This window comes from Notolepis coatsorum, assembly GCF_963971535.1.
Source record: "Notolepis coatsorum genome assembly, chromosome: 6".
In the NCBI taxonomy this organism is placed as follows: domain Eukaryota; kingdom Metazoa; phylum Chordata; class Actinopteri; order Aulopiformes; family Paralepididae; genus Notolepis; species Notolepis coatsorum.
Window position 1 is genome coordinate 95,299,420 of NC_140170.1, and position 277,654 is coordinate 95,577,073.

The 277,654-nt window shown below is 43.1% G+C and overlaps 4 protein-coding genes across 8 annotated transcripts; 3 read left to right on the forward strand and 1 right to left on the reverse strand.

Moving 5' to 3' along the window:
- Positions 1-35,096: 35,096 nt before the first annotated feature.
- On the forward strand, positions 35,097-44,618 carry miip (migration and invasion inhibitory protein; the record flags this gene model as incomplete). Its single annotated transcript, XM_084316319.1, has 9 exons — positions 35,097-35,331; positions 36,323-36,501; positions 39,581-39,692; positions 39,867-39,978; positions 40,105-40,184; positions 41,781-41,907; positions 42,156-42,252; positions 44,106-44,240; positions 44,379-44,618. 9 exons carry the CDS (start codon positions 35,097-35,099, stop codon positions 44,511-44,513), a joined length of 1,212 nt encoding a protein of 403 aa, XP_084172445.1. The 3' UTR covers positions 44,514-44,618.
- Positions 44,619-50,162: 5,544 nt separating this feature from the next.
- Positions 50,163-60,321, forward strand: tnfrsf1b (tumor necrosis factor receptor superfamily, member 1B). Of its 4 annotated transcripts, none has more exons than XM_084317653.1 (9): positions 50,163-50,344; positions 53,975-54,086; positions 56,620-56,745; positions 57,190-57,348; positions 58,421-58,514; positions 58,652-58,884; positions 59,275-59,361; positions 59,545-59,600; positions 59,704-60,321. In XM_084317653.1, the coding sequence occupies exons 1-9, from the start codon at positions 50,285-50,287 to the stop codon at positions 60,238-60,240; spliced, it is 1,464 nt and encodes a 487-aa protein (XP_084173779.1). In that variant the 5' UTR covers positions 50,163-50,284; the 3' UTR covers positions 60,241-60,321. The 4 variants fall into 4 exon arrangements, with proteins under 4 accessions (XP_084173779.1, XP_084173781.1, XP_084173780.1 ...); XM_084317655.1 differs by having other exon boundaries at positions 58,652-58,854; XM_084317654.1 differs by having other exon boundaries at positions 53,978-54,086.
- Positions 60,322-61,022: 701 nt separating this feature from the next.
- Positions 61,023-211,753, forward strand: trim62.1 (tripartite motif containing 62, tandem duplicate 1). The gene is made up of 6 exons (XM_084316803.1): positions 61,023-61,114; positions 62,117-62,693; positions 144,770-144,865; positions 185,364-185,620; positions 203,547-203,662; positions 209,525-211,753. Exons 2-6 carry the CDS (start codon positions 62,286-62,288, stop codon positions 210,073-210,075), a joined length of 1,428 nt encoding a protein of 475 aa, XP_084172929.1. The 5' UTR covers positions 61,023-61,114; positions 62,117-62,285; the 3' UTR covers positions 210,076-211,753.
- Positions 211,754-247,949: 36,196 nt separating this feature from the next.
- On the reverse strand, positions 247,950-252,032 carry LOC311229977 (uncharacterized protein). Of its 2 annotated transcripts, none has more exons than XM_084316090.1 (3): positions 251,909-252,032; positions 250,228-250,377; positions 247,950-249,777 (listed from the first exon to the last, which is right to left on the reverse strand). In XM_084316090.1, exons 2-3 carry the CDS (start codon positions 250,373-250,375, stop codon positions 248,297-248,299), a joined length of 1,629 nt encoding a protein of 542 aa, XP_084172216.1. In that variant the 5' UTR covers positions 250,376-250,377; positions 251,909-252,032; the 3' UTR covers positions 247,950-248,296. The 2 variants fall into 2 exon arrangements, with proteins under 2 accessions (XP_084172216.1, XP_084172215.1); XM_084316089.1 differs by having other exon boundaries at positions 250,228-250,398; positions 251,909-251,942.
- Positions 252,033-277,654: the final 25,622 nt, after the last annotated feature.

Consider the following 277,654-nt stretch of genomic DNA (forward strand, 5'->3'; position numbering starts at 1 on the left):
GGAGGAAGAGATTGGGAGGGAGGATAATGGGAACGATAGCATCCATGCTGCTGATAGTGACTATAAGATATGATAGTGATTTCTTCTGATTGTGATTATAAGATATGATAGTGATTATTAAGATATGATTATGATTATAAGATGTGATTGTGATTATACGATTATGATAGGGATCTTGGGGGTGGGGGGATAAGGGAGGGGGTTGAGAGTTAAGAGGGTATTATGGGATGTGTTGCTGTAAGCATCAGTTTCCTTCTCTCACTATTGAGGATTCCCAGCTGCAGAGTAAATGAGTGAAAGGTACGGCTGCAGGAAATCTGGGAGAAGGAGCGCTTGGAAATTAGATGAAACAAACGGAAAATCATGTGTTTAGAAGGACTATGTATGACTGTGCAGGACTATGCAGGACTATGTAGAGGGAGTGCATAGGCCTATGCTAGAGCAGCATTTCTTAATCTTTTTGGTCTCGGTTGACAGACAAATTGTTGTCTTTTTGTCTCTGGGAACAGGAAGATATAGCATTGCTATACCCTTAAAGGAATGATGGGAAATGCACACAAATGAATGGAAGTGGATACGGAGCTAGCTGATCCATATCCGCTTCCATTCATTTGTGCTAAGCTACGCTATGTTCTACTGAACACACAGAGAGCAAAATTAGATGCACCCGTTTACATCAAACCCAATACCAGAAAAGAGTTTTCCTGTCTCTGTCAGCTAACTAGCCCCCTGGGGGACCAGTCAGAAACTCCCCAGCAGGTCAAAGGTGTCAGTCCCCCAGCCCAGATTTAGAGAAATGCTGTGTCATGGGGCTATCCCATGCCCTGTAAGTAGGGATGCACATGGGCCTTAATTGGTTTGACCTGTTCCCACATGTGGTCATGCAGCCAAACATTTAGTTTAGGCCTTTGGCCTAGTTTGTTTTGTTAGGTTGTTTTGTAATAAAGACACATTTGTTTAAAGCATAACATGTTATGTAGAATTAAAGTACATACATTTGTTTATAAATACCGTTTGTCTGGGGCGGCTACGTGGCGTAGTGGGCAAGGCGCTCGCCACGAAATGCAGGAGACGCTGGGCTCGTCAGTTCGAGCCCAGCGCTCCACATTTGCTTTCAGTTTAGCTGGTCGTCCGTACTAATACACATTGGCCGTATTAGGGGGTGGGAAACTGATGGGTGGGGATCGGGCGTTGTGGACAGCGACTCCTACAGGTCGGTTGGTGTGCCTGCGCAGTAGAATCAGGAAGTGTCGGGGGCAGCGTGAGCCTCCCACGCGTTACTCCTCGCCACTGAGAGATTGAGCTGCGCAGGTGAAAAGATGCGACTGCTGTTACCTCAAGTACCGGAGGGGACTTGTGCTATGTATGACTTAGTCCACATTGCAGCCGGCTTGTGGGAGGCAAGAAACAGCGTCCGTGACAGGGGAGGGTTGAATTGGATGATACGAAATTGGGATGGGAGAAAATATAGAAAAAAATGGGAGAAAAAGTGGATAAAAAAAAAAAAAAAAAAAAAAAAAACGTTTGTCTGTGCTCCCACTTGGTTCCTTGTAGGATCTCTGGCTGCCCAACCAGAACTGGGAGAGGCCAGGGCCTTTTCTGGAGGGGAGATTTGGAAGGAACCAAGTGTGGTAGAGGGGGGGGGGTTCATAATGAGAAGGGAATAGGCTTATGAAGCGCCCTAAATACTGTTTAGTGTTTTGTGATGATAGATCATGATGGAGTGATGTATCCATGTTGTCCAGAGTTATTGGATGTGTAAATTGATGTCTGTATTGATTGTTTTGTTTTTGGTTTGTCCCTGTAGGAGGAGCTTCCAGCATAAAGCCAGGGATGGAGGCTCCTCTCGGGGAGAAGTAATGACAGGCTTGGAAGCGAGACACAGCCGTACTAGAACTAGTTCCCTTAGCCAAGGGCCTAGTTGTTTATATTTGTTAAAAGAAAGTTTAATCATTTTATATTATTTTTGTATTTATGTTAAAATATGGTTTTTCCCACTGGAGAGCAAAAGAACAAATAGAATAAAAAAACAACCACCAGGTGATGGCAACCTGACTCTGACTGCATTTTTCCATCGCTTGGCCACATCCTCACAATTGGTGTCAGAAGTAAAGAGGACTACAAGCTTCACGGATGCCTCCCAAAAAGCAACAGCAACAACCAGAACCTGCAGAAGAGGGTGCCACAGGGGGAGCCCTCAAGGAGGCCAGCTTCGCCAGGTTGGCGCAGATGTTTGAAATGCATATGCAGTACCAGATGGAACGGGATAAAAGGCAGGAGAAAGAAGCAGAAATAAAAGAACGGGAGTTCAGTGCTATCAGCAACAAGGTCACCGAGCTTCAGTTGGACCTGGAGGCAACCAGGTCTGGCCCGCCAACGGGACGAGCCAGTGGGGTCCCAGGCGGAGAACCCAGGATGGTGAGGTTAGAGAAATCCGATGACGTGGATTTTTTTTTTACCACTTTCGAAAAGACTGGCAGCAGTGTATGGGCTGGCCACGACAAGAGTGGGCTGTCCGCCTCATTCCTTTGCTGACTGGTAAGGCCAGGAGTGCCTTTGTAGCTATGGACCCAGCTCATACCAAAGACTATGACATTTTGAAAGCAGCAGTATTGAGGAAGTATGAGATCAACAGAGACACTTATTACCAATGGTTCCGCTCCAGCGACACACCACCAGATGAGGCCCCCCATGAGCTCTACACCCGCCTCAAGGACTTGTTCTGTAGATGGGTGGGTTATGGCACCTCCACCAAAGAGGAGATCATGGAGAAGCTGGTCCTCGAGCAGTACATCAAGGTGTTGTATCCAGGGTGTTGGGATGTGTGGTTCAGGAAGTTACTCTCCTAGGCAGCCCGGTTACAACCAGCCCAGTTCGAGCCAGACTAGGCCAAAGCCATTTGTAAGAGGATATGCCAGGAATAGGTCAGAGGTTGTATGTTACAACTGTGGTGAGGCAGGCCATATCAGTCCAGTTTGTCCCGTTAGAAAGCCGGAGATAGCAAGTCTGTGCTATGTACCTAGGCCAGCTCTAGGCGCCTCCCCTAAGGACAGTTCTGAGTCACCAGTCATGTCTGTCATGTTGAATGGCAGGCCCCTCTCAGCCTTATTAGACACGGGTTGCACACAGTCTCTGGTACAGGCCAAGTATGTCCCCAGGGAGATGTGGAGTGAGGAAAGAGTTACAATTGTCTGTGTCCATGGGCATGAGTCAGATGTCCCCATCGCGGAGGTATATGTTGAGGTAAACAACCAGGCATATCTGGTGAAGGTTTGAGTGGCCCCACAACTGCCCTACCCTATTTTGCTGGGTGCAGATCTGCCTATTTTGCTAGACCTCATTCATGAGAGTAAAGGGAGGTTATGTGGGGTAGTTACTAGGTCCAAGGCGAGAGAGCACACTAATACACCAGTCTCTGTGACACAACCACTGATTCAACCAGACACAGCAGACACAGAAATACCCACCAGAAATACCCATCAGGCCAGACTCCGATACACCAGCTACCAATGCGGACACAGTGCAGCTGATGCCATTTTTCCGGGTAGACGTAGGTGGAGTACCAGGAGTCACACAAGAGGAGAGATGTGAGAGACACAGGGAGCAAGTCAGAGGAATTGTGTTGCAGTCAGCTGACCAGCCAGATCAGGATATGGAGTTTCCAGGGCTGTCAGTAAAAGAGGTTTTTTCTGGGGATCTTGCCAGACAACAGAGAGGGGACCCCACTCTAATAGACTGCTTCAAAGAGGCGGAGAAGGAATCTGGTTCTAGTCCCCTTAGCAAGCGGTTTCTGCTGGACAATGGGTTGCTTTATAAACAGAGTGAATATGGGCGGCTACGCTACGTGGTGCAGTGGGCAAGGCGCTCACCACGAATACTGGAGACTGGGCTCGAACAGGTACGCCTCCCTGTTCGAGCCCAGCGCTCCACATTGCTTTCAGTTTAGCTGGTCGTCCGCACTAATACACATTGGCAGTATTAGGAGGAGAGAAACTGATGGGTGGGGATCGGGCATTGTGGACAGCGACTCCTACAGGTCGGTTGGTGCGCCTGCGCAGTAGAATCAGGAAGTGACGGGGCGGGGCCCCTCCAAAGCCCAGACCCCTGACGCTGAAAGATCGAGCCGTGCAGGTGGAAAGATGGGACTGCTGTTACCTCGAGTATCGGAGGGGACTCGTGCTATGTATGACTTAGTCCACATTGCAGCCGGCTTGTGGGAGGCATGAAACAACGTTCAAAAGACAGGGGTGGGTTGAATTGGATGATACGAAAATTGGGATGGGAGAAAAATAGAAAATGGGAGAAAAAGTGGATAAAAAAATAAATAAACAGAGTGAATATGACAGGCAGCTCATACTGCCAAAGGCATGCAGGGAGGAAGTGCTGAGGCTAGGCCATACTATTCCTTGGGCAGGTCACCTAGCTTTTGGGAAAACCTTCCAGAGGATTTCAAAAAGGTTTTTCTGGCCAGGAATGTATAGCCAGGTCAAATATTACTGCAAGACATGTCCAGAGTGCCAGCTTACAGCAGGGAAAGCTACAGCCCCTGTACCCCTTATGCCACTCCCTGTAATAGGCACCCCTTTTGAGCGGATAGGGGTGGATATTGTTGGTCCAATAGAGAGGAGCCAGGCAGGCAACCGGTTTATCCTTGTCATTTGTCACTATGCCACCTGATATCCAGAGGCCTTTCCATTGAGAGAAGTGACAGCCAAGCAAGTAGCTACAGCTATGCTGCAGTTTTTTTCTAGGGTTGGGATCCTGAGGGAGGTACTTACAGATCAAGGGACCAATTTCATGAGTCGCACACTCACACAGGTCTATCAGCTGTTAGGTATCAAGAGAGTAAGGACCACTCCCTACCACCCTCAGACTGATGGCCTTATTGAGCGTTTCAATCAGACCCTGAAATGTATGCTGAAATTATTTTTCTGAGTCGGGGAAGGACTGGGATAAATGGCTGCCGTTTCTGTTGTTTGCCTACCGTGGGGTTCCCCAGGCCTCAACTGGGTTTTCACCTTTCGAGCTGCTTTATGCCCACCAGGTCAGAGGTCCATTGGATGTGCTGCGGAAACCTGGGAGGAGTTGGACAAGCCACAGAACATGAACATCTCTTTTGTCCTGAAAATGCGAGAGACGCTCATGAGGACCACCACAATGGCACGTGAAAACCTCCTGAAGTCCCAAGCCAAGCAGAAGGAGTGGTATGACCGGTCGGCAAGACAGCAGAGCTTGGAACCTGGGGAGGAAGTCTTGTTGCTTTTGCCAACATCAGAGCACAAACTGTTGGCAAGGTGGCAAGGCCCATACCGGGTCAAGCAGAAGATGGGGCCGGTAACGTATAAGATCCACATGCCAGAGAGGAAGCAGCCACTTCAGATTTTCCATATAAACATGCTCAAGAAATGGCACCCCCGCCCAGTCTCTGTAACACCTGTACAGCACTCTCTTCATCCGGGCACTGGAGGAAGAGGAGGAACCCATGGAGCAGTACCTACCCAGTCAGGAGGAGGGGAAGAAGGTGGACATGGACCACCTTTCAGCAGGAAGGAGAGAAGAGCTCCTTCGGATCTTGCCCCTCCATCTCTTCATGGAGACTCCAGGGCGCACAGAAATGGTGCACCACCACATCACTTTGAAGGAGACTAAGCCCCTTCGTCAGCCAGTCTATAGGGTGCCAGAACGTCTGTTACCGGTGCTGAAGAAGGAGTTGGAAATGATGAGGGAACTGGGTAGTGATTGAGCCCTCCTCCAGTGAGTGGAGCAGCCCAGTCATCTTGGTCCCAAAGAAGGATGGCACCCTGAGGTTTTGTTTGGACTTTCGGAAGATCAATGGGGTGAGTAAATTTGATTTATACCCCATGCCCAGGATCGATGATCTGGTGGAGAGGCTAGGAGGCGCCAGCTTCATTAGCACTCTTGATCTCTGCAAAGGGTACTGGCAGGTTCCCCTTACAGCGGGAAGCAGAGAGATCACGGCTTTCCGAACCCCCTTTGGTCATTTCCAGTTCACGGTCCTTCCTTTCGGCCTCCATGGAGCGCCGGCGACATTCCAGAGAATGATGGACAAGGTCTTGTCGGGCACAGAGGCCTTTGCCGCTGCTTACCTGGATGATATAGTGATCTACAGCAACAGCTGGGAGGAGCACCTGTGTCATCTCAAGGAGGTCTTGCAGAGAATCAGGAAAGCAGGCCTCACCATCCGCCCTGACAAGTGCTCACTGGCCAAGCAGGAGACCAGGTACCTGGGTTTTGTGTTGGGGAAGGGACTGATCCGACCACAGGTGGGGAAGGTTGATGCTATCAAGTCCGCTCAGAGGCCCACGACCAAGACTCGGGTCAAGTCCTTCCTGGGTTTGGTTGGCTGGTACAGGCGTTTTATACCTGACTTCTCAACTGTTGCTGTGCCTCTCACGAACCTCACAAGGAAGAACGAGCCCAACAAAGTGCAGTGGACGGACGGATGTGAGGAAGCCTTCCAGGGTTTGAAGACCTCGTTGTGCGGTGAGCCCCTGCTTAAGAGTCCTGACTTTAAGCAGCCATTCACGGTCCAAACGGATGCATCGGATCTGGGTATTGGAGCCGCCTTGTTGCAAGGGAAACCAGGTAATCTCCAGCCCATTGCTTACATCAGCAGGAAGCTCAACTCTCACGAAGTCAGGTATTCCATCGTGGAAAAGGAGTGCCTTGCCATCAAGTGGGCACTGGACTCTCTCCGATACTACCTGTTGGGAAGGAGATTCAGCCTGGAGACTGACCATCGGGCACTGTCTTGGCTGGGGAACATGAGAGACACCAACTCCAGAATCACGAGATGGTTCCTTGCCATGCAGCCTTTCGACTTCAAGGTACTGTATAGGAAAGGGAAAGAGAACTGTACAGCAGACTACCTCTCCAGAACGCCACAGGTGTCTACTCCAGAAGGGGGGGGGGTAATGTCATGGGGCTATCCCATGCCCTATAAGTAGGGATGCACATGGGCCTTAATTGGTTTGACCTGTTCCCACATGTGGTCATGCGGCCAAACATTTAGTTTAGGCCTTTGGCCTAGTTTGTTTTGTTAGGTTGTTTTGTAATAGGCTAGTGACGTCACTGGCGCGCCGGCTGTTGTGGAGGGGGGGGGGGGCAACCGCGGGGGGGCGGGGGCGCTCTCTCGTTGTCGGAACACAGTGTGAGAAGAGCATTTATGCAGGTGAACACCAGAAAAGCGGCTGGCCCAGATGGTATAACAGGACGCATACTTAAGTCCTGTGCCAACCAGCTAGCCCCTGTGTTCACCGCCATATTTAATCAATCCCTGGCGTTGTCAGTGGTCCCTGCCTGCTTCAAGATGTCTACCATCATCCCTGTACCGAAGAAACCCTCCCCAACATGTCTCAATGACTACAGACCGGTGGCACTCACCTCTGTGGCCATGAAATGTTTCGAGAGGCTGGTCAAGGAGCACATTTGTGCCTCCCTCCCCAGTGATATGGACCCTATGCAATTTGCATACAGGACAAACAGGTCCACTGACGACGCGGTCTCCCAGGTACTGCACAACACCCTCTCTCACCTTGACCGCCAGAAGGGGGGCTATGTGAGACTGTTGTTCATTGACTACAGCTCAGCGTTCAACACCATAGTCCCCACCAGACTGGTGGACAAGCTGATCGAGCTGGGTCTGAGCTCCGCCCTGAGCGCCTGGGTACTGGACTTTCTGAGTGAAAGACCCCAGGCGGTCAGGGTGGGGGGTCAGACCTCCAACACCATCACCCTGAGCATCGGGTCCCCCCAGGGCTGTGTTCTGAGCCCCTTGCTGTACTCACTCTACACACACGATTGTGTGGCCAAGTTCAGCTCCAACTCCATAGTGAAGTTTGCAGACGACACGGTGGTGGTGGGACTGATCTCGGACAACGACGAGAAGGCCTACCGGGAGGAGGTTGAGGTACTGGAACGCTGGTGCCAGGACAACAGCCTGCTCCTGAACATTGGTAAAACCAAGGAGCTGATCATGGATTATAGGAGAGGACAGCAGGAGACACACACACCACTGAGGATAAACGGGGCTACCGTGGACAGGGTGAGCAGCTTTAAGTACCTGGGGGTCCACATCTCAGAGGATCTGACATGGACAACACACATAGACTCAGTCGTAAAAAAGGCGAAGCAGCGCCTCTACCACCTGAGACAGTTAAGGAAGTTCAGAGTATCTGGGAAGATACTCCAGTCCTTCTACTCCGGAGCTGTAGAGAGCATCTTGACTGGAAACATCACTGCCTGGTATGGAAACAGCACGGCACAGGACAAGAAGGCCCTACAGAGAGTGGTGCACTCAGCCGAGCGTACCACGGGTATTACACTACCTCCTCTGCAGGTTCTATACAACAAGAGGTGCAAATCCAGAGCCTGCAGAATAATGAAAGACCCTCAACACCCCAACAACAGCCTGTTCCAGCTGCTGAGGTCAGGCAGACGCCTGCGAACCCCAGCTACTAGGACAGAGAGACTTCGGCTCAGCTTCTTCCCCCAGGCCATCAGAGCCTTGAACACTGAACTCTCCACACACAAGCACACATGAGCACACACACGACATGCACGCTGTACACGCTCGCACACTAGCAGCCACTTTAACATGAGCAAGCACACACTCATGCTGCACACGCCCACACTTATGGCCACTAAGGAAAGGTCACTTTAAAAATAGTATAGTAACAGTAACAGTGTATTGCACTACCAAAGGACCTAGCATGTCCTCCATGCTCTGTAAATAACTTATGTACAAATACCGATATGCCCTACTATGTTACCTGTTTATTGCACAATGTTGTTTTATTGGATTCTATTATATGTTGTTACTACTGTATTGCACATCGTTGCGGGCAAGACCACCCGCATTTCATTGTATACTTGTATGCCGTGACAAATAAAACTCTTGACTTGACTTGACTTGACTAATAAAGACACATTTGTTTAAAGCATAACATGTTATGTAGAATTAAAGTACATACATTTGTTTATAAATACCGTTTGTCTGTGCTCCCACTTGGTTCCTTGTAGGATCTCTGGCTGCCCAACCAGAACTGGGAGAGGCCAGGGCCTTTTCTGGAGGGGAGATTTGGAAGGAACCAAGTGTGGTAGAGTACAGGGGGGGGGGATTTTCATAATGAGAAGGGAATAGGCTTATGAAGCGCCCTACACACTGTTTAGTGTTTTGTGATGATAGATCATGATGGAGTGATGTATCCATGTTGTCCAGAGTTATTGGATGTGTAAATTGATGTCTGTATTGATTAATTGATTGTTTTGTTTTTGGTTTGTCCCTGTAGGAGGAGCTTCCAGCATAAAGCCAGGGATGGAGGCTCCTCTCGGGGAGAAGTAATGACAGGCTTGGAAGCGAGACACAGCCGTACTAGAACTAGTTCCCTTAGCCAAGGGCCTAGTTGTTTATATTTGTTAAAAGAAAGTTTAATCATTTTGTATTATTTTTGTATTTATGTTAAAATATGTTTTTTTCCCGTTTTTCCCACTGGGGAGCAAAAGAACAAATAGAATAAAAAAACAACCACCGGGTGTTTGCAACCTGACTCTGACTGCATTTTTCCATCGCTGCAAAATAGCATTTTTCAGTCGCAAGAGCAAACACTTAGCACCACTCCCATACCTCTCTCTTCTGGGCTCCTGGAGGACCCTTCTTTTTGAGTTTGATGCTCACGGCACCACTGGTGGAAATATGACCCCTTGCCCTGGTGTCGGATTGAAATGGCATGATGCCCAGGCTTATTATCAGCCTGATTAACCACACTAATTAGCTGATGTTATTAAAGACCATATTGTTGGCTATTCTCAGATGCCACTGTTAACTGAAGTTATGATGATGCGCGATCGTCTCCAAAATAGGTAAACAATTTTAGAAAGGAGCACTCAAACAAGCCAAAAATTTTATATTTATTGAAGGCTCATCTACATGTAAATGGCCCTTTTTAGACCCATGCATTTTTCACATGCCCGTCGCCCGATCTCATTTCAATGGAACCTCATAGCATTTCATTTTCTCCCTGAATGTTTAAAAAACCCAACAGATGCATCACTTGGCCTGGGAAATTACGGTTAGCATATTCCGCTTTCCAATCACTCCTCCCAAGTATTTTTAATTTTTTTGTATCCACTTTTTCTCCTTTTTCAATTTTTTCTCCCATCCCAATTTCGTATTTCCAATTCTTCCCTCCCCTGTCTTGAACGTTGCTAGAATATGCCTCCCACTCAGGGGCGGAGCTTCCTACAGGCGATATAGGCGGTTGCCTAGGGCGCCACCCAGAGGGGGGTGCCAAAAAAAAATTTGTTTTTGCTCTGCGCAGTTTTGGCGCCCCCCTCTATATCTGCAACCATTATTTGTACATAAAAAAAAATTCTAACATAAGGGGAAATTAGCTAAAAATCTAAAACGGTTGGTCGGTCTGAGCCTCAGCTTTAGGTGTTCACAGTCAGAACATGCTAGAGCGCTGTGCATTGATGGGTATCGGTCAAGTGTTTATAGAATTGAGCGTTGAGGAAAGAAAGACTAACGTTAGAGAACTATGAAGAGGCAAAAGCCATCCGGCCATCCAGTATAAAAAGAGAAGATAAGAAGAAGACGAGAAACGTGCCAAGGTGAAAGGTATGCAATTTTGTACAACTTCCAAGACCTGCCACACCAAGAGCTGATGAAGCAAGCAGAGGCACTTGTACACACCTTAAAACCATGGAGGGCAATCTGATTTGGATGGGAAGGAGCTGGCTCAGGAGTTGGAAAATTTGATGTGATTGATGACTTTGCAGCGAGGAAGGCCAGAAGGATTGCACTGTAAATGGAAACCAGTAGGAGCTACAGGCTAACCTTGAAGTGTGATGATAGGGAGTGGAATGTAAATAGTTCTTTAGACAAAGTGAATTTGTAATTTTTATTTATTTGTTTGTTTATTTAGCATATTATATTTTGATTATATATGTGTAACATATTTTACAATACATAATTTTCTTTTAAAGCAAATTTGCACGTTATTTTATTGTTTTTTATTGTTATTATTATTATTGATTGTTAGCTAAGTTGTTTGTTTTAATTCTTTAGTGTGCACTTTACATTTCTTCTTAATTTTCTTTGAAAGCAAATTTGCACATTCTTTTATTGTTTGTTATTGTTATTATTATTATTATTATTGTGTGTTACCTAAGTTGTTTATTTGTTTTAATTCTTTAGTGTGCACTTTACATTTATTCTTAGCTCTTGTTCTTGCTTGTAAAAAATAAAGGTGCAGTACTTTACTGTATAACTGTTAACCCTTTCACTGCCACACGACGGAGGGTTAACCCTTTACTATCACACAACCGATGGTCGTCAAAGGGTTAACCTTCTGTGTATTGTCGCAGTGAAAAGGGTTAACCGGTTGGTAGCGCGGCGATGTTTTGATTTTTGTGGGGGGGGCGCAGTGGTGAACCTCACCTAGGGCACCAAATGTGCTAGGTCCGCCCCTGCTCCCACTGGTCGGCTGTAGTGAGGATAGAAGCCTTGCATCACGTGTCCCCTCCGGTACACGAGGAGGCAGCTGTCGCATCTTTTCACCAGACAGCTGGAACTCTCAGTGGCGAGGAGTAATGCGTGGGAGGCTCACGCTGCCCCTGATACTTCCTGTTTCCGCCATACCGGCGTCACCCAACCGACCTGTAGGAGTCGCTGTCCACAACGTCCAATCCCCACCCACCGGCTTTCCCACCCTCTAACACTGCCAATTGTGTTAGTATGACGGCCGGCCAAGCCGGTAGCAACGCAGAGAGCTGGGCTCGATACCAGCATCTCCTGCGTTAGTGGAGAGCGCCTTGCCCACTGCGCCACTCAGCCGCCACCCAAGTATTTCTGTTTCTGTTGGATGATGGTGGTTTGATTTCACAAGAAATATAAACCGTCAAGTTTATGAGGAAAGCGAAAGGGTGGGAGAGGATTTCCCAGTAAGAAATAAAGAATGGGTCTGCTATTCTGCCAAAAATTCTGGATGATTTGTAGTGACTGTTTGTGTGCAATATGGGCGAGCTCAAACTGAGCATCGGGTCATTTCGATTATGCTGGTAAAATTATGTAACTGTGGTAATCCTTGAGGCCGGGAGACATTCTATATGTAAATGAGATGCATAGATGAAGCAGTCTCAGAGGGTTTAGAGAGACTTGTGATATCATCATGTTAAGGGTAACGGAGGAACCTCGAGGAATGCCAAAGGCCTGAGCTTTCTCATGTTACTATGTTTTTAGGTCGAAGAGAATTTGGGGCCAACCAAAACGTTGGTCTCTAACGCCAGGTCATTTTTATTCAAGGCTGCTTCTGAATTGTGAAGTTAAAGCTGTAAGGTCCCCCAATTGGCGGACCCTGCTGTTTTTATCATAAATCGATCAATACAGACCGTATTAATTAATGTTGTGTATCTTTTTCAAATGTAGCCAAGAGTAAAGACCATAACCCTATCAAAACAGCAGTCAACATGTATATTTTCAGCACTACGTTTGTTTAGCGATGTTTTTTAAGATTTTCCGAAAATAAGAATTTATCGGAAAAATGCTAATTCTATCTCTCTTTTATCGTAAAACCGTGAGGAAATTACCAAATCCAGATTTAACACTGCCATTGGAAAGAGGAACCTTTTCTCTATCCATAGATGGCCATAATAAGGTCATTTATAGTTCATAATTCAAATGGATTATAATTTATTACTGTATATACAAATCCTTCTGTTTAATCATCTTCCCTTTATTCATTTGCTTAGATTCTTTGTACACTTGATCTCAAGAATGTGCTGAATGAGCTCAGTGAGCGAGGTCGGATGCGGCACAATTATAACATGGTGTTATTCACCGGCAAAGCTGCAAAAAAAATCAAAATGTATATTCTCCTTTGTTTCATCACAATTTACTCAAGCCTAGTAACAGACACTGGGAATACATACCCCCAGGTCCCTAGATGTTATGGTTTGTAACCGACCTCAAATGCAACGGCACAGACAGGAAGTTCAGAGTTAGCCAAAAGCTAGGGCGTATTTATTTACAGAGTCAGAAGAAGGATATGTACAATAATCAAACAAATAGGGAGACTGCCTTCGGCAGAGTCATCTGCCGCTCTGCAGAATCCTCCTGGTGATAGTGGTGGGGAATTGGCATGTGACGTTGTAGCGGCTCTGCAGATACTCCCAGCAGATAGTGGTGGGGAATTGGCATGTGACGTTGTAGCGGCTCTGCAGATACTCCCAGCTTTCGCTCAAGGTGGAAAACGGAGAGAGAGAGAGAGAGATATCAGAAACAGTCCAACGAAACACAGAGGCAGTGTGGTTCCCTCCTCCCTAGCTGGGTCCAGAACCAATTGACAGTGACGGTCTTCAGTGTTCCCCACAACACACAATTTAGAATAATCCAGAACCAATTGATAGTGACAGTCTTCAGTGTTTCTTCAATACACACAATCAGAATAATCCAGAACCAAATGATAGTGACAGTCTTCAGTGTTTCTTCGATACACACAATCAGAATAATCCAGAGGGGTTTGGTTCCACTCACCCAAGCGCAACGCGTAAAGTGGGCAAAACGAGGCGCAGCTCCAAACGGGGAACAAGGTTCTCAACAGCGGTTCTCCACAGAAAGGTCCTGGAGAGAAAGTAGACCAGGAACAGCAACGGGGAAAAAACAGGCAAATGCAGTTGTATTCCAGAACGACCCGACAACGATAGAAGGAAGGTCCCGGTATATAAAGCCCTCTGGGGCGCTAATCACAAACTATGACAGCTGCGTGATGAAAGTGGCAATCGTTCAAAAAGCGTGCGGCGGGGAATGCACCAATCAGCACCATACCTCAGGAGAGCGTGTGGCGGGGAACCAACCAAACCTCACAATGTTCCTAGATACCAAGAACATGCTAATTGACCTTGTAGAAGTGGAGCAATCTTCCATTTCTGAAAATAGGGCTACAGCTTAACAGGTTAAAGGTGGGTGACCTGAAAAGACAAAACGATGAATTAATCTGTCCTGTTGATGTAAATTCAGCTGTTCTTCATCTAGCCTTAGGTTTCATTTGAGATCTCATAATGTGTATAAAGAACAATGCTTTTTAACCTAAGCTCAGGCTTGAACCTGCTACAATCCTATTTTCCACACCAAAGTGTGCCGTCTTTAGGCATAGAATCATTGTCTTTGTATACTCTCTACTGTGGCTGTTGTATACAGTCACTGTTATTCCACGTATTGTATCTTGGTCATTATGACTTGACTGAGCTCAACCTGTTTATTGACATTCTAACAGATTGTCTGAAAAATCGTTTATGCTTGTCTCGTCCGGGGCAGAAACCCGTGCGTCTGGATGGCAAAAGCAAGTGTAGCCAATTGTGCTCAAGCACGGTATCTCAAATTCTTCGCCGGGGATTTATTCGCTATACGGGCAGAGTACATTTGTGCTCGAACAGGCCATAAATACTTCACTGTCTTAGCAATTAGAGGCTTTGAAAAACAACCTTGAAAGCTTTTTAATCAGGCTATTGTGGATTGATTATTTGATGAAGAACCCTGCACAACTTTGCTAAAAGCCTGTGCATGTGTCTGTGCTGAGAAACACAGGTCTCTGGGAATGAAAAATGTCATGAAAAATGTGTAATGGGTAATGATGAATTAAATTCATTCATTCCAACCATTTGAATTAAATATAACATGTATTTCCCATTGTTGTTATTGTAGATAAGCAAAATTTCTTATTTGTTGCCAAATGAATTAATCACTTAATAATCATTTGCTACTTTTCAAATTTTTTTGTTGTTGGAATCAGCATAGTAATCTGGTACTTAATCTGATACTTAATGCAAATAAAACAAAATCCATCCCAAACACAATTGGGTCTCATTCACCAAGGATTTACGACAAAAAGGGTTTTCTCTTAGGGCCATTTGAGACGTTTTCGGGCCGATTTTGGGATTCACCAACCGTCCCAATAAAACATATATAATTAATATTATATTATAATATATTGTCTATATTCATGTCTTGCCGGAAAAGGTCTCAAATGGCCCTAAGAGAAAGCCTTTTTTGTCGTAAGTCCATTGGAGAATGACCACTGTAATCTGCATATCTCTGCTGTTAACAGATAAAACATTGAAAAGGGTTACTGAATACAAGTATCTTGGCATCTGGCTCGATGACAAATTTACATTTAAAATACCACATCAGGAACCTTGTTGGCAAATTACAGAAGACTGGCTTTTTATAGAAATAAAACCAGCTTTGTTTTGTAAGATGATTGTTGAATCAATGTTCCTATCAATTCTGCATTATGGGGATGTCATTTACAGACATGCTGCTGCCTCCACTCTTAGGCCCATAGATACTGTTTACCATACCACTGTATTCTCTATGATATGGTTGGTTGGTCTTCTCTGACTGAGAGACGCAATGATCACTGGTATTTGTATATCTATAAAGCCCTGGTCAGAAAGATGTTGTCATATGTTACTTATATGTTACATTGGAACATTGGTCCACTTTTAACTCACTCTGGTGACTGGCTGGTTCTTCAAGTACCCACGTCCGCTCCATCGTAAAAATATCCTACTTTCACCTCCGTAACATCGCAAAAATCCGTCACTGCCTCTCCCCCCCCCGCTGCTGAATCCCTCATTCACGCCTTCATCTCCTCCCGCCTGGACTACTGCAACTCCCTCCTCACTGGTATCACCTCCCGCTCCCTCCATAAACTGCAAATGGTCCAAAATTCAGCCGCCCGCCTCCTCACTAACATCCGGTCCCGCGAACACATCACTCCTGTCCTCCACTCCCTCCACTGGCTCCCGATCAAACACCGCATAAACTTTAAAACACTACTCCTCACCTTCAAAGCCCTCCACAGCCTGGCCCCCCCCTACCTGACTGATCTCCTTCTTCCCTACCGCCCCACCCGTTCCCTCCGGTCCTCCTCCACTGCCTCCCTCACTGTCCCAACATCCAAGCTTAAAGGGGAACTATCTTATAAATGGCCTTTTTGAGTGTTTAGCATTGTTTCCTAGCTATGTGAACTTATATTAATATGATCTATGTCTCAAAATTCTCATATTGGCGCATTCTTCCAATTCTCCTCTCACAATATTCACCCTCACTGAACTGAGTCGTTTGAAAATGTGCATATATGTGATGTCATATAGTCGCTGCTGCATGTTAATGTTCAGGCGAACACGACGGTGCACAGTGGTTTAGGTGGCACCTGCAGCTGCGGCTGCAAAACAGCTCGAAATCTTGAGGTAGAAAAATGCTGTTTTTGAGGACTTGATTAGAAATACAAAACAATGAATAAAAAAAATATATATATTACAGAGGTGTTCCATAGACTCACAGGAATTGTGTAAAAGTGCCCAAATAGTGAAAGAAATAGTAAAATAGTTCCCCTTTAAAAACTTCGGAGATCGGGCCTTCTCTCGTACTGCACCCCGACTCTGGAACTCCCTCCCCCAGTCCATCAGAGACTCCCCTACACTCTCCACCTTCAAAGCTCGCCTCAAACCCCACCTGTTCTCCCTTGCCTTCAACCCCCCCCCCCCCACCCTTAAACCCCCCCCTCCCCTCCAACCTGATTGATGTCTGTCTCCAGTCTTTACATGTGCTATCATGCTGTCTCCCCTGTTCCCCCCATGGTCTCATGTTCCTTTTGTTTTTGTTTCTTTGTTGTTTCTTTGTTTTTGTTTCTTTGCTTTCGTTTCTTTGTTTGTACTCTTGCTCCCGACTACTGTCAGCGACTTCAGGTTATTGAGAAGCGCTATATAAATTTAATTAATTATTATTATTATTATTATTACCTCCAAGGACTGATTCAGGACATTTTGTTTTAAATTTAGTGCAGACTCATGGAATCTCTTGCAAAGTGACCTAAAACTTAAACCTAAACTTAAGTTTATTTTATACCACTTGGACGCTTTAGGTTTGTACTTAATAACCATCCATTACCTGCCTGTAACAGTTTTAACTGATTTTGCTTGTTGATTTGTATGTTTGTATTTTTCCTGTGTAATCTCTGCATCATTGTAATTGAGGGCCACCCTCAATTGGTTCTTGATCATTTTAAATAAAGGTTGTTGATGATGATGATGATGATGATGATGATGATGATGATGATGATGATGATGATGATGATATCATCAGCTTGCAGTTTGACAATAGTAATCAAGCCTCCTAGATTTCCTGCTCTCTGATTCAAGATTCAAGATTGTTTATTGTCATGTGCACAGTTAAACAGACAGTTTGCCATACAATGAAAATCTTACTTTGCTAGTCCGCCCTTCACACAAAATCACACAATACTTAACTTAAACATATTTAAATACAAGCGAGTGCTCGAAAATAAGGTAAAAAATAGATAAATATAATATATACAAGGCACAGTGAGTAACATTGCACAATCCGATCAGTATTTACATATAAATGGAGGTGACAGTAGGTCACAGTGGGTCACAGCAGCAGTTTTAAAAAAGTGTTAATTATGTCTGCTGTAAAATATTGTCAAATTAGGCACCACTTCAAATGTGCTGCTGTAGACCTGCAGACCTCAGTCCCTGATTGCATAAGTTGAGTTTGCATCATTTTGCGTGCAAATCCTTTTTAATGTTGTTCAGTGATAAATGGACCATCTTACATCAAAGGAAACATTCAGTTCAAATACGATTTTCTAAGATTTTCTGAATAAGTGAGGCGAGGGCCGAGGCCCTAAGGTTATATAACACAGAAGTGCTGAGAATGGTTAAAGACCATTGAAATAGAGGCATTGATTATTCTTAGACACCCCTGGATTGCTGAGGCAGTCTGTCTGTCAGCCGTGACAGGGTTTAGTTGTCCCTGCAGACTGCCTGTCAGGACGTTGGCACTCTGCAGATTCACAGGCCGCCCTTAGCCTGACGTCGAGACTGTGATTAACTGATATGTTCCCCGCCTCTGTTGACTTACTGCATGTGTTTGATAGGCCACATGGAAGCGAATGGGCCATTAGGCACACCAGCGGAAAGAAAACAACAAAGAAAACAGGGCAAGTTCTTCGTTCTGGCTAACTCAAATCTAACAAATAACTCTTTAAACAAACATTACAATCTTTGCCCTTGTCTCCTCTGCTGTATATATACCATATATATATTCTCACCGCGTATATATACCTATCCTCACCTGTCTGTACTTACCTGCCCATAGTCCTTTACTATATCTATATTTGTCCATATACTACTCTTACTAGTTATGCTGATGGCCAGTAGTAGTCATACTGTCTTTATTTATTATACAATAACTCTGTACGTACATCTGATTAGCACTACACTCAGTAGTACTAATTTGTATATTTTGTACCCAGTCAACTGTATATTATATATTGCTGTTGCACTTTACTGCTACATTTGCACTCTGGTTGGATGTCAAACTTCTTTCCGTTGTACTGTACTTGTGCTGTATACAACACATTTGAATCTAATCGAATCGAATCTCGTGTCTGCTTATTGTAGCTTGAAATATGGTGAGCTTGTGTGTGTTACTGTGGGCTTCCTTGACACATTCATCTGTGTCTCCGCTCCTCACTCTCACTCAAGCAAAACTCTCATGAATAATTGCTTTGATGATACATACATTTTTTTTAATAATAACAATAAAAAAATAAAAATAAAAAAAATAAATTTGACAGAAGGTATAGGCTACAGCCCTACAAAGAAAGTGTTAATTTACTGTAAGTGTGTATTCGTGCATCTCTCTCAACTCTCACTCTGTATATAGTGTGTGTGTGTGTGTGTGTGTGTGTGTGTGTGTGTGTGTGTGTGTGTGTGTGTGTGTGTGTGTGTGTGTGTGTGTGTGTGTGTGTGTGTGTGTGTGTGTGTGTGTGTGTGTGTGTGTGTGTGTGTGTGTGTGTGTGTGTGTGTGTGTGTGTGTACAATTCACCTATATAAAAAACAGATAAACTGATATGATAAACTCAAAGGCTTAAATTATGCTTTAAGTCCTTGAAGTATATCGTTTGATCCAACATACCCCCACCATGAAACATATAAGCTTTTAAAAATATTATTCCTTTGACAGTTCAGTCTCTATTGCTAACCATTCTGTAGATTAGACTATTATATATAATATATACCGTATACAATATATACTGTGTATATCACCTCCTTTTCCATTTGTTGCTCTGATCATTAACACATTCAAAACCAATCTCTTCAAACTGTCCTTCCCACAGGATGGCATGAGACCTGAGAAGCACTTTCAGTTGGCTTAGCACCCTCTTTTTAATCCTTAGTCTTATGAGTCTGATTTTACATTTTATGTACAATGTCCTTGAGTCTGAGAAAGGCGTTTAAAAAACATTATTATTATTATTATTATTATCATCATCATTATTATTATTACTACATGTTATGTATAGTTAAAGTATAGAGGAGTTTGTTCAACTCTTTAATCCGTGAAAATGTGGGAAATGTGACCATGAATGGTGGCGGTGGAGGATGATTTTCCCAGGGATGCAAGTATGTTTACAATGCTATTAGTTTGGACCCTGAGACTAAAGCACACTACTATAGTGAAGTCAATGTCCCATCCACCGTTTGTTACTGTACAGATGTACTGGAGCCTACTGTACATCTGTACGCCATTACATTATCTGAGTCTAGATTATCTGCTTTCTCGCTTCGGGAGAGACTCGTTCATGCTGTTTGCACTGGTGTGAGCCATAATATACACATTGCGTTATTTGAATTCCAACCTCGAGTGGCGTCACATTTTGAACTTTGTTCTTCAAGGAATCTTTGGCTGTTTGAACTGCAGCGCGACAGCGGGCCAGTGGGTTTTTGCCTCCCTTGAGTGCCATCTCATCACCTGTCCCTCAGGTTGTGGCAGCCGGGACAGTGCTTTGGCTGTACCAGGCCTAATCCCCCCCTTATCTTAATGGCATCCGTTGCTATCACCAGAGAGGTGGGGAAATCGACCCGCTCTGTCTCTTTATCGGCCCTGCCGCCTCCCTGCTCAATACCGTCCTGCCAGCCACGCTGTCAGACCCCCCCCTGATCCCCCGGCTGCGCGTTCACTTTCAATCATTATCTCATTCCATGGCTGTACTTTGAATCTTATGAAATCAGAATTTATATTTGTGGGAGTGGGATTTGGTGAAAGACAAACACCAGGCCAGGTTCCCTGGAAAATGAAAACAACTTCCCTTTACGCAGTGATGGAGTACATCCTGATGGAAGCCTAGACTTGTATTTTCTATGAGGGGAAAGCATATTATAAATACAAGCATAGACACACATATGCATGCACATACATTACACACATACCACACATATGCAAACATGTGAGTGTGCGCGTGCACACACACACATACACACACACACATGTACAGTACACAGGCTAGATGTGTATTTACTTTGGCTTTGGTTTATTCTTCTGTGAATGTTCTGTGACTTGGTTATAAGTTCCCCTGTTCCCAGTGTGATAACTATAGGAGGCTATAAGAAAGGAGGGATGGATGGGGATTTACAGACCATGTGGTTCCCTCTCCACAAGGCCTCTAATCATGTCTTTTGTGTATTACCACAATCTCCTTGTCCCGTCTGTAGCAGAGTAGCCCTGCCTGAAGCCTTAAAGGGGAACTCCAACATTTTGGGAAATTAGCTTATTTAACATCTTCCCTGGAGTTAGACAAGAAGATACATTCCTTTTTTGTCTCTGTGCGTGCATTTTAGCTTTGGGAATAGACGCTCCATTAGCATAGCTTAGCTTCATCACTGGAAGTGAGGCAGGACAGTAGCCTTACAGTGCCTTACAGTGTATTGCAAGGTCTGACATTGACCAAACTTGATATGCATGACCTTGGTGGGCTCTAGGTCAACTCCTGAAAAGGGGGTCAATGTCAGACTTTGCAATCAAAAGTTAGGGGGCTAATAACCCTTGCCATAATTTCAGTGCGCCCCCTAACTTTTGATTGCAAGGTCTGACATTGACCCCCTTTTCAGGAGTTGACCTAGAGCCCACCAAGGTCATGCATATCAAATTTGGTCAATGTCAGACCTTGCAATACACTGTAAGGCACTGTAAGGCTACTGTCCTGCCTCACTTCCAGTGATGAAGCTAAGCTATGCTAACGGAGCGTCTATTCCCAAAGCTAAAATGCACGCACAGAGACAAAAAAGGTATGTATCTTCTTGTCTAACTCCAGGGAAGATGTTAAATAAGCTAATTTCCCAAAATGTTGGAGTTCCCCTTTAAAGCCTAGGCTGGTAAAGCTATGCCTCCTAAAGTGTTAATCGGAAATACAGAAATACCGGCTATACAGGCTTTCCGGTTTCCGGGCACCCCCTGGTCTGTTTATAGTCCCCAGGGAAACAAACAACAAGCAGACACTCGAACTGTCGAGGGAGGCGATAACGAGGTTGTTTCTGGGGGGAGTGCATTTTCACGAGCACCTGTCGTGATTTCAGGGGCGGGACTTCCTACCCGATTCCCACTTTCGGCCATAGTGCTTTACCAGGCTTTATCTCTCGAGATAAAGCTGGGAACGAGGTTACTTAAAGCCTAACATCTCCCTTGGCCAAGGTGAGGTTCCCCTTTGGCTGAGCGGTAGATGTTTGGCATCCCCTGCGGGACATCCAGGTTTGAATCCAGGTATGTCGCAGTGGTGCCCTGTTTCTCCAACCGGGGGCGGGGGAGGTCAAAGTGAGGTGAGTGTAGCAAAGTAGCCCTGCTTGAATCCTTGTAGGCCTAACATCTCCTTTGGCCAGGGGTGTGGTAGCGGGGCTGGGGAGGGCTTGCTGGTAGGTGATTGGCTTCCCATGTTGGAGACTCTTTGTTAAATCCCAGATGTGTAACACAGTTACTCTGCATGAGCCAGTTTACATGGTAACAGGAACACATGGGGGAAATTATGTTATTAGCTCAGCAGTTCCACTACTTTTTACTTGACCGATTGTTGTGAGTCATTTCCGTGGAGTTTTCTCTCCCTCTCTTTCTTCCCTCCATCTATCTTCTCTTCTACTCTCTCCCTGCCACTCTCTTCTCTCTCTCTCAATCTCTCTCTCTCTCTCTCTCTCTCTCTCTCTTTCTCTCTCTCTCTCTCACACTCACTTTCTTTACGTAGACGAGGGAGGCCATTTGAGGCTGGTGTTTAGCACAGCCTTGTTTTGTTTTTGTTTTTTTTATCATGGGGCGACAGTGGCTCAGGAGGTGGAGCAGTCGTTTGGTAATCCGGAGGTTCCCGGTTCGATTAGTTGCGCAAGACACTTAACCTCTAATTTCTCCCGATGAGCAGGTTGGCACTTTGGATGGTTGCCTCCCCCATCAGTGTGTGAATGTGTGAGTGAATGTGTAAAATTGAGGAACAAATAAATTGTAAAGCGCTTTGGATAAAAGCTATATATATATATATTTTTATCATGATTTCTACTTATTCCTTCACATTGCCTGCTCTTGTGATTTAAAGCATGGGGACATTTTGTAAAGTCACCTGTCGCCCTCTACAGGCTGTGAAATGATTTTTATTTTGGACAAGCATGCAGATTATGCACTAATATGGGTATGTTGTGCTCTCTGGGTCTGGCTGCTTCCCAAGCTAGCTATCATGTCTGTGTTGTTCCATGCTAGATGACACTATCACCCCTCCCTAAAATACACATTGTGTCCCTATGAACATGACAGCCAATGCTTTTTTTCCAGGTCCATTTTCTGATAAACTGCTAATAATGACTTGATTTGTAAATCAGGTGTAATTCCCCTTTTTGTTATTGTTGTTGTGGTGTCCCTTATCTGTGCTTAATGAACGATGAAGCATTCTGGCAGCAAGCGGTAATTGCCTGGAGCCCACCAGTGGGAGAGTAATTACAAGGACGGAGAGGGGTATATGACTTCATGACTGGCACCGTTTAATGATGATAGGGTGCAACTCCACACCACTGTGGTCAGCTAATCACACCGGGCTGGCTCGGACGCCTCTCGACGCAAACGAGCCGTGACCAGAATGCTGAACGCCGGCTCGCCCACACAGTTCTGCACCGCTCGCTCCACAGAGTGCCGTGCATATCATTATGGGTCTGACCCTCTGCCACCTGCAGTTCTATGATTAGTGCCACCACGGATGGACAGGTTTAATTGTGGACACACTAATCTCATCTAGCCACACCGCAGAGGATGAATAAACACAAATATATCCACTTTTACAAGCACGGATTGTCCTTTTAGAATGGCATAATGGAAAAACAACATGTTGACCTTGCTACAACCACCAACAAAGACAACAGCGTTGAGCATTCACTAAAAACAATTAGCTCCTTCACATACTGTACATTTTGAGTGGTAATGCATTTGGTTATTCAATCATTCATATGAGGTTAACCAAATGCAAACCTACACCGCCCTGTGACAGATGGCCTAGTATGCAGCACTATGACTGTGACAGATTTTGTCCATAATATATGTTGTGTTGTGTTGTGTGATCTGACATTCAGATTTGACAGCCCTCACATTATAGGAGATCTTAGGGCTGACCTCAGCTATAAGCGACAGTATACAATCGCATTTCTCAACAGGCTTATTGCTTTGCTTATATTAATCTAATTAATCTAATCTCATTTAAATTCATCAACATTTCAAATGGTGGATCTTAGTTATAGGTCTACTATTAAATTAAAAAGTATAGCCTACGGTCAGCTGTATTTGCATAATGTATTACACTTCACATTTTTTTAAAGGCTCAGTGATTAATGGTTCTGCTGCCCCTGTAACAATATGCAGTGAAAGGAACAGTAATCTTTGTGGGAAAGGTTTAGTGGTTTTAGTGAACTTCTGTATTTGTATTTGTTCCTGAATTTCCCAGAGGGGATCAATAAAGGAATATCTTATCTTATATGATGTGTGTGTTTGTATAAGTGATGATAATAATAATAACAACAATAATAATGGTGATAATGGTAGTAGTAATAATAATAATACTTATTGTCATTATTATTATTATTATTATTATTATTATTATTATTATTATTATTATTATTATTATTATTATTATTATTATTATTATTATTATTATTATTATTATTATTATTATTATTATTATTATTATTATTATTATTATTATTATCACTTATACAAACACACACATCATATAAGATAAGATATTCCTTTATTGATCCCCTCTGGAAAATTAAGATGCTTGAGGTCCGACAACGGAACCGAGTTCACAAATAGAGAGTTCCAATCACTGTTGAGAAGGAACAAGATAAGACACGAGACGTCATGTCCGTACTCCCCACACCAGAACGGGGTGGCAGAGAGGGAAGGACGTCGAAATGGCTATGTGTAGCTACATGTTTAAATACAGAAGGAGGGTACTCCATGTTTAAATACAGAAGGAGTGGATTCCATGTTTAAATACAGGAGTGGATTCTATGTTTAAATACAGAAGTGGATGATTTAAAGCATTTTCTAGGCATGGACTTCGAACAGTCTGCCAGTTGTGTAAAAATATGCCAGAAGATGTGGAAAAGATCCTGAAACGTTTTGACATGCAAGAATGTAGAACAAGGGAAACACCATGTGATCAAAAGCTAGACTACCAAGAGGATGCTCAAAAATTGACAGATGTAAAAATGTACAGAGAAGCTGTAGGTAGCCTCATTTATTTGACAACATGTACTCGCCCTGACCTATGTTTTGTAGTGAGTAAATTGTCACAGCATTTTGCTGACCCCACAGAGGACCACTGGATTACAGCAAAACATGTTTTTCGTTATCTCAAAGGTACAGCAGATAAACAGCTTTGTTTCAGAAAGAGCAGCGAGGGCTTAGGGCTTAAAGCCTACAGTGATGCAGATTGGGCGGCAGACACCACAGACAGAAGAAGTACCACAGGGTATTGTGTGAGTTTGAACACAAACAGCTCACTGGTTTCGTGGAAAACAAAGAAGCAGCCCACAGTGGCACTATCAACTTGTGAAGCCGAATACATGGCTCTAGCTATGACAATACAGGAATGTATTTATCTAGAACAACTGCTCGAAGGAATGGATACCTATGTATATAAGAAAACTGTTGTTTATGAAGACAACCAGGGAACCATTGCAATTGCTAGAAACCCTGTGTGCCGACAGAGGTGTAAACATGTGGATATAAAATATCATTTCATCAGATCTGTCATCAGGGAAGAAAGGATGACACTTGTTTATTGTCCGACAGACGACATGGTAGCAGACGCTATGATGAAGCCTGTTTCCAAACTGAAATTGAGAAGATTTGCAGAGGTCATGTTTGGTGTGTAAATATTGCCTGTTATGTAGTATTGACTGCCATATTCTTTTTGATGCTCTGAACTGTACTATTTTCTTTGAAGATTGTTTTTGAAAAAGTTGTACAGTATACAAGACAGCCGTAAGTGGGAGTGTTAAAGTTATGTGATGTGTACGATTGCATGTAACTGTCTAACTGTTTCCACAAGAGGGCGCTATAGGCGGAGCTATTAATGCTGGCGCCAGGTAAGAGGTATAAAAGGAGATGTTAACTCCCCCCCTGTCTCTTCCTCCGTCGCCTCTCATAAGGAGAAGGTCTTGTGTACTGTTGGGTGCAATGATAATAAACCACGCCAAAGGCTAAAGAGAGAAACCTTGTCGTCATGACCAAGTTATTGTTGCCCCATAAGTGACTCTGTCAACAGTGTCAATTACCTTGTGCGCTATTATAAGCATTTAGCATGTTTTGGCGACTTGCTGTCTCTCCTTTATTTTGATCTTCAAGTACTCGAATTAAAGGAGCAGTGCTCAAATTGGAGAACCAACATCTGTCTCTCGTCGTGTCTGTTCTGCACTGTACCTGGGTCCAACACACCTATCCAAATTGTAACAGTTAATGGTATAACTGTTTCAGTCAAACTCTGCAATTGGCACTTCTAGAAATCCTGGCCATTGCATTTTGTACAAGCTGTGCTCTCAACAAGGTGGACAGCTCTCTTAACTTAAGCTTAGATCAGGATCAAAGAAAACTTTATTGATGTCACTGGGACTGAGCTAGATTGACTCAGATCTTCATACTCTAGAGGTAATTCATCATCTTTTGCTAATATCACATGTGAGGTGCCCCAGGGTTCAATTTTAGGTTCATTCTTTTATAGCCCGCTAGTGAGAGCACCGGCTTCTAAGGATGGCGATGGCTGTTGCTCAGTCCAAACCACTATGGTCCTATAACCTTTTATGTTTATCTTTGCCTGTTAAAGGAACACGCCAACTTTTGGGGGAATTCACTTATTTGCCATCTACCCTGTAGTTAGACAAGCAGAATCAAAAATCAACAGGGCTTTTGAGGTGATGAAATCACTGCACCCAGGCAGCATTGGTTTGGCAAAAAATTGTTCTGAGTATATATCTGCTTTGAAAACAAAAAGTCAAAAAAATATTTCACGTGGTAAATACACAGGTCACAACATGTTTACAGGAAGTTGTATTATTTTGGAGTTGTATTTAGAGTGTATTTTGTGACTGTACAACAACGGTAATCCCCTAGCATTCAGGCTGCACATTACACTCAACAGTCACTTGTTTGATTTTTTTTTTTTTTTTGAACAACAGAGTTCTATGACTTCTGGATAATGATCTATAATCTGCTGTTGGCTGGATTGATCATACTTCTAAGTAGCAGAAATGCATTTTAGAATTTGGTATTTTCATATAGGCTATGTTGACGCACTTTTTACTCTAGTGTGAATTGCTCATAATCAAAACATCTTTCAATAGTCATTCCTACATTAAATTGAAGCTTAAGATGTTGGCTTGAAATGTGTATCCCTCTCATTTTCCAACGTATTGTAACAAATAGTTAATCACCTATCAAAGACACTCTGACACATTGTGACAACCAACCCCATCATGGGGATGGTTGTCACACACTATGGGGTTGGTTGTCACCATGTGTTTTAAAACTTTTAATGGGAAAATCTTAAAAAGAAGACAAGATTTAGATTTCAGATAATGATTGAAGAAGTGCATCTTTAGTCGACGGCGAAAGACTGGATGGGTTTCGGCTGTCCTAACTGGGGTGGGTAGTTCATTCCAACATTGTGGGGCAAGGACTGAGAATAGACAAGAAGGCAGAACTAAATTTGAAAGTTTAATTGCATTGACAAGTTGACAAATACATAACTTAATGCATCTTAATGAACATAAACAGGAAACACATCTTTAGGCCATCCTATATAACAAAATAAGAACACAATAAATCGGCCTAACAATAATAGCCTACACAACATGTGACAACCAACCCCAAATAAAATGTGACGACCAACCCCAACTGGAATGTCTTGATAGCATCAAGGCTATAGCCATCTAACAACTAGTTAGCTAGCTAACAACAATCTAAACTATAGCTATCCCTTCACACTTTTTAAGGGTAATAATTGTTTCATTATAAACCAATTGTGTAAAAGCCTAGAAGAAAAATACTGAGGAGCGGAATATTTACAAATGGACATGAAAAACACAAAAAGTCCTCTCACCTCAAATTCAGCTGTTTCACTCCAAATATGACAATGTAGGTGAACTCTGACCCCAATTCTGGACATTTAAATACCAAAGTATGAGAGACAGGATCCTCTGGTGGTGAAATGTGACAACCTACCTGTGTGACAACGTCCCCCGTTCTCCCCTACAGCCCTTGGCCTATTTTATTTTATAATTCTATTCTATTCTATTGTACTTTTATTTTAACTGAGTTTATATTCCATTTTATTTTATTCTACCCTTTATTTTATTCTACCTTAATTGTCTGTCTTTTAATGTTGCACTAAAACGACCAAATCATATTCCTTGTAAGTGCAAACTACTTGCCAATAAAGACCTTTCTGATTCTGGTTCTGATTCTGATACAATAAGATTTATTTGTTTACTCTGGCCTTATGATATTTGATATTGTGGGCACATAATAATAATAATAATAATAATAATAATAATAATAATAATAATAATAATAATAATAATAATAATAATAATAATAATAATAATATAATAATAATAATAATAATAATAATAATAATAATAATAATAATAATAATAATAATAATAATAATAATAATAATGGGGCGGCTACGTGGCGTAGTGGGCAAGGCGCTCGCCACAAATGACGGAGACGCTGGGCTTGCCTGTTCGAGCCCAGCGCTCCACATTGCTTTCAGTTTAGCTGGTCGTTCATACTAATACACATTGGCCGTATTAGGGGGTGGGAAACTGATGGGTGGGGATCGGGCGTTGTGGACAGCGACTCCTACAGGTCGGTTGGTGCGCCTGCGCAGTAGAATCAGGAAGTGTCGGGGGCAGCGTGAGCCTCCCACGCGTTACTCCTCGCCACTGAGAGATCGAGCTGCGCAGGTGAAAAGATGCGACTGCTGTTACCTCAAGTACCGGAGGGGACTTGTGCTATGTATGACTTAGTCCACATTGCAGCCGGCTTGTGGGAGGCAAGAAACAGCGTTCGTGACAGGGGAGGGTTGAATTGGATGATACGAAATTGGGATGGGAGAAAATATAGAAAATGGGAGAAAAAGTGGATAAAAAAAAAATATAATAATAATAATAATAATAATAATAATAATAATAATAATAATAATAATAATAATAATAATAATAATAATAATAATAATAATAATAATAATAATAATAATAATAATAATAATAATAATAATAATAATAATAATGGTGCGGCTACGTGGCGTAGTGGGCAAGGCGCTCGCCACGAATGACGGAGACGCTGGGCTTGCCTGTTCGAGCCCAGCGCTCCACATTGCTTTCAGTTTAGCTGGTCGTTCATACTAATACACATTGGCCGTATTAGGGGGTGGGAAACTGATGGGTGGGGATCGGGCGTTGTGGACAGCGACTTCTACAGGTCGGTTGGTGCGCCTGCGCAGTAGAATCAGGAAGTGTCGGGGGCAGCATGAGCCTCCTCCCACGCGTTACTCCTCGCCACTGAGAGATCGAGCTGCGCAGGTGAAAAGATGCGACTGCTGTTACCTCAAGTACCGGAGGGGACTTGTGCTATGTATGACTTAGTCCACATTGCAGCCGGCTTGTGGGAGGCAAGAAACAGCGTTCGTGACAGGGGAGGGTTGAATTGGATGATACGAAATTGGGATGGGAGAAAATATAGAAAATGGGAGAAAAAGTGGATAAAAAAAATAATAATAATAATAATAATAATAATAATAATAATAATAATAATAATAATAATAATAATAATAATAATAATAATAATAATAATAATGGTGCGGCTACGTGGCGTAGTGGGCAAGGCGCTCGCCACGAATGACGGAGACGCTGGGCTTGCCTGTTCGAGCCCAGCGCTCCACATTGCTTTCAGTTTAGCTGGTCGTTCATACTAATACACATTGGCCGTATTAGGGGGTGGGAAACTGATGGGTGGGGATCGGGCGTTGTGGACAGCGACTCCTACAGGTCGGTTGGTGCGCCTGCGCAGTAGAATCAGGAAGTGTCGGGGGCAGCATGAGCCTCCCACGCGTTACTCCTCGCCACTGAGAGATCGAGCTGCGCAGGTGAAAAGATGCGACTGCTGTTACCTCAAGTACCGGAGGGGACTTGTGCTATGTATGACTTAGTCCACATTGCAGCCGGCTTGTGGGAGGCAAGAAACAGCGTTCATGACAGGGGAGGGTTGAATTGGATGATACGAAATTGGGATGGGAGAAAATATAGAAAATGGGAGAAAAAGTGGATCAAAAAAAAAAAAAAAAAAAAAAAAAAAAAAAAAAAAAAAAAAAAAAAAAAAAAAAAATAATAATAATAATAATAATAATAATAATAATAATAATAATAATAATAATAATAATAATAATAATAATAATAATAATAATAATAATAATAATAATAATAATAATAATAATAATAATAATAATAATAATAATAATAATAATAATAATAATAATAATTAATAATAATAATAATAATAATAATAATGGGGCGGCTACGTGGCGTAGTGGGCAAGGCGCTCGCCACAAATGACGGAGACGCTGGGCTTGCCTGTTCGAGCCCAGCGCTCCACATTGCTTTCAGTTTAGCTGGTCGTTCATACTAATACACATTGGCCGTATTAGGGGGTGGGAAACTGATGGGTGGGGATCGGGCGTTGTGGACAGCGACTCCTACAGGTCGGTTGGTGCGCCTGCGCAGTAGAATCAGGAAGTGTCGGGGGCAGCGTGAGCCTCCCACGCGTTACTCCTCGCCACTGAGAGATCGAGCTGCGCAGGTGAAAAGATGCGACTGCTGTTACCTCAAGTACCGGAGGGGACTTGTGCTATGTATGACTTAGTCCACATTGCAGCCGGCTTGTGGGAGGCAAGAAACAGCGTTCGTGACAGGGGAGGGTTGAATTGGATGATACGAAATTGGGATGGGAGAAAATATAGAAAATGGGAGAAAAAGTGGATAAAAAAAAAAAATAATAATAATAATAATAATAATAATAATAATAATAATAATAATAATAATAATAATAATAATAATAATAATAATAATAATAATAATAATAATAATAATAATGGTGCGGCTACGTGGCGTAGTGGGCAAGGCGCTCGCCACGAATGACGGAGACGCTGGGCTTGCCTGTTCGAGCCCAGCACTCCACATTGCTTTCAGTTTAGCTGGTCGTTCATACTAATACACATTGGCCGTATTAGGGGGTGGGAAACTGATGGGTGGGGATCGGGCGTTGTGGACAGCGACTCCTACAGGTCGGTTGGTGCGCCTGCGCAGTAGAATCAGGAAGTGTCGGGGGCAGCATGAGCCTCCCACGCGTTACTCCTCGCCACTGAGAGATCGAGCTGCGCAGGTGAAAAGATGCGACTGCTGTTACCTCAAGTACCGGAGGGGACTTGTGCTATGTATGACTTAGTCCACATTGCAGCCGGCTTGTGGGAGGCAAGAAACAGCGTTCGTGACAGGGGAGGGTTGAATTGGATGATACGAAATTGGGATGGGAGAAAATATAGAAAATGGGAGAAAAAGTGGATCAAAAAAAATAAAAAAAAAAAAAAAAAAAATAATAATAATAATAATAATAATAATAATAATAATAATAATAATAATAATAATAATAATAATAATAATAATAATAATAATAATAATAATAATAATAATAATAATAATAATAATAATAATAATAATAATAATAATAATAATAATAATAATAATAATAATAATAATAATAATAATAATAATAATAATAATAATAATAATAATAATAATAATATAATAATAATAATAATAATAATAATAATAATAATAATAATAATAATAATAATAATACATTTTATTTGGTGGCGCCTTTCATGAAACAGTAATTAAAGGGGAAATAAGGTTTTATGAAGAGTGGAATTGCGTTGCTACTAGGGAACAGCTTGGACCCAAGTTTATTTCCTGTTGCTGTGTTTGCTCATATCAATAGCTGACAATAAATTAAATGTAGTCCATTCATAATGTTTACATTTGTATTTGTTGTCAAGTTGAAACCATCTATTGACAATATGAAATAATTTGTCTCTGTTTTGCTGCACACTGATAACTGAAAACACTCTGAGAACCTTGTTGTATAGTCAGTGTATGTGTACTGTATGTTGTATGTGTCACAGGCATTACCACTTAATAGGGTCAGTGTTGACTTAATTACTTTTTGAGGTCAAGGATGTGTGTAAAGGTAATTTTACACCATTATTGCTATTTATAGTAATTTCATGACCTTTACACATGATCTCGACATCAAATCTAAAATATTATAATGATGATGTCAAAATAATAATGTCAGTAGTATATCACCACTGGAATCCCTGACCCCAAAAAGCCATATCAAGTGATATTGCAAGATGGTCTATGTCAATTCTTTATCATCTTTTTTGGGCACCTGTTGGGAGTTTTGAGGCCCAAAATAATATCCTTAGAGGTGAAGGCTGTAATCAAAGGCTCAATATCTAAACTATATAACATCATATCCCTATCCCTACCCTCCTCAGTATTGGCTATAAGACAAAACTGGGAGTCCGATCTAAATCATCAATTTACAGACAAAGAATGGGAAAACGCTCTTGCCCGAATACACTCTTCTTCAATATGTGCCCGCCATTCACTGATACAGTTCAAGCTCCTCCACCGTCTATATTGGTCAAAGACTAGACTGGCGAAGATAAATCCAGGCATGGATCCCACATGCGACCGGTGCCACCAAGCCCCTGGCTCACTTATTCATATGTTTTGGCATTGTCCAGTACTGGCCCCTTTCTGGACTTCCATTTTTAAATCTTACTCAGATATATTTTTTATGAATATTGACCCATGCCCTCTTATTGCACTATTTGGTTTAACACCGGAAAACGCTGCAATATCTATTGGGCAATCAAATGCCATGGCCTTTGCCTCACTCATTGCCAGACGCCTCATCCTATTCAACTGGAAGGCAGCCACTCCCCCTTCACACTTACACTGGATGAGGGATGTCATGTCTCTTATACATATAGAGAAAATCAGATTTACAACACAAGGCCACACAGATATCTTCCACAAAACATGGCAGCCCTTCCTATCTCATTTCAAAACCCAAATGACTCCACCCAAACTTGGGACCCCATGACCCCCCTCCTCCCCCTACACTGCTAGCCCACGCATGGCTGGGGAGATGGCATTGTGGTGGTCTGCTAAGGGTGTTAAATTTACTTTCCATTTTATTTGTTTCACCATCTGGAAATCACGCTACCAAAATGGAGAGTATCATTTATATTATATATTATTTTTTTCCCCCTTTTGCTTTCTTTTAATTTTCCTTTTTTTTTTTTTTTTTTGCGTAGCTTGGTCTGCCACATCTGTACTTTTGTTTAATTATTTAAATTTCTATATTTTTTATTTTTTTTTTATTTCTTAATTTTTTTTTTACATGTATGTTTGTCGTCGCCCTCACTGGGTGGGATGGGTGGGATTAGGGGATAGGAATGGGGAAGGAAATGGAAGTTGTATAATTTGGATAACTGAAATGTATAAATGTACTAATTCTTCCAATAAAAAAAGATAAACCTAAAAAAAAAAAAAAAGAAAAAAAAAAAAGGGATCATAGAATGTGAAGAGCACATACGGGTGGCTGCGAAACTGGCCCGGGTAAATGTCCAAATCCACCCCCCACCCACCCAACCCCCTCCAATGTACAGTTTCTTCCTCTTCGGATTTATATTTTTCTTATGACCTTTTTTATTTTTTTTATTTTTTATTTTTTACACAGTAGGCTACTGTATGTCATGTATGTCATAAATGTCCTGATTAATTTAAAATGGAGGACCCTGATGTAAACAAGACAAAAGTATTTTTCTGGTCTGCATCCTTGTAGCAGTTGTTTGTATTGAGCTGTACTGTATTGTACCCATTCTGCAATATGTTAATAAAGTTTTCAATCAATCAAATCAAATCAATCGGAACTAGGCAAAATCTGCATATGGCTCGCCGACAACACACTATCATTACACATGGGCAAAACAGAGTCCATTCTCTTCGGTTCAAATAACAAACTCAGCAAAACAGACGGCTTCTCAGTTACAGTGGGTGACAATATTGTCACAAGGAAAGATGAAATTACCTACCTGGGTTCCATCCTAGAGGCTAATCTTTCCTGTGACAAAATGGCATCCAATGTAATAAAAAAAGTCAATCAACGAACTCGATTCGTACCGGATCTCCTCCCTGGTAAACAAGAATACCCTGAAGACTCTGGCAGGAGCACTCATTCAAGGGTACTACGACTATGCTTGCACCTCATGGTACCAAAGCACCTCAAAGGCACTAAAAACCAAATTACAAACATCTCAAAACAAACTAGTCAGACTACTGCTTGACCTGACTCCTAGAACCCACCTCACCCCTGCACACTTTGCCAACCTAGGATGGCTTAGAGTAGACGACAGAGTACAGCAACTTGCAATGGGCCTGGTCTACAAGATACACTACACGACCAAGGTACCCATGTACATGTCAAAATACTTCCCAAAGGTCAGTGAATACCACGATCACAACACCAGAGGGAGCTCCACAAATCATGTAAAACCCAGATTCGGCTCAAACAAGGGACTAAACACGTTTCGCAATTATGCCACAACAATGTGGAACGCCCTACCCAAAGCTGTAAAGGAATGTAAATCACTACCCACCTTCAAAAACACTCTCAAAGAACACCTACGGGAGACTGCAATTCAAAACTGGCCCCTACAAATGTCCTAACCCAGTTGTACAATAAAGACCAAGCATGGCTTTGTCAGTATTCCAATGTACAGCCCCACCCAACCCCACCCCACCTACCCAACCTCCTCCAATGTACAGTTTCTATGTCAAATGTATGTCAGTATTCCAATGTACAGTGTCCCCCCCCCTACCCAACCCCCCCCCCCCCCCCCCCCCACCTCCAATGTACAGCCCCACCCCACCTACCCAACCTCCCCCAATGCACAGTTTCTATGTCAAATGTATATACACTCTTCTTCTGGATTTTTTTAGTATCACAAACAGTACTGTATTTGAAAATCTGGTATGTCATAAATGTATAGATGTAGCAGTACTGTCTATCTGTATGTCATGTTTGTGTGTCATATGATGAATTGAAAATGGGGGACCCTGATGGAAACAAGACGAAAGTCTTTCTCAGGTCTGCATCCTCTTAACAATTGTATGTATTGAGCTGTACTATACTGTACCCATTCTGCAATCTGTTAATAAACTTTTCAATCAATCAATCAATCAAACCATGCGCGTGATTTTATTTTCGTAGCCGCAGTTTGCGAAGACGCTCTCTGATTGGCTAGCCCGCGTACAGCGAAGACCCTCTCTGATTGGTTTAGTTCCGAAGGACGCGCAACTTCTTTTTAATCCATTGTGGCAACAAGGCATTGTGGGTAAGTAAGACGTCTTAGCCAATGAAAATACGTGTTGACAACGCGTTGTTATGGTGGCGCACAACTCAAGTGGGGCATGAGACGCGAGGCAGGAATGTAGCTTTTTTATATGATTTGAAGCGTGCTTTTAGTCTCTCTATTGTAAACAAATAATCTATGATGTCCTCGACCGATCGTTTGAGTGTGTTGCGAGAGCGTAACAAAGAGCTATTGAGGCAGCTGAGGGAGCGAGGTGAGAGACTGCAGCAGCTCACCACCACCCAGAAGGAGACTGGAACACATCACGTTACAGAGATGACGACCCTGATCGATGGAAACCGAGCTCCAGCCAGAGCGGCCCTCGCCAAACCCACCGTGTCCTTCAAGGACTATAACGGTTCTGCTGTTCAAACAGGTGAGGCAACAATGCTTGTAACTTTGACGTACAATTTGAGTTGTTCTCGTAATTGAATATTTCTATTTTAACCATAGCCCCTTTCGTGACTGATGCACCGAGTGAATACACAGTCCCTTGTCCAACCATGTAAAATTCCTACAATTAAAGTCTGTCTCGCTTTTCTCTATCAAAACGCTTCTCGTAGAAGTATCGCAGAGAAATGTCAAAGGTACTCACAGTTGATGGCTCTTTTTGTATCACAAACAGTACTGTATTTGTAAATCTGGTATGCCATCATAAATGTATAGATGTAGCAGTACTGTCTATCTGTATGTCATGTATGTCATGATGAATTGAAAATGGGGGACCCTGATGTAAACAAGACTAAAGTCTTTCTCTGGTCTGCATCCCCTTAATAATTGTGTGTATTGAGCTGTACTGTACTGTACCCATTCTGCAATCAATCAATCAATCAATGTCATAAATGGTATGTCATGGTATGTCATAAATGTATAGATGTCGCAGTACTGACTATCTGTATGTCATGTATGTCATATATGTCCTGATGAATTGAAAATGGGGGACCCTGATGTAAACAAGACGAAAGTCTTTCTCTGGTCTGCATCCCCTTAACAATTGTGTGTATTGAGCTGTACTGTATTGTACCCATTCTGCAATCTGTTAATAAAGTTTTCAATCAATCAATCAATCAAGCACTAGGCCACTAGGGTTTGAAAGCTCGCTGTTACTAATAAACATTTAAAATAATTTTTATAAACTGATCAACACTGCTCAAAACCCTCATGCAACTGTGAGTACCTTTGACATTTTTCTGCGATACTTGTACGAGAAGCGTTTTGATTGAGAAAAGCGAGACAGACTTAATTGTAGGAATTGTACATCTTTGGACAAGGGACTGTGTATTCACTCAGTGCATCACAGTCACGAAAGGGGCTATTTTAACCATAGCCTATCTTTTAAGGAGAAACATGTCTCTCTGTCCCACCAGGTACATGTAACACAACGTCAGTCATCCAGTGTGAAACTTCCACACCACACATTACCCCGGTCTCTAAACACAAAAAAGGAACTGTGTCCTCGGAGCTTTTCAAGGAGGGCAACAGGCGTCCTGCAGCCCATTACAGACCGGTCACTAGCTCCATTCTTCTGGACCGGGCCAGGGAACGGGTGAGCATAGGAACACTATTATCTCTCTCTCTCTCTCACACTCTCTCACTCTCTCTCTCTCAAAGTACAATATAGCACACAGGGGACAGAGAGGAGCACAAGAAGAGATACAAGGGGGAGGGGGCAGGATAAAATTGCATGGGAGTGTGTGAGTTAGGGTGTGGGAAAATCAGGGTTTATTGAATGGCTGCCTGACTAATGCCGGTGTAGAGGGCATTGCAGTAGTCAAGGCGTGATGTGATGAATGCGTTTACTACTCTTTCCAGGTCAACGGGTGAAAGGATTGTTTTTATTTGAGTGATGTTACAGAGTTGGAAAAAGCATGATTTTACTACGGCATTTACCTGCCGGTCGAATTTGAGCTCTGGGTCAAAGATTACGCCCAGGCTCTTGACGTGGGGTTTGAGGTGGGTGGAGAGTTGTCCTAGGCTGTAAGTTGGAGAGTGTTTTGGTGGAGGGGGGGGGCCAAACTAAATTATCTCTTTTGTTTTCATTTAGCTGAAGGAAGTTGAGGGCCATCCAGCTTTTTATGTCCCTGAGACAGTTTTTAAGGGAGTCTAGCGTGTCAGAGGGGTTGAGGGGAAGGTAGATTTGGGAGTCATCGGCATAAAAGTGGTATGAAATATTGTGTTTCTGGATGATTTCGGCCAGGGGGAGCATGTAGATAGAGAAGAGTATGGGACCTTGGGGGACCCCATACGGTAGACTAGCTGTGGGGGAGGAGTGTCCACCCAAACTGACCGAAAAGGAGCGGTCGCTCAAGTAGGATGAGAACCAGTTTAGGGCAGACCCCCCAATACCGAGCCTGTGTTCGAGACGATCGACCACGGTGGAATGATCGACCGTGTCGAACACGGCGGAGAGGTCCAGGAGGAGGAGCATCATGGCACAGCTACCTGAGTCGATGGTGAGAAGCAGGTCATTGTATATTTTGACTAGCACTGTCTCAGTGCTGTGTCCTGCCCTGAAACCTGACTGGAATTTGTCTAGGAGGTTGTTTTGATGTAGGAAGGGGAGGAGTTATGCCAGGACAGCCTTTTCTAAAATCTTAGATCAAGTCAAGTCAAGAGTTTTATTTGTCACAGGGCATACAGTGAAATGCGGGTGGTCATAGGAAGGGTAGTTTGGATATGGGCCTGTAATTATTGAAGAGAGCAGGGTCCAGTTTTTTTTTAAGGAAGGGCTCAACCATGGCATGCTTAACTCATTCAGCGCCAGTCACGATGATAGTCGGGTTAACTCGCCATCGCTTGAGCGCCAATCACGAGCATAGTCGGGTTTAATCGTTATTTCTTTTATTAGTGATATCCATTCATTTTCATCCATCCAGCCTGATGTTATTGTTGGGAATGGGTCTGAACTCGCAAAAGGGCAAATACCGCCGCCTACGCCTTCCAGCTGGTATTGCACTCCATTGGGAATGGTGTCGTTTCTTTTCCGGGACGATCTGAGCTGTGCGGGCGGGGTTTAAATACTCAGGCGAGGTAGGCCTCAACAACGATGGCATGGAACAGTAACCCCGCCTGCCCGTCAGTGTGTAACGGTCGATAATGTGGTACGGACCTCCACGAGCAGTGTTTGGAATGGCGATCAGATAATTGGATTATTTCTTTTGCATTACATCAGATACAAGGTAAGAAGAACACTATATATACATTTGATCGTTGATCTGATATTTATTTCTACCCCGATCGACGCTGTCTCTGTGTGGCTGTGTGCCGTTGAGTGCAGGAGGGGACTGGGGGAGCCTCGCGCTACAAGGCTCTTTTCATTCTTGCACGAGGAAGGATAATAATGATGATCTAGCGTTGATTTCAGGAAGATTCGATAATCAGGCGAAAAATTACGATGTGTTTAGTGTATTCCACTAAAGGGCTATTATCGCGTCTTTTCCTGGGATTACTAAGAATCACCAAAACTATATTCATATTCAAAACGGTATAAAACGGAAATGTACAGATGAAAAAACAATCCGTTTTGTACATGTTGACTGGAAGCAACTCACTGATAAAATCGACGGGTGTATTAGTCTAGAGTAGACCATAGCTAATTTAAGATATATTTTAAGCACTCGCAAATCTCGCAGTCCCCCCATTGATTAAAGCTGTGGCGTTCTAGACCTATATCGGGCATATCGCTCCGGCGCTGAATGAGTTAAGGGAGGAGAGAACAGAGCCTGAGTCCAGAGAGCGGTTTATAATAGACAGAATACTGGGGCCTACTATGTCCATGGACTCTTTTAGAAGATGGGTAGGGAGGGCATCAAGTGGGGATGAGACAGTCCTCATGCCGGCCACCAGCTCTCTGAGAGTGGTTAGAGAGATGGGTTGGACATTGGTCAAAAGAGCCGGGCAGGAGGGCTGGGAGGGGGGGGGGGGGGGCTGGGTAGGACGGTGAGATGGCTACTCTGATGGTTTCCACCTTCCTGATGAAGAAGTTTAGGAATTCTTCACATTTAGAGGGGGAGGCATCAGGGCAGGGGGCGGGTGGAGGGGAGGTGAAAGAGTTAATGGTAGAAAAAAGGACTCTGGGATTGTCACCATTTTTGGCAATTAATCTGCAGTCCAAACATAAACAAATAAGCCCAACCATAAAAAAGGACTATTGGAAGACAACAGATAAATGTGAGATGCTTTGTATTATTTGCTGTATGTTGTGGCTTAAAACTTAAGCTTTGTTTATGTTGGTAATGCTTGTAAACACTGAAACAAACTCATATTCTGATTCACTTTTATTTTATTTTTATTTTTTTTAAGAAATTCACAATGGGTTGATAATAATTATTCCAAAAATCTTATTTTACATCTACAAATCAAACTATTTAGAAATGTGTGTAAATATACCCCTCATGCATTATGGTAAAAAGTAAGGTGGGTGTGACAAAAAATAGCAATGGGGCCATTTCCTTTCAGTAAATAGTTCTGTATGTTGCTTCAGTTATTCGGTTTGTTCTGATGTTTGCCACTAGATGGCGCTTTAGACATGAGCCCAAATGTGGCCTTTGCTGTGGAACGTGGAATTGGTCTATAATCCGCACTAGTTCTCATATTCATCATCATCATTGATTCTGTGTTTGTAGAGGAATGTGGGGAGTACAGTCACGTTTCGTTCTCCTGAATGGGAACAGACTTCTGCCTCCGAGTCAGACAGACGTCGTGTACAGCCCTTACTTGGATATGACTGGATAGCAGGTGCATAAAATTATTACTCTCACACTCGCACTCACTCGCTCATGTATGCATGCATTCAATCGCACACACACACACTCACTCACGTACGCATGCATTCAAACACAACACACACACAGAAGATATACAAGCAAGAGGAATACTAACTCTGAAACGTGTGTCTCTCCTCCCTCTAAGGCGTGCTGGATGCTGAGAGCTCCTTGACGGAGCGCTCTGAGGAGTTCTTCAATGACCTGCGTACATTTCGGGCCGTTAATAGAGACGAATGTGTCCACAGCCAGCAAGTAGCGTGAGTGGATCACCCTCGGATTGCAACTTGTGTTGTGACTGATTATATGTATCATTGGGTGTGACTGGTAGTGATTAATAATGGCTAGTGATTAATAATGGCTATTAATTGCCCCTCTCCACACAGATGTTCTGAGGAGGACCATCCAGTCCTACCACCACTAATGGATGAGGAAGCCAGTCAGCTGAACGTGGACACCCATCAGTGTATGAATAGTAGCAGTTTTAACGGCATACCTTATTTTTGTAATTTCTTTGTGAAAAAAAACCTGGATCTTGCTTACAAAAACAAGTATCATGGTAGACTAGTCAGATGGCCATTTCATAATGGTCATTACCGTCCATTGTATAAATAATTTACCACAGTAGTTCTGTATCACCATGGTACCACTTTTGCACTTGAATAATAATAACACGGTATAATCCAATTTAAACCATAATAATACATATGATAATATCATGGTATTTAAATAATTTTCTGGTCACTACCATCATATTAGTTACCCCAAAATTATGGAAATGCCATTATATACAGTATGTGTGTTTATAGAAACTCGATATTGCTTAAACTTAAAGGACCATACCAGTCTAATTCTGACATCTTTACCACAGATTGCCTGTCTTAACTCGTGTGGTGTCAGTATGAGTATACGGTGTGTGTTTTATAGCTGATCTCGGCTCACTTTACTAAACACCATTCACACCGCCATCCATGTTGAAAAGGGGTGGGAAATACTCCTGTGAGACTTGAGCTGTTTTTTTTTTTTTTTTTAAGTCGCTATAGCCATGGGCAATCCACCCTTGTCAAAACCACCAAGTCGTACATTTTTGCTAACATTACTGTATTCTCTGCTACGAGCCGCTCCAATCCCCCATGTCAAACTTTCTGTGTCAAGTTTCAGTTCAGCTCGTTATTAACTCGCAGGTTCTCCAGGTTGAGTAATACAATAACGTTAGTGAAAATACACAACCTAGTGGTTTTCACAAGGGTGAATTACCCGTGGCTAGCGGAATTTCAAACTACTTTCAAGTCTCGGAGAGTATTTTCCACCCCCTTTCAACATCAACGGCGGCGTGAATCCTTATTTACAGTATAAGGCTATCCTTGGACTGCTGCCAACTTACCCACAGATGTACATTCTCCAAAAAAGTATGGGCAGTTATGGTCTTCATTCCCAGGGCTTATTTTTACTAACTGTCCCTCGGGTCCGTACTGAACTGGGAAAAAGGGCGTTCAGATATGCAGCTCCCTCCACCTGGAATCAGCTACAAAACCACCTGAACTTGCATGAGCTGGTCTCACTGGTTGCTTTTAAAACCCTTCGAAGCGATATGGAATCCAGCACATCTGGCTGCAGATGTTTTGACTAACTATAAATGGTTCTGTGAATTGTCCTTGTTTTTTGTTTTAATTGCTATGTTTGTTTTTAAAATGGTTTTCGTCTGTAAATATGAAATTGTAACTGTGCTGCTGCCTATCTTGGCCAGGACGCTCTTGTAAAAGGGATTTTTAATCTCAATGAGACTTTTTCCTGGTTAAATAAAGGTTAAATAAAAAATGGCATTTAGTAAGGCGAGCTGAGGTCAGCTAAAAGGCACGCCATGTACACCTACGAACACAACATTTGTTAAAGACGGGGGCACTCTTGGTATGATCCTTTAACGGAGCAGATGACTCATGCAATAAGGAACTTCCGCGACCCGTGATCTCAGATTTGCGAAACTATTCTGAGGACTTCTGTAGCAGCGTGGGTGGGTGGATGAACTTTAACTCTACTCTCTGCCCGCTCTGCTCTTGTCCAGGTACGTTCTGTTACAGGATTAACAGCAGACTGTTCGCAACCTCGCTGGATGCTCAGGAGTGCTGTTCTGTGTGCAGAAAGCCCAAATCCGTTCACCCTCACACTGCGGCAGAGCCAGCGTTCATCAGGTGATACTGATGTTCAGATGTTCCCAGACTCCCTCCAAACAAGGAGTGTCTAATTTATTAATTTATTAAGGAGTACTTAATTTATTAATGTATTCATTTGTGCAGTGTCTGTCGCTCCACCTCCATTGGTCTGTGATGGTGTTCAAATGTGATCCTTTCAAATCTTAAGTCGCATAATTATTAATCATTGCGGTAATTGCTGTCCAACATATTATATAATATTGGAAGTTCTTTTTTTTCTGTCACAGGGTCAGCATTCCTCGTTCCACCCTCTTACCATCTTATAAGTACAAAGCACACCGGCGGTGTAGTTTTGACCTCTCTGATAGTCTGGCGTTACCATCGGTGAGTGTGTTCCAACGACCACAAATATCTTTTATTTACGACTTTGTAATTTCTATTTAGTCATAGTCATAGTCTATCATAGTCAATTAGCCATCAGTTTAGTCCCAGTTCAGTCCTTCAAGATATCTTTAGTTAGGCGGCTGGGTGGCGCAGCGGACTAAGCGCTTGTCACCAACGCGAGAGACACTGGTATCGAATCCGTCTGTCAGCGTTGCCTCCGGCTTGGCCGGCCGTCATACTGGCTCAATTGGCAGAGTCAGCGGGAGGGAAGCCGGTGGGTGGTAATCTGGTCGTTGTAAACAGCGACTCCTACAGGTCGGTCAGGGCGCCTGCACAGCGAGGAAGGGAGAGGGTGAGGGTAGTGTGAGCCTCCCACACGTTACACCTCACCAATGAGAGTCCGCGCTGGCAGGTGAAAAGAAGTGGCTGGCTGACTCCGCATGTACCGGAGGGGACATGTGATAGTATCTATCAACCCTCCCTAGACCGACCAGTGGGGGGCACATGCGAGCAACGACCAGGAAGGCGATGGGGGAATTGGCATGACTAAATTGGGATGGGAGAAAAACACAGAAAAACAGGAGGAGAAAAAGTGGATAAAAAAAAATATCTTTAGTTGACACGTTGTATTCAGTGATCTACTCTACTTAGGTCGCTTTCACATATAGTTTTGGAGGACTCGGTGCGGTTCTGGTGGTGAAGTTGCAACATTGTTGCATTCTTCATTTGGTTCGCCTGCGTTCACATAGAGAAATCTGTCAGCGCACCGAGACCTTCTGAACAATGTCACGCGGTCGAAAAGGGCGCTTGTTTATTGGACAGTGGAAATGTGTGTGTGGCTGCAAGCCGTGTGTGCGCGCGCGCGCGTGTGTGGACTGTCTGCGAGCTCTCAAGATCAGCGGAGCGAGTTTTGACATGGCATTGATCCATTGTTCTATTGAAGCACATTACCACCATCCTCTCGCTAAACAACTTGTAGACCAATAATAATAATATAATAATAATAATAGTATTGACGTGGCATTGATCCATTATTAATGCCGTGCGCCTCGGTAATAATAATAAGCCGCGTTTTTCTTCCTTCTTCCCAAGATGCACAGTTAGATAGATAGATAGATAGATAGATAGATAGATGGATAGATAGAGAGATAGATAGATAGAGAGATTAGATGCAGTGTGCTTGTTTTGCAGTGAGTGCTGCAAGCAGTGGTAATAATAATCACTTCCTATATTTGGTCCGCTGAAGCCGAACCGAGACCTACGTTTTCAGGCGGACTAGAGTTCGCCTGCTTGGTCCGCGGACCGAGTTCGACGCGCATTCACACAGACCCGAAAAACCGGACTATCGAATTCTGGTCCGAAAGTCCGGACCAAACAGCCCCTGTGTGAAAGCGACCTTAATGTTCATCTTCACTATAAGTGCTTATCCACTACTGTAGGCTTCATTCATTTTCATGGATCTCACCATTATTGGTTATTGTCTTAGTTGTATTAGGGTACCTTATGTATACTGTACCTGTGTATACTCTATACTTTACTTACTCATGGTATACTGTATATTCAGATTATAAGTGTTTATTGCCCATATTTATTGTAACGTATAATATAACTGATAGGGCATACAGGCCACATTACACTGCTTACTTGCGCATATTCTTATATTCAATTATATTAATGATATTGTTTACACTGCTTATTTCTATCTTTACTATAGTTTTATTGCCTATATTTACGTCTTATACTATTACCATGCCCGTACCTGTACCCCCCACCCCCCTCCCCCATGCTGCTATGACGCACACATTTCCCCAAGGGGATCAATAAAGGAATATCTTATCTTTTCTTATGTTTAGCACTGTCTGTTAGGCTGGTCCAACACAGGCCAGAGCACTGTGGTGCAGTCCAGCAGCCTGGATCTACGGAGCTGCCTGAATGTGGAGACGCCCAGCGGTCTTCCCCGGGCACAGTCCAACAACAAGCAACATTTGGTAAGAAACATGTGTCCCTGGTGAGAATAGGACTGCATATGACTGGAAAATAAAAACGGAACAAAAAAATTAAACAATCAAATTATGAGCGTTGAGTCACATTCTTCATGATGATTATTTTATAAATATTTTTTCCAGGACCTCTCTGTGTCCAGGGTGTCGGGTAGCCAGCGCTCGGACCAGATCTTAGACGTCTCTCGCTTGGCTCGCTACCGCTTCCAGCACCTTTCTCCTAAAAGTAAACTATACAGCACATCCTACCCTGTGTACTGACAGTCCAGTTTTTTGTTAAGGTGAACTCCAAGGAACTTGTAGTACTCCACCATCTCTACCTCCTCCCCTCCGAGGATTATGGGAGAAGGGGGACCCTTCCTGCCTCTCCGATAGTCCACCACCAGCTCCTTTGTCTTGCTGACGTTGAGTTGGAGCTGGTTACTGTCCGACCACCTTACGAAGCTCTCCACCAGAGCCCTGTATTCAGCCTCATCGTCATCCACAATGTAGCTGACGATGGAGGAGTCATCGGAGAACTTCTGCAGGTGGCACGTTCTTGTGTTGTAGCAGAAGTCGGAGGTGTAGAGGGTAAACAAAAAGGGTGACAGCACGGTACCCTGGGGAGCGCCGGTGTTGCTCACCAGCACCTCTGACATATTTAAATGTCAGAGAGAACCATGTTATAATGCCACAAAATAATATTATTTGTTTTTATTATATTCATGTTTTAGGTGTCGTTGATTTGAATTCTCCAGTAAATACTATTTTCATGTGAGCAAACTTGAAGGACAATGTTGATGACTTTTCTAATATTAAATGCATTCATTTTAAATATGAATCTACATGTCTTGATCATTTATTGTCAGTTAGAGAATGATAGCTGACATATGGAGTCGTCTATGGTTGAGCCTTTGATAACTTCATCTCATGTCAATTTCGTTAGAATTGTATGTGTATTCAACTTGTGAATTGTCATCCATTTTAAACCTGCAGTTATTTACGCAGCTCCACATATTGAAGGCCAACATCATCTGGTATGTGGGTGGAGATCAGATTTCAGAATGAGGAGATACATTTTTGCAGCAGAGTTTGTTATATCCACTGGTTTATGAAGTGTTATATCCACTAGTAAGTTATATTGATTATATTCACTTTTAATTATGGAAAATCACAGGCTGTTTCATCCCTAATGGGGGGTTCACATGCATGCATTTCGTGTTGTGAAACTTCAGGAAGTGACATTGAGTAATCTGTGTCTCTCACATTTCCCTTTCCTTTGGTTCTTTTAGCTCCCAAGCTAACAAACAGGAAGTTAAAAACAGAAGTAAAGTTGCACCTCACAGGAAATCACAGCCTTATTGTATACTCTGCTTCCGTAGCTGTCCCACACATCACACCTAAACCGAAGCCAAGCAACAACCAGAGACCAGCTATTCCACTTCCTTCCCACCTAGGCGCTCTTACAGTACATCTGGTTACTTATCTAATTTCTAGGTTTATAGGTGGTTATTGTGGTATATTGTGTGCAAGGTAGCAACTTCTGCGCCCAATATACACCATGTCTATGTTTCCCCTCTGTGTTGTGTTACAGCAACACCAGGCCAGACCTTGAGTAGAAAAGAAAAGGAGTTTGTTTAGTCACTGGGTTACGTGACATTTTATATTGTTTACATTGTTCTTGATACATTTCTGCCTCTTTTATTTAATTGTATAAAATAAAATATATTTGAACACATATTTGATCATGACTTGTGAAGCACCTTGTTACAACCTGTACTGAAATGGAGCTATTCAAATAAAATTTATTATTATTATTATACAAAACATCCTTATCAATTCTTGAATGCCTGTGTGATCTTGTTCTGACACTTTGATCACAGTACTGCCTTGTTCCATCTGTTTTGGATTACGGAGATGTGATTTATTAGACATGCAGCGGCTTCCACTCTTAAGCCCTTACTCTATTTACCATTCAGCCATTAGATTTATCACCAGTGATAGTTATGGTACTCACCATTGTATCCTATATAATAAGGTCGGTGGGCCTCTGTGGCAGAGAGACGTAAGTTGCATTGGAATCTTTATTTATAAAGCCATAATTACAGATTGTCCAAATTATATTAGTTCTTTATTGGAATGGACCACTGGACCCTGTCGTACACTATCCCGTTTTTAGCTTACACTTAGAGTGCCTAGAGTTTGTACTGAACTGCTTTTGGCTTTTCTGCCCCTACATCATGGAATACCCTGCAGGAAACACTGAAACTAGACACTCTAGTGTCTATGGTTCAGTTTAGAACCTTAATGACCAATCAGGTTACCACAATATGTAATTGTTTTTTATTATTACCTCCGTTTTAATTTTTAGCTATTTTATTCTTTTAAATATATATATATATTTTAAATGTATTTTAAAATATGCTCTTAATTATTCTGATGTCATCTCGACGGCACTGTAAATGAGTTTAATTACTTGAGTATAAATAAAGATTGAATGAATGTTAAGCTAACCATCAATAATGCATTTTTTCTGATTCTGCACCTACTGATGGGCATCTTTAGAAGTTGATGGGGTTGCCATGACAGTCGGTTATGCCATGTGTTGGCATCTTGTGATGCTGTGTTGGACTCACCATGACACAAGCAGTTGCCACATACTCCTGAAATCAGCTGTGCGCCTCACATAGATGGAGAGCACGCAGATCGAACAATATCTCCGGAGCGGAAAGAGCTTATGTTCTTCCCATCGATGGCCAGGCATTCTGGGAGGACAGATGAAGCACACAGCTCACTGACACGTTTGGCTGAAGTGATGGCCAGGAGCAAAGCTGCCTTAAAAGACAACTGACTCAAGGGAGCCTGTTCCAGAGGCTCAACGTGTTCCTCCATCAAACTATGCAGTACCAATAAGAGGTCCCATTGAGGAGATAGTCTGCTCTTGAGGGGATTAAGGTGCCTAGCACCTTGCAAAATCACTTAACCCGAGGATGGCTGAAAAGAGGCTTGTCGCCCAAACCCTGTGAAGAAAGACAGGAATGTACTGTAATGACCAATTCCAGAGGAAAGGAAATGGGGTCCAGAAACCTGGCCTCACACCAAGATTGGAAGAAGAGCCACTTCCCTGCGTAAACAGTGGTAGTGGGTGGGGCACGAGCCTTCTGAATGGCTTTACAGAAGGGCTGATGCCTCAGCTCTCAAGGGTCATTCTTTTAGAAAGCAAGCTATGAACCATTGTCTGAGGATGGGTGGATGAGAAATCCTGCTGTGCGCCTGGGACAGAGCTTCCTGGGGCCATGGAATCATGGGAGGAGATACCAGAAGCTGCATCGGATCGGGGAACCGGTGTGCTGATCCCCAATCCAGCGCTATCAAGATGATAGTCCAGCACTCTATCCTGTGTTAACTGTTTCTATCCTTACATCCATCTCGAAAGTCATGGAAAAAATAGTATACGAACGGTCGAAAAGTACCTCGCGGAAAAAAATCTAATCTACGAGTCGAATTCCAATCTGGCTTCAGAACATCCCACTCCACTGACACATGCCTTCTCTATTTGAACAACCACATCAAACAAGAGGGACGCGGGCAAATACTGCAGCATGGTCATGCTGGACCTACAAAAGGCCTTCGACACTGTCAATCACACCATTCTGATTGACAAGCTAAAAGCAATTGGTTTTGATAGTCTATCAGTGAGCTGGATACAACCCACCCACCCACCCAACCCCACCCCACCTACCCAACCTCCTCCAATGTACAGTTTCTACGTCAAATGTATATACACTCTTTTCTGGACACTTTTTGTATCACAAACAGTACTGTATTTGCAAATCTGGTATGTCATAAATGTATAGATGTAGCAGTACTGTCTATCTGATTGTCGTGTATGTCATATATGTTATGATGAATTGAAAATGGGGGACCCTGATGTAAACAAGACGAAAGTCTTTCTCTGGTCTGCATCCCCTTAACAATTGTATGTATTGAGCTGTACTGTACTGTACCCATTCTGCAATCTGTTAATAAAGTTTTCAATCAATCAATCAATCAATCCTCATCCTTGATCTATCTATCCTTGAGAGGAGAAGACCTTGCAGCCATGGCGACAGGGAGGACACAGCCACTCTGAGTGGAGGGTTGTCCCTCTGCCTGATGGAGAACCACAGTGAATGTTCTCTTTGGAAGCAAAAAGGTCCACTGCTGTTTCCCGAGTGGTGCTTACATCTGACAATGTCCAGATGTAAGCACCTTGGCTCTGCAAGTACTCCGCATCTGCTATGTGACGCCAGTAGGGAGTTGTGTGTTCTGTCCAATAATGAATGGAACAGTGGATTAAAAACCATGGTCGTGATGCGTTTAATTTTTCACTGATGTGATTTCGGCATGGACTTGTGTTTGGTGTGACAGTGTAGTGTGAATGTAAGTACTGTAAGAGGCCACACCGATGAGAGGCGGAAGCGTGGCGTGAAATTACCACTAAGTGTGCTGTGTCCACGCCCCTGACCTCGACTATCGTTTGCCCCGGGGAGTCGTGATGGTGCCACAAGCCCAGACCCCCAGGGGAGGGTCTCGTCAGCGGGGGCAAGTTCTAACCCTCATTATTTCATGTTCAGTTTATGTGAAGTCTGTATTCCTTCCTACCCTTGTCTAGTTTGTTAGTCAGTGTTTGATTAAAAAAGAATCCCGGGTGGGTTAACATGGGTAGAGTGACAAGCCCATGTTTGGGGTGTCTCTTGGGCCCATTTTTTAAGTGTTTCACAAGGGTGACTAGCCCTTAGTGTGAGGTTCTGGGGTGAATGCTGAGTGCTGTATGTTGCATCTTATCTATGAGTGCTGTGTCAAGCATTATTCCTGAGTGCTGTGCTGTGTTCTGGCACCTGTTTGTAGTGGTTCACTGAAGGGCAGTCATTAGAGACCCTGGTATTGGATCCTGTAGGGAGACTCTGTGCGCCTCATCCTTTATATCTCCTTATGAATTTGTAAAAGATTTAATAAAGCTGGTATGTTTTTTTTTTTTTTTATTGTCTGTGTCTGTTGTGTTGGTTGTGTTTAAAGCGTACAAAGCCCTTTCTGAGCTGGTTTGTTACAATATGGGGCGACAGTGGCTCTGGAGGTAGAGCGGTCGTCTGGTAATCAGAAAGCGCTATATAAATGTAAATCTACCATTTACAATGTGCACCACTGCGCCTCACCATACATGAAAATGCACAGCACTTTGTCCAGTCCCATGCAGAACCCACTGGTCCTGATGGTGGCACTGTAGGAGCGGCCTGAAGTAAAAATGTGTGATTTTTTTTTTTTTTTTTTTTAATCACTGGTGCAACATACAGGTATTGAATCTTCTGATGTTGTTTGTCTGAATGATAGGAAACCTTCATACGTACTTATTGTCAGTTATTAACATAATATATCAGGCATGACATTAGAAAGTTCTCTGAGTGGTGCTTAAGAAATTAAGACTAATGCAAGTTCAACTTCTTATCTTTATCATGTGAAACCTATATGACACATACATAGTCAAGATTAATGCTTTCATTTTCATAATAAGTTCGAAAATATATTAATACATGGTCCAAGATACAGAGGGGGTGCAAGGCTGAGGAGTATAGGACTACCAATCTATATAGAGTAACATGATGGACACTGAATGTAAACTAGAGCTTGTTCTTCATCTTTGCCAGACCCATGGCTGTGAAGCAGATACTATAATTTTATTTGAGTTCGTTTTGTAAGTACACAATATCGTTTTATAGTTTCTAAAGTCTATTTTTTATTTTAGTTAACTACATGTTTTTATTAGTTTTATTCTAGGTTATTACTAGTTTTAGTTTTTAGTTTAGTTTGAGTTAAGTCTAATTATAGCTTGCATCAGACAAGTTTCGTCACAACAACGCAGAGTGAATGCCAGAGCCCGGAGTGTAGCTTGTTTCCTGCTAGTCTCAGTTCAAGGAAATCACTCGCCCCTTCAGTAATACAAGCGCACTTATGTCATTAATGTAGCCTAAACGACTTATAGTTATATCGCGTAATTAAAGGCTGTAAAAGAAGCAATGAAGGACGCAGTTATGTGCGTTCTGTTCGCGGTCCTGCTGAATGCCCTTATTATCAAGGTAAGGAATTCTTCTGTCAGATGCCTCTAACTTTCTACAGGTAGGTTTGGGTCCGTGTGTAATTCGATGATGCTTAGGAATTCCATTCCCATGCCTGAGAGCGCACAGTAGTAGCCTAACGGAGTTGTGCAGGGCTGGGACGATTAGGTAAAGTAATTACTGATCACCTGTTTAAAATGTACTGTCGCCTATAGTCCACTGGATCTACGTGATTTAATTATTGATTGATTGATTGAACATTTAACAGATTGCAGAATGGGTACAATACAGTACAGCTCAATACACACAATTGTTAAGGGGATGCAGACCAGAGAAAGGCGTTCGTCTTGTTTACATCAGGGTCCCCCATTTTCAATTCATAATGAGATTTATGACACACAATATACAGATATAAAAATCTAATCTAATCTAAACTAATCATGACATTTATGACATACATGACATACAGATATGCGGTACTGTTATACATTTGTGACTTACAAGATATGCAAATATAATGGGCGGCTAAGTGGCGCAGTGGGCAAGGCGCTTGCCACTAACGCAGGAGACGCTGGGTTCGAGCCCAGCTCTCTGCGTTGCTACCAGCTTGGCTGGTCATTCATACTAACACAATTGGCAGTGTTAGGGGTGGGAAAGCTGGTGGGTGGGGATTGGACGTTGTGGACAGCGACTCCTACAGGTCGGTTGGTGCGCCTGTACAGCAGAATCAGGAAGTAACGGGGGCAGCGTGAGCCTCCCATGCGTTACTCCTCGCCACTGAGAGATTGCGCTGTACAGGTGAAAAAGATGCGACGGCTGCCTCCTCGTGTACCGGAGGGGACACGTGATGCAAGGCTTCGTCCACATTGCAGCCGACCAGTGGGAGGCATAGTCTAGCAATGTTCGAGACAGGGGAGGGGAGAATTGAAGGGAGAATTGGCAAGGTGAAATTGGGATGGAAGAAAAAATTGAAAAATACGGAGAAAAAGTGGATAAAAAAAAGATATGCAAATATACAGTACTGTTAAACAGATTGTAACCAGCAGGGCTGAGTCGTCCGCGAACAGGAACAAGTTGCAGTCACAAGCTGATGACATGTCATTTGCATAAATTAGGAACAGTAACGGTCCTACATTTTGTATTTTATTTTTTTATTATTTTTTAAACAAACATAATAAACAAACATGACAACACTCGATAAGATATACAAGCATTATTAACAGTGCACATCCAATAAAATCACCATATAGTTAAATGTCTTATACAGGATATACCCCCAATACCTGCTATCTAATACCCTACACACTCTAGCTCGTACCCCCCCCTCCCGGACCCCCCATTGGATAATCCATCCATTATCCCTCGCTACCAGATCCTAACGGTCCTACATTTACATTTAGTCATTTAGCTAAACTAAACTACCCTCCCACTCAGGGAATGTTGGGGTAGAACACATCCTAGCCTACTAGTACTACAATAACCTAGGGGTCCGCAAAGACGATTTCAAACTAGAAATGGTAACAGCTGAGGTGCACAAAAAAACTGAGCGCCCTCCAACCTAACAAGGCCACTCGCCATGGCAATATGCCACCATCACCCCAGTCATCACACATAATAAACCTCTCCATAAAACAGGGACACGTACCCAAAGACTTCAAAATTGCGAGAGTAACCCCCCTGCACAAAAAGGGCAGCAAATTGGACCCAGGCAACTACCGCCCTGTTTCTATTCTTACCTCCATCTCGAAAGTCATGGAAAAAATTGTTTACGAATAGGTCGAAAAGTACCTAGAGGAAAAAAATCAAATCTACGAATTCCAATCTGGCTTCAGAACATCCCACTCCACTGACACCTGCCTTCTCTATTTGAACGATCACATCAAACAAGAGGTGGACGCGGGCAAATACTGCGGCATGGTCATGCTGGACCTACAAAAGGCCTTCGACACTGTCAATCACTCGATTCTGATTGACAAGCTAAAAGCAATTGGTTTTGATAGTCTATCAGTGAGCTGGATGCAATCCTACCTGGAGGGGAGAGAACAGATGGTGGAGTTAACGGTACTCTAGATGTGAATCCCTACCTACATTCAAAACCGCTTTTAAAGAGCACCTACGGGAGGCTGCAATACGAAACTGGCCACCGTAAATGTCCAACCCCCCCCATCCCCACCCCCTCCTAATAGACAGTCTCCTCCCCACTTTATGTATATATTTTCTCCCCACCGTATGTATATTTTCTCTCCCACCCACCCACCCCCTGCTAATGTACAGTCTCCTCCCCATCATATGTATATATTCTCTGTTAGGATCTATGGGTAACATTACTGTATATTTGCACATCATATGTCACAAATGTAACAGTACTATATACCTGTATGTCATGTATGTCCCTATGCCATAAATGTCATGATGTCATGTATGTTGTGTATGTCATAAATGTCACTATGAATTGAAAATGGGGGACCCTGATGTAAACAAGACAAACGTCTTTCTCTGGTCTGCATCCCCCTAACAATTGTGTGTATTGAGCCGTAGTACTGTATTGTACCCATTCTGCAATCTGTTAAATAAAGTTTTCATTAATTCATTCATTCATTCAGGTAGGTCATGTGAGCATAGGGGGCCTTAGCTATGTTTCACCAATTTCAACTGAAACGGGCCCCACTCCCAAGCAGGGCCACGGATTGATAAAGCAAATGCATGCACTGTGACAATGTGGATAACTGATGTACGCAGTGGAAACGCTTGAAAGCGCACATCACCAACACAGAAAGATGTTTACTGGCAAAGTCTTTGACCTTGTAGAAGAAACCTTGTTCCTGACATAAACCAAGTAATGTAACTCCCCAGCGTCTAGTTGAGCTGCATTGTGGTGAGTTTGGCACAGTGGCTACAGTTTGCACACATAAGGCTTTCTGTTTGCCTAAAACATATTTTTTATTGGTTTCCTATTGGGATTCGGGGTGAGGTAGAATTTATGCATCATATCTTCAGAAACCTGTTGGCTGTTTCATTCGGTATATGGCATCTCACTGTAGCATTATGCTGTAAGATTTTAGGGTTGAAAAGTATGCGAATGTCTTGTGTGTGTGCAGGCTCTCCCCATTTGCTTTATATTATATAGCACATATACTGCACAGTGTACATTTCCATAGGCATAGTGTCTCACCCCCCTGAGGCATCTGAGGAAGTGTAGAACAATACAGAGGCACTTTTACTGTGAATTTCTTCTGTATCTCAATGAAAGAGCAGTGGTGTTTGTTCAGGCACATGGCTATGGGAAGAGGACGTAACATGTCTTTGGAAATGATAATCTCAGGCTTGGCAGAGCCATGTGTTTTTATTATCAATTCCTGTAACATCGGAAGTCAGACCCACGACTTATATGTCAGACCACATGAAAAACAAGTCAGCCAAGGCGGCTCTCGGAGCGTATTCTTCTCAGGCTGCCTCCTCCACTTCCTGTAATACAAGAAATGTGCTGCTGTTGTCAGCAATTGTTGATTTAGCATGTCATGGAAGGGCAGCGCTGCAGGCCACCCCGCCAGGGAGCTTATGCAGCAGACATGTGCTGTATGTGCATACCTATTTTTGCATACCTATTTTTGCACTGTACAGTGTTGTTCATGTTGGTGTCTTTTTCCCCAGCAGGTGAACTCACAGCCATACCAGGCTGACTCTAATGGCGTTTGTAAAAACCCCAGAAGAGAATATCGGCTTGATGATGGTTCTAACTTGTGCTGCAGCAAGTGCCTTCCTGGTAAGAGACACAGATAACCATAGACTGTTGTTTCACTTGGATGACAGTATGAGACAATCATTAAAAAAAAAAGAGATGGGGAAGACATACATCACATGTCCTGGGCCGGGTTCGAACCAGGATGCTGCGGTTTACGCTGAGCATACAGTATGTACGTGGTGGGCCACTGGGGCGCCCGAGACAATAACTTTCATCTTATAATTCTAGACGTGATATTTTTTTTTTTTTTTTATTGTTTTTCAAGACAGTTTTACAAAACAAAACAAACATAATAAGACAAACAAGGATAATGACAGAACATCAAAACGATGAGCAACCTATCTACCCACAAACCACACACACACACACACACACACACACACACACACACACACACACACACACACACACACACACACACACACACACACACACACACACACACACACACACACACACACACACACACACACACACACACACACACACACACACACAGCAATGGGAGGCCATCTGTTCCTCCATCTCCTTCAGTCAGGACTGAAAGCAGAGGAACAGAAGGGAAGATCACTACACAGTAGATGCTTAAGATTTACTTAAAGGGGAACTATTTTACTATTTCTTTCACTATTTGGGCACTTTTACACAATTCCTGTGAGTCTATGGAACACCTCTGTAATATATATATATTTTTTTATTCGTTGTTTTGTATTTCTAATCAAGTCCTCAAAAACAGCATTTTTCTACCTCAAGATCTCGAGCTGTTTTGAGCCTGGGCTCCTAAACCACTGCGGAGCGTCGTCTTCGCCTGAACATTAACATGCAGCAGTGACTATATGACATCACATATAGGCACATTTTCAAACGACTCAGTTCAGTGAGGGTGAATATTGTGAGAGGAGAATTGGAAGAATGCGCCAATATGAGAATTTTGAGACATAGATCATATTAATATAAGTTCACATAGCTAGGAAACAATGCTAAACACTCAAAAAGGCCATTTATAAGATAGTTCCCCTTTAAGTTAAATATTTTGATACATAGTTATATATGTTCGTTAATATTTAAAAGAGCTGCAAGAAATTTTTAATACCTACAGTAAGGACCAGCCAAACACAAAAAGCGAGTCCACTGAGAGACCACCATCAATGGCTGAGTATAAATTGCCATCGACTTGGTCTTCCATTGGCCAACCCAACCCCCATGCGGTTCAGACAAAGTGTGGTATCGTTTCAAAGGTACCGAAAAAATACTTGAAAAAAACCGGAAGGGTCGAAACGTTGTATCTGCTATTTTTTGTCACAATTAAAACACCTTGGAGCATCAAAAGTGAGTTGCGAGCCCCGCTTTGTTTCATCGTTTCAAAGGTCAACATCAAGTTGTCAAGTTGCTATATACAGTGGCTCAGGAGGTAGAGCGGTCGTCTGGTAATCAGAAGGTTCCCGGTTCGATTCTGACTCCTCCCGGCAGCGTGTCGAAGTGTCCTTGAGCAAGACACTTAACCCCTACAGTAACTGCTCACGATGAGCAGGTTTGCACCTTGCATGGTGTGTGAATGTGTGAGTGAATGGGTGAATGTGAGGCATAAATTGTAAAGCACTTTGGATAATAGTGCTATATAAATGCAGTCCTTATACAGTATGTACGGGTGGAAATATTGGAGTGGTTCTTTCTGTTGAAATTGATTGAACCCCCTCCTCGGATAATGGAAATGTCAATATTATCTCTTAATCTCTGTTACAATACGGCAAGAATTGTGCTTTACTGCACCTGTGTCACATTATTTTATCTCCAATTATTGTAAACAGATTGGAGCTGGATTGTCTTCTGCATATAGACAGCCCACGGGACCAAGTCAAAACATTGAAAATCCATCCATGCATTGGCATCAACAATGGGGGGGGGGGGGAATCATAGGACCTTATTTCTGAGAAAGTATGCATAGTAGTCAACGGGAGAGAGACGAATGATCTTTTGATGCCATTTGAATTCTGCCATGACATAATTAGTTTGTCCATTTAGAAGTGTAATTGTCAGCCAGCGAACGATATGTTATAGCGTCAAAAGCTATCGATCGTGTTAACTGATGACTGCAAAATTATATTTTTTAAATGACAAACATCATTATGTGTAATTTATGGCACAATTCAAACGGGATCAAAGGACACGGTTTGCCTCTTGTCGTTGACCACCATACATACACATGTCTTCTATGTGGGGGACAGCGGGAGGGGAGGGACTGAGGTTATGTACATTTGTTTATGTTTTTGTTGTTTATTTTGTACTGCATGATTGTGTACATTGTTTATTTTCTTTATTGTTCATTGTCTTTGTATTGCATGTTCTTTGCATGTTTTGTGTTCACATCAACCTGCAAAGGGACTCCAGATGGAAATGAGCTCATAGCTACAATCTGGCATGTTTAATAAATGTTCATTAATGTGTATTGTCCCCATTGCTTATTTAATAAATTGAAATTGAATTGAATACAACATTTCTACAGAACACTGATGCATTTTAAGTTGTGCACTTACAGCATGTATATTTGAAACAGGAACGCGGCTGAAGACACAATGCAGTAACACCGTTGACAGTGTGTGTGAGAGTTGTCCCAGCGGCCGGTACATTGAGAGCTCAAACTACTCCCCAAACTGCTTTTCCTGTCCCCGATGTAAAAACAGTGAGTGGTTAATGTTGCATCTGCTTATTTCAATGAATACGGCTTTATTTATTTTTCACATAACTTCCTGTGTACATTATACAAAACAGTGCCATATTTATTTTTACCCACAGGCAGTACGCCTGATGAACAGTTAATCCGCCCATTACTGGACTCAAATGCTGCTACAATGCTCAGCCACTTTACTGCACCCTCGTGGATCAATATAATGTGCAATTATTTTAGCTTGTCTGTGTACTTATTTTTATTTTATTTACTTATACTTAGTTGTACTTATTTGTATGCACATACCACAGACAGTTGATTGTTTATTGTATATAAAAACCTGCTTTTTATTCTGTAAATTGTTGCTTTTTATTGCTTGATGCTGTGGAGTAAACGGAGAGTAAGAATTCCATTGTACTTGTTGCATTATGGCAAATCTGAATCTGAATTTATGATCAGGCAAAGGTCTGCAGTATGGCCAGAACTGCAACAGCAGCACCATGTCCAAGTGTGTGTGCCAGCCTGGAATGTATTGCATAATGGAAGGTCAAGACCCATACTGTTCAGAATGTGCAAAATACAAGACCTGCAGACCTGGCTATTGGGTCTCCAAACAAGGTACAGTGCTGATGCTAAGAGGAAGTCTTTATTTGTCATGCAGATACACACACACACACACACACACACGCATGCATACATTGGGTCGCCGATGAAATGCCTCTCTGCGCTTGACCCATCCCGTCGTCCCTCCCCCCCAAGGGCAGCCGGCAGCAGACATGGGCTGTGGCGTGGGCCATGTCCCGGGGACCAATCCCAGTGCTCCTGTCTGTCTTCGCAAGGGATGCGACAGCGTTAGCGATCTGTTCTGAATGTTTTTCCATTGGGGTTATCTCTTTTTCTGGAGGGGAAACCCTTGCGAGCACCGGGAGAACATTCAAACTCCACATAGACAGGCCCGGGAGATACCCAACCTGGGTACCTGGCAACCCGGCAACCTGGTCCCCAAGCGGGAATCGAACCCATGACCTTGCTGTGAGGCGACAGTGTTAACCACTAGGCCATTGGCCATTGTATCTATGTACAGTATCATAGTTTCGTTAATCTTATTTACAGCAGTGGCCTGTGGGAGTTGTAAGGGGAGGGAGCCGGGAGGCATACACACACTCACACCTTCTACTGTGCTGAGCAGCTGGGGGTTAAGTGCCTTGCCCAATGGTAGCTGTTGAGGGGACAGGCGTGTGGCACACATTCAATTCCCCCACCCAGATTTTCCCAGCTGGTCTGAGAATTCAAACCGGCAACCTTTCAGTCGCAAGTCCGTTTCTCAAGACCACCGCCCCTGATTGTTACAGTTAAACACATCTAAGAAGTAGTAGTAGTAGTAGTAGTAGTTGATGAATAGTTTATTTTCTGTCTTTGTTTACAGATCAATCAAAAACACACTTGTGTGGACTTTCAAAAAAAATAAAAAAAAATAAAAAATCACAAATGTACAAAGTAAGCTTGCACACAAAATCCAAACTCAATGACCGAAAAAAGGAATAGGCTGAAGCACATGCTTATTTTTGCCTATCCTTTACAATTCTTAAAAACTAAATATACAAAGTCAAATGTTATTTATGTGTCATTGTGTTATATATGAGATTAAAATGTGATATTTCTAGTGAATGTATGTGGGTGTGTGTTTCAGGGACATTTGACTCCAACGTGCAGTGTGCAGCATGCCCTGCTGGGACTTTCTCTGATAGGGACTCCTACACCGACAGCTGTCAGGCTCACACAGAGTGAGTGGAGCACAGCACACTAACAATGTATTGTATAGAGGACAGATATATGGTTGCATAGTCTTAGATATTTGATTCTCTCTCTCTCTCTCTCTCTCTCTCTCTCTCTCTCTCTCTCTCTCTCTCTCTCTCTCTAGTTGTCAGGGCAGGAGTGTTGTGAAAATGGGTAATTCTACATCAGACACCGTGTGTGAGCCTGTGGATGCCTCACTGTCTAGTATCGTTTTTACAAGTCCACAGAGAACCACAGGCGTGTCCACCTTGGGATCTAGGTTGAGTTCTACTGACTCAAAGCTTCAACCATCTAACCATTCAATCATCGACCCTCTGGTTCTGCCAGGTAGTCGCATCACTACTACAGATACGACGGGTAACTCTAACCCGTCCCTAACTAACCTTACTGTCATGCACTTTTCCTAATATACTAACCTACACTGTAGCACTCAACACTTTGATGAACATTGTTACTCAGCTGATAAGAGTTGTACCCTTCCTGCTGTCTTGTTGTACAAAACTTGTAAGTCGCTTTGGATAAAAGCATCAGCTAAGTGACAAAATGTAAATGTAATATTGTATTCTCAATGTTTATTAGTCATAATGGCGACGGTGGAAGACTTGATGACCTTTTTACCATTTCCTCTTGAGTGTGCTTTTTGTTTGAAACATGTTTTTGTGTGTGTGTGTGTGTGTGTGTGTGTGTGTGTGTGTGTGTGTGTGTGCGCGTGCGCGTGTGTGTATGTATCTACCTATCTATCTGCAGTCATTGCCAGTATCATCGGATCTGTTGTGCTGTTTGTTATTATCGTGGTCTTGTTGACCATCGGATGTAAAGTCATCCAGAAGAAAGGTGAGGTCATCCAGTCGTTTCATTATTTTGTACACAAAGTGGTCCTCTTGACTTATTTTCTAATTTGAGATAATGAACAATAACCACATTTTTTCCTCAACCATTTGCTGTTTGCTAATATTTAACATTTTAAAAATCGCACTCACTGCCGGCACTCGTCAATTGTTTCTTTCTCGCTCATAGGCACCAGAATCTTTCAACCTAAAACGGATGCAAATGGAAACTGTGAGGCTGTCGAGGTGAGTTTCTCTCAGCTTTATGTTCATCACATTTAAATACGGTACTATATCATACAGTATAACACTTCCTATCCCCAACCCCTCCCACCTTTTCGCATTGCAGATCAGTAAGGATTTTCCAGTGGCTACTCGTGTCACTTCATTCACTGAAACCCCTCCGGAACAGCATTGTCTGTTGAGGTCAGCGGAGCCATGCAGTGTCCTCTGTCAATCTAATGACAACACCGAGACCTTCACCGGGATGGAATATTTCAGCAGCCAGGACAGCCAATCTATAGGCCCTCTCCAGTCAGTCGCACCCCTACACGACCCACAGTCAATTCTCTCAGAGCCAATGACCTTGCTCACCAACACGGAGCCCACCGCCAGCTCCCAGTCCAACGTCTCTTCTCAGCCCACCAGTCCCCTGCTCTCGAGCCCCCAGGTGAATGTCAACATCACTTTCCACATGGGCAACAGGTCCTGTGCAGCACCGTCCATCACCCCTACAGACTTGGCACGGACAGACCCTGGCCTACCCCATAGGAAGGAGGTGGAGTGCTTCAGCGAACCACAGCAAGAGGCAGGCAAACAGGCACTGGTGCCAGTGCAGGAGAGTGCCAGCTACGATAAAGACTGCAGATGTATGACGACCAGTTAATCACTGTGATGTTTTACTTTAACAAGTCAAAAGTAGCCTGCTGTATTGGGGTGGGACCGTGGGAGGGTATGCTTTTAAATAGACTGCACGCTGCATAACCCAACAAACGAATGAATTAATATGTTAAATATGTATATGTACTGTAAATAAAGCTGTGTGCTGTATTATGTTGTACCTCCGTTTAAGCCATTCATTGGTCATCTCCGGTTTGGAAAGAAGTATTGTTCTTTGTGTGGACACTATTGCCACCTACTGGTTAAACATTGACTGCAACAATTAATTTAATTGTAGCTCGACTGTTGACTGTCTTTTTTGCAGCATGTTTCGTTCACCCCGAATAAGATAAATGCTTTATTTTTATTTTTTATTATTCAGATCCGGCAACCGGTGTAATTTGATGAGTTTGTTATGCCATGCCTTGTTATATTACGGTAGCGCTCAGTGCGCTCACGTACACAGACAGAAAGGAGCTCGCACGAGTCATCAGCTGTGCGCGCGAGCGCCACGAGAGAGGAGGTGGAGACGCGGTGGAGACAGTCTGCGCCATTCCATATTACATGGGGGAACAACATATCCCATACATTCGGGTTTGACGGGTTTCTGCTGCGCAATTACTAATTTAATCACACGGGCCGTTTCGAAAGACACAGTATATTATTATATGTGTATTATATATCAGCGAGCTCGCACAGCCTTAGGACTATTGGAAAATGTGTTTCAGTGAAACACCCATATAGCTCGCACAGGTGGTTTCTTCTATCGCTGTTGTGTGTGTGCGTGTATGTGTATGTGTGTGTGTGCGCGCGCGTGTTCTCCTTCCTGAACAGACCGACTGGAGCTGATGCTTGGTGGTGTCGCGGTGTCGGGAGAGCTGGTGAGAGTTTCCCTTTTGACTTATTCAACAGAATTGGAGTTGTCCTACTATTGGCCAACACGGAAACATTGTTTGTGCCGGTCCATTTGTACCTCTATATTATTCAGGTTTTCGATAGGTTAGAACTAGAAGAATAATCACTAGTGTTGTCTGTCTTTTCTTGCGCTGCCTCGCATCTCCCTGCAGCCGGTGGCGGCGGCGTGGTCCTGGATGTGTTTATAATAAAGCCAGCTGGCTACAGCGGGACTAGGGCTAGGCAATTAAATGGCAAGGAGTCGCTAAGCTGGACTGTAGATATGATGATAGCTCGACAATCTGCCATTGACGAGAAGCAAGCTTGATTGCTAATGAATACTTCTTCTAACAGAGTATCAAACCTGTTAGCTATAGTGCCGAGAGTAAAGCAGCCGTGACGGTAGTGTTGTTTGTTGCAGGTGCCTAACGTTACCTGGAGCTGTTGTTGTTTTATGTATGCAGACCCCATCATCACAAGCCAGTCAAGAATTAGTGGTGAAAGTGTAATACTGTCTGTGTGATATTATGTTGGTTAATTATGTTGCCTGAGAGTAAAGTTACGAAGCTGCAACTGGTTACAATTGGGTTGTTTGTAGCTGTTCGTTTGCAACATTTAGGTTAGCCTGTGTTCAATAATTTAAACGGCTAAATTGATTGAATCAAATAGACACCCGGGCCTGTTTCATATTACATGTATTTTTATTGTGTTATTTATTTCATAAGGCAAGTCATTTAAGAATGAATTATTATTTACAATGGTGGCCTGTGCTATTTACGGTTACTTGACTGGAAAACAAACAGACATGGCATTAAATGCCCCTTTTAGGTAAAAATAGTTATCACATTGGACTCTGGTTTGCTAATGGGTAACTTCAACATCTAAAAATCAATAGTTTGGATGATTTATCCTTGTTATAAAAGTATATACAAATTCTGCTTCTGTCTAATGGATGGACATGTTTATGCTATTTACTGCATCACCAACAGATTAAAGAGGTGAAGCCCCAAGATTTTGAAGCACTTGTTCATCTGTCAATCACGTTCAAAAGACCCCAAGCCCGTGCCAGACTTGGAACTGAATAGAAGAATCAAACCCAAGTGTTTTCTGCACCAGAACACTGTCCTCTTAGATGCAGCTCATCTCCCGTGTTTGCAAATGGCTTGCTGTCTGAAGGACGAGCTCCTCTGTTCCATTTGCCTGAGCATCTACCAAGACCCTGTCAGTTTCGGTTGCGAGCACTACTTCTGCCGAAAGTGCATCACTGAACACTGGAGCAGGAAGGAGCTTCACGGAGTACGGGACTGTCCCGAGTGCCGGAGGACCTTCGCCGACCCCCTGCTCTCCCCGAGCCTGAAGTTGGCCAACATCGTGGAGCGCTACTCGGCCTTCCCGCTGGACGCCATCCTGAATGCACAAAGGAGCCCCTATCCCTGCAAGGACCACGAGAAGGTCAAGCTCTTCTGTCTCAGCGACAAAAGCCTGGTGTGCTTCTTCTGTGACGAGCCGGCTCTGCACGAGCAGCACCAGGTGACCACCATCGACGAGGCTTACGAGGAGATACAGGTCAGTTCCCCTATAGAAACGTCTGTTGAGAGGGGTTTGGCAGGGATGGACCTGTTGGTGATGAGCCTGTTGGTGATGAGCCTGTTGATGATGAGCCTGTTGGTGATGAGCCTGTTGATGATGAGCCTGTTGTTGATGAGCCTGTTGATGATGAGCCTGTTGATGATGAGCCTGTTGATGATGAGCCTGTTGTTGATGAGCCTGTTGGTGATGAGCCCGTTCCCCTGATGACATAAATGTGTTTGCTTCAGCTTAATCGGGTTGTTAAGTCAAAGCTCGGACCAGATGGATTTTAAGGTGCGGATGACAGCTTCAGAATTCACGTTGAGTTTGGAGCAACAGATTTGAATGAGAGACAGTGTGGTAAGTCAAGGATCGTGCTGGTATTTTACCGTTGTTTCCATCGCTGCATAAACCCATTCCAGTCCATTTTACAAGTCAGTATTTTGCTTTAACTTAGTATCAGGTTGTGCTCGCTTTATGGCATCCATTAATTCCCAGTCCTTCCGGAGGGCATGTAAAACACCCTCTGGAGTCTCCAGTTTGTCTGCATGTGTATATTCAGTCGTTACACCTACTTTTGTTGTGGGCGGAAGAAGTTGGCAACCTGCAACCTGTTTGGCTACAGGAAACCACCCATCCGTCCCTCATGTGAAGCTCTCTGTCCATAATGCTCCTGAGCACAAATGTGTTCACAATTGTGTGTTTTGTCGATTCAAAATATAAAAAAAGCATTTGCAGATGTATGTATTATATGTTTTAAATTAAATTAGACTGATGGGCATGGAAGTTGGCGCCGCCAGTTAGGCATTTGCTGCCATATTTCTTAAGCTTTATTACAATAATTTGACCAACATACATTGAGTTGTGTCTTTTGCTATGCCATACTCTTTCTTAAACGCATTGGTTAATTGCAGTCATAGTCGGGGCCACTTATATTCCATCGGTGTATCTAGGTCTACATTGGGTTTGTAGTAAATCTTGAGGGGTCAGAAATGGACCTCTGTTGACCCCATTACTTAACATGACGGACATCACACTGGCTGCGGTTACATGGTGACTTTTAATTCCGAATTATAACTTCGGAATCAAATCATTCGGATGTAAAAAAAAATCATGCGAGTTTACATGTCAAATCTTAATTCCGACAAGGTGTTTACATGAAAGTCACTGTCTAATCGGGAGTTTTCGAGTCATCGTAAGGTTTGGGGCTGGGAAGGCTTCTGATTGGGTAAACGTAAACAGGATGTTAACGTCATTACGTTTACCAGAAGTAAACAAACAGCTGCGACCGGTATTCTCAGCTACTGTGCTAGCGTACCAAACAACATTAACCAGACTCTCGGTGTGTCTATTCTGCTAATGTTAAAGGCCTCTAAATGCTACAGCAACTTCAAAGCAACTGCACCACAACATCGACAAAGCAAAGGTGTTGCAGGCCTTTATGCTTCTGCAACATCGACGCACAGCCTATGTAACATTGTACCCCGTATGTAGCAACCCATTGATAACAAGCAGACAAATAAGCATAATTTTTACTTCCGGGCGGGGGGTTTCAAAATAAAAGAGCGACGTCTAAAAGCACCGTAAATACGTTTATTCTTTACAATATCTAATATATATATCTATACACGAACCTAAACTAATCTAAAGTTAGTTTAGGTTCGTGTTAACGTTAGATAATGTACAAAATAAACCTATTTACGGTGCTTTTAGACGTCGCTCTTTTATTTTGAAATCCCCCGACTGAAGTATTATAGTGTCTGTTGCTAGCAGCTTCACTTTTGCCGGCCGGTTCTGTGCTTTTTCTAGCTAACGTATCATCATTCGTTTCCAAAGGAGAGGAGAGAAAGACCGCGGCTCACATGCAGCTCAAACTACCTGTTGGAATAAATTAATTGATTGATGTTTAACTTGTCCCTGTGTGTGTCCAGTCATTTCGACTGCAAACGTTGTATCTAACGTTACCTCAGGATACCATTGTATTTAGTTGGTTAGCTATGTAGCTATTTTGTGGATAGCATTTTGTATAGCATCAATACTAGCTGGCTGGCTACAGCTTTATTTACTAAATTATGGAGGCTTTTTAATCGTCAAGGTAAGAGAGGATTTGTCATGATCAACTGAAGGCGTATGCTATGGAACAATATGTGCCCCTGTTCGTGATCATCTATGTGTACTGTAGCCTATGCGCGATCATGTGCAGAAAGACCGGGGGGAACTAATTCCGAAAAAGCGTTTACATGGACAGAAAAAGCTTTAATTCGGAATGATAAACGGAATAAACCGGCCACTTACATCGGAATGGATTTTATTTCGGAATGGCCATTTTCATTCGGAATTAAGTATTTTCAGATGTTTACATGATAACTTTAAATAGGATTTAACGTTAATTCCGAATGAAAAGGGGAATAAACTGTCCATGTAAACGCAGCCAATGTATACGTTTTCCAAGCGAGTATCCAATTGAAGCCGAGAGGGTGTTTCACCGGCATTTGGAGCAATGAAATGAGCCAGTTTCAATTCAGTTTCTGATGGGTAAACACGTGAAATCTACCCCCCAGAGGCTGGTTTACACCATGTCACTAATATGAACCTGTTTATGAAGGCTTTGTTAGCCCGTATTATGTCGGCATTGTTTGCTTTTAGTCATATTTTGCACATCCATCGCTGCAGTAATTCAATGTCACTGTTGTTTGCCTTCTCATCAGCAGAACAGTTCCCTCCGAGGCCAACTCCTATAACTCCACAGCAAGGCTGTTAATCCCGCTGTTGTTTCTTTTGTTTGTTTTAGTCGATGTGCACAGCGGTGAAGTCCAGTGCCATCTGTGTTTTCTGTTCTTCCCTCTGCCCCGTTGTGTCTGCTGCTAACCAGTGTAGACGTGGTCCAGATCTGTGCTGCTGACCCACTGGACAACAACTCACCCCCGGCTTGTTATGCAGACAGCAGGGGGGGGGGGAGTCTGATGAGGACCAGGCCAAAGTGTTGATGGTTAACACTTACCTGTGCGCCTGACTGCACTGAGGCCATGTCCAGACAAAACCGATTTCGGCCGTATCAGTCAAAGTATTTGATCGTATGCACCTTTCAGCCACACGGAACTGTGTTCTGGGAGCCTGAAAACGCTATTTTCTGAGACCGGGTCCCAGAGTGGGAAAATCTGAAGACGCCCCCCTTGTGTCGCCGTCTTTACAAGCCTATACTCGCATTTTCCTGAACCGATGACGCGATAGCCCACCTCTCCCTTAACACTTTCCGTGCCACGGGTCCAGTGCCCCGGAACCCCGTTGCGTGCCAACGCCCACTTCAATGATGGAGCTCTCATATTTGCGAACTCATGAACTATATCTTAAATTATGGCTATGTGTATAATATGGCCTTTGCTTATCAATGACTTGTTTACAGTCAACATTGTCGAAACGGATTGTTTTTTAATCGGTTCATTTGCTTTTTATACCATTTTGAAAAACTCGTTTTTTGAAAGTTTCAGGAAAATATAAAGATTCTGTGATAATCGCCCTTTACTGGAATATACTGGAATACACAAACTGTCATTTTTCTGCCTATTTGTGAATCGTTTTCAAATAAACGCTAGATTATCGATAGTATGTGTACTTATGCACGCTATATAAGCGGGCTGAAAAATCGATGATCCATTTCCTGATCAGCACACACACGCACACACACATAGGGCCCACGTTGATATCTCTGTGAAAAAAGCTCTGATTATCCTAAGACTGGTAAAATAGATTTCTTACCTCAGATCAGATATTCTCCAAAAAGATTATTCCAATTCCTGATCGTCATTCCAAATATCGATTGCGTTTATTGATCCAACGCTGGGTGGTCGAAACACAGATTCCACGCTGTTCTGATGGTCCACAATGAATCCAATCGGCTCGAGTTGCATGCCTGAGAAGTAAAATGTGGAAGCAGGATTTCCCCCCCCATGCGTTTCATTCAATCCAATCCAAAGGGGTGCAGTACCACAGGGAGAGACGATAGGGGGCGGTATTTTCCCAATGGAGCTCAGAGAGAGTTTGCAGTGGTAACGTGAGGCTAGATTGATGAAATATGAATGGAAATCGCTAATAAATAAAAAAACGAGATCTCTCGTCGTTGGCACTCAGCGGTCTGCATGAACTAACGAGAAATCTCGCCGCTGGCACTCAAGTGTTAACCCGCGTGTGCAAACTCAGCCAACATCACAACAACAATGGCATTGTACAGAGTAGTTGCGTTCATGTTACAGAAGCTATTGAGCTTGATCTGGCTTTTACAGCTAAATGTACTGCGCCTGTACTACCACTGTCGACAACAGAGATGTCAAACACATTGAGCGCCAGATGGCCGTTTGTGCCAGCGCTGTAATGCAATGGGGGTAGATGCCGGTGTTTGTAGTGCTAAAACTATATTAAATATTATAGCTATGGATCTAATAACAACGTCGATTGTCAGTGAGTTTCTTCCGGTCAACATGCAAAAAACAGATTATTCTTTCATCCATACATTTCCATTTTATACCGTGGTGAATATGAGTATAGTTTTAGAGTGATCCTGTGTAATCCCAGGAAACTCCGCCAAACAGCGCTTTACTGCATTTCATTATAAATCGTGCCATTTCTCGCTTGATTATTGAGTCAATCTGAAATCAATACTAGATTATCGGTATTATGTTTCATCATGTATGCATGGAAAGGGGGGGGGGGGAGCCGGCCCTCCGTGCTTTGATCGCAGCCAACGGAAAATTGTGAACGAAATGAAAACGAAAAAGTTCAAAATCTTTTTCGTCTGGACATTGCCTGAGTGATGTGAAGTGCTTACACTGACCGTGTCTTTCACACTTCACATTAGGGCTGGGCGATATATCGGTATTGTTTATCATGTATTTATATATATAAGATAATATGATCCTTTATTAATATATGTCAATATCTATCAAATATAAATTCCTTTTGATTATCATGATTGGTTGATTTTATTTATGGATCCAAAGACACCATGACAAAAGTGCAAAAGTGACAACACTTGTTTCCAGAATGGTCCCCGATGTTATGACCAAAGGACATACACAAATAACATATAAAACAACACATAGAAAAAGTCCAATACAACAAATCCATATTCTACATATCTAAAAACAAGACAATAACCTGACCAAATACCATAAAATAGCCATAATACCATCATTAAAACAATCCAAGTATGACCTGACAGCTATCTGGCCACTTTACCCCAGAGATATGAGCGAACCTGACCTTTAAACTTTCCTCTAGATCCTGACAGTTTTATACTAAGTGGAAGGCTGTTCCACGTTGAGATCCCTGTGTGTAGAAAAATGAGCTCTGAGCCATTGACTTTGACACCTTACAGGAGCGAACACTGGCCCTGCCATTGTGTCCATGCTGCATATATGGACCATATGGATGTGAGACTTCAGATTAGAGATGTTCCGATAGGGCTGTACGTTAACTTTTTTTGCACATGGCACTGGTGCTACAGAGGTTGATATTTTGTAGCACAGGCCAAAATCTTGTAGCACAAGTATAAAACATGTTATATTTGTAACAGTCACAAATGTGCCTATTGTATTTGTGTTATTTAGTTGCAGTGCCATGTTTGGCTGTCATTTTCATGCTGACAAGTTGACGTCACACAGCCAGACACGTTACGTGTAAGGAATTATGGGATTTGGTGTTTGGTGTATGGACTCTACTAGCGGTGGGAATCACAAGTTCCATCACGATACGATATCGATTCTTTGGACAACGATACGATATTTGCCGATATCTGCCATGATGATACGATACGATGCAGCTGCAATCGATATGAGACTATATCATAAGCCCATTTAACACAATCGGTAACATTTAGATCAACTCAAAAAAGGTAACAAATATAATTTGAGAAATTAATTGAGCTCTTCCAGACATTTAAATGAAAAACAATCTATTGATACAAATATACCTCCTGTTCACTATAAAGTGCCACGTTTTGATATATTGAGCTTTAAACTTTAAGTAACGGAATTTTTTTTGGAACTTACAACACGCAACCTAAAACCCCTTCCTCTCCCAAACCGTTCCTGCAATTGTTTTATGTTGCATGATGATCATGAATACATTTATTATGTATTGTATTTTTTATGTTTAAATATCAACATTATCTGTCCACCCTCAGTACATTTACTATCAATATAATATACTCGTCTGACTTCATCTGATCTTTTCACTCACACACACACACACACACACCACACACCACACACCACACACACACCACACCCCCCGAAGGGAGAATGCCTTCCCAGTCCCCACTCTGTTGTTCTCTCTGGCTCTGATCAAGGTTAGCTTGTTGTTAGCTTACGCTAACGTAACGTTAATTTCGGACTTTAACACGACGTGGTCATAAAGGAATGGTGAGGATTGCAAAGCATGTTAGATGCATTTGACCCGTTGCGGAATAAAACGGCAGGGATTTGTTTTGGGTCGTGAAATAGGCACACTAGCCTTGCTATGTTGCAATGTCCGTGTTCCAGACTCTACTGCACGCTGTGCTGTTGAGCCGAGCGGATACGAGTCGACTCCACGGGATTTTCAAAATAAGAGTATCGATATGAACCGAACGTTGCTAGCTGCCGGAGCCATAGATATTATGGCTGGAGCTGCGCTTCTGCGGAGATTAGACCTGCCACAGGATTTTCAAAATAAGAGTATCGATATGAACCGAATGCCTATCGCACCAGTGCTACTGAAGTAAATCCATTCATCGCACAGACCGATGTTGCTGTAGCACATGCGACATAATATATCTCGCACTGTACAGCCCTGGATACCATTTTTTCCTTCCAGATCCGATTCCGATACCTAAGCTTTGGGTATCGGCCGATACCGAGTACTGATCCGATACCAGTGCATACATTAAAAAAATTAAAAAAAAATTATATACATTTAATTTCTTTTTACAGATACTGTTTTATATATACTGTTTTTTAGTAATAACTAGAAAGTAATGGTATTTATTCAACAACAGGTGATTGTATATATTAGTAGTATCATTAATTGACAACTAAGCTTAGAGCCATATAAAATCCGTTTTTATTATTTTCCAAATTCCATTTTATTTTTTCCCAAATTCCATTTTTTTCCGTTTTAATATTTCGGAATTCTGTATTTAGCTTTTTATGCTCATTTTACCATCAGAAATAGTGTCTAATAAGTGGGAATGAATAAATGTCCACAATTGAATAAGATATAACGGTCCATTTAATGTTTTTAAGTGCTGCAACTCAGAAATACAGTTCAATTTTACACAATATTTTTCAATTAATATTGTGACAAAATAAAAATACATATTTCAAGTGTAAACGATAGATACAGCTAGCTACTACTGACATTATCACAATGACAATGTCAGTAACCTAGCTATATCTATTATATTGTGATGAAATATAGTAATGCATAATTTAGGGACCTTTAGTTTAGTTTATTTCGATTATAAAGGACAATGTATAATGACAATCGTTTGCATTAAACAAATGGATGAGTGCACCAGATTTAGCAAGAAGCTATCATTTCCATCTATAGTCCTATGTACTGTAACGTTTCATAGCTATTTAAGTTTATTTAGATTATAAAGGGCAGTGTATAATGACAATCGTTTGCATTAAACAAATGGATGGGTGCACCAGATTTAGCTAGAACTTCTAGAAGCTATCATTTCCATCTATAGTCCTATAACGTTACATAGCTATTTAAGTGTATTTAGTTTATAAAGGACAGTGTGTAATGACAATCGTTTGCATTAAACAAATGGATGGGTGCACTAGATTTAGCTAGAAGCTATCATGTCCTAACGTTATAGCTATTTAATCACAATAGTGTCGCAAGTGTTTTTGCGGGTCCAGTCCACGGAACGTTGACAGAATTAGCAAAACACCTTATCACCGGAGGCATAAAAGTCATTAGGATACTGTTCTGCTCTGAATTGAGGGCTTATTGTGGATTTTTTTTTTAGCTTCTTGACGATGTTAACACTGAAGCAGCCAGACGCTTGAGCACCGCTGTGTTGTGTGTAACACGCTGTAGCGTCCCCGCCTCCCCGGTCGCGTGTGCACCAAACATTCCACCCAAAAACGAAATTTCAGTCCCGATTAGGCCAAATTCTGCAATATTCCACGTTTTGCAGTTGATTCCATTTTTATTGGTTAATTCCGCGATTCAGTCCGCGATTCCGTGAACGCGGATTTCATATGGCTCTAACTATGCTCAATGAGTTCACCCAAGGAACTGTTGTTGGTGTTGGGACATTGGTACCGCACGGACGCTATACGTTGTTGCACTTGCTACCCAGTCGGCTCCGGTTCAGTTAGCTAGTAGTAGTAGCGTGTATGTTGTGATTTTCGATGCAAAATAAATATTCAACATTCTCTTTTGAGACTCCGCCTCAGACTCTTAACCTTTGGCACTAAAAGCTAAACATTGTCACCGGTATGGCTGTCCTCAACATGTCATTAATTGTGTGCGAGAGGTCGATCAGTGACGACACTTAGGTTAGCCAGTTAACGTCAGCTAGGTTAGTGAGCTAGATGGAAAGACAATGTAACGTTACTGGTGAAAAAGTGATTTACCTTGGAATACTCCTTTGCCAACTTGCTGTACTTTGCTTGCAGGTCTGCAGCCATTATTGCTGGATTATGAATAGCCCCAACTTTAGACAAGGTAACGTTAAAGATAAAACTAGCTCTTCAGCTAATGCTAACACCAGCAAGAGAACACATCAGAGCTCCCCGTCACACCGCTCTGTCGGGACGATGGCATTTAAGAAAGTATCTGCTGTTAAAATGAAACAGCATTGACACTTTAATTCACGGTCGATTAAAAACACGTTTGTTTTATAATGCTCGCTCTCAGCAGGAGGATACCGCACGTGGTGTTGATAAATTACGTCATATGCGATTGGAGCATAGATTTGACGTGTACTCGCTGATACCAGCATTTTAGGCTGTATCGGAGGCATTTCCGATACTGGTATCGGTATCGGAACAACTCTACTTCAGATAGCTTGGGGCTGTACCATTGACTATGTTGAACATGTGGTTCATGATATACATTGTTTTCCCCATGTTGCCCAGCCCTACCTCCCATAGTAAGGCACTGACTGCAGTTGTAGACTAAAGCCAGCAGAACGTCTTGGCTGTTTGTATGCCATTCTCCTCCTAAGCCCTTCCTGTCCCAGAGCTATTATTGGTGAGATGGCCTCAGCCTTTGACTATTCATTATTCTGTCCACTTGCACCACTCTGAAAGTATGTCTTTGAGACATCGTCCGCATTAAACGACTGTACTAATATGTAGGAGGTGACTAAGACGATATGCACCCAACCTGAATGAAAAGATTGTTTCAAAACGACTGTTAATGAAAAAAATTTGGTTTCCATCACATTGGAGCCAGTTAGTTTACAGTAATCCTATTGGTGTGCTTATATGAGGTCATTTGGTTTGGAATAAGAGTGAATCACACCTTTAAACAGATTATAAGGATGTAATGTAAAATAGCTGGTGACATGTTATTGAGTACAGAGCCATGGCTATGTCCTTCCCTTTATGGATATGCAGCATACAATACAATGTTATATAATGATGAATTAAGCATCAAAGTATTTCTCAATACCAAACAAGGCATTGTGCTGGCAGCAAAGGTCATAGCTGTGTCATCTCCATGCAGAAGTAATTAGGCCCAGTACAAGATGCGGTTCTTCCTTGGACAGTGTCTCGTCTCTCTCCTCTTGGAGCTCGTTTGAAGGCAGAGTTCTGTCCGGTGGGAGGCTTGGAGGCTGCCCAGATCTCCTCCACTAAACAGAAAAGAGACTGGCACACAAGAGCCCTCATCTGAAACAAACATAACGAGCTTGGAAGTTGGCACATTAAAGCCCCCTACGGTGACCTCATCAACAGTTTGAACATTTTCAAAACCGGCCTCACAAAGCAAATCATTGGTTTACAAGAGCGAATGATTCCTGCTAATTGTCACGAGCACAGTCTGTGTCCCGGCCCTTATTTCCCCGCTGCACTCTGAGATCGGGACCTGCTGGAGACGGTCATAAATCACCTTTTGAGTTGAAGTGTTTTCAGAGAAGTGTGGTCTATGCTGTTACTTTGATTATAATGTTTCAACATTGTCATTGACAACACAACAGAAAGCTATGTCCGGTTTAGCTATGCATGCATTTCAACGCATAAGTAGGAACAGTCCAACATATGCGACAGCTGAATTTCAATTATTGTTACTTATCCCGTCTTCCTTCAGGATAGACTCTGCATTGTGTTGTTGGATGTTGAAGTAGAGTCACTCTAATGAAATCTCCCCTCGCTATAATATAATATACATATTGTCGTAATGGTTTTATCTTCTAAGAAAACGCTACTCAAATCCTGCAATTGCAACGCAATGCGATGATGCATCGGTAACGGACTCTCATTCAAAATGAATCAACTTCTGTCAGAGCAACATGTGACCGCTCTGTTAACACATTCAGAGCCACGCCCCTTATGACCATATTAGGGCTAGTGTGCCAACACATTGAAGTCAATGGGAGGATGGGGAAATTTGTGAACGCTTAAACTATATCTCGTGTCTAATACACGTAGGCCTGCCACGATAACACATTTTGCTGGGCGATTAATTGCCCCCGAAAATATCGCGATAAGCGATATTATTGCGACCGGTTAGAGAATTTTTTTTTTGGAGAAATTTATTTCCCAAAACTTTTATTTTGAAGCCCACCGCTCCGTCTTTTCCGGTGTTTAAGACTTTTATTTTGAAGCCCACCGACCGGACCGGAAGTATTGTTGTGATTATTTCAGGTACTTTTTGGGTACCAGAAAAGTCACGTGAAACACTGCAGACCACTGAATAGAGACGCGTCTCTAGGATTTCATAATCATTATGTTTGCAGCAGGCACAAGTGCAATAAACAAAGGATACAGTCACTGTGTATTCTGCCTCATTTATTGATTAAACAAAACCGACAACACAATTTGCCACCGAGCGGAGAGTTTAGTCTCGCAAAAAGATCGCTGACTTGTTAAGGCTTGTTGTTAGGTTAGGTGCTAATGTTGTGCTAGCGTTTTAGCATGGCTATCGTACATAGCGTGATCAATATAACTCGCTATTGATTGTTTGTATGAGTAACGTTAATGCTAGTAGAATAGACACAACGTGAGGTAATCACCATCCATTTTAAACCGGTTATTACCTAATGCTAACGTTAGCAAATAGACGCGACTGGTAACGTTACAGCTTGTTAGCCTAATGCTCGTTAACGTTAGCATAGACAGCCTAGCTAACGTTAACGCTTGTAGAATAGACACAATGAGAGGTAACGTTAGCGTTAGCAGAATAGACACAACGAGGGTCTCGTTAATGTTGTTGTTGATTGATTGATTGAAAACTGTGTTTACTCTGTTTGTATGAGTAACGTTAATGCTAGTAGAATAGACACAATGTGCTGTGCTCTGTAGTAAAGCCAGCGGCCCGCCTCCCAACACGGACAGTGACTGACAAGGGGCACTGGGTCCGCCTCATTAAAACAAACGCGCAAATAGCAATTAATCGCGCCCGTCAAAATCATTGCATTCATTTTAATTATCGCGGCAATTAATCGATTTATTGCTTATCGCGGCAGGCCTAAATACACGCGTCGCTTATCAATGACTTGCTTGCAGTCAACATGTACGAAACGGATTGTTTTTTCATTGGTACATTTCCGTTTTATACCGTTTTGAATACAAGTATAGTTTTGGAGATGTCTAGTAATTCCAGAGAAATTCTGCGATAATAGCTCTTTAGTGGAATACACAAAACACGTTGTCATTTTTCGGCTGATTTATGAATAGTTTTCAAATAAACGCTAGATTATCGATAGTATGTGTGTACTTATGCACGCTAGAGAAGCGGGCTGAACAATCGATTATCCATGCCGTGGTCAGTGCTAACGTTACGCGCGCACACACACACACACACACACACACACTGCGATGGCGGAGAAAAAAATATCTGATTAACCCAAGACTGGTAACATAGAGTCCTTACCTCACATCAGATGTTCTGCAAAAAGATTAATCCAATTCCTGATCGCCATTACAAATATTTATCGCGTTTATTGATCCAACGTTATAGTCCAAAACACATAATCGAAAGCTGCTCCCTCCCAGCCTCCCCAGTGAATGTGGTAACAGCTACTGCTTGCCCGAGAAGGGAAACCCCGGGACCGGAGTTCTTTTCTGATGCACAGTCCCACCCAATCCAATCCAATGATGTGCAATACCATCCAGGAGACGATAGGCGGCGGTATTTGCCCTTTTCGAGCTCAGACCCATTTCCAATGATGACGTCAGGCTGGATGAATGATAAATGAATGGATATTGCTAATAAAAGTTTTCTTGGGTCTTGGCACTCGATGCATGGCGAGTTAACCCGACTAATCTCGTGGTTGGTACTGAATGGGTTAACATTTGAATTGGGTGTTCAGGTCCCTTGAGAAGGGCTGTAAGTGGGTAGTGTTGTGAAGGATCAGATTAAACCGAATATATATATTTATTTATGGATATATATTTAATAGTATTTGTATATCGTTTGATATCCCTTGTATATTCCTTGTACATATACACTGAATATCCCTTTATTCTACTACAGCCCATAATAGTTCATTCTCTTATTGGACAAAAGGACCAGGCGCCAGGGACAAGCCCCTGGCGTTCAAGTTCAAAGGTACCGACGAGACATGCCTTTACTAGCCTCAGCTCCGCGCAGGAATACGGCTACCGAAAGCAGAGCGGCACTACTTGTCCACTGTGCATATAAATATGGCGCAAGAAATGTAGAATTCCTCTTAGTCCTTTACCCTTCTACCCAACTAAGTAACAAGACGTGAAGCCTCACCCCACGATACCGCGTGCGGTGTAGTACGGCCTGTTTGGCCTTAGAATAGCAGTGAGACCTCGTGCGAATTAATAGCTGAATTGCCAGAGTTTGGCACCGTATTTCTATTAAGTAATAATAGTCTATTATGTATGATGCATCGTTCGGTTAGAGTTCTAAAGTGAGCAGCACCCCCATCGTTTCCTCGCGTTATCTAGAGTCTTAACCAGGCTGGGCAGACCACGCGTGGTGCTTTCATCCGAGGAGTTCTGGGCGAGGACGAGTGGACCTGCACATTGGATTACCTACCCCGACGACTGCTGAGCCCTATACGGCATGGAATATCTATTTGCTTTGGTGCTTTGATTTGTGGAGCGGATAATCGCCAACACCGGTGAGTGTTGGATTTACCCCGAGAGGAGCCAAGGTGAGACGGCGCTCAGACCAGACTGAGGTCGCCTCGCTTCTTCTTCGTTGTGGACCGACAGCGACAGCTACAGCTATCGTCTACAAGAGAGCCCAAGTGTATTCATCTGTGGATCAAGGTTCCACGGGCACTGTTTTCTGTACCTGAATTCTCCCTGGAAATCGTTGACCAGACGGGATACAGCCGACGGCTCTCCTACCCCCCCTACTGGCTTACAACCGGCGGGACCCCTTCAGTATATTATCCAGCTATAATCATTAAGTGACCATCGCTATAATCCCCTAAGAGCCAGGTTGTATACTTGCTTCCTGTGTAACCAGAGATTGGACATTCAGTGTTGATTTGCATACGAGTACTCATTTGCCTTACAAGAGCATTCAATTCAAATCATAAATGTAATAAGTAATTATTATATGTACCTTTTGCTATATATTAAATATTTGACTATTACCTTTGTGTGGACCTGATTTCATATGTGGGAAAGTGTTCATCATACTTAGATATCGTGTACTGTATGGCCAGTAATTAAAGTACATAAAGCGGTAGTGGTTTAATGATACCATACTTATCAATACAGTCAGGGAATTGTACCCCTCAGTTACAGGTAGTGTAGCTGGTTGTGTTTCCCTGCACAAAGTATTCCAGTTAATAGTTTATATCCCAGTCAAGTTCTTATTTAGGCTAATGTGCTTATATGCATCTTCATATACTTCATCTTCAGCAACCAAAAATATCCCTATATATGAGTTGTAATTAAAAATACACAAAAGGGGAAATGGATGTGGTCAGAATTATTTTTATTGTGTGTTGGTTATTTGAGATTGAAAATAATTGAATACAAATGCCTGTACTGTAACTATATACAGTTCACTGCTGGTAACACTGCATCCATCAGAAAGCAATGCCCCCTCTGTTAATATGATGATTCGTCATTTTGGTCCAGTTTCACTCTTTAAAAAAAACGTCTCCTCTCCGCAGTGAGCAGACAACCACTGTTTGTTGGAAGGAAATACATTTGCGACGTTGTTCCCGCAGGCGCAAAGGTCACCAGCCTTGATAATACTTAACCCACGGTGCCGAGACGACACGACCAGGACGCGTTGAAGTGCAGCAGGGTCAGGTGTGATGTTGTGACTGGTGGTGAGGCCAGCGGGGGCTCTCTAAAAGAAGAGACCTGGTGAGGCCAGCGGGGGATCTCTAAAAGAAGAGACCTGAGTTTTTCCTTCTTAAAGGGGAACTATCTTACTATTACTTTCACTATTTGGGCAATTTTACACAATTCCTGTGAGTCTATGGAACACATCTGTATGTTTTTTTTTTTTTATTCATTGTTTTGTATTTCTAATCAAGTACTCTAGAGCAGCATTTTCTGCACTTCCAGATTCCAAGCTGTTTTTGAGTCACCCACCCCGTGAATATTATTGCACGGATCGGAATACGCATGGGAGTGTGCGCTATATTTTGCAACAGGTTGACGTGACGTGAGTGCTGATGGAGAGCGAGAGAGAGAACGAGCGAGAGGGAGAGTCAGATAGAGAGAGAGGAGAGATGCTCCGAGAGAGAGTGTGTTTCCCCCGGCCCCCCACACACGCACGCAGTCGGGAGTGTGTGTAAATGCTCCGAGACGAGTTGCACTGTATGAGAGCCTCTCTCTCCCTCTCTCTCTATATCTGTCTGTCTCTCCCTCTCGCTCGCTCTCTCTCTCTCTCTCTCTCTATCAGCACTCGCGTCACGTCGTCAACCTGTTTGAGGAAGTGTCAGTGACAGGGAAACCGCTTTCGCATTATTTCCACTCGCTCCGTTGTTGAGCGAATTGTTGATTGTGGGCGGTGGCTACAAGCACAGAGGGGGCTGAGATATGCAGATCAGCGCCTTGCTACGTAGTCAATTCTGAATGGCTTGGTTCAGTGGGGGAGGTTCTTGTCTGAGCTGAACTGAAGAAACGGGAGTAGCTAGAGATTTCACATCTAGTCAGTGTTGGTACAACCCCACATTGCTAGAAAACAATGCAAACCACAGGAAAAGGCCATTTATAAGATAGTTCCCCTTTAATTTTTTTTTTTTTTTATAAAATACGAGATTTCAGATGAAAGAACGGCATTCAGTACAGAACTAACAGTTTGACAGTTACTTCCATAGTCTACATATTTAGATGTAGGGGGGTATATTGATTGATTGAAAACTTTATTAACAGATTGTAGAATGGGTACAATACAGTACGGCTCAATACACACAATTGTTAAGGGGATGCAGACCAGAGAGACTTTCGTCTTGTTTACATCAGGGTCCCCCATTTTCAATTCATAATGACATTTATGACATACACAACATACAGATATACAGATATATTATGACATACAGATATACAGTACTGTTACATTTGTGACATACACAATATGCAAATATACAGTACTGTTAAACAGAGATCCTAACAGAAAATATATACATATTTATACATATACATTGGGTGGGTGGGGGGGGTACAGGATCAGCCTATTATCTGCCTGCCTGTTGCTGTCAGACTGAAATTACTCTCGACTCTCTGAAGATTTCAGACTCCTCTGTAGAACTGGGTCATGCGGAAGACGAGCAGAGGAGCTGCGTGGGTTCTTCTGTCACGGCGGTTCCAAAATGACCTAATATCCCGCGAAGAGACATGACTTTGTAAATGGTTTATCTTTTGGAGACAAAAAAAAACTAAGTAGCTCCGACATCTAAAGTGGCCTCTTGTCAGTTTGCTCAGCAGAGCTTTCCTCTTTCTAGACACGATAGAGGAGCAGGACGGCCCTGGTTGTTGTTGTTGTTGCTGCTGCTGTTATCTCCGTGGATAGAGTACATGTGCACTGAGTGCATTTCTATAATCATCTCCAAGATGGCATAAACCTTTGGTTCTCCGCAGCTCAGACTTTTGATCCAAACGGTCTACCCGGCAGGCGTAATTAGAGGAAGATCTTTGGATGTGTCCCGTCCCGTGTGGTGATGCTAAATATACACTTGTTTTCATTGCATCGGCCTAATTGTTGATATTCTATACATGCAACACATACAAGGATTAAATCCGCAAAGAAAGATTGTACACATTATTTATTTATTTTACCATAGCTGTTCGTGGAAGGTTCATTTACATTTTGAACACTTTGGTCCAGTGTTTCAATAATACCATTTCAGTGTTGGAACATTTGATCGCCCGGCACGTCCTCCGTACCCGAGTGGTTTAGAATCAGATAAACGGGGATCTACTGTAGTCGTTCCAGTTCACATTACGCCTCAGTTGACCAAATCATGTGTTGACTGTGTTTGGCCACTGGTGAATGCAGGCTTTGGTTTGGTCTGTGACAGGCGCTGAGTGTGTAATCTCCTTAGCTTGGCATGTCACACTCCTGACCTCAGGCCCGGAGTCTTGCTGCCATTGAAGTGGGCTTTAACTCCAGCTGATTTGCATCCAGCCCACCCCAACCCCCCTCCCTGCGGATGCTGCTGCAGTCAAATCTATAATGCGCCACCATGTCCGGTAGCACCTCTGCTTGGTGACACTGTGACACGTACATCTGGCAGACACACTGCTGGCTTGCATTTATTTCTCAGAGTAAAGGATATTGAGGTGGGATGGAGGAGGATTTGTCTGCAGCTCTGCCATTTGCTCCAGGGAGCAGAGATTTCAGAGGGAACTAATGCAGCACTCAGAATAGGAGGGGCTTTATTCCTCTGATCACATAGGAATGGCATCAAATGCCGCTCACGTACAACTACAAGGGCAAACAAACCTCTTTGTAAGAAATATATTGTATGTGCCAATCTTTGAGTATTGAGTGCTGAGCTGAGATCACTTCAGCCTCCCTTGAGCCTCTCTGTGAATAGGATCTGGAAGACTGAGCTGAGCTCATATCAGATCAGTGATATTGTTTTCACACCTGCCTTGTTTAGTGCAGTGGAACCTTGGAACGTTTACCTCCGTTGGCTGGATTTGGTTAGGGAGGTGAGAAATGGACTGGCCTGGCTGGACAAGTGAACCCTGGAGTAGTTCATCTGAGGTTAGAACGCAATCTGACCAAAGAAAGGAAAATAGACCAGTTGAGTATTTAATGAAGCTGATGGGCCACTTTAGTTTTTTTGTAATTCTCAAAACGTTTCCATATGCGCATCAAGATCTTCATTGATGCGGGTTAGTGTGTTAAAATTGACCAAATAACAGCAAACAGCATCCTGAACAAATACCACATTGCATGCCCAATTAATCGCAGAAAGTGAGTTGGACAATCTATGTAAATAGCATTGTAGATGGAAGTGGAACTGACCAGATTTGTTTGTTTTCATTTAGTTTGTTAGGATAAAAAAAAATAAACGGAAAAGAAAAAATCACATTTGTATTGATATTTTTTAAAACAAGGATTCAAAATTGTGTCCAATAAATAGCTTACCTGCTTGATCATAATCTAGATTTGTAGTGTGGTGTGTTTGTCAATGGCAATGTGAGACGACTCAAAACCCAAAAAAAAAAGAACTGCAATAAATGTGACAATTTCACTCTGATTTGGACCATTTCTTTCCATGTTAAATAGTTTTTCTTGTCGATTTCACTTGGAATTCACTCGTCTCGCTCATCTAGAGGTTACCCTGCAAACTCTGTGAACCCTGGAGTAGTTAATCTGAGGTTAGAACGCAATCTGACCAAAGACAGGAAAATAGAGCAGTTGAGTATTTAATGAAGCTGACGGGCCACTTTTGGTTGCCAATTTTTTGTAATTCTCAAAACATTTCCATATGTGCATCAAGATCTTCATTGATGCGGGTTAGTGTGTTCAAATTGACCAAATAACGGCATCCTCCTGAACAAATTGCATGCCCAATTAATCACAGGGTCAGGTGTGATGTTGTGACTGGTGGTGAGGCCAGCGGGGGCTCTCTAAAAGAAGAGACCTGAGTTTTTCCTTCTTAACACTTTGACTGCCTAAAAACGATTTACAACGTCTTTGCTGGCGATGCTAAAGTTGCCGGGGGACGCTGTACAGCGTCCTTATATCAATATTTCAAAAATCTGGAATCGGATTCATATTCCCCCTCCGCTGGCCTGAGATTCACCAGCAGGACCCACTGAGCTCTCTGGCGGTTCAGGAGCGCCATCTGGTGGCCGATCGGCGCAACTGCTTAACAGGAAGCGCAGTAGAGGTTTTGCTGGTCGGCCCTATTGCTTCCGGCCACTCGGGATAGGTTCCGGCACTCTAGCTCGTCACTCTACATAGCGATCGATTGCCAATAACTCGATAAACAACATGATTTGGACGTATATACCATTATACAAGCTGGAGATGGACCGGGTAATAATATATCCCATAATGATAAAATTTCTACTCGACGATGATCGCCCAACGGCGCGCGGAGACTGGGGTGAGTTTCAGCGTGTAACGTTACCATCTTCGATACTAACTGCTTTTATCAACATTTGACCCACATTAGATGATTGGTATAACGCTGCCCACGGAATTATAAACGCCCCCTCGCCCATCCGGTCAACATCAGATGACGTGTAGTAACTTCTAGAAGTACGTCTAGTTGGAATTTTTTATATCGCGCTGATTGCCATCAAACTGTATTTCATCATCAATATAATGCATTTGGGGCTATATATCACGTTCTGGAGAAAGTTGCAGAAAGAGATGAAAACATACTTATACATTAGACCATACTTTACTATGAATATGTGAATGAAAAAGTTTAACGTTGCTACACAATGAACAATACATATAGGACTTTGAATGGGCCCTAATAATGGCAATGTAGCAATAGAATTTAAAAAGTTATAGCCCTGCAAAGAAGGGGACGTTCTCCATAGACAAATAGCGCTGGCAATCTATGGTATATCATTAATTTAACCCATGGCAGCCAAAGTGTTATTTTTTTTTTATAAAATACGAGATTTCAGATGAAAGAACGGCATTCAGTACAGAACTAACTGTTTGACAGTTACTTCCATAGTCTACATATTTAGATATAGGGGGGTATATTGATTGATTGAAAACTTTATTAACAGATTGTAGAATGGGTACAATACAGTACGGCTCAATACACACAATTGTTAAGGGGATGCAGACCAGAGAGACTTTCGTCTTGTTTACATCAGGGTCCCCCATTTTCAATTCATAATGACATTTATGACATACACAACATACAGATATACAGATATATTATGACATACAGATATACAGTACTGTTACATTTGTGACATACACAATATGCAAATATACAGTACTGTTAAACAGAGATCCTAACAGAAAATATATACATATTTATACATATACATTGGGTGGGTGGGGGGGGTACAGGATCAGCCTATTATCTGCCTGCCTGTTGCTGTCAGACTGAAATTACTCTCGACTCTCTGAAGATTTCAGACTCCTCTCTGTAGAACTGGGTCATGCGGAAGACGAGCAGAGGAGCTGCGTGGGTTCTTCTGTCACGGCGGTTCCAAAATGACCTAATATCCCGCGAAGAGACATGACTTTGTAAATGGTTTATCTTTTGGAGACAAAAAAAAACTAAGTAGCTCCGACATCTAAAGTGGCCTCTTGTCAGTTTGCTCAGCAGAGGGGATGCAGACCAGAGAAAGACTTTCGTCTTACATCAGGGTCCCCCATTTTCAATTCATAATGACATTTATGACATACACAACATACAGATATACAGATACTGTATATACTATGTATACATACAAGATCTTCATTGATGCGGGATAGTGTGTTAAAATTTACCAAATAACGGCATCCTCCTGAACAAATTGCATGCCCAATTAATCACAGAAAGTGAGTTGGACAATCCATGTAAATAGCATTGTAGATGGAAGTGGAACTGACAAGATTTGTTCACATTTTTGTTTGTTAGGATTTAAAAGAAAAGGTCACAATATTTCTATTGATCATTTTCTTTTTCTCCCATCCCAATTTTGTCGTATGCCAATTCCCCTCTCCCACTTGCCGGTCTAGGGAGGGTTGATAGAAACTATCACATGTCCCCTCCGATACATGCGAGTCAGCCAGCCGCTTCTTTTCACCTGACAGCGAGGACTCTCACTGGGGGAGCGTAACATGTGGGAGGCTCACACTACTTCCCCCAGTTCCCTCCCCCGACCGACCTGTAGGAGTCGCTGTTTACAACGACCAGGATACACACCCCGCCGGCTTCCCACCCGCTAACACTGCCAATTGGTTAGTATGGACCACCGACCAAGCCGGAGGCACCACTGACAGCTGGATTCGATACCAGTGTCTCTGCGGTGGTAGGCAGACACTTAGTCCGCTGCGCTACCCAGCCGCCATTCTATTGATCATTTTCATAATTCTTTTAAAACGAGCATTAAATAGCTTACCTGCTTATGTTTCATCGGTCTGAGCGCTTCCGCTCCAGCCCTATTGGGATATTCGTCATTCGTGCACCTATTGTGCGTGCGTTGAAAAAACTCATCCACCTACAATCGCCTGCGCGTTCCGCTCCCCCTTTTTGTTCCCAATAAGGCTGGAGCGGAAGCGCTCAGACAGATGAAACATAACGAAGGTTATCCTATAACCCTAGTTATGTGAATACTGGCTGAGTGCTTCCGCTCTTCACACCCTGAGGACCCTTGGCTGTTTTCACACGTGAAATTCAGACTCGGAAGGGCGTGGAAGTGGCCACAGGCTAATGTAGGTGCATGGACGTTTTTTCAACACGCGCACAATAGGTGCACGAATGACTAATATCCCAATAGGGCTGGAGCGGAAGCGCTCAGCCAGTATTCGCATAACTAGGGTTATAGGATAACCTTTGTTATGTTTCATAGGATAGGATAACTAGGGCTGCAACGATTAGTCGACATAATCAACGACGTCGATCATAAAAACTCGTAGACGCAGAATGTTTGCGTCGATTAGTCATATATATATATATATATTTTTTTTTTTTTTTTTTTTTTGTGCACTACCTATCTTTGTGAAAGTGGCTTCTCAGCTCTGGTCCAGCTGAAGACAAAGCAGAGGAACAGATTGGACATTGAGCATGACCTCAGAGTTGCTTTGTCTACCATCACCCCAGACTTTGAGACTCTTGTCCAGAGCAAACAACATCCCCAGTTATCCCATTAGTTCCCTGGGATGTTAAGCTAAGAAGTCTGCTATATATTTTTTTTAGTTATTTAAACACTTCCACTTTAATTTGTATTATTTAATTTATTTATCTTGTTATGAGTGATTGTTGTATTGTTCAAATACATTTTGATTTAAAGTTGCTTAAGATCCAAATTCAAATGTGGACAACAGGGTGACATTCACAGGTGTGCAGACATACATTCACAGGTGTGCAGACATGCATTGGAGAAGGAGCCATGCCCACAGGAAGCAGAGATTGAGGGTGTGACAAAAATAATTGTTAGATTAGTCGACTAATCGAATGACAAAAATAATCGTTAGATTAGTCGACTAATCGAAAAAATAATCGACAGATTAGTCGATTACCAAAATAATCGTTAGTTGCAGCCCTAAGGATAACCTTCGTTTTTACTACCTGTACCTCCCCTCCCCCATGCTGCTATGATGCCTGAATTTCCCCAAGGGGATCAATAAAGGAATATCTTATCGTATCTTATCATATCTGTATTTTTAGTGTTGTCAGTGGCAATGTGAGACATCACAAAACCATTAAAAAAAATTCAATAAATGTGACCATTTCACTCTGATTTGGATAATTTCAATTTAGGTATGAAAGCTCCACCAAAACCCATGAACCATTCTTCCCATGTTTAATTGTTTTTCTTGTCGATTTTCACTTGGAATTCACTCATGTCCCGCTCATCCAGAGGTTACCCTGCAAAGCCTGTATGTAATTGATAACTTTGCTCTTGGTGGCATAGTTACGGATGGCGAGATCTCAATTTTTGTTCCCCCAGTCCCCGCAGCCATTCCACACTCAGTGCTGGCGCCATCCCTTATGTAAAAACATTGCCTGTGCCCAACATCTTGGAGTAGGAGTGCCGGTGCCTGGCGCCATCTAAAATAGAGGTTTGGCTGATTTGATCTGTGAGCCATATGGGTCACCCCCGCGGTCCGGCACGCATGTGAACCGCGGATTAATGGCTACCGTCTGTGAGAATTGCGCACCGTGAGACATATGCAACTGTCAATTATTTAACGTTAAATCTGGATAACGGTCCATTACTACTAGAGCCACGAGCCACACCATTGAGATTTCCTTTCATAGTCACTTCAGTAACAATGTAATTTCCAAAGATGAACAGACAAGAAGCTGAATTGCCAAAGAAGTATCCAACACGTTCACTATAGGCTACACTATATTACTAGATACTAGGGCTCACCTCGATTTTTTTTTATTCAAAGCTTCGGGGCCGAGATTCGATTTTATAAATTTTTAATTTTAATTTTTTTATGTTGTGGGACTTGTACAGCACTTTGTTCAACTTTGTCAGTGCTGTAAAGTTTAAACCTTTTTAAATCTTAGACAAACAAAACACTTTGCTTTCATGAAATATTGTAAGCCGTCATTTGAGGCTTTATAAAAGCAGCACAATGAACACAAATCTGTCAGTGCCGAGTCCGACCTCATCTTAAATAACAAACAGCATTGCTTGTTGTAGTTAACAAAGAGAGGCAGAGTTGATTTTGCACAAAAAAAAATCCCATGCCCATCGAACGAAGCTTTGAAGTATTTAAGACAGCCCTACTAGATACACAGAGGCTACACTACTAGATATACACAGAGGCTAGTCTAGGGCTGACCTTCGAAGCTTTTTTTGGCAATCGAAGCTTCGGGGCCGAGCTTCGATTTTAATTCGAAGCTTCGAAAAAAAATAAAAAAAAATATTTTTTTTTAATATTTTTTTTATTTATTTTTTTTATCTTATGTTGTGGGACTTGTACAGCACTTTCGTAAACGTTGTTGTTTTTAAATGTGCTCTATAAATAAAGTGGGTTGGATTAATTAATTAAGTAGCCCCTTTCGTGACTGACGCATCCAACAAGGTTTCACTCGGCTGTGTGATTTAATTCAAGGTGGATCGCTGTTGTCTTTTGAACAACTTCAGATTTCATGGGAACTACCAATCCCCCAAATCAAGAATGTTTAAGATGAATGAAGTAAGATTTTGATTATTTGAAATATGGCCTGTGTAGACTAAACTATGCACAGAATTATGTCAGTCTACAAGGTCCGGATTCTACATGGTCCGGCAATGTAGACCTTGTAGACTCCACTACAGACCAATTATCAGTGAATGTTCATGCATTTTTAAGAAGGGCAACTTCCACAAAAAAACAAAGAACTCACCAAAACATCTCAGTAGCACCTTATCTAAATGTTATATTTCATATATGGAGATTCATATTTATTTATGTATTGCATGCATTTCTACATTTTATTTCCTATTTTGTTTATTCATCCCAGTATCTTTCTTTCTTATGTGTGGAATTCTACAAGGTGCGCGCACACACACACACACACACCTACACACACACCTACACACACACACACACACACACACACACACACACACACACACACACACTTACATTTAGTCATTTAGCTGACGCTTTTATCCAAAGCGACTTACAAGTTCTGTACGACAAGACTGCAAGAAGGGTACAACTCTATCAGCTGAGTAACAATGTTCATCAAAGTGTTGCGTGTTACAGTGTAGGTTAGTTTATTAGGACAAGTGCATGACAGTAAGGTTAGTCACGGTTAGATTTTTTTTTTTTTTTTTTTATCATTTCAGATAATGGTTGAAGAAGTGAGTCTTTAGTCGACGGCGAAAGATTGGACGGGATTCGGCTGTCCTAACTGGGATGGGTAGTTCACACACACACACACACACACACACACACACACACACACACACACACACACACACACACACACACACACACACACACACACACACACACACACACACACACACACACACACACACCTACACAAATCGAAGTAAAAAAAAAAAAAAGTTGATTTTTTTTTTTTTTTTTTTTTTTTTTTTAAACTTCGATTTTTTTTTTAATGTTCAAAGCTTGTGCCATCGAATCGAACGTTCGAAGCTTCGAAGCATTTAAGACAGCCCTAGAGGCTACACTACTAGATATTAGGGGTGGGACGATACATCGATCCAGATCGATACATCGATGTAATTATCAATGATCGAATCGGATCGATGCGATGTAATAAGATCGATTCATATCGATACTCTTATTTTGAAAATCCTGTGGCGAGTCTCATATCCGCCCAAGAACAACAGCAGTAGCTCCGTGTGTGTAGATGTTACAGCATAGCATTCTCCCTTTCTGTGTGTGTGTGTGCGTGCGTCTTTGGAAAGACCAGATGAGGTCAGAGGAGTTTGATGTTTAAATGTTATTTAAACATAAACAATATAATACATAATAAATGTAGGCCTATACATGATCATGCAACATCAACAAATTGTTGTAGGAACGGTTTGGGAGAGGGAGGTAGGGAGGGGTTTTAGGTTGTGAGTTTTGAGTTCCAAAAAATTTTGCTTAAAGTTTAAAGCTCAATATATCAAAACGTGGCACTTTACAGTGAACGGGAGGTCTATTTGTATTAAAAACAATATTGATTTTCTTTTAAATGTCCTGAAGAGCTCAAAAATACAAATGTCAAATGATATTTTCATTACCTTTTTTTGGTTGATCTAAATGTTACTGATTGTGTTAAATGGGCATATGATATCATCTCATATCGATTGCAGGCACCTGAATCTAATCGTATCGTATTGTATCGTGAGAGACTTTGTGATATCGGCAAATATCGTATCGTTGTCCAAAGAATCGATATCGTATCGTATCATGATGAAACTGGTGATTCCCACCCCTACTAGATATACACAGAGGCTACACTACTAGATATACACAGAGGCTACACTACTAGATATACACAGAGGCTACACTACTAGATATACACAGAGGCTACACTACAAGATATACACAGAGGCTACACTACAAGATATTCACAGAGGCTACACTACTAGATATACACAGAGGCTACACTACTAGATATACACAGAGGCTACACTACAAGATATTCACAGAGGCTACACTACTAGATATACACAGAGGCTACACTACTATGTCAACACGGAGGCTACACTACTAGATATACACAGAGGCTACACTACTAGATATACACAGAGGCTACACTACAAGATATTCACAGAGGCTACACTACAAGATATACACAGAGGCTACACTACTAGATATACACAGAGGCTACACTACTAGATATACACAGAGGCTACACTACTAGATATACACAGAGGCTACACTACTATGTCAACACGGAGGCTACACTACCTCCATAGCAAAGTTACCAGACTGCCCACAACTCTTTCATTACACTGGAGTGAGAAATGATGAGAGATACTTAGAATTAACAGATTTAATTAAATCTGAGAAGAAAACTGAGAAGAAAACAAGTGTTCCTCATTCTTTGAGCTAATACTTTTGCTGATCTGAAAAATTATCCGATCTGTGACTCAACCGTGATATGAAGTTTTGTGAGCCATTGCACCCCTAGCTAAGAGCATGTTCTGCACATATCCGTAGCTTAAAAGCTGGAGATATGGTCCCACGGTAGACGACCGAGAGACCACAGTGGCCACTGTGCCTCAGTTGCAGACAGTGATAGAAACTGTCAAAAGGGCTGCAGTGTTGGTGGCTGGAGAGAGCAAGTCTCTTCCTGCTTCCCAGTTGCCCCAGGGATCTCTTCATGCTCTGCTTGTCATTAGAGAGCAGCGCAGAACCAGATACGAGGGGGGAAATGGGCGCTGCAGCCCCCTGGTTATCCATGCATACGGGCCGGGGGTTGTGTTATCTTTAGTCTCTGGAGTACAGTTAGATGGGTTGGGACAGTGGGCGAATGCAGCAGCTGGCTGTGTTGTTGTTGTTGTTGTTGTTGTTGTTGTTGTTACTCAGAGTTGGAGTCTACTTTACTTTTTAGTGTGGCACTGCTGTGTCACTCAGTGGTCAGTCAAAGTGAGTAGCTCCACTTCTATGGTATCTCCCAGTAACACCTTCCATACACCACCTTATTCCCTCCTTATCAGGCTCTGAACATGGAGGTTCAGCATGAAAGTGTAGCAGCGGTTCCCTCGTCGGTATATGAAAGGGGGGGGGGGGGGGGGGTGGGGCATGCAGGCCTTTGTATTGTCCCTCTGGGTGGTTAAAACGGGGCTGTCCCTCTTAATTGTCAGCGCTCAGCCCAGAGTTCTCTCTGAGCCTGCCATCAGTACGTATTGGCCCTTGCTGCAGCGGTAATGAGTCAGGCGATTTCAAGGGCACCCACTGGCTACCACCGTCTCCCCTGTGGCTCTCTCTTTCTCTCTCTCTCTCCTGCTCCATCTCTCTCTCTCCTCCTGCTCCATTTCTCTGTCGTTTACTCTGCTGCTCTCTTTCTCTCTCTCTCTCTCTCTCTCTCTCGCTCTCTCTCTCTCTCCTCCTGCTCCATTTCTCTGTTGTTTACTCTGCTGCTCTCTTTCTCTCTCTCCTCTCTCCTCCTGCTCCATCTATGTCGTTTACTCTGCTGCCCTCTCTAGCCCTCTCTCTCTCTCTAGCCCTCTCTCTCTCTCTCCCTCCCCCTCTCCTTAATCTCCCCCTCATTCCCAAGGTATGTGCTTTATTAAATGCCAGGGATCTACCTCGTTAACTAATTCTTCGGAGGGAGGGTGGTTCCCAGACCTCTCTCTCTCTCTCTCCCCCCCCCTAACAAATGAGCTTGTCCGGCTTGGCGGTCAGTCAGGGTGGTGTTGCAGAGGGGTTGTGTTTATGCGGAAATGGAGCCATGGGGAAAGGCAGAGCAGTCATGTTCTATTAGAGTGCAGACATAATATCCTGATCCAGGGGGGATGCAGCGTATTGTTAATGCTACCAAAGCCCAGTCTGCTTGTTAAAGCTACCACAGCTACCACAGCTCAGGCTGGTTGTTAATGCCACCACAGCTTGTTAATGCTACCACAGCCACCATAGCCCAGGCAGCTTGTTAATGCTACCACAGCCACCATAGCCCAGGCAGCTTGTTAATGCTACCACAGCCACCATAGCCCAGGCAGCTTGTTAATACTACCACAGCCACCATAGCCCAGGCAGCTTGTTAATGCTACCACAGCCACCATAGCCCAGGCAGCTTGTTAATGCTACCACAGCCACCATAGCCCAGGCAGCTTGTTAATGCTACCACAGCCACCATAGCCCAGGCAGCTTGTTAATACTACCACAGCTTGTTAATGCTACCACGCCTACCACAACCCAGACTGTTTTTCTAATGCTACCACAGCCCAGACTGTTTTTCTAATGCTACCACAGCCCAGACTGTTTTTCTAATGCTACCACAGCCCAGACTGCTTGTTAATGCTACCAAAGCTACCACATCTTGTTAATGTTACCAAAGCTACCACAGCCCAGGCTACTTGTTAATGCTACCACAACTTGTTAATGCTACCACAACTTGTTAATGCTACCACAGCATATTACTACTTGAGGCAAAACTAAGCTGGATGCTGGTTGAGCCCTGCACCGCTGTGGAGCCATAGATTAGCCCCACACCGTCCTGTCACTCTTGCATAAAGCACAGAGCAACCTCTCCTTTTTTTTAAGGAAGTAAAAGGGATAGTATATTCATCATACTGGGTGCTCTTGAGTTGAATAGATAGAGGATCCGATGATGTATTTGGCTTTCCTTCATGTTAGGAGAGTCACATGTTCACAGATCTGTTGAGTGGTTTAAGTCGATGGGAGTTGCGTACATGGTTACTGTTGCTCTTCTACCTCCTGGCCATCTGGACAAAGGACTCTGTTCTACATTTTACAATACATTTGTCAAGTTGTAAAGTGGCTCATTATGATGCCCAGTGGCTAAATTGCAGACTCAAGCAGGTGAATGAACCATCTGCGTGGTTGTGTTTTCTGAGGTTTTTTAATAGTAATTCTCTTGAGGTCTTTTCTGCCCTCTAGTTTGCTCTCTGTCTCTCGGTCTCTGTGGTCTCCCTGTCTCTTGGTGGTCTCCCTGTCTCTGGTCTCTTGGTGGTCTCTCTGTGGTCTCCTGGTCTCTGTGGTCTCCCTGTCTCTCGTGGTCTCTCTGTGGTCTCTTGGTCTCTCTGTGGTCTCTATGTCTCTCGTGGTCTCTTGGTGGTCTCTCTGTCTCTTGGTCTCTCAGTGGTCTCCCTGTCTCTCGGTGGTTTCTCTGTCTCTCGGTGGTTTCTCTGTCTCTCGGTGGTCTCTGTCTCTCGGTGGTCTCTGTCTCTCGGTGGTCTCTGTCTCTCGGTGGTCTCTGTCTCTCGGTGGTCTCTGTCTCTGTGGTCTCCCTGTCTTTCGGTGGTCTCTCTGTCTTTCGGTGGTCTCTGTCTCTCGGTGGTCTCTGTCTCTGTGGTCTCTCGGTGGTCTCCCTGTCTCAGTGGTCTCCCTGTCTCTTGGTGGTCTCCCTGTCTCTTGGTGGTCTCCCTGTCTCTCGGTGGTCTCCCTGTCTCTCTGTGGTCTCCCTGTCTCTCGGTGGTCTCCCTGTCTCTCGGTGGTCTCTCTGTCTCTCGGTGGTCTCCCTGTCTCAGTGGTCTCCCTGTCTCTCGGTGGTCTCCCTGTCTCTCGGTGGTCTCCCTGTCTCTGTGGTCTCCCTGTCTTTCGGTGGTATCTGTCTTTCAGTGGTCTCTGTCTTTCGGTGGTCTGTCTTTCAGTGGTCTCTGTCTTTCGGTGGTCTGTCTTTCGGTGGTCTCCCTGTCTCTCGGTGGTCTCCCTGTCTCTCGTGGTCTCTGTCTCTGTTGTCTCTCTGTGGTCTCCCTGTCTCTCGGTGGTCTCCCTGTCTCGGTGGTCTCGCTGTCTTTCGGTGGTCTCCCTGTCTTTCGGTGGTCTCCCTGTCTTTTGGTGGTCTCTCTGTCTCTCGGTGGTCTCTGTCTCTCTGTGGTCTCTGTCTCTCGGTGGTCTCTGTCTCTCGGTGGTCTCTGTCTCTCGGTGGTCTCTGTCTCTCGGTGGTCTCTGTCTCTCTGTGGTCTCTGTCTCTCTGTGGTCTCTGTCTCTCGGTGGTCTCTGTCTCTCTGTGGTCTCTGTCTCTTGGTGGTCTCTGTCTCTTGGTGGTCTCTCTGTCTCTCGGTGGTCTCTCTGTCTCTCAGTGGTCTCTGTCTCTCGGTGGTCTCTGTCTCTCGGTGGTCTCTGTCTCTCGATCTCTTGGTCTTGGCTCAGGTGGTGCTCATTGGTTCCACCAACTCTGCATAGTTGTTTATTGCTCACAGCTCTGCCTACTCTCTCAACACCATTCCTGGCTTTTTTCTTCATAACAAGATCATCTCTACACAGTACACACACACACACACACACTCACACACAGGGAGTTTATATGCCTGACACCCAGGTCTACATATTTTAGTCATCCATTCTGCATCAATAGATGTACACCAGTAAATGCATCGTGTCTTACCGGTGACTCATCCGTATGGTTTCGAATGTCTGATGTCAGTGATGATGTGGCTCCCAGCCTGTTCCACCTGCTGGCCAGGGGAGTACTGGTGTGTGTGCATGTGCGTGCACACAGAGAACTGGTCTGGCAGGCCTGAGAGGAAGAGAGAGGATCACTGGAGGAGGGATTTGCAGGTCATCCTCACTAAATGAAAGAGGAAGTGCAATGTTGAAAGTTCTGGCGGCTTAGCGCTGAGCCCCGGCCACTCCAGCGTCGGACCAATCACAGCAGGTAGTCACCTCAGATACCCGTGACATCGCTGTAAAGATTAGACAAAGAGAAGCTTGTCGTGTGGGTACTAGGTGATTTTATTCCCATGCCCTCATAATCCGAGTAGCCCGTAAATGGTTCAGGGACGTGGGTTTTATGCAGAGAGAGACTATCGCAGACCTCTGTGAATGTCAATTTGTAAATTGCCCGAGTGTTGAATGACCACAGTGTAATTAGCGCTGAGAGCCACGTCTCCCCTGCCTTGTAGTTTAGTGTGTGCGCCGTCTATTCCTCCATGGCTGCCGTGCGTTGAGATGTGTGCCCTGTATGGACCGCTGCAGACCCCCTGCCCTAGCTGCAGACCCCCTGCCCTCGCTGCGAGACTTGAGCCTATGCGTTCCTGATTAGCTGGGGAGTTAAGGCAGATTTACAGGGCCATTGTTCAGGGAGCCTGTGCCGACCGGGCCATAATCTCCTGTAATTCCTTGTGTTGGTGATTAGTTGCAGATGATTTAATTAGACGTGCTGTTGATAGGGTGGGTCCTCGTTTTTATAGCATCCCATCAGCCCGACTCCAAACCCCTCCAATCACATCAGTCTGTAGGAGTGAGAGGAGAGCGGGACGTTTATTCTTTGAATGGGTCTCGTCTGCTTGCGTGGCCACAGGCCAGCTATACTGTACATTTGTCTACTAGGGGGGGGGGTCAATACAGCAAAATGATTGGAGTGAGATGAACATACTGAAAAGGTTTTTCTTATTATATAAAACAGATGTATATATATATTAGGGCTGCACGATTAATCGAAAAAAAATCGCGATCTCGATTCATAGACATATGCGATCTCATTTCGAAATTATGAAGATAAAAAGAAAATTGTACTTTAAAATAAATGCATTTTTTTTTTTACTTTACTTTTTTAAATGATGACAAAAATAAGAATCATGTAAGAGAATTGTGATCTCAATTCTTAGAGAGAAAAATCGTGATTCACATTTTTAGCCAGAATCGTGCAGGTGCAGCCCTAATATATATTCTTATTGCTGATTCATTGGGGACATAATTTGCAGTTGGAAAAAAGGTAATACTTTGCAATATATCGCAATATCGCAATATTATAGTATTGTGATTATTTCCAGCCCTATTGTTTATCCCCTGACTGGTTGTCTTCCCACACAGTGCAGGTCGAGGGGAATAGGAGATGACTTGATATGCTTGAAGGTGCAGGGAAGTCCCCTCTCATCTAGGTCAAGTCCTGGGCTTACGGCTAGGGTGTCAAATTAATCAACATTATTATTGATTATTATATATATATATATATATATTATATATATATATTATATATATATATATATTATTATATATATTATATATTATATATTATGCTAAACCTGAGGGTGATTATAATGTGACTATGAGTGGACAATAAGGAATTTAACGTTCTAATCAAGATGTCGGCCTATGGAAAGCAGACGGACTCTCCGTCAGGGCTGGGCAGTTAATCACATTTTATGTTCAATAATGATTTTGGCTTCCAACGATTATGAAAACCAGATAATTGACTTTTAGCCAGGTCATGTTTTTATACCAGGTCATGTTTTTGTTTTTCAGTTGAATTATATTTAACTCATTCGCCGCCAACAACGTTTATATACGTTATTGGGCGCCATCCTTTGAACGCCAACCACGTATACGTTATTTGATCGTTTTTCGATTTTAATATTCTATTCAATGTCAGGGACGCGTGAATATTAAAGGCAACCTACTTGTGTTCAGCTTTTCGTTTAGCGTTTCCCTGATTGGCCACACGGCCACGTGACCGCCCTAGCACACGCCCTTATCCGCGCCGCTCTGTGTTGTTACGCGGCAGAGAGGACGCGGCAGAGAGACGCGGCAGAGAGTGACCGCGGCCGCGCATGCGCATGAGGCTCCCCCAGGTGCTCTGAGAGGTGCTCGTTGGTTAATGCCTCAATGCCTCGTTGTGCCTCGTTGTTGGTTAATGTTGTTGGTTAATGCCGCATCGCCGCATCACTTAACGCCGCCATATAACTAACTAATATACTAATACTAGACCATTGTACAATAATCCACAATTATGTCTGTATTTGATTATGGTGAAATTATCTACATGCATGCGCCTCCCTCCACCTGAAAGCCCATCCACGCTGTGTATCATAGAGCACTGGGTTTTATCACTGGAGATACATTTCTCACTCACCATTGTATTTTATATGAAAATAATTGTAAGTAGGTGAATTCTACACATCTGACAACGCCATCTGACAATATCATAATGATGTGTTTTCTATATTATATCCACAATCATTCATCTAAAAAAATGTATGGGCGTAAATACATGTTAAGATATTCAAAATCGTCACAGCAGTATAGTTTGTTTATACTTCAGAAGTATGATATTTGAACATCGTCCCCAAAATGAATGGAAGCGAAATAAAGAGAGCTTATTATTAATCAGTCGGCAGCCTCCAGCGATGTTATGACGTTAAAAACGCGAAATAACATTATACATTATGCTCCGCGAAATAAAGAGAGCTTATTATTAATCAGTCAGCAGCCTCCAACGGGTGAAATAACATTATACGCGAAATAACATAACGTTACAATTCAAAATCGTCACAGCAGTATAGTTTGTTTATACTTTAGAAGTATGATATTTGAACATCGTCCCCAAAATGAATGGAAGCGAAATAAAGAGCTTATTATTAATCAGTCAGCAGCCTCCAGCGATGTTATGACGTTGCAAACGCGAAATAACATTATACATTATGCTCCGCGAAATAAAGAGAGCTTATTATTAATCAGTCAGCAGCCTTCAACGGGCGAAATAACATTATACGCGAAATAACATATAACGTTACAATTGTACAGTTTCGAGTTAATCAGTCAGCAGCCTCCACTGATGTTATGACGTTACAAACGGGCGAAATAACATTATACATTATGCTCCGCGAAATAACATTATTCACTCTGCTGCCGCGTTCGCTGCGCGCTTCATTAATTTAATTTGGGACCTTGCAGGGACCTCTGCTGCCGCGTTCGTGGCAAAAGGGGGCGGGGGGTCGTGGCCAATCAGAGAAAAGCTGAACACAAGTAGGTTGCCTTTAATATTCACGCGTCAGGGACCTGTATGTTGCCGTTAAAAGGCATACTGTGACCCCGAGGGTGCAGTACCGGCCAAATCCTCTCAGGTGGCAGTATCGAGAGTGCAGTAAACCCTGTTCCAGACCCTGTGTTACACTCAAATGTCTCTGGCGCAGTTTTCTGGGTCGGGTGAGTCGAGCGGTTCTCCTGATTGCATTGAAGCGCATCAAATGCCCCCGATCCATATGTTGTGGTGGGTTATGTCGTGGACCAGATGGACATCAGATGGACCAGATGGCGATCAAACAATTGGAATATTATTTTTGGAATACTCCCGATCACAAGTAAGGACAATCCGACGTCAATTCTAGCTTGATCGTGCAATGTTTTTATACCGATCCAGCTGATCAGCGCTTTTGTGTTCAATACGAATGCCGTTACTGGCAATCAAATAATCAGAAACGACCCCCCCCCCCCCTTTCATGCATTCATGATGAAACATACATTTGATTTGGGAATAGTAGCGTGTCCAGGCAAGAAACGCTAACGTTTATAGTAGAATTCATGTATAAGGCTATAACTCAGCCTTTCGGGAATTACCCCAGACCACTCTGAAATTATACTTATATTCACCACGGGATAACGCGCAAACGTATGCATGGAAAATCTCTTTTTGCATCTTGGATAGAAGAAAGTCACTGTCAAATGACCATAGTATTGTCCCCATAGCTATAGAATATAGATATAGCTCTACAAACAAGGTGACGCACTCCTATCTTTAAAGCCTGGCATTAGCTACAACGGGACCAGTCTAATCCCAGGCGGTCAATGAGTTAACGTTCCAGGAAATCCACTGCTAGTTCTTTTAAAAATAATGTTTCCAAAGTCAATGAGTAATTGTGTTAAATAATCCTGATCTCATTATTGACAAAAATAATCATGATTCTGATTTTTGCCATAATCGAGCAGCCCTAGTTGAGGTTTTGGCAAGTTTGACCACTTCAATCACTTTTGGGGTGAGTGTTTGACAAATAAGTGGCCTGGAATTGTATGTTTAGGTAATACACAGCCAAGACTGGCAAAAGCTAACCATATTAGGCCTGGAAAATAATGTGTTTGTCTCCAGTGCGGTAAATCGCCAAAGAAAGCTTGCGTTTTGGTTGATGTCAAGGGATTGAAAGAATCACATAGTTTTATAGGTCAGATAGTGATGCTGGGAAAGTGTGCAAACACAACTGCTATACATGATGCTGGGAAAGTGTGCAAAACACAACCGCTTCATATAACGTTAAATGATGCTGGGAAAGTGTATAAACACAACTGCTTCATATACAAGTGAATATCAGGAAGGCAGCAGGTCCGGACGGCATCCCCGGCCGCGTCCTAAAAGTCTGTGCCGACCAACTGGCCCCAGTATTCACTGACATATTTAACCTGTCCTTAGAACAGGCTGTCATCCCCACCTGCCTGAAGAAGTCCACTATTATCCCTGTACCCAAAAAATCCAAGCCTGCTTGCCTCAACGACTACCGCCCTGTAGCTCTCACCTCCATAGCCATGAAGTGCTTTGAGAAGCTAGTAAAGGGCTACATCTGCTCCTCCCTCCCCATCAACATGGACCCTCTGCAATTTGCATACCGCCCCAACAGGTCCACGGAGGACGCCATAGCCCATGTGCTGCACACAGCAGCATCACACCTGGACAAGAGGCAGGGGAACTATGTGAGAATGCTATTCATCGACTACAGCTCGGCATTCAATACCATAGTCCCCTCCATACTCATAGCCAAGCTCAGGGACCTGGGCTTGAAGTATGACCTCTGCCAGTGGGTCTTGGACTTCCTGACTGGCAGACCCCAGGTGGTGAGAGCAGGCAACTGCACCTCCTCATCCATCACCCTCAACATAGGGGCCCCCCAGGGCTGTGTTCTGAGTCCCCTCCTCTACTCCCTGTACACACACGACTGTGTGGCTCAGCGGAGTAGCAATACAATCATCAAATTTGCTGACGACACAGTGGTGGTGGGCCTGATCTCTGCCAACGACGAGAGGGCCTACCTGGAAGAGGTCAAGGTCCTGGCGGGATGGTGCCAGGAAAACAGCCTCTCCCTGAACGTCAGCAAAACAAAGGAGATGATTGTGGACTTCAGGAGGTCGGGGGTCAAGGACTACAGCCCCCTCAGCATCGACGGGGCACCGGTTGAGAGAGTCAACAGCTTTAAGTACCTCGGAGCCTACATATCCGAGGACTTGACATGGACCACACACATTGACAGTGTTGTGAAGAAGGCACGACAACGCCTCTACTTCCTCAGGCGCCTAAGGAAGTTCCAAGTCAGTCAGAAGATCCTTAAGAACTTCTACTCATGTACAATAGAGAGCATCTTGACCGGCAACATCACCTCCTGGTTTGGGAATAGCACTGCACAAGACCGAAGCAGACTACAAAGAGTGTTGTGTGCCGAACGCACAATTGGAGGGGGGCTCCCCACCCTCCAGAACATTTACAACAAGCGTTGCAAGGGCAAGGCTAAGAGAATCATTAAAGACTCCAGTCACCCGAACAACTGCCTCTTTGAACTGCTGCGGTCAGGCAAGCGATACCGGAGTCTCAAGGCGAGCACAGAAAGACTCAGAAGAAGCCCAGGCCATCAGGCTGCTAAACGAACAATGAACACTACACAACAACAACCACCAAACGCACATAGCACACACATCCACACGCACACACTCACTTTAAACAAACACACTGTAGCACCCACTCCACACACTTTATAGCACACACCCACTTTAAACAAACACACTGTAGCACCCACTCCCCACACTTTATATTTATTGATGAAGGATTGCACTACAACTCGTACACCTTACTGTAAATTGTACCTAAATTGTACCTCATCCCATTTCTGCTTTGCACTATATAGTACTGTACATTAGTACACTGCATAGTATTGTATATTATATGGTAACTCAGAACATTGTACATATGTCTATACCGAACACTGTGACCTCATTTTCTTCTTCTAAATTACATGCTATACTATGTTATTTGATACTATCTTGTCTAGCACAGTCTCTGGAGTGTAACAGTAAGAAGCATTTTGTATGAAAGTATTCTGTACTTCTGTATGACAACTATTAAAGAAACTTGAAACATGATGCTGGAAAAGTGTGCAAACACAACTGCTTCATATACCCCCCTTATGGGAACCACCTATAATGTATCATAAACAAGTATGTGTTCCTTATGCTTTCAGCTAATGCTTTGAAGGTAACACATTATTATTATTATTCTTTTTTACCAAATACTATTTGAATTAGCAATTCGCGTTTGTTTGATTGAATTTGTTCTTGCTTTTGGAAGAAAAAAAAGTTTCCTCCTTAGAGCACATCTGGTAGAGTAGTCATGTCTATCTAAACTGAATGATGAATTCTTACACAAAATAAACTGTCTTTGTAATAGAGACAGCTTTGTAATAACAGTGCTGCATCCATCATGTCAAGATGGAGGACGGGTAAACAAATATGTTATGTCACTTACATATCCTGATCCAGCATAGTTTTAAATAAACAACATGCTGACTATCAGTAATCCTAAGGAGCTTTTATTTTTTTTTAAGATGACATGGCCATATATTTGACGATAATCCCCTGGTAGTCAAGGAGGGTCATTCTCAGGGTGTAATCACTCTGTGTAAAGTCACTGATAAACCTGTAGGGGGGGGGGGGGGGGGAGTTATACTTTTATGTGTTTGGAACAAAGAGTGGGAGTCATTGGTTACGGGTGGTTAAAGGAACATGCCAACATTATGGGAAATGCGCTCACAGTCTACTCCAGAGTCAAGTGGATATATACCAGCTAGCCCAGAGTTTTTAGCTAGGCTAGTGGTCCATATCCGCTTCCATTCATTTGTGCTAAGCTAGGCTAGCTTGCTGCCGGATAGCGTTCTACTGAACGCACAGAGAGGAAATTGGTATCCATCTTCTTGTCCGACCCTGGACGAGAGAAGACACGCATTTCCCATAATGTCGGTGTGTTGCTTTAAGAGGAGAATCCAGGTATAGTGCCACGAGTCGGTGTTACTAATGTCTCTTTCTACTGAAATAATTAGAAAACTGATATGAGAGCAATTTGTGGGGTTATGTAACCCCAGAAGCACAAAGCACATTTTAGTATGTACTGTTGTTTTTCTTCCTCTCTCCCTTCATCAGCTGTCCGCTGAGATGATGTATGGCCCACTCCCAGATTAGCGCCTATAGCTCCCGGTCAAGGCTGATTGATGGCACCTCAGAGGTGGCTCACGAGTGCATGTTATTGGTGGGATTGTGATAAGATGGGCCTCGTCGTACTATAGACCGGAGTCTTGTCAGTAGCGAAACTGATGTATCGCTCTCTCTACCAAATAAAGTCCTAACTTGGAATTGAGCAGCGCCCGGGAGGAAAGTATTTCTGTACGGCAGTCAGACAGAGAGAGGGCCAGCTGTGGCGGTGGCAGGGCGGCGGTGAGCAGCTTCTTCTCCGGCAGGCAGCTCTCTGTGCCGAGCGACGGGCTCGGCTCTTATGGTTTGCCAAAACCCCCCAGATTCCCACTCCTTTGGCAGCAATGCAAGTCCTCTTCTCCCGGCTTGTCCTGTGTTATAATTATTACCAAACCTTACCGCTGAAGCCTGTGATCGCCCGGGTCGGCTAGGCGTGTTTTTTCTAATCACCCTCTTTAAACTCTCTGACACACGCCCCGCTCCGCTGCCCACGCCTCGCTTCTCCTTACCTAATGAGCTCTTCTGTGCGGTCCTCGCTGGATGAACCCGCAGACCCTCGTTAGCCACTTAAAGCCAATGTGTGTTTCTAAGGATCTAAAAAATCTGGTTTGAAACACCCTGTAGGTTTTATTTTTTTCTTTCCTTAATTACCCATATTTGGGGGGGAATGAGAAAGAAGTAGATTTACATACTGTGTCCTTCCTCCTTCTAGGAAGTGGAGCAGTGGGATCTGAATATATTCATCATTATCGTGACGTGTCCTACATTCTAACTACTGGATGGGACCAGCAACAGCACCGCCTCCACACAGCTCTGCTCTGTTTGAACTGCTCTCCCTCGCTGGTCCACATAGACATGTCTGTGTGCTGTAGCCCTTCATTGTGTGGTGGTCGCTAGGAGGGCTGGGCAATTCATCCCATTTCATTTTCAATTACGATTTTGGCTTCCAACGATTATGAAGAGAAGATAATGGACTTTTAGCCAGGTTTGTCGTACAGAACTTGTAAGTCGCTTTGGATAAGAGCGTAAGCTAAATGACAAATGTAGTTGTCAGTTGACTTATATTTAAGGAAATCCATTGTTAAAAAAGTATGATGTTTACAAAGTAATCGTGGTAAATAATCGCAATCTCAATATTGATCAAAATAATTGTGATTATGATTTTTGCCATAATTGAGCAGCCCTAGTGGGAAGCATGAGCATGTGCACATACAGTAGACTTGTGTTGTGTGACTTGTGTTTGTGTGTATATGCAGTATCGATGGAACTCAATGGGTAGGGCCTTACGTTGTCCATTTTACAGAAAACAATAGGAGGAGCAAGGGATCTTGGTTTTAAAAAGGAAGTTCAGACATAAAGAGAACAAGGTTTTGGGGAAGTGGTAAAATAATTCGAGTGATTTGTAGAACATTAACTTGTTTTGTAAACGACACTAATGTGCAAGTAGAGCAGGGCTGTGTGTATGTCTGCATCAGTGTGTTGGTGCCTTGAGGGGTTTATCTGATTCTCCTATAAGGTTTTGTGTGTATGTGTGAGTTGGCCTACAGTGTGAGCTCTTGAGTATTTGGAAAGCGGGAAATGGCAATTATCACTCATGAATCAAGCACAGCCTTATATCACATAGTGAGGTAGTGAGAGCTACAGCCCCTTTTTGTAACATGGTCCTCCATTTCGGAGACAAATTATGATTGTATTAAATAAAGTAGTCATTTTGAGTACATAACCAAAAATTCTTCTTGCAACCCACAGGTCACCCCTCACCAGAATCTCCTTCTCCTTCACTGCTTCTCCTTCCAGACATATTGCAATTCATGCCAAGTCACAAAGGCGCTATCTCTAAATAACTTTTTACATGATTGGCTAAATGATTACAATGAAAATAGGTTCTGAGCGATCAGACAAGCTTCAAATCAATCTCTGTATACGATGCTTAAGGGTGCTTTTACATATAGTTTTGGTGGACTCGGTGCGGGTCTGGTGGTGAAGTTGCAACATTGTTGCATTCATCATTTGGTTTGTCTGCATTCACACAGAAATTTGTCAGGCGCACCAAACTTTATGAACAATGTCACACGGTCGAAAAGGGCGCTCGTCTATTGGACACAATGGAGAGTGGAAATCCCTCCCCTTCAGGAAGTGAAATGCGCGAAAACACAAACTGCGTGAAGCGTGATAGTAGCAGAGGCGTGGCATTGATCCATCGTTCGATTATAACCCATTACCGCCATCCTCTCGCTAAACAACTTGTACACCTTGTTGTTTTTGTGAGTGCCCACAAGCAGCTGTTGGTCTTCTGCCCATATGTCGATCAGGGCTTTCACTTCGCCCAAGTCTGTCCACGAGACATTTTTACACAGTGTGCTTGTTTTGCAGTGAATGCCCGCGCTGCGGTAATAATAATAATAATAAGCTGCAGTGTTTTTTTTCTTCCTTCTACCCAAGATGCACAGTTAGATATATAGATAGATAGATAGATGGATAGATAGATGCAGTGTGCCGCGCGCCGCGGTAATAATAATAATAAGCTGCAGCGTTTTTTTCTTCCTTCTCTTGTTCAGCCCAGCCCTGTGATTTAGCTCAAATGTTTTCATGAAACGGTTATAGTGCAGGTTTAACAGCTGTCTCTCCCTATTAATTCCCCATAAAGTTCAATAGGAAATGTAGTTATATTATACTGCTAGTTATTCATCTCTTAAAGCTCGATAGCAGGAACATTATGACTTATTTGAGACTCATTTGATATCATAGACTACTGTCGCCCAGCCTACAAGCATGTACTCTATACGGCCTCAGTTATGTAGAGCTAAGTGCAGCTACCAGCGCTGAATTCTCAAACGGACAAATGCAGAAAGACAGGGAAGAGCTATTGGCAACAAGATATCCAGAGCCTAGTGATGTTTATGGATTGCAGACGGCCAGAGGTCATAGCGCAGTAAGAATGTTTGACTGCGTACTATAAATGGTAAATGACTGCATTTATATAGCCCTTTTTTCCCCCCCAGAGCACTTTAAAATGTATGTCTCACATTCACTCAATTCAGCTAAACGCAGACGGCGGGGGCGACCATGCGAGGCACCAACCTGCCTGCTGAGAGAGGTTAGGGGTCCGTGTAGAGGTCGACTGATAGTGGAGTGCCCCATATATATACAAGTGGGGTTTTTAAAGGTCAATATAATAATCATAGATTGGAGCTGGGAAGAAGCCGATGGTTGATTAATCGGTCGATTTATATATCTTTTAAAAATAAGAATATATATATACTATTAATTATTATTATTATCTTTTTGTAAGAAACGAGAAGAAAAGAAAGTATTCAATATAGCTGTATTTCTTTATTTTAACTTATGTATTCAATATCTATTAATTCTACATGAATGATTTAAATTGCACTTTAAAGTGGTAATCCGCAAGATCTGTATTTTGTTTGTTTTGGCGACATCTATTGGTGATAAGTGATCATTGCTGTTGCGGTGTTGATACATTGTGTTTAGAAGGGCAAATGTAAAAACATTCATGAAGTGGGTATTGATAGAATTACTATTGTATTACATCAACTGGCGAAAGTGGCAAAATAGACCTTTTAATTATAAGACAATTTTTGAGATTATTATATGGGGGAATGATACTGCAATTGTTTAAACGTTTCTCTGCCTCCCTCTCTCAGCCTCTTTCCTTCCTCTCCCTTGTCCCTCTCTCCCTCTCAAGCCGGTGGTGGTAAGTGACAATGGGAAACTCAGGCTTTGTAACGTTAGTAAAATAGGGTAACTTAAATGTGCAGGACACAGTCTTTAATTTGAGTTGAAAAGCTAGCAGTAGCTGAAGATCTGGATACGTGTGATTCAGTGGATCACATCATTGGAATATGTTCTATTAACAATGGGCAGTGCGACACTTTGCTGAACTGGCCAGGATTACTACTTCTGTTTTTGCATGACCCGTTGTTAATTGTTCAATTCCATTCTTACAAACCATTAATGTTCGTGCATATTCCCGGGGGGAAAGAAGATCCTAAAGTCGGTCGCTCATTTACGGTGGCTGCATATCTGTAACATTAACATACAGCAAGGTTACCAAAGTCTATGTCTTTGGCCCAATGTTAACAGTCGTTTAGATATTTTCAGCAAAAGTGGCCCTCAAATGATGGCCATTGGCCCATAGGTGTGCTAGGCTTGCAAAATGGAGACAGCATGCTTTCAGCAGAGCAGCAGTCTAATGCATTAATAACGCCATACTATAACCAACAACCCTATCGTGCTCATAATACATTTATGAATACTGCTGTCTTATCTAAAGTTAACTTTCATCTAATAGAATGATATCAGGTACACAGTGACATTACCTTAACTAGGCGGTGATGCACTTCCCAGTGTGACCAGTAGAGGCTGCACAGCCATCGGCCACTATCGGAGCCAAGTTCAGCCCATAACAATAGCTTGTCAAATGTCCCATCGGCGCAGATTAATCGGTCGACCTCTGGTTCAGTGTCTTGCTCAAGGACACTTCGACACAAAGCCAGGAGGAGCAGGGATCGGGAGCTAAATGACTACTTAACTGAACGTAATCCTAATCCGTCCACATGTACTGTATTCGGCAGTTTACCCTGAGATGTGGGGGTGTCGGTGTGGTACAAAAAGGGATGTCTTGACCTGTTCATCTGAACACCCTGAGATGAAAGCTTGCACTTTGTGCTTTGATCGTTGTGTCGTTTCACACCCAAAATCGTAAGAGCAGGAAGCCAAAACATCAAGCAATGAGTCACTGTCTGAATACTTAGAAAGAACATTATGTACAGTATATTTATTATTATTAATATAATTTTTTTTCCTTTTTTGTGAAAACAACGTTTTGAATAAAAACCTGAATCCAGGAAAGATATATAGAAATATGTATGAAAAGTAGGATGGTATTTTGAGCAGTGGTTCGGTTTCATACGGCCGTAAGTGAGCTCCCTGTTGATGAGCTCCATTGTTTGGTGGTAATCTGGTTAGAGAGTAGATAATCCGATGTGCTGCTGGGCACGGGGCACTGAGCCAGTCCGTTCCTCGGCCTCTGGCACTGTAATCTCTCTAATATCCCAGTTAGATGATGGCAGCCTCCAGAGAACTAGACCTCCGCCTCCTGCCCTGCACTGCGAGGGGAGCGTCGGGGTGGGAGGAGATAAGCTAGCTCTGTTTGCACTGCAGATTGACCTATGCGGCGCACACACACACACACACACACACACACACACACCAGACCATCTATGGCTGCCAGTGCACAGAGGTGGATGCTGGCTGCATCCTCCAGCAGGCTCGGTCAGTCCTGCTCACTCAGCTCAGCTGGCTGCTGCTCTGCCCAGCTCCTGTTGGCTGATCCCAGGCTGCAGGCACGGCGTCCTCCCCCGGAGAGACCGGAGGCTCTGCTGATGCTAGAGGAAACTCACAGGCCGCGGCGCAGGGCACAGCTTGAGCACAATGTGATGTCTCGGAATAAACACACTGGGGTCTTAGAGCCTGACACAGCATTTCTGTTGCTATGTTGTTGTTATGAAGTATTTCCTTTTGTCTTGGCTCCAGGTGCAGTGGGAGGGAGAGAGAGATACTTTTGGGCCTGTAGTGTGTTGCTATACATTTTCCATATTCCTGAGGTCGACTACTTTATAGTCTAAATGTGGCCCGTTTTGTTTCATTGGTACTGTAATACTGTAGTCACTTAATGGAGCAGTTATAAGCCAGGAAAATGATGACCTGCACAGTATGCAAAACATTTGTTTGAACACTGGCAGCTCACACCGTGCGTTTCCTTCCCGATTGTTGCTGCGCTGCATTCAGATGGTCCCTTGAATAGCACTGTTCCTTGAAAGAATAATGAGGCAGAGATGGGAAAATCCAAAAAGCATTGCATTCAGTCATGCATATTGGAACACAATGCTCATGTTAGAATACCAATGTAACCGACCGACTCTGAAACCAAAAGTGTCCCCGTCTTAAACGAGTCTGACTCTGAAACCAAAAGTGTCTCCCTCTTAAACGAGTCTGACTCTGAAACCAAAAGTGTCCCCCTCTTAAACGAGTCCGACTCTGAAACCAAAAGTGTCCCCCTCTTAAACGAGTCCGACTCTGAAACCAAAAGTGTCCCCCTCTTAAACGAGTCCGACTCTGAAACCAAAAGTGTCCCCCTCTTAACCCTTTCACTACCACACTACAGAAGGTTAACCCTTTCATTTTTATAATAATTTTTATACCAAGTTCTATTTAGTTTTTGTCCAATGTTTTCCTCTTATAACTAACAGTAACAAAAACGTTGCAAACTTGAACAAACCATGGTTCACCATTGAACTTAGAAAATCTGCTCTAAAGAAAAATAAATTATATAAAAAATATCTACAAAATCCTACTCCCTTAAAGTATGCTTCATATAAGACACACAGGAATAAACATAATCATCTTCTTAGAAATGCCAAACGGGATTATTATAGTGACCAATTTATTAGCTCTTCAAACAGCATTAAATCGACATGGGACACCCTGAAAACAAAAACAGGGTTTTATAAGTAAAGAGTATGCTTCTCTAAATGCTTTTGAGCCTGTAAAGACCTCAGAAGTACTCGATATTATTATGAGCCTCAAAAACTCTTCTCCTGGCCATGATGAAATTCCAGCCTCTTTGATCAAAAAGGTTGCATCTTCAATTATTGATCCTTTATCATAAATTTCTTCCATGTCCGACATGGTCCGACATCTATCTGTATGTCATGTATGTCATATATGTTACGATGAATTGGAAATGGGGGACCCTGGTGGAAACAAGACGAAAGTCTTTCTCTGGTCTGCATCCCCTTAACAATTGTATGTATTGAGCTGTACTGCACTGTACCCATTCTGCAATCTGTTAATAAAGTTTTCATTCATTCATTCATTCATTCAGTCCCTTGAATCAGGCACTATCCCTCAAGCCTTCAAAGTTGCCAAGGCTATACCGCTGTTTAAAGCTGATGACCCCTCTGTATTCTCAAACTATCGTCCTATATTGATACTACCTTGTTTTAAAAAAAATCTTGAAAAGCTGGTATATAGGGGCGGCTAGGTGGCGCAGTGGGCAAGGCGCTCGCCACCAACGCAGGATATGCTGGGTTCGAGCCCAGCTCTCGGCGTTGCTACCAGCTTGGCTGGTCGTTCATACTAATACAATTGGCAGTATTAGGGGGTGGGAAGCTGGTGGGTGGGGATCGGACGTTGTGGACAGCGACTCCTACAGGTCGGTTGGTGCGCTTGCGCAGTAGAATCAGGAAGCGACGGGCCCGGCGTGTCCCTCCCACGCAGACCCTCGCCGCTGAGAGATCGCGCTGTGCAGGTGAAAAGATGCGACGGCTGCCTCCTCGAGTACCGGAGGGGACACGTGATGCAAGGCTTCATCCACATTGCAGCCGACTTGTGGGAGGCATGGCCTAACAACGTTTGAGACAGGGGAGGGTAGAATTGGACAATACGAAATTGGGGAAGGGAGAAAAATGGGGAGAAAAAGTAGATAAAAAAAAATAAAGAAAAGCTGGTATATAGTAGAATCATGAAACATCTAGATGACAACAATATCTTGTTCGAACATCAGTATGGCTTTAGAAAAAAATACTCTACATATATGGCTCTTTTGCACCTTAGAGAAAAATTACAGCTGCACTGGAGAAAAATGAATATACCTTAGGCATTTTCTTAGATTTATCAAAGGCTTTCGACACAGTGAATCATGAAATTTTATTATCAAAAATGTCACGTTATGGTCTTAAAAAACAGGGTATACAATGGGTTGAGAACAGTCGCGGACTGGGACCATAATTCCTACCAGGAATTTGACTCAGCCAGGCCCATACCCATACCCCCCCCCCCCGGGAAAAAACTGCATTTTGTATCTTGCTGCGTTGTATCACGTGGTGACACTGTAGAGGCACTGTAGAGCAGGGCTATTCAACTAAATTGTTCAGGGGGCCACATTGTCAGAAACCCAAGGGGCCAGGGGCCGGACTGCCACGGCGCCTCCCCATGCTATGAATATATGTACACTTGACACAACACGCAACCACATTTTCACAACTTTTATTTAACTACATTGCAAAAGTAGTATACTTTTCAAAAAAAGTGCTTCATTTATGTGCCACATCTGCAACATCTCCTGCAAAAAGTGCTTCATTTATGACTGTGCAACAACTGCAACATCTCCTCTTCAACATTTCAATATAAAAATTAAATAAAAAACGAACAAGTGCATGATGTGCATCTGAACATTCTAACCTCAACACTTGAACAAAAAAACACATTTATAGTGCAGCTGAGCTTATGAAAAAGTGCTTCATGTCTGTGCAACAACAGCAAATCACAGCATCTTATTAGCACTTATTGTCCACTCTTAACTCTCAAACATCAGGGGGGTAGGGGGCAGACAGGCCTAGCCTACATACACACATCTAATGAGAGCGATTGCACTTCTTTGACTGGGCAATGGCAGAGAAAGAGGGTTCATAGGAAGTGAGGGCTACCCGCAAACAGTGATGCAAATGCTCATTTGTCAAGGAGGCACGGTTGCTTGTTTTAATGGCATTCATGTGAGAGAAACTGGATTCACATGTGTATGTTGAGCCAAACATTGTTAGCACAGATATTGCCAGCGTTTTTATTTTGGGGAATGTCTTGACATGAATACACTTTATCCAAAATGTTGTGGTGGATTCATTCTCAAGTGCCTGCTTCAGAGCAGATGATGCTTGCATGTCAATTATTTCAAGTTATACAACGGCATGCAAATTTCTCGATTCTGATTGGCTGAAACAGTCATTTTACACGTCTTTATTGGCAACAATCCACGCTGCTGGCCCAGGACCCGCCCACAACCGACCCACATCACATCACTCCGCCGGATCACAAGAAGGTGGCCAATAATATTTACAAATGGATATGTTAATGGCGACTAAACGACTAAATATGAAGCGATTCTGTCAAGGGGAATGTGTTAGCCCTTTAAACAATGTTGGATGATGTAATTGATGGGTCTTGAGGCAATCTAGAACAAAAGAAAAATCGCGGTTTGATTGATAGATTAATTGATTGATTTAAATTTCTACTTCCTTCTTGCTACTGACTGCAGCGTTCTCTCTCACTGTCCGACGCTGGCGTACCCACAAACACACACACACACATACACACACACACACACACACACACACACACACACACACACATACACACACACACGCACACACACACTGTGACACACACACACACACACACACACGCACACACACACACACACACTCCTGTCTGCAACAGCGGGGGAGTCAGACTGAGAGAGAAGCAGCGCTGTTTTAAGTGAGCATGGTCTATTGAATTGATTGATTGGTTGATTGCTAATTTTATTACTGTACCCCTGGTTTCCAACTGGTTAAGTTTAGGCTAAAAGAAATAAATAAAAAAATAGGGCGAAGAAAACGTTTTTTTCCTATGCATTCCCTTAACAATTGTGTGTATTGAGCCGTACTGTATTGTACCCATTCTGCATCTGGTAATAAAATTTTCAATCAATCATTCCAATAATACACAGTTGGATGTGTTAGTTGGTTGGATGCACTTCAAGCTGCTTCCACATGAGGCAACTTCTCTCAATCATTCCAATAATACACAGTTGGATGTGTTAGTTTGGTTGGATGCACTTCAAGCTGCTTCCACATGGAGTTGTGGGAACTACTTTTTCTGGCGGATGGTTTTTTCAATAAATCTTCGATTAATGTGTGTTTATTGTATAGAAATAAGGTTGGATGAATCTGGCAGTTGTATAAAAGCTTTACACCACGTGCAGTCGTGATTTGTGACCAATAAACCATGCCTAGGGGGGTCTAACGACCCTCGGCTGCGCCTCGGGCCTAACAACCACCCCTAGGCATGGTTTATTGGTCACAAACCACTCCTGCGTGTGATGTAATGCTTAATTGCAGGAGACCTTCATCAATGTGAAGTGATGCAAGGAACTCTTGTCCTTTTGTGGAAATAGCAGCTACATTGGCAAATGGGTTGCTCACAAAATGCATCAATTCTCTGGACATGTCAAATTCATCAAATCGACTTGCAAAGTTTTCCCTCAATTTATCATTAATTGAGTGACTTTTGGCTCAATTGTGCGTGTTAACGTTGACATGAAAAAAATAAAAAATAAAAAAATTGAAATAAGATTTCTTTTTTTTTATTATCATGTAATCTTTGGTGGGCCGGTCAGAATCATCCCGCGGGCCGGATCTGGCCCGCGGGCCGCCAGTTGAATAGCCCTGCTGTAGAGGCTGTATACACTAGTATAAATGCGACCTTCAGCACCATGGACAGCGACACTGTCACAAAACGGACCATACAAGTTATACACAAAACGGACCATACAAGTTATAACACAAAGTGTAGAATAACTACTTTCCAAATAATGGATTGTCCAAATGTCGGGTTATAATACGAAAGTGTCCTTTATAGAAGTTTACCGGTGCACATTACATTACATTTCTCTACTTCACTGGCGCTCTCTGTGATCTAGTTGATTCATTATAGTATCACTCACCCTCGCGCTGCTGCCGTCAGTTCAACATAATGACGCGTTCCTTACATCTCCGCGGCTTCAATATCAGCATCCAAATCATCCATCAGACTTATAGCTGTTCTATTTCACGGTCAGGTTCCAACAAACTGTCTTCTTTAACTCCCAGCAGTACATCCAATATAGTGATCAAGTGATCAACATCCGGAGTTTCCACGTCAATTTCAATGTCCATCTGATTCAAAACTTGTGTAGTAACACCTCTGATTGCGCCCCGCTTTCGTCTCATTCTTTCAATTTTAGTCCGACGTTCGTCTTCACCCATTCTAGAGCAATCCAAAAACTTTCATATCTCCCGGGTTTCAGCAGAGGCCAAAACATAACCACTTCGAAGCAGAGAATATTATGTACAAGGCGGAAGAGCCCTTCGGAGCTAAACCAATCAGAGAGGGTCTTCGATGTACGCGGGCTAGCAAATCAGAGAGCGTCTTCGAAAATTGCGGCTACGGAAAAAAATCACGCATTCCTGCCGGCTTGCCTGAACTTATATATGCGCAAATAGAAATGTATATATACCGACCTGGCCTGCTTCGGAGTTCAGTGGCCTGTCTGCGGGCACAAACAAACGCATACAAAAAAAAAAAAGCATTTGCCAGTCTGCCAGGCCATGCCAGTCTGCCAGGCCACCGGGAAAACTCCTGGTGGTCCCGATGGCCAGTCCGCTAGTGGTTGAGAATGACTTAAACAACTGCGAGCAGTTTGTAGTTTTTAATGGTATCGATCACAGCTAAATGTGGTTTTCCACAAGGGTCCATTCTAGGACCCTTGTTTTTGATTTATGTGAATGATCTTGCAAATGCATCTAGTTGTAAGTCGCTTTGGATAAAAGCGTCAGCTAAATGACTAAATGTAAATGTAGTTTATTGTCACCTATATTATTCGCTGATGACACAAATCTCTTCGTCACTGACAAGAATTTTTAGCAAATTCTAGACTCATTCATTTTTCCTGGTTTCAGTTAAACAAGTTATCACTCAATGTAAAAAAAATCTAACTTAATTATTTTTAGAAATAAGAACAAACGCATTCAGACAGAACCAAGATTTGTATCAATAACAATGAACTTGCACAAACTCTGCTTTAACTCATTGACCGCCGGGAATTAGTCGGGTCCCGTTCTAGCACTGCCACGCTTTAAAAGATAGGAGTGCGTCACCTTGTTTGTAGAGCTATAACTATATTCTATATTATAGTGATTGGTCTTCCTTTATCTTTGCCTAATTTATTTCAAAGTTATTTTTGAGTTTAATTCTCATTATGCACATCTCAGAGGGGAGGTCGCTTATAAGCAGCATAGTATCACAATATTTTGCGTTACACTAATGCCAAGTGTATATTTAAATAATATATACATTTTAGCTTGACATTTTTTCCTGCAATAAAAATAATTGGAGTGAGGTGAACAAACTTTATCTTATTAGATAAAACGGATGTCTTATATATATTTTATTGCAGATGTTGACCGTTTTCCATTGGGGACATAATTTGCAGTTGGAAAAAAGGTAATCAATTGCAATATATCGCAGACCCAACCTCCAGCAATGGCAGGATCATTGGGAAACACACTACTGTACATGTAGATATCAGTGTTGAGCTCCATTACCAGGGGGGCCGAAGTGAAAAATACTGATGATTTTACGGCTGGACACATAATGATACAAAAAAAGTAATTTTCTTTTGCATTTTCCTGAGGTCACTAGCTTAATTAGTAATTTTATTTATCGACTAATTTGTGCACCAGCTCAATATGTTGTTGTAAATGCACTTCTGTTAATTTTCTGGTGCCTCAATGAATACAATGCAGGCTATGTTTAAACTTTTAAACTTCCACTGGTCTTAAAACCAATTATTTCCATGGCTTTGATTTCAGAGTAGGTAAGTGAAATGAATTATAATAAATTATGAATTTGCAAGCTAATCATACATATTGGGTTTCAATTAATTATTCACCCACAGGCCACAGGAGTTTGTAAGATTAGCAATTCTAGATTAAACTGGTCCTGAATTTGTGAGAACTAAGTGGTACACTTATATACACACACACACACACGCGCGCACACACAAAACATATATCTCACCTCTGCATTTATTTCTATCATAGCTTTCACTTATCTTGCGCACAACCAATTATTTCCACGGTTTAGGTATGATAAATTAGCAATAATTCACTTGATAAAGTAAAATTGGATGCCACTGAATAATACAGAGTGAAACGGATGACTCACAAGCTTTTCAAAGTGAAAGTAAATAAAAACAGGCTAAATACTAGGTCCTTTTCCAATGGTCCAAGGAAGCGGGTTTAGGCTATCGACTAAAAGCGTGGTGCAGATAACGCTAGAAAAGTCGAGACATTTGTATTTCCGGGCAGCGAGATGGAGGTGTGTGGCAAGGAGGGGCAGCGGGACAAAATGAAAACTCAGTCTGGGGGGGCCGGATGAAAATGCCAGGCCCCCACGGGCCTCGAGTTTTGACACAAGAGCCATGCGCTCCTTCATAAAATAAACTATGAACTGACCGCCTCTCTTTTTTTATACCTCCCAGCCATTTTAATCATCGATCATTCCCCATACAAAAGGAACCTTTGAATTCCCGTCTGGGTTTGGAGGCATTGAATCCCCTCCCGTTTGAGCAGAGGTTGAGCGCGTTGAATCACTTGTCCCCTGCAGCACAAACCAAACACAGCCGTATACTAATTGGCACTCATGTGTGCTTATGCGTTTCTCCCTTTGCGAGATCCAAGAGGATCACTCAGGGACTTGTTGCGTCGTTTGCCCTTGTGACTCACCTCCTCTCTGGTGGAGTGTGAGCGATGGCTGAGTGAAGATGGCATATTTCTGACCCTGTCTGTGGTGATTTACAAAAAGCCTGTGAGGCGGCTCTGACTATATAGCGGCTGTTGTGCTGCTCACAGCTGTTGTGCTTCTGCTGGCAGCTTATTTACCCCGGCTGTCTGCTACATGACAGACTTACGCCCCGTGCACAGCAAGGTTATGCTAAACTGTCCTTGTAAAAATCACTTCTGGGCCATGTAGGTCGTGGTGGGGTGTTGAGTTTAGGGTTGCACGATGTTGGGAATATGCAAAGGTGGAAACCTTCCATGTTAATTAACCAGGATAAAATGGAAATATAGTTTTTTTTTGCACAGGCTGAAGCAGACGTAATTGCAAACCCTAACCCTAATAGAAATCTAAATACAAATCAACAATTTAGTTATGAATTGAACTTTGAAGGAGCGTTTCATCAGAAATATATTGCTGATTTATTTTGTGCATCATCTCGCACCGATCCCAAAACTGTAAACTAGTCAGATAGTTATGAGTTAATGAGAGTGTATGTTGTGGTGGGGTGTTGAGTTAGTTTATGTTGTGGTGGGGTGTTGAGTTGGTGTATGTTTTTTTTTTTAGTTTAGTTTAGTTTATTTGACAATTATTAAAATACATTACATGTTACAACAAGTCATGCATCCTAAAATTATCAAGGATGGATCATGGCACAAAAAAGTCTGACTTATTTCCATTGTGGTCCTTGGTCTCAGCAGCACATGGTATTACATAAACATGTATTACACATATTACCATCAGCCTACAGTATATTGCTAAAAATAGAATAAAAAAGTAAAATACAACATTATTAATAAAATATACAAATACAATATACAAAATTTACAGACAGATGTTGTGGTGAGGTGTTGAGTTAGTGTAGGTTGTGGTGGGGTGTTGAGTTAGTGTAGGTTGTGGTGGGGTGTTGAGTTAGTGTAGGTTGTGGTGGGGTGTTGAGTTAGTGTAGGTTGTGGTGGGGTGTTGAGTTAGTGTAGGTTGTGGTGGGGTGCTGAGTTAGTGTAGGTTGTGGTGGGGTGCTGAGTTAGTCACTATGTTGTGGTGGGGTGTTGAGTTAGTGTATGTTGTAGGGATGCACCGAATGGGAAATTCTTGGCCGAAACCGATACCGAAAAATAGGAAACAGTTGGCCGAAAACCGAATGCCGAAAGGCCGAAAATGATTAATAGAAATATATATATATATAATGTATTTTTTTTTGTTCAGCTACCTGATTATGACAAAAGACATGATTATGGCAAAACTTAACTTAACTAATATTAATAAAAGTCAAGTGCATTTTCTTTTCTCCGTAGGATAACTACAACCAAGTGCATTCAGAACAAAGCCAAGGTGCTTTAAAACTGCATAAAGATCTGCACACACAAGAGGGAGAATAGCTTATAGCAGACTTAATGATGTTACTGTAGTGGCTACAGTAAGCATTTTATATAAAAGTACTCTGTATTTTTGTATGACAAGTTGACAACTAATAAAGAAACTTGAACTACTGTCATAATTCACTGCGTTCTAGCCTACATGGAAGGACTTGTATATACTACATCTCCCGTGAATCTTAGCGGGGGATGACGTAGCTTAAGAAAGACGATTGAGGGGGGGGGGCAGGTGGCGCACGGAGATTACGTTCGTCACCAACACCGTGAGACACTGGATTCGCCTGTTCGAATCCAGCTCCCGGCGTTGCTATCAGCTTGGCTGGCCTCTCACACTGATACAATTGGCTGTATCAGGGGGTGGGAAAGCTGAAGGGTGGGTCCTGGGCATGCGTCGGAGGAAAGCATGCGACAGTCTCCGGTCTCCCGGACCAACAGTAGGGGAAAGTACGCAACAACCAGGAAGGGTGGGATGGGAGAAAAATCGGGAAAAAGGAGGGGAAGAAAGATAATAATAAAAAAAGAAAAAAAAGAAAAGACGATTGAAAGAGGAACTGAAGCGTTGTTAGCTAGCTTAATGCTAACGTTAGTTAAGGTTTTTAACCGCGACGGGCATATAGTAATGGCGAGGATATAAAGCATGTTAAAGACTCATTTATTGGACGGGCTGCGCGCAGAGTTTACATAGAAACAGCGCGACTCCCGAGTCCCAAGAGGAGTTATCACAGGCTGCAACACCGCCCACAGCACAGCGTGTCTCCGTGAGTAGGGACCACCTGGACCCTATTGCAGTTCTCCTCTCCGGTCTGAGACCAATAGGGTCCAGCTGCAGCGCCGGAGAATCCTCTCAAGGGGCAAGCCTGTGGCAGCCACGAACCTACTATTTTCTATATAGCAGCTGGGAGGTGCGCTGTTTTAAGTGAGCAACGAGCGTGTGTTATTGGATTGATTGAACATCCGAGCTGCTTCTATAGAAAGAAGGTTCGTGGCTGCCACAGGATTGCCCAGTGAGAGGATTCTCCGGCGCTGCAGCTGGACCCTATTGGTCTCAGACCGGAGAGGAGAACTGCAATAGGGTCCAGGTGCAGACTCTGAGCCTCGGTCCAGATTGGAACTTCCGCCCTGCCACAGGACTATTACTCCTGTGACAGGGCAATGCGCTGATTGGCGGAAAGTACGGAAGTATCTCGAAGTACGTCTGACGTATCTCGAATAGGGATGGGAATTGATAGGATTTTATCGATACGATTCCATTATCGATTCTGCTTATCGATTCGATTCTTTATCGATTCCCTTATCGATACCTGATCAATTTATAATTTAAATAAATAAATTGGAAATGCAACAGAACTACATATAGTCATTTAGCTGACGCTTTTATCCAAAGCGACTTACAAGTTCTGTACGACAAGCCATCAGGAAGGGCACAACTCTATCAGCTGAGCAACAATGTTCATCAAAGTGTTGAGTGCTACAGTGTAGGTTAGTTTATTAGTGCATGACAGTACGGTTAGTTAGGGTTAGATATATTTTTTTTTATTCAGATAATGGTTGAAGAAGTGCGCCTTTAGTCGACGGCGAAAGATTGGACGTGATTCGGCTGTCCTAACTGGGGTGGGTAGTTCATTCCACCATTGTGGGGCAAGGACTGAGAATAGGCGACTTCTCTTTGATGACCCTCCCGGAGCTCGGATAGGAGTAGGTCTGAGGCGGCCAGAAGATGCAGAGCGTCGGGGTCTAAGCTGGTTAGAATAACAACATGCAACTTGACATTTCTGATTGTCATTTATTGTTGAGCCCCCATGTCAGAAAAATACAAAAACTGTAAAAAATAAAACTAACTATAGCCTACACTTAAATAAAATAATTTATTTGAGATTCTCTTAAAATGTATTTATTTTTTTATTCTTAAACTAATTTAATCTATTGAATAACAGGTTGTTATTCCTCTGACTTCTGTCTCTCACTCACACTCTCTCTCTCACACACACACACACACACACACACACACACACACACACACACACACACACACACACACACACACACACACACACACACACACACACACACACACACACACACACACAGAGAGAGAGAGCTCCCTCCCCGGGCCTCTGTATTGGCTTGTGTTGCTACACGGACACATTTGTATGTTGCACCACTGTACTTCCTGGCTTACAGACTTGTAAACAAGCACTCACGTCTCTCATTATATGTGAACTAAAGAGTACAAGGTTTACACAACAGCCCCCACCTGCTGTTTTATTGTATTTGTACCTGTACTATCCGCTGTCAGCTGTTTATCTCTCTTTGTGAGCTTGATTAAATAGCGTTAGCTCACGTTAGCTCCGCGGCTAATTTTAGCTCACCCTGATCTAAATCAATGACGAGGTTCTAAAGCATTCAAGTAGTTTTCACTGCACATAGAAGTAGCCAAACAGCGGGAGCATTTCGGGAGCATATTACCAAAACCCAGGCAATTTCGAGCCCTTAAGGAATCAAATAGTCTGCCATGGCTACATGCTAACGTAACGTTATTGCGCAACTGTAGGCAGCGATAAGGGAATCGAAAGTCACAGGAGCCACGCGGTTCCAGGCATCGGCCAATTAGGTTTTCGATTCCCATCCCTAATCTCGAATTACGTCTGACGTTTCTCTACGTTAGCGAACATTAAACGTTGTATTCATAAAATTATATAAATTCAGCAGCATGGGGAGGGCCGGGGGGAGGGGAGGTACAGGTAGTAGAAGACATAGAGGTACAGGTCACATAATTATAGTACAGTGGAGAAGTAAAAATAGAATAAAAAGGCAGTGTAAACAATATACAATATTATTAACTCTAATAATAACACGCCTCGCGGGCTCATTATAATACGAGAGCCGTGGGTCTGCATTGTATAGAGCGGATCCCCCGGCCGTATTCAAGCGCTGGAGCGCTTTGCGATGGATCAAACTGTATTAATATAGTAGTAATAATAGTAGTTGGCTAGTTGCGCGCTTCTGGCCACCTCCCGCAGTGCGCGCATACACACATACTGTCTGTAGCCTATACAGTACGTGCAAAATTAGTTGTCAAGAGCCAATCGCACAGGTTGCCTCATCTCATCTGGCTCTGCAAATAGATCTAGAGTCTGAATATCATATATAGCCTGCTGATGATCTCTCTCGTCTCGAGTCAAATCCATTCTGAGAACGGAATGCAGTGCCCGCGACGAGGGTCTTGATTGATTGATTGATTGATTGATTGATTGAAAATTGTATTAACAGATCATGCTGGACCTACAAAAGGCCTTTGACACTGTCAATCACTCCATTCTTGATTGAACATTTTATTAACAGATTGCAGAATGGGTACAGTACAGTACAGTATAGTTAGATCTATTTGCAGAGCCAGATGAGATGAGGCAACCTGTGCGATTGGCTCTTGACAACTAATTTTGCACGTACTGTATAGGCTACAGACAGTTGTGTATGCGCGCACTGCGGGAGGTGGCCAGAAGCGCGCAACTAGCCAACTACTATTATTACTACTATATTAATACAGTTTGATCCATCGCAAAGCGCTCCAGCGCTTGAATACGGCCGGGGGATCCGCTCTATACAATGCAGACCCACGGCTCTCGTATTATAATGAGCCCGCGAGGCGTGTTATTATTAGAGCTGCCGCGGTATTGATGTTTTCCTTACCGCACACATTTGCAAAATATTTCCTACCGCCGCGGTAATAACCGCACACACACACAAAAAAAAAAAAAAAAGTTTGAATGCATTTTTTTGTAGTCTACTCTTTATAGCATATAGCCTGCCTCTAGTCTAAATGTCTATCTTTAGAGGATGACTTTGCAGCATGAATATTGTTTGGGATTCGGCATGCACGCATTCGTTATTAAAAGTGAAACACGGATTCGAAGTCTCCCCTACGGTGTCGCGAGCAGGGGTGGTAGCGGCGCGCCCGCCGGTTACCCCCCCGACCCTTTCTTCTTCTTATTATTATAACGTTACTACTTATGATTACAAAGGCATTCGATTTGTGGCATTAACGTTAGTATAGTTACACGTTCGTATTTACCGGACCATAGCAAGCGTTACTCAATTAATATCTAAGTTCCTTTCTTTGCTCAGAGCGTGCCGAGTTGTACCCATTCTGCGGTCTGTTAATAAAGTTTTCAATCAGACAAGTGTATAGAACGAAGGGCTTTTATTATAACATTTCGTTGCAGTAAAATCATTATGCCTCGTTCCCTGAGGAGCGACGGCGTCGGTAATCCACTCCAGTCTCCGGTGGGAGCTAACGTACTATTAGCCGTGTTGTGACGGCTGAGATTCAGGAAGTAAAAGCGCTGCAAGATGCTCCAAGCATGTGACGCGTATCTCTTCTGACCAATCAGTGGTCTGCAGTGTTTCATGTGACTTTTCTGGTACCCAATAGGGTCGCTTGGAATCTCGACAGAGAAGTAGGGTATATCTGCAGAGCCGCAAGCCCCAACGAGAGCGTAATAATAATAATAATATAATAAAAAACAGCGGTGATGCCGGTATTCAGCCCAACGCTGCGGTGGGCATGATGTAACAGCGATACCGCGGTAATACCGATACCGCGGCAGCTCTAGTTATTATTAGAGTTAATAATATTGTATATTGTTTACACTGCCTTTTTATTCTATTTTTACTTCTCCACTGTACTATAATTATGTGACCTGTACCTCTATGTCTTCTACTACCTGTACCTCCCCTCCCCTCCCCATGCTGCTGAATTTATATTATTTTATGAATACAACGTTTAATGTTCGCTAACGTAGAGAAACGTCAGACGTAATTCGAGATACGTCAGACGTACTTCGAGATACTTCCGTACTTTCTGCCAATCAGCGCATTGCCCTGTCACAGGAGTAATAGTCCTGTGGCAGGGCGGAAGTTCCAATCTGGACCGAGGCTCCGAGGCTGCAGCTCGACCCTACTTGAGAACTGCGCTGCAGCTCGCTACCAATCTACATACAAATTATCACAGGCTGCCAGAACGCAGGACTGAAGAGCTCACGTTGCGCATGTAATGACTGAAGCCGCATTTTGATTAAGTCATCACAACAACACGCGTTAGGTTACAGGTTGTTTATGTTCTTTGACTTTCGGTGATGTATTTTCGGTGAAAAAACTCTTTCGGCCGAAGGTTTTCGGCCACCGAAATTTCGGTGCATCCCTAGTATGTTGTGGTGGGGTGTTGAGTTAGTGTAGGTTGAGTTAGTGTATATTGTGGTAGGGTGTTGGGTTTGTGTAGGTTGTGGTAGGGTGTTGAGTTAGTGTATATTAGGGTGTTGAGTTAGTCACTATGTTGTGGTGGGGTGTTGAGTTAGTGTATCACTATGTTGTGGTGGGGTGTGCACAGTCACGTGTAGCCTAATGATAAGTAGATGAAAGGAATTCAGCAGTTCTTTTGGATTTAAAAATGAATTATGAATTGTAGCAGGCCGCGGCACATTGCCATAGTATAATGCAGTATATATCCTTTCAGGATTGTGAATCCCAACTTTTGCTGGATTCTTTTGGTATGGCATCAGTGGCTATGAATGAATCGGAAGAAACTATTTTGGTGTGTGTGTGTGTTCCTGTGTGTGCAATTGTGCATGCGTGCACACTGCAGTGCACGTGTGTGTGCGTGCTTGCTTGTGTGCGTGTGTTCCAGAGGAAGTTCTCCATCCTGTGAGCTCTTCATTATTCATGCTGTGACTCTGCCTGTTGTTGTGTTGCTGACTTCATCAGCGCTGGCAGTTTGAAGCCAATAACCCTCTTTAACTCTCCACCAAGCTGCTGGATCTAATGAAGCTCACAGCTGTGAAGCAACTCTGTATGCATTTTGAACAAATGTGTTGTCTAATAGGCTATGCATATAATCTATATATTCCAATCTATATGTGTGTGTGTTTGTGTGTATATATATTATTCATTTATTTATATCCCCCCCCCCCCCCCCCCCCCATACCCTGGAGCTGCTAAGATGAGAGCATGAAATTAGTTTTAGATTCATAATCCTCCAGCTATGACTCTGTACCCTGCAGCTGACTCTGTACCCTGCAGCTCGCTGGTCTGGAGAAATGTCATAGCCAGATGATATGGACGGGAGAGGGACGCCTCCACACACCACACATACTACACACGCAGCACACCACACCCACACGCACTGCACACATGCACACATGCCACACACATACCGAACACAGTACACAAAATTATTTCAACAAAAATTCTATTTTGGAGAGTGGGTGAAGTTTATACTTACTGTACTAGCATTCTTCGATTTTGTAAAGCAGTAATTATTTTGATTGAATGGATTGCTTGCATACATGACTCTCCCAGGGTACATGTTGGACTTTGACTGCAAAAAGAATGTACTTACAGAGCTGGCAGTCAGTGAGTCAGCCCTCAGGCTCATCAGACCAGAGATGAGTAACTGGCAGCGCTCGGACCACATCAGGCTCCAATACCCCTTTTGAAATATGGCCTTCAGATCAACTTCTCGAGAATGGACCGACTGTGACTGCTCACTTGCTAAAATAATGGACTTACTGTGACCCCTCGGTGCTCGCTGGCCAAAGACAAAACAGACAATCTGTGGAATACTTTTAGGATCCTATTGTTCCAAAGCAGGTTGAAGAGGATCGTAGCGTCCGATGTACATAATTCAATATTCAGTGTGATGGTAGTTCATCATGAACTTTTATTAAACATTCTATTACATTCTATATGTCCGCGGGTCTCGTGCAGTGGTCTCGTGCCACTGTCAACTAAAGCGAGCACTCAGAAGACGCGCACTGTTTGCCAGTGACGGTGATATGCGCACCGACAGTCGCCACATTTGACATTTTCCAAGTGGGAAAAAAAAATCCTCTTCGTCCCTACTGCGTCCCGGGGAGGATTTTTGTTCATCCCAAATACATATTTTATCGACGACGGGACAGTGTTAGTCTCGAGCCCTGAGTTCATGTCTCACATACTGTAATACAGAAGATAATGGTGATATTTGTTTTGGTACCAACTGCAAGGATAGAATGTAACTAATTTCAGAGTTCTCCATTTCCATTTCAGGATACTTTGCTTATAGGCTTAGGGTTAGTAATACTAATACGTTTACTCCTATACGTATCATTTCAAAGCAAATATCCTACTTTTTTTTATTCCACCACATTTGATGTAAATGCTTTTATTAAAGTCATGCAGACAGTTAATACATATACATGTATGTATTTAATATTATCATCATCATGCCAACTTTAAAAAAAAATTAAGATTTCGTTTTTGGCATTTTACTGCTTTATTTCGGACAGGCCATGACAGAGAGGAAGGTTGGGAGAAGACTTGGGGGAAGACATGCGGCAAGGGTCTCTGGGTCCGGGAGTCGAACCCGGGACGTCCGCGTTGCACTGCAGCGCATCTACGTGGTGCGCCACCCTGGCGCCCCCATCATGCCAACTTTAAGAAGAAAGGTATAGGACAACCATAACGGGACCACAAATAATTCTATCTAATCTGAGACTAATGCACCATTTAAATGCTTCTTTGTCGTAAAATATGAGGCCATCATTTTGAACAAGTTCCTTAACTTTTGATACCGGAGTACGTTTATCAAGATGATTTATACTTTTACCAGAATACTATTCTGTCAGGGTATTTCTACTTTTACCAGAATGCTATTATATCTGGGTATTTCTATTTTTACCAGAATACTATTCAGGGTATTTCTACCTTTACCAGAATACTATTCTGTCAGGGTATTTCTACTTTTACCAGAATACTATTATATCAGGGTATTTCTACTTTTACCAGAATACTATTCAGGGTATTTATACTTTTACCAGAATACTATTCTATCAGGGTATTTATACTTTTACCAGAAAAATGCATATATTGTTTAGAAACTTTTTTGCAAACTTTAGAAGGTGTTTTTTGTAAATGTTCGTCCTGTTCCTCGCAACAAAGAGAGCTGCTATTGGTCAAGCGCAAGATACATGACCGAACTCGCACCAATTACGCCAAATAAAATTACGCTACGTGACCAAGTATCTGTTCGCGAGGAAAGATCTAGTCCCGACTTTAAAATTATGATTGCGCAAAACGGGCAGGATTGTAAATGGATAACTTTTTATTCCTAAATCTACAGCAATAGATCTTTAGCCCAGAGTGAAAATTGTGTAGTCCGCCGAGGTGGGAACGAGAATCATTTTCTAGCCACTTCTCAGCCTTCACCGTAAGGCCTATAGCTTCCACCACCATCAACGTAGCTCTTGCCTGAACAAGGCATTCAGACAGCAGGCCATGGAAGTGGTAGAGAATCATGCTGCTGGTGTGTCAGGAAGGTTCCTCTTCAGCATGTGAGAGTGACCTTTCACCTGCCAAGAGCCTGGCCATGAGGGACTGGAAGTCTGCTGATCCTAGCTGCACTCCCTATCATTAACATTCAGAGTCACGTTCCCTCTCTGCAGCTACTTCCCTCTCTGCAGCTAGTTCCCATGTTCCTTCTCTGCAGCTAGTTCCCACGTTCCTTCTCTGCAGCTAGTTCCCACGTTCCTTCTCCAGCTAGTTCCCACGTTCCTTCTCTCAGGGCTGTACACTGCGACGAGATGATCACGAATTGCCCCTTTAATTGGCCGTTGCGATTGGTAAATATTATCTGGGGGCGGGCTTGCGAGTAGTGCTTTCAAGCCTTGCATTCGCATTTCACTCCTAAATTATCCAAGGCGTGTGATGACGCGATGACGTCACTCACGCGAGCTGAGCAGTGAGCACTCAGCAGGTATGATCAGCGGGAACAATCGACTGAGCACTCACTCTGATAGACTGGCTGACTGTCTGATTTAGCTATGAAGAAAAGTAAAGTTAGTATTGCTTCATATTTTCGACGCGTTCGACCTCCTATAGTGAGCCGAACTGAACTGAACTCAGACACACGGAGAGAGCTGTGGCGTCTGCTGCTCCTCCCACACCCGTGGCTGTTGTAAACACTAGTCTTAGTGGGACCTAAAACATGCTTTTGTATTGATCACAGCGTCGTATTTTACCGAACCTAAAACATGCTTTTGGTAACGATCGCAGCTTCGTAAAACGTGCCTGTCAAATGAGCCATACTATTGTCTCCATAGCTATAATATAGAATATACGATGGGTCCGCAAACATCGTGAAAATGGTCAATAACGCTGGTGCCAGGGAGTAAAGATATGAAAACAGCGTGGCAGTCGATCAGTTAACCATCTGTTAACTCATTGACTGCCACGCTGTTTTCCCATCTTTCCCATCTTTACTCCCACAGCGCGCGCACACACACACACACACATGTACTGTATACAGTACGTGCAAAATGAATCGTTCCAGCAAAGTAGGCTTTGTCAAGACTGAACGACTGTGCCAGGGCTCGAGACTAAAGTGGTCCGCACACCAGAGCCGACCGTTCAGGTATAATAAGCTTAAGCTATATGTGTCGCTCTGTTTAGCTGGGGGTGTGGTTATTTGTTTCCCCCCGGAGGGAGATATAGGAGGACGGACCGGATGTTAGGTTGTCGTGAAGCGAGCGTATTAGCAGGTAGCTGTGTTGTGCATTACGAGTTAAGTATTAACCTGTAAAACCCATATTGAGCTGGAATTAAACCACCTATACGAATACAACCTCTCCTCATTCTTCCTGACATTACCGCATGACTGATCGCTACAATACGTTCACTAGGCACAGATTGGACAAGTATTGTTATGCAGCTGAGAGAGAATGTTTTTTCACTGAAGACGCTGTTCTGTTCTCAGCCATCATTTTCTTTGGACAATAAACCTTATAAACTACATCAGCTGCAGCCTGGACATTAAACTCTGTCAACATCCACAACTTATTTTGTTATTAGAGTATAAAAACATCTAGTAGGTGCATCGTTTATTAGTTAATGACAAGCGGCCACTATAGCTTCTCCAACTAACGTTATTTATTTAAATTGTTCCTGTTAATAATAATTAACATAAGTAGCATGGTAATAATACGTAGGTTATTGATCAATGAATGTATTGATACATTAATGGTATACAAATGATACACCAGTAGAACTTCTGTACTACTTCTACTGTAGAAGTCATGTTATTTCCTCATTGTCCTTGCTGTGTCGCCTAAAAAAAATTGGATCGAGGCGATTTTTTGCCAGGCGACAAATAGCTGCGCGACCGTCGCTTCAAAATCTCCTGCCGTGTGGGCTGTCTCATTCATAACAATGGAGGCGATAGAATTCTGTCGGTCGCTTCGCTTAAAAAATCGGTCGCCTGGCAAAAATCGCCCGCTGTGTGCGGACCACTTGACACTGTCCCGTCGTCCCGAGCCAAACTGTCAGTGCGCATATCACTGTCAATCGGTACGCGTCTCGTGCCACGGTCAGTCGCTTAGTTGACAGTGGCACGAGACCACTGCACAAGACCCGCGAAAATATCAGAATGTTTAATAAAAATTCCCACGGTAGGCCTACTGGCCATCCTCTCAGTGCACGTGGGAGCTTGCGCAAAATCACCAATATGTACACCAGATTACAATACACTGGTGAACCGCTTGCATTGCCAGTCTTCCCACTAACAAAGACACCAGATGTTATCAGTGGCAACATGGCAGTGCCAGGGCAAAGTTGAATACAATATATAAATAATAAATAAGATTGGACTGAAACACTGGATTGCATGCTTGGACTGAAACACTGTCTTAGGTTCGGTCGCTTGATTTCCTTGGGGAAATACTTTTTAAACCATTCAAGAAGAGCTTGGATGTGAGTTGTTATATACATCTTCACTGTGTTCACAGCTCTGGAAATCCGGCCCATTTCTACTCCAGCGCTCAGTTTCCTCGTGAACGCTTGTATCCCGCAGCTCAAACAGGTGTCGCTCGCAACGTGCATTATGTAGGACAAATGAAATCCATAGGCTGAATGTGATTTATTATTTTACATTTCAAAAGCATTTATTTTTACCAGTTTAATGTATGTTAATTATTTTTAATTAAAAAAGAATTTGGGACGGTGGTGGAAAAAGTTAGTCTGGAGCCCTGGCCTGTGCGCTTGTCAAGAGCCAATCGCACAGTAGGTTGGGAAATACCGGTTTACGGTTAAGCAGCCACTCATCTGGCTCTGCAAATAGATCTAGCGTCTGAATATATCCGCATAAAAGCCTGGCTGCCAGTGCGCATACGGTAGTACAGTGCATGCTCCAAGTCAGACTGGATGGCACATCTCTCTCTCTCTCTCTCTCTCGCTCTCTCTAGTTAAGAACGAAATCTGTTCTTATATCGCTTCGTGAATGAGGCCCGTTGTCTATTTGCTCAAATTTGTCAACACAGCAAGCATGAGGAGTCATTAGTTAAAGGAAAACTCCAACATTTTGGGAAATTTGCTTATTTGCCATCTACCCTGGAGTTAGACAAGAAGATACATACCTTTTTCTGTATGCGTTTGCCTGTGTGCCCTCCCATAAAACGGAGTGTGATTGTTGTCTATATGTATCTATGTTTATCTACCCTCTGTACAGCACTTTGGTTGACACGTGTCATGTTAAATGTGCTATATAAATAAATCTGATTGATTGATTGATTCTCTGTGCATGCAGTACTGTAGGACAATGTAAATAAGCTAATTTCCCAAAATGTTGGAGTTTTCCTTTAACATGTTCATTGAGACTGTGAGTCAGTTGCCTTCACAAAGTGATGTGCTTGTATTACACAATACCTATTCTGAACTTCTCAAAACCTGTCCCTGCCAGCCATATTATATAAAACTAATGCTGAAACTGAAAACCATAAACGATAAAAACTATACTGAAAGCAAACCCCCTCTGGATACTAACTGAAATGACTGAGAACAAACAAACAGAATAAATATAAAGCCTATGAAAAATAAAAAATATATAATAACCCTGGCCTGATGCATATATATAGTATAGTGTGAAATAGTTTTTTATATGAATGTGGATAAACCCCAAATAAAATCTACAGTGGCCTGGAGCAGTGTGGTGTGATAGGGATGGTGGTAGGGAGGGTAGATGGAGTGTGTGTGTGTGGGTGTGGGATTAGGGGACTGAAATAATGGTGGGGAGGAGGGGGTGTGGAGGAAGGGTAATGGGGTGGGGTTGGGAGGACATGCAAGGCCATGATGTCACCATGAGGAGAAAGGTCAGTTAAGAGGTCAGCCATGTCCAGACATGTACGTGCAACACCTGTTCACACCTGGGTTCATATTATGTTACTTACTAACACATTTGGCATGAGGACCTACAGTATGAAGTCCACTTAATAAATTCTGATTCTTTTTTGTTCAAATATATAAATGAAAACCATTAAGGGAAAGCAGTGATGTTGGCTTTAAGCAAAACTATTCACTTACCAAGAATATCTTACCTACATTGAAATGGTTTTACTAACTTTGATATACTTGAAGTGTGCACTGTGCTGCTATATTATCTAGGAAAATACTAATATCGGATCAGAACTCTGGGGCAGAAAAACCGATCGGGACATATTATATATACGCACTAGGGGTGTGCACTGTGCCGGCTAACCACTTATTTTAAATTAACCGGATATTTATAACGCAAATGTGTAAAAAAAAAAAATTATGTACAAATTAAAACATTTAATTAAATAAAGTGAACACACAAGGTGCAACGAGTGAGCTCTAGCAGTAGAAGCACCAGGTCCAACACGTGTCCAGTAGCCGGGCCGAGCCCTGCAACGTCAGGACGGCCCACTCCTTTCATTAGATATCTGCATCAACTGCAGTGAGCATCAACTACACTAAACCTAGTAACTATTCAAGATTGTTTATTGTCATGTGCACAGTTAAACAGTGCCGTACAATGAAAATCTTACTTTGCTAGTCCGCCCTTCACACAAATAAATCACACAATACTTAAAATTCTTTACAATTTCAATACAAGAGTGCTAAAAAACCTTTTTTTATCCTTTTTCTTTAGTACAATCTGATCTGTTTGTGGAATTCTACATGTAATTCTACAGGTACAGTAGGCTCCCCGACGTCGCCTTGCACTGTTTGTTCAGTGGTCCTCATTCTGTCCAACAGGCATGTCTTTGCCACCATTATGCTTTGTACTGGCTTGCACTCCTCATAAATCTGTCCCAATAGATGTAGAGCGGGACGGACGCTGTCCTGTCATGTTTAATAAAATGAAGCAGTCAGTCTTTCGCTGTTCCTCTCTGTAGCCAGCATGATTTTCAGTGGCATGGTTTCCATGAGAAACGTAGGGCTGTCCCCGACTAAGGATTTGTAATGTATAGTCGACTTGTAGTCGCCAGAATTTGCAGATAGTCGACTATTAGTCGACAAAAAATATATATATATATTGAAATTCTTTTTACATTTTTTTTTATGCATTCCATTTGGGCTGTGTGGGGGTGCTTAATGTCTGAAGGAGCCGACGGAAGGCTTCTTGTCCTCTGCGAAAGCATGCAATTGGTCCACTGATGGATACATCTTGATATTTGTCTAGTGTGTTCATTAGATGGGTGAAATCCTCTTTCAGTGCCTCTGTGCCTGTTTTCTTAGGCAGTTAGCCTCTCTGGTATGCGTGCCATTAGCGTTAGCCACGCTTCTACGCCTCTTTTCTTTTGGAAAGAATGATAAAAAAAAAAAAAGTTGGCAGTAGACTACGGCTCCTTTCGATCGATTAGTCGACTATTCGACTAATCGGGGTCAGCCCTAGAGAAACGTGTGCACTTTCTTTTGACAAGTAGGCTAGCTGTCATCTCGGTTATTGCCACTTCATTCACTCAGTCACAAACACGCTTTGACCGCTTTCATTCACCGACAAGTCATGTCTCATAACCAATAACATTGCGGCATCGGAAACGGTTCAGAGTCTCAGCCTCGTGTCAACCTTTCCATGTCGCATGGATGAGCCACAGTGATGAGTAATAACTCTGGTTGGTTGTCTCTGAGAATAATGTGTGTCTCTGAGAATGTAAGTGCAGGCATCACTGTTGCCGTGCTTTTACGTGAAGAATAGAGATAAAGGATGGAGAGAGAGAACAGCCTGGCTATTATTCCCATCCTAATACGCACTGTATATTTATATTCTCTCTGCGATCACCGGCCCTTCATCTTCCAAAGCGTTTATTCCTTTTCCATTGTCAAAGATGCAGTATTTCTGTTTCATATAGGCTACGAGGTCCTCATACCACATTGGCTTTCTGCCTTGGTAGGTTGAACTGGATGCTAGCTTTAGCACTTAAATTGGGCAGTTGGAATCATATTCCCATTAGTATATATGTTTTCCTGATGCTGTAAAGCTGCTTTGGTATTCCTCTCAGTGTGGTTGCTGAGTGACAGCTGTTTTAATGACTTTGCAAAGCTGACGGTTCCATTCAGAGGTTTTGCACTGCAGCTGCGTCCAGGGCGGAGCTGTTGTCCTTCTGGATCACAGGGAAGGTGACACTGACACACACATAGGGCTGGGCGATATGGCCTAAATATGATATCACGATATTTTCTGACCTTTCGGCGATACACGATACACATCACGATGTTTTTCTTTTTTACCCCAAACGATTCATTATGAGGCTTACCAAGACAGTATTTGAGTTTGCAAGCTAACATTAAAGACAAAATAAAATACCCATGCATTTAGCATTTTTTATATTATATATTAGATTTAGATTATTGGATTATTAGATTATAATATATTGCATATATTTAGCAATGAGATATTATATGATTTAGATATGAAATATGATGAATTGAAAATGGGGGACCCTGATGTAAACAAGACAAAAGTCTTTCTCTGGTCTGCATCCCCTTAACAATTGTATGTATTGAGCTGTACTGTACCCATTCTGCAATATGTTAATAAAGTTTTAAATCAATCAATCAATCAATAGCATTTTAGCATTTTTATGAAACTACTATATATTTGTATGTCTCTAAATGTTTTGATGAATTGAAAATGGAGGACCCTTATGTAAAAAAGCCGAAAGTCTTTTTCTGGTCTTCATCCTCCTGTACTGTATTGTACCCATTCTGCAATATGTTAATAACGTTTTCATTCATTCATTCTGACGGACAACAGAATAATTTTGATTGACAGTCGAGTCTGCCAATTACGTCACACCGCTTGCACCCGCCCTGCTGTTCTTAGCACCAATCGGCAAGCTCTATTAGTTTTTTACTTCCTGAATGTCCGGTGTGCTGACATCAACAAAGCTACTTACATTAGCTCCCCGCGACCGACTAGTAGGAGACCAGTGCACCACAGGATGACTAAATGAGCCATAATGATTTTACCTCAACGAATGTTATAATAAAAGCCTTTCCATACATCTGTCTGATTGAAAACTTTATTAACAGACCGCGGAATGGGCATATCTCAACACGGGCTGAGATATGAACGAGTAACGTGTGGACCAGATTGACGCGACACAATCCTATTGGGCAAAACATCACGATATCCACGATACGTTGAAAAAGTGTATTGTTAATGAACTGTACCCGATATTTATATAATATCGTCATATCGCCCAGCCCTACACACACAGGCCTGAAGGTGGCTATACTGTATATGCGGACGATACAACCCTGTACATGGCGTCCTCCTCTGTGGAAGATCTGGGTGTGGCACTAAATAAAGAGCTACAAAAAGTAGAAGAGTGGATTAGAGCGAATAGAATGGTTTTAAACATAGCAAAAACAAAGTGTATTTTAATGGGTTCTCACCATATGCTAATTGCTCATCCAAAATAAAAAATAATGATGGGGGAACTGAAATTGAACAGGTAGAAGAAGCAAAGCTACTAGGTATAACATTGGACAGTCATCTGAGCTGGTCAACGCATATAAATAACATAACAAAAAAAATGGGGAGAGGGCTGGCGTTAATTAGAAGATGTGCAGAATTCAGAGAATTCAAAGAGTCAGTGATCCATGTTATCCAGGCTCTGATCAGGGGAGGAAATTAGGCCACTTTACTCGCCAAATTAGAGTATTTTTTACGTTTGGCGTAGAGCTGCCGCGGTATTGATGTTTTCCTTACCGCACAAATTTGCAAAATATTTCCTACCGCCGCGGTTATTACACACAAAAAAAAAAAAAAAGTTTGAATGCATTTTTTTTTTTAGTAGTAGTAGTCTACTCTTTATAGCATATAGCCTGCCTCTAGTCTAAATGTCTATCTTTAGAGGATGACTTTGCAGCATGAATATTGTTTGGGATTCGGCAAGCACGCATTAGTTATTGAAAGTGAAACACTGATTCGAAGTTTCCCCTCTGGTCGTGCGCCTTTCACTCGGTGTCGCGGGCAGGGGTGGTTACCCCCCCGACTAGGGATGCCCCGATCACGTTTTTTGCCACCGATACCGATCACCGATCGTCGTGAGCCATATCGGCCGATACCGATCCGATACCGATCGTTTTTGATTAAAAAGAAATTAAACCCTTTTTTATATAATTTTTTTTTTTTTTTAATAAAATATATATATTATATAATTAGACTTGTACTTGTATTATCTGCGAGACATCGCCACCACGCAACAAGTCAAAATGCTCGCTATCTACAAACAGCTCCACTGTCTGTGTGTACTCTAGTAGCCTCCAGCTCCAAAAAGGATTCTCCGGCGCTGCAGCGGGACCCTATTGGTAACGTTATGCTTTGGTCATTTCACATTCAGCAAGCCCTCAGCTCGAATACGCATTCAATCAATGTTATAAGACATTGATATCAGGAGCTATCTGTAGCTACTGCTAGCCGGCTAGATGACGTTAAGACAACTATTTAGTTCAATCGGACATTTCGTTTTGAACTGTGAACTAACGTCAGCTAACGCAAGCTAACGCAAGCTAACGGAGATATCAACATGGACTACTAGACTTCCTGGGGCATTTGTTGATATCCGGAGCTATCAGTAGCTAGCCGGCTAAATACCGTTAGACAATGCCTACTAAAAGTGAATAGTTGACTGGGTAATTTTGTTTAAACAGTAACGATAGCTAGGTAGCTAACGTTAGCTCAGGTCGAATGCACTATCTAGACTCAGCAGAGGAGGTCCGCCTCCTCTGTGTTTACAAACTCTACACGGGTACGGGCGGGGCTAGGGAGGAGGAGCAGTTTGCAGGTCCTGTGCGTCTGAGACAAGTGAGTGAGATATCCACTTGATCAGTTTCCGCGATCGGCGAATATGACTAATTATCGGAATTCCCCGATCGCATATTTATACTGATTATCGGCCGATAACGACCGACCCTTTCTTATTATTATTACTATAAAGTTACTACTTTATAATAAAGGCATTCGTTTTGTGGCATTAACGTTATATAGTTATACGTTCAATAACATCAGCGTATTTACCGGACCATAGCAAGGCAAGCAATACTCTATTCATATCTCAGTTCCTTTCTTTGCTCAGAGCGTGCTGAGTTGTCCCATTCTGCGGTCTGTTAATAAAGTTTTCAATCAGACAAGTGTATAGAACGAAGGGCTTTTATTATAACATTCGTTGCAGACAGTAAAATCATTATGTCTCGTTTAGTACTCCTGAGGAGCGATGGTAGTCCACTCTGGCGGGGAGCTAAAGCTAACGTTATTAGCCGTATTGTGATGATCTCTGATCAATGGCTGACATTCAGGACGTAAAAAACTGCAGGACGCTCCAACGTGTGACGCGTCTCTCTTCTGACCAATCAGTGGTCTGCAATGTTTCACGTGACTTTTCTGGTACCCAATAGGGTCGCTTGGAACCTCGATAGAGGAGTAGGGTATATCTGCAGAGCCGCAAGCCCAACGAGAGGAGGGTACTTTATTATTATTATTATTATAAAAAACAGCAGTGATGCGGTATTCAGCCTACTCTGCGGTGGCCGTGATGTAACAGCGATACCGCGGTAATGCGGTAATCGCGGCAGCTCTAGTTTGGCGAGTGATTCATGAAGACCACTCGCCAGTCTGGCGAGTATACAAAACGAAAAAAACATTCTGCAATCACTGCACTGGCAAACGGTGCGCGTCTTCTGAGTGCTCGCTTTGTTGACAGCGCCATGAGAGCACTGCACAAGACCCGCGGACATATAGAATGTTTAATAAAAGTTCCCGCAGTACTGGCCAACCCACGAACATATAGAATGTTTAATAAAAGTTCCCGCAGTACTGGCCATCAATCTAGGGAGCACTCGCAAACGGATAACGTTAAACACAGCAGAAGATGGAAAACAGACAGACCGACCAACGGGGAACTGCATCCAACCCTAGTACTGTACAACCCTCTAGTATAAGTTACTAAGGACACATTTAAATCACAGAGGTGTAATGTTAGTCTATTGGAACTGTATACAGTGGTTAGCTTCTAGTTAGCGTTTTAGCTATAGAGCTGCTTGCTAGCTAACGTTAGCCCCGTGTGCGCGTGTGTGTGCTCAAAGCAGCCAGCCCCATGTTAGCTAGGTGTATCTGTTATGACTATTGTTTCCAAAAAAGCACCGGACTACGACGTAAGGTTAGACATTTTATTTCATGCTCAAAAGCCCCTGGCTTGCACATCGCAGTCACGAAAGGGGCTAGCTCAACCAGTGCACAACAGCACACCAACCCAACTGACGTTACCGCAACACTTGACGGTACTTCACAGCACTGTCGTAAGACCACCGTGCCGTCTTAAAGGCACAGTGAACACCGTTGTGATGCCTACCCAGATGCATACACAACATTGACGCAGCTTGACAACCGAGGTTCAAAGTTAACTTGATTGATTGATTGATTGAAAACTTTAACATATTGCAGAATGGGTACAATACAGTACGGCTCAATACACACAATTGTTAAGGGGATGCAGACCAGAGAAAGACTTTCGTCTTGTTTACATCAGGGTCCCCCTTTTTCAATTCATCATAACCTATGACATACACGACATACAGATAGACAGTACTGCTACATCTATACATTTCACATCTATCTATACACTTCACAACATACTTCGGTTTTTTTCTTTCACTGCCCAACCCAGTCCAACCCAGCATCTTTCACTGCCCAGTTCAGCCCAACCCAGTCCAGAATAGATCCCTCTTTCATTGTGCTAATATTGTGAAGAGTAGAGACTAGGGCTGGGCGATAAAACGATAACGATAACTATCGCGATAAATTATTTCCTCGAAATAAACATGAAACGTGGTCGCAAAGTTTCGATATATCGATTTTCCAAGCTTGGATATCAGCACACGCACTAACAACCAATCAGTGAAGGAGATGGCCGACAGTGAAGGAGACCCGCGGTGCACCTCTGGGTAGAGAGGTAGGACTCTAGTAGTAAACAAGGCTGGCTAGGATAACTAGCTTGCACGGCACTATTTTATATATTTACGTGCCGAGTATGTGTGTGGCGTGAATTCTGAGGCCACGTTTCGTTTATAGTAGTGTGGGGTATACAGTGGACGTCGTTTCAATATATTGGGGCGGAAGAGAGTATTTTAGGGTAATATTTATTACATTGTCATGGAATACATCGCTTAGACACAACAGGCTGGCTACGATAACTAGCTTGCGCGGCACTATTTTATATATTTACGTGCCGAGTATGTGTGTCGTGAATTCTGAGGCCACGTTTATAGTAGTGTGGGGTATACAGTGGACGTCGTTTCAATATATTGGGGCGGAAGAGAGTATTTTAGGGTAATATTTAGTACATTGTCTGTCATGAGATACTCCGCTTGTCGGCTAACTGCTAACGTGCGCGGACTGATGACGACATCAACATTCGCAGCAGCAAAACAAGTCTATTATATATATCTATGCTATTAATAGCCCGTCCATCGGCGCCGGGCATAAGAAGTTAATTAAACTTGACGGACATTATATCGACGATAATTATCGATATCGAGTTATATGAAAATAATTTTATAATTTTATCGCGATAACGTTTTTGGCCATATCGCCCAGCCCTAGTAGAGACACTGTTATTAATGTTTTATGCTAATAAATATTTTAAAGAGTAGAGACACGGTGTGATTATTACTATGATTGAAAATCAATTTAGACGAAAGAAGTAATTATCACAATTAGCAATTTTTTTTGGCTGGTAAAAAATCTGTTTGGCTGGTAAAAAAAATCAGATACTCGCCAGTTGGCTGGTAAGCCAAAAAGTTAGTTTCCTCCCCTGGTTTCACATCTGGATTACTGTCCGGTGATCTGGGGAAGTGCTGGAAGAGAAAAACTGGGAAAACTACAAATGACACAGAACAAAGCAGCGCGCCTTGCTCTGAATTGTAGGAAAAGGTCAAACATAGTGTTTTTTAGATATATATATATAAGAACAAAAAACCTGCTTGTCTACTGTATATGACAAGATGCAATTCACAATCAACAGACGGTTACTCCACCAGGCATGTGTCAATGGAAAGATGTACTATAAATATGCCAAGAACAAATGCAATGAAAACGACTGTGATGTATAGAGCCATGACTCCATGGAATTTTTTACCACCTGCATTAACTAGCATTGAAGAAAAACAGACATTTAAAAAACACCTTAAAAATCATATAAGAAAGAATGGTTAAGTAAACATAGTGGGTGATTGAGAAGATGGGTATGTGTGATTGGTGAACTTAGATTTTTAATAGATTTGTATGTTGTATTGAGATGTATTGTTGTACTTTAAGTGAACATATATATGCCTTGAAACATGATTGAGTAGATGGGTATGTGTGATTGGTGAACTTAGATATTTTATTATATAATATTTGTATGTGTTATTGAGGTGTATTGTTTTATTGTATTGTATGTATTAGGGATGGGTACCGAATTCGGTACTTTTGAGGTACCGAACCGAAACACGTCGGTACTACCGAGTATCGAATCAAGTGAGAAACCAAAAAAAAAAATAAAAATAAAAAAAAATATTTTTTTTATTAATTTCTTTTTTTATTATTTTTTTTTTTTTTTACTTTTTTCTTTTCATGTCAACGTTCACACGCACATTATATGCTTACCTAGGCTTGACTTGACTTGATTCAACAACATAGCAGTCGGAGCAATGACAAGCCGAAAACTGTCAATTGTAGTTATTTGAAGTTTGGATTTTTTTTTACGACTGATGTAGGTAAATTACATTTCTTGAGACTAAAGTACCGAAAAAAGGTACCGTTGGGTACCGGTATCGATTCACGGGTACCGGTATCGGTTCAAATGTGAAAGGTACCCATCCCTAGTATGTATTGTATTGTATTGATTTGTGTGGACCCCAGTAATAGTAGCATATGCCTGTGGCAATGGCTAATGGGGATCCGAATAAACGAAACATACTGGATGCTATAGTTGAAATTTTCATTGCATTCTCCCCTCTTGCGCGTGAACACTGTGCAATGTTACCAACACGCTTAAGGGCTCTGGTACCCAGCGGGGAAACAGCCGGTACCTATGCACTGAATAGAGACAATGACGCACTAATGATAACCAGAACTTTTGGACTGACTCATAACAATATGAACTACTTTTTTATCCTACCACTGCTGTCATGCCATATCATGAAATTGTTACATGCAATGATTTTGCTACCATCTGATAAAAATGTGTATGCTATGAGCAAACATCACAATTCTCGGTTAACTCTCTGCCGTACTGCTATTATTAATGATGTCTGGTAATATTCATGTTCATCCTCATCCATGTCCTGTGCCTAGCCCCACAAGCTCTTGTTTCATGTGCTGCTGTTGTTAACCAATGTCCTGATACCAACGCTGGTTTGAACGATCTGCCCTTTTCTGATTTTTGCTCTCGCAAAGCTATGGGTTTCCTACATGTAAATGCTAGAAGCCTATGGCTCAAAATGGATCAGATAAAGGTATGGGTTAGGGGTGGACGGTATAAACGGTATACGGTATAAACGGTATGAATTTGCTCTACGGTATGGATTTTGAGTATACCGTGTAACCGGTAGTGCAGCTCTAAAATAGCAATGACGTCATGTAACCACAGCGCGACTATTTCACTGGCATTTGCCCCTAAAAATAGATCGAATTAGTCATAGATAATAGATATGTGCGAACTGGAAAAAGTTATTTAGGAGGCTTCGCGCAGTGGGCGTGCCAGCCCCTCTCGCACGCATGTAAACACGGGTCTAGTAGTCTAGTGGGACGGGACACGGGAGGACGGCGGCGTCTCCCTGAGCTAACGTTAGCTTAGCTACCGTTACAAAATGACCCAGTCAACTATTCACTTTTAGTTTAATACATGATGGGGCATTGTCTAACCGAACGGTATCTAGTCGGCCAGCTACCGATAGCTCCTGACATCAACAAACGCTCCACAAAGTCTAGTACTAGAGACGTGTATGCTACCTGTTAGCTCACGTTAACACAAGTTAGTTCACCGTTCAAAACGAAATGTCCCATTGAACTAAATAATTCACTGAGGCGTTGTATTAACGTTATATATGCAGTAGCTACAGATAGCTCATGATATCAATGTCTTATAACACTGATTCGATGCGTATTCGAGCTGAGGGCTTGCTAACGTTATAATACCAATACAATAGGGTCCAGGTGCAGCGCCGGAGAATCCTGGCCGTAGCTCTGCTCGAGGCTACTCGAGTATAGGTCCAGGTGCAGCTCCGGAGAATTCTGGCCGTAGCTGGAGGCTACTAGAGTACACATAGACAGTGGAGCTTGTTGCGTGGTGGCGATGTCTCGCAGATAATACCAGTACAAGTCTAATTATATAATATATATATTTTATAAAAAAAATATATATCAAATAAAAATTTTTTTTTATCAAAAACGATGATACCGTGATATATACCGTTACCGTCTATGCTTCAAATTATACCGTGATATACATTTTAGACCATACCGTCCACCCCTAGTATGGGTACACAGTTCCGAAACCTCAGGTATTGGTAATTTCTGAATCTTGGTTGAAGAAGAGCGTGCCAGATTCTGCCATTGCCATTGCAGGGTATAATGTCTTTAGACAAGAATAGGCCATCTAGATCTGGTGGAGTTGCTATCTTCACCAAAGAACACCTCCAATGCTCCATCGCCACCAGGAAATCTATTCCTAAACAGTTAGATCTTCTTATTCTCACCATCCAGCTGACCAAAAATTCCACACTGTTGGTTGCTGGCTGCTACCGCCCCCCCTCTGCCCCTGCTAGTGCGCTACCTGCTATCAGCCTGCTACCTGGTCCCTTATACCAAGTCGGAGCTTGTGCTAATGGGTGACCTAAACTGGGACATGTTCAAACCCCCTGCCCAAGTCCTCCGTCAATGGGACTCCCTCAATCTCACACAAATGATCACCAAGCCCACCAGATACAACACCAAAAACCCAGGCCACACTTATTGATGTCATTCTGACAAATAACCCTGATAGATACACATCTGGTGTTTTCTGTAGCGATATGAGTGACCAACTGACCACTGTTTCACTGCCTGCATCCGAAATGGTGGTACAGCTAAACAGCCTGTCTTAACCACCCACAGACGACTACTGAAAAGGTTTGATGAGCAAGCTTTCCTCCATGACCTAGCTAATGTTAAATGGGACAGAATAAGTCTAATCCCTGACATTGACAACGCATGGTCCCTCTTTAATGACTTATTCAGCAAAATAGTCAACAAACACGCCCCTATGAAGAGAATGAGGATCAAAAACAGATGCAGCCCATGGTTCGACCACGACCTAGCAAAACAACTTCGCCTCAAAAACACCATCTGACGTAGAGCTCGTCAGTCAAAATCTCATGAAGACTGGTTATCCTTTCGACAAATAAGAAATAAATGCACCGAGGCCATCCGCAAAACCAAGACTGGTTACTTAGAGCAGTTTAGTCTCAGTAGCTCAAACCCAAGCAGGTTTTGGAAAACAGTTAAAGAGATGGAGAACAAACCCTCATCCTCCCAGCTGCCCACCTCCCTAGTAACTGGGGATATGCTAAATACTAGGGATGTTCGATATTGGCTTTTTTACCTATACCGATATTGTCCAACTCTTAATTTCCGATACCGATATCAACCGATACCGAGATATGCAGGGTTTCCCCCCCCCCAAAAAACGGAATAATTTCCGGTAATTAACATTACATATCTCTTGTTGTGGAATTAACACAACATTATGCATACTTTTGACAATAAATAAAATAAGAATGTGTTCTTACTTGCTTGCCTGGGTAAATAAAGGCAAAATAAATGTTAATTTATTTATTTTTTTAATAACTGATACCGATATTTTCCCATATTGCATTTTAATGCCAATATCGGCCGATAATATCGGACATCCCTACTAAATACTGGAAATGAGCGTGTGGCAGAGGCCTTTAATAATCACTTTATTAAAGCTGGGAGCCTGTTTGAGTCCATGGCACCCCCTGCCCCACCATCCAACCCCTTGCCTTTCAGCCCTACAGCGCCACCTGCCTCACCATCCAACCTTAGTGCCCCTAGTCCAGCCACGCATCACAGTTGTGCACTGCAGGAATATACTGAGAAAGAGGTTTTAGAAGTACTCTGCAAACTCGACCCCAAGAAACCTCCTGGCCTTGACGGGTTAGACCCCTTTTTTTACAGAACTGCAGCCCCCATCATTGTTGAACCTATTTCCCATCTATGTAACCTGTCCCTGCATACAGCAGAACTGCCCTCAGCTTGGAAAGCAGCCTTGGCACGGCCCCTGTTCAAAGGAGGAAACGATACTGACCCCAACTGCTACCGCCCAATCTCAATTTTACCCTGTATAGCAAAAGTGCTAGAGAGGCTAGTTTGCAAACAACTCACAAGCTTTCTAGAAATCTACAACATACTTTCGGAAAACCCCAAGGCTCATTACTAGCTCTAATCCTCTTCTCCATCTATATAAACAACATACTCCAGTTCGCTGGAAACTCTAATTCACCTCTATTCTGATGACACAGTCCTGTACACCTCTGGTCCCTCCCCGGATGCTGTCCTGAAAACTCTCCAGGAGAGCTTTCTAAAAATCCAAGCTGGTTTCTCTGCCCTTTGCCTGGTCCTAAACACCAGCAAGACCAAAGTTATGTGGTTCGGCCACAAGGGTGCCTCCCAGACTGACACCATTGTAGCCGCCGATGGCAAAAAGCTTGAACTGGTCACCTCCTATAAATACCTGGGAGTGTGGATCGACACCAAACTCTCCTTCTCTGAACACCTAACTAAACTGCAGGCCAAAGTCAAAGCAAGGCTTAGCTTTCTGTATAGGTACCGTTCCTCCTTCACTACATCTGCTAAACTCACCCTGGTCCAGATGACTGTCCTGCCGCTATTTGACTTTAGTGATGTAATCTACCGCTTGGCCCGTAAAGGTGATCTAGAAGAGCACTTGGATATCCTATATCACTCTGCCATTTACTTCGCTACCAATGCCCCCTACAGGACCCACCACTGCGAGCTATACTCCCTAGTAAACTGGCCCTCCCTGGAAATTAGACGCAACATCCACTGGCTGGCCTTTGTATATAAAACACTTCTAGGCCGTACTCCCCCTTACCTTACTCGCCTAGTCCACCCTCATCCACTCCCCAATTACCACACCCGATCAGCCACACATATCCTGGTAAACACCCCTCATGCCAACTCCTCACAAGACCGTTCCTCCTTTCAGTACACGGCAGCTGATAGCTGGAACACACTACAAAAAACCTTAAATATGGAAACGTTTATTTCAATTTGATTGTTTTTTTTTTATCCACTTTTTCTCCCATTTTTTTCTATATTTTCTCCCATCCCAATTTCGTATCATCCAATTCAACCCTCCCCTGTCACGGACGCTGTTTCTTGCCTCCCACAAGCCGGCTGCAATGTGGACTAAGTCATACATAGCACAAGTCCCCTCCGGTACTTGAGGTAACAGCAGTCGCATCTTTTCACCTGCGCAGCTCGATCTCTCAGTGGCGAGGAGTAACGCGTGGGAGGCTCACGCTGCCCCCGACACTTCCTGATTCTACTGCGCAGGCGCACCAACCGACCTGTAGGAGTCGCTGTCCACAACGCCCGATCCCCACCCATCAGTTTCCCACCCCCTAATACGGCCAATGTGTATTAGTACGGACGACCAGCTAAACTGAAAGCAAATGTGGAGCGCTGGGCTCGAACTGACGAGCCCAGCGTCTCCAGCATTTCGTGGCGAGCGCCTTGCCCACTACGCCACGTAGCCGCCCTTTCAATTTGATTGTTTAAGGAAACTTTAACAAACTCCCTAGAGCACTCATGTAGCTGCTTCTCCGTGAGCTAACAACATGCTGCCACTATTGTTCTGTTGTCTGTCAGTTGTTGTTGTTCAGTTCAGTTGTTGCTCTGTATGTATGTCCTGCCTTTTTAATAATGTTCCTTTGTGTTTTATTTTTATTTATTTTATTTGATCCCCTTTCCCCTAGGGGGCTTTTTACCCCCAAATAGGCCGTTATTGAAAATAAGAACTTGTTCTTAACTAACCTGCCTATACAAATAAAGGTTTGATGAGATTGAATACACAAAGGGCGGAGCTGCACCTGGACACTTCTTCTTTGCACTGCTGTGCTCTCTCCCATACAAGGCTCTGCTGAGGGCTATTTTCCTCCATACAAGGCTCTGCTGAAGGGCTCTTTTCCTCCATACAAGGCTCTGCTGAAGGGCTATTTTCCTCCATACAAGGCTCTGCTGAAGGGCTCTTTTCCTCCATACAAGGCTCTGCTGAAGGGCTCTTTTCCTCCATACAAGGCTCTGCTGAAGAGCTCTTTCCCTCCATACAAGGCTCTGCTGAAGGGCTATTTTCCTCCTACAAGGCTCTGCTGAAGGGCTATTTTCCTCCTACAAGGCTCTGCTGAAGAGCTCTTTTCCTCCATACAAGGCTCTGCTGAAGAGCTCTTTTCCTCCATACAAGGCTCTGCTGAAGAGCTCTTTTCCTCCATACAAGGCTCTGCTGAAGAGCTCTTTTCCTCCTACAAGGCTCTGCTGAAGAGCTCTTTTCCTCCTACAAGGCTCTGCTGAAGAGCTCTTTTCCTCCATACAAGGCTCTGCTGAAGAGCTATTTTCCTCCATACAAGGCTCTGCTGAAGGGCTATTTTCCTCCATACAAGGCTCTGCTGAAGAGCTATTTTCCTCCATACAAGGCTCTGCTGAAGGGCATGCATGTGCCCTGATGCTGTTGCCCTGAAACCTTTATGTCACAGTGCATCTCAGGAGACCTTTGTAAAGCTTGGTAGTGTTCCTGACAGCAGCCATCCCAGCCAGCTCCTCTAGTGTCCTCCTTCCGCCTGAGAGAGCTCGGAGGTGGCTGAGATGTGCCAGTTCTGCCAGGGGTTTGCCTGACTGGAGGCGTGAGACCCAGTTTCTCTGACAGAGTTGGCCTCCTCCAGAGACTCTTTATTTATTCCAGCTAAACCTGCGCTGCTTTCACACATGCACTGGACTCCTGATCTACACATTACCCGGAGGGGCTGTACGTGCGATGTGCAAATGATTCAGACCGGAGTTTACCCTGCCCACCCGTAGTCCTAAATCGGTGTAGTAACCAACTGTCTCTGAGATCACTGTCTGCAGAATTCACACAGTGAGCGAGTGGGCGTGTTGATGACATTTATATTATGCGACTGGGGCGAAACTGGAGGAATAAATACATCTGAGGGTGAAGAGGAAGGATTATTTACACAATGACGGCAACGAAAATGTAACTGCTGTGCTGGGGCAGTGGTGCAATATAGTATAATGCAGATAGATGGTGCAATATATAATGCAATATAGTATAATGCAGATAGATGGTGCAATATATAATGCAGATAGATGGTGCAATATATAATGAAGATAGATGGTGCAATATATAATGCAATATATAATGCAGATAGATGGTGCAATATATAATGCAGATAGATGGTGCAATATATAATGCAGATAGATGGTGCAATATATAATACAGATAGATGGTGCAATATATAATGCAGATAGATGGTGCAATATATAATGCTGATAGATAGTTATTTACTAGTGTTTTTTTTTTTTTTATTATAAACTATGCCCTGCCTGCAATATATAATGCAGATAGTGAAATATGTTTTATGCCCTTTTCATTGTCATGTCTACATGTGTTATTAAAACAGTGAAGTTTGCCTTTGAGAACCAATGGTTCTCGAGCCGTAACGGCACATGGGGCAGGAGCCTATCTCCTGTTTCCGTAGCGTGAGGCAGCTTGATGTACAAGTACACCCCTTGGACATGACGCTAGTATGTCGCAAGGACTTCCCCCCAAACCAACCCTTGATGCTGATTGTCAAGCAGGGAGGCTATGGGTACCATTTTAAATAGTCTTTGGTATGACTCCCAGTCTTCCGAACTCAGGGCGGACACTCTACCCACGAGGCCACTGAGCCGGTTAAAACAGTGAGACACATTGGAAACAGTCTAAATGCACTGCTTGATTTTGACATTTTATTTATTTCCTCCCTTAATGGTATTTTTCTCAGCTGACGTTCCAGACGCTAATGTTACTGAATGCTTTGCTCGTTGCAACACGTACCGGCTGGCTACCCTCCCGTTCCTCACATTTATATTCTGAATAGGGAACGGGCTGTTAGGGAAGCACGGTGCAAATCACTGGTTCAAGTGACAGGTGCAATGATGCTCATTAACCATCATGAATGAGACTTTCTCTGAAATACTGCCTGGAGATTACCAGCTAAACGGAGGCAACAGAACACTACTATTCAGAGTATTTCCATATGTGAGAACACGACTGTGATGGAGAATCGCCTGCTGTGTGCTACGTGTGTGAAAAGGCAACTCCAGGCAATTATGCCAACACCTGATTCTCTGGCTATTGTCCGCAGTTCACGTGTGAAAGATTAGAGATTAGAGTAAATTGTCATTGGACATGTACAAATACAGAGTACAACTAAATGAATAAGAAAGATGCTTCTCTCTCTCTCTCTCTCCTTTATCCTCTCTCTTCTCTCTCACATCTCATATATATATATATATATATATATATATATATATATATATATATATATATATATATATATATATATGAATGTATGTAGCCAAGACTCGACCTTCACCCAAGCGCACTGAGCTGTTATGCTAATATGGCCCACTTTAATCAATAAGTTATAAAACGCATTTAGCAGTAAAAGGTACCGGGAGACATTTGAACCTCCCACTGAGCCAGAAGGACTAGGCTGTTTGACGACAACCTTGAAGTGAACTTGGAGTGGTTCCCTTAGCAACAAGTTCTGCTAAAGAGAAAACCAGGTTCAAATCAAATGTTAATTTGTTTTAAAAAAGTCAACCATAAAAATTCACCAATTTTGAGCAAATGGTGAATCATAATTTGTTAGGGTTACACAATATAATTACGCAATATATTGTGTAATTAGGCCTGACAACTTAGGATCCATTAAATTGTACATTGCAATGGATTACATTTGATTGTATTTTATTTGGATATGTTTTAGCTTGAGGGCTAGTCTTCCGAGAGTCCTTATTACAGTACTGATGCCACTTTTTCATTGCCAAGACTGAGTACTAATCAAATGAATACTATAGATATAGACCATCAGTTTGGGATCATTGGACAAAAACAATACAAATATAATAAAAATGTTATCCATTAGAGAGATCTATGTTCTGTGCCAAAAAAAAGAATCAAATCAAGTTACTTTGCATTCATTGCTGACATATTACACTTGGCTCTTGGTGTCAGATTTCAGTAATGGGGACATTTTCTGATACCCAAGATGCTATTTCAGCCTGATATGGGGCCAACATCCGATGCTTCGCATAGACTAATCTCCTGGTATAATTGCTAATGAAACATACATGTACACTAATGTCTACGTTACGTATATTGGGGGATGGTTGTTGATGTGGTGTTTGTTGGGTGTGTGTTCCAGAGGGAGATGAAGGAGCAGCTGGCCACCCTGCACGACAGTGAGAAGGGACACTCTGAGGCCCTGCAGCTCCTGCAGAGACAACTGACTGAAACTAAGGTACTAGTCTACCTTTTAAACCCTAACCCTGCAGCTCCTGCAGAGACAACTGACTGAAACTAAGGTACTAGTCTACCTTTTAAACCCGAACCCTGCAGCTCCTGCAGAGACAACTGACTGAAACTAAGGTACTAGTCTACCTTTTAAACCCAAACCCTGCAGCTCCTGCAGAGACAACTAACTGACTGAAACTAAGGTACTAGTCTACCTTTTAAACCCTAACCCTGCAGCTCCTGCAGAGACAACTGACTGAAACTAAGGTACTAGTCTACCTTTTAAAACCTAACCCTGCAGCTCCTGCAGATACAACTGACTAAAGTGTATTGAAATGTAAAGCTATTGATGATTCTCCTTCTATTGTTCTTTGCTTGGTCTCTTTTTTTTCTCTGAACTGGTGCTATTAGCATACTGTTTAATTTTGAAATACCAAATATTAGGGGTGTATTCGTCCCATGACTTCACGGTGCAGAAGTCACGGTTCGGTACATGTAGCCATACGACAATTAGGGTTGCACATTTTACAAAATTATGCTCGATATCTGTAGAGGCTTACTTTGATCTTTAAGGTTGAATATTAAGCTTGTATTGCCAAATTCAGATGATAAATAAAACATTGACGCTTGTAAAAGCATAATGATGAGCAGACGGTAAAAGCATAATGACAAGCAGACAGAGCAACTTAACAACTGCACACTCTGCACTGGGCTGTTTCTCCTCATCTCCTCCCCTCCCCTTTACTACAGGTGTCCCTGAAAAAAATCCATGAATGAATGATACGTTTGTAACACAGCAGGGTCATTACAATAGGCTGAACATTTTTGTCTTTTTCTTGTTCGCCCAATAATGTTAACTGGAAACACACACACCAACCAACATTCTTCAGCACGACATTCCCTCACAGCTGATACGAGAAAAAAAGACAACATATTTTTGTTGGTCTGGACTTTGTCCTCTGAGCTCCTCTCCAGTCAAGCTGCTGGTCTGGACTGGTCCTCCGAGCTCCTCTCCAGTCAAGCTGCTGGAACGCCATCGCTTTAATCAATGGGGAGACTGCGAGATTTGCGAGTGCTTAAAATATATCTTATATCATAGCTATGGGTCTAATACACCCGTCGATTGTCAAGTGAGTTGCTTCCAGTCACCATGCATGAAACTGATTGTTTTTTCATCTGTACATTTCCGTTTTATACCGTTTTGAATATGAGTAGTTTTGGTGATTCTTAGTAATCCCAGGAAAAGACGCGATAATAGCGTTTTAGTGGAATACACTAAACTCGTTGTAATCTTTCGACTGATTATCGAATCTTCCTGAAATCAACGCTAGATCCTTCCTCGTGCATACATGAAATGACCCACTAATGGAACACTAATGGGATTAGTGTTCCATGCCATCGTTGTAAAGGCCTGCCTCGCCTGAGTATTTAAACCCCGCCCGCACGGCTCAGATCGGCCCAGAAAATAAACTACACCATTTCTAATAGAGTGCAATACCGGCTGGAAGGCGTAGGCGGCGGTATTTGCCCTTTTGCGAGCTCAGACCCATTCCCAATGATAACATCAGGCTGGATGGATGGAAATGAATGGATATAGCTAATAAAAGAAATAACGATTAAAACCTGACTATACTCGTGATTGGTGCTGAACGGTTGGCGAGTTAACCCGACTTTATTCGTGATTGGCGCTGAATGAGTTAAGCTACTGTACTGGGACTATAAAATAGCTCTGCTCTCAAGTATTGATAACATGCCTACCGCTGCAAGCCTAGGTGAACTAGGTATAAAAGTATAACTTATAGTACTGTCTGTTAAAAATAAATGAAAAGAAACCTAGCCTTATACATTTGGATTTTTGTTGCTTTTTTCTTATTGTACCAAGCCGTGACCCACTGACCCCAAAACCGATGTGCATACCGAACCGTGGCTTCTGTATACCGTTACACCCCTAGTATATATACCGGTATGCGTATAATGTGTAATTAGAGTTCTGTGGTATGATTATATTTTAATTAGTGCCGTCAATAGATTAAAAAAAATACTATTAATCTCTCAATTTTCTGTAATTAATCTAGATTAAAAACCGCATTTTTCTACTTAAACCGAAGCTTGTAACAGATATTTACTTGAGTAAAATCATGGAATTAATGTAAAATCAACACAAAGAAAGTATATTTAGATTCAAAGACTATTTTAATAGCTTTCTTTGAATACGGTTTCTCTCCTGTGAAATACAAAATTTCAACAAAACCATCAACATTGACTCAGCTAGACCGCTTTCTTATTATTATATTGAACATTTTTAACTCCATAGATTAATCTAGATACTTTTTTTTAACGCTTTAAATCATTTAAATTAATCTCCAGAGTTAAAGCATTAATTTTGACAGCCCTAATTTTGATGCATTAAAAAAAAACATCTTTAAAAAAAGTTTTATAATAATACTCGCTCATTGAGGTATGTCGACAGAATGAATGCTCACGGATCAAATCAGCATAGAGTATGATCTAGGGCTGTACGTTAACTTTTTTTGCACATAGCACTGGTGCTACAGAGGTTGATAGTTTTGTAGCACAGGCCAAAAAAGGCCAAAAAAGTATAAAACGTGTTATATTTGTAACAGTCACAAATGTGCATATTGTATTTGTGTTATTTAGTTGCAGTGCCATGTTTGGCTGTCATTTTCATGCTGACAAGTTGACGTCACACAGCCAGACACGTTACGTGTAAGGAATTATGGGATTTGGTGTTGGGTGTATGGACTCTACTAGGGGTGGGAATCACAAGTTTCATCACGATACGATATCGATTATTTGGACAACGATACGATATTTGCCGATATCTGCCATGATACGATACGATGCAGGTGCCTGCAATCGATATGAGACGATATCATAAGCCCATTTAACACAATCAGTAACATTTTGATCAACTCAAAAAAGGTAACAAATATAATTTGAAAAAGATTTATTTAGCTCTTCCAGACATTTAAATGAAAAACAATCTATTGTTTTTAATACAAATAGACCTCCTGTTCACTAAAGTGCCACGTTTTGATATATTGAGCTTTAAACTTTAAGTAAATCTTTTTGGAACTCACAACACGCAACCTAAAAACCCTTCCCCTCCCAAACCGTTCCTGCAATAGACCTGTCTCAAACCCTGCCCCTTTTCTTGATCCTCCAATCACAGCTGTCGCTTACCTCTGACTTCCTCGTACAAACTTTGTTTGTACGAGGAAGTCAGAGGTAAGCGACAGCTGTGATTGGAGGATCAAGAAAAGAGGGCAGGGTTTTGAGACAGGTCCATTGTTTTATGTTGCATGATGATCATGAATACATTAATTATGTATTGTATTTTTTATGTTTAAATTAGTGCTGTCAGGCGATTAAAAAAATTAATCTAATTAATTACAGGATTTGTAATTAATTAATCTAATTAATCGCATTTTAATCGCATAACCATTTTATGCCTGATATTCTATAATCATATTTCAAATTGCATGTGTCCGGATGGCAGAATTCAGTACTGTATCTACAAAACCTTCTGTTTGATCATCTTCCATCTATTAATTTGCTTAGATTTTTCAGGTCTGGTCAATTTGAGCATGGTGTTATTCACAGTCAAAGATAACAAAAAAATATTGATATTCTCATTTGGTTCATTACAATTTACTCAAAATAAAATTTTCATTCAATCAATCACAGCGCAGATTGAGTGATTGAATGAAAATGTTATTAACAGATTGCAGAATGGGTACAATACAGTACGGCTCAATACACACAATTGTTAAGGGGATGCAGATCAGAGAAAGACTTTCGTCTTGTTTACATCAGGGTCCCCCATTTTCAATTCATAATGAATTGTAAGTAAGGGTGCAACTTGCACTGTGCAATCCATTCTTTGTGGATCTAGCCCACAGTATTTCTGACACTGGGAATACATTCCCTGAGATTCATAGATGTCCCTAGAATCAGATACCAAGAACATGCAAATGGACCATATTAAAAAACATCTGTAAATGTGTATTCTACATTCTTATGGAATGAATAAGATACAAAAAAAATATTATAAAAAAATAAAAAAAAATAAAAACTTTTTTTTTGTAATTAATTTTGAGTTAATTTTCATAACGCGATAATTTGCTGTGTAATTAATTAATCTAATTAACGCGATAAACTAACAGCCCTAGTTTAAATATCAACATTATCTGTCCACCCTCAGTACATTTACTATCAATATAATATACTTGTCTGACTTCATCTGATCTTTTCAAACGCACACACACACACACACACACACACACACACACAGAAGGGAGAATGCCTACCCCCCCTCCTTCCCAGTTCCCACTCTGCTGTTCTCTCTGGCTCTGATCAAGGTTAGCTTGTTGTTAGCTTACGCTAACGTAACATTAATTTCGGACTTTAACACGACGTGTAGGGATGGGTACTGAATTCGGTACTTTTGATGTCAACGTTCACACGCACAATATATGCTTACCTAGGATTTGACTTGATTCAACAACAAAGCAGTCGGAGCAATGGCAAGCCGAAAACTGTTGAAATTGTAGTTATTTAAAGTTTGGATTTTTTTTTTTTACGACTGAGGTAGGTAAATAAAATTTCTTGAGACTAAAGTACCGAAAAAAGGTACCGTTGGGTACCGGTATCGATTCGCAGGTACCGGTATCGGTTCAAATGTGAAAGGTACCCATCCCTAACGACGTGGTCATAAAGGAATGGTGAGGATTGCAAAGCATGTTAGATGCATTTGACCCGTTGCGGAATAAAACAGCAGGGATTTGTTTTGGGTCGCGAAATAGGCACACTAGCCTTGCTATGTTGCAATGTGCGTGTTCCAGACGCTACTGCTACTACTGAGACGAGTACTGTTGTGTGCTGTGGAGCCGAGCGGATACGACACCACGGGATTTTCAAAATAAGAGTATCGATATGAACCGAACGTTGCTAGCTGCCGGAGCCATAGATATTATGGCTGGAGCTGCGCGTAGGCGGAAATGAGAGTTGCCACAGGATTTTCAAAATAAGAGTATCGATATTAACCGAATGCCTATCGCACCAGTGCTACTAAAGTAAATCCATTCATCGCACAGACAGATGTTGCTGTAGCACGTGCAACATATATCTCGCACTGTACAGCCCTGCCACAGTGGTAATGTTCATATGGACAGAGGTGATGAAAATACTAAGTGGCGAAGCAGCACAGACGGAATGGATGTTTCCTGAAACAAGGCGTGCTCATTTGCATAAAACGCATCCATCCCAAACCAAATTGAGACGTTACTATAATAGTCACTTGGAAGAACCAGTAAATGGCGATAAAGGGAAAGGCGTTCAATGACTCCATCTTTGAATTGACAAGTGAAATTCCAACAAGCTAATTGGTGTATTGAGCAGCTCTTTAATCTTGACACCTTGTTTTAATCAGCGGAGCATGAGCACCGTCAATACAAGCAGCATTCCCCTCTTTTTCTCTGCCCCCCCCCCCTGCAGTCATCCGGGAGTGCATTGCTCTTTCTCCTGCTTTCGTACTGCTGTCCACCGTCACAGCAGCGCTCATCTGTCTGTCCTCCTTAGTTGAGGACAGACTGATGAACCAGACCTGTCCAACTCTCCCTGAACCAGACCTGTCCAACTCCCTCTGAACCAGACCTGTCCAACTCTCCCTGAACCAGACCTGTCTTAACTCCCCCTGAACCAGACCTGTCCAACTCCCCCTGAACCAGACCTGTCCAACTCCCCCTGAACCAGACCTGTCCAACTCCCCCTGAACCAGACCTGTCCAACTCCCTCTGAACCAGACCTGTCTAACTCCCCCTGAACCAGACCTGTCCAACTCCCCCTGAACCAGACCTGTCTGCGCACATACAATCACGGTTATTTTAAACCCAGCGCTCGTGTAGACAGCCCCTAACTCCCCCTGAACCAGACCTGTCCAACTCCCCCTGAACCAGACCTGTCTGCGCACATACAATCACGGTTATTTTAAACCCAGCGCTCGTGTAGACAGCCCCTAACTCCCCCTGAACCAGACCTGTCCAACTCCCCCTGAACCAGACCTGTCTGCGCACATACAATCACGGTTATTTTAAACCCAGTGCTCGTGTAGACAGCCCCTAACTCCCCCTGAACCAGACCTGTCCAACTCCCCCTGAACCAGACCTGTCCAACTCCCCCTGAACCAGACCTGTCCAACTCCCCCTGAACCAGACCTATCTGCGCACATACAATCACGGTTATTTTAAACCCAGCTCTCGTGTAGACAGCCCCTAACTCCCCCTGAACCAGACCTGTCCGCGCACATACAATCACGGTTATTTTAAACCCAGCGCTCGTGTAGACAGCCCCTAACTCCCCCTGAACCAGACCTGTCCAACTCCCCCTGAACCAGACCTGTCCAACTCCCCCTGAACCAGACCTGTCCAACTCCCCCTGAACCAGACCTGTCCAACTCCCCCTGAACCAGACGTGTCTAACTCCCCCTGAACCAGACCGGTCTTAACTCCCCCTTAACCAGACTTGTCCAACTCCCCCTGAACCAGACCGGTCTTAACTCCCCCTTAACCAGACTTGTCCAACTCTCCCTGAACCAGACCTGTCCAACTCCCTCTGAACCAGACCTGTCTAACTCCCCCTGAACCAGACCTGTCTAACTCCCCCTGAACCAGACCTGTCTAACTCCCCCTGAACCAGACCTGTCTTAACTCCCCCTTAACCAGACTTGTCCAACTCCCCCTGAACCAGACCTGTCCAACTCCCCCTGAACCAGACTTGTCCAACTCCCCCTGAACCAGATGTGTCTAACTCCCCCTGAACCAGACCTGTCCAACTCCCCCTGAACCAGACCTGTCCAACTCCCCCTGAACCAGACCTGTTTAACTCCCCATGAACCAGACCCAGGGAACAAACTTAACTTTTTGACTTACCAGCCATTTGGCTGGTAGATTAAAAAAACTACCAGCCAGGCAGAATTTTTACCAGCCAAAAATTAAAAATAGCTTTTTAGTATATCGCCATGTGTTATTATTACTATAATACTCTCATATGCTATTTTCAATTATCATAAACAACATAAGGAATATTAGCATAATTTTGAGTGGACTGAAGGAATGAGTCAGTGTTAATAGTTTTAAATGCAAATAATTTATTGAAACATAGAAGTGGGGTCGGGACACATCATATTATGTTATGATGAATTGAAAATGGGGGACCCTGATGTAAACAAGACAAGTCTTTCTCTGGTATGCTGCATCCCCTTAACAATTGTATGTATTGAGCTGTACTGTACCCATTCTGCAATCTGTTAATAAACTTTTCAATCAATCAATCAATCACACACACTGTTTCAACTCACCACCCCCGCATCATATTGTAGTCTAGTCTGTCTTCAAACTTCCACTCCTCTCGAAACTTTCTCCGGTCATAATGTCCGGTGAAAATAATTCCCTCTAAGCACAATTTGATTATTTGAACTGTATTAAAATAGGCTAAAATTAAATAGCCTATGCGATGAACGAAACAATCATTACATTTGTTTCATCGTTGCTTCACCAAGCAAGTCTAATAATGACAACGATGTTGTCAGCGGGAGCTTGGTGCTGGATTTTGCGAGAAGCATCCAGCTGCAGAGCCACAGACCCTACCAGCGGTGCCCGCACGGTGCAGTACTCTAATTCAGCCATTGGCAATTCAGCTGTTGGGTGGGGGGCGCTGCTGAGCGGTCCCCAGACCGGAGCTGAAAACACTGCTGCTCTGTGGCTCTGCAGCTGCATGCTTCTTGCAAAATCCAGCACCAAGCTCCCGCTGATGCAGTGGATTTTGTTAGCCGCCAGGTGGCGGGCAGATCTTAATTTCTAGTCGCCAAACATTAAATCTACAAGCCATTGGCGAATGGCGTGTGCTTATTTTGTTCCCTGACCAGACCTGTCTATTTTGATCAGTCTGTCTGCCAGTCGTGGGTCTTTGAGCCAAGCCCCCCGCCCGCCACATAGTAAATCAGCCCATCTCACAATAGGTTTATAGCCATTTGTCCAGAGTGCACTGACTGGAAAAGGGACTAAATTGATCTCTCCCCATCTCTAATGCATTTACAGAACTGACAATTAAACGTCTCCCAGCATCCTTGTTGGCACATGTCACTATGACCTCATGCAGCTGAATAGTGCTGTATCACATGTCAGTATGACCTCATGCAGCTGAATAGTGCTGTATCACATGTCAGTATGACCTCATGCAGCTGAATAGTGCTGTATCACATGTCAGTATGACCTCATGCAGCTGAATAGTGCTGTATCACATGTCAGTATGACCTCATGCAGTTGAATAGTGCTGTGTCACATGTCAGTATGACCTCATGCAGCTGCATAGTGCTGTGTCACATGTCAGTATGACCTCATGCAGCTGCATAGTGCTGTGTCACATGTCAGTATGACCTCATGCAGCTGCATAGTGCTGTGTCACATGTCAGTATGACCTCATGCAGCTGCATAGTGCTGTGTCACATGTCAGTATGACCTCATGCAGCTGCATAGTGCTGTGTCACATGTCACTATGACCTCATGCAGCTGCATAGTGCTGTGTCACATGTCACTATGACCTCATGCAGCTGCATAGTGCTATGTCACTATGACCTCATGCAGCTGCATAGTGCTGTGTCACTGTCCCACCTTGTTCATAAACAAGCAGCCAGAACACTCGGTCAGTGGATCTACTCTGAGCCCATAAAGGCTTAGTTGCGATGTCATAAACACAAGCTCCACAGATGGGCTTTGCAGATGCGAACCTAGTGCACTAGATCGGAGCATTGTAGTCTTCCACTGACTAAACATTCGTCCTCTAACTCAGTGGTTCTCAAAGTGGGGTTTGGGGACTGCCAGGGGTTCTTGAGAGGATTCCAGGGGGTCCCCAGCTAAATTAGTAATAGTTTTAATTTAACTAATATCTTATTCACTAGATGTTAGCCCAATGAGAGTATACAATCTCCCCACCTGCATACATTATAGACTATGGAATTCTGGTCTAGATCACATCTCTAAAAGACAGAAACCAAGGGCAACAACCTTATTTGTTCGCTAGTCACACAACTTATAGATATACATGCAGGTATTTGTCCATAAACATGTTCTCTCGCTCGCTTGCTCTCTTGCTCTCTCTTTCTCCCCCCCCCCCCCCCCCCCCCTCATCTCCTCTGACAGGCACCAGACAGCTGCACTGTTTAAAACGGAGAACATTAATTATTTAATGGAGGAGGACAAGAGACTAGAGAATAATACATGCTTGTTAGCAGACACATTTATACAAAGCAACATGGGGTTTCATTATATGCCTTCATAGGCAGATCATGGAAACCGTGATGTTCTTACAAAAGCCACACTTAATTTCTATTCATAACTTGCACCACAGCCACTTGTGGCTTTCCAAACATAGCAACCAGTAGCTACTAGCTGCTGAAGCTAACCACTGTAGCCAGCCAACTTCAGCAAATTAAAACATGCCATCTCCACAAAGCCCTGTGAATAGATGTAAATGACCAACCGTTGTGCCAAAATAATTATTTTCACAGTGAGAGGTTTATTCCTGTGTTCTGTTTAAAATGAGACAAGTAATAACTTGATCTATTGACAATTCTTAAAGCTCTCTTCTACATCATGAAAAGTGGATTTGTGTTGGTTTTGTAGGTGTTTCCCCATACCTCTACACAGTTATGTGTGGATATACGTATGGAAGTACGAGAGAACAGTATACAGTGAATTTTTATTCAGAATATATCAGTATTGCAATCTATTTAGACATTTAGGATTTTACACGTTTTATATGTGGTTTCCAACAGAGTTTTTGATCTATTACTGTTGTGAAGGATCAGATTAAACCGAATATATATATTTATTTATGGATATATATTTAATAGTATTTGTATATCGTTTGATATCCCTTGTATATTCTTTGTACATATACACTGAATATCCCTTTAGTCTACTACAGCCCATAATAGTTCATTCTCTCATTGGACAAGAACCTGGCGCCAGCAGACAGGCCCCTTGAGTCAAGTTCAATAGTGCCGACGAACATGTCCCAACTAGCCCCGGTTCCGCGTAGGAATACGGCTACCGAAATACGAATGGTACTATTTGTTCACCGTGCATATAAATATGGCGCAAGTAAAGTAGAACTTCCTTTTTTAGTCCATTAGTCCTTTACCCTCCAACCTAGTAACAGACGTGAAGCCTCACCCACGACCCACGTGTGGTGCAGTATGGCCTATTTGGCCCCAGAATAGGCATTGAGACCTCGTGTAAATTCATAGCTGAATTGTCATAGTTTGGCACTGTACCGTCGAGTGGGACGTATTTCTATTAAGTAATAATAGTCTATTATGTATGGTGCATCGTTCGGTTAGAGTTCTAAAGTGAGCAGCACCCCCATCGTTTCCTCGCGTTATCTAGAGTCTTAACCAGGCTGGGCAGACCACGCGTGGTGCTTTCATCAGAGGAGTTCTGGGCGAGGACGAGTGGACCTGCACATTGGATTACCTACCCGGACGACTGCTGAGCCTATACGGCATGGAATATCTATTTGCTTTGGGTGCTTTGATTTGTGGAGCGGATAACAGCCAACGCCGGTGAGTGTTGGAATTACCCCCGAGAGGAGCCCAGGTGAGACGGCGCTCAACCCAGACCGAGGCCGCCTCGCTTCTCCTTCGTTGTGGACCTACAGCCTACAGCTACCGTCTACAAGAGGGCCCAAGTGTATTCATCTGTGGATCAAGATCCTGCGGGCACTGTGTTCTGTACCTGAATTCTCCCCAGGAATCGTTGGCCAGATGGGATGCAGCTGACGGCTCTCCAAACCACCCCCCCCCCTACTGACTTACAACCAGCAGGACCCCTTTAGTATCCCGCTATAATCCTTAAGTACCATCGCTATAGTTCCCTAAAGAACCAGGTTGTATACTTGCTTCCTGCGTAACCAGAGATTGGACATTCAGTGTTGATTTGCCTACGAATACTCATTTGCCTTACAAGTGCATTCAAATCATAAATGTAATTAAGTGAATGTTGTATATACCTTTTGCTATATTAAACCTTCGACTGTTATATTTGTGTGGACCTGATTTCATATGTGGGAAAGTGTTCATCATACTTAGATATCGTGTACTGTATGGCCAGAAGTTAAAGTACATCAAGCGGTAGTGGTTTAATGATACCATACTTATCAATACAGTCAGGGAATTGTACCCCTCAGTTACAATTACCATGCCCACAGATGTATTTTCATATAATCTTTCTATCTTGACATAATTTATCATGATTTGTACTAATCTTCCATCAGATTTTACATTATTTATTTGCATATATTGATATCTATTTTACAAATAACTACTCAGCCATAAGTGTACTACCCCTCTAATCCCATATCTTTCAAGCTTCTACATTAACAATCTATGATCAATGGTATAAAATGCTTTTTTAAATTTATTTAATCTAAACTTGCCTACTGATATTCCGTATTATCAATTGCTGTGGATAATTATACTACCAGTTCCATCACTGCCATTGAGGTGGACCTATTAGCTCTGAATTCATAATGATGATCTAGCGTCATATCAATTTCTGTCCAGTCAGTGGACTTTTCTTTTTTTGTGAACACATTTTTTTTTTTTTTTTTTTTTGACATGACATACATTGACATTGAGTACAGTAGAAATCCACTATAAATCACAGGGCTATTACCGACATAATACTAACAATAATGACAGCCCGGTTTTTAAAATTAAAATAGATGTAGATTAAAGATTAAAGATATACACAGATTAATTACAATACAACACATAAATGCTCTTGCTCGTTCTCTCCCCCCCCCCCCCCCCCATCAGTGGACTTTTCATAAAAGAATTTACAATGTCAATTATTTCCTTTTCTTCAATTATTTTAAGAAAGATAAAGTATGCATTTTCTTTCAACAATGTCATCATCACCCTCGTTTATTTCATAATTTCATTTTCTAAACTATAGCCACATTTACAAAGTAATCATTAAATTAATTGACAATCTCTTGTTTTATTTACAATTGTATTGTAATTTTTTGTGAAGTCATTTGGATAGTCAGTTTTTCCACTACCCTTGTTAATTATACTGTTGAGTACTCTCCGTGTACCTTGAATATTACTCCTATGTTGCACCAATCATTTGCTGTAGTACTTCTTCTTATTACATCTTGTATTTATTTTCTGCTTTTTTTGTTCTGTGTTGCCTGCATCCCCTAGTCCCCTCGTAATCCATGGCTTGTTCACTTGTTTATGAGTCCTTGTTTCTGTTTTCAGAGGACCGTTTTCTTTCATATAATTCAGTAAATGTTGACAGAAAAGACGCAGAGAAGGTCTTTGTTTGGTCACCATTATCATAGACCTCCTTCCAGTCTGGCTTCCTTAGGTTCTCCTTGAGACCACCTCTGGCTTCTGATGATCCATGTCTTGCAGGGTTCGAAATTAACGGGGGCTTGGGGCAAAATGCCCTCGAAAATTGACCAAATGCCCCCGAATATCAGTTAAGGGGGGCAAAAAAAGCCCCCGACAGTTTACTAATTATATATATAATTATATATATGCTCTACAGTGCGAGCATTTCCCTCGTATTGCCCCTAATAATATGTGTGTGTGCAAACCGGAAAAATCATTTACTTGCAGTGTGCGAGACAGACGAGTGATTGTGAAGAATTACAAAACAGCTCCGCTGTTAATAGTTCAGATTGAAACTGGACTGAAATTCAGTTTTTGGGTGGAATGTTTGTTCCAAGGAGGAGGGAGGCGGGGCCCGCTGCGTGTTACAGGCACTTGAGAGGTGCTGCGAACACAGAGAGAGCGCTCTGCTCTCATCAAGCATTACACTGCTATCTTAACGTTAGCAAGCTAAGCATCTGCATAGCGCGACCTGGCTGTGTAACGTTAAGTAACTTGTGTTCGGCGGGGAAAGACCATTCCATTTGTAACACAACTCCAAAAGAATAACATCCAAATCCGATCCCGATGCGCATTTCCTTCATTCCACAGCGCTGAGCGCGCAACGTATTTCATTGATCGATCTGGCCAGAGCCTATACTCACAAACGTTGCGTGTGTGGGGTTTTTCATCAATTTGAAACAAGCCTCTTGACTGTTGGAATTAGGGATGTTAAAAATAAAATATCTAATAATATTATTCAATATTAGACATTCATTGATCCAGAGGCAACCGGTTATTATATCAAGACAACAACACAACTTGCCCTCACTCAGGGACAATAATATGTAATCTATTTAGATAGAGTATGTATGTATTATTTACAGATAATTGAAGGTACCTCAAAACATGAAACCAAGCCATGATGTCACACATCGTGTGTGTGTGTGTGTGTGTTACTTGAACAATTGTCACTGTGCTCCTAAATTTCTGTGTGCTCCTAAATTTGTATTTAGATTTTATTTATTAACATTTTATTTAGGAGCACATGTGCTCCTTGGGAAAAAGGTTAGCGTAGAGCCCTATATGGAGACATTAACATTACGTTATCAAACATAGGGACGAAGACTGTAAAAAAAAAGTGTCAACAATGTTTTATAATCTTTATGTTAATTTTCATTATAAAAATGTTGTGCCCCCGAAATACAAAAAAAGCCCCCGAAAAGCAATTAAGGGGGGCAAAAAAAGCCCTTGAAAAAAAATGTTAATTTCTAACCCTGAGATTGTCTTGTGTACATGTATTTGATTCTGTTTCAATTCTAGGCCTAATCTTAGTAAGTTAGTAATAACTAATGGTGACTAATAACTCAATCAACATCTAAAAAGTAAACTATAATTAAATCAAATGAACATAAACATGTAATCCACAAAGAAAAGTATTGGTCAACTGAAGCTGTTAGAACTCAGTGCTCCACTGATCAGGTAAGAGGGGGGCTGCCATATACATGATGGGCGACAGTGGCTCACGAGGTAGAGCGGTCGTCTGGTTGTCGGAAGGTTCGATTCCCGCTTCTCCCGGGCAGTGTGTCTATGTGTCCTTGAGCAAGACACTTAACCCCTAATTGCTCCCGATGAGCAGGTTGGCACCTTGCATGGTTGTGTGTGGGTGAATGTGAGGAACAAAATTGTAAAGCGCTTTGGATAAAAGTGCTATATAAATGCACCATTTACCATTTTACATTTAGTTCATAACCAACAGAATCTGTAAATGCTAATATGTAGCCTAGTTTTCTATTTTGCTGTACAGTACGAGGCTGTGTGTAACCACTTTATTTATTTTTACCACTGTGTACAGTACGTCTTCAGTGTGCCCTCCAACTGGATTGTGACTTTATCAGTTCACGTTGGCTGGGGCTCTAGTTTAGAGCCTTTGGGCTCCTCTTGTGTGTTTGGAAACGTCTTTCTCTGTCTGAAACACACAGACGTTGGTGCCTTTCTGAAGCCCACAGGGGATTCTCCTGATAAGCACATGCTGCCCTGAAAGACGGCCAGCCCCTCTGTCTCTCTCTCTCTCTCTCTCTCTGTCTCTCTGTCTCTCTGTCTCTGTCTCTACTAGGGCTGGGCGATAAAACGATAATGATAATTATCGCTATATATTTTTCCTCTATATAAATATGAAACATAGTCAATAAAGTTTTTTACGCAACAAAAAAAATGCCACTTATAAAAGTTTTATTGTTATACAGTTTGTGTTCATGTTCTACCTCAGATTTGTGGACAGACTTGTCTTTCTTGCCCACACAGGGTTCCCACGGTACCTGGAAAACATGGAAAACATGGAATTAATTTTTTCATTTTCCAGTATGGAAAAGTCATGGAAACTGAGCAAAAGTGAACACTTACATGGAAATTGAAACAGTTGTCATGGAAAATGTTATTGGATGATGTGTAAAATAGTAATCAAATGAAACTATTGAGCACATAATTAAGATGAGTTTATAAAAACCCTTTACATGTGAACAGCTTTTAGAGCATGCTCTTGGCATCATATCTGGTATATTGGATGTTGGAATTGATGCAGGCAACCTGGTGATATGGACGTTAAAAGTATAGTTTCGGATTGGTGGACTTCCGGAATAATAACCGAGAACCGTTACTCGCGATCTCAATAGAACGGTCAAATACATGCATTTCCCAGCCAACACAGGAGCCTTGACATCTACAGTGAAACTTCTTATGCAAGTAGCTGTGTTTTAACTGTGTGGTAAACCTGGGTGTATCAACGTTAGTTAGTAAGCAGTGCAATCTTGCTAGCTAGCAGCTTACACTAGAATTGTTGAGGTAATTTTTACCTTGCTTTTAAAATACTAGAACTATGTTTGATCCCATATGTACTATTTCACTCATTGACTTTTCCTAAAACCGTGTTATTCACCACATTTAGGGGAGTTTGTTTTGAATTTGGATTCATTAATGATGGTTGGCAAACGCATGCAGTACAATCTTGCTAGCCAACATTCAGCTTGCTAACTAACTAGCTAGTGTTGGCTAGCTTGCATTACATTTTCACATTAGGCTGTGACATTACTTCTATACTAGTTGACATGACCAGTCTAGTCTTGTTCTACTTTTAACTATTTTGTGATTTTTCATTTTTTTCGTTAAATAAATTATACTAATAATAGGAACATTTGGGGTGAGACATTTTTGAAAAATCATTGATCATGACCATTCAGATCTTCAGACTGTAGAGAGGAGGAAGAGGAGTGGAGAGGGGGAGGGACCAGGAAGGCACAGAAGGAAAGAGGGAGGAGGAAGAGAAGAGGGGCGAAGAAGAGGAGGATAAGAGAGTAGAGGATGACGGAGGAGAAGAGTGGAGAGGAGTTAAGAAGAGTAGGAAGAGAAGACAGGAGCGGACACGAGAGGGGAGGTGTGGAGAGAAGAGGACAGAATGAGATAGGAGAGGAGTGGAAGAGAGAACATATAATAAGGAAATAAATAATAACACTATTAATGAAATAAATAACACTATTTATGAAATAAATATACAGTACCTACAGACCACCTAGCTCTAGCTCTGTACTATTTAAAAGCACAGTGCAGGACACACTCAAAGGTTATCGCACCTCAGAGATGGCAGTGGACATGTATGACAGGACAAAGGCCATATGTAATGTGTCTAAAAGATGGCGCCGCTACGACCGGCTGCCTGTCTGTGCGCTCCGTCGAGACTGTGCATACTTTTGTTAATATTTATAGTTTTAAGAGTTTTGTCTGTACCAACAGTAGGTGCATTTAATGTGTATGACCGTCAGTCACTTATAGACATTGGATTACGGGAAACTTACCGACTGGATTACTCACTGGATCAGCTCTCTGAACCGCAACAATGGCCTGTTGAGATCTTGAGGACATCAGGACCGGATCTCGCCCCCAGGGACAAAGGACCCAGACGGCGTGGAAAGAGAGCTGGAGTCCGTAACAGGCTGAGAACCAGGCGGCACAGGACACCACTACCCAGTATATTGCTAGCCAATGTACAATCAATAGACAATAAACTAGACGACATCCGAGCAAGGATTCAATTCCAGAGAGACGTTAGGGACTGTAACGTTCTCTGCTTCATCGAGACGTGGCTGGCGCCAGAAGTCCCAGACCACGCCATCCAACCCGCCGATCACTTCTTCATTCACCGCAAGGATAGAACAGCAGAATCCGGCAAACAGCGTGGAGGTGGAATAGCCTTCATGTTGAACAACAATTGGAGCGATCCAGGCAACGTGAAGGAACTATCGAGCCACTGCTGCCCAGACCTGGAATATATAACCATCAAGTGTCGTCCTTTCTTCCTCCCGAGGGAGTTAACGGCGATCATCCTGATCGGAGTGTATATTCCACCGCAAGCCAGGAACAACGTCGCGCTCTCCAGACTCCACGACGAGGTAAATAGAATACAAGCGGCGAACGTTAACGCCGCCATTTTGGTTCTGGGTGATTTCAATAGCGCCAATCTGAGAAAGGTATTACCTGACTTCTATCAGCATGTGACTTGCAACACCAGAGGCGGTAACATCCTAGATCACTGCTACACGCAATTTAAAGGTGGCTACAAGGCTCATTCTGATAGTGGCTTTGGTAAATCGGATCACGCGTCAATCTTTCTTTCACCAATGTACAAACAGAGAATCAAAAGTACTCCTGTAGTCTCGCGAGAGGTGCAGAAATGGGATTTGACGTCAGAGGAGACGCTCCGGTCTGCGTTTCACTGCAAAGACTGGAATGTGTTCCGCGACACAGATAACATTAATGTCTACACGGAAACAGTGCTGAACTATGTTTGTACTATGGTGGAAGAAACAATCCCCACTACCAAAATGAGAGTTTACCCAAATCAAAAACCCTGGGTAGACAAATCCGTCCGTGAAGCTCTGAGAGAGCGCACCAAAGCATACAACGACGGCCTAGTGGCAGGCAACATGAATGACCACAAGGTGGCGCGATACAACGTAAGGAGGACAGTGTCAGAGGCCAAACGGCGCTACAGGGATAAAATTGAACTCCAGTTTGAACAAGCTGACTCTAGAGCTATGTGGCAGGGGCTCAAAACGATGACAGACTACAAAGGCGCCTCCCTCAAACTGAACAGTGACATCTCCTTAGCAAATGACCTCAATACCTTCTATGCAAGGTTTGATGCTGGTAATAACAACACCAGCTCACAAGCCACGGCAATGGGGGGGGGGGGGGGGGGGGGGGGTCGGCTGCTGATGGAGGCGCAGTGTTCAGGGTAACAGAGCATGAGGTGAGGCGGACCTTTAAAAAAGTGAATATCAGGAAGGCAGCAGGTCCGGACGGCATCCCCGGCCGCGTCCTAAAAGTCTGTGCCGACCAACTGGCCCCAGTATTCACTTAGAACAGGCTGTCATCCCCACCTGCCTGAAGAAGTCCACTATTATCCCTGTACCCAAAAAATCCAAGCCTGCTTGCCTCAACGACTACCGCCCTGTAGCTCTCACCTCCATAGCCATGAAGTGCTTTGAGAAGCTAGTAAAGGGCTACATCTGCTCCTCCCTCCCCATCAACATGGACCCCCTGCAATTTGCATACCGCCCCAACAGGTCCACGGAGGACGCCATAGCCCATGTGCTGCACACAGCAGCATCACACCTGGACAAGAGGCAGGGGAACTATGTGAGAATGCTATTCATCGACTACAGCTCGGCATTCAATACCATAGTCCCCTCCATACTCATAGCCAAGCTCAGCGACCTGGGCTTGAACTATGACCTCTGCCAGTGGGTCTTGGACTTCCTGACTGGCAGACCCCAGGTGGTGAGAGCAGGCAACTGCACCTCCTCATCCATCACCCTCAACATAGGGGCCCCCCAGGGCTGTGTTCTGAGTCCCCTCCTCTACTCCCTGTACACACACGACTGTGTGGCTCAGCGGAGTAGCAATACAATCATCAAATTTGCTGACGACACAGTGGTGGTGGGCCTCATCTCTGCCAACGACGAGAGGGCCTACCTGGAAGAGGTCAAGGTCCTGGCGGGATGGTGCCAGGAAAACAGCCTCTCCCTGAACGTCAGCAAAACAAAGGAGATGATTGTGGACTTCAGGAGGTCGGGGGTCAAGGACTACAGCCCCCTCAGCATCGACGGGGCACCGGTTGAGAGAGTCAACAGCTTTAAGTACCTCGGAGCCTACATATCCGAGGACTTGACATGGACCACACACATTGACAGTGTTGTGAAGAAGGCACGACAACGCCTCTACTTCCTCAGGCGCCTAAGGAAGTTCCAAGTCAGTCAGAAGATCCTTAAGAACTTCTACTCATGTACAATAGAGAGCATCTTGACCGGCAACATCACCTCCTGGTTTGGGAATAGCACTGCACAAGACCGAAGCAGACTACAAAGAGTGACACGTTCAGCCGAACGCACAATTGGAGGGGGGCTTCCCACCCTCCAGAACATTTACAACAAGCGTTGCAAGGGCAAGGCTAAGAGAATCATTAAAGACTCCAGTCACCCGAACAACTGCCTCTTTGAACTGCTGCGGTCAGGCAAGCGATACCGGAGTCTCAAGGCGAGCACAGAAAGACTCAGAAGAAGCTTCTATCCCCAGGCCATCAGGCTGCTAAACGAACAATGAATGAACACTACACAACAACAACCACCATAGATCCTCCCCTACACAACAACAACCACCAAACGCACATAGCACACACATCCACACGCACACACTCACTTTAAACAAACACACTGTAGCACCCACTCCACACACTTTATAGCACACACCCACTTTAAACAAACACACTGTAGCACCCACTCCCCACACTTTATATTTATTGATGAAGGATTGCACTACAACTCGTACACCTTACTGTAAATTGTACCTAAATTGTACCTCATCCCATTTCTGCTTTGCACTATATAGTACTGTACATTAGTACACTGCATAGTATTGTATATTATATGGTAACTCAGAACATTGTACATATGTCTATACCGAACACTGTGACCTCATTTTCTTCTTTTCTTCTTCTAAACTACATGCTATACTATGTTATTTGATACTATCTTGTCTAGCACAGTCTCTGGAGCGTAACAGTAAGAAGCATTTTGTATGAAAGTATTCTGTACTTCTGTATGACAACTATTAAAGAAACTTGAAACTAATGGCCTTTGGATTGAGGAACATACTACCAGCCAAAGGGGGAAGCAGAAAAGGATGGACGAGTATGTAGTTGAGTCATCTTGTGGCACAAGCGCAGACACCAGCTCAGGAGATCAGCTGAGACAGAGACTGTTCTATCCAGTCCTCGACAGAATGCTGCAAGAGCTTGAGAGCAGGTTCTCATGAGTTGGAGAACAACTTATGAGAGGCATACAGGCATACATGTTATCCAGCCTCAGACCAGTTTCTCTCAGTGGAATTGCTGCAACCCCTCGCCACACATTACAATATCCATGACTACTGCCAGAGGAGATCACAGTTGCAAAGTGTTTCCTGGCCAGGACAGGCAGAGATGCAGTCCCTACTATCCAAAGTGTCTTTCCCTCCTGGATGATAATAATAATAATGCATTTTTTTATAAGGCGCTTTTCAGGACACTAAAAAAAAAGTCCACAAATCGGTGAATGAAAAATGTATAGGATCAAATGAAAACTACTACTTACTAAAAATAGATGTTTAAAAGTACTAAAAACCAAAAAAAAATATCAAACACTAACCAACATTCAGCACCGACAATGGGGATGCTGCCATCTTAAACAAAAAAAATCTTTATTTTTATTCATTTTTTTAAAGCTCCGGGGCTCTAGGGGGCCGGGCCAAATGTGGAGGCAGGCCGGATCAGGCCCGCGGGCCGTAGTTTGGGGACCACTGATCTACAGCTTGTTGCATTATTTCATGCATTAATATTATCAATAAGACATAATCTCTAAGCATTTACAATATAGGCTTGACTGGCACATCTTTTAAATCAAGTAAGTAGTCAGGTGTCCTAGGGGGTTGTGTGTGTGAGGGGAGGGGGGCGCGGATGGGGGCGGAAAGCTTCAGGGGCCTATAGATCATCACTTAATATGGTACCTGGAAAATCAGGAGGTAGCATGGAAAATGTTTTCAAGGCAAGCGTGGGAACCCTGCCACAACTTAACACGTTCAACGCCAGGGATTAGTCTTATCCTCGTAGCTAGAGCGGCAGCTATCTAGAGCCTATTTTCACTGTGCGTCACTATGTTTGCCGAGCTATATCTATATCTAATTTTTTTTTTTTAATGTTCGAAGCTTGTGCCATCGAACGAAGCTTCGAAGTATTTAACACAGCCCTAGTTTCATCATGAATGCATCAAGGGGGGGGGGGTCATTTTTTGATTATTTGATCGCCAGTAACGGCTTTCGTTTTGAACACCACACACGCTGATCGGCCTGATTGGTATGAAATCATTGCAGGATCAAGCTGGAATTGACGTCAGATGTGCCTTACCTTAGATCGGGCTTATTCCAAAAAGAATATTCCAACTGTCTGATCGCGATTTCCAGTATTGATGTCCATCTGGTCCCTGACATAATGTGGCACAACTTATCCATCGAGGGGCATTGGACACGTTTCCAAGTGATCGTGTGAACCGCTAGACTTGCCTGAACCAATATTATGCGCCCGGAGGGGTTTAAATGTAACACAGTCTGGAACAGGGTTTCAAGCATTCTTGATACTGCCGCCTAGCAGGTTTTGGCCGGTACTGCACTTTTTGGGTCTCTAGATGGCTTTCACTCGTAACATATAGGTCAGTGAGTGTAATATTGATATTAAGATCGAATAAAAGAAAAAACGTATCTAAAAACGTAACTTATATACGTTTATGGCACTGAAACGTTGGCGAGCAAACATGTATATATACGTGCTTGGCCATATACGTGCTTTCGGGGCCATTCACATATATGTTCGTTATTGGGCGCCACCGGTTAACGGCCGAAAACGTATATATACGTTATTACATTATTTAATATCCTATTCAATGTCAGGGACCTGTATGTTGCCGTTAAAAGGCATACTGGGACGGTGCAGTACCGGCCAGATACTGCTAGTAGGCAATACTGACCAAATTGAGATTTATTGTTCTCTTGTCCATTTATTTTGTTTGCTTTCTAATTTAAAATACAGTTTGAAACAGTCTGTACACAGTAAACGGTGTGCTAATCAGACTTGAGATTTAATTTATTTAATAAATGTTTCATTATTAACACTGAGTGCCACGGATGCTTTATGTCGTTAGTTCATGCCCCCCCGTTGAATGCCAGCAACGCTATATAGCGTTTGTTTGTCATATTTCATCAATCGAGCCTCACGCTAGTGCTCCAAACCCTCTCTGAGCTCCATTGGGAAAATACCGCCCCCTATCGTCTCTCCCTGTGTAACTGCACTCCATTGGATTAGACTGGTGGGGGGGGGGGTCCAGTTTCCTCATTTTACTTTTCCGGCGAGCCATCTGAAGGATCGAAGTGATTGCAGAGCCGGATAACAACGTGGAATACATATTTACAGTACCCAGCGCTGAATCAATAAACGTGATCGATATTTGGAATGGCGATCAGGAATTGGAATAATCTTTTGAGAACATCTGATCTGAGGTAAGGAATCTATTTTACCAGTCTTGGGGTAATCGGATCTGTTTTCACCTATATATCAGCGTTTTCCCCATGTGTGTGTGTGTGCGCGCTGATCAGGAAATGAGAGAATAGAATTATCAGCCCGCTTCTCTAGCGTGCATAAGTACAAATATACTATCGATAATCTAGCGTTTATTTGAAAACTATTCATAAATAGGCCGAAAAATGACAGTTTTTTGTGTATTCCAGAATATTCGAGTAAATGCCGTTTATCACGGAAAAGTTATATTTTCCTGAAACTTTCAAGAAAACGAGGGCTTTTCAAAATGCTATAAAACGGAAATGAACCGATTAAACAATCCATTTCGACAATGTTGACTGCAAACAAATCATTGATAAGCGACAGGCAGATTAGACACATAGCCATAATTTAAGACATAGATTATGCGTTCACAACGCTATCATTGAAGTGGGTGGTGGCATTCAACGGGGGTAAGCCGCACCGCATTGCTGGTAATCAAAGTGTTAATACCAGAATTGAGATTTTATTTATTTATTTTCATTGTTATTTTTCATTATTAACACATTGGATGCCACGGACGCTTTTTGTCGTTAGTTCATGCCGACCTTTGAGTGCCCCCGACGCTATATAGCATCTGTTAGCCATTTTTCTTTTTATTGCCGATTTGAATTCATATTTTATCAATCGAGCCTCGGGTTAGTGCTGCAGAGTCTCTCTGAGCTCAATTGGGAAGATACCGCCCCCTATCGTCTCTCCCTGTGTAACTGCACCCCATTACTTTAGACTGATGCAGGGCGAGTGGTCAGTTTGCTCATTTTACTTTTCCGTCAAGGCTAACTGAAGAGACCAAGTGATCGCCGGCCATCAGAACAGCGTGTATTTACAGTACCAACACTGTAATCAATAAGCGTGATCGATATTTGGAATGGCGATCGGGAATTGGAATAATCTTTTTGGATAACATCTGATCTCGGGTAAGGAATTTATTTTGCCAGTCTTAGGATAACCAGACCTGTTTTCACGGAGATATAAGCTTTTGCCCTATGAGTGTGTGTGCGCGGTGATCGCTGATGAGGAAATGAGAGAATATATTTTTCAGCCCGCCTCTATAGCATGCATAAGTACACATATACTATCGATAATCTAGCGTTTATTTGAAAACGATTAATAAATAGGCAGAAAAATTACGTTTTTTTGTATGCTAGAATACTCCAGTAAATGCCGTTTATCACGGAATCTATATATTTTCTTTGAAAACGAGGGCTTTTCAAAATGCTATAAAACGAAAATGAACCGATAAAAAAATCCGTTTCGACAATGTTGACTGCAAACAAGTCATTGATAAACGACAGGCAGATTAGACGCATAGCCATAATTTAAGAGAGAGATTATGCGTTCACAATGCTATCATTGAAGTGGGTGCTGGCATTCAACAGGGTTTCCAATGTTAAATGGCTGGCACTCAAACTGTTAATACCAGAATTGAGATTTTATTTATTTATTTATTTTCATTGTTAACACATTCTGCGCCACGCAGTATGCCCATCTACCACTCTCTGCCAGTGCTGTAACCCTATGGAGTGGCTCACCTTCTTTGCAGGGCTATAACTTTTTAAATATTATAGCTATATCGACATTACTATGGCCCATTCAACATCGGGTATCTATCGTTCCGGATGTGGGAACGTTATATTTTTCCATTCATACATTGTTGTGTTAGTACCGTCGTGAATATAAGTATGTTTTTAGACTGTATAGCAGTAATTCCTAGAACGTGCGGTCGCGCGTTATAGTCCTGACGCGTATTATACATAATCGATTGGCGTTTCGTTCCTATACACGCTATATTACAAAATTCAAATGCATATGATCGCTATACATTAGGCTCCATCATGCGTGAAGGAAAGGGGGGGGGGGTTGTTTATGATTCCTTGATTGTCACTAACTGCTTTCTTTAGTACGACACCATACGTTGATCGGATAGATTGCAATGAAATAAATGGACAATGGAGCTTAGATTTAGATTGGATCTGGCTGTCTCGTAGTGATGACCGGAGTGCTGGACGTCCCGCAATGATGACGGGGAGGTTGCGACCCTCTCTGCGCCTCCCCCTGTCTCCGGCTGTCTCGGCGTTATGACCGGAGTGTTGAACGTCCCGTGATTAAGACGGGGAGGACGCGACCCTCTTTGCGCCGCCCCTATGCCTCAAATAGATCCGCTATCACAGGGGTCAGGAACCTTTTTGACTGGGAGAGCCATAAAAGCCAAATATTTCTAAATATATTTCATTGAGAGCCATATAATATTTTTAACGTATAATAAATTAAATATGTCTTACTTTTAATGCGACTTCTGGTGCTGCATGGTTTTGCTGATGGCCTTGTAATCTGGTTCATACGTGGTGAGGTTGAGCTTCATGCAGGCGTTGAGGCTTCCATCAGTTAAATGTGAGCGTAGGTTGGTCTTAATGTTCCTCATATGCGAGAATGACTGCCCACATGCATATGTAGAGCCAAACATGGTCAATACGGCAATACTCACGCTGCATTGTGTGGTATGTCACCAGTGGTGCAGTGCTGGGCAACCGCGGTCAAACGGCGTTTGGGCTTCGAAGTGCGCGCATCCTATTATTATGCAAAGTCTAGGTGATAAGTGCCTAGACTTTGCATAATAATAGGATACCGTTTGGCCTCCGCCCATATTACGACTGCACCCCTGTATGTCACAGGAAGCTCGTTCCAAGTTTTAAGAATCAGCTGGTCTTCAGGTTGAAGATTTTTTATTTCTGTCCACTTGTGTTCCCTCGCCAGCTCTGCTCGCTATATCTTCAGCTACAGATACTATTAGCTGTATCTTCAAAACTAATTTCCGTTTACTTTAAAATTACACAGTATTATTAAGAAATATCACACGTATAAAAAAAAAAATAAAAAATCTTTTTTCTTTTTCTTTTTTTTTTACTCAAAAATTCCTGGGAGTCATATGCTGTTACCAGAAGAGCCATATATGGCTCGCGAGCCATAGGTTCCCGACCCCTGCGCTATCAGCTCTATCTTTAATCTTTCAAAATGTTCAGTTGCTATTGCATGCACTCATCTGTGTTTCACTACACACGAGTGCATGCTTACCAGTGAATATTGAATATTCTTAATTACTGTAACCCCCTCACCCCCAGTATTTATGGTACCTAACTGAATACTGTGTCATCTCTATCTATAGTGCATCCATGCTTTGGTCACCTCACTATATGAAAATATGACTTCTTCTATCATGTTATAACTTATTACCAATACCAACAAATAAAAAAAAAAACCTCTTGCTATGTTATTGTGTCCTTTTATATTGATTTGTGAACGGCAACCGAGGGTGCGTCAGCTTAACCTGGCTGCGTGAATACTTTCCCCAAGGTGGTTGTCCTTCCGCGTTCGGTTTGCGTGGCCTGATTGGCCACTGACTCTTCTCTCAGCGCCCAATCGCGTTGCGCCTAGCTTTCAGTTCCACAGCCCAAGTCCTTCCGTTCCACAGCCCATTTCCTCGTATTGTTTTCATCTCTATATTAACGTAGCCCGTTTTCATCTCTATATTAACGTAGCCCATTTCCTCGTATTGTTTTCATCTCTCTATATTAACGTAGCCCGTTTTCATCTCTCTATTAACGTAGCCCATTTCCTCGTATTGTTTTCATCTCTATTAACGTAGCCCATTTTCATCTCTCTATATTAACGTAGCCCATTTCCTCGTATTGTTTTCATCTCTATATTAACGTAGCCCATTTCCTCGTATTGTTTTCATCTCTATATTAACGTAGCCCATTTCCTCGTATTGTTTTCATCTCTATATTAACGTAACGCGCTATTCATATCAATGGGCATCACATCAATATAAATAACGTATTGTTTTCATCTCTATATTAACGTAACGCGCTATTCATATCAATCGACATCACATCAATATAAATAACATATTGTTTTTATCTCTATATTAATGTGGAACGCCCTACCTAAAGCTGTAAAGGAATGTGAATCACTACCCACTTTCAAAACCACTCAAAGAACACCTACAGGAGACTGCAATTCGAAACTGGACCCTGTAAATTTCCTAACCCAACCCCCTCCAATGTACAGTAAGTTACCTAGTATGGTTTTGTCAATATTACAATGTACAGTTTTGCTTGTTTGTACAGTGTTTCCCCCCAACCCCCTCCAATGTACAGTAAATTACCTAGTATGGTTGTAAATATTCCAATGTACAGTTGTAGTGTTTCCCCCCCAAACCCTCCTACCCAACCTCCTACAATGTACAGTTTTTACGTCAAATGTATATACTCCCTTTTCTTTTTGTATCACAAACAGTACTGTATTTACAAATCTGGTATGTCATAAATGTATAGATGTAGCAGTACTGTCTATCTGTATGTCATATATGTCCTGATGAATTGAAAATGGGGGACCCTGATGTAAACAAGACGAAAGTCTTTCTCTGGTCTGCATCCCCTTAACAATTGTGTGTATTGAGCTGTACTGTATTGTACCCATTCTACAATCTGTTAATAAAGTTTTCAATCAATCAATCAATCAACCAACTGTCCGTCTGCAACACTACTATCACCGACATCTAAGAAGGGAGATCCCCCTTGAATTGGCCCTTCTAAGGTTTTTTTCTTCCACATTGCCTGTGGTGCATTTTTTCCTATTGCTAGGTTTTAGTGAGTTTTCCCTTACCTTCGCGTGGGAGTGTTCGCATTGCATTAATTTATTTAAGATTTGTTGGACCTTATGGTATTTGATTTGATTCCTCTTACCTGTGGCCGATGCGTCTGGTGGGGGGAAAAAATCCAATTATTTGATGTCGATCTGCTATATCCATTTTCCATTTGTATGACGCAATAAATGCCGAAAGCATATTGATTCTTGCATCTCGAAAGCGATCCCATGCACTTAAGTGTGTATCTTGATCCACGTTACAAGATATCTCTGCCGGAGGATTTCCCCCAATGCACAGAGCGCCACATCCGGTTTAGAGTGGAGTGCAACTCGCCCGAAATCCACCAGGCGGCGGTATTGAGGCGTTGAAATATCAGACAGGGTCCAGCTGTCTCCCGGAGCCTTCCTGGATGAATTATGAATGCCAATAGCGAATCAAGGAAATAACGATCATAAAAATTAGTAAACTCGTTGTTGGCGCAAGATGTGTTATAAAAGTTATAAAAGTGTTATTGTTATACAGTACGTGTTCATGTTCTACCTCAGATTTGTGGTTTGGCAAGTAGGCCTAGTTTGTCATGTTCTGACAATAAAGAATATTCTGAACCACAATTAACCTTCTGGTTTCTTCATCTTTCATTCAGCAGCAAAAATAGCCTTTTAACTTGACAGAAATAATTATTTCATGTATATCGAGATAATTATCGATCGAGTGATATGAACATTTTTATCGTGATAACATTTTTGGCCATATCGCCCAGCCCTAGTCTCTACCTCTCTTTCTCTCTGTCTCCCTGTGCCTCTCTCTGTCTCTGCATCTCTCTCTGTGTATCTCTGTCTCTCTCTCTCTGTGCTGTCTCTCTGCATCTCTCTCTGTCTATCACTCTGTCTCTCTGTGCCTCTCTCTCTGTCTCTCTGCATCTCTCTCTCTCTGTGTCTCTGCGCCTCTCTCTGCATCTCTCTCTGTGTATCTCTGTCTCTCTGTCTCTGCATCTCTCTCTCTCTGTCTATCACTCTGTCTCTCTGCGCATCTCTCTGTCTCTCTCTGTGTATCTCTGTCTCTCTCTCTCTGTCTCTCTGCATCTCTCTCTCTCTGTCTATCACTCTGTCAACACTGGCCCCTGTAAATATCCTAACCCAACCCCCTCCAATGTACAGTAATTTACCTAGTATGGTTTTGTCAATAGTCCAATGTACAATTTTGTTTGTTTGTACAGTGTCTCCCCCCCCCCCCCTCAATGTACAGTTTTACTTGTTTATACAGTGTGCCCCCCCCCCCCAACCACCTCCAATGTAAATTACCCAGTATGGTTGTCAATATCCCAATGTACCCAACCCCCCGGGCCCCCACCCAACCTCCTCCAATGTACAGTTTCTACGTCAAATGTATATACTCCCTTTTCTTGACTCCTTCTGTATCACAAACAGTACTGTATTTGCAAATCTGGTATGTCATAAATGTATAGATGTAGCAGTACTGACTATCTGTATGTCATGTATGTCATATATGTCCTGATGAATTGAAAATGGGGGACCCTGATGTAAACAAGACGAAAGTCTTTCTCTGGTCTGCATCCCCTTAACAATTGTGTGTATTGAGCTGTACTGTATTGTACCCATTCTGCAATCTGTTAATAAAGTTTTCAATCAATCAATCTCTGCACCTCTCTCTGTCTCTCTGCATCTCTCTCTCTGTGTCTCTACCACTCTGTCTCTCTGCGCCTCTCTCCGTCTCTCTCCGTCTCTCTCTCTCTGTCTGTCTCACTTTTTGTCTCTCTCTCTCTCTCTCTCTCTCTCTCTGTCTGTCTCACTTTTTGTCTCTGTCTCTCTGCGTCTGTCTCTGTCTCTCTGTCTCTGTCTCTCTGCATCTCTCTCTCTCTGTCTATCACTCTGTCTCTCTGCACCTCTCTCTCTCTGCATCTCTCTCTCTGTCTCTATCACTCTGTCTCTCTGCGCCTCTCTCTGTCTCTCTCTCCGTCTCTCTCTCTCTGTCTGTCTCACTTTTTGTCTCTCTCTCTCTCTCTCTCTCTCTCTCTCTCTCTCTCTCTCTCTCTCTCTCTCTCTCTCTCTCTCTCTCTCTCTCTGTCTCTCTCTCTCTTTGTCTCTGGGCTATAAATAACTACTCAGTAGTTATCATAGCCTGCTGGGCCAGGGAGGCAGGCCAGATGCTGCAGCTCTCCCCCTGTTCCTCCTCCTCTTCATCTTCCTCTGTATCACCAGCCCCCCTCCTCTTCATCACCCCTCTATATCACCAGCCCTCCTCTTCATCCTCCTCATCACCCCTCCTCTATATCAGGGGTTCCCAAACTTTTCAGGCCGCGACCCCCAAATAACTGTCAGAGAGCCGTGACCCCCACTATTATAGGAGGTAAAAAATATTTTAATTTTTTTTAATATATAAATGGAAATGTATGCTTGAAACATGCAAACGTTTAAAACGCACACACACTAATAAGCATTGGAGGCTTTTAACCAGGGACGGGCTGGGGAAATCATTCAGGCCACTTTTTAAGCAGGGGGTCCCCCTCCAGGAATTTTTTTGTTACAAAGACTTCATTTCCTGCATTCTGGTGCAGGAATTGTTTTATTTGTACCCTTTAAATGCCAGTGTTTGTGGCATCACAAATTATTGTTAAAAAACAGGCTAGCATATGTATGATTAGCAACAACACTGATTTTGATGGATTTTCTGTTTTTTGTAATATCAGATTGAAAAACATACAAACCTTTATTCAACTTCAGCCCTGATCATAACACCACATATTCATTTTATAATTCTAACCCTTTAAATGCCAGTGTGTGTGATGGCATATATTTGCAATATATCAAATGCAAAGTAGATTTTTCTGGGGGGGATTATTACAGGCTAGCATGTGTCAATGATTAGCAACAACAGTTTTTTGTAAGGGTCCCGCCTCCACCAATCACATGCGGCTCCCTTTGTGTGTGTGTGAGAGCAAGAGAGAGAGAGAGAGAGATAGTTCTCCAACTTGTGTGAGTTGCAGTGATCTCCTGGTTGCTCCCCACCTAGGTTATCTAACTATTGCGCTGCTGCAACTAGAAACACTGGCCTGGCCTGCTTCTAAGTTCAGTGGCCTCATAGAGGGGATGGGAAGGGTTATCCAGGATAAATTAACTTAATAGGCTCCCTCCTGATGCACAGAGAGGAAGAGAGAGAGGCGATCTGCCCTTGGTTTCTGAGGGAAGAGGAGACGCAGGCTGGGCCTGCTGTGTGATGGAGATTGATTGATTGTAGGCAGGAGTAATGAAACCTCAGATCAGAGCGCTCCTTAGCACACACACAGCCCCTCATGTGATGGGGGGTGGGGTGTCGGTGCAAAGAGGGAGTAGAATTTAGAAGTGCAGACATGGGGAGAGAATGGGTCTCATTTATCAAACGCTCCGTATTAACTCCCATATCCTCTCAGTCCAGTGGATAGATTGGATCTTGAATGACTGTTGGTCGGGGATCACATGACGTTGGTCGGGGGTCACATGACGTTGGTTGGGGGTCACATGACGTTGGTCGGGGGTCACATGATACTTTCAGCGTGAGAACTTTTGCCTCCCCCAAAAGTAATATTTATGTTCCGATACCATTTTTTCATTACCCATCCGATTCCAATACCTAAGCTTTGGATATCGGCCGATACTGATCCGATACCAGTGCATACATTAATTTTTTTTTTTAAATAATTATATTATATAAATTATATAATTTTTTTTTCCGCTACTGTTTTATATATACTGTTTTTTAGTAATAACTAGAAAGTAATGGTATTTATTCAACAACAGGTGATTGTATAGATTAATATTAGTATCATTAATTGACAACTATGCTCAATGAGTTCACCCACGGAAAGGTTGTTGGGACATTGGTTCCGCACGGACGTTATACGTTGTTACACTTGCTATACAGAAAGCTCCGGTTAGGTTAGCTAGTAGCAGAGGCTCTAGATAAATATTCAACATTCTCTTTTGAGACTCCGCCTCAGACTCTAAAAGCTAAACATTGTCACCGGTATGGCTGTCCTCAACATGTCATTAATTGCGTGCATGTGTGGGAGAGGTCGGTCAGTGATGATACTTAGGATAGCCACGTTAACGTGAGCTAGATGGAAAGAATGTAACGTTACTGGTGAAAAAGTGATTTACCTTGGAATACTCCTTTGCCAACTTGCTGTACTTTGCTTGCAGGTCTGCAGCCATTATTGCTGGATTATGAATAGCTCCAATTTTAGCCAAGGTAACGGTAAGCTAAAACTAGCTTTTCGGTTAGCTCTTCAGCTAATGCTAATACCAGCAAGCGAACACATCAGAGCTCCCCGTCAACACCGCTCTGTCGGGACAATGGCATTTAAGAAAGTATCTGCTGTTAAAATGACAAACAGCATTGACACTTTAATTCACGGTCGATTAAAAACATTTGGAGCTATAAATCAAGTTCTGGAGAAAGCTGCAGAAAACGATAAAAACATACTTATACTTTAGACCAGGGGTTCCCAACCTTTTTTCCCCCAGGGACCCCCAAACATCTCTGATGAAATTCCTGGACCCCCCTCCTAATAAAATACCATAAAATACTTTTTTTTGTCATTTTAATAACAAACTGCTTATACACAGGCATATGCATCATAATTAGACCCACTATGCTTCTTTGACTTGTGCCTTCAATCAACAAATCTCATCTTGCACCATATGTATTTCAAAATGTTGGCCAATATTCAAATCCTGTATTCATCCTCTCAAATCAGGCCCTAATGGTGAACGGTTTGCATTTATGTTGAATGAAGTAAGAATCCACTGCAGTAAAAATATCCTCACCTCGAGTGGTGGTAGTAAGGTTGACTGACATGTCCTGCTTCAGATCCTCATTTTCGATATACTGCACATAAACGATGAGCACAGCCTCGTCTGCGACAGTTGTAGTTTCATCAAGTTGTATGGCAAATGGACCCTTTCTAAGCTTTTCTGACAGCTGCTGCTCGCAATCACTTGACATCTTATCAATTCGGTCTTTCACTACATTGTTCGAGAGTGGTACTGATTTTAGTTTATCCGCCACCTGTGGGCTGCACAGTTTCTAAACCATTTTGATGCAGGCTGGTTTGATGAGCTGCTCGCCAATATTGTGCGGTTTCTTTGCTTTTACAATTAAAAGCGAGCACTCAAAGGAGGCTTCGGTAGCCTTCTGTAAATCACTGCCACCCCTGCTCCACGCTACTCTAACATCAACGGGCTTGTTCGCCTTGAGAGACTGTTCTTTCCTCCGAAAAAAGTCCGGATCCTTCCCAACGGTTTCTGGGTGCTTAGACGCCTGATGTCTCTTCAGCTTGCTGGGCTTCAGGCTCGAGTTTGCCAACTTTTCTTCACAAATCACACACTCAGGTCGTTTGTCTGGTCCCTCAGTGAAGCCCATGGTGATGTAATTTTCGCGATTGCTGTAGGTCCTAACTTTTTTTGCAGATGAGCTGCTGTCATCTCCTTTTCGTTTGTCACACATTTTCGCCTCTGGCGGCTGACTGACGAGCCGAGAAAGTTAACTAGCGTGCTAGGCTAGCTACGGAAAGTGATACAGTCAACTGATTCGCGTTTTAGCGGCTACCCGGTAGCCTACTGTTAACGTTCAAAAATCATGTCTAGATGTTTATTTATTTATCTTTATTTTGTATTGTAGTAGAGAGACTATTCATGCTTCTGATGATAAAAATATGCTAATTAAATATTTCTCTGAAAGAAAAAAACTATAAAAAAAAAAAAAACTCAAATCATCTGTGGTCTGGCGGACCCCCTGCGCCCCCTGGCGGACCCCCAGGGGGTCCGCGGACCCCAGGTTGGGAATCACTGCTTTAGACCATATTTTAGTATGAATATGTGAATGAAAAAGTTTAACGTTGCTACACCCTGAACAATACATATAGGACATTGAATGGGCCATAATAATGGCAATTTAGCAATAGAATTTAAAAAGTTATAGCCCTGCAAAGAAGGGGAACTTCTCCATAGACAAATAGAGCTGGCGAGGGATGGTAAATTATGAATTTAACCCATGGCGATTAAAGTGTTAACGATGCTCTGTTGTCCTTTATATGCCGATTATCATTAGAATCTTAAATTGTACCATATGTCCCCCTTTAGACAACATATGTAACGCTACCAGCGCACTTTTGTTAAGATAATTAGTTGGCCATTCTCGGTCGCTATACCGAGGTCGCAGTATTAGTTTACCGCTGTTCAGATCACGTCGGAGAATATAGACACATCCCAGTGACCTGCGACCTGTGCTAACGCTCTTGGGAAATGCAGTGTTGTAGTTCTCAACATTTTCAGCCTTTAATTTTAAACCAATGCTGCCATCTACTGACAACAAAAAAGTGTTGTCTAATCGTCACCTTGAGAGCTACTTCCGTATACAGCGCCGCCCCAAACCCATTCTAGAGATTCCCACTTTTTGCTGGGAGTGGGGCGTGGCCGTATTTGGTCCCAGACAATAAGAGTGGCTGCAATTGGTCACCGTGACGTTAGTAATATTCACTATTTTCAATATTGTCCACGGCAGTTATTAAGCTTTCTTCTGTGGCCAAAAACATCTAAACATGTCTGGAACTGAAGGGAACACAAAATATTTAATAAGAGCGCACCCATGGGAAAGAACTTGCTCAAAAGGATAACCTAGCCGAGGAAAACCTTGCAGTCCGTCCAGTGACTCGATCTGTGATTGAGGATAACGTCTCATCAATGGAACACAGAATGGATGAGCTTGACCGAGCTGTGAACATTTTGAATGAGCGAGCCGAGGACTGACAACCGGACTGGATAACCTACGGATTCTGGGACTCAAGGAAGGTACAGAGGGCCGATAACCTGTGGCTCCCCACTTAAAGAGGCTTACAGAGCCCACGGAAGATTTACAGAGCCCACGGAACACTCCATCCAGGCCAGTTAAATTCCACAAGTTGTGTGGTACTTGAATCCTTGTGGCAGAACATGAGAAAGGCAAGTTGAACTACGAGGGAAATATCCATCAGACAGGATCTCTTACACCCACGTCGGGGGGCAAGACTGAGTTCAATGACGTTTGTGATCGGCTCATAAAGAAGTTTTGAGATTTGGAGAGGGCATTTTCTAAATCGATTTGGCATGGAAAAGAGACCCAGACAAAAATGAAATCCTTGCAGTTGCTAGTGAATAAAGGAGGCCTCGCCATGCCCAATATACTCTTTTATAAATGTCATGCTCACTTTATGTAAGGATATCTTTTATTAATCCCTCACAGGGAAATTCAAGTGACATACACATACAGCTTATAGTCTCATTAACACATTCACGGCCATTGGAATGTGGCTGGAATGCCAGCTTTCCATTACAAACTTTCACTGTGCATCACGTTGTTTGTAGAGCTAAATCTATATTTTATATTATAGCTATGGATACAATATCATGGTCATTTGACAGTATCAACCTTCCGTTCAAGATGCAAAAAATAAAAAAAAATTCCATCAATACGTTCCCGTTTTATACCGTGGTGAATATGAGTGTTATTTCGGAATGGTCGGGGCTAATTCCTGTTAGGCTATTTATAAGCTGTGACGTGTATTATACCAAATCCATTGGCATTTTGTCCCTACACACGCTACAGTTAAAAAAATCAAATGAATATGAATGATGGGTATTATGTTTCATCATAAATGCATGAAAGAGGGTGGGTCGTTTCTGATGAATTGATTGCCAATAACGGCATTAGTTATTACCACAGCATACGCTGATCAGGGGGATGGCTATGAAATCCTTGCACATCAAACTGAAATTGACGTTAAATTGTCCTTACCTGTGGCCGGTCGGATTCCAAAAAGAATATTCCAATTATTTGATTGCCATCTGGTAGATCATATGTCCATTTGGCCCATGATATAACCCACCACAGCGTGGTGAGTCGGGAGTCCCGAGGGCTATTCAATGCGATCGGGTGAAGCCATAGGGTCACGTTAGTAGAAAAGTCCGCCCGGAGCGTTTTCAGTGTGGCACCCGTTCTGGAACAGGGGTTACTGCATTCTCGATACAGTGCCACTAGCAAGATCTGGCCGGTACTGCACCTTCGGAGTCCCAATATGCCTTTTCCAGGCAAAATACAGCTCCCTGACATTGAATAGGGTATTCAAATCGAATAAAAGAAGAAACCAGTTTTTGGCCGTCAACCGCTTGCTCCTAATAACGTATATATACGTGGTTGGCCAGGAATGTGTTAAACAATCATCATTTCACAATAATTTATCCCCTCTGGGATAAATAAAGGTTTTCAATTTCAATTCAATTACATTTTTACAGTAATAATGGTACATAAATTCAAACAGGCATGTACATTTGTTGACGCATGTCGACTACAGTATGTCTGAGACAGCGTATGTATAGTCTGCTGCAGCCAGCATCTGCATCAGCATCTGCGCCTCGACGGGAGGGAGGGAGGAAAAGAGTTAATGAAGAGTCCTGAAACCACAGTTGCAGCAGCAGGAAGGGGCGGGGCTAGGCTCTGACAACATTTGCTGTCAGCTTGGGGGTGGGACTTGGTGACGAGACAGTCTTCTTGGCTCCCCCCCTCTAGCACGCATACTAATTAGCTACCGTCCCACGTGGGACAGGTGCCGGACATAGACGTGGAAGGGGGGGTGGGGGCCGCTTGCCATTCCTATCTCCATTCGGCCTGGCCTTGGAGCTCCACAATCCTCAGCACGGAATTTGTTTTGTTCATCCGCCTGATACGCAGCGAGTCTCTTAATCAGTTCAATGTGGGAGGCTTCAATCCTGGCCAACGCCATCGCCAGAGGATTTACGTCCTTCCGAATTATTTTTAAACAAAACCAATCCCAGATGACGATCGCTCCCAAGCCGATCAGCATGAATGCGAAGAGGAAAAAGACATATGGCGTTCCATTTTCCCCAACTGTCAATAGAAAATTCAGATTGAAATGTTCCAAGCGGGCAGATCAGATCAGCCGAATCCTGCTTCCTTGAAGAAAATATGCGATCAATTGCCGAAAATGACCAGCTTATTAGATCCATTCAAAGAGGGTGTCTTAATGTAATCCAATAGTTACAGGAACAATTTAAATGGTAAATGGCTGCATTTATATAGCGCTTTTATCTAAAGCGCTCTACAATTTGTTCCTCACATTTTACCCATTCACTTACACATTCACACACAGACGGCGGAGGCAACCATGCAAGGTGCCAACCTGCTCATCGGGAGCAATTAGGGGTTAAGTGTCTTACTCAAGGACACATTGACATGCCGCCCGGGAGGAGCGGGAATCGAACCGGGAATCTCCGGATTTCCAGACAACTTCTCTACCTCCCAAGCCACTGTCGCCTCTTTAATCTACTTTAATTTAATTGTCCAAAGGAGCATTTCTTTGGATTTCTGCAAGCAGGACACTTTATTCATTCACTACCTGTACCCTTGCGAGTTATCTCTCTCTACAGTGAGGTGGTGAATTTAATTTCTGACCGAAAAGGTGTATCACACTTTATTTCATCCTTCTATTTTTTGCTGTACTCCCTCGACACATCAGAGGTAACCAACTCCTTCTGTAAGTGGGAGGAGGATGTAAACAATGAGTAGATTGAGGATGACTGGTAGGAGGCCATAGACTCTGTAAAGAGTGTCTCTACCTGCAATAGATTAAGGGAAATGCAGTATAAAAAAAAGGCAAACTGCACATCACACCTGTGCTACTAAACAGAATGGATGGCAAGATATCAGTGTATCGGTGTACTAGATGCCATACAGATCTCTGAACTTATTTTCATTATTTTTAGGAGTGCAAGTTGATTTCCAGGTTCTGGAGTTGCATTGCCTGTGAACTAAGTGATATATTTCAGGTCAAAATAAAGAAAGATCCGGGAGTCTATCTTTGGCCTACCCTCAAAAAAGGATTCTTTATTAATTGGATTAAAGACGACCCACCTACTGCCACGCTTTGGTACAAAGAGATGTTCAATGTTCTCCCCACAAGAAAATAAGTGGCTCAAAGGAAAACTCCAACATTTTGGGAAATTAGCTTATTTGCCATCTACCCTGGAGTTAGACAAGAAGATGCATACCCTTTTTCTTCTCTGTGCATGCAGTAGGGTGCATGCAGTGGGAACTAGGCTAATGGAGGAACCTACTTCCAGTGACTGACGCTAAGCTAGGCTAACGGTGCGCATCTTCCTACTCCTACTGCATGCACAGAGAAGAAAAAGGTATGTATCTTAACACTCCAACATTTTGGGAACCCTGGAGTTAGACAAGAAGATGCATACCTTTTTCTTCTCTGTGCATGCAGTAGGAGTAGGAAGACGTTGGGAACTAGGCTAATGGAGGAACCTACTTCCAGTGACTGACGCTAAGCTAGGCTAACGGTGCATGTCTTCCTACTCCTACTGCATGCACAGAGAAGAAAAAAGGTATGTATCTTCTTGTCTAACTCCAGGGTAGATGGCAAATAAGCTAATTTCCCAAAATGTTGGAGTTTTCCTATAAGTGGCTCTTCTGGCTCCTTCTGAAAGGACAGTGTCCTTTTGATTGGAACCCTTCCTCCAAGAAGAATGACTCCTTATCAGGATACCAATGTTCTTTGGTTTATACTGTATATGATCTTTCCCCTTTTGTAATGCATGTATTAATGTGATTCAATGCTGATTATGAATGACTACTAAGGGAATCAAATGGGAAGCAGCCAGCAGCCGGAGAACTGGAGAACTACTAGGAATGTCTGATCACTAAATGTGTCTGACTCTTACCACCTAACCTGCACGGACTACAACGTATAACGTATGACATATACTGTATCATGCCAGTTTAGGGTACCTTGTGTATACTGCGTCTGTGTATACTGTTTATGTAGCCCCTTTCATGACTGTGATGCACGCCAACAAGGTTTGGCCGAGTGAATCCACAGTCCCTTGCTCCTCAATAGGAAACCAACCTAGATTTACCATGAAGAACTGGTCTTATCCGAACCGATTGTTAAGTATCACAGAGGAATTTCAAAGGTACTCACAGTTGCACAAGGGTCTTGGACAGATAATCGCAATGGTTTGAAAGCTCGGCATTGTTAATACACTTTTTAAATAATTTTTATAAACTGGTCAACACTGCTCAAAACGGCTTTAGCTGCCTGATGTGCCGGAAATAAAGCTGTGTTGACCAGTGTTGAGGAGCAAGGGACTGTGGATTCACTCAGCCAAACCTTGTTGGCGTGCATCACAGTCACGAAAGGGGCTAACTGTTTATGTTACTTACACATAGTATATTCAGATTCAGAAGTGTTTTATTGCCCATATTTATTGTAACGTATAATATAACTGATAATACATCTGCACCTTTGTTTACACTGCTTATTTATTCTACTATTTTAGGGATGTCCCGATCGCCTTTTTTTGCTCCCGATCCGATTCCGATCATGTGATTTTAAATATCTACCGATTCCGATCGTTCCCGATCCGATCTTTCACATTAGTAATCAATTTTGACGCATTTTTGTCAGAAACTGGTGGAGCAAGACAAGTCCCTCTGTTGGCTATAGTCCCTGGAGGGGCGCGAGCGCGGCGGCTCTTGTTATTACATTCACCCTGAGAAATGTGCTTCATGAGAAATATTAAAAGTTTCAATATATGTTTGCACATTAGTATACATTCAGTGTTCGACTTACGGTCTGAAACGCCGACGATAATCCTTAGTCACAGCAAATAAATGACGTTATCCAGGTGAAAAGTTAGTCTGAAAAGTCCGCCTCCAGGCTCCAGTCTGCTGCTTCATGAGTTGTTCCTCCACACGGAATGTCGTCCTTGCAAACATTGCAATTGCTGGACTGGCTTGACTTTCTATTTTAAAATGCTTAGTTCCAACTTCCAAACCTCTAGCTGCTTTTAGTCACAGCAAATAATTGACGTTATCCAGGTGAAAAGTTAGTCTGAAAAGTCCGCCTCCAGGCTCCAGCCTGCTGAGTTTTTCCTCCACACGGAATGTCGTCCTTGCAAACATTGCAATTGCTGTTGGACTGGCTTCACTTTCTATTTTAAAATGCTTAGTTCCAACTTCCAAACCTCTAGCTGCTCAAGTGAGTGGATAACAGTGTTTCGGGAGCGACGTGTTGTACTGTTGTTGTGATGTGAGCGTGTAGCCAGAACACCGGTCTAAATTAAAGGGAAAGTGTTTGTTGCAACGGTGTAAATTAAAGGGAATGTGTTTGTTGTGGACAATTATTCTGCTCTGTGTGACAATAAATACATTAATGATATATTATATGTAATTTAAAACCAAGACTAAGGCCTCCGTATGAGTTTAAGACGTGAACATGGTCATGTTTGTTGAAAAAAAAAAAAAAAAAAAAAAACTTTTATTGACTGCCGATTTTTATTTAATTTCCTTTCCCGATCCCGATCCTCTGAAAAGCACGTGATCGGATCGGGACATCCCTAATTACCATGCCCATACCTCTACCTCCCCTCCCCCCTCCCGCATGCTGCTATGAAGCCCAAATTTCCCCAAGGGGATCGATAAAGGAATATATTATCTTAAAGGTTTAACAAATATTTGTGAATGAGGCCTGGCAAATGTGTCCTTTTTAGTGTGGTTGTGATCGCACTCCTTGTGGTTATTGCCAGACATCTGATCCTTTTGTTCCGTCACGATGATGCGGTTCCTAACGCTCATTTAATCCCTGGCTTCCTGTTTTCTCCTTCAACTGCAAATAAATGTCCACAACTTTCCCCCTCACTCCCTCAGCTTTAGCTCCTACGCTCTCCTCCCCGCTATCTGCGCCCTCTTTGTAATAGCATCAGTTTCTCTGCCGGTTTGCCACTCTTCTAATCACCCGCCTCCGCGCACACTGGATGTCCCTAGCCGAATGTACCCGTTCTGCCTGTTGAGCAGCTTCTGTGTCCTCTCTCTCTCTCCCAAAAAAAGTGCTCACTTAAAATCGATTCACGTAGAACTTGAATCAATGAATAAATGTTTACATAATGTTTACGGAATTAAAGCACTCTGTGTGCCCCTGGGGATTCTGGCTCTCATTCCAATTAAGAGTCAAACTATAGGGTATAGTGACTGAACATTTAACAAAAGCCAGCTACTGTGTCCACCATCAGATTGTAGCATGTATAGAAACTAGTGCTGTCAATAGATTAAATTCTTTTTTACTAATTCATCTCACAATTTTCTGTAATTAATCTAGATTAAAAATAGCATTTTTCTACTTAAGACCGAAGCTTGTAACAGATATTTACTTGAGTAAAATCATGGAATTAATGTAAAATCAACACAAATAAAGTATATTTAGATTCAAAGACTATTTTAATAGCTTTCTTTGAATACAGTTTCTCTCCTGTGAAATACAAATGTTCAACAAAACCATCAACATTGACTCAGCTAGACCTTTCTTAAATCCGCGGCGCTAAGATTGAGGATTTTTCACTCCATAGATTAATCTAGATACATTTCTTTTAATGCTTTAAATAATTTAAATTAATCTTAAATTAAAGCATTCATTTTGACAGCCCTAATAGAAACTTTAAGAGAGCTTTTTCCTCTCTTTAGCCCTTTCACTGCGACAATACAGAAGGTTAATCCTTTCACTACCACACTACAGAAGGTTAACATTTCATTACCACACTACAGATATTGTGGTAGTGAAAGGGTTAATATATTTATTCTCTCTTTTTCTCCAGTCCTCTGCTAAGAGCCTGCGTGCGACCATCGGGGATGCGTTCGAGCGCCTGCACAGGTTCCTGCGGGAGCGTCAGAAGAGCATGCTGGAGGAACTGGAGACGGACACGGCGCGCAAGCTGGCCGACATCGAGCACAAGATCCAGCGCTACAGTCAGCAGCTGCGCGACGTCAAGGAAGGCATCCTCATCCTCCAGGAGCGCCTCAACGAGACGGGACGCCACGACTTCCTGGAGGGCGTGGCCGTCACCTCCGAGAGGTACTCGCTTTATTCCAGTGCTCGTTACCACCGCGTCACTGTTAGTGTTGTGAAGGATCAGATTAAACCGAATATATATATTTATTTATGGATATATATTTAATAGTATTTGTATATCGTTTGATATCCCTTGTATATTCCTTGTACATATACACTGAATATCCCTTTAGTCTACTAACAGCCCATAATAGTTTCATTCTCCCATTGGACAAGAACTTGGCGCCAGCAGCCAAGCCCCTTGGTTCAAGTTCAATCGTGCCGACGAACATGTCGTTACTAGCCCGGTTCCGCGTAGGAATACGTCTGGCGAAATACGAATGGTACTATTTGTTCACAGCGCATATATATATGGCGCAAGTAAAGTAGAACTTTCTTTTAGTCCCTTAGCCCTTAGTTCTTTACCCTCCAACCTAGTGGCAAGACGTTAGCCTCACCCACGATACACGTGTGGTGCAGTATGGTCAACTTGGCCTCAGAATGGCATTGAGACATCGTGTGGATTAATAGTTGAATTGTCATAGTTTGGCACTATACCGTCGAGTGGGACGTATTTCTATTAAGTTAATAATAGTCTATTATGTATGGTGCATCGTTCGGTTAGAGTTATACAGTGAGTAGTACCCCCATCGTTTCCTCGCGTTATCTAGAGTCTTAACCAGGCTGGGCAGACCACGTGTGGTGCTTTCATCCGAGGAGTTCTGGGCTAGGACGAGTGGACCTGCACATTGGATTACCTTACCCGGACGACGGCGAGCCCTACACGGCTTGGATTATCTACTTGCTTTGGGTGCTTTGATTTATGCCATGGATAACAGCCAACACTGGTGAGTGTTGGAACTACCCCCCGAGAGGAGTCCAGGTGAGACGGCGCTCTACCCCGAGTGAGGTCGCCTCACGTCTCTTCGTTGTCGACCAGCAGCTACCGTCTACAAGAGGGCCCAACTGTATTCATCTGTGGACCAAGGTTCTGTGGGCACCGTGTTCAGCACTCTGAATTCTCCCAAGAAATCGTTGGCCAGATGGGATATCGCCGGCGGCTCTCCTAACCCCCCCCCCTACTGACTTACAACCAGCAGGACCCCCCTTTAGTATATCCAGCTATAATCATTAAGTACCATCGCTATAGTTCCCTAAAGAACCAGGTTGTATACTTGCTTCCTGCGTAACCAGAGATTGGACATTCAATGTTGATTTGCCTACGAATACTAATTTGCCTTACAAGTGCATTCAAATCATAAATGTCATTAAGTGAACGTTGTATATACCCTTTGCTATATATTAAATATTCGACTTATACATTTGTGTGGACTTGGTTTCATGGTGGGAAAGTGTTCATCATATCTATATCATGTACTGTGTGGCCAGTAGTTAAAGTACATAAAGCAGTAGTGGTTTAATGATACCATACTTATCAATACAGTCAGGGAATTGTACCCCTCAGTTACAGTTAGGCTCCGCCTCTCTACCGCACAGCCCCAAGCAGTCGTGAAGGCTGTGCACCGACCGATCACTCTGGGTAGTATAAACGTTTGGTTTATTGACCTGTGGTTTATTGTTACACAATTTAAAGTTAACCTTGGACAAAGAAAGTATCATTATGTTCTTAATTTTGCAGTACAAATTACAATATGATAGGACATCATTCATCATGATAGGTCATGGCTATCCAATTGTCATGTTGCTATTTCATTCAAAATTTTCTATTTTTTTTTAATTCTTTAATACTGCTGCAAGGACATTTATTTTGATTACTTAAAAATATTAAAAAAAAATATATACAGTATAATGTACAGTATATGTAGGCTGTCAAAGTTAACGCAGTATTAATGCGTTAACGCCCGATTATATTAACGTCACTCTTTTTTTTAACTCACTATTAACTTTTTAGAAAAAAATAATGTATTGTTATTTTTTACTAGACTCATTGTACTATTGTGTGTGTGTGTGATAGAGAGGGGGGTGAGAGAGATGAGGAAGGGGCAAGAGGGAAAGAGAGCTGGGAGAGTGTGTGTGAGAGAGAGGGGGGGGGCGGGGTGTGAGTCCTCAGCCCTTGTGTGGGTGAATGTAACAAGTTCCTAACGTTTTCTTTCCCCTATTATTTCATGCACACTTTATTCATTGTTTTAAATTATTATTTTCTTTTAAGTTATTTTGTGCATCACTCTGTTTTGAAATTGATGCACATTTGCAATGCATGAGGGTCATCCTTTTGTGTTAAATGGCTGCATAAAGCAAGCATTTGTTGACTCATGTTGATAAAGAGTATTAAAACTTGGAACTTGAAAAAGATCCGTTTAAGGTATGATAAAAAGAAGTCGCAAGTTAACTATGGAAAATCATGCGTTTAATCAGATTAAAGGTCCCGTGTCTTATAAATGGCCTTTTCCAGTGTTTAGCATTGTTTCCTAGCAATGGGGGATTCCATCAATGTGGTCTGTGTCTCTAATTATCATTTTGACTCATCAGTCTAGTCTCGGGTTCACAAGATCTTCCCTCACTCAACTAAGCCATTCTGATTTTACTGTTTTGCTGACGTGAATAAGGCACTGGTTGTAGTCACCGCCCACAATTAACAATTCGCTCAACAGAGCGAGTGGAATTACTTCCTCAAACAGAGGGTGCCGACAGACAGCAGAGAACGAGGGAGAGGGAGAGAGAGAGAAGGAGGAAGAGATAGAGAGGGAGAGAGAGAGAGGGACCTCGCCCAGATGAGGAGTGTGTAAATGTGTGCGCGCGCGGGGATGGATCTTCTCCCCCACAGTCGGGAGCACTCGCATATCACTGTCAAAATATCGTTGCGCAAGCTCCCACGCGCAGTCGCGCACGCCCATATTCCGATCTGTGCAATAATATTCACAGGGGTATATATTGTCATTTGAAACAAGTTACCAATGCATTGTCCCGTGGGATTATGCCCCCCCCCCCCCCCCCCCCCGTGGCAAAATGAATTAGTATCCCCCTCAATCTTTCGATCTCTCTCTCTGTCTGCCAATTGCAGACTGTGGGTGACTGTCACTCAAAGCGCTTATGGATGGAGCCCAGCCCAAAAACAGCTTGAAATCTTGAAGTGGAAAATGCTGCTTTAGAGTAATTGATTAGAAATAGAAAACAATGAGTTTTTTGGGAAAAAATTTATTACAGATGTGTTCCATAGACTCACAGGAATTGTGTAAAGTTGCCCAAATAGTGAAAGGAATAGCAATGCATGTCCCCTTTAAATATTTGTATCGATTGACAGCAGTGGCGTTGTTAGCCCTGGGCTTCCGGGGCTTTAGCCCCGGATGTTTTTCTCCTAGCCCCGGAGCTTAAAAAATAATAATAATAATAATAATTGTTTAAATTATTATTATTATTATTTTTTGTGGCAGCATCCTCATTGTCTGTGCTGAATGTTTGTTAGTGTTTGGTATTTTTTGTTTGTTTTTAGTACTTTTAAACATCCATTTTTAGTAAGTAGTAGTTTTCATTTGATCCTATCCGATTTGTGGACTTTTCTTTTTAGTGTCCTGAAAGGCGCCTTATAAATAAAATGCATTATTATTATTATTATTATTATTATTATTATTATTATTAATATTATTATTATTATTATTATTATTATTATTATTATTATTATTATTATTATTATCATCATCCAGGATGGAAAAGAAACTTTGGATAGTAGGGAATGCATCTCTGCCTGTCCTGGCCAGGAAACACTTTGCAACTGTGATCTCCTGGCAGTAGTTGGATTGTTGTAATGTGTGGCGAGGGGTTGCAGCAATTCCACTGAGAGAAACTGGTCTGAGGCTGGATGACATGCCTGCATGCAGGGGGCGAAATTTAAGCCCGCCGCCCGCCATTGGCGCTCAGTTTTTACCTTTGGCGCTTGCCACTGAGAGGTCTGCCCGCCGTGTGGCGTGTACGTAGTTCATAGCGATACTCTTATTTTGAAAATCTGTGCCGGTCTCATTTCCGCCCCAAGCGCAGCTCCAGTCATAATATCGATGGCTCCGGCAGTTAGCAACATTCGGTTCGTATGATACTCTTATTTTGAAAAAAATCGTGGCAACGAGTCATATCCGCCCAGCCCTTGCAGCGGGATACTATTGGCTTCTGCTCGTATCAACACAGAGGCAGTCTGCTCTAGTCTAGAGCGGACCTCCATGAGCTACCGTTACTGTTTAAACAATGACCCAGTCAACTATTCACTTTTAGTTTAATACATGACGAGGCATTGTCTAACGGTATCTAGCTGGCTAGCTACTGATAGCTGCTGATATCAACAAATGCTCCAGCAATAGTCGACTCAAGTGCATAATACCTCCGTTCCCTCGTTAGCTAGCTCACGTTAGCTAGCTCACGTTAGATCTATATGTCCCAGTAAACTAAATTGTCTTAACGTTATCTAGCGGGCTAGCAGTAGCTACAGATAGCTCCTGATATCAATGTCTTATAACATTGATTCAATGCGTATTCTAGCTGAGGGCTTGATGAATGTGATTTGACCAAAGAACCGTAACATTATACCAATAGGGTCCAGCTGCAGCGCCAGAGAATCCTTGCATGCTGAATGTAGAGTATTAGTATAGGGTCTAGCTGCAACACCGGAGAATCCTTGCTGGAGCTGGAGGCTACTCAAGTATACACACAGACAGTGGAGCTGTTTGCAGATAGCAAGCATTTTGACTTATTGCGTGGTGGCGATGTCTCGCAGATAATACAACTACAAGTATGATTATATAATATATATTTTATTTAAAAAAAAAATTATATAAAATATATATATATTTTTTTTTATACTCAAAAAATATGGCAGGTAAGAAATTTGTTTGGCGGGTAGATTCTTCCCATCTACCCGCCACTGGCCGGTGAGTCAAAAAGTTAATTTCGCTCCCTGCCTGCATGCCTCTCATAAATTGTTCTCCAACTCATGAGAACCTGCTCTCAAGCTCTTGCAGCATTCTGTCGAGGACTGGATAGAACAGTCTCTGTCTCAGCTGATCTCCTGAGCTGAGGTCTGAGCTTGTGCCACAAGATGACTCAACTACATACTCGTCCATCCTTTTCTGCTTCCTTCTTTGGCTGGTAGTATGTTCCTCAATCCCAAGGCCATTACATAGGGCCTTTGTCCTGTCATACATGTCCACTGCCATCTCTGAGGTGCGATAACCTTTGAGTGTGTCCTGCACTGTGCTTTTAAATAGTACAGATAGGTATTGAAGATGTGCACTTTAACACAATGGCGCCCGACCACGGAGATCTCCGTGTTTCGATTCCACCCGTTGTGGACAGAAGCACGGATATATCCGTGGCAAGTTGTTATTGCTTTTATTCCATTTTAATAACCTATTCAAGGTTGCCGAGCGGCACTGCAGATGTACCCTACTCTTTGAATTCGAGAGTGCAATACCGGCCAGATCCTCTTAGGGGCGCTATTGCGATAATGCAGTGTGCCCTGTGGCTGAACGGAGCATTCTAGTTTTCAGTTAGCTGGATTCTGGATGTGCAACATGTAGCTTGGATTACGTTTTGGATTGCGGATTTCACTATGCAATAAGGGGATTTATCATCAGCCAATGGACATATCGATCTACCAGATGGCGATCGATAACGGGGAAATGCTCGGGGGGATCCCACCGGCCCATGGTAAGATCTTTTTCACGTAAAGTACATCCCGATCGGGCCTCGTTTTGATAGCCATCCATCCGATCAATTAATGAGGCTAATGCGGTTATTGGTAATCAATAATCAGAAACGACGTCCCCCGCCCCCCCCCCCCCCCCCCCTTGAGGATTGTGCCGATCATATGCAGTTTGAGTTATTTCTGTAGCGCGAAAGATTACATGATAAAAAAAAAAAAAAATTTAACTTTTTTCTTTTCATGTCAACGTTCACACGCACAATATACGCTTAGGAGACATGCTCAGAAGATGTTGGTTCTCTTTGGATCCACCTACATTATGTGAACAGACATTCTCAGTCATGACGTTTACCAAGTCCAGGTACAGATCCTCTCTCACTGATGAACATCTGGCAGCTGTGCTTCACATCTCCACCTCAGACATGCAACCTGACTTTGATGGACTTGTTAAAGCTCAACAGAGACTGGATTTCTCACACTGAATGAAAAAAAAAGAACTGAAGAACACTAAAATGTGGAAATATAACCAGTGAAATGGGACACTTGATATTTTTTTTTCTTTTTTTTGCACAGTTCTGAAAACATTAAATGTTTAATATAGGCATGTAAAGTAAAAAAGGCTACAGTCTTGTTTATTTTTGCTATAAGATGATGTGATGTCTTTAGAAAGCTAAGAAAATCCTTGTTTCAATAGTATATGAAACTCAAAATGCCTTTTGTTATTAATGTTTCACATTTTGTTTATCATTTTGGCAATACATTCTATTTGAATAAATGATATTTTTGAAAGCTAACCTCACCTTTTAACACTTTAACTGCCACACACGAGATATCTCTGGTTTATTTTTATGTGGTTGAAAGCCACTCACGAGATTTCTCGGAATTATTATTATTATTTTTTTTTAGCGATCTGAAATCATATTGCATCACGCGAGCCTACCCGAGTATACACGAGCTCCGCCGGAGAGCATATGTGGAAAAAAGCGCCCCCTATCGTCTCCCAGATGACATAAGGGATTTTGGAATGGACTCAATGAAAATTGATGGGGAAAAAAATCCGGTACTCCACATTTTCCAGTTCACTGATCCAGCCGGGGTTACCACAGTTCATTCTGGAGCATCTGAGCCCCGCTGATCATGGAGTTCTACTGTATCGCGTTGGATCTATACACTTATCGATTTTTTCGAATGGTGATCAGGAATTGGAATATACCAGTTGGATACCATCTGATGTCAGATAAGGACTCTATGTTATCAATGTTAGGATAATGAGACAAATTTTGATGAAGTTATAAGCTGTTTTGTGAAATGTCCTCTTTCGGTTTCACTGTAAAAGTCCGAGAGGAAATCAATGCGGCGATTATCCGTGCGCGGCCCGAATGTGCTTGCGTGCACGTATAATATTGATCATCTAGCGTTTATTTGAAAACGATTCATAAAAAGGCCGACGAATATCAACGTTGTGGAATATTCCAGTAAAAGACGATTTTCATAGAATGGTCCAGAATGGGCTGTTTTTCTATCTCAAAACGGCTGCTTTTCTAAATGCTCTAAAACGGAAATGACGCGATAAAAAACCAATCTGCCTCGACAGCACTGACTGGAAAATAGTCTTTGATAATGCGATGGGCAGATTAGACACATAGCCATAATTTAAAACATAGATTAGGCGATATTAACGTTAACATTGGCGCCGATGGTGGCATTCAGTGGGTAAAAGAAAACCCGGCGTGGCACTCAAAGTGTTAATTGCCAAATAATAACACACTCTTACCAGGGGTCAAAACAATGCCATTTACTGCTTTTTATATAGAAATAAAATGTATATTATGCATAATTGAGTTTGGAATTTTGGTCCGGCCCCCCAACATATTTTCAGTTGCTCATTCGGCCCCCTGGGAAAAATAATTGCCCACCCCTGCTATAAAGTATAGATTTAGCTCTACAAACAGCCCCACGTCTGTTTACATTTGCCGGTCCTCTAGAGATTTATTAGACGCATCCCAATGGCCCCGAATGTGTTAAGGCAGCAGCACCTGGAGCCATCCATACCCATGTCCAGTGTCCACTGACAAAGACATGCTCATGATACTGTGATCAACTATAATAAGCTTTAATCGAACCCTATATCCTTGGATAGTCCGGTTGGTTTGGGGTGGTGTGAAAGCTCATTCACTCTTGCAAGTGAACCCTGCTGCGGTTCATTTGAGATGTGAATGCAAAGCGGACCAAAGGCAGGAAAATACCCCAAAATCGAATCTTTTTTTTTATGAGAAGACTGAAACATATGTATATATATATATATAATGAAACACACAATACTGTTTTTTTTCCAATTGCTTAAGCACGATTTTGAAAACGGGGCCCAGTGTTTCAAAACACTACACACAATTAGCACAACCACACACACAATTATCAGAACACCTCAGATCCTTTGCTAAATTAAACACTCTTGTCAAAACTATACACTAATTTATAAAAACTACATTTTGTTACCATATGAAACACACGTTTCATATGACTTAATTCTGTTTGAACCAGTTACACACTGCTGTGCTTAACCTAAAACACATTTAGCAATTCTACTTCTCAGTGATTAGAGTATACTGTAAGTGAAGTACACAGAGAATGTGCAAATATACAATAAATTCACCAAACACTACACAAGACCAATGCTGTAGACTGATGAAAATATAATGTATTTATCTCCATATACCCAAATCAATGATGCAGACTGATAAAAATAAAAATAGTCTCTCCATATAACCAAATCAGTCAACATTTCAACATGGAGAATCGCAACAAAACATGTCCCAGTTTTCATGCTACTACAGTGTGCATAACACTGTAAGCTCAGCAAATATCAGACAAACATAAAATACTGTATCCAGTACAGGTTAAAATTACAGTAAAACAAAAACTTAAATATAGAGTACAGAAAATACTAGACATTATCTCTTTGCCTAGCTGGATCTGGCAAGAGAATTTTGTTGTGATTCTCCATGTTGACATGTTGACTGATTTGGGTATATGGAGAGAAAATGTATATTTTCATCAGTCTGCATCATTGGTTGTCTTGTGTAGTGTTTGGTGAATTGTATATTTTCACGTTCTCTGTGAACAGTACTTCACTCTCCTTCCATTTTGGTTAAAGACAGGTGAACTCACCTGCTGCATTTTCATAGTGCTTAAACCCGATTGGTGTATCTACAATTAAGCAATGGTGTGTTTGTGCATCTGATGGCTGTGTTTAACCAATTGGCTCATATGTGTGGTAATTTGACATTCTGTGTCTAATGTAATGCAAGTGTGTTTAGTGTTTTGCAAGTCACGGTGTATTGTTTTGCAAAAAGTGTGAGGCTGACATTGTGCTTATAGGGGTGCAAATCTGGGCCTATGTTTTGCTCCTTGAGTGTAAGGTTTTGATAATTGTGTAATACTTTTGATTTGAGTGTTTATGCAATCGAAGAAAACTGTAAAACTAGAGATTAACTGTTTATTTCTTTTGTACATAGGCTGTCCATATGTTTGTTTGTTTATTTGCTTATGTGTATGATTCTTAACTGTTTTTATTTTGTTATTGGTGTATATGTGTGTATGTATGTATATTTGTACTCCTGTTGGGGCCTCTTGGACCAGATCAATGTTTTATCTGGCTAAAGGTTAAATAAATAAATAAGAAACTGATGATTTGGTCCTGTTAACTTTGAATTTTATATGGGGACTGCCCAGATCCCTCTCATGGACCTGGACCTCACTTTGAGAACCTCTAATCTAGTTATTCAGTATTCGTCTATAATTACTCTAAAATTGCGTATTTCTGTAAATACGCCACCCCCCGGGCTGAAGCCCCCAATGTTTTCTAACCCTAAAAACGCCCCTGATTGACAGCACTAAATCATGGATGGCCAATTTGCAGGGATCCATGACACTATACCTTCATAATTCAGTATATCTCCAGCCATAGTTGTGTTGGTTTGTACTGGGTGCATTAAATGAAGTAGGACTCAGGGATGGTGTGTTGTGCAAGGATTCATAAATACATTTTGGTGAAAATAGGGGTGTCTTATTATATGAAACGTTACTTTCCGACGTGTTTTTAACTCACTCTGTTAACACATCCTGCGCCATAAACGTCGTACGACGGGTTTCAAGTTCATGCGAATTCTGCCAATCCACGGCGTACGACGTTATTGAGATCATATTTAAATTTTTCGCCATGTTATTCATAATTCCCTCATGGAGCCTGGTCTGATGCAGTGGGACTCGGCACAACTCTGCAACGCTTCAATACTGCCCCCTGGTGGATGATCTGCGAGTTGCCAAACCGGAAATGGACGGTTGGATCTCGGTGTGTCTCCGAAATGCGTCCGGCCACTCGCATATTGTATTTGTATTATGATTATACAAACCGGAAATGGATTTAGGCGATCGCCATCAAATAAGTGGGATCTTTTTTCTCCAGTCTCATCGCCCAACGGTAAGAGGAGGCTGACGTTACTTTCAGCCTGTTTGTTTATTATTATCCATGCAAACCGCTCTGATCACTATCACCCATACTACATAAAGCATTTAACGACGATCACGGAATTATAAACGACCCCCTCCGTTCATCCGCGCATGATCAGTCATAACGTTTAGGATCATGTACAGTTTAAATTATTATATATTTTTTCTGTTTCTGATTTTTCTCAGATTTTCTCCCCGTCCCAATTAGTCGTTGTGCCAATTCCCCCCCCTTCCCTACCTGGCGCTGTATGCATGTTCTCCTACGAGTCGGTACAAGGGCGTCCCGAGTCGATCGCACGCTTCCCCCGAGACGTGCGCCGACAGCCAGTGACGTCTTTTTTCACTTGGCAGCGAGGACTCTCATTGGTGAAGTGTAACGCGTGGGAGGGCACGCTATCTCCACCAAGTCCTGCCCCGCTTAGCAAGCGCCGAGACCTGACCTGTAGGCATCGCTGTCCACAACGCCAAATTCCCACCCGCCAGCTTCCCCACCCCCTAACAATACTGCCAAATTGTATTAGTGTGAACGGCCAGCCAAGCTGGTGACAACGCCGGGAGCTGGATTCGAACACGCAAATCCAGCGTCTCCAGCGTTGGTGACGAACGCAATCTGCGCTACGCCACCTGACCGCCCCAGTTGACATTTTTTATATAGCGTGGATCGGCAACAAACGGCATTTGATAATCTATATATGCGTTTCTGCCTATATCTCACGTTCTAGGAATTACTGCAGAAAACGATAAAAACATATTTATATTCTAGACAGTATTTTCATATGAATCTATGCATGAAAAAGTAAAACGTTCCTACATCCTGAACGATGGATAATCGATGTTGAATGGGAATAGTAATGTCAATTTAGCAATACAATTTAAAAAGTTATAGCTAGGGATGCCCCGATCACGTTTTTTGCCACCGATCGTCTTGAGCCATATCGGCCGTTATCGATCGCTTTTGATTAAAAAAAAATAAAAAAAAAAATATATTTTTTTTAATAAAATATATATAGGGCAGCTACGTGGCATAGTGGGCAAGGCGCTCGCCACGAATGCAGAGACGCTGGGCTCGCCTGTTCGAGCCCAGCGGTCCACATTGCTTTCAGTTTAGCTGGTCGTTCATACTAATACACATTGGCCGTATTAGGGGGTGGGAAACTGATGGGTGGGTATCGGGCGTTGTGGACAGCGACTCCTACAGGTCGGTTGGTGCGCCTGCGCAGTAGAATCAGGAAGTGTCGGGGGCAGCGTGAGCCTCCCACGCGTTACTCCTCGCCACTGAGAGATCGAGCTGCGCAGGTGAAAAGATCCGACTGCTGTTACCTCAAGTACCGGAGGGGACTTGTGCTATGTATGACTTAGTCCACATTGCAGCCGGCTTGTGGGAGGCAAGAAACAGCGTTCGTGACAGGGGAGGGTTGAATTGGATGATATGAAATTGGGATGGGAGAAAAAATATAGAAAATGGGAGAAAAAGTGGATAAAAAAAAATATATATATATATATTATATAATTATGCTTGTAGTTGTATTATCTGCGAGACATCGCCACCACGCAACAAGTCAAAATGCTCGCTATCTGCACTGTCTGTGTGTATACTCTGCTTTGATCAAATCACATTCAGCATGCCCTCAGCAGGGTATATCTGCGGCTCTGCAGACATGGCCGCCTAGTTATAGTTGAAAGTGGGGGTGCATAATTTTTTTTTTTTTTTATTATTATTATAATTTTTTTTGTTTTTGTTTTTTTTGTTTTTTTTGAAAGGGAAGGGGTGGTTTGGAGGGGGTCCGGCACAACCCCCTCCACGGCAAATTTTTTTTTCATTTAATGAACCTGTACATGCAATTTCCTGCAATATAGAGCCTTCAATCTTGACCAATAAAGCTCTTTTATTTTTATTAAATCAATCTCCTTTCAAATAGGCCATGTTTTTAATAAGAAAGAGAGAAAAAATACCAACAAGGAACAATAACAGGGTCTGCTGTAAATATAGCCTATTTTGTGTCTTAATTTGTTATGTTATCCTACACTTTAAGCTGTCTGATATTTCCATTACCTGTAACTCTTGGGTCTCTTTCTCTCCTTCTCTGCCTCCTCCCTGAGTCTGCACAGTCACCATATCATTCTACATTAAGGAGAGCAATACACTTATGAATACACTGAACATCATTATGAAACATTTCTATTGCACCCTTACTTACAATTCATTATGAATTGAAAATGGGGAACCCTGATGTAAACAAGACGAAAGTCTTTCTCTGGTCTGCATCCCCTTAACAATTGTGTGTATTGAGCTGTACTGTACTGTACCCATTCTGCAATCTGTTATTGATTGATTAAAAATGTTATTAACATATTGCAGAATGGGTACAATATAGTACGGCTCAATACACACAATTGTTAAGGGGATGCAGACCAGAGAAAGACTTTTGTTTTGTTTACATCAGGGTCCCCTTATTGCATTATTATTATTATAAAAAAAGTTAAAAAAAAAAGTAAAAAAAAAAAAAAAAAATTGGGTGGCCCTCATCACTAAAGGCCCACGGGCCGCGGCCGTCGTTAATCCGGCCCTGCTTCGAACGTTAAAATTTGCAAACGAAGTCAACGTTATCCAGCTGACGACACCACATATCTAGATGTATGACAACGTTACCTAGCGGCTAGCACTAAAGCTAACGCCAACCAGAGGGAAACTTTGTTATTATTATTATTATTATTATTGTTTGGTATGACCAGATGGCATTTCGGGACGTGAAACACTTTTATTGTATTGCGTGGTAGAACTTCTACCACTCAATAGAAGACATGTCTAACATAAATAATCTTAACAATCATAAACAACTTACTGGAAAATCCTGCCTGCCACCAAATGACACACTTCTGTGGCCTTTATTTACACTCAGCCTACCTGCAGCCAGCGCCGTGCGCCGTCTGCTCTGCTGGGGGTGGGAGAGGCACTGGATCAAACCATATGGGGGAGCAGGGGGGGGGGGTCGCAATCTTTGGAAACTTAAAAACGTGTTATTAAGTGTCATTGCGTATTATTAATTTGATTGAAATTACGTAGTTATGCTTAGATTTATATATTGGGGGGGGGGTATATCATATTTTTCATATGATCAAAAAGTGGTGGAGCAAGATCATATCCTTGCTCCCCCAAGTTCAATAGTCCTGGAGCACGTGCATCGTCTGCTCTATTGCGCAGGCGTCTATGTCTGCAGATATACCCTACTCCCTCAGCTAGCCCCTTTCGTGACTGCGATGCAAGCCGGGGCTCGAATACGCATCGAATCAATGTTATAAGACATTGATATCAGGAGCTATCTGTAGCTACTGCTAGCCGGCTAGATAACGTTAAGACAACGCCTCAGTGAACTATTTAGTTGAATGGGACATTTCGTTTTGAACAGTGAGCTAACGTGAGCTAACGGAGGTATCATACACTAGTACTAGACTATTGCTGGAGCATTTGTTGATATCAGGAGCTATCAGTAGCTAGCCGGCTAGATACCGTTAGACAATGCCTCATCATGTATTAAACTAAAAGTGAATAGTTGACTGGGTCATTTTGTAACGGTAGCTAACGTGGGAGCATGTCTATGTTCCCCGGGTCCTATGTTCCCCGGGTTCTATGTTCCCCGCTTTGATTGATTGATTGAAAATTTTAGACCACCAGCCCTGATTCCAAACTCTAACCTTAACCAGTTCGAAAGAGGGCCTAAGCTTAACCAGTTCGAAACAAGGCGAACATTAATAATTAATAAAATAATAAAAATTAATAACATTTTCAATCTATTAATCCATCAAGCGGGGAACATAGGACCCGGGGAACATAGGGATGATCCCGCTAACGTTAGCTCATGGAGGTCCCACTAGACTAGACTAGACCCGTGTTGACACGGGTGCAGGAGGGGCTGGAGGAGGAGGAGGAGGAGGAGGAGGAGCAGACGCCGCAGCTCTGTGTGCAGCTCCGCGTGTCTGAGACAGAACTCAGCGAGTGAGATCTCCGCTAAGAATTGGATCATGTTTTTCGATCGGTTTTGACGATCGGCGAAAATAAAGCATTATCACCGATCGCATATTTATACTGATTATCGGCCGATAACGATCGGTGGCCGATCGATCGGGGCATCCATAGTTATAGCCCTGCAAAGAAGGTGAACATCTCCATAGGCTTACAGTACTGGCACAGAATGGTATAAGATGCTCAAAGTGCGTGGCAGGGAATGTGTTAAACGGGAGGCTCCTGTACGGAGTTGAGCAACAGTAGGAGCTAATCTGTGAACAGATGCTATATTAGTCCATATATATATCAGCCATGATGTTTAATCTGTGAACAGATGCTATATTAGTCCATCAGCCATGATGTTTAATCTGTGAACGGATGCTATATTAGTCCATCAGCCTGGTTTAATCTGTGAACAGATGCTATATTAGTCCATCAGCCATGATGTTTAATCTGTGAACGGATGCTATATTAGTCCATCAGCCATGATGTTTAATCTGAACAGATGCTATATTAGTCCATATATACATTACAGTATATCAGGGGATATAATTGAACTGTTTTAAGATCTATTAAAAAAAGGGCTTAATAAGAAGCTGTCTAAACTGCATTGTAATGCATTCTAAAAACGGATTGTAAGGAAATAATAACACTGACGACCTCTATTAATGACGTAGAATGAAGTGTATCAGTTTGTTCTTTGTTCAATTCGAGGCACTAACAATCTGTTTTTAGAATGCATAGTAGGACTGGAAATAGAAATTCGAACGAAATAGCAATATGGCCGAGTGCAATATCCAAAATGCAGGAGTCTGTCAAATTTGTTGTTGCAAAATGTGTGCCAACATACCACTCTAAATGTATTGTGGTGCTGCAGAGAAGTTCTGGCCTACAAATCATATTATAAATTTTTCTTTGGTACAGTTCCCCACAAACATCACCCAATGACCATTAAAAAATTTAAAATAAAATGGAAAATTTGAATAATGAAATGTATCGCATTGCAAAATGGCAATCTCATTGAGATATGTATTTACTAATTGTTCAGCCCTAATGCATAGCATTGCAACTTGGTTCAGTTCATTTTATTATGTCCCATTAGGACATTTCAGAAACAGGTGTGAGAAGGATGAATTGCAAGGACACGTTTATTTAGGGCTGACCTTCGAATTTTTTTTTGGCAATCGAAGCTTCGGGGCCGAGCTTCGATTTTAATTCGAAGCTTCGAATAAATTTCTTTTTATTAATTAATTTCTTTTTTCTTTAATTTTTTTTTTTTTTTTTTATCTTATGTTGTGGGACTTGTACAGCACTCTGGTAAACTTTGTTGTTTTTAAATGTGCTCTATAAATAAAGTGGATTGGATTAATGAATTAAGTAGCCCCTTTCGTGACTGTGACGCAGCCAACACAGTGTGATTTAATTCAAGGTGGATCGCTGTTGTCGTTTGAACAACTTCAGATTTCATGGGAACTACCAATCCCCCTGATCAAGAATGTTTAAGAGGAAAATGAATTAAGATTTTGATTATTTGAAATATGGCCTGTGTAGACTAAACTATGCACAGAATTATGTCAGTCTACAAGGTCCGGATTCTACATGGTCCGGCAATGTAGACCTTGTAGACTCCACTACAGACCAATTATCAGTGAATGTTCATGCATTTTTAAGAAGGGCTACTTCCACAAAAAAACAAAGAACTCACCAAAACATCTCAGTAGCACCTTATCTAAATGTTCTATTTCATATATGGAGATTCATATTTATTTATGTATTGCATGCATTTCTACATTTTATTTCCCATTTTGTTTATTCATCCCAGTATCTTTCTTTCTTGTGTGGAATTCTACAAGGCATTTACATTCACATTTACATTTAGTCATTTAGCTGACGCTTTTATCCAAAGCGACTTACAAGTTCTGTACAACAGGTCATCAGGAAGGATACAACTCTATCAGCTGAGTAACAATATTCATCAAAGTGTTGCGTGTTACAGTGTAGGTTAGTTTATTAGGACAAGTGCATGACAGTAAGGTTAGTTAGGGTTAGATTTTTTTTATTTAATTTTTTAAATTTTATTTCAGATAATGGTTGAAGAAGTGTGTCTTTAGTCGACGGCGAAAGATTGGATGGGATTCGGCTGTCCTAACTGGGGTGGGTAGTTCATTCCACCATTGTGGGGCAAGGACTGAGAATAGGCGTGTAGGTGGTGTATATGTGTTTGAGGATGATATCCTTCAAACAGGCAATAGTGATGATATAATTTGGGCAGTGCTGAGCTGGGTTACTTTCCTCCAGTGTATTTGTCCCCCGGCCCCACCCAATGGCCCCATGCACACACACACACACACACACACCGAAGTAAAAAATAAAATAAAAAATTGAATTTTTTTTTGAAACGTTTTTTTTTTTTTTTTTTTTTTTACTTCGATTTTTTTTTAATGTTCGAAGCTTATGCCATCGAACGAAGCTTCGAAGTATTTAAGACAGCCCTACATTTATTAGACATTTATTAGAAAGGCAGGGAGTGAATGTGTAGCATAATACAGACATGTACATCTTGATTTGTGCATTGGTTTCTGCCTGGCACATATACTGTGCATTGTGTAGAAATAATACAGATCACAATCTGTGAATGACTATTCACACAAGCCATTGTATAATAGAAAATAAGTAGATATGAATTGAACGATGATAAACATAGTATTTGGCGGCTGGGCGGGAGAGCATACTATGTCTTCTTTATTGATTCCTGTTCTATGGAAACCACCAACTATTTTTTGCAACAAAATAAGCCTATTTCCCCCCATGTATTTGTGATGTGGCGTATTATGTGTTTAGTAGAGTTTAACACGGAGAACAGCCTCCTCCCATGTCTCTCCTGAACACTGGCTCCATGCAGGAGTGCAGATAATGATGCATGTGGAGAGACTGATACTGTAATGGCATTACAGCTGACCCAGCCACCGATGCTAATCTCTGCTGTTGTAGATAAATGGTTAATCAGAATCTCTTGGTCATCCTGACAGGTGCTCTATGGGTTGTCGATGACCACACCTATGGGTAGGGGTAGGCCCTACCGTAGGCCCTTTGTGTAAACGAGAAACACCTGAACCTGCTTCGTGCCAGTTAGGGTATCTTGTGTATACTGCAGCTGTGTATACGGTTTACTTCACTTATTCCTAATATATATTCAGATTCTAATTCTTTATTGCCCATATTTATTGTAACGTATAGTATAACTCATACAGACCTTCATCTGTACCTTTTGATTACAGTTTATTTTCTCATATTCTTATATTCAGTGTTAATTATATTGCTTACACTGTTTATGTTCATCTTTATTATAAATGTATTGCTTATATGTATGTCTTTCTACTATTACCTTGCCCATATCTGTACCTCCCCTCCCTCCTCCCCCATATGGCTATGACGCCCACATTTCCCCAAGGTAATCGATAAAGGAATATCTTATCTTATCTTATTCAAAACCTACCTGACAGAGAGCCCATGAGGGTTGCTTTTAATGTAATAAAGTGAGATAAATATTGAGTCATGTTAACAGTGTTGTCTTTTTGAATGACATGTGGTAGAAAAACATCCGTAGAAGACTTATTCACTTGTTATATAACAGAATCATGTTCTGAAGACTTATTCACTCGTTATATAACGGAATCATGTCTGAAGACGGAAACAACATCGATGTACCTGAAGCGGCAACATGGAATGCGAGAGCAACATGATGAGAGTATCTTGAGAGTGACATTGATCTGTTTTCTTTCCTCCTATAGGATTAAAGGGAAGATACATGAGACCAAGCTGACGTATGAAGATTTCCCGACATCGAAGTACATGGGCCCCTTACAGTACACAATATGGAAATCTCTCTTCCAGGATATTTCGCCAGGTACTTATCACCAACACACATCACTGGAATATCATACGCAGTCTTACCTCAAACTGATATACTGTAGGTCGACACAAATGGACTTAATGGACTGCATTTATATAGCGTTTTTATTAATAAAAAAAAACTCATGCCTCACATTCACCCACATTCACCCATTCACTCACACATTCTCACACCGACGGCAGAGGCAAACATACAAGGTGCCAACCTGCTCATCGGGAGCAGTTAGGGATTAAGTGTCTTGCTCAAGGACACTGCCGGGAGGAGCTGGAATTGAAACGGGAACCTTCTGATTACCAAACAACCGCTCTACCTCCTGAGCCACTGTCGGCCCACAAATGATCCAAAGATCTAAATGAACCGTGTGGAACATAATGCCCAAAACCCCAATAAACAGTGAAATAATGTAGTTTATTATATCTTGGGTTCAGCAGCAGGGTGTTTGACCCAGATTATGAAAGATGCAGTGTGAGAAGTAATCCTGCATTAACATTGCTGGCATGCTTTTGAGCTCGTATTCTCCCCCAGTCTCCCTGATGAGAAATGGTGGCTGAGCCCCGAGGGCTGAGATGCCCTTCTGTGTCGAGAGAGAGAGAGAGAGAGAGAGAGGGGGAGAGAGAGAGAATCCTCTCTTTTTCCCTCCTTTCGCTTTTAAAAATAATGCACCATGGAATATTTCACTCCTTCAATCAATTCTCCCATTTTAGCCTCCTTCCTTGGCCGTGGGGAGGCCGGGGTTGTTTCTTTGGCCGTGGGGAGGCCGGGGTGGTTTCCTTGGCCGTGGGGAGGCCGGGGTGGTTTCCTTGGCCGTGGGGAGGCCGGGGTGGTTTCCTTGGCCGTGGGGAGGCCGGGGTGGTTTCTTTGGCCGTGGGGAGGCCGGGGTGGTTTCCTTGGCCGTGGGGAGGCCGGGGTGGTTTCTTTGGCCGTGGGGAGGCCGGGGTGGTTTCTTGGCTGTGGGGAGGCCGGGGTGGTTTCTTGGCCGTGGGGAGGCCGGGGTGGTTTCTTTGGCCGTGGGGAGGCCGGGGTGGTTTCCTTGGCCGTGGGGAGGCCGGGGTGGTTTCTTGGCTGTGGGGAGGCCGGGGTGGTTTCTTGGCCGTGGGGAGGCCGGGGTGGTTTCTTGGCTGTGGGGAGGCCGGGGTGGTTTCTTGGCCGTGGGGAGGCCGGGGTGGTTTCTTTGGCCGTGGGGAGGCCGGGGTGGTTTCTTTGGCCGTGGGGAGGCCGGGGTGGTTTCTTTGGCCGTGGGGAGGCCGGGGTGGTTTCTTTGGCCGTGGGGAGGCCGGGGTGGTTTCTTTGGCCGTGGGGAGGCCGGGGTGGTTTCTTTGGCCGTGGGGAGGCCGGGGTGGTTTCTTGGCTGTGGGGAGGCCGGGGTGGTTTCTTGGCTGTGGGGAGGCCGGGGTGGTTTCTTGGCTGTGGGGAGGCCGGGGTGGTTTCTTTGGCCTCCCTTGACTGTCTGCCAAACGAAACAATTGGTTCCGATCCATCACCGACGTCGCTGCCAGCGAGACTCTGGACAAAGACATTCCTCTCATCATCCCTCTGCAAGGTTGATGGGTTTTTCTTTTTTGGGGGGGGGGGGGGGGGATAAATGGCAGATACCACCTTCCTTCCCTCCATCACCTTCCTCCATTAGGGCCCTAGTATACTTGTGGGTGTGTGTGCCAGCATTTATATATATATATGAGAGAAAGAGGCGCTTAAGAGTATGACATTTTAATGAAGTGATTGAAACACAACACTGGAGATGTCACTGACCGAAGTAAGACATTGTCCTGGCCCGAGGCCAGACCCCTCTCCACCCTCTCCACCCCCCCACCCTGTCTCCCATTTATGGCAGCTGATACGAACACGGAGGAAGTGGAGAGATGTAGTGGAATTCCTCTCCGGCCCTATTCTGGGCCTGTTGGGTCTGGGGAACAAGCCTTTATTGTTCTGCCTGCTATATTTCCCTGATGAGGTCTGAACTGAACCCTCTGCTGTTGAGAAGTGGAGCAGGCGCGCGTGAGGAGAGCAGCGGAGCCTCCCTCCTCCCTAACCCACATAATTGCAGCAGAGCGGCGGCCCTCCTGCCAGCTAGGGGCCTGTGGAGAGAGCGCTCCGCCCCTTTGCTGTAATTACTGCTCTCCACTATGACACCATTTGCATACCTTGATATAACATTTCTCAATTTGAGCCCCACTATCTGCCTCCGGAGAGCGCTTGACTTTTGAGTGAGCTATTATGCCCCCCCCCCCCTTTCTAGACCACTGTTTATCGTATGAAGTTTTAATTGCTGCTATGAAAACAGCAGCTTATCAAAAATGTATCGTCCTCTGCTCGCAGCCTGGAGGAGAGAAACAACAGCAGCAGCAGCAGGGTGTGTCACGTCAACGGTCACCATCACCAGAGCTTTTGATTATCGACCCAAATAAAGAAAGTCTACTGTTCTCGATACCTATTTCAATATCCCTACAAAATAAAAGTGTATTCTTTGTAGCATACTAGCCTTACTTGGGGGTTAAGTGTCTTGCTCAAGGACACTTTGACACGCTGCCGGGGGGAGCCGGAATCGAACCGGGATCCTTCTGATTACCAGGCGACCGCTCTACCTTCTGAGCCACTGTCACCCCATGATAGCTCAAGATTGTGGCACTCAAGTTCGACAGTTTTCTTTTCTTTTTTTTGCATTTTATTGCTTTATTTCGGACAGGGAGGAAGGTTGGGAGAAGACATGCAGCAAAGGTCTCCGGGTCCGGGAGTCAAACCCGGGACGGTTGCAATGCAGCGCAGTTACGTGGTGCGCCACCCTGGCGCCCCCGTGGTTCGACACTGTTTGACGAACAATGTTACTTACCCTTAGCTGCCAGAGAGTTGTACCCTTCCTGCTGACTTGTAAGTCTCTTTGTACAAAAATGGTCAGCTAAATGACTAAATGTAATGGCTGACTTCATGTCATAATAGAATGTACATTTCGATGTCATTCAGGTAGTGGCTTCAATTTAATATCAGGAGTTCCTCTTAAACCAAATTACATCATGTTGTTTTTAAAGCTCGTCTTTAGTCTAAATAAAAAGAGATTATTATTATCATATTTTGTCTATCCCATTATGTCCCATATCGCTCCTTAAATATAGTGCTGAGGAGCGAAGATTGAAGGAACATGCGATGCACAACCTACCATTCAGAATTACTGGCACAAACAAAGTAATCAACTATCAATGACGAATGCTCTGGAATAGCAGAGATCACCAAAAAGGACCAGAGCATGGTAAGATAAGATAAGATGAGATATTCCTTTATTGACAGAGTTTTATTTGACGCAATTGGTGCGAGTTCGGTCACGTATCTTGCGCTCGACCAATAGCAGCTCTCTTTGTTGCGAGGATCCTCGCAACAAAGAGAGCTGCTATTGGTCGATCCGGTCGATCCACAGACTAACGTTACATCAGAACAGGACGAAAATGGACATAAAACACCTTCTAAAGTTTGCAAAAAGGTTTCTAAACAATGTTATATGCATCTCACGTCCGTTCAGAAAGAACGTGTACAAGATTTTACACAGACACGGTGGGATAGATATAGAAACTGCATTGAACGGTGGCTTAACCTACCAGTCCAGAATCATACCATTGTGGAGACATACAAACATTGTTTAGAGATCGATTTGTGTCATAAATGTCATGATGTCATGTATGTTGTGTATGTCATAAATGTCATGATGAATTGAAAATGGGGCACCCTGATGTAAACAAGACTAAAGTCTTTCTCTGGTCTGCATCCCCTTAACAATTGTGTGTATTGAGCCGTACTGTAGTGTATTGTACCCATTCTGCAATCTGTTAATAAAGTTTTCAATCAAGATAAGATATTCCTTTATTGGTCCCATTGGGGAAATTCAGGCTCATAGCAGCATGGGGGAGGGGGGGGGGGGTACAGGTAGTAAAAACAAGCAGTGTAAAAATACAACAAGTCAATATAATTAACTAACTGAAATGATACAGTATTCACATAAGGTGCAGTATGCATACGGTAGTGTTGTTGTCCTTTTTAGGTTCCTAGTAGTTGTAGTTGGATGTCTGGCAGCAGTCCCTGCCCACTGTTGTGGAGCCTGATGGCCGCTGGTATGAAGGACTGACCGGAGGTTTATTCGTTTGTTTATTATTTATCAGAATAAAATACAGGTACTTTACGATGAAATGCTTGTTTCTGTATGAGCCCCTGAGTGTGCTTCATACAGTAAAAAAAAGTAAGTAAAGAGGAATATTCAATATACATATATACAATACAGAGTAAAATGAGTAAACAGTGAGGTGTGTGGAGAGATCAGTGTCAAACAAATCACACTACTACTGTATAATCCTAATACCCTCGCCATATACATCCCAACCCCAGTCCACACCCTCATCCACCACCACACTTCCCAGATGTTAATCATCCTCACCACTATCATCTGAGTCATCATCCCATGTAGCCCTATCTTCGGTTTCCTTAGAAACATTTGCACAGTTTTGGCATTGATAAAGATCTGTACATGGCAGTTTTGCAGACACAATCTTCCTGTCTCAAATTGTCCTTGTTTGCAACCTTAGTGGACTACCTGCAACACACTATCAGAGGCCGGATTTGTAGTCATCCGTCATAGTCACTGTTAACTCCCCATCATCGACATGCCACCCATTGCCAACAGGTAAAGGGGCACACATTATAGCTTTCAATGAATGTTTCATTATAGCTGCTTGGTAATTTGCCCTTTTGCAGTGTTGGTACAATGCGCCATAGAGAGTTCTGGCAAAGCCGATGATGCCATGCAGAATGCTTTATATCTGGCATCATTCACATTATTAGCTGATGGCTGGCCATACAGGTGGCACACATATTTGCTAAGACCATCAAAGGTAGACTGGTCTAGGGTAATTCACTTAAATCCTCCCACACTGCAACATCCTGATGTGCAATATCCACAGTGCAATACCCACCCACTACAGTCTGACACTGTGATTGTTATTTGTGTATTGCTATTCTGTATATTGTTGTTATTTTGTATATTGTACAGGACTAACATTGTCTTATTGTATAGCATTTTATGTTTCTCTTTTATTACTTGTGATTTTATTACTGCACCTTAGGTTTGAGTCCCAAATCTCGTTGTATGCAAATATAATGACAATAAAGTACAATCTAATCTAATCAGGGTCCCCCCGACCGTCGGTTGTGTGATAGTAAAGGGTTAACCTTCTGTCGTGTGGCAGTGAAAGGGTTAATTGAGCATCGACTCGATTTCTCATTCCCATCCTCGTGACATCCCTGACATCACTCAACTTGGACCTTGAGGTTTATGGCCAAGATCAGCTGCCTTGCATAAACTGTAGCATTAGCGCTATTTACTGTGATGATTACAGCAGTTATGTAGGTCTTTAGTCTTTTCAGTATCTTCCCTAGTCAAAATAAAAGAAGGTAAAACCTCTCTTCCCGACACACTGCCCTTCATTTTACACTCTGCCCTGTCTCTGATCAATCTCTTTCACAACGGCAATATTCTTTCATATCAATTCACTCCAGAACTCTCTCTTCTCTGCTGAGAGACTGAGACATACAGTATATACTCACTAGCTCAGATAAAACGCCTCACCCAGCAACTGCAACGATAAAGAAAGCTGGAGCGATGGCAGTGACACAGCAGTCCTGGCTCTTGTGTTTGACCAACTCCCTCATAACTTTTTGATGCGTTTCCCTCTTTCAGAGAGCAGTTTCCTTCAATGTGTGTGATTAGCCTGTTTATCTGGGCCAATATCTTCTCTTTCCATCATATACCTCTCCCAAGTTCAGCGTCTTCATGCTAATTGCCTGTGTCTCTTTCTCCCTCTTTCTCGCTCTCTCACCCAGTGCCGGCGGCATTGACCCTCGACCACATCACGGCCCACCAGAGACTCATCCTATCGGACGACTGCACCATCGTGGCCTACGGGAACCTGCACCCGCAGCCCCTGCAGGACTCCCCGCGGCGCTTCGACGTGGAGGTGTCCGTCCTGGGGGCGGAGGGCTTCGGCTTGGGCGTCCACTACTGGGAGGTGATGGTGTCGGAGAAGACGCAGTGGATGATCGGCGTGGCCAACGAGACAGTCAGCCGCAAGGGCAGCATCCAGATCCAGCCGAGCCGCGGCTTCTACTGCATCGTGATGCACGACGGCAACCAGTACAGCGCCTGTACCGAACCCTGGACGCGGCTCAATGTCAAGAGCAAGCTGGAGAAGGTGGGCGTGTACCTGGACTACCCCAAGGGCCTGCTGGTCTTCTACAACGCCGACGACATGTCCTGGCTCTACACCTACCGGGAGAAGTTCCCGGCCAAGCTCTACCCTTACTTCAGTCCAGGCCAGAGCCATGCCAACGGCAAGAACGTGCAGCCGCTGCGAATCAACACTGTACGCCTATAAGAGCTCACACCTAACGGCTGTGATCATCATTCTACCTCGCCCTGAGGTGTAGCCATCGTATAGATGATTCTTAAAGGACTACTAGGTTTAAAAAAGAAGTTTAAAAAAGAAACAGTTTAAAAAGAAAAGAAAAGAAAAAAAAGTTCAACAGGGTGTTTGAAATGTTTGTTTCTCTCAGTTTGGTGTTAAGGCTTGTGCGACGTGCTGCTGCTCTTCATCACCCGTGCTGTTTCTCCCCGGGGGGGCTGTTGCTGACCATGTGGCCTAGACCGGAGCCTCAGTCTGCTTCCCTTCAATGGAAAACGCTGACGATGGCAATTTACTGTAAGAGTGGGATCCCCCCAGGGCTCTTCTTGGGGGCCATGTCAATCACATCGCCCTGAATGGGATTTCCTTCCTTTTAGCTCACCTTGCACAGGCCCAGGGGCACTGCTCTCCTTGTTAGGCTCCAGACTGCCTCGCCAGGCTCCCTTTCTCTGTCCCGAATTGACGGACAGGATGGACCAGTCACTTCTTTCCTTATCTGTGGTGTACAGTTGGCTTAGCTGTGTTTTTTTATGTGTAATGTGTCTGACGGCACTCAGACGTTGCTCCTTTTTTCTTTTGGCCACCCTGTTCCAATAAAGCCACTTTAAAGTTTGTCAAGCCTGTTGCCGATGTTGTCCACTTGTGTGTGTGGGGGTGTACCCTTTTTGTCTGCTGAAAAATGATGTCACATATTCTTGGTTTCTCCCTGCCTTGGGTCGTTTCCATACATGTTCGTTGACAGCGTCCATTATGGTGAGGAAGGCTCACGTTCCATGTCCTCCAGTGATGTCATTTATCATACAAATCCCTTTTTTCTCTATTGTTTTTTCTCCCCATTAATGGCTGTGATCTGATGTTATGAAGCAGGATATACAGTATGGTCTTAGAATACGCTGCTATTCTTGGATTTGGAGCTCTATTGGCTCTATAGTTTATACACATCAGCTCTATTGACAAGCTTTGTATGCATTGCATTTATTCAAAGCTCTACAACGAACCGCCGCGGATTCTGCCACCACTGGTCAACAAGATCAACACCTTGACCCGACAGGTTAACGGTGATAGTAATGCGTTTTATTGGCGACCACTGAGCGTTCATGCTGCCGCCATTACAGAAAGGAGACTTCGGAGAGAAGAGGGTAATTTTATGCTGTATTTCAGAAGCAGCTTGTGTTTTCACCCCACCGGCCATTGTCGAGACTCTGTTGATCCCTTCGAAAACACAATGCGAACTTGGAATAATTTGTTAGTTAAGTTAGTTTTGACTTTGGTTCGATATAGAGCTTTGTATATATGTAATGCAGACAAAGCTTGCCAATAGAGCTGATATCACGGGTGACTCTCCTGTCTGCTGGTTCATCTGTAGATGTCTAGTTGTTCTCTGGAGCCTCTAGCAGGCTCGCGGTCTAGTTGTTCTCTGGAGCCTCCAGCAGGCTAGCTGTCTAGTTGTTCTCTGGAGCCTCCAGCAGGCTCGCGGTCTAGTTGTTCTCTGGAGCCTCCAGCAGGCTAGCGGTCTAGTTGTTCTCTGGAGCCTCCAGCAGGCTCGCAGTCTAGTTGTTCTCTGGAGCCTCCAGCAGGCTCGCGGTCTAGTTGTTCTCTGGAGCCTCCAGCAGGCTAGCTGTCTAGTTGTTCTCTGGAGCCTCCAGCAGGCTCGCGGTCTAGTTGTTCTCTGGAGCCTCCAGCAGGCTAGCGGTCTAGTTGTTCTCTGGAGCCTCCAGCAGGCTCGCAGTCTAGTTGTTCTCTGGAGCCTCCAGCAGGCTAGCGGTCTAGTTGTTTTCTGGAGCCTCCAGCAGGCTAGCGGTCTAGTTGTTCTCTGGAGCCTCCAGCAGGCTAGCGGTCTAGTTGTTCTCTGGAGCCTCCAGCAGGCTAGCGGTCTAGTTGTTCTCTGGAGCCTCCAGCAGGCTAGCGGTCTAGTTGTTCTCTGGAGCCTCCAGCAGGCTAGCGGTCTAGTTGTTCTCTGGAGCCTCCAGCAGGCTTGCGGTCTCCCTGTACTTGTAGCTTTTGATCCACTTCAGTCTGAGAGCAGCACTCAAGTCCATTACTGCTTCCATTCCCCTGTTTTACTTCCTTCCTTCCTTCCTACGTCATAATGTGTGTGGTCATTATGTCTTAGTGCTGCAAGGCCAATCTGAATGAATAAAATAATCATATAACTCCCCATAACCTAGCCAAATGGTGGAAGAGGCCACTACATCTAAATGTGAACACCATGAGTTTCCAGATGCTGAAGTCTTAACTTAATGATATCGTAAAAAAAAAAAAAAAAATGCAGAAAATGCTACGGAGATTGACCTTTTTCTCGTCATCGTTTGTAGAAATGTATTACAAGAGCACATTTATAGGAGATATTAATAGGAAAGGAGGTGATGGTAAATAAAGCTGGTGTTAGTTTAAACTTAGCTTCTGTGCAGCTGGCCTTCACAAGGCTGTGACTGTACGACATGACGGTCCCTCGCTGATAGCGTCCTCTTGAGGTGATGTGTTTGCTACTAAACCGACACATGGTGCCTCAAGTGCTTTTGTGATTCACTGGTTGTACCACAAGCCCTCAACATTGTGCTCTAAGAGGCCCCTTGTCCCTTGGCTGCATCCAGCATGCTGAAAGAGCGTGTGTGTGTGAGCGAGCGTGTGGGCGCCTGGGTAGGCGTGTGCGTGTGAATGTTTGTCCGGCCTGGGTCAAATTGAAATTTAAATCCTACCGGCTTTAGCTTGTGTTTGGTAAAGCCCAGCTGGCCTCCCAAGCAGGCTCTTACTGAAGCCCAATATGTTCATTACCAAATACTTAGTTTGGACCAATACGTTGGACAAGGAGTTGTGAGAGAAGGATGGCTTTTTAACACTTTGGACGCCGGAGCGATATGCATGATGTGTTGTTAAAAGGACGACGCTCTAAAGTATAGGAATACGTGGCGGTGTTTGCAGGGCTATAACTATATTCTATATTATAGCTATGGATACAATACTATGGCCCATTTGACATCACCTATCTATGGTTCAATATGAGAAAAAGAAAAATTCATCCATACATTCCCGTTTTATACCGTGGTGAATATGACTAGTTTTAGAATAAGCCTGTCTAATCCCAGAAAACGACGCTATGCAGCAATACGTGCAATTCACTAAAAACGTTATTTCTCGCCTGTACACGCTACTATTTTTAAATCACATCTATATTATCGGTATTATGTTTCATCATGAATGCATGAAAGGGTGGGGGGGTAGTTTTTTTTATGCTTTGATCGTCACCAACGGCACACATTGTGGAGTAGCGTTACACACGTATTGTGATCGAAGTGAAATCATGGTTGGATCACAGCAGGATAGATACCATATATGCCTTACCTTCACTAGGATGTACCCCAAAAAGAATATTCCAATTATATGATCGCGAGTCCCAGTATTGGTGTTGATCGTGTCGCCAACATAATCCGCCACACATCATGGACCGGGAGCAATTCACACGACCCACAGGCCAAGATATCATGTTTCAAAGGGTGCTCGATACTGCCACCTGGGGGGATGCGGCCGGTATTGCACATTGGCATTCTCAAAATGATTCCCCATGTTAACCCAGATGTCCGTGTGCCTGTAATGAATGGAAATATCGAATAAAATAAATAACGATGAAAACCCGACTATACTCGGGTCTGGCGCTGAACGTTCGGCGAGTTAACCCGACTATCATCGGGTATGGCGTCCAAAGTGTTAAGGGGGGGGGGGGGGGGGGGGGGAGTTAAAGAACAAAAACATATTCACCTTGCTCTTACTTTGCCACTGTACTTCTATGTGTGTCATCTGTATTGTCCTTTTTAAAAGATTTGGGGCACTGCCCTGTTTTGCTGAATGTTGTGGTTTGATATGACTCCAGTCTGTGCAGTATGATACAGACCTCTGTGGGGTCTGCCTAAAGAAAGACTGTTCTCTTACAGTTTGGATATTAAGAAGGAGGTTATTATTGTGATGTGGTGGTGGGTTACTGGTGGCGGTGGTGGTGATAATGATGATGATGATGACTATGACACTTTTACTGATTATAATGATGATTGTGTCTGGATGATGGCCGCTGTGCACCCGTCATTAATGTGAGCACACTCCGGTGTGCTTTCACTGCTGGATTCATGAGAGATGTTTTAATGTACTATGAATAAATTACTGCTAAAACCAACCTGTCTGTGGGACTCTGCTGTTTTAGAACACTTAATAGAACAGTACATTATTAATACCAGTGTATAATAAAACAGATTCAGTATACATAATTGAAATGGAAAAGTCTACAGTTGATAGAATGACATAAAACGAAGGTTATCCTATAACCCTAGTTACATGAGTTTTTGTAAGCATTCTGCTCTGCTGGGGATAATCTCATTGTTACTTATTGTAACACTGAGAGCTTTCGCTCCATGCACTTTCATTTGCCCGGCCACGCCCATTTCCGGTTATGAATATAAGCGAGGGGCGTGACCGCGCTCTTCCTTCCCGAGTCTTGACCTTCATTCGGAAGACAGTCAGGGGTCCTCAGTGAGTGAGAGCAGAATGCTCACAAAAACTCATGTAACTAGGGTTATAGGATAACCTTCGTTACATTTAGTTTTTGCTTACGTTCTGCTCTGCTGGGACAGGAGCGGAGCAGGACGCGGAGAGCCCGACAAATGTACCCGCTGAGGTCCCCTTAACAACCATCAGAACATTGGGGAGGGTCTGGGCCCCCCCACCCGTCCTAGTGAGGGGTGGGGGGGGCACAGGACACAGACTGCGAAAAAAGGTAACAGCACCCAAAAAACCCACAAGGTGAGTAGACTGCGGGGAAAAAGGACCCGCGTCTACCCCACCGCACGTCCCGCTCGCTACAAGGGATGCACGCGAAGCATAAGCTTGTGTTTCCGCTCCCACACCTCGTGGGGTCGGGGTCGTTAAACCCCGACTCTGCCCGCGAGGCGTCTCGTGGGGTCAGGGTTCCGAACCCTGACTCCGCCAGCGAAGCCTTAGCAGCGGGGCGCAGAGGAGGCCCCAGCCCCATGGACCACTCAAAGGCAGGCCTGCCACCGAGTCCAGGAGCTAGGACCTGGTGAGGTCAACAAAGCCGTGGCATCGAGACCTCTCCAGGCATTTACTCGTGACCACTCTTTACACCGCCAACGCACGGACAGGACACAACAGGTGAAGGCCCTTCTCCGCCTGGTGCGCCGCGAAGACCCTCTGAGGAGGAGGCTCTGAAACTCTCTGAGGAGGAGGCTCTGAAACTGAGGAGGCTCTCTCACTGAGGGGGATGCTCCGAAAACTCTCTGAGGAGGCTCTGAAGTTCTGAGGAGGCTCTCCCTCATAATCTCGTGGGGTCAGCTGGCATACCGGGGAGACAACCACTCCAAAAGGGAGTTGATACTTTAACCCAGACCGACAGGTTAGGCGTCTGGCATGCTGTGTACAATGTCATAATCTCGTGGGGTCATAATCTCGCGGGGTCCCGGACCTCGACTCTGCCAGTGAACTGACTCTGCCACGAACCCTGACCTTGCCAGTATGCCAGTGAACTGACTCTGCCACGAACCCTGACCTTGCCAGTAAGCCTGTATCTCGCAGGGTCGGGGTTCAGAGAAAGAGTTTGACACAATTGGCAGATGTCATAATCATGCAGGGGCATACTCTCGTGGGGTCGGGGTCGAACCCGGACTCTGCCAGTGAGTTGACTCTGCCACCGGCATAACAGGGAGACAACCACCCCAAAACAGAAGGTTGCTCCCTTAACCCAGAATCCGTCATCACGCTGGCACGTACAGGGGATCCCTAGTGATGGGAGCGCTTGTTTTACGCCTCCTACTCATCACACGCACAGTCAGAATTTCACCAAATTGATATAACACACCCAAAGGAATGGTTTATACCCCCCCCCCAACCAACCTCACGTAAAGTGAAAAGACATACGAGGTAAAAAAAAGGAGTGTCTCATGTTGTTTTTACAAGCAAAACATACGCAAGCATATGGCCATATGCACGCGTCATCGCTTAGAAAAACCAAAACACGATAGCTAGTAGGGGTGGAACGGTACGCATTCGAACCGTAAACCGCTCGGCACGACCTCCACGGTTCGGGGTGTGTATGTATTGTTCGGTTAGAACGTTAGCTGCAAGCTAACGAACGTTAGCCGCAAGCTAACCATGGAAACGCTCAAAGCGAAGTAACTCCACGACCAGTTCGATTATTAGTGGGGAAGGGGGGGGGTTTATTGACTAGGCTTGACAACAGAGGTTCAAAGATAACTTCACATTTATTGGCTGTTCGTTTATATTATATCATCAGGGCTTCTCCAGGTTCCAACGCCGTGTGTTACTGTTGACTATTTACTTCCTGGTGTGACATCACTTCAAATACGGCTACCAAGACTCTCAAATAGCAAAAGCGAGGCGAGGTGATTAGGTACCATGCAGTGAAAAGCGGATACTTCATAATGTTTCATGTTTAAGATTCTATTATATGTTGTTACTACTGTATTGCACATCGTTGCGGGCAAGACCACCTGCATTTCATTGTATACTTGTATGCCGTGACAAATAAAACTCTTGACATGACTTGACTTGACTTGAAATTAAAAAGTAAATATATATTTAGTACACATGATTTATTTATTTTAAATAACAGTGACTTTTCCTTTTTGAAAGTCTAGTGCTGGTTGAGCATACAGTATGCATACTCTGTGCATCCCCTTAACTAGGGTGACCATATTTTGATTTCCAAAAAAGAGGACATGCTGGCCCCAGCCTCGAGATACTTAATGATACTTTGCACAATCGAAGCGGGCATGGCCACCTTCATTTCACTATGTCTTGTGTACTGTACTGTATGTGATGAATAAACCTCTTGAATCTCTACTCAAAGTTTACTCAAAGATGCCTTTATTGTTTTAACATATGCTTGGAAACATGTACCCAGAAAAGTGGCAATTTTTTTTACTTGAACTTGAGGACTGCATACTTTCTTTGCAAAGCTTATCTTTATACTTTATGCTTATAGCACATGCATAAGCCTGGTCTCTTTTGAAAGATAACATTCTGAAGTTTTGTACACAATAAAGAAAAATCACTTTTAGTGCTAATGAGTAACATAGGGCTGAACATGAGTTGAACTTGTGTACTCACGTTTTTGTGTAGTAGTTGAAATATTCCAAAATAATATATATATATTTTTTGTATAAGCTGGAAAACACCGCAAATCCATAGCCTGAAGGGACATTAATGTGTGTTGTCGAGCTTTAATTATCAATAAGGTAGGATATCTGGAACACACAAACACACTATTTTTTAAATCACATGCCATGAAACTCTGGGACCTGGCTGAATTTAAGACTGCACAAATCATGTTTAAAGCACGAAACAATTCACTCCCGGGTAACATCCAAAAATTCTGTTATAGAGAGGGGGGTTACAATTTAGAGGAGAGTCTAACTTCAAGAAACAGGCTGTTCATTCAACAATGTATGTATATTTCAGTTTGTGGAGTGAATATGAGTTGCATAAGATAATAGTGTGACGGTATACTGAATACTGTATCTGTATCTCATGTATGTCATATGTTATGATGAATTGAAAATGGGGGACCCTGATGTAAACAAGACTAAAGTCTTTCTCTGGTCTCCATTCCCTTAACAATTGTGTGTATTGAGCCGTACTGTATTGTACCCATTCTGCAATCTGTTAATAAAGTTTTCAATCAATCAAGGGGGTAGGAATACATACGTTTACACTTCATCCTATACTCCTGCTTGTTTGTTTTTTAATCTGTTTATTACTTGTTTTTTATTATTTATTTTCAATTTATGTTCAAAATAAATAAACTCATTCATTCCAAGATATTGTGTGAGCAAAAGTATAGTTAATTTACTCATACAGTACATTCTCTGGCCTCGCGCGGATCTCACAGCTGTGCCCGCACAGTGCAATACTCCAATTCAGCCATTGGGTGGGTGGCGCTGCTGAGCGGCCCTCACAGCGCGGCCGTCAGAGCGCGGCCCTGAGAGCGCCGCTGGCTCTGCGGCTCTGCAGCTGCATGCTTCTCCGGGAGGCGTGTTGCTTTTTAACAGCGGAGCAGTGCAAGAATGTGACAATTTGACCATGTGACCGCGGCAACGCGGGAGAGCGGCAGTGCGGAAATAGGCTGTCTCTAAGACAAACTCTAACCTTAACCAGCTCCTTAACAGCGCCTAAACTTAACCGTTCTAACCTTAACCAACTCCGAAACAATGCCTAACCTTAACCTTAACCATGCCTAACCTTAACCTTAACCATAGAAAGAATATTGCCATTCTCTAAGACAAACTCTAACCTTACCAGCTCCTTAACAGCGCCTAAACTTAACCGTTCTAACCTTAACCAACTCCGAAACAATGCCTAACCTTAACCTTAACCATGCCTAACCTTAACCGGCGAAAGAATACACGTTAAAAAAAAATCACGTTAAAAAAATTTTTTTTGATGGGATTCGAACCTGTCAACAACGGACCGCAGGACCGCTGCGCTGCCAGGTGAGCTGAGCGCCGAATGAAAATCATGGCGGATTAGGGCGGTTACATAATTCCGCAAGCTCTGCCGCTCCGCTCTGCGGTTGCCGCGCCTGCCGCGGGGCGTGTCGCAGCCAATCAGGGAAAACGCGGAAGCAACGGCAGCACTGCTCCGCTGTTATTAAGCAATAAGCCTCCGGGAGTCGGGGGTGATAAGCTGGCGCAAGTCGCACGCCTGACATATCGGCATGTAACTCGAGAACCAAGGCCCGGATTTGGGCGATTCAGATGGCATTTGAACGGCAACAAATAGCTCTTTAATTCGCTAATTTATATGTTCGGCGAGAAATGCAGTCCTGAGCCTTCAGATGCTCGCAAAGGGCCGTGAAACTAAAACTGAAACCCTGGACATTTCCATGAATTTATAAACCCCCCGTAGGGCGTGAAAAGAGGACATGTCCGGGCAAAAGAGGACGTTTGGTAGGCCACCCTACCTTAACAATTGTGTGTATTGAGTCAATACACACAATTGTTAAGGTATTGAGCTGTACTGTATTGTACCCATTCTGCAATCTGTTAATAACATTTTCAATCAATCAATACTTTATGTTGATGGCCTTTGTCTATAATGTGGCCACACAAATAGAATTATTTTGTTTGTTTGCACTAAGTTAATACTTTGACAAATGTTGCCTATTCAGTCAGTTTGGTCTTTGTGTGCCAAACATTATTTAAGGCAAACCGCTGTAAACTTTTTTTTTTACCAAATAAATTAGAAGCATGTTTAACACTAGCACAGCCATGGAGAAAATGACACTAATTCCCGCCGGGAACGGGTCAGAAGACCCGACAGCCTTTAGAATGGAGATCGGAGGGAGGTAGGGTCAATGAGGGAGGGAGGGAGAAGGAGAAAGGGAGGGACGGAGGGAGAGGGAGTGAGAAGGAGGGAGAGGGAGGTATAAAGAGAGGGAGAGAGAAGGATATATGTAGGGAGGGAGAGAGTGAAAGGGAGCAGGCCTGGAGTCTGGACGCGTGAATACTTTACCCAAGGCAGTTGTCCTTCCGCGTTCGGTTTGCGCGCCCTGATTGGCCTCTCAGCGCCCAATCGCGTTAGCCGTACTATCGCCGCACTACTCGCTCAATATACTACTATGCGCTGTGCTCTCTGTCTGAAGCGGAGCGGGGCTCTGCTGTGCTTACACTTGATGCAATACACGATACTAACTAGAGAGATTAGTGTCACATAGCTGGCCTTTTTCTGAAAACCCAAGCACATATTGTTCCATAGCATATGCCTTCAGTTGATCATGACATCCTCTCTTACCTTGACGATTAAAAAGCCTCCATAATTTAGTAAATAAAGCTGTAGCCAGCCAGCTAGCATTGATTCTATTCAAAATGCTATCCACATTAGCTACATAGCTAACCAACTAAATACAATACAGTGGTATCCTGAGGTAACGTTAAATACAACGTTTGCTAGTCCAAATGACTGGACACACACAGGGACAAGTTAAACATCAATCAATTAATTTATTCCAACAGGTAGTTTGAGCTGCTTGTGAGCCGAGGTCTTTCTCTCCTCTCCGTTGGAAACGAATGACGTTACGTTAGCTCGAAAAAGCACAGAGTAGTTAGGTCAGGGGTGGCCAACCAGTCAGAGACTAAGAGCCACAAAAATGACTGTGGTACCACAAAGAGCCACACCATATACCAGCGTTTCTCAACTTTTTTTTCAGTCACGGCACCCTTCATGTGTTTATAGGTCTCACCCTCTGGCCTCTGAAGTTGCTAATGTCTTTTTTATTTGGGCCTCACAGGGTTAAAAGTACCCTGTGAGACCCACGGTTGCAAAATTACAAAATCACTTTTAGCCATTTAAAAAAAGAATGTTTATTTAAAAAATGTTAAGCACATATATAGTCAATTGGTCCTGTTGTTCAGTCTCACAATGCTATTTGATAGTAAATGTGTTTATATGTCCCACCCTCTGGCCTCTGAAGTTGCTAATGTCTTTTTAATTTGGGCCTCACAGGGTTAACCTCTTAAGCCCGAGATATACAGTAAAAGTGTATATTTTCAGCATTACGTTTGTTTACCAATTATTAGTGAAATATAAGATTATATAAATCTCAGGGCATTGAGTCGGAAACCGGCGCATATTGACAGGAGGAAGTGGCACAGCCAAAAGTGAGTGTAGTCTTTTGAAGGAAGAGACTCAGGGCTTTCGAATTTCGAAAAACTACCCTACCCAGCTCACACCAGCCCCTGTCAATCATCTGACTTCTGGATTTACTTTTTTATTTCTCTTATCTTTTGGGATTATCTCCCACAAACCTGAACGTTATTGCCATAAAACAGAACGCAGTTAGTTTCTCTACCTTTACGTGAACGTCTTGCAAAAAACGGTGTTGCAATACGATGAAAAATGGTGGAGAAATTTACATTATAAAAAAGATGGCAGAATTCAGTACTGTATCTACAAAACCTTCTGTTTAATCATCTTCCCTTTATTCATTTGCTTAGATTTTTCAGGTCTGGTACATTTTAGCATGGTGTTATTCACAGTCAAAGATAATTTTTTTTAATTTACAATTTACTCAAGCCTAGTAACATACACACTATTTCTGACACTGATATATATATAAGTCCCTAGATTCAGATACCAAGAACATGCAAACCATTTAAAAAAAATATATATATATATATATTATACGTCCTTATGGAATGAGTGACATAAAAAAAAAGGTAAAAAAAAATGTAATTTTTTTTTTTTATGGATGGAAGAGCCGCTCATTGACTGGCAAAGAGCCGCATGCGAGCCGCGGGTTGGCCACCCCTGAGTTAGGCGATAGGCGATTGGGCACTGAGAGGCCAATCAGGGCGCGCAAACCGAACGCGGAAGGACAACTGCCTTGGGTAAAGTATTCACGCGGCCTGGACTGTCCATCTGGCATACCGGGCATTTTCCTGGTGGGCCCGACGCATACTACTATGCTGGGAGAGCGGCCCATTGGTACTGACTGACACTGGGCTGGCCCAATCACATCTCTTACTAAGCACCCCCCCCCCCCCGCCAGTCATGTGGTACATGACTGAGATGGGGCTGGTACATGACTGAGGGGGGCTGGTATACATGACTGAGAGGGGGCTGGTACATGACTGAGAGGGGGCTGGTAGATAACAAAGGGGGCTGGTACATGACTGAGAGGGGGCTGGTATACATGACTGAGAGGGGGCTGGTATACAGGACTGAGGGGGCTGTGGTACATGACTGAGAGGGGGCTGTGGTACATGACAGAGGGGGGCTGGTACATGACTGAGATGGGGCTGTGGTACATGACAGAGGGGGTTGTGGTACATGACTGAGGGGGCTGGTACATGACTGAGATGGGGCTGGTACATGACTGAGAGGGGGCTGGTACATGACTGAGAGGGGGCTGGTACATGACTGAGAGGGGGCTGGTACATGACTGAGAGGGCTGGTACAGGACTGAGAGGGGGCTGGTATATGACAGAGGGGGCTGGTATACAGGACTGAGAGGGGGCTGGTACACATGACTGAGAGGGGGCTGGTACATGACTGAGAGGGGGCTGGTATACATGACTGAGAGGGGGCTGGTATACAGGACTGAGAGGGGGCTGTGGTACATGACTGAGAGGGGGCTGTGGTACATGACAGAGGGGGGCTGGTACATGACTGAGATGGGGCTGTGGTACATGACAGAGGGGGTTGTGGTACATGACTGAGGGGGCTGGTACATGACTGAGATGGGGCTGGTACATGACTGAGAGGGGGCTGGTACATGACTGAGAGGGGGCTGGTACATGACTGAGAGGGCTGGTACAGGACAGAGGGGGCTGGTATATGACAGAGGGGGCTGGTATACAGGACTGAGAGGGGGCTGGTACACATGACTGAGAGGGGGCTGGCTGGTACATGACTGAGAGGGGGCTGGTACATGACTGAGGGGGCTGGCTGGTACAGGACTGAGAGGGGGCTGGTAGATAACTGAGAGGGGTCTGGTACATGACTGAGAGGGGGCTGGTACATGACTGAGAGGGGGCTGGTATACATGACTGAGAGGGGGCTGGTATATGACAGAGGGTGCTGGTATACAGGACTGAGAGGGGGCTGGTACACATGACTGAGAGGGGGCTGGTACATGACTGAGAGGGGGCTGGTATACAGGACTGAGAGGGGGCTGGTACACGTGACTGAGGGGGCTGGTACATGACTGAGAGTGGGCTGGTACATGACTGAGAGGGGGCTGGCTGGTACAGGACTGAGAGGGGGCTGGTACAGGACTGAGAGGGGGCTGATAGATAACTTAGAGGGGGCTGGTACATGACTGAGAGGGGGCTGGTATACATGACAGAGGGGGCTGTGGTACATGACTGAGAGGGGGATTTTTTTAAGTTTGGTCAACGACCGGCTCACTACTATGCTGGGACAGTGGCCCATTGGTACTGACTGACACTGGGCTGGCCCAATCACATCTCTTACTAAGCACCCCCCGCCAGTCGTGTGGTACATGACTGAGAGGGGGCTGTGGTACATGACAGAGGGGGGCTGGTACATGACTGAGATGGGGCTGTGGTACATGACAGAGGGGGCTGTGGTACATGACTGAGGGGGCTGGTTCATGACTGAGATGGGGCTGGTACATGACTGAGAGGGGGCTGGTACATGACTGAGAGGGGGCTGGTACATGACTGAGAGGGCTGGTACAGGACTGAGAGGGGGCTGGTACATGACTGAGGGGGCTGGCTGGTACATGACTGAGAGGGGGCTGGTATACAGGACTGAGAGGGGGCTGGTACACATGACTGAGAGGGGGCTGGTACATGACTGAGAGGGGGCTGGTATACAGGACTGAGAGGGGGCTGGTACACGTGACTGAGAGGGGGCTGGTACACGTGACTGAGGGGGCTGGTACATGACTGAGAGTGGGCTGGTACATGACTGAGAGGGGGCTGGCTGGTACAGGACTGAGAGGGGGCTGGTACATGACTGAGAGGGGGCTGGTACATGACTGAGAGGGCTGGTACAGGACTGAGAGGGGGCTGGTATATGACAGAGGGGGCTGGTATACAGGACTGAGAGGGGGCTGGTACACATGACTGAGAGGGGGCTGGTACATGACTGAGGGGGCTGGCTGGTACATGACTGAGGGGGCTGGTATACAGGACTGAGAGGGGGCTGGTACACATGACTGAGGGGGCTGGTACATGACTGAGAGTGGGCTGGTACATGACTGAGAGGGGGCTGGCTGGTACAGGACTGAGAGGGGGCTGGCTGGTACATGACTGAGAGGGGGCTGGCTGGTACATGACTGAGAGGGGGCTGGTACCATGTATTGTTCATCATTGTAGGTCAAACCATTAAAACGTTAATTTCCATGGCAGCCATTTTGGATTTTGGTCTCTCACAAATTTTCCCTGCCCTTTTTAAAAATACACCCTGGCTAAATTTGTTTATTAACCCTCCTAGATGACGAATCCATTGAGAAACGGACCTTCGCTCTCCACGGTCACAGAAGTGCCACAGATGACCCAACTACTAGGATAAGGCTTCCCTTGATAAAGATCCATGAAAAGGCTGTATAATATACAACACCTGTAGCTCAACTGCAAAAACTGCTTTTTTTTCATTTGATTAGATTTTGTATTTGGAAATTAAAAACGCATCATAAAAACAAATTATCTTGACCAATTTGTATTCCTGATGATATCACCTAAGAGCATTCATTAAAACACTTACTTCCAAGGTGGTCCTCGATGGAAGACATAAAAACATAAAAACACAGCACATATAGCCTACTCAACTGCAATTTTTTTGCTCAACTGCAAAGATGTATGCCTATTTATGTATTAGCCTACAGGGAAAAACACATTCACAACAGGCAGCAACGTTTATTTTCAGCCAAGTATGGTAATAAGGTAACTATTAGGATATATATGGTATGGATTACTTACTCTTATAACTTATTACTATCTGTGGTAGCTCTAGTCTCCACCTACACACATTGTTTTTGTGCTGTCCATTGAGCATGCACCGTCAAGTGGTAGGCACGTTAACTGTAGGTCAAACTCCCCAAACAAACAAGCACACCATTGATTTAATTGCCATATAAATCACATACAAAGCTCTAACTATTACTCCTCTCTGAACATGAATATAAAACAAAAAGGTGATCTATTAACTGTGTAAACCTGCAATATTCATCATTGATATTTGAATACTTGAAATCTGTATGAACTGAGTAGTTAGTATCAAATGAAATAAGATGGAACAGCTCCATGCATTAATTGAATAAACAACTATTTGCTCATTACCAGTATGGTATTGTTTAAATTCTACAGCTTTTTGCACATGTTTGTCAGGGAATTCCAACAATTCTGGACCTGAATGTACCAGTTCATTGTAATCATCTCTCTCTCCTTATGTCTAGTCAAGCCAGGTTGTGGAGGAGAGAGACGGGGATGAACAGGCTATATACTACTTTGCCCATCCTGAGCCTGCTATGATGCAGATGTGTTTACATCACCACCCAAAACAAGACTCAGCCAAGAGCGAGTGAGTACACTGGTCCACTTGCACTGGTACACTTGTCCATGGCACTTACTACCCAGCTTTGTAGTGGTTTGGGGGAATATAGTACAGTAGGTACGCATATTTCCGGCGGTTACGCTTTTACTCTTCGTTCGAGGTATACACAAAAGAGGGTCTTTTTATTGAAATAAACATAGTTTTGGGGGGGAATATGGGGGTTTAGGTGTGAAAGAGACGTGGAGGAAAGGGGGGGACACAGCCTAGGCTTAGCCCCGCGCCCCTTACCTGCTGCCGCCTCTCTTCCCCCGTGTTTACGTCTCACGTATTAGGACGAGGCCTCTTGCCATTTGGCGTCGGGGAATCGAACCCCGACTCTTGCCAGCGAGGCATCAAAGAAGAAACGCCCTGTCCCCTCCATGTAACCCTCTCGGATGTGATGGTAGGAGAGCGCAAGGTACTCTCTGGCACCAGCTCTTCCGCAGAACCGAAGGGAATCGAACCCTGCGGCCCTGCATACTCTTCCTCCTTCTCTGACCACCCGCCCTACACGCTCACCACCGAACGGCAGGAGCAAGCGCAGGCGGAGAGCTTGTGCCGCAATCGTCTGCCACCAGTGAGACCGTGGCCGGGGGGCGTGTTGCTTTTTAACAGCGGAGCAGTGCAAGAATGTGACAATTTGACCATGTGACCGCGGCAACGCGGGATAGCGGCAGTGCGGAAATAGGCTGTCTCTAAGACAAACTCTAACCTTAACCAGCTCCTTAACAGCGCCTAAACTTAACCGTTCTAACCTTAACCAACTCCGAAACAATGCCTAACCTTAACCTTAACGTTAACCATGCCTAACCTTAACCGGCGAAAGAATACATGTTAAAAAAAATCACGTTAAAAAAAAAAAATTCATGGGATTCGAACTCGTCAACAACGGACCGCAGGACCGCTGCCCTGCCAGGTGAGCTGAGCGCCGAATGAAAATCATGGCGGATTAGGGCGGTTACATAATTCCGCATGCTCTGCCGCTCCGCTCTGCGGTTGCCGCGCCTGCCGCGGGGCGTGTCGCAGCCAATCAGGGAAAACGCGGAAGCAAAAGCAGCACTGCTCCGCTGTTATTAAGCAATAGGCGGCCGGGGGTCTGTTGATGGGGATGCCGGGGCCGGAACTATCCTCCTCAACAGCCTTCGGGCGGCATGCACTCGATGCCGCCAGGGCGAACGGCGGAGGTTGGAAGGAGGGAGCGCTGGTGGAGCCTCAAGAAAGGCTTCTCGGGTCTCGATGGCGATGCCATCTCGAAGAAACGGCAACAAGAAAAACTATAAGAGAAAAAAGCTAATAATTCCACTGTTAACACTTTCAACGATTTAGTGCTTGAGTGCCAGCGCTCTATTCAATGAGAGGGTGAGCACATTTGCGAACACATAAACTATATCTTAAATTATGGCTGTGTGTCTAATACGCCCGTCGCTTATCAATGACTTGCTTGCAGTCAACATTGTCAAAACGGATAGTTTTTTCATCGGTACATTTCCGTTTTATACCATTTTGAAAAACGCTTGTTTTTGGATATTTCCAGAAAGAAAAAGAGATTCCACAGGAATCGCCCTTTACTGGAATACACAAAAAACATTGTAATTTTTCGGCCTATTTATGAATAGTTTTCAAATAAACGCTAGATTATCGATAGTATATGTGTACTTATGCACGCTAGAGAAGAGGGCTGAAAAATCGATTATCTATTTCCTGATCAACACACACACACACACACACACATACACATAGGGCCCACGTTGATATATCTGTGAAAAAAGCTCTGATTACCCCAAGACTGGTAAAATAGATTCCTTACATCAGATCAGATGTTCTCCCAAAAGATTATTCCAATTCCTGTTCGCCATTCCAAATATCGATCGCGTTTATTGATCTGGCTGGGTGCTCGAAACACATATTCCATGCTGTTCTGAGGGATCACAAAGACTGCAATCGGCTCGGATTACATGCCTGACAAGTAAAATGTGGATTCCGGATTTTCTTTTCCCCATGCATTTCCATTGACTCCATTCCAAAGGGTGCATTACCATCCGGGAGACGATAGGGGGTGGTATTTTCGAGCTCAGAGAGAGTCCCAGTGTTAACGTGAGGCTAGATTGATGAAAAATGAATGGAAATCGATAATAAAAAAAATAACGATTAATAGCGAGATTTCTCGTCGTTGGCACTGAACGGTTGGCATGAAATAACGAGAATTCTCGTCGTTGGCACTCAAAGTGTTAAAGTGCGCCTGTAGCCAAACACTTCCGAATGAATCATGAGGGAAGGAAGAGCACGGTCACGCCCCTCGCTTATATTCATAACCGGAAATGGCCGTGGCCGGGCAAATTAAGGTGCATGTAGCGAAAGCTTTCAGTGTTACAATATGTAACGATGAGATTATCCCCAGCAGTGCAGAACATAAGCAAAAATTAAATGTAACTAAACAAAACAACAAAAAACAGAAGTAAACTATTTGAGACCAAGTAGGATTTGCTCCTGCGTGTCGATACCTGCCACAGCAGAGGTTTCATGCCACACAGTTTAGCTATGGTGTCAATTGTAGGGGTGGAAATTTACTTTTTTTTTTTTTTACTTGAGTTATTTTACTCAAGTACTATACTTGAATACAGTTTTGAGGTACTTTAACTTCTTTCAGTTTCTAGTCTTTCAATTTTGGGAACCTTAACACTTTTACTCCACTACATTTCAAAGGAATTTATCTACTTTTTACACCAAATTGCATTCAGCTGAACCATGCAGTTTCTTGTTAATTTGAAGAAAAAGGTTTTGTGTACAAAATTGATAAATTATGCATTTCCACAGTTAACTCTTTGGACGCCACGCAGTTGAGCATCGTTTGTACTTACCACGCCGATGCTCTAAAATATAGGAATAAGTGGCGGTGTTTGCAGGGCTATAACTATATTCTATATTATAGCTATGGATACAATACTATGGGCATTTGACAGTCAGTATCTTCTGTCGAACATGCAGACCCATTTGACATCGACTATCTGTCGTTCAATATGTGTTAAAGAATTCTTTTTCATCAATACTGTACATTCCCGTTTTATACCGTGGTGAATGAGTATAGTTTTAGAGTAATCCTATCTAATCCCAGAAACCGACGCTATGCAGCAATACGTGCATTTCACAAAAAACGTTGCTGTTTCTTGCCTGTACACGCTACTATTTTGAAATAAAATCTATTATCAGTATTATGTTTCATCATGAATGCATGAAAGGGTGGGGGGCGGGGTTGTTTTTTGATGCTTTGATCGTCACCAACGGCACACGTTGTGGAGTAACGTTACACACATATTTTGTGATCGAAGTGAAGTCATGGTTGGATCACAGCAGGATTGATACCATATAGGGAGGTGTAGTCTGACGTCACTGGTTGTTCCACCCGTATAGGGATTCATCATTGGGAAAATGGATTATCAGCTATTGTAACAATTCTGCCGCATGGAAATTGACAAGCTTCCATTTTTTGCACAAAATGAGTTCCCTTCTATCACTAACATTATTGTTTAAGCATTTTTGGTTGAAATAAAGGTAGTTATAAGGTTTTTAAATTTGTCGTAAAAAAATAACTACATTTACCAGTAGGCAGCCTGTTGTTCAGTAGCCAGTAGGCAGCCTGTTGCCTAATCAACGTCATGGCAAGCTGATATCAAGCTAGCTAGCTAGCTAACGATAAGATTACCTAGCTAAACGTACTAGACGTTAACAATGTCTACTGTCGTGAACCATTTTAAATTGGGGCATGTAGAGGAGTTTCGGGAACGAGTAAAATGTGCAGGTCATCTTCTCAGACCTGTGCACTGCACGCATCATGCCGGTTAGCAAGCTAGCTAGCTACACGGCACGGCCCGCTGATACCACGATAGCTAACTAACGTTACCGTTACAAGCTCAAAAAGTTCCCTGGCAGAATACTTTGTTTGTGAGGACAAAAGTATACAAAGAGGAGAGAACCATTTTAAATCGGGGCATGTGGAGGAGTTTCGGGAATGGCTAGCAAGCTAGCTAGCTACTAACGTTATATAAAAAACAATAACATTATAAACTATACACAATATGTACAACGAAACAATGATTTATATTATTATTTACAGTTGATTTGATATGCAGCGAAATAACGTTATACGATTTAAATGATATACAAAAAAAATTAAATGGTGGTTGGTGAAACGGATACTAGCAACAGATTCAGGGTCAGTTATTTTCCCATTGTACGCTTATGGAATGTAAGGGAAATCTGATCCTAGGTCTGCGACTAAAGCCAGGAGGCTACGCTGTGGTGACGTCAGTCAGCAGTGCCAAATGTTAGTGTAGTCTCCCGGTGAACAAAAACATAAACATTATTTTGCTACCTTTACGATTAATTGCTAATATTTTCATGTTGAGCTATAGATTGTGGATGAATACGCACAGAAAGGTACACCATGCCAATATCCATGATTTATTTCTTTTAAACGAGCCAATTTAGAAATGGGCAATGGGGAAATACATTAAGTGGAACAGAGGGTGGAACAGGAAAAAACGAAAATGACGTAACCACTACACCTCCCTATAGGCCTTACCTTCACTAGGATGTACCCCAAAAAGAATATTCCAATTATCTGATCGCAAGTCCCAGTATTGGTGTCGATCGTGTTGCCAACATAATCCACCACACATCATGCACCGGGAGCATTTCACACTTCTCAATCGCTCCCCTTGCCCGACAAAGAAAAATCCGACCGGAGACGTTTGATCGACGCACAGGCCAAGATATAATGTTTCAAAGGGTGCTCGATACTGCCACCTGGGTGGATACGGCCGGTATTGCACTTTGGCATTCTCAGGATGATTCCCCATGTTAACCCAGAGTCCGTGTGCCTGTAATGAATGGAAATATCGAATAAAAGAAATAACGATGAAAACCCGACTATACTCTGGTTTGGCGCTGAGCGGTTGGCGAGTTAACCCGACTTTACTCGGGTCTAGCGCTGATTGAGTTAAACTAGACACGGTGGTGTAGTGGTTAAACACTGTCGCCTCACAGCAAGAAGGTTCAGGGTTCGATTCCCGCTTGGGGACCAGGTTTCCATGATGCCAGTTACCCAGGTGGGGTATTTCCCAGGCCTTTCTGTGTGGAGTTTGCATGTTCTCCCCGTGCTCGCAAGGGTTTCCCCCCCGATAAGATAAACCCAATGGAAAAACATGCACAACAACAAGATCGCTAACGCTGTGGCGTCCTTGACGAAGACGGACAGGAGCACTTGGATTGGTCCCCTGGCGCGGCTCACGTTGCGCCTGTCTGCTCCCGGCTGCCCTTGGGGGGGGGAGGACGACGGGATGGGTTAATCGCAGAGACGAATTGCATACATGCATCGCATGCATGCCGATTAATGACCTCTGAGCAGGTCCTAAATTATTAATTATTATGTTATGCACCCCTGTGGAGGGGCGCAACACAAGGCAACAGACATAATGGGTGAGGATGCAGCGACACAACCAGGAAACCGTTTGCAAAATAATATTTATTTATACACAAAGCAACACAGAGTAAAGAGGACTACCAGTGGCACTGTGATATATGGTACTCGGGTTCGATTAAGAGTACTGTGTTGAAGAGTGTTGTGATCGACTGATGATGTCTGTTGTCGCATTCCTGACCTGACGTTCATAGTAAACCTGATGCTGCGGCTACCAACTATGCTCATGTGTGTTGTCAAGTTATTGCTATAAGGAACCCAATCAAAACTACAACAGGCACCAAATCAAACACAAAAAGGAAAATACCCCCCCCCCCCCCCCCCCCCCCCCTTTTGCACCCAAAAGTACAGCGGGTGGTGCTCACTCTAAACTAGGGTTTTTAACAGCAGGTCACCTACGTGATGCAAAATGTAGACCCTAGGTATCTTTCTGTCCTCAATTGTCTGTGTACAAAAATGTTATGTTAATATAGAAAATGTAATCACCAGTAGGCTGGGTGACAAATGACAGATAATTAATATACAAAGGTTAGGTTAGAACAGAAATGTGCAACAAAAGATGGTGACTTCACAAAACAACAACGCAATGAATCAGGGCCAGCTCTACACCAACATAACAAAAGCCACAGCTCTACAAGACCTAAATGCCACAAGCCACAGCTCTAGCACAACATACCCAAAAGCCCAGGGCCCTCATTTATCAATGCGTAGAAAGTGTTCTATTTCCGTTCCTACGCACGGAATTTCGAATGTGTGTACACACAGAAAAATCGGGATTTATCAACCGTGCGGCGTGCGTACATAGGTCCTACGCACACCTGCAAGTACTCTGTGTTGATAAATGCCAATGTTGACAACGCTCCGCGCTCGTGCACGATTTTAAGTATTTGCATATAGAACCGCCCGTAATTAACCATATACGGTAATGAAACACCCCCATGAAATGTGGAAACATTTACTAAACCGAGCGAACGCGTGTTATGGGAGAAATACGCGACAGGCTAACAGACGTGTACACGGTGATGTCGGATATGATATCTATTAACTTCCTAAAGACCATTGCTGCCTGGGCAGCGCAAACACTAATAAAGACCGTTAACCATTGTTTGCCGTTGGTGTTAGGGCTCGGCGATATGGCCAAAATTGATATCGCGATAACGATATCGATAACAATATCCTATCACGCGATATCGATAATTATCGATATTGTTATAAGTATAAAAAAAATAAAAAGAATTTAAACAACAGATGTACGTTTATTTTGCAGCAATTCTTTGTCGTTGCCGCCATCTTTAGTGTTACATCCCCTCACACACCAGTTCTCAGGCTGCAGCTGGTTTAAAAGCGAAAGTAAACAGGCTTCTCTGCTGGCTGTGGCTCCAGGGGAGTTGAACAGTTCTGGCTCTGCTAGTTTCTTTTCTATCTTTTGGCGCTTTTTTAGTGGACAAACCACCGCACATGTGCACCGTGACTTGTGACTGGAGACTAGCTCTGCTAGCACACATAGCCTACTGTGTACAGACGGTTTCAAACGGTATTTTACATTAGAAAGCAAACAAAATAAACCGACAAGAGAAAAATAAATCTCAATTTGGTCAGTATTGTCATTTGGACAAGCAAAGCCATTACTTTAAGTTGCAGGCAAGAAAGAGAAGTCTGTCCACTGTCTCTGGGTTTAAAAAAAAATATATATATATAGGCCTATATTCGTAATTTTTTTTCTATATCGATTATTAAAATATATCGCGATAATTATCGTTATCGTTATATCGCCCAGCCCTAGTTGGTGTCATTAATAACCATGCTGGAATATGACTGCCTTTTTTCGTTTCGTTCGATTAATACCCAGGGATTAAAGTTCTCCGTCAATTTTATTCCAAATCGCGACGGATGGTTTAATATGGTTTGTAGAGGCATACAATCTATATATATTTTTTTTTTTTTTTTTTTAGCATTTTTACAGATTTTTCTTGGTCACGCAGGACCGACAGAGGAGAGGGCGAACGGGAGGAGAGGTGGGGAGGACATGCAACAAATAACATCGGTGCTGGGATCGAACCCGGGTCGGCCGCATAGGTGTGCGAGGCACTATGGTATGCGCCACAAGGGCGCCCCATACAATCTATTTTGATGTCGGTATTAGGTATAGCCTATATAAATTATATATGCATAGCCTACATTATGCAACAGTAATTTGCGCATAATGCAGCATGGCACAGACATGTCACACGAAGCCTGCATACAGTAAACTAACTTGATCGTTAATTTAACTGTTGTCCTTGTATCTTTATGCTTATGAAGACATTTAATAATATTTATAGGCTATAGGCCCTCGTTTGGCCATAATAGCCTATTCTCAAATGGCTAAATCTCCTCGCTGACGGACCCAGTATAGCCTATATCATATGTCTCCAAGGAATCGTGGGGCTCTGGGGAAGAAATGTTGGGAACCCCTGCTATAGCCCGATTGATTGATTGAATTGATTGAAAACTTTATTAACAGATTGCAGAATGGGTACAATACAGTACAGCTCAATACACACAATTGTTAAGGGGATGCAGACCAGAGAAAGACTTTCGTCTTGTTTACATCAGGGTCCCCCATTTTCAATTCATCAGGACATATATGACATACATGACATACAGATAGACAGTACTGCTACATCTATACATTTATGACATACCAGATTTGCAAATACAGTACTGTTTGTGATATCCTTTATAATGTTATAGGCTATTTTATTTACAGTAGTCTATTCCATGTTTTTTTTCCGGTCTCAGTTATGCATGTGGCTGAGATGGATCGGGATTAGAAGCTGATATAGTAGACTGCTTCTCGGCTACGAATTAAAGCCACGATTGAAAATAATGTATTTCCTTCTTTTTTTTTTTTTTTCACAGTTTCTTTATTTTCCCTTTTCAACATGAAACAAGACAATACAATAACAATACTAATAAACAAGACATCACAGGACAATAACAGTAATAATAATAATAATAACGACAATGACAAGATCATCAGTTAAATCAGAATAATGAAAAATAAAATAGTCATGTATAAATTAAATATATAAATTAATAAGAATATATATATATATATATATATATATACATATACATACACACATACATATATACATGCATATACCCACATGTATGTACCATAAGGCGAGATTACTTGAGCACCCGTCATCTCCAGTATCGACAACCAAGGTCCCTACCCCGTGAGGACCCCAAATCCGGCGCCCCAGCGAGCCAGAGCATCATGCCTCTTTAACACTCCGACTCACCAAGACCTTGAATCAGAGGCCCCCACCAGTCCGAGACCGCGTCTTGTTTGCTTTTCTCATATTTTTATATTCAGAGTTAATGATATTGTTTACATTGTTCATTTTTTCTCATACGTATTTTTAAATAAACAATAATAAATAATAACAACAATGACAACAACAACATCATTGTTATACAACAGACAGGCCTCTTACGCGTCTGTTGTACAACTTCTTCCACTAGGGAAACCCACCTCCAAAAAATACACAACCGGGGATAGACATCCCAAGACCCCCGGCCCCCACCCCTCCCCCAACCAAACAGCAAAACCACCAATCGACACGGCCAGCGACAGCATGCGGATATATTCACATACCGCCACTAGCCGTATCAATCAACAGCCCCTCTGCTCAATCGAGAAAACAGCGGAGACCAAAGGTCCCGGAACATCCACCCCCGGCCGCGCTCCTCCAAGGTCAATCTCTCCAATGGAAGAAGCTGGGATATCTGATCTTGAAACATCTCAAAAGTGGGCGAAGAGTCATTTTTCCAAAACAGGAGAATACATTTCTTGGCAAAGTATGTTATGACAATCAGCAGTCTATATTTTTTTGGATCCATCTGGATTTCTGGTAATTCATTAAGTAAATAGGCACATGGGGACAAGTCAAATTCCGTTTCTAATACAGATTTTGTAAATAAATGAATACAATTCCAGAATCGTTTTAGTTTATCACAGTGCCAAAACATGTGTAGAAATGTTCCTTCGTTAGTTTTACATCTAGGACAGTTTATTGAATTATCTCTAGACATTTTATGCATTTTTATTGGAGTTAAATACAATTTATGGATAAATTTAAAATTTGCTTCTTTGATTTTGTTACTTGTAAATGGAAAGTGTATTCTATCACAAATATTTAGCCATGTATTTTCTGCAAATTTCATGGTTAGGTCTGTCTCCCAGATCCTCAACAAAGGCAAAAAAGATGAGTGACATTCTTTGGAGAAGATGTCATAAAATTCACTAATTTTACCTTTAATTGTGGTCGATGACATTAGTATTTCTTCTATTTCATGTAATTCTAGTCTTAGTGTATTTTCTCTTCTCAGTATGTGTATAATGTTTCTCATTTGTAAATATTTAAAGAAATCAGTAGGGATGGCATATTCTGTTCTTAAATCCATAAATGATTTTAACTGCATATTTGTATGAAACAGGTCTTTGAATTGACTTATCCCCAACTGAGCCCATTTGAGTATATTAATTGATCTTAGATGTTTATCTAGATCAGGATTGTGATAGATAGGAGAGTATATGGAGGTACAATTGGTGATACCCAGTTTTTTTGAGCAGTCCTTCCAAGCACATAGTGTGTTAAAAACAGTGAAGCAATTACCTATGTTTCTTATCTTTTTAAATTGTTTTATAAATATGAGAGAGTCCAATGGTAACGGGTCAACAAATTTAGCTTCTAACTGAAACCACTGTGAGTCCCGTCTTCCCAACGACCATGACAGTACATTTCTTAATTGGGCTGACCAAAAATAATGTTGGAGGTTGGGGAGACCGAGACCTCCCATGGATTCTGGTTTCATAAGTGTCAATAACTTTATCCTAGGCATTTTGTTGCACCAAATAAATTTTGAGATGGGTCTATTCATAGATTTGAAAAATTCTGTAGATAAGTAACATGGTAACATTTGAAAAAGGAAATTTAGTCTTGGAAGGACGTTCATTCTTATTACATTTATTCTTCCCAGCAGAGATAATGGGAGCGTGGACCATTTACACAAATCAGTTTTTATCTTTTCTATAAGAGGACAATAGTTTTCCCTGTACAAGTTCTCTAGTTGCGGTGTAATGTTTATTCCCAAATATTTAAACCCTTCTGGAGACCAATTGAAAGGATATGTTTTATACATCGTTTCGGTTGGGGTCATATGCAGGAGACAAGCATTTGATTTATTAAAGTTTAACTTATATCCAGAGTATTTTCCAAATTGTTCTATTTCGTTATATAAGTGTGATAAGGACTGTTCTGGGTCTTTTATGTATAAAATAATGTCATCCGCGTATAAGGATATTTTATGTTCCTCCTTATTCATTTTCAGTCCTTTAATGTGGATATTGTCTCGTACACATGACGCCAGCAATTCAATCACCATCGCGAAGAGTGAACTCGACAGTGGGCATCCTTGTCTTGTCCCTCTCGTTAGTGTAAAAAAATCAGAGGAAGCTCCATTGGTAATGACAGCTGCTTTAGGATTTTTATAGATTGCTTTAATCCAAGCGATAAAGTTTGGTCCCATATTAAGCTTGTCAAGTATAGAAAAAAGAAAGTTCCATTCAACCCTATCGAAGGCCTTCTCTGCGTCCAGTGATAGGAGCAGAGAAGGGCTCCGACTGGTGTCCAAATGGTTTATTACATTTAAAAGTCTCCTTATATTGTCAGCAGAATATCTCCCTTTTATGAAACCTGATTGGTCTGGATTAATCAATTTAGGCAGGATATCTTCTAGTCTTTTTGCTAATAATTTGGTTATAATCTTGTAATCGTGATCTAAACGACTAATAGGTCTATATGATGAACAATTTAAAGGATCTTTGCCACTTTTGTGCAATACTGTGATATGTGCTAGGTTCATTGATTGAGGGAGTATTCTATTGTGACAGAAATTATACATCATTGCCATAAAAATGGGATGAAGTTCAGTCCAAAATTCTTTATAAAATTCAGCAGAAAAACCATCTGGTCCTGGGCTTTTATTTATGGGCATTAACTTAATTGTGGCCAGAACCTCTTCTTTTGTAAATGATGAGTTAAGGTATTGCTGGTCTAATTCAGACAATTTTGACAATTTCTTATTTTGTAAGTACTGGTCCAGTTGTTCTTGTGAATGAGAACTTTGAGATTTGTAAAGTGTATTGTAGAATTCAAAGAAAGCTTGATTAATCTCTTTAGGTTGATATGTTATATTATCATTGAGATTAATTGCTTTAATCGTTCTTTCAGTTTGTTCTTTCTTTAATTGATGGGCCAGTAATTTACTTGGTTTATTGCCAAATTCGTAATGCTTTTGTCTAACGTAATTCATTTTTGTTGTAATTTCGTTTGAAATATTAAGGTTTAATTTGGCCCTGGCCACAATTAATTGTCTCCAATTGTCCTCTGTAGACGCTGTCTTATGAAGTGCTTCACATCTTATTACTTCTCTCTCAAGTTCTTGTGCTTGTGCTCTTTTTACTCGCTTTTTAAATGAACCATATGAAATTATTAGTCCTCTTAAAGTGGCTTTTGCAGCCTCCCAGATAATGTTAGGGTCAATGACGGGGTCATTATTTTCCTTTATGTAGTTTGTAATCCATGTTCGCATTTTTACTTTAAATTCTTCATCTTGGAGTAATGAATTATCAAATTTCCATTGTTTGGTGAACGAGTTGTTCCTATTAAACTGAATAGTCATGCATATTCTGGCATGATCTGATAAAATGATTGGGCTAATTTCACATTCCTTTATCATGTATATATATTTTGAGTAAATAAAGGCATAGTCTATTCTACTATATGAGTTATGTACATTTGAGAAGAAGCTGTAGTCTTTAATGCCTGGATGTAATTCACGCCAGACATCAATTAGGCCACTTTCTGCACATAACCCTTGAAGAACTTTTGAGGATTTGGAGCTATGGTTAGTTTGACTAGACTTATCCAATGCTGTCATTGTCAGATTAAAATCTCCCGCCATCACTCCAAAACCTTTACAGTTTTCATTGAACAGCAACACCATGTCAGACATAAATGTGGGTTCATCGGCATTGGGGGCATAAATGTTCAAAAAAGTAATGGATGTTCCCCAAATGCAGCCCGACACCAAGACAAACCGTCCGTTTGGGTCTGTAATTGTTTTTTCTACTGTAAATGGTATTGTTTTGTTAATCAAAATAGCCGTTCCCCTGCTATGACTTTTATATGATGAGAAATAGACCTGACCTACCCATTCTCTTTTTAACTTTGCGTGTTCAGTGTCTGACAAATATGTTTCTTGTAAAAAAGCCACATCTACTTTGTTTTCTTTTAGAAGGGATAACATTTTTTTCCTTTTAATAGGATTTCCCAAGCCTTTAATGTTCCACGAATTTATAATTATATCTGACATGGTAGTTGGTGCAATCTTTGAGGAGTATCTATGACTGTATACATTTGCCTCGAAAATATTGCCATTGCTTTTATTAATAAACATGACCAAAAAACAAAAACATAGAACACAAAACATACATATAATACACATACATAGAATAAAAAACATACATGAAATACATCAACCCACCCCAGCCATGGTTTTCTAAACCACGACATTTACCCCCTTACTCCTAGTAGGCCATAGAGAAACAATAATGGAAAAAACAAAATAACTGAAAAAGAATTAAATCTTTCTTATATTGGCCCCTGGAGCTCTTGTCTTCAGTGTAATAACTTCCTTTTATTTATTTGTATTTCTCTTGTATTTCCTTCTTGACAATAGCATATACTATAACAATAATACGAGAGCATACAAGAATAATGAATCTCACTGCCATGTAGCCTACGCCATGCATAGCCTGCCTATGTGATCAATAAAAACACGAACTTGAATTCCATCATCATATTTATATGTTGTGTCTGTCCACTATGTAAAGCGACCTTGGGTCTCTTGAAAGGCACTATATAAAATGAAGCTATTATTATTATTATTATTATTATTATTATTATTATTATTATCACGTCTGTGCGGGAGCTCACAAATAGACTGTTTTATAGTCTCAGTGAAGTTTCAATGGAGGTCATCTATTCTAACCAACAAATTGAAGTAGAAAGCATTTCGACCAATCTTATTTGGAAACATGACACACAAAATAATAGTATTTAGCTTTTTATTTTAAACAATATTTAATCGCTTTTGGAGGTGGGTGTTCTGCGTCTGCCCCCCGTGCCAAACAAGCAGGCCAACCTCTTGTTTGCGCGTGAGCCCGTTATAATTACACTACTGTCGCTATTTTACAATTAACTATAATGAATTACGGGTCATACCGAACACGTCAGTCAAACTAATGCACAAAAGCTTATTTCCGCGTTGCAGTATTCATATTCTACCGCTGGGCGCCAGGTACGCACGGTCTGAGCTGTGCGTATATATACGCACAAAGTCAAGCACACGTTCAAATGGATAAGTCCCACACTTTGCTTAGAAATGATCGTACGCACGGGTTACGCACCATTGATAAATGAGGGCCCAGAGCTCTACAATAAAGTATAACACAAAAGATAGAGTTCCATAAACCCACCGCGCAACGAACCAAAAGCCAGAGAGACAGAACTGAACACAAACTGGGATATATGAAGGAGTGTGGAGGTTGATTGCAGATTGGGATCAGGTGGTGCTGGGGACTAGAGTGCTGATTGCAACCAGGTGGTGATGGTGACTGGAGTCAGGGGATGCATCTGGGAAAAATATATGGAGAAAACAGGGGGAAGACAGAAGACAAAACAACCAAAACCAGACATGCCTACATACATAACACACATAACATAAATCCCCACATAAATAGACGGCATCCGTAACAGTTATTACCAACTAAGACTTTTTTTTACCTTGACGTTTCGGCAGTGAAATAAATAATAAATAAAAAGTATTATTAGTCTACACAACATGAACAGTTTATAGTATTTGAATTAGAACAGATTAACATTTTCCAATTGACCTCAAGCCCTGCCCTCTTTTCTTGACCCTCCAATCACAACTGTTGCTTCTCTCAGGACAGAGAATATGCTGTGTGTCGGTATGAATGTAATAGTATGTTTTAATAGGAAATCCCTTTATACAGTACTTTGATTTAAAGGATAACTCTACCAACCATTCAACCATTTATGCTGATTCATCACTTCCATGGTCTTCCAGACTATCTGATAAATGTACCACTCTTGTCGATGCTCAAAACACACTGCATTTAGATAGAGGTGGCATGCCAACCTGTGGGTCCACACTGTTTCCTCATTTCGTAACACATCCTTTAGAATAGAACCAGTTCTTCCTAATATTCGTGTGCACAATGAAGCAACTTTATAGGTCAATGTGGAGTTTTGAGTGTGTAACGTAAGGTGTTGAAGATACATTTACACTGGCACTGAACACCTCTGGAAGTGATTCATTGGACCAAAATGGCTACCAAATCTCTACAGTGGAAAAGCATATTGAACAAAGGTTTGATGTATGAACTCATAGCATTGCCATAGGACCCAAATTTTAAAAAGAATTATCCTTTTTAAATAGATTTTCTAATGCAGGACTTTTACCAGAACACTATTATATCAAGGTATTTCTACTATTACTTAAAGTACTAATCTATGTACTGCCTGCATTTTAGTTTTACCATGGTCATGTATGTCATGTCTCAATTGTACTTAAATACTGTGGTATAATATAATTTAAACCATGATACAGATGGTAATATTAATGGCATTTCCATACTATTTTGGTCACTACCATCATGACTCTGCTACCATCATGGTAATGACCGAAAAAGGATGGAAACACTGTGACACTCTTGGAAGTACCAAGATACTAGGGTATCACCACTGGCACTCCCAGGCCTGCAAAACGATCCTCGAGCCAAGTGAGTTGGGGTTGTGTGGCTTATTTTGTTCTGTGCTTCTGACATTATGCGGAGGTGTCTCTGTACAAGATGAATACAAAGATAAGCCTCATTACCGTCTGCCTCAGACAGTCCTCATTAAACCGTCTCTCAGCCAAGTAAAGGAGAATGATTCTGCCCAAAAGGGGGCGACGAGGGTGAATCAATGAATCATAAATTTTTTATGAAACCACTGTATAAAGTTTACATCTGAATTGAACACAACTCCACGATAGCACACCTGGGATTCAAATCTGAGCTTTTGTTCCCAGAAAGGTTAACTGTGCGCGGTGGTACCACTGTGTGGTGTGCATCCTGCTGCAGTATTCCTGCTAATTCCATGGCCGTTGGCTCTTCTTGCATCATGATTACACACATATCTCACACGGCGGAAGATATGCAGTCTTGAAACGGAGAGATGGAGCCATTTGTTCGCAGCGAGACCCCCGTGACCCGCCGTCTCCTCCTTATCATCTTTGATTTGGTGTAAATCCCCCCCCCCCGTCACTCAGCCTTCACTCCTGTAATAGAGACCGTTTCACCTCAGGAGAAAGTGTCCATTATATGGCGATTGAGCCTTCTAAGGTGGATGGGATGTTTCAGATGAAACCTCTAACTAGTTCCCGGTAAAATGTGGCCCTCCTGAGGCAGGACTTGGAGTTTTTTTTTTATTATCTTTTCCCCCCTCCTTTTTCCGTTTTTCTCCCATCCCAATGTTAGTCGTTATGCCAATTCCCAATCCTCTTCCTGGTCGTTGCGCACTTACCCCCCCCCCCCCAGTAGCCAGTAGGGGTGTAACGGTACGCATTCGAACCGTGTACCGAACAATACACACATGCCCCGAACCGTGGAGGTCGTACCGAACGGTACGCATTCGAACCGTACACCGTTCGGTACGACCTCCACGGTTCGGGGCATGTGTGTATTGTTCGGTTATATAACGTTAGCCTCGAGCTAGGCTAACGTTATGTTAGCTACGAGCTAACTAACTTTATCCGTGAGCTAACTAATGTTATTGATTGATTGATTGAAAACTTTATTAACAGATTGCAGAATGGGTACAGTACAGTACAGCTCAATACATACAATTGTTAAGGGTATGCAGACTAGAGAAAGACTTTCGTCTTGTTTACATCAGGGTCTCCCATTTTCAATTAATCATAACATATATGACATACATGACATACAGATACAGTACTGCTACATCTATACATTTATGACATACCAGATTTGCAAATACAGTACTGTTTGTGATACGAAAAGAGTCCAGAAAAGAGAGTATATACATTTGACGTAGAAAATGTACATTGGAGGAGGTTGGCTAGGGGGGACTGTACATTGGATTGGAGGTGGTTGGGTGGGTGCCACTGGGTGGGGGGGGGGGGGGGGGGTTGGGTAGGGGGGGTGGGTGGGGGACACTGTACAACTGTACAAGAAAAACTGTACATTGGAATATTGACAAGACCATACTTGGTCTTTTACTGTACATTGGAGGGGGTTGTGTTAGGACATTTACAGGGGCCAGTTTCGAATTGCAGTCTCCCGTAGGTGTTTTTTGAGAGTGTATTTGAAAGTGAGTAGTGATTCACATTCCTTTACAGCTTTGGGTAGGGCGTTCCACATTGATGTGGCATAATTGCGAAACGTGTTTAGTCCCTTGTTTGAGCCGAATCTGGGTTTAACATGATTTGTGGAGCTCCCTCTGGTGTTGTGATCGTGGTATTCACTGACCTTTGGGAAGTATTTTGACATGTACATGGGTACCTTGGTCGTGTAGTGTATCTTGTAGACCAGGCCCATTGCAAGTTGCTGTACTCTGTCGTCTACTCTAAGCCATCCTAGGTTGTCAAAGTGGGCAGGGGTGAGGTGGGTTCTAGGAGTAAGGTCAAGCAGTAGTCTGACCAGTTTGTTTTGAGATGTTTGTAATTTTGTTTTTAGCGCCTTTGAGGTGCTTTGGTACCATGAGGTGCAAGCATAGTTGTAGTACCCTTGAATGAGTGCTCCTGCCAGAGTCTTCAGGGTATTCTTGTTTACCAGTGAGGAGATCCGGTACAAGAATCGAGTTCGTTGGTTGACTTTTTTTATTACATTGGATGCCATTTTGTCACAGGAAAGATTTGCCTCTAGGATGGAACCCAGGTAAGTAATTTCTTCTTTCCTTGTGACAATATTGTCACCCACTGTAACTGAGAAGCCGTTGGTCTTGCTGAGTTTGTTATTTGAACCGAAGAGAATGGACTCTGTTTTGCCCATGTGTAATGTAAAGTTTGTTATCAGCGAGCCATATGCAGATTTTGCCTAGTTCTGAGCTGAGGGTTTTTTCAACCTGTAACTTGTTCTTGTCAGAGACCAGCAGGGCTGAGTCGTCCACAAACAGGAACAAGTTGCAGTCACAAGCTGACGACATGTCATTTGCATAAATTAGGAACAGTAGCGGACCTAGTATGCTTCCTTGTGGAACACCACAGCTCACTGTGAGGGGGGGGGATAGGGTACCGTTTACCTCCACCATCTGCTCTCTCCCCTCCGGGTAGGATTGCATCCAGCTCACTGATTGACGAGCTAAAAGCAATTGGTTTTGATAGTCTATCAGAATGGTGTGATTGACAGTGTCGAAGGCCTTTTGTAGGTTAGCCGCAAGCTAACCGTGGAAACGCTCACAGAGAAGTGACTCCACGACACCAGTTCGATTAGTGGGGAAGGGGGGTATATTGACGAGGCTTGACAACAGAGGTTCAAAGATAACTGTTTGTGTTCAATAACGAGCCAGGAGACTATAGAGCGTGTGTGTCAACTGCGTCTGCAAGCGTTAGTTTTTTCCGTAGCCGCATTTCTGGCAGACGCTCTCTGATTGGCCACTGACTGACGCTCTCTGATTGGCCACTGACATGTTTGCCCAATCGCGTGACGAGCTGTCTTTGCCCATTTCCGCGTCGAACAGCCTGCAAACTACCTGGCGGCGTGATTACCAAACCAAGCCGCATTTCTCTGAGACGCTCTCTGATTGGCCGACGCCTGTTTCTACACTGGTTAAGCTTAGGCACTCTTTGAAGTTGGTTAAGGTTAGTTTGTCTTAGAGCGTGATGGCAAGTTCTTTCGACGGTTAAGCTTAGGCACTCTTTCGAAGTTGGTTAAGGTTAGAGTTTGTCTTAGAGCATGGTGATAGAACGCCAGGTAGTTTGCAGGCTGTTTGATGTGGAAATGGGCAAAGACACAGCTAGTCACAGATTGGGCAAACGCGTCAGTGGCCAATCAGAGAGCGCCAGTCAGTGCCAATCAGAGAGCGTCTCCGATAAATGCGGCTTGGTTTGGTAATCACGCTACCTGGCGTTCTATCGCCATGCTCTTACAAACTCTAACCTTAACCAACTTCGAAAGAGTGCCTAAGCTTAACCGTCGAAAGAACTTGCCGTCACGCTCTAAGACAAACTCTAACCTTAACCAACTTCGAAAGAGTGCCTAAGCTTAACCAGTGTAGAAACAGGCGTCGGCCAATCAGAGCGTCTTGCCAGAAATGCGGCTACGGAAAAACATAACGCCGTCTGCAACCGATAACATCCTGGTCCCTGCTGGGACGTACCAACTCCACACACCACTGTGGGGGGGTTTATATTCCCCATTCCCTTGTAACATCTCCTTTTTTTTTTTAAGATAAATTACAACATTCCTTAGTGCAAATTATTATTAATACAAGAAACCCCATAAACGTCCTTATTTAAAACCCTAATAATCTTTTCTGAGACTTTTACTTTTTGATAAGAAAGTCTAGTGCTGGTTGAGCATTATGCATACTTTATGTTGGCCTTTGTCTATAATGTGGCCACAAAAATGGAAAGGTTTAATAATTTTTTGTTTGCACTAAATTAATACTTTGACAAATGTTGCCTATATTTTTCAGTCAGTTCGGTCTTTTTGTGCCAAACCTTTTATTTTTACCAAATAAATGAGAAGCTGTTTAACTCAGCAATGCCTCCCCTCTTGCTGTACCAAAATCTCTCCTAGCTCTAACCGTCACTGTCAAAATAATGTGCCTGATGTTTATATGTTAGTGCAAAAGCATCACAGAACAGTTGGTCCAACCACCCCTGTATCCATCATCATTGTACTATTTCACCTGTAAGACTAGTAGCTATGACATTAAAAGGGAACGTCTCACATTTTAATAATTCACATGTTATTCTGGTTTAATCGATAATATGTGAACACGCACCTCTGAAAGCTAGAAAACAGAAAGAGAATCCTCACAACTTGTGATGTCACTTGGCCCATGTAAAATCAGGGGCCGCTCCAATAGAAATGAAAGGGGCACCTGTGGGCCCATAACATGTGTTCTCACATCCAGATAATGTTTATATTCTAGTAATGCTAACCGGTCTGAACCAGAATTGAAACCTTGTTTGTGTGCAAGAGCTCCAGTGGTCAAAGAAGTATGCAGTTCTTTTACATAAGTAAAAGGAGAAATAGCCAGATGTAAAAGTCCTCTATTCAAAATTATACTTAAAGGAACACGCCAACATTATGGGAAATGCGCTTACCATCTTCTCCAGAGTGAGGCAAGAAGATGGATACTAATTTCGTCTCTATGCGTTCAGTAGAAAGCTATCCAGCTACAAGATAAACTAGTTTTGCACAAATTAATGGAAGCGGATACGGACCACTAGCCTAGTTTTTCCACTTCCATTAATTTGCACTAAACTGGGTTAGCTTGCAGGCAGATAGCTTTCTAAATGGTAAATGTTAAATGGTGCATTTATATAGTGCTTTATCCAAAGCGCTTTACAATTTTGTTCCTCACATTCACCCATTCACTCACATTCACACACCGACGGCGGAGGCAACCATGCAAGGTGCCAACCTGCAGGGGTTAAGTGTCTTGTCCAAGGACACTTAGACACGCTGCCCGGGAGGAACGGGAATCAAACCAGGAACCTTCCGACTACCAGACAATCGCACAATTTTCTACTTTCTACAGAGGGAATTGGTATCTATCTTCTTGTCTGACTCTGGAGAAGACACTAAGAGCATAATGTTGGTGTGCCCCTTTAAGTAAAAGTAGAAATGTATTTGATAGTATCAAAAATTAAAAGTACCAACTCCATATGACATTCCTGTATTTCATTGTTTCGGAGCATACAATCCTTGACCCACTGTACATGGTCCAGTTATGCTGCCCTGATTATCCTCTTAAAACTGTCTGGCTGAAAGTACATCATCTTCATCCATATGTTGTGTTTTGTATGCAAAATTCTTCAAAGTAACTAGTAGCTGATAAATGTGGTGGAGTAAAAAGTACAATATTTCCATTTAAATGTAGTGGAAAAGAGAGAGGAAACAATTGTAAAGTTCCTTAAAATGAAAATACTCAAATACCTCAACACTTACAGTACAGTTACTTTCCACCACTGAAGAGCTCACATAAATATTGACAGTCAGTGCTCCACTTATTGTAGATGGAGAATGGCATCCCAGAGATCCTAAGGTAATCTCTCTGATTTCTACCTTTAGGAGGGAGTGGTACAAGTTCAGAAATGTTGACCCAGCTGTCCTAGTGCACAGGAATAACATGTGTATTCTTAAAATAGCTGAATTATCCCTTTAAATATGAATGCAGGCAAGTGATCCTCCATGGTGCGTCAGAATGAAGATATTAGTGGATTGGATTTACACAGCATCATTAGGCCTGATCCACTGTTATGTTTGTGACTGTAACTGTAAATTGTTCATCTGAATACTGGTTCAAGCATATGAGAGACATTTATGCCAGGATGTTTTGTTAGAGTAACTTTTGAAGGTCACTCCTGTACAGGTAATGATTGTTAGTGTAACCTCTGAGCCAGGTAATGGTTGTATAATACGTGGGAGTGATCCTGTCTCCAAAGACATAAGTAGCTTTTCATAGAAAAGAGGTGGGATATACAACTATTTGTTTGTCTGCAAGTAGCTAAGATACTTGAGGGTGTGTTATTGAAAGAATAAAATAACACTATTTGGAAGGATAGTATTTTCACCTTTGTAATGCCATACAACTGACTTGTAGTTTTCCATTTCCTTTGGCTCTGTGGGGGGAGGAGGGGTCCTCTAATAGGGCTCACTTTGTCTTGATTGACTTCTTTCTATGTGTCAGTTCTATTTCTGTGAGTGCACATCCCCAGGTGTTCCATTCGCTGGGCCTTCCCCACTTCCCCTGTGGGTTCCATGTCAAGGATTATCTGGTGACATATACATTGGGTTTTCCATATACATGGGCAATTCCGCCCCCGGATGTATACGCCAACTTGTTAAATATTTCTTGTCACATTTGAACACAGAATAAATTAGGCTTATGTATTCGCACTGAAATATAATAATGTCTTGAATGAGGAAGCGATCAGACATTTCCACCTGATTTCATCATCCCCTCATTTTAATATAAAAAAAACACACAAAACCAACTAACTAACTCCATCTTTCCCTCCCTCACTCATTTACTCACTGGTGAAAGACAAAGAATCTTGCTGAGTCAATGATTTTTCTCTGAATACATTAGGGACACTAACACAGTGTGTCCATTTGTTTTAATTTAAGTAAGTACTGGAATAAATATATATCTGTACAGATACAGACAAACACAAACAAACTAACAGGAATATGAAATACAACCGTGTTGAAGAGCCCTTTCTTGATCTCTAACCTAAGATAAAGATTATATGGCTGAAGCAGATGTCTGTACAGGTCTGAATACTTGGTAGATAATGAGTAGGCCTGTCAACCGTCAACCCTCTGGCTCGAGACAAACCTAAACTGTATTCTTTTGTTCACAGAATCCCCCTTTATCCTTCTCCCATTTCATTCTATACCCATACAGAGGTCTCGGATACTGTCTGGGGGTTGTTGTTATTGTACCAGAGTGCCCTCTGGTGTTGCAGAGTGATATCAGTGTCGCTATGTTCCAGTACAACTTTACTCTTCATGCATCAGCTCAGTGTGTGTAGAATTGTTCTGATATGTGAAGATGGTATGCCGCAGTTCATGTGTGTGTGCATGTTTGAGTGTATGTCCAATTTCTCCAGTTATAGATCTCAATTTAATAAGACTGTTTAGAATCGCTTGAAATTGATTCTGTAATCCAGTACAAGTAGGAATACATATATTTTGGTCATCCGGTCCCTTAAATATTGATGGGACTCTGTAGCTAAATCTGTGGCACAGTTTCATGTCAACTTTATTTATTTATCGTATTAATTACTGAGTGGTTCATTTAATGCTTTTGAATCACTGGTTGATGTACTAGGATTATAATTTTTTACCAGGATTAGGCTAAATCTCTCTGGGGGGGGGGGGGGGGGGGGGGGGGCGGACTAGTTTTATAACTCATTGTACTGTGTCAAAATGTTATAAAAATAAGGGGGAAAAGTCAGCCTTCAGACAGTCTACTTTTACCAGGTTTTAGAGTCTGTGTTTCTGGGCGAACACGCCTCAACCTGCCTTCTCAGCACCTTTCAGCAGCTTGCCATGGATTACTCTGCACATTATGAGCGGCTGCTCACAGTTGGTTGTCTACACTCTATTAAACCACTATTGACAGGTAGACCAGCTGTCTGCATACATGCAATATTAATCGGATGATCCAGCCACATGGTAGCCACCAAATCCCTCTGCCACACCAACCCAGCTCAATCCAGTCCTTATGTCTCACTAACTTAGTTTGAACACAAGTGTTATGTGTTGAGAGTCAGGCCCCTCTCTTGCCTTTGCTGTGGGGACGGGAAAGACTTGAACCCCAACTCCAGCACGATCTCTATAGTTTGGATCAGCAGGATGTTCACACTGAGGTTCAGAGGCAGCACGCACACACAGAGCACTCCCACCAGTCCTGTCATTACATTCACCCTGAGGCAGGGAAAGCCCCACCGTCGCCACCCGCACTGGCGGCTTCTGCATGGCGGCTCTATGTCTTCCTCCGTGATATACGCCAGAGGTACACCTCTCTTTGTCCCTTTGTGCTCCTGTCCTCCCCGGCCCACAGACGAAAGCTCCAGGGAAGGGAGGCCAATGTCCCCATGGTGATGCGGCGACATCTGCACGCCGTTCCAGGAACACCACCTGTGAACGGGGCAGCTGTTCCCTGTTGTCTGTGGGTCAACAACAGATTGCGACGGGGACGTCCCAGGGTCTGTGGCCTTGGACGGCACAGCCTGCGTCAGGACGGGAGCTTGTCCACCGCCGTTGCCCACGCTGTGTCTCTCCCTGTGTGTCCCAGTGGAAGGGTCTGTCTGCGTGAGGGCCAGGTGTCTGTCTGTCTGTGTGGCGGCCAGGTGTCTGTCTGTCTGTGTGGCGGCCAGGTGTCTGTCTGTCTGTGTGGCGGCCAGGTGTCTGTCTGTCTGTGTGGTGGCCAGGTGTCTGTCTGTCTGTGTGGCGGCCAGGTGTCTGTCTGTCTGTGTGGCGGCCAGGTGTCTGTCTGTCTGTGTGGCGGCCAGGTGTCTGTCTGTCTGTGTGGTGGCCAGGTGTCTGTCTGTCTGTGTGGCGGCCAGGTGTCTGTCTGTCTGTGTGGCGGCCAGGTGTCTGTCTGTCTGTGTGGCGGCCAGGTGTCTGTCTGTCTGTGTGGCGGCCAGGTGTCTGTCTGTCTGTGTGGCGGCCAGGTGTCTGTCTGTCTGTGTTGTGGCCAGGTGTCGCCTGTGCAGGCCCATGCTCACGGTCAGGAGTACCAGGAGGCAGACCACCGCCAGGCCCCAGCACGGCTCCATCGTGTCGGGCATGATCCCGGTGAGCAGGGTGGGCAGGCACGCCACGAGGGAGTGGGTGTTGTGTATACAGGCAGCAGCCCACCGCTCCTCCAGCCCAAACCCTCCGCGGAGGCCCGAGAGGACCCACACCGACAGGCAGCAGAGGTAGCCAACGGCATGGTAGCAGCTCCACCCTTTGGCTCGATCTCTGTCCTCGTCCTCGTCCTCCGTCTCCAGAACCACAGAACACAGGCTCAGAACGTCTTTAGGCCCTTCTTCATTCACCTCGCGACTAACGTCATCCTGGGGCCACTGCAGCCTCAGCACGGTCTCTACTGCTATCAGAGGAGTGGTCAACAGCAGAACTCCCTCGTACGCACGGCTGAGGAAGAGGAGGAAGCGCAGGGCAATGACATCACTGGAGAGGGACAGCTGCGGTAGCCAGGATGCAGCAAGCCACAAGGAAACTAGACATGCTGGGGGGGACACAGACGCACACATGCAATAAGAGTCAATGAGAAGAAGTTAGTATGATAGGATCACTGGATAGTTCAGTAACACTTTAGGAGGCACATAATATTTGATATTGATATATTGATTAAGTCGTTTGTAGCTAATGAGCAAATAGATGTTCAAGCGGGGGAATGAAAGTTATTCAACTGATAGCTGACTTTTAGAATTAGAAGTGAGCAGGTAGAAAATGGGGGTTTGAGACTTAAAAGGAGACTTCTTTACTGAATGTGTCACTGGCAAGCAAAGTAGGATCTATTCTGGAAGGATTTCCCTGCACTAAGACATCAGGTCCAAGACTTGAGTAACTGCTTGTTAACCAGTGATCACAGTTCCTTGTGAGTTCCCCAGTGTTTAATCATTGTTATTGTGCCCCCTAAATGACATTGTTACTGATGTTCTGTACGGACACTTACCGGTAACTATGAAGTCGGTGAAGATGAGCAGGCAACAGCAACAGAAGGTGACGGGGCTGAGCGAACCAGGAACCAAAGGCAGGAAGAGGAGACTACAGGCCTGTTTACATACACACAAGACAGCAGCTCCCTCCAACACGCCCTCCATGGCTGAGACAAAAACAACACAAACTGAGCACAAAGAATATCACCGTAATGTCCGTCAAAAGTCATTCTTTCTGTCTTCGACTGCCCCAGGAGAGGGGAGTTTCTGCTGTCTTCTACTGCCCTAGAAGAGGGGAGTTTCTGCTGTCTTCTACTGCCCTAGGAGAGAGGGGTTTCTGCTGTCTTACACTGCCCTAGGAGAGAGGGGTTTCTGCTGTCTTCTACTGCCCCAGGGGAGTGGACCTTCTGGAATGTGTAGAACGTACATCTAACAGTAAGCCGCTCGGGTCAAATTGTTTAGTTTTTGGAGCATGCTATGAGAAGAAATAACTGTCTATCTTTTTGAGTCATACTACCCCCCACCCCCAGACACTACATTGGTGGAATGAGGCGGTCAGCTAACTTATACATTTATTTATTTATTTATTAATAAATTATACTCCTATAATGATTCTAGTTATGTTCCCCATGTGAATATTAAGTGTTTCCAAATCATGTTTTGAAGAACAGCGCCTTCAAAGTTACACATGTTAATACCCTGGAATAACACTAGTTACTATGTTAATATTCTGAAGGTACCAATAGTACATAGGCTGCAGATTGACAACACATAATTGTTTTAGGAAAATATAAAGGGGGGGAAGGGTAGAAATTTGGACAAAAACATAACTTATCTGTAAATGACCCGTTGCGACTTGTGACTTGATATAATAGAGCAAGTCATACATTTCCCTGTTTGGAATTTGACCTATATGATCATTGTTATTGTATGTGAGCCAAATGTCATATGTAGGCCAAATTCCTACCTTGCTCTATCATTTCCAGTCCAAGTCATAACAGGTCATTTACAGATATTGTAACTCATGTTTGAATATTGATCATCCTACATTCAGTGTGTTGAAATCCAAATGGTTTTGGCCCATGGCTGCTAATCAATATTGTCTGTGTGTACGATAGGAATGGACCCTGGACTTCACAGCAGCCTCACAGTTCTTGGCCCCTCAAATATTGATACACTAAGTAGTAATCATGTAGATCATTCATCAACAATTTGCTACACTGCATATTGTCAAACCAGCACACCAAAAACACAAAGGACATATGCAAACTCTGGTACAAATTAGTCGTGTGTGTGTGTGTGTGTGTGTGTGTGTGTGTGTGTGTGTGTGTGTGTGTGTGTGTGTGTGTGTGTGTGTGTGTGTGTGTGTGTGTGTGTGTGTGTGTGTGTGTGTGTGTGTGTGTGTGTGTGTGTGTGTGTGTGTGTGTGTGTGTGTGTGTGTGTTGTGTGTTGTGTGTGTGTGTGTGTGGCTTCTGGTCCTATGACTTACTCTTTCATAAGGTTAAAGTCATTATGCAAACCCAAAACGACAACACACTCGCTGACATAGTATAGAACGGGTTCAACCTGCAAAGCACTTTTACAAACAGCTCCATATTATCACATGATGAAAGTGGTGCATCGGAATTACATGCCAATCCACGTAGAGAGTTGACTCTACAGTGAAGTTGCCTTGGAAGCATTGAGTCAGTTCCTTACCTTACAGGAGCCTCCGTAGCAGCGTGTCAGTGTGGAGCCTCAGAGAGAGTTCATCCCCTTCCCTCACCTTCCCTTAGCCCCTCCCCTCTCTGGGGGATAATGACTTGTCTCTCCCTGTCTCTCCTCTCTCCGCACCTGGTCTGTGTGCAAGTAGTGTGAGAGCACATGTGCATCTCAGAGGGTGTGGCAGTGTTTGTTCAGATCAGTACAAAACCAGTTGAGCAACTAACCAACAGGCAGCGGGTGGTGAAATGTGTGTGTGTGTGTGTGTGTGTGTGTGTGTGTGTGTGTGTGTGTGTGTGTGTGTGTGTGTGTGTGTGTGTGTGTGTGTGTGTGTGTGTGTGTGTGTGTGTGTGTGTGTGTGTGTGTGTGTGTGTGTGTGTGTGTGTGTGTGTGTGTGTGTGTGTGTGTGTGTGTGTGTGTGTGTGTGTGTGTGTGTGAGTGAGAGTGCCTGCCTGTATCTGCCAGGTCTCTTGAAATACTGACCGCATTTACAATGTTTATGGCCCTTGCCTGTGTGTACATTTTGTGTACATAAACACATCATTAAAACATGTGTGTATGTGTGTGAAGGGTTATGCACCGGTGTGTGAAGACACCAGGGGCTAGATCCACAAAGAATGGATTGCACGGTGCTAGTTGCACCCTACTTACAATTCATTATAAATTGAAAATGGGGGACCCTGGTGTAAACAAGACGAAAGTCTTTCTCTGGTCTGCATCCCCTTAACAATTGTGTTAATAATTGTATTATTCTACAATCTGTTAATAAAAGTTTCAATCAATCAAATTTGATTGATTGAAAATCAAAGGCCTTTTGTAGGTCCAGCATGACCATGCCGCAGTATTTGCCGCGTCCAGCCGTCCACCTCTTGTTTGATGTGGTCGTTCAAATAGAGAAGGCATGTGTCAGTGGAGTGGGATGTTCTGAAGCCAGATTGGAATTCGTAGATTCGATTTTTTCCCAAAGGTACTTTTCGACCTGTTCGTAGACTATTTTTTCCATGACTTTCGAGATGGAGGTAAGAATAGAAACAGGGCGGTAGTTGCCTGGGTCTAATTTGCTACCCTTTTTGTGCAGGGGGGGTCACTCTCGCAATTTTGAAGTCCTTGGGGACGTGTCCCTGGTTTATGGAGAGGTTTATTATGTGTGTGATGACTGGGGTGATGGCGACTGCTGAGTCTCTGAGGAATTTGGAGGGGATGTTGTCATGGCCAGTGGCCTTGTTACGTTGGAGGGCACTCAGTTTTTTTGAGTACCTCATCTGTTGTTACCATTTCGAGTTTGAAGTCATCTTTGTTTTGGTTTTTGTAGTATACTATGTGTTCTACCCCAAAATGCCTTTTGTGGGATTTGATTTGATTTGATTTGATTACAGATCCCCATTAGCTGGTGCCATGGCAACCAGCTAGTCTTCCTGGGGTCCACACAAAAAAACATACAAAAACAATTTTTGCAAAACAGAATTATTAAAAGTCAGTACTCAACATACAATACACAATGAAACTAACGATTAAGATGGCTAAAATTACATGCAAGCAAAGAAACAGAGGGTACTGTAGTTTATTAACACTTTAATCGCCGAAAACGCTGGAACTCGTCTTTCCCCGCCATGCTCATTCTGCCGAAGACGCCGTAACTCGTCTTTGATATCAATATTTCAAAAATCTGTGATCAAAATCATATTTCTCCTCCGGGGACCTGAGATATACTGCTGATTTCCTCTCAACTCTCTAACGGTTCAAGAGCGCCATCTGGTGGCCGATCGGCAGATCGCCCAAACAGCAAACCGGAAACAGGAAACTGGTGCTCATCCAAATTCGGTACGACCACTCGCTATAGCTCCCGGGACTCCATCTTGACACACTGGATAATCGATCGCTCACCCTAACTCAATAAACAACATGATTTGGACGTATATACTATTATACAACCTGGAAATGGATCCGGTATTTATCCATCCCATAATAGAAAAAATTCTGTTCCACGCTCATCCCCCAACGGCGCGAGGAAGCCACGGTGATTCACGGTGAAGCCACGGTGATTCAGCGTTATTTTCTAACGTGTTCCATATAAACTGCTCTGATGATCATATGACCCACACTAGATGAATGATATAACGTTGCCCACGGAATTATAAACGACCCCCCGCCCATCCGGTCAACATCAGATGATACGTAGTAACTTCTAGAAGTACCTCCAGTTGAAATTTTTTATCTGGCACCGATCGCTACCAAACTGTATTTGATCATCAATATAATGCATTTGGGGCTATAAATCAAGTTCTGGAGAAAGCTGCAGAAAATGATAAAAACATACTTATACTTTAGACCGTATTTTAGTATGAATATGTGAATGAAAAAGTATAACGTTGCTACACCCTGAACAATAGATATAGGACATTGAATGGGCCATAATAATGTCAATTTAGCAATAGAATTAAAAAAGTTATAGCCCTGCAAAGAAGGGGATCTTCTCCATAGACAAATAGAGCTGGCTAGGGATGGTAAATTATGAATTTAACCATGGCGATCAAAGTGTTAACCAGTGTTGTGGCTATGTTTGTAAAGAATATGTTTAGGTATTTGGCCACATCCAGTTTGTCTGTGATGAGTGTTTTCTGTCTTTATGTTTGTTTGTAAATCTGGTTTTTAGTGTTTTGCTGCAGCCTAGTTGGTTGTTGAGTAATTTCCAAAGTTTGCGGGGTTTGTTTTTGTTTTCCTCAGTTTTGTCATTGATGAAATTTTATTTTTTTGGTTTTGATCATGGTTTTTATGTCATTTCTTAGTCTGTTTCTTTGAATTTTTTGTTCAACCACGTGGGCTTGGAGTTCACTGTTTGAGCTTTTGGTAAGCTTTGTTTGACTTTTATGAAGTTCCGAGCATTTTTTGTCTCTGGTTTTCATAGCGGTCAGTATTTCAGTGTGCATCCATGGTGGTTCTTTTTTTTTGATCCACTTTTTCTCCCATTTTCTATATTTTCTCCCATCCCAATTTCGTATCATCCAATTCAACCCTCCCCTGTCACGAACGCTGTTTCTTGCCTCCCACAAGCCGGCTGCAATGTGGACTAAGTCATACATAGCACAAGTCCCCTCCGGTACTTGAGGTAACAGCAGTCGCATCTTTTCACCTGCGCAGCTCGATCTCTGTGTCGAGGAGTAACGCGTGGGAGGCTCACGCTGCCCCCGACACTTCCTGATTCTACTGCGCAGGCGCACCAACCGACGTGTAGGAGTCGCTGTCCACAACGCCCGATCCCCACCCATCAGTTTCCCACCCCCTAATACGGCCAATGTGTATTAGTATGAACGACCAGCTAAACTGAAAGCAATGTGGAGCGCTGGGCTCGCCTGTTCGCATTCGTGGCGAGCGCCTTGCCCACTACGCCACGTAGCCGCCCCATCCATGGTGGTTCTTACGGGTGCCATGTTGTTAAGTATTGTTGTGAATTTGGTTTTGAATCCAAGCCATGTTTCTTCAACTAGTGTACCACTGAGCTCATCTGACCAGTCCATGCTCTCCAGTTCTTGGTTAAAGGCCTCTCTAGAGTAGGTTTTGAGGTCCCTAGATGTGACTGTTTTGTGACAGCCAGCCTTTTGTTTTAGCTTTTTGCGGGTACAGAATATCATGTAATGATCACTTAACCCGCATGCTATCACCCCTTTGTTGGAGATCATGGACTTGTCAGAGGTCAGAATTAGATCAATGGTAGTTTGTGTTGAATCACATACTCTTGTGGGTTGGGTGATTAGCTGGCTAAAACCGTGCAGATCACAAAACCTACCGAAGGCCTTGAAGACGGGTGCTTCTTTACGTAGCATATCTGTGTTCCAGATAGTAGCCTAACTGAAACAAGGTAACCCAGGTAGTAGCTGTGACGACCCTCCCCCACATTGTGTTGGCTTCCTCTGCTCTAGCTGGCAGAGCAGAGCTGGGGAAGGCTCGTCAGGCTAATTGGGGCACACCTGGGCCGGTGTGTCCCAGGCAAGATATTAGAGAGAGGCTGCCTCTGGTCTCTGGCGAACTCCCCACATATTTGGTTCCTTTGATTTGGTTCTTTGGTTTTGCACTTACAACAAAGGTTATCCTATAACCCTAGTTACATGAGTTCTTGCGAGCGTTCTGCTCTATGGGAATTAACCTCATAACTAATTTATCACTGAAAACTTTCGCTACATGCACCCATCCTTTGCATGGCCACGCCCATTTCCGCTTATGGATATAAGCGAGGGGCGTGACCGTGCTTCGTCCTTCCCGAGTCTTGACCTTCATTCGGAAGACAGTCAGGGGTCCTCAGTGAGTGAGAGCAGAACGCTTGCAAGAACTCATGTAACTAGGGTTATAGGATAACCTTCGTTACATTTCGTTCCTTGCTTTGCGTTCTGCTCTATGGGACACAGGAATGAATGAATGAATGAATGAATGAATGAATGAATGAATGAATGAATGAATGAATGAAATGAATGAAGCCGGAGCAGGATGTGGAGAGTCCGACAAATGCACCCGCTGAGGTCCCCTTACAACCATCAGAACACCGGGGAGGGTCCGGGACAGGACACTGACCATGCGAAAAAGGACCAGCACCCAAAAGACGCACAAGGTGAGTAGACCGCGGGACAGAAGAAAACTCTCTGAGGAGGAGGCTCTGAAAAACTCCTGAGGAGGCTCTCTCACCAAGGGGGAGGCTCCGAAAACTCCCTGAGGAGGCTCTGAAACTCCCTGAGGAGGAGGCTGCGAAGCTCTCCGAGGAGGCTCCCCCCCCATAATCCCGTGGGGTCAGCTGGCATACCGGGGAGACAACCACTCCAAAAGAGGAGGTTGATCCCTTAACCCAGGCCGACAGGTAACTAGAGCAAAGCTCGACCTGTGCCGGGAGGACTGTGAACTACTCCTTCCTTAGGCGCTTAAGGAAGTTTAACGTGAGTCAGAAGATCCTCAAGAACTTCTACTCATGCACAATAGAGAGCATCCTGACTGGCAATATCACCTCCTGGTTTGGGAATAGCACTGCACAAGACCATAGCAGACTACAGAGAGTGGCCCGTTCAGCCGAACGCACAATTGGAGGTGGGCTTCCCACTCTCCAAGACATTTACAACAAGCGGTGCATGGGTAAGGCTAAGAGAATAATCAAAGACTCCAACCACCCAAACAACTGCCTCTTTGAACTGCTGCGGTCAGGCATGCGATACCGGAGTCTCATGGCAAGCACAGAGACTCAGAAGGAGCTTCTATCCCCAGGCCATCAGGATGCACAATGAACAATGAACAATAACAAACCATCAATACACCCACAGCACACACATCCACACGCACACACTCACTTTAAATAAACAACACACTGTAGCACCCACTTTACCACTTTAGACACTAACACACTTTACACATTATATTTATATTATTGGTAAGGAAATTGCACATCAATCTCATTCCTTATTGCACCTCATTGCACAAGGTGGCACCACAAGCTAAGCTATACCTCACCATTTCTACACTGTATATACTGTGCATACTGTATATAGGTATACTGAAAATGTTTGTTGTTTACACTTGTTTACATACTTGACTTTCTTGGCTTTCTATTTTATACTTATTTTATAACATCTTGTTATTATCTAGCACACTCTCAGGAGCAAAACAGAAAGAAGCATTTCATGCAAAGTATTCTGTATTTCTGTATGACAACTAATAAAGAAACTTGAAACTTGAGGAGCGCCTAGAGGGGCTGACTGTAAAAACAGTACCCCGACATCCCACCTGCCGAGCGGGGGGAGGGGAGGGTGTTCGGCATGCCGTGCACAATGTCACAATCTCGTGGGGTCATAATCTCGCAGGGTTGCGGTCCCGGACAGTAAACCTACCCTGCCACGAACCCTGACCCCGCCAGTCTATTAATCCCGCGGGTCGGGTTCAGAGAAAGAGTTTGACACAATTGGCAAACGTCATAAAACATGCAGGGGCATACTCTTGTGGGGTCGGGGCCGAACCCGGACTCTGCCAGAGAGTTGACTCCGCTATCGGCATACCGGGGAGACAACCACCCCAAAAACAGAAAGGTTGCTCCCTTAACCCATTGATTCCAGGAAACACATCTGCGTGTATATACAGCCTGTATAACGCATTAAGGTGTTTCAGGTCTAAAATTTGTTAACCCAGGCCGACAGGTAACAAGAGCAAGGCTCGACCTGCTCCTGGAGGACCGGGAACTACACAGGAGCGCTTAGAGGGTCTGACTGCTAACAAACAGCCCATTGGGCTAACAGAATATATTGTACGAGCAATGCTCGCTTGTGACCCGGCGGACACCGGGTTGAACTGATCCGGTCCGGCGCGACCAGGATGAGTCCCATGTCCTTCAACGCTGCCAGCCCTCTTCAAAGGAGAGGGGGATAGGTACACGTTTAGATCAAAACACCACAGGAGGCGCCACCGAGACGGTCTGTATACGTGAACGCACAGCTCACAGTGGCCCACCTAACGGCAGTGAAACCCCCCTGTCGACGCTTGATCTGCCCTGCCATTTCCCCCCGGAAATGCATGTGAGCCCTCGAGCTACATTTACATTTAGTCATTTAGCTGACGCTTTTATCCAAAGCGACTTACAAGTTCTGTACGACAGGTCATCAAGAAGGGTACAACTCTATCAGCTGAGTAACAATGTTCATCAAAGTGTTGCGTGTTACAGTGTAGGTTAGTTTATTAGGACAAGTGCATGACAGTAAGGTTAGTTAGGGTTAGATATTTTTTTTCTTAATTTTTTTTCATTATTTCAGATAATGGTTGAAGTGCGTCTTTAGTCGACAGCGAAAGATTGGACGGGATTCGGCTGTCCTAACTGGGGTGGGTAGTTCATTCCATCATTGTGGGGCAAGGACTGAGAATAGGCGGCTTCTCTTTGATGACCCTCCCGGAGCTTGGATAGGAGTAATAATAATAATAATAATAATAATACATCTATTTTATATAGCGCTTTTCCAGGTGCTCAAAGACGCTTTACATGGGCAGGAGAGACAAACTATGGCAAAAAAAAAAAAAAAAAACAGAACAAAAATAATACATGACAAAAATAAAATAACACCGACAGAATTAGAGGTCAAAAGCAAGATTGAAAAGGTGAGTTTTGAGGGCTGATTTAAAAGATGTCAGGGTGTTTGCATCACGGATATGGCTGGGGAGGGCATTCCAGAGGGAGGGGGCAGCAGCAGCGAAGGCCCTGTCGCCCCAGGTCCGGAGCCTGGTCGTGGGAGGTGTTAGGAGGTTGGCATCTGCAGACCTAAGGCGACGGGTGGGCGTGTGACGGTGGAGGAGGTCGGACAGGTAGGGAGGGGCAAGGTTGTTGAGGGCTTTGAATGTGATGAGTAGTATTTTAAAATGTATCCTGTATTTGATTGGAAGCCAGTGGAGGTCGTGGAGGACAGGGGTGATGTGATCAGAGCGACGGGTGGAGGTGAGCATGCGGGCAGCAGAGTTTTGGACATATTGGAGTTTATTGAGGATAGTGTTTGGTGAGCCGTAGAGGATGCTGTTGCAGTAATCTAGTCGTGATGATATGAATGCATGAACCAGTGTTTCAGCAGCGGAGAGTGATAGGGAGGGGCGGAGACGAGCAATGTTCCGGAGGTGGTAGAAGGCCGATTTGGTTATGTGGTTCACATGGCGGAGGAAAGAAAGGGTGGGGTCCAGGATGATGCCAAGGTTACGGACGTGAGTGGAGGGGGTGACAATGGTACCATCAATATTTAGGGTGAAATCCTGGGTGTGGCTGGTGAGGGATTTTGGACCGATAATGATTATTTCTGATTTATTGCAGTTTAGTTTAAGAAAGTTATTTTGCATCCATGTTTTGATGTCTGTGAGGCAGGTGCTGAGGGTGGAGAGAGTGGCTGGAGTGATAGTCTTGGTGGAGAGGTAGAGCTGAGGGGTCTTGAGGGTGTGTAGTTAGAGACCATTGACCGGAGGTAGGTGGGCTTCTTTTGTCAGGAAGGGGCGGAACCTTCTGACGTTGCTCAGGAGGAATCTGCAGGTTCTGGTTGTCGCTGCGATGTGAGCAGAGAAGTTCAACTGGTCGTCGAGGACAACGCCAAGGTTCTTGGCGGTCGGGGACGCGGTCACAGCTGCATTCTCGGTCGGTCAGGGGGGGGGGGGTTTGGCCGGCAGGTGGAGCAATTCTGTTTTGCTTAGGTTCAGTTTGAGGTGGTTGGTCGACATCCAGGTGGAGATGTCGGACAGACAGGCCGAGATCCGCTCAGAGACGTGGATATCTGAGGGCGGGAAGGAGAGGAAGAGTTGAGTATCATCAGCATAACTGATATGAGAAGCCATGAGACGTGATAATGTTACCCAGTGATTTAGTGTAGAGGGAGAAGAGAAGGGGTCCTAGGACCGAGCCCTGGGGGACACCCGTCCGCAGGGGGCGGGTGGCCGACAGAGTCCCTCTCCATGACACTTGGTAGGAGCGGTCATTGAGGTATGATGTCAGCCATGTCAGTGCAGATCCAGCCACTCCCATTCCTGCGAGGGCCGCGAGGAGGATCTGATGGTTGACTGTGTCGAAGGCTGCAGATAGATCTAGGAGAATCAGGACAGAGAGGCCTTTCGCTTTTGCTAAGTGAAGTGCCTCTGTGACTGCAATGAGGGCCGTTTCTGTGGAGTGGCCAGTCCGGAAGCCAGACTGATTAGGGTCTAGGAGGTCATTCTGTAAGAGATAAGCAGTAAGTTGGTTGGATACAGCACGTTCAAGTGTTTTAGGAAGGAAGGAGAGAAGAGAGACAGGACAATAGTTGCCTATGACGGTGGGGTTCAGGGTTTTTTTTTTATGAGGGGCGTGACTCTGGCTTGTTTTAGGGAGGTGGGGACCACCCCCGAGTTGAGTGAGGAGTTGATGGTTGCAGTTAGGAATGGGAGGATGTCCGGTGCTATGGTCTGGAGGAGTGGGGAGGGTAGCTGGTCCAGCTGGCATGTAGTCGGACGGTTCGACGTTACCAGTGTCAGGGTCTCGGCTTCTGTAATGGGAGAGAAAGATGACAGAGTGAAGGATGAGGTTCTCGATTCAGTGTTTGGAATGGGTGGGGGTTGGGAGAAGGAGCTGCGGATGTTCTCCACTTTTTCCTCAAAGAAGATCGCAAAGTCTTCGGCAGAAAAAGATGAGGGAGGAGGGGGTGGGGGGGGGGGGGGAGTGAGGAGGGAGGACATGGTAGCATGCAGTTTGCGAAGATTCTTGGCAGAGGCCTCGATCCTATGGTGAAAGAAAGAAGCTTTGGCATTAGTAATGGTTTTGGAGAATGTTAACAAGAGGTTGTGATATGTGTCTGTCAGCAGTGAGGCGTGACTTTCTATACTTCCTCTCAGCCGCTCTGTGTCCTGTTGGCTGTTTCAAATAAACACTTGAGAACAAGCCCGGGGCCAGGCGCTGACATCGGTCCCTTAGGACCAAGCGCTGATATCAAACAGCGTTTAGGCTAGTAAAACCTGAGAACGGTGGCGGGCGAATTCTAATAAGAAAGAGCCCCCAACTCGTCAGGGGAAGACACCAGGTTTATCCCGTATCTCATTCGCCAACGCGAGTTAGGATCCGCCATGCAGACCCCAACTCACGGGCATACCCCTCGGGCCAATAAGAGAACTCGAGCCCAGTGACGTCGTTATGGCAGGGGATGGAGGGAAGGGGGCCCAGACGGTGTAGGCTCGGTCCCACGCTCAACACCTCCTGCGCGGGACACGCCCCATCATATGGGGGTCCCCGGGGCTTTAACACACTGAGGAGGCTCCTCCGAGGAGGTTCTCTCACTGAGGGGGAGACTCTATAACTCTCTGAGGAGGCTCCCCTCTCTCATAATGCCACAATAATAATTGACAAATGTCATAACCTCCCAGAGGAGGGATCAGACATAACTGGCACAAGCAGTGCTAGCCCCGCGATGCCCACCAAAGGAAAAAACATACGCCCAACGGCTTCATTTCACAAGATAGACAATTGCCTACTTGACATGAACTCATATAACTAGGGTTACAGAATAACCCTCATTATATCCCGTTTCAGGTGCACGTTCAAACATATTTGAGTGACATTGCTGCATGTTTGTTTCAACCAAAAAATTACCCGGGTATCAGCCTCTGTCACGAGAAGTGACATGTCGGGCTGTCTACACTTCCCCACAGGAATAGTAACGCAGCCCAACGCCAGAGGGGGAACAGAGCTCTTAATTTCGCATCGCGTACGAGCAGGAAATGCCAATGCCTGCTCGACGCTACGGATGCCGAGGGTGCCAGCCCCAACCTGACAGAGCGGAATCCCACGTACGTGTGTCACCACGCTGAGCGTACAGGGGAACTCTAGTGATGGGAGCACTCGTTTTACGCTACCAGCTCACCACGCGCACCGTCAAAATTTCACCAATGGATATAACACACCCAACGGAATGGTTTATATCCGCCCGACTTGCCGCCAACCATATTTTCCCTTACCACAGAGTGAAGACATATACGAGGCTAAAGGGGAGCAGTGCCCCTAGCCATTTGCTGATGTACATTGCTTTGAAAATCCAACACACCATAGCAAGTCACCAATCGTGAATTCAGGGTCTACGCTTGTTCAGGCACACACAAAATACACAATGAAAAGATCACACATTTGTTCCAACAAAAACTCACACTCACAGAGGGGTTTTTATTTCAAACATAGCATTTTGGCGGGGGGGGGGGGGGGGATAGGGGGTTAGGTGAAAAACAGGAGAGCGGATGAAGAGGGGTAGAGGGAGGGGAGACACAGTCAAGGTCCAATCCCTCGCCCGTCACCTTCAATGCCCGCTCGACGCTGACGGCGCTTGTTTTACGCCACCTCCTTGTCACACGCACAGTCAGAACTTCACCAAATTGATATAACACATCCAATGAGCTGTTTATATCCCCCCCCCCCCCCCCACAACCAGCCTCACGTAAAGTGAAGAGACACACAAGGTGAAAAGGAGAGTGCCTCCAGCCGTGTGTTGTTTTCCCAAGCAAACCCATACGCGAGCATATGGCCATATGCACGTGTCATCGCACAGAAAAACCACAGCACGAAGCTAGCCACCAACCGCAAGCCCTAGGTCCATGTTTGTCTAAGAACTTGGCCACACGAGCACCAGCGGCTCCATTCACAAGCAAGAATTGCCCCGTAACACTCACTCTATGTTTGAGACATACACAACACGTTCAGTGAAATGTTTACACGCTGCTTCAATAAAAACCCGCCCCTCCTAAGAGGGTCTCTTTATCGAAGGAAACAAAGTAGTTGTTTTAGGGGGGGAATATGGGGGTTTAGGTTGTAAGAGAGAAAAAACGGAGGAAGAAAGGAAGGAAAAAGGGGTGGGATACAGCCTGCCAGGCCTAGCCCCGCTCCCCTTACCTGCTGCCAGGCGTGGCGCATTCTCCTCGAGGTGCGCTCCAACTGCCGCTTCTCTCTCCGTGTTTACATCTCGCGTCTCTCGCCATTTGGGGTCGGGGCTCTAATTGAACCCTGACTTTGCCAGCGAGGCATCAAAGATGAAACCCCTGCCCCATCCATGCAACACTCTGGGATGTGATGGCAGGGGGCGCAAGGCCCTCTCCGGCACCAGCATTTCCATAGACCCGGAGGGACTTGAACCCCACGGCCCAAGTACTCTTCCTCCTACTACCAACCACCCGCCCTGCTCGCTTCAACACCTTAACGGCGGGAGCAAGCAGGCGGAGAGCTTGTGCCGCAATCGTCTGCCATCAGAGAGACCGCGCCCGTTCTGTCGGGGGTCCGTTTGATGGCAACGCCGGCGCTACTTTTCTCACGAGTGAGGGGCGCTCGACAGTCTTCGGGCGGCACTACACTCTGCGCCGTTTGCCACCGGGGCAAATGGCGGAGGTTGGGAGGAGGGAGTGCTGGAGGAGCCCCAGGGGCTTCTCGAGTCTTGGTGGTGATGCCATCTCGAAGAAACAGCAACAAGAAAACTATAAGCTAAATTTCCACTGTCTAAGGTGCGCTTGTAGCAAAACCTTCCGAATGAAAATATGAGGGAAGCACGGTCACGCCCCTTGCTTATATCCATAAGTGGAAATTGGCGTGGCCGGGCAAATGATGGGTGCATGTAGAGAAAGTTTTCAGTGATAAATAGGTCATGAGGTTAATTCCCATAGAGCAGAACGCAAAGCAAGGAACGAAATGTAACACTCATGCTGCACATATACACTCTCATCCACACACTGATACTCATATATATTGGCTTCCGATAGTATAGTTTAAATAAATTCTTTGTTATTTCTTAAATTGTGCCTGTGTCTCCCCATTCTTGTTGCGAGCTTGAGCCAGTTCGTAACAAGTGGGGCCTCGTCCAAAGAATAAATCTGGTATAAAAAAAAGATAATAATTATAATAATAATAATTTGGACCCTAGAAAGAATTTTTTTCCAGCATTTTGTTCATATTCTTCACTCCCTGCATTAGGCCCTAAGTGAGTGAATCTATGGTGGACTGTTTGCTAGTGTGGTAAGTAACCTGGAAACTATTTGTTGGCTGAAATTAATTGAATATGTCTTTGATTGGGGGAGATTCAAGTGCAAATTGGACATTTTGAATGTTAAATTGGTTATTTACTTCAAATTGGCCTTAGTTTTGTGATGGCATGGGGAGTGTGGTGAATCCTCTCCTCTGTGGACATACAGCACATGGTGAGTATGGCTTTTTGAGTGCTATTAATTAGTTTGAAAGTGAGAAACCCTGGTTAGTTAGGCGCTGAGTGGGCCAGCTGTATTGAATCATCAGTACTTCCAACAGTCCACTACTTTGTTATTTTGCCTTTTTTGTTTTGAGGTAATCCTGGGTGGAGACTTCAGTCTCTGTCGAGGGTACACTTTCCAGACCTTCTGCCTTGGTCTCTAGGCTTATGGTTATGGAGTTCAGCGTTTAAAGTGGCCTTGAGCCCGGCACGCCTCAAAGAAGACGGTTAGGTTGTAGGTAGTTATAATGATAGGTAGGGAACCAGGGTTGCTCAAATACAAATATCATTGTATATGGTTAGGGATTGGCACTCAGGAATTTTTGCTCACCATGTTTTCTGCTTGTATTCTGTGAAAGTAATGGTATGCTACTTGTTGGGTAGTAATGTCTATTGCTACTTTTTTGTCTCTTGAATGGAAATTGTCTTAGTGCTATAGTTTGTTAACTATGCACTATAGACCAGTTTGCCATTTGCAGTGCTTCAGCTGTGCTTCAGGGGTGCTTCAGCAGTGCTTCAGCGGTGCTTCAATGGTTCTTTTGTGGTTCTTCAGTGGTTCTTTGACGGTTCTTTAGTGGTTCGTCAGTGGTTCGTCAGTGGTTCTTAGTGGTTCTTTGGTGTTCTTAGTGGTTCCTTGATGGTTCTTAGTGGTTCTTTGTGGTTCTTTGTAGTGACAGTAAAGATGGCTACCATAGAAGATTTTATTGGTGACCCTTTTGATGAGCTATTAGAGACGTTTACCAATGATCAGATTCTGAAACTTGCTGTGCATTATGATATTGAGCTTGATATCATTGAGAAACTTTAAAAAAAAAAGTGCCTTAAATATTTTGAGGGCTGTACTAATTGAGGACGGGGTGCTTGTGACAAAGGTAAAGGGACCTTGTGTCTTCAGTGTCTCGACAACTCTCAGATGCTGAAGCTGAGGGGAGGTTTAAAGAGTTAGCATTTAAGGAAAAACAGCTATTACAGGTTTGTGAGCTTCAGGAAAAACAGCTATTACGAGAACGTGAGCTGCAGGAAAAATGGTTGTTGCTGGAAACTGAACGTAGGCTGAAAGAGCTAGAATATGAACGTGGGCTAAAAGAGCTAGAATTGAAACAGGCTGCCTTGCAGGCAGGTTATGTGCATTCAGAGACATGTTCAATGTTTGATGTCGGTGAAAATAGTTGGATGGTCCCTCCTTTTTTGGAGATGGTATGTGATTAATTACTTTCCAAATTTTGAACGAGTGGTTTTCTCTGTCCCTTGAACAAAGTGATGACTATGAGGTTGTTAAGGCTTCCATATTGAGTGCTTATGAATTCGTCAGCATTTTAGAAACTATCGCAAGTCTGAGACAGGCGTATGTTGAGTTTGGTAAGGAGAACGATAACCATCCTGTAAAGTATTTCGGTGTTCTAAGTCGGAGATGAGGCTCAAATTGAAATGAAAGATGGAGCTGATTTCAAAGACCAATCTCCTACAGTTGTGCATACTGGCAGTCACATGAGTGATAAAGCATTGCCCATGCTATGGTGGTCATGGTTCTAGAAAAGACAAACTCAGTGCAGAGTGTACTGGCAATGTATCTGACAAACTCAGTGCAGAGTGTACTGGTAATGTATCATTGGCTGAAAATGGCTCTCAGGTGGTTAACGAAAAGGAAGCCTGCAACACTTCACTGTCAGAGGTGCAGTGTGCAAATGAAAGATGATCAAACCATGCCAGAGGTGTTACCCACTGAGCATGGTGGTGATGTATATTAATGAGTGTAACCCAGAAGTGTTTCCAGCCTGTGCAGTGACACGAGCCATGTGCCAGGAAAACAGTGGCCGAGGTAACAAGGTAGAAGATTCCTTCTCCTACTTTTCCTGTGCCTGCTTTCCCGTTGTCTGTTTCTCATAGTGAGCTGATGAAGGAACAGACGGATGACTCCACATTGCAGGTGTTTGACCAGGTGTTTGACCAGGTTCTCCTCACTGATGAGATGGAGAGTGCAGCTCAGTGGTATTTCATGCAGGAGTTGTTTGACCAGGTTCTCCCCGCTGATAAGACTGTTCACATTGAGAATATATTCGGGGTGAGAAACCTAAGGATGAGACTGCTAGGGACGAGACTCTCCAGGACAAGGGCGTTCCAGAAGCAGAAGAGATAAGAGCAGGTAAAGAACGGGAAGGAAGTAAGAAAGAGAGAGAGTGAAATGGAGAGAAAAAATAAGAGGAAGAAATGTATAAATATGTCTGTCTGTCTGCCCATTTTGGTTACTGACCCCTCTTCTCTTACACTTTCAATGCCCAAAACGACATAACACGTGTTATCAGCCCGACGCCTGAATGTCCACCACGACAATTAGCGTTTATTTTTTTATTAGCGATCTGAATTCATATTTCATCAACCGAGTCTCCCATTGGTATGCAGCCCCTGTAGGAGCTCAGATGTGAAAAAACCGCCCCCTATCGTCTCCCAGATGGTAATGCACCCTTTTGGAATGGACTCAATGAAAATGGATGAGAAAAGAAAAATCCGGAATCCACATTTTACTTCTCAGACATGTAACCCGAGCTGATCGGATTCATTGTGGAGCCTCAGAACAGCGTGGAATACATATGTACAGTATGTAGCGTTGGATCAATAAAAGCGATTGATTTTTGGAATGGCGATCAGGAATTGGAATGATCTTTTTGGAGAACATCTGATCTGAGGTAAGGAATCTATTTTACAAGTCTTGGGATAATCAGAGTTGTATTCGCTGAGATCTCAGCGTTCGCCCTATGTGTGATGTGTCTGTTTGTGCGCGATCGCTTTGAGGAAATCAGAGAATCAATTATACGTACACATATACTATCGATAATCTGGCGTTTATTTGAAAACGATTCATAAATAGGCCGAAAAATTACAACGTTCTAGAATATTCCAGTAAAGGGCGATTATCATGGAATATTTATATTTTCCTTGAAAACGAGGGCTTTTCAAAATGCTATAAAGCGAGAATGAACGGATAAAAAAACAATCCGCTTCGACAATGTTGACTGGAAAACGAGTCATTGATAAGCGACGGACAGATTAGACACATAGCCATAATTTAAAACATAGATTAGGCGTTATTAACGCTAACATTGAAGTGGATGGTGGGCATTCAAGCACTAAATCGTGCGCCCCCTGCTGGCACTGAAAGTGTTAAAGGGCTTCTCTGGCGCACCGGAGTTGCGGAGGCTGGGGCTCCCTCTTCTCTTAACACTTTCAGTGCCCAGCAGGGGGCGCACGATTTAGTGCTTGAATGCCCACCATCCACTTCAATGTTAGCAACATTGTTAGCAACATAGTGCAAGGCAGAAATGGAGAAATGATCCAACGCGTATACTGTAAAACACATATTACACGCTGTTCGGAGGCTCCACAATGACTGGGATCATCTCCGGTTACATGCGTGAGAACTGAGAAGTAAAATGTGGATTCCGGAATTTTTTTTTCTCATCCATTTTCATTGAGTCCATTCCAAAAGGGTGCATTACCATCTGGGAGACGATAGGGGGCGCTTTTTTCACATCTGAGCTCCTGGTGGGGCTGGTTTCCCAATGGTAGACTCGGTTGATGAAATATGAATTCAGATCGCTAATAAAAAAAAATGCACGCTAATTATCGTGGTGGGCATTCAGGGGGCGGGCTGCGTGAACACTTAAGGCAACTAACATGCACTTCCGCGTTTCTCTGATTGGCCAACGCTCTCCTTCGTGAATACCAGCCGTTCTACGCTCTTTCCCTACGCCGGAGACATGAGCCTCCAACGAGTGACGCGACTCTCTTCTGATTTCTCTGATTGGCCGAGCGCGGCTCCCCCTTAAGCTCCAGGAGAGGAGAGAGGCTGAAAACCCACAGTTCTTGCCCGACTGATGGGAGCCGAATCCCGGATCCGATTTTTCTGATGAATACCCCCAAAACATGGAGGTCCCGAACATATGGAAGTATTGATTGCGCCGTAACGAATCATTAAAAAAATATAACGTTAACTGGAATATGTTGTGCCTTTACACATATGTTGGATTATGTAATTGGTTTGTCATGACAAACTAATAAAAAAATCGCGATTTACCCGGTGGCTACAACAACACACAGTGTATGTAGAACATGGTACAGTAAGTGGGGAGTGTAAACGCTTATAGTTAAAGACAGTAGAGCTTGCGTACGTTCGATAGGGCTTTGATTCAAACCGGTGCATGAGATGAGGTTCTATATGTAGAACATGGTACAGTAAGTGGGGAGTGTAAACGCTTATAGTTAAAGACAGTAGAGCTTGCGTACGTTCGATAGGGCTTTGATTCAAACCGGTGCATGAGATGAGGTTCTATATGTAGAACATGGTACAGTAAGTGGGGAGTGTAAACGCTTATAGTTAAAGACAGTAGAGCTTGCGTATGTTCGATAGGGCTTTGATTCAAACCGGTGCATGAGATGAGGTTCTATATGTAGAACATGGTACAGTAAGGCGCGTGTAGTGTAAACAGTGATTCACACCCCCTCAATGTACAGTGATTCAAACCCCCTCAATGTGCAGTTTCTGACAGCTGTGCTGTGTTGTCACGCGAAATAATGTTATGAATAAAACACGAAATAACAGCATATAATGTTGCGTTATATAACGTTACAATGTACAGTTGTGGGGAGTGTAAACAGTGATTCGCACCCCCTCAATGTACAGTGATTCAAACCCCCTCAATGTACAGTTTCTGACAGCTGGGCTGTGTTGTCGCGCGAAATAACGTTATGAATAAAACGCGAAATAACATTATATAACGTTGCGTTATATAACGTTACAATGTACAGTTTCTGACAGCTGGGCTGTGTTGTCACGCGAAATAACGTTATGAGTGAATCTGGTAGTTGTTTTGATAAATATGATGTTTTAATAAATATGTATTCTACGGATTCGAACATAACATTACATTTCCGCGAGCAGCCTATTTCCACGAGCAGCCTCGCTTGGCGTTTGAGTGCCGTCAAAACGAAAATGCGCATGCGCGCGTTAGCGGCGTAGGGGGAAAACGAGCCGTAGCGTCACGTGGGGTCAGTTGGCCAATCAGAGCAATGCGGAAGCACATGTTAGTTGCCTTAAGTGTTCACGCGGGCGGGCTGCTAACACGTGTTATGTCGTGGCTGGCATTCAAAGTGTTAAAGGGCTTCTCTGGCGCACCGGAGTTGCTGAGGCTGGGGCTGAGTGGCTGGATGGGGAGTTGGCGGGCATGTCACCACGAGAACATTGTTCAGCTGTCGATTTGTGGAGAAATGTCATTTTTATTAAAGGTTGTGGTGATTATACAATGTTGGGGTTGAGAACAGTGACCCTAGGGTCCCTGTCTTATGGGAGGGGGTGTGACGACCCTCCCCCACATTGTGTTGGCTTCGTCTGCTCTAGCTGGCAGAGCAGAGCTGGGGAAGGCTTGTCAGGCTAATTGGGGCACACCTGGGCCGGTGTGTCCCAGGCAAGATATTAGAGAGAGGCTGCCTCTGGTCTCTGGCGAAGTCCCCACATATTTGGTTCCTTTGATTGGTTGTTTGGTTTTGCACGTACTCATATATATTGGCTGCTGATAGTATAGTTTAAATAAATTCTTTGTTATTTCTTAAATTGTGCCTGTGTCTCCCCATTCTTGCAGAATGGACCGTACAGCTCAATACTCACAATTGGGATGCAGACCAGAGAAAGACTTTCGTCTTGTTTACATCAGGGTCCCCCATTTTCAATTCATAATGACATTTATGACATACACAACATAGATATACAGATATAATAATCTAATCTAATCATCTAATCTAATCATGACATTTACTGTTAGTACAGCAGTACAGTACATACAGCACACACATCCACACTCACTTTAAATAAACAACACACTGTAGCACCCACTTTACCACTTTAGCCACTAACACACTTTATATTTATATTTATTGGTAAGGAAATTTGCACATCAATCTCATTCTTTATTGCACCTCATTGCACCTCACCACCACAAGGTGGCACCACAAGCTAAGCTATACCTCACCATTTCTACACTGTACTGTACCTGCACTGTATATACTGTATATAGGTATATTGAATTTTTTTGTTTTTTACACTTGTTTACGTACTTGACTTTCTATTTTATACTTATATTATACTTATTTTATACTATCTTGTTATTATCTAGCACTCTCAGGAGCAAAACAGAAACAGAAAGAAGCATTTCATGCAAAGTATTCTGTATTTCTGTATGACAACTAATAAAGAAACTTGAACTTGTTACATTTGTGACATACAAGATATGCAAATATACAGTACTGTTAACAGACCCTAACAGTAAATATATACATATGAGGGGGAGGGAACTGTACATTAGGAGGGGGTGGGAGGGGGGTTCAGACATTTACGGGGGGCCAGTTTCGAATTGCAGCCTCCCGTAGGTGCTCTTTGAGAGCGGTTTTGAAGGTGGGTAGTGATTAAAAATGTTTTACGGCTGTGGGTAGGGCGTTCCACATTGATGTGGCATAATTGCGAAACATGTTTAGTCCCTTGTTTGAGCTGAATCTGGGTTGGACATGATTTGTGGGACTCCCTCGGGTGTTGTGGTTGTGGTATTCACTGACCTTTGGGAAGTATTTCGACATGTACATGGGTACCTTATAGTGGTGTAGTGTATCTTGTAGACCAGGTAACCCAGATAGTAGCCTAACTGAAACAAGGTAACCCAGATAGTAGCCTAACTGAAACGAGGTAATCCAGATAGTAGCCTAATTGAAACAAGGTAACCCAAACATAGCCTAACTGAAACAAGGTAACCCAAATATAGCCTAACTGAAACAATGTAACCCAGATAGTAGCCTAATTGAAACAATATAGCCCAGATAGATTCAAGATTCAAGATTGTTTATTGTCATGTGCACAGTTAAACAGACAGTTTGCCGTACAATGAAAATCTTACTTTGCTAGTCCGCCCTTCACACAAAATCACACAATACTTAACCTGTTCCACACGATGTGAAAATCTGCATAAAATATATACCTAGGTAAATGGAATATTGCTCCACTTCTACAAGGGCTATTTGCATATTCTTGGTATCTAGGTACATCTATGGACCTCAGGGAATGTATTCACAGTGTCAGAAATATTGTGTCTATTACTAGGCTTGCTTAAATTGTGATGAAACAAAGGATAATATGAATTATGATTTTTCTTTGCATCTTTGACAGTGAATAACACCATGATAATAATGACCAAACTTAGAAAACTGCCACTGATGTTGTTCAGTACCCTCTTGAGATCATGTGTAAAAAGAATCTAAGGAAATTAATAAAGGGAAGATGATAAAACCGAAGGTTCTGTAGATACAGTACTGGATTCTCCCATCCGGACCAATGCAATTTGAAATATTATTATAGAATATAGAATAGATGCTTATAAATTACCTTATTATAGCCAATTCGCACATTTATATATATATATATATGTATATATATATATATATATATATATATATATATATATATATATATATATATAATCTTTCAAATGCCCGAGTTCAATTTGGATTTAGTATCACCAGGCGTGCATAAGAACAGATAATGATATCTACTGTAATTTACTGTACCTTTTTATTTTCACCACAGTGCAACCATTTGGAAACTAATTTCAGATCTAATTGTTGCTACATGCTAACAATATGGAGGAGAAACTAACTGCGTTTCAATATTTGTCAAAAACGTTACCTTTTGTGGCTTGTTATCCCAAATAATAAAAGTTATTGATATTATTCATACAGAACGCTGAACTTTGAACCCCCATAGTATCTGCCAGGAAGTGTAGTTCGGCAAAATTCCAATGGCCACAAAAAAACTACAATTCCCATGATTCAAATTTTCCAAAATGGTTGCCGTCTTGGAATAGACTTCAGCTAATCGAAAACTTAAAACGATATAATGACAACTTTAACCTATTGCTAAACTAACGTATTGATGATAATATACATTCTACATGCTTTTGTGACATGTTAGTGATGTTAATACTTGAAAACGTTTGATTTTAAAATCGCAAATTTTTTGCATCACTCTAAAAAATATGGATCTATGATCATAATGTCATTTTGGGGTCGGTACCGACCCTGAGGGGTGGAACAACTAAAAAAATGTACTATTTAAATACAAGCGAGTGCAAAAAAATAAGGTAAAAATGTATCTTTAAAAAATGTTTGGGTATAAGATATATATATATACAAGGCACAGTGAGTAACATTGATGTTATTGCACGTTCCGATTCACAGTGTTTACAATATAAATATGGAGGTGACAATGGGTCACAGCAGCAGTAAAAAGTGTCTTTAGTGATTCACAGTTCGGGGGAAAGGTGACAGTGAGGTCACAGCAGCAGCAGGCAGGTCAGTGTCAGCGACAACCAGAACCTGCCGATTCCTCCTGAGCAACGTCAGAAGGATCCGCCCCTTCCTGACAAAAGAATCCACCCAACTCCTCGTCCAATCAACAGTCATCTCCCGCCTCAACTACTGCAACGCACTGCTCGCTGGCCTCCCGGCCACTGCCACTAAGCCTCTTCAACTCATTCAGAACGCAGCGGCCCGCCTGATCTCAAACCTACCGAAGTCGGCCCATGTCACCCCACTTCTTAGGGACCTGCACTGGCTCCCCATTGCTGCACGAATCCGCTTCAAGGCCCTCGACCTAGCATACCGTGCGGCAAAGGGAACTGCTCCCGCCTACCTCCGGTCAATGGTCTCTAACTACACACCCTCAAGACCCCTACGCTCTGCTTCTTCTGGCCGCCTCAGACCTACTCCTATCCAAGCTCCGGGAGGGTTATCAAAGAGAAGTCGCCTATTCTCAGTCCTTGCCCCACAATGGTGGAATGAACTACCCACCCCAGTTAGGACAGCCGAAACACGTCCAATCTTTCGCCGTCGACTAAAGACGCACTTCTTCAACCATTATCTGAATTAAAAAAATAATAATAATAATAATAATTATCTAACCCTAACTAACCATACTGTCATGCACTTGTCCTAATAAACTAACCTACACTGTAGCACTCAACACTTTGACGAACATTGTTACTCAGCTGATAGAGTTTTGCCCTTCCTGATGGCTTGTCGTACAGAACTTGTAAGTCGCTTTGGATAAAAGCGTCAGCTAAATGACTAAATGTAAATGTCTGCCTGGGTGACCGTGAGGTCACAGCAGCAGTCAGGTCAAAGTGTCTGCCTGGGTGACAGTGAGGTCACAGCAGCAGTTAGGTCAGAGTGTCTGCCTGGGTGACAGTGAGGTCACAGCAGCAGTCAGGTCAGAGTGTCTGCCTGGGTGACAGTGAGGTCACAGCAGCAGTCAGGTCAGAGTGTCTGCCTGGGTGACAGTGAGGTCACAGCAGCAGTCAGGTCAGAGTGTCTGCCTGGGTGACAGTGAGGTCACAGGAGCAGTCAGGTCAGAGTGTCTGCCTGGGTGACAGTGAGGTCACAGGAGCAGTCAGGTCAGAGTGTCTGCCTGGGTGACAGTGAGGTCACAGCAGCAGTCAGGTCAGAGTGTCTGCCTGGGTGACAGTGAGGTCACAGCAGCAGTCAGGTCAGAGTGTCTGCCTGGGTGACAGTGAGGTCACAGCAGCAGTCAGGTCAGAGTGTCTGCCTGGGTGACAGTGAGGTCACAGCAGCAGTCAGGTCAGAGTGTCTGCCTGGGTGACAGTGAGGGGGGGGGGGGGTAAGCAGTGCTGCGCGTGCTGTGACGCTTGCAATGCTGACATAGGCTATAGGTATGAGTAACGTTACAGAACCACACATAGTCCACACCACAGGTCTGCATGCATGCATGATGAAGACGCACATATTGAAGTCATACCTGTCAACGCTCCCGTTTTTCCAGGGATTCTCCCATATTTCAACCTTCTCTCACGCCGTCCTCCCGTTAAAATATTTTCCCGTATTTTTTCAGTTTCTTTTTTATTTATACAAAATGGCTGCAATTCCCCTCCGTGACGACAGGTGGCAGAAGTGTAGATTAGAAGATTAGGACAGGAAGTCAGACCAGAAGACGGTTGCCACAAAAGCTGTCGGGCAAAGTGGGGTTGTTCCCGGAGAGCTCACTCTCGGCCGTGGTTTCTCAGTGTATAATGTATGGTGCTCTCCCTCAACATGTGAGTAGGGTGAGACAACACCATTCTTTAGTCCAAATAATACCCTACTTTATACTATATTATTGTCATTCGTTTAATGTAAAGTCAGTCTTACATTGGCACTGCTTTAACGTTGCATTTACCCATAATCCATTGCTGTATTAGAGTGACCCATGTGCCAGTATAACTTTTGTAAAGTAATGAAGCGCAAATGTAAAGTTAATCAATACACAATGAAACAATATCTTTATCTATATCAAGGACCACAATGGAAATAAGTCTTGACTTTTTTGTGTAGCATCCTTGACGTTTTTCTGCAATCTTGTATTTTTTTTTTTAAATGTCAAAACTACTTTAATAAAATAAGATTTCCGTTTTTCATTTCTACTCGTTCATCCAAAACAAGACAGCAATTCTACTTCTGCATGCACCGGGAGAATTGAGCTCATAGCACAGATTTGGAGTTGATAGAATGGACATTGCTGTTCTTAGGAAATGTTGCACATGGTGGAAATAATGGAAATTAACATTTCTAACATTAACATTTAGTGTATGTTTAAAGTTGATACATTGAGGCATGGTACAATTTCACTTTATATTACAGCAGTATCCGTTTTTACCATTACAATTAGTGTCTGACACTATAGACACATGTTAAAAGTCAAAGTCAACTTTGTCATTTTCCAATTTGTGCAAGACATACAGAAAATGTGTATTACGTGCCCCCCTTCCCACGGTGTATATAGAAAGAGACAATAAACACAAAAGTAACATAGGACACAATATACAACACACAGGACTATGTACAATATAAACAATACCTACAATTAAATTAATGAATGAATTAAATAAAAGGTAAAAGAGAACTTAGTGTAAATATTCCTTCATTTGTGTCAACGTTATAAAAATCCTATTGTATTCAACAAATGAATTATGATACACCACAATGTTCATTGGAAATGCATGGCAAAAATAGCATTTATTGTCAGTATTTTAGAGACCCCCCAAAAATTCACAAATCATGTTTTCAGGGGAGCTGATGTCTCATCTAAGGAAGCCATGGCTCCCCTAGCTCCCCCATGGTTCGCACCCTCAGTCAGGTCAGAGTCTCTGCCTGGGTGACAGTGAGGTCACAGCAGCAGTCAGGTCAGAGTGTCTGCCTGGGTGACAGTGAGGTCACAGCAGCAGTCAGGTCAGAGTGTCTGCCTGGGTGACAGTGAGGTCACAGCAGCAGTCAGGTCAGAGTGTCTGCCTGGGTGACAGTGAGGTCACAGCAGCAGTCAGGTCAGAGTGTCTGCCTGGGTGACAGTGAGGTCACAGCAGCAGTCAGGTCAGAGTGTCTGCCTGGGTGACAGTGAGGTCACAGCAGCAGTCGGGTCAGAGTGTCTGCCTGGGTGACCATGAGGTCACAGCAGCAGTCAGGTCAGAGTGTCTGCCTGGGTGACAGTGAGGTCACAGCAGCAGTCAGGTCAGAGTGTCTGCCTGGGTGACAGTGAGGTCACAGCAGCAGTCAGGTCAGAGTGTCTGCCTGGGTGACCATGAGGTCACAGCAGCAGTCAGGTCAGAGTCTCTGCCTGGGTGACAGTGAGGTCACAGCAGCAGTCAGGTCAGAGTGTCTGCCTGGGTGACAGTGAGGTCACAGCAGCAGTCAGGTCAGAGTGTCTGCCTGGGTGACAAGTCAGGTCAGAGTGTCTGCCTGGGTGACAGTGAGGTCACAGCAGCAGTCAGGTCAGAGTGTCTGCCTGGGTGACAGTGAGGTCACAGCAGCAGTCAGGTCAGAGTGTCTGCCTGGGTGACAGTGAGGTCACAGCAGCAGTCAGGTCAGAGTGTCTGCCTGGGTGACAGTGAGGTCACAGGTCACAGCAGCAGTCAGGTCAGAGTGTCTGCCTGACACAAAAGCAAAAGAGGGGTGGGGGATCACAGTTTCAAAAAAGAGTGTTTTTTTTATTTTATTATCTGTTGGGTGTTGTGAGCCGAGGTGAGGTCCTCGCTGATGTGGGTTCCGACTGAGGAAGTAGCCTAACTGAAACCCATCCCCCTCTAATGTACAGTTTCTTCCCCTTCGGTTTTAAATTTTTTTTATAATGTTCTCTCTTTCTTACACAGTACCATATATTTGTATGTCTGGTATGTCATAAATGTCTTGATGAATTGAAAATGGAGGACCCTTATGTAAACAAGACGAAAGTCTTTTTCTGGTCTGCATCCTTTTAGCAGTTGTTTGTATTGAGCTGTAGGCCTACTGTATTGTACCCATTCTGCAATCTGTTAATAAAGTTTTCAATCCAAATAGTAGCTTAACTGAAACAAGGTAACACAGATAGTAGCCTAACTGAAACAAGGTAACACAGATAGACTAACTGAAACAAGGTAACACAGATAGTAGCCTAACTGAAACAAGGTAACCCAAATAGCCTAACTGAAACAATGTAACCCAGATATAGCCTAACTGAAACAATGTAACCCAAATAGCCTAACTGAAACAAGGTAACACAGATATAGCCTAACTGAAACAAGGTAACACAGATAGACTAACTGAAACAATGTAACCCAGATAGTAGCCTAATTTAAACAAGGTAACACACATAGTAATTTAACTGAAAGAAGGTAGAAACGTTTTCCATGTATAACAGTTACTGATGTATCTTGGGAAGTTGTAGGTTCTGTTTATTTCCTCCAAATTTTTTCACCAGATCTAACATCTTAACACTATCTCTAAAGATCACCCAATTTGTCCACACAGTGCTGCTGCCACCTTCTGCTGAAGTAAGCATAGATCATATTAGTGAAAGCTGCTCGGATTAGATTAGATAGATGGATATGTCAGTCATGTCTTGGAAGAGGCATAATGCTTTATAGAATAGCATGGTAAGAGGTGAATGGTGAAAACATGTCAA

Bases quoted from the DNA above. Each gene is read 5' to 3' on its own strand.
- tnfrsf1b (XM_084317653.1), top strand. From the start codon at position 50,285: ATGAAGGACGCAGTTATGTGCGTTCTGTTCGCGGTCCTGCTGAATGCC. The intron at 56,746-57,189 runs GTGAGTGGTTAA...ATTTATGATCAG, and splicing joins CTGTCCCCGATGTAAAAACA to GCAAAGGTCTGCAGTATGGC. The intron at 57,349-58,420 runs GTACAGTGCTGA...TGTGTGTTTCAG, and splicing joins CTATTGGGTCTCCAAACAAG to GGACATTTGACTCCAACGTG.
- trim62.1 (XM_084316803.1), top strand. From the start codon at position 62,286: ATGGCTTGCTGTCTGAAGGACGAGCTCCTCTGTTCCATTTGCCTGAGC. The intron at 62,694-144,769 runs GTCAGTTCCCCT...TGTGTGTTCCAG, and splicing joins AGGCTTACGAGGAGATACAG to AGGGAGATGAAGGAGCAGCT. The intron at 185,621-203,546 runs GTACTCGCTTTA...TTCCTCCTATAG, and splicing joins GTGGCCGTCACCTCCGAGAG to GATTAAAGGGAAGATACATG.
- LOC311229977 (XM_084316090.1), bottom strand. From the start codon at position 250,375: ATGGAGGGCGTGTTGGAGGGAGCTGCTGTCTTGTGTGTATGTAAACAG. The intron at 249,778-250,227 runs GTAAGTGTCCGT...TGTCCCCCCCAG, and splicing joins CACCGACTTCATAGTTACCG to CATGTCTAGTTTCCTTGTGG.